Raw genomic sequence first — 256,346 nt, forward strand, 5'->3', positions numbered from 1 at the left:
CATTTACTGAACTGGTTGAACAGTGCAGAAGAGAACCTCTGAAAAGTTTATTTTAATTTTCTTGTCAGGACCAGAGAGAAAGAAATGCCGGTCAGGCGTTTCTTTTACGACTGCTACGTTACGTTACTATTACCTCAACGTAAAGACAATGAAGTGAGTGGGCCGGGCAACAGTTGTGTGCGTGTGTTGAGCACTAGTTTCCAAAGCCCGTCTCTCATTTGTTTTCCTCGGGTTTTCCTAGTGAATGAGACTCCATCTAAGTGTGTAAAAGTTCACATGCCTGTGGTTGTGAAATGAAATAAAAGCCGGTGCAGTGGAGACCAGCAGTAGCAGCTCCTGGCCAGGCTGCCTTGGGGCTACTTGACATTCTCACTTCCCAGAATGTGACCACCCCCTTCCCGCCCAGCCGCAAGGCAGGCATGCATTTTTATTTGATTTATTATAAATCACTACTGACCGTAAGGCATCACTGAGGCCAAGCTTCCTGACATCCAGGACCTCTATACTAGGCGGTGTCAGAGGAAGGCCCAGAAAATTGTCAAAGACACCAGTCACCCAAGTCATGGACTGTTCTCTCTGCTACCACACGGCAAGGGATAACAGAGTGCCAAGTCTAGGTCCAAAAGGCTCCTTAACAGCTTACACCATGAGACTGATGAACAATTAATCAAAAATGGCCACCCAGACTATTACATTGACCCCCACCCTTCGTTTTTACACTGCTGCTACTTGTTGTTTATTATCTATGCATTGTCCCTTTACAAATGACCTCAACTAACCTGTAGCCCCACACACTGACTTGGTACTGGTACTCCCTGTATATAACCTCATTACTGTTTTGTCATTTTCTTGTTATTATTTTTTTTAATAATAATCAAAATCCAAATAATTTATTTAGTAAATATTTTCTTAAGTCTATTTCTTGAACTGCATTGTTGGAAGTAAGCATTTCACAGTAAGCGCATGTGACAAATCAAATTTGATTTGATTTACTGTCTGGTGAGCAATAACAAATATATTTCTATAAATAAACTGTTTTTCATGTGTTCAGAACATTCACGGACTCTCAGATGCCTTTGAAACCATCTGAATTCTTGATTTACTCTCATAAACTCAAATACAGGCTACTTCAGACACCAATACGTTGCAACTACCTTCAACATAAAACTCTTTGAAATACTTCAAAGCTTGTGTGTAAACTTTAAAAATACACTACCATAATGATATTTATACTTCCAATAATCATTACCTGACCATTTCCCAGGCTTATATCCTGTACGGTAGGGGGATCACCATTCTGACTGAAAGAAATCTTGAAGTGAGGTTGCTGCTTGCGGGGTTCTCTCCTGATGTTGAAAGTACAGCCATCTTCAATATCCATACTTTGACCGTCCATCTCTGAAGGGTTTCCTTCAATGCCCTGAGGATCCCCAACATCCCCGAATGTCTGGTGGTTCCCACGGTGCAGCCGCTGATGCGAAGAGCTTCTCTCCAGCCGGATCTTGGGGTAACGTACCACACGCCCTCCCTTGGAGCCAGTGAAACCCAGATCGGTGGGCTCACTAGTGGCCACAAGGTTCATATTGTTGGCCTGTCTGGCTTGGTCCTGCTGTCCAAGCTGGAACACAAGCCGCCTTTGAGTGGTGCCAGGTTGGCCCGGGTCAGAGTTCTGCTGCTGGACGGACCAGCGGCAGGGCCCAGCTCCTTGATTGCCAGAGCCATAGCCGATCCTGAACTGCTGGACTTCAGATCCATCTGAGGAGTTCCTTGAGATGTGGAAGCCTCCGATGCTGATTCCCGGTGAGCCTCCATTTCCGTTAGACATAGCTGAACTGACCTGACCGCTTGAGTTTGAGCCATCTTGGGGTGTGACGCAGAAAACCCTTCGCTTGGGTTGAGCCGGCTCTGTGGGCTGTCGATTCCCATTATGAGGCATGGCAGAACTGTAGCTCCCTGAAGCCTCTCGACTGTAGTGAGGTGGTGAACTGACCGTAGATGAAGCGTCTCGGCTGTAGTGAGGTGGTGAGCTGACCGTAGATGAAGCCTCTCGGCTGTAGTGAGGTGGTGAACTGACCGTAGATGAAGCCTCTCGGCTGTAGTGAGGTGGTGAACTGACCGTAGATGAAGTGTCTCGACTGTAGTGAGGTGGTGAACTGACCGTAGATGAAGCGTCTCGACTGTAGTGAGGTGGTGAACTGACCGTAGATGAAGCCTCTCGGCTGTAGTGAGGTGGTGGTGGTGGTAGAGCGTAGTGGTAGTTCCTGTCTGGTTCTGTGTAGGCCGGAGCAGGTCCTGGGGTGTAGCTGGGTAGCGGACATGGCGGTGGCTCTTCAGCTCCAACAGGCCCAGGACCGGAGGACCGTTGGAGAGAGATCTGCATAGAGGAACTCTTTGTGGGCCGTGGCTCGGCAGAAGTCAGCTGGGGTATAAACATGGAGGAGCTTCGTTTGAGTGAGGAGTCTCCAGGACCTCCATGACCAGCCAGGGGGCTCTCAGAAACAGGACGAGGCCCAAAGTAGATCCCTCTTTCAGGCCGTTGCCAAGGCACAGAGAAGGCACTCATAGGCAGATCTCTCTCAGGACACCAGGAGAAGGTAGTTGATTCTGGGCTGCTCCAGCGCTGAGGCCGGTGAGGCTGCTGCATGTGGAATGTCATGGCGACATCGTTGCCGTCCTGGGTCTGGGTCTGGGCCTGGGACGGCCCTTCCAGCTCCTCCATTTCTGGAGCTGTATTGCTGCGGCCAGAGCCAAAGTACAGACGCAGCCGGTGAGACATGTTCACCTCCTGCTCTGTCTCAGTGTCTGATCCAGGCGCCCACTTCTCAACTGGCTGATCCCCTTTCTCCCCTCCCTCCCTCTATCTTTTTTCTCTCGCTCCCTCCCACAGTGAACAGCAGAGCTGGAGGAAAGAGGAGCAGCGAGTCAGCACAATAACAAGAAAGGCAGTGCCAGGGAAACTCCAAGCTACAAACTCCAGGCAAAAAGGGGGATGAGAGAGAGACAGAGAAGAAAAGAAAGTGAGAGGTAGAAACAAGACGGAAACAAACAACAAAAAAAAAGAGATGAAATCTGCCAAACTGTTAGCACTGGACAGTCTAGCAATAGCGACAGACAGCAGAAATAGCCCAAGTGACAAGCAGCATTCCAGGCATGATTGGATAAGGGCACCCGGCGCTCCTGCCTCTGAGGTGAGGGTAGGGTGGCCGTGGTCATGTGACTGCTCTCCACCCTCCACCCCCCGTTTGTGTGAGTGTGTCACCGCCCCCAGCCTAAACGGAGCCAGGGGGGGAAACAGCACCAGACCTGGGTTCAAACAGTATTTATTTCAGACAAGCAGGCTCAATCAAGTTACCCTCGAAGTATGTGAAAGAGAACAAATAACAACTTGAAACCAGGTCTGAATAGCACCCTGTCTCTCAGCTGGTCCTTATCCGTCAGTGGGCCAGGGCCCAGTGGGAGGGGGACACAGAGCTGAGTCAGGCAGCACAGACTTGACAGGGCCATAAATCTATTGTAGTAGTGTTCATCCCAGATCCCACACACTGGGCTCAGGACGACAGGGGCCGAGAAGACAGTTACACAACGCCATCTTACTTGACCCCAGTCCTCCCCTTTCAGAACAAACACAGGGGCCAAGACTACAGGAACAGTCTCTAAACTATTCATCCTCGGCTCTAACACCAGTCCAACTAGAACTCCTTCTCTGAGGTGGCCACCTACCCACCACATCAGGTAGTGTCAGCTAACACACAAAGACACTGAAATACTCAACCCCCAAAATTCCCACCCCACGACCTCCAGATTTACTTAATTTATGTGTCACTGAAGATATTAAGCAGCTGTGTTCCTTCCTGGTTCACAGTGAAAAAACAGAGCCAAGATGTTAAAGGATGCCTCTGATTCTGCAACTGAAAGGGTTAGCCTGCCTGGCAATACACGTACTCAGGGTTAGCCTGCCTGGCAATACACGTACTCAGGGTTAGCCTGCCTGACAATACGGGGCGGCAGGGTAGCCTAGTGGTTAGAGCGTTGGACTAGTAACCGGAAGGTTGCAAGTTCAAACCCCCGAGCTGACAAGGTACAAATCTGTCGTTCTGCCCCTGAACAGGCAGTTAACCCACTGTTCCTAGGTCGTCATTGAAAATAAGAATTTGTTCTTAACTGACTTGCCTAGTTAAATAAAGGTAAAATTAAAATAAAAAAAATAAAAATACACGTACTCAGGGTTAGCCTGCCTGACAATACACGTACTCGGGGTTAGCTTGCCTGACAATACACGTACTCAGGGTTAGCCTGCCTGACAATACACGTACTCGGGGTTAGCTTGCCTGACAATACACGTACTCAGGGTTAGCCTGCCTGACAATACACATACTCAGGGTTAGCCTGCCTGACAATACACGTACTCAGGGTTAGCCTGCTTGACAATACACATACTCAGGGTTAGCCTGCCTGACAATACATGTACACAGTGGTAACCTGCATGACAATGCATGTACACAGTCGTAACCTGCATGACAATGCATGTACACAGTGGTAACCTGCATGACAATGCATGTACACAGTGGTAAGCCTGCATGCTGACAGTAGTTGTGAAACTGCTCTCTGTCTTTGGAGACAGACGTTTAAAAGACTCATATTACAACAACAACAGATACATATGAAACTGATGGTTGGTGAAATCTAAAGAATTATCATTTCACAATTGACAGTGAGACATGTGAGGGGAGTGTGACTACAACAATGTAAAGTAGAGGTAAAGAAACACAGAACGTGACTCAGATCTTTAGCTCTGTGGGGAAAGGGATCCAGAGGGGCGGGACAGGGAGGTTACGGATCCACAGCCTCGGTCACTACTGATAATAAGCAGCTGTCTTCTGTCACGGTCCACAGTGGTAAACAACCCAAGCTTTTAAATGACGCTCCTGCCTCTGTCCAGTGTACAACAGGACTGCAAATGAGGGCAAATGCTGGTTATAAAACCTCCCTCTGTGTGCGTTGTTGATTGGAAAATGTCAGATGATGACACTGGGTTTGACAATGATTCAACAGTAATGCTTTACGCCATGCAGCCTGCCCATTCTTAGCTCCAAGGGGGCCACACCAGTCAGGCTCTCCATGGGCCCTTGGTGTGTTTGGAAACAATCCCCCTCTCACAATATGGGACATTTTTTATTTGTGTGTGTGTGTGTGTGTGTGTGTCCCCCCTTCTCTTTCTGACGCACCATAAGATATCAGGCTGCTATCATTTTGTGTGTGTGTGGTGTGGTGTGGTGGTGTGTGTGTGTGTGGTGTGTGGTGTGGTGTGGGTGTGTGTGGTGTGTGTGGGTGGTGTGTGGTGTGTGTTGTGTGTGTGTGTGTGTGTCAGGCGCACACAGGGGAGGGAGACTACGTGGCTCATAGCCAGACAGCCACCAGAACAAAGCAGCCACTATGGTTACTGTACATATGCTTCTCAAACCATATCACAGGCTTTGTTCATTCCCTCTCTGGCTGCATGGAATCAGAAGTTCCCCTAATTCACAACCTGGCAGCTTCCGGACAACCACACAATCTTTATGACCATCAGCTGCATGTGAAAGACAAGACAAAAGAACCACAATCTATGTTCCTTTGTGTCAGAGCAACGAGACTCTCTAGGGGGAACATTTAGAGTGGCCATACTCCCTTCCTCAGACTTATGAGGGAAGAGACTGGCTGGAGGCTGCCATTACACTCTCCCTGTCCCTGCAACAGAGAGACTGTCCCAAGACAAGACAGAGAGCAAAGTCAGCACTACAAGCAACCGTCCTTCTCTTTGTGTTGCGAGAAGACTGAACACAGACAGGCAGACATACATTTCCCCATGACAGCCATCAATCAAGCGATACAAAACATTCCCAGGGAGATGCAGAGAAACTGGATCAGGCCTTAATTTAACTGCCTTTTAATATTAGTAATCTATGGCAGGTAGCATTAGAGGAAGATTTCAATATCATCGTCAAGGAGACAGAGGACACTGTAGTCTACAGGCCTCAAGAATGCAAGACATTTTAGATGGAAAAGAAATCACATTCCCAGCATTTCTTATGTGAAAAGAAATTAAGACTACAAAATGATTACATAATAATTTAGGAGTAACTGCATAGGCAATAAATAGTCTCTTTATAACCAAGTCAGTCCTGGCTGCCAAGTGAGAACAGATAACTATTGTGTCCTGGAGGGGAAAGCCCCATCAAACACACAACACTGGGGCCATAGAGTCTGAAGTTCGGCACTGAAAAGAGCAGTCCTCCATGTAACATATTGGACGTCTCAGAGCAACACATTCTAGGCCCGTATTCATGCTGATCTAGGATCAGGTCCCCTTTGTTCGTGTAATTGTATTCATGATCTTCTAAAAAGGCTACACTGAGGCAGAAAAGGATGTTTATATGACAGGGAATATATACAAAAACTTGTAGAGAGCCTATCCAACTGACAAATTATTCGAAAAAAATATAAACTATTGGATCCAAGACTTAAAAAGAACTGATGTTGGCACAGGATGGAAGGAAAGTTGGAGCACAATTAACGAAATTACAGGATCGGTGTGTCCCCCCGTGGGATGGTTGAGCTAACGTAGGCTAATGCGATTAGCATGAGGTTGTAAGTAACAAGAACATTTCCCAGGACATAGACATATCTGATATTGGCAGAAAGCTTAAACTCTTGTTAATCTAACTGCACTGTCCAATTTACAGTAGCTATTACAGTGAAATAATACCATACCATTGTTTGAGGAAAGTGTACAATTATGAACTTCAAAAGGTATCAATAAACCAATTAGGCACATTGGTGCAGACTTGACAACATTTTGAACAGAAATTAAATGGTTCATTGGATCAGTCTAAAATGTTGCGGGCACACTGTCCCATCTAGTGGCCAAAATCAAAATGGCACTTAACCTGGAATAATACATTGTGACCTTTCTCTTGCATTTCAAAAGATGGAACAAAAAACAAAAGCAAGCTTTTATCTTTCTATTATCTATTACCAGTTCTAATGTCTTAAATTCTCCTTCATTAATTTAACATTTCTAGTGTTTAATTTCAAATGGTATCAAGAATATGCATATCCTTGCTTCAGGTCCTGAGCTACATTCAGTTAGATTTGGTTATGTCATTTCAGGATTTAAAAAAATAATAATTTAAGGGTCCGATCCTTAAGAGTAGAGAGTCCTTAAAAATGTAAGCTTTTCCAGTATAAACTAATGAATATAATGTATTATGCAAGAAACAAAATGGACTAATTCTACAGCACAACAGCAGTAATGTCTTAAGTGTAAAACTAATAATGACTCAATAATTCATACTTTCTGGGAATGCTATGAAGTCCAGAGGTTGTGGGCGGAGCTAGAAAGTTGGCTGTCAAAAGTATTACAATGTAAAAGCATTTTTAATCTGTCTGCATATTTCAGGACAGGGTGACTGAGAAAAAACGACTGATAGAATTTAAGGACAAGTGACAAACAATGCCAAGCACTTGGGATGGGGGTGTACTAGGGATGGAGGTGTGACCAGACACGAGGGATGGAGGTGTGACCAGGCACGAGGGATGGAGGTGTGACCAGGCACGAGGGATGGAGGTGTGACCAGGCACGAGGGATGGAGGTGTGACCAGGCACGAGGGATGGAGGTGTGACCAGGCACGAGGGATGGAGGTGTGACCAGGCACGAGGGATGGAGGTGTGACCAGGCACGAGGGATGGAGGTGTGACCAGGCACGAGGGATGGAGGTGTGACCAGACACTAGGGATGGAGGTGTGACCAGGCACGAGGGATGGAGGTGTGACCAGGCACGAGGGATGGAGGTGTGACCAGGCACGAGGGATGGAGGTGTGACCAGGCACGAGGGATGGAGGTGTGACCAGACACGAGGGATGGAGGTGTGACCAGACACGAGGGATGGAGGTGTGACCAGACACGAGGGATGGAGGTGTGACCAGACACGAGGGATGGAGGTGTGACCAGGCACTAGGGATGGAGGTGTGACCAGGCACTAGGGATGGAGGTGTGAGCATGCGGGTCAGTGGAGATGAGATGAAGTCATTGTTTGTGTGTGTCTAACTTGTTGTTCATATGTATATGTACACGTTTAAGTTTGTATATGTACAAAAAAAATGCATACAACGAAAAGGCTAAACAGATCATAGTAGATCAAAACTCTGAGATGCCTTATAAATAAGAGCCCTGATAATGTGTTCTCCAAGAACTCAAACAGGAACAATGTGCCAATTATAGAAATATAATTTCTATGGTCCCTAAGAACAGGTGTTTTCTCCTAAACACACAGATAATAGGCTACTTATTATGTCATTTGAAGTGGGATTGCAGACAACATTGGACAACAAGAGAATCAGAAATTACCTTCTGTAGACAGAGAAAGAAAGCATTGAATACAACAAATTGATTAGATGTTGTTAGTGATAGAGGATTTGCATGGCAACACACTATCATCATATTGTTATCAAGAACAATGTACTACTGTCATACAACAAATGTGTGTAGTAAATACAACAGAACATCTGAAAATAAGAATTTCTCAGAAAGAGGATATTATTTGGATCAAAAGTACATTTCAAATTGTAAGAATTTTCAATTAAATCATTGAACTCTTGAAATATAATCATCATTCAGAATATAATTTCACAAAAATTGAATCTTACCAATCTGTTTTCATCAAACACCTCAAAGAGTAGTCTGTGGTTCAGAGGACAAACCTGTGATGACAGAAGGGACACTTTTAGTGAAGTCCTGTAATAAATGTACACAATCTAGAAAATTGCTGCTTGCTTTATACACAAAAAGTATTGCATAAAAACTTTACACACACAATGATTTAGCATATCTAGCAGGTAGAAAAGAAGGGTTGTTAAAAGAAGGACAATACATAGAGAAAGCTATGTCTACACTTGACACTTAAATGCAACTTCCGCTATCAGGGGCCTCCCGAGTGGTGCAGCGGTCTAAGGCAATGCATCACAGTGCTGGCTGACTGCGTCACTACAGATCCGGGTTCGATCCCGGGCTGTGTTGCAGCCAGCCGCGACCGGGAGACCCATGAGACGGCACACAATTGGCCCAGCGTCGTCCGGATTAAGGGAGGGTTTGGTCGGCCGGATTGTCCTTGTCCCACCGCGCTCTAGCGACGCCGATGGCAGGCCGGGAGCAATGCACGCTGACACGATCGCCAAGTGTACAGTGTTTCCTCCGACACATTGGTGCGGCTGGCTTCCGGGTTAAGCGAGCATTGTGTTACGAAGCAGAGCCGCTTGGCAGGGGTCGTGTTTCGGAGGAAGCATGGATCTCGACAATCGCCTCTCCCGAGTCCGTACAGGAGTTGCAGTGATGGGACAAGACTAACTACCAATTGGATACCACAAAACTGGTAAAGAAAATACAAAATAAAATACTTCTTTCAGAATACGAATATCACATTGAAAAGACATGTCTAGATGCACTGAAGTCACATTGAGGTCAGATTGTGTTCAGATCTGGCTGATCACTTCAGGTAGTGGTCAGGGACGCTTTGTGTGCGGATTTCTCCTCAGTCTGGACACAACCAGGCTACCGAAAGGGAATACAGTGGGTGACGTCAGCAGCACTTCACCCACAACTCTCCAGAAATGTGTGTTTTGGGAGCGAGAGGCACCTTTATTTTTTTTATGGGGGGGGGGAATATTTTCCTGGGGTGTGAGGAATGATTTTGCTGGCTTCATAAATGCTAGCCAGCTAACATATTTGGAAGAAAAAAATGGTTTGGTTAAAGTTATGCTAACCTGTTGGCAATCCTTTTAACTTTGCTGGCTAGTGACAGAGGTTAGCTGGCTAGATAGCTACAGTAGTTGGCTCATACCATCATCAAGTGGTTGTTGTGTTATCAGATATAACCTGTTCCACCGTTTGCAGAATGCATACTGGCAATTGACTATAGCGCAGGAAAAGAGAATCCGGACACAATGTGGATACGGTAGACAATTTAAATGTAGGTGTAGAAGCATTACGCGTACAGAACTCCATGATCAGAACTCTATGATCAGAACTGCAAAAGCTGAATGAACTGTCAAGGCTAGACACGGCCTTAGAGGTAGACTGAAATCGAGGTCTGCTATCTTAACTCTGGTTTTTAACCCGTGTGTCACAATAGCTTCCGGCTGCCAAACCTCAGCATGCTCTGTTGAGTGTCAGTTTCCATCTCTAATAGCTAACTGGCTAACATTAGCGCTGCAAGTAATTGCTAACACTAAACCTGAATGTAATCGCTCACACTAGGCTGCAGCTGAATGTAATCGCTAACACTAGCCCTGAATGTAATCGCTAACACTAGCCCTGAATGTAATCGCTCACACTAGGCTGCAGCTGAATGTAATCGCGAACACTAGCCCTGAATGTAATCGCTAACACTAGCCCTGAATGTAATCGCTCACACTAGGCTGCAGCTGAATGTAATCGGTAACACTAGCCCTGAATGTAATCGCTCACACTAGGCTGCAGCTGAATGTAATCGCGAACACTAGCCCTGAATGTAATCGCTAACACTAGCCCTGAATGTAATCGCTAACACTAGCCCTGAATGTAAATCGCTAACACTAGGCTACAGCTGAACGTAAATCGCTAACGCTAGCTCTGAATGTACTCGCTAACACTAGCACTGAATGAACAATTATTCCTCTCAGAATAGCCAGCTGGATGAATCACATATGTGTGGATGGACTTGTAAACAATGCCATTGTTCCATTTGATGACATAGTTTGAGGTCTGGAAGTGTTCCATAGTAGTGTTGAATGGCAATAAAATGGGGTGTAGCAGCACCAGACCCATGAACAAAAATGGAGAAGGACAATGATGGGTATAATGTGTTTACATGCAGTGCCTTCAGAAAGTATTCATACCCCTAGAGACTTATTCCATATTTTGTGTTACAGCCTGATTAGAAAATGGAATAAAACATAAAATAATGACAGCTCACCCATCTACACAAAATACCCCACAATGAACAAATTAAAATATGAAAATATGTTCTTAGAAATGTTTTAAAATGTATTGAAAATGAAATAGAGAAATATAATTTACAGAAGTAAATCACAGCCCTGAGTCTATACTTTGTAGATGCACTTTTGGCAGCGATTACAGCTGTGAGTGTTTCTGAGTAAGTCTCGAAGAGCTTTGCACACCGAGATTGTGCCCATTATTCTTTTGACAGTTCTTCAAGCTCTTCTTCAAGGTGTTGTTAACATGTATGGACTCAGGGAGCTAAATATTTATGCAACGACTATATTTATGACATTTGATAGATATATATATATATATATATATATATTTTTAATGTTTGAGTATTTTGTGTAGAATGTTAACAAATTACAATTAAATACATTTTAATCCAACTTTGTAAAACAAAATGTGAAAAAATCATTTTGCAAGGCACTGTAAATGTAAAGAAACTCACTCTGAAATAGAACTCCTCGTTCCATTTGGGATTTAGAGTCTGAAAGAAAAGAATAGATAAACAAGTTCAGTGAGGCTGATCAGTTGGTTGCGTTTCCTGCATGCTGTGAAACAAATAGCCTACACTTTCTTTAAAATCAGTCTGTAAACTAAGTGAGAAGACTCACTTAATAACCTCCGGTTATTAAAATAAGAGACACACCAGAATGTCAATGAAGTGGCATTGTTACAAGGTAGTCTGGTTAAGCTACATCCTTGATAAAGTATCATCTCTGTTAAAATAATTTATTTGTGACATCAGGTGATATCTCCCACTGTGGTGGAAGTGTCTCTCTACCTCCTCTTAGACTGAGAAGACACATCATACAAATCTATTCGGATAAGGTTCCATGCCAAACAGGAGAACCACTGCATAATATGTTAAGAGATGGATCCAGTCCTGGGTCACCTTGCTGCTTGAGCAAAGAGAAACCCTCTATGTGGTATCTGATATTAGCAGAACGGCACTGATAAATGTGATACATCCATCGCTGTCAGGGACAATCTTTGACCTGTTTCTTAGGAGTTTACAATCAATCCTGGGTCCATCTCATACATTGTCTGATCTAGTATAAGTTTGGGCTTTAAGATCATAACGGACAAGGTGGACCTGATCCTAGATCAGCAATCCTTCTCAGAGAGGTGTTATGAATACCGGCCCAGAAATAGCCTTATATTGCCACGAGGCACAGGTTGCACAGTGCTTTGACTGCGGCAGCAGCACACCTTCATAAACCCACAGTGACTGAAATAAAAGGGTCTTCTGCCCCACATAGCAGCACATTGTCAGCTATTTATATCCCTGCCAGGGCCATGGACAGCATACGGCTGACTTCATGGGAGGGCTAGGAAGGCTGGCTGCAGGAAGGAAAGGGATAAGCTGAGTCGCTCTGGCCATCATCACAGGAGATTTACCCAGAGAGGGAGAGGATGGTGGTTGGGAATAATAATGTGGCATCCGTATTGTTTTTAATTCTGACAGGACTGGAAGGAAGATGGAAGGAATTGTCCTTCTCTTGTGATGTCAGGTCTTTCATACATCAAATAAAACGGGGCTACATTCTATGAAGGACACTCCAGTGGAACACCTGTATGCTATTTTTCCACAATCCTGTTAGTTAGGTTAGGCCAGGCCTAGAACACGACAATAGTAAGAATCCTGAAACAGGGTTTCCAAAATACCCTCAAGAGGTCCCTCAGATTGAGTGTATTATTACCTTGATATGCTGAACTCTATGAAACAGCTCCCTCTGGTGGTAAGGGAGTTCACCCACATAGCCTTATTAATATTGTGGAAAGGTGTTCACGTCAGACTACAGTAGTGTTCTGGGGCCGTCTCTAGCTGGTCCTCATCCTCCCTCTAACTGGGTTCTACACAATACAATTCACATTGCTCAGTAGTGTAAACAGGAAACACTTTCTCGGCTCAGATTCATCAGCAATCAAAAAAATAACTTGGATTGTTGTTGTTTAAAAACCACAGGACACAAGAAGGAAACGCCAGAGGATTAGATAATAAACTACAGACAAAGACTTCCTGATCAATTGATAAAATCAAACATTATTGTCCCCAGGGGTTACCTTTTTAATGGTTTTAGTCTGGACTAAGGCAAGCTCTCTGTTCTCATCCGCAACGTAGAGCGACAGCTTGACATAGGGATCACTGCAGAGAGAGAAGGGAAAAGAAGAGACTATTATTAAGACAGTTGATGATGAGACCTTCATGCTCAAGGTAATGACAGCAAAGGGCTACTGTCTCAAGACAGTGTGCTGCAGGGGTGACGCCTGGGCCTGTGGCCAGGGGTGACGCCTGGGCCTGTGGCCAGGGGTGACGCCTGGGCCTGAATGCGAGGCCTTGAGGCGTTACAGTAACTCCTAGGTTTTTGAACCGAGTGACATGCCGATTGTGCTTCTACAAGCATTCATCAAAGAGGGTGTGTGTGTGTGTGTAAGAGAGAGAGAGACAGAGCAGTGGCCAATGAGACTCCCTCCCGTCTGTAGCAGCGATACAGTACAGACACAGGGGCCAAGGAGCCTCTCAGTCTGCAACACAGTATTTCCATTGTTTAGTCAAGAAGGATCAGACTTTGACATAAACACACAATTAGACTCAGCAGCAGGGATACTTTAATTAGTAATTGAGGGCTGGAGAGCAGCCATGATCTTGTTGTTCTTGCTCTCCCTTGAGAGTCTTCCTCCCCTCGAGGCAGAGGAGGAGACTGTCTGGGGCACCAGGCAAGCTCTTCTGAGGAAGCAGGGTAATAGCCTAGCTACAGATGATCTCTCTAAAAACCAAACCAGAGATTTCTGCTCAGTTTTTAGCAACTATAATAAAACAAGCCTGATATATATATATATATATATTTTTAAAGCACAAAATGCACGCGCACACACACACACACTTCTATTTTAAGCCTCAGTGTTTGTCAATAAAACAGAGGCTAATTCAGCTGGGTGTAGTCCAATGTCATGAATGTACACATGTAAGCAGTTTCGCTGCCTCTGTGGTATCTGTTACCAAGTTAGAATTTCAGGTTTGTGAAACTGACTGCCTGTTTTGTTGAGTGATTGAAGCTGGCAGTACAGGACTACTGACCAGGCAGGCTCCTGATGTCACAGTGATTTAGCGGAGTCAGGAGTAGTAAGGACAGGCAATATAGTGTGTTTGAGCCTGTGTGGCCTGGTACACTGTCTGAACAGTATTTACATGAGTCTTTATAACACATTTGGTTCATATTTTGTTACTTGTAATGACAGAACAATGAGACGACAGAGCAGGGTTTCCGTTACCCGGTAATTGCCGGCTTTTGGCCACCAAAAAATTAAAAGACGATGTCTAAATTGACCGGGAGAAAAAAACAATACAGGCTAGCAGGTCTTGGGGGTATTATATAAAATGCTAACCTAACCTGTTATTGTAATGGTGAGAGGTTAGCAGGTCTTGGGGGTATGATGTAAAATGCTAACCTAACCTGTTATTGTAATGGTGAGAGGTTAGCATGTCTTGGGGGTATGATATAAAACACTAACCTACCCTGTTATTGTAATGGTGAGAGGTTAACATGTCTTGGGGGTATGATATAAAACACTAACCTACCCTGTTATTGTAATGGTGAGAGGTTAACATGTCTTGGGGGTATGATATAAAACACTAACCTACCCTGTTATTGTAATGGTGAGAGATTAACATGTCTTGGGGGTATGATATAAAACACTAACCTACCCTGTTATTTGAAAACAGGCAAACTAACTTTGGCATTGACGTCATTTCCGGTCACAACTTGCAGACTTGTTTTCGAGTTGCTGTGCGTTTTTTTGCCAACCTATTTTGCTACCTGACAACTTTACGGTTTTTACTTTTTAATTAACGTTTATATTTTTGTTTTTTTTCCTCAACATGATGCCTTCTAATTGCAGTCGCTGTACTCGCCTTACGGCGAGGATAGCTGTGCTACAAGCCCAGCTTCAGACACAATCGTTAGGCAAGGGTAATTTCAGTGTAGGAGAGGATGAAACAGCGTCTGTGCCACCAGTAAGTACAGATAGTAGTATAAATCCCCTGGCACAGTCCCCGCAGCCGGACAACTTTCTCACGGTTTCTGGAAGGAAATGCTGTAGGAACGCTCAACCGGCGTCGCTCATTCAGCCGACAGAAACTTTCAACCGGTTTTCCCCATTAAGCAGCGAGTCGGAGTCAGAGGCCGAGTCTTCTCTGGTCTCTACTCCTCCCGTTACGGGGTCTGAGACTACTGAAAGAGCTGCTTCCTGTGCTTGGCCCTCCTATGTTGAACATAATAAACGGCTCTCTATCCACCGGATGTGTACCAAACTCACTAAAAGTGGCAGTAATAAAGCCTCTCTTGAAAAAGCCAAACCTTGACCGAGAAAATATAAAAAAACTATCGGCCTATATCAAATCTTCCATTCCTCTCAAAAATTTTAGAAAAGGCTGTTGCGCAGCAACTTACTGCCTTCCTGAAGACAAACAAAGTATACGAAATGCTTCAGTCTGGTTTTAGACCCAATCATAGCACTGAGACGGCACTTGTGAAGGTGGTAAATGACATGTTAATGGCATCGGACCGAGGCTCTGCATCTGTCATCGTGCTCCTAGACCTTAGTGCTGCTTTTGATACCATCGATCACCACATTCTTTTGGAGAGATTGGAAACCCAAATTGGTCTACACGGACAAGTTCTGGCCTGGTTTAGATCTTATCTGTCGGAAAGATATCAGTTTGTCTCTGTGAATGGTTTGTCCTCTGACAAATCAACTGTAAATTTCGGTGTTCCTCAAGGTTCCGTTTTAGGACCACTATTGTTTTCACTATATATTTTACCTCTTGGGGATGTCATTCGAAAACATAATGTTAACTTTCACTGCTATGCGGATGACACACAGCTGGACATTTCAATGAAACATGGTGAAGCCCCAAAATTGCCCTTGCTAGAAGCATGTGATTCAGACATAAGGAAGTGGATGGCTGCAAACTTTCTACTTTTAAACTCGGACAAAACAGAGATGCTTGTTCTAGGTCCCAAGAAACAAAGAGATCTTCTGTTGAATCTGACAATTAATCTTAATGGTTGTACAGTCGTCTCAAATAAAACTGTGAAGGACCTCGGCGTTACTCTGGACCCTGATCTCTCTTTTGAAGAACATATCAAGACCATTTCAAGGACAGCTTTTTTCCATCTACATAACATTGCAAAAATCAGAAAGTTTCTGTCCAAAAATGATGCAGAAATTAATCCATGCTTTTGTCACTTCTAGGTTAGACTACTGCAATGCTCTACTTTCCGGCTACCTGGATAAAGCACTAAATAAACTTCAGTTAGTGCTAAACACGGCTGCTAGAATCCTGACTAGAACCAAAAAATGTGATCCTATTACTCCAGTGCTAGCCTCTCTACACTGGCTTCCTGTCAAAGCGAGGGCTGATTTCAAGGTTTTACTGCTAACCTACAAAGCATTACATGGGCTTGCTCCTACCTATCTCTCTGATTTGGTCCTGCCGTACATACCTACACGTACGCTACGGTCACAAGATGCAGGCCTCCTAATTGTCCGTAGAATTTCTAAGCAAACAGCTGGAGGCAGGGCTTTCTCCTATCGAGCTCCATTTTTATGGAACGGTCTGCCTACCCATGTCAGAGACGCAAACTCGGTCTCAACCTTTAAGTCTCTACTGAAGACTCATCTCTTCAGTGGGTCATATGATTGAGTGTAGTCTGGCCCAGGAGTGGGAAGGTGAACGGAAAGGCTCTGGAGCAACGAACCGCCCTTGCTGTCTCTGCCTGGCCGGTTCCCCTCTTTCCACTGGGATTCTCTGCCTCTAGCCCTATTACAGGGGCTGAGTCACTGGCTTACTGGGGTTCTCTCATGCCGTCCCTGGAAGGGGTGCATCACCTGAGTGGGTTGATTCACTGATGTGGTCGTCCTGTCTGGGTTGGCGCCCCCCTTGGGTTGTGCCATGGCGGAGATCTTTGTGGGCCATACTCAGCCTTGTCTCAGGATGGTAAGTTGGTGGTTGAAGATATCCCTCTAGTGGTGTGGGGGCTGTGCTTTGGCAAAGTGGGTGGGGTTATATCCTTCCTGTTTGGCCCTGTCCGGGGGTGTCCTCGGATGGGGCCACAGTGTCTCCTGACCCCTCCTGTCTCAGCCTCCAGTATTTATGCTGCAGTAGTTTATGTGTCGGGGGGCTGGGGTCAGTTTGTTATATCTGGAGTACTTCTCCTGTCCTATTCGGTGTCCTGTGTGAATCTAAGTGTGCGTTCTCTAATTCTCTCCTTCTCCCTTTCTTTCTCTCTCTCGGAGGACCTGAGCCCTAGGACCATGCCCCAGGACTACCTGACGACTCCTTGCTGTCCCCAGTCCACCTGGCCGTGCTGCTGCTCCAGTTTCAACTGACCTGAAACCTACGACCATGCCCCAGGACTACCTGACGACTCCTTGCTGTCCCCACCGTGCTGCTGCTCCAGTTTCAACTGTTCTGCATTATTATTATTCAACCATGCTGGTCATTTATGAACATTTGAACATCTTGGCCATGTTCTGTTATAATCTCCACCCGGCACAGCCAGAAGAGGACTGGCCACCCCACATAGCCTGGTTCCTCTCTAGGTTTCTTCCTAGGTTTTGGCCTTTCTAGGGAGTTTTTCCTAGCCACCGTGCTTCTACACCTGCATTGCTTGCTGTTTGGGGTTTTAGGCTGGGTTTCTGTACAGCACTTTGAGATATCAGCTGATGTAGGAAGGGCTATATAAATAAATTTGATTTGATTGATTTGATTTGATTTAGTGGTGAGAGGTTAGCATGTCTTGGGGGTATGATATAAAATGCTATCCCACACCACTTTACGCTGTGAGCTGGAGGCAGTATGCATTTTGAAAACATACTTAATTGCTTGAAACCTTAACATTTTACTTTATATTATGAGGCATGTCTTACCTTGCTTGAAAATTTGACTATAAAATAATTGCATCCATGTTTTTTTATGAAGACTGAATTGGCAGCGTGAGAGTTTGTGGAAGCATACAACTTATCTTACTAGTGATGCACAATATAAGTTGATGAATATATCGGAATCGGATGATATTAGTTAAAAATGGCAACATTGGTATTGGCCCGACGTCTAGTTGGGTGCAAAATCGATGTCAAAGCTGCAGTGCATATCTATATAACGTAATGATGCCACGGAAAATGTTGTGCTACACGTGCAACACAGCATTCCTAACCTAGCCCACAATGTCTTCTGTGTGGATCGAGCAGTCAACAAGTTGAGCAGTCATTTGAAAGAGTAAGAAACATTTCAGCGAGACAACTCAGGGGTGAAATCCATTAACGCCAAGATAATGGAATTCATTGCCCTTGACAATCAACCGTTCTCTGTCGTGGGTGATGTTGGCTTTCTGGTGGAGCCCCGGTACACACTACCAAGTGCGCTATTTTTCAGATGTTGCCCTACCGAAGTTACACAGTAATAGCGTCTCTGCTATTAGCTTCACGACATACTATGGAACGCTGTTTGGTTCTTTGCGTGTCAAAAAAGATAAACGTCAAATAACACTATTTGAAGCGTTAAGCTTTTAATTTGACACGTCAAATAACAGTACTATTATAGAATGTTGTGTGTTCTGAATTTGCACGTCCAAGCCAAGCGCCACCACTACTATCAGTAGCACTGTCAAAGCTGTACAAAAAAGTCTGCAAACAAACAAACACCGGCCACGAACGATGCGTTTACAATACCGCGTTGGTAATAAAGCATTATTTGTTCGACCGCAACTTCTGGGGTAGCTAGCTAGCTTTAGCTTGGTACCTAGCTAGCACCAATACAACAAGCCTGAAAACAATGACCAGTAGAAACTGCAGTCATTTTCATTATTCTTAGCAATGATTTAGGAATCCTTCAGTAAGTATTAGCTAGGTTGCCACTTGTTGTTCACCTATTGAAATTGAACTTCAGTTCATGAAAATAAATAGCTAGCCAGCTACTTAACCCTGTTGCCCAAAGCTAACGTTATAAGCAGCCAACTAGCTTCATCTGGCTAGTGAGGCTCGAAAGGACCGGGTTACATGTTGTGAAGCTAGCCACAATAAGGATTAGTCACAATAGTGGAATTTGGGGGTTGCCTTCAAAATAAAAGTATATCATTGACAGTTATGCAAATGAATACAAATAGTAGAATTATGCTATACTTTTTATTTTGAAGGCTAACAGCAAAGTCCACTGTTGTGTTGTAGCTAATCCTTATTGTGGCTAGTTTCACATAAAATGGGTCCGACCACCATTAATCAAATAATAACTGTCTTGTAAATTAGGGTTATTTTAGATGACACCTAGCTATATAGTTAACTAGCTAACTAGAGCTACTGAAACAGATTGTAGCTTTGCTATATTTTTGGGGAAGAACATTGTTTGCATCAAAGAGCACTGTAGGTTCCTGGAATTAAAAATGTTGTTTGTGGCTGGTGATTGCTTGTTTGCAGATTTTTTTGTACAGCTTTGACAGTGCTACTGTATCTTTTTTTGACACGCAAAGACCCAAACGGCATTACATAGTATGTGGTGAAGCTAATAGCAGTGACGCTATTATTGACTGCAGTCATTTTCATTATTCTTAGCAATGATTTAGGAATCCTTGTGAGTAGGTATTAGCTAGGATGCCACTTGTTGTTCGCCTTTTGAAATAACAACCAATGACGACAGCCTAGAGAGAGGAGGTGAGGGTACTGGGAGTGGTGCCAGGAAAATAACCTCTCACTCAATGTCAACAAAACAAAGGAGCTGGACTTCAGGAAAGAGCAAAGGGAACACGCCCCTATCCACATTGACAGGACAGCAGTGGAGCAGGTGGAAAGTTTTAAGTTCCTCGGCGTACACATCACTGACATTCTGAAATGGTCCAGCCACACAGGCAGACAGTGTGGATCAGAAGGCGCAACAGCGCCTCTTCTACCTCAAGAGGTTGAAGAAATTTGTCTTGGCACCTAAAACCCTCAAACTTTTACGAACGCACAATTGAGAGCATCCTGTCGGGCTGTATCACCTTCTGGTATGGCAACTGCACAGCCCACAACCACTGGGCTCTCCAGAGGGTGGTGCGGTCTGCCCAACGCATCATCGGGGGCAAACTACCTGCCCTCCAGGACACCTAAAGCACACAATGTCACAGGAAGGCCAAAAAGAAAATCAAAGACAACAACCACCCAACCCACTGTCTGTTCACCTGGCAAGGTCAGTACAGGTGCATCAAAGCTGAGACAGAAGCTGTTTTTCAGTCGCTCAATGTCAAGGCCATCAGACTGTTAAATAGCCATCACTAGGCGGCTTCCAACCAGTTACGTAACCCTGCACCTTAGAGGCTACTGCCCCATATAAACTCAGCGAAAAAAAGAAATGTCCTCTCACTGTCAACTGCGTTTATTTTCAGCAAACTTAACATGTGTAAAAATTTGTATGAACGTAAGATTCAACAACTGAGACATTCCACAGACATGTGACTAACATAAATTGAATAATGTGTCCCTGAACAAAGGGGGGGGGGTCAAAATAAAAAGTAACAGTCAGTATGTGTGTGAGTACTATAGTGCATCACCTCCTCATGGACTGCACCAGATTTGCCAGTTCTTGCTGTGAGATGTTACCGCACTCTTCCACCAAGGCACCTTCAAGTTCCCAGACATTTCTGGGGGTAATGGCCCTAATCCTCACCCTCCGATCCAACAGGTCCCAGACGTGCTCAATGGGATTGAGATCCGAGTTCTTCGCTGGCCATGGCAGAACACTGGCATTCCTGTCTTGCAGGAAATCACACACAGAACGAGCAGTATGGCTGGTGGCATTGTCATGCTGGAGGGTCATGTCAGGACGAGCCTGCAGGAAGGGTACCACATGAGGGAGAATGTCTTCCCTGTAACGCACAGCATTGAGATTGCCTGCAATGACAGCAAGCTCAGTCCGATGATGCTGCGACACACCACCCCAGACCATGATGGACCCTCCACCTCCAAATTGATCACGCTCCAGAGTACAGGCCTTGGTGTAACGCTCATTCCTTCGACAATAAACACAAATCTGACCATCACCCCTGGTGAGACAAAACCGCGACTCGTCAGTGAAGAGCACTTTTTGCCAGTCCTGCCTGGTCCAGTGACGGTGGGTTTGTGCCCATAGGCAATGTTTTTGCCGGGGATGTCTGGTGAGAACCTGCCTTACAACAGGCCTACAAGCCCTCAATCCAGCCTCTCAGCCTATTGCGGACAGTCTGAGCACTGATGGAGGGATTGTGCGTTCCTGGTGTAACTCGGGCAGTTGTTGTTGCCATCCTGTACCTGTCCCACAGGTGTGATGTTCAGATGTACCGATCCTGTACAGGTGTTGTTACACGTGGTCTGCCACTGCAAGGACAATCAGTTGTCCGTCCTGTCTCCCTGTATTGCTGCCTTAGGCATCTCACAGTATGGACATTGCAATGTATTGCCCTCACCACATCTGCAGTCCTCATGCCTCCTTGCAGCATGCCTAAGGCACGTTCACGCAGATGAGCAGGGACCCTGGGCATCTTTCTTTTGGTGTTTTTCCAGAGTTAGTAGAAAATCCTCTTTAGTGTCCTACATTTTCATAACTGTAACCTTAATTGCCTACCGTCTATAAACTGTTAGTGTCTTAGCGACCGTTCCACAGGTGCATGTTCATTAATTGTTTATGGTTCATTGAACAAGCATGGGAAACAGCGTTTAAACCCATTACAATAAGCATGGGAAACAGCGTTTAAACCCATTACAATAAACATGGGAAACAGCGTTTAAACCCATTACAATAAGCATGGGAAACAGCGTTTAAACCCATTACAATAAGCATGGGAAACAGCATTTAAACCCATTACAATAAGCATGGGAAACAGTGTTTAAACCCATTACAATAAGCATGGGAAACAGTGTTTAAACCCATTACAATAAGCATGGGAAACAGTATTTAAACCCATTACAATAAGCATGGGAAACAGTGTTTAAACCCATTACAATAAGCATGGGAAACAGCGTTTAAACCCATTACAATAAGCATGGGAAACAGTGTTTAAACCCATTACAATGAAGATCTGTGAAGTTATTTGGATGTTTACGTATTATCTTTGAAAGACAGGGTCCTGAAAAGGGGACGTTTCTTTTTTTGCTGAGTTTACATAGACTTAAAATCACTGGCCACGTTCATATTGGAACACTAGTCACTTAATAATGATAACATATTTTTGCTTTACTCATCTCATATGTATATATTGAATTCTATTCTACTGTATTTAGTATTTTAATACCACTCCGACATTGGTCGTCTTAATATTTATACATTTCTTAATTCCATTATTTTACTTTTAGCTTGTGTGTATTGATGTCAATTGTTAGATATTACTGTACTGTTGGAGCTAGAAACACAACCATTTCGCGACACCCGCAATAACATTTGCTAAATGTGTGTGTTACAAATAAAATTTGATTTGAGATAGGCTTTGCAAAAGCTCTACTAAGGGGTTAATGTGTGGCAGTGTTATCCCTTGAATGGGGGGTGGCCATTTTTATATACATATACAGTTGAAGTCGAAAGTTTACACACACCTTAGCCAAATACATTTCAACTCAGTTTTTCACAATTCCTGACATTTAATCCTAGTAAAAACTCCCTGTCTTTGGTCAGTTAGGATCACCACTTTATTTTAAGAATGTGAAATTTCAGAATAATAGTAGAGAGAACGATTTATTACGGCTTTTATTTCTTTCATCACATTCCCAGTGGGTCAGAAGTTTACATACACTCAATTAATATTTGGTAGCATTGCCGTTAAATTGTTTAACTTGGGTCAAACGTTTCAGGTTTCCTTCCACAAGCTTCCCACAATAAGTTGGGTGAATTTTGGCCCATTCCTCCTGACAAAGCTGGTGTAACTGAGTCAGGTTTGTAGGCCTCCATGCTCACACATGCTTTCTCAGTTCTGCCCACAAATTTTCTATAGGATTGAGGTCAGGGCTTTATGATGGCCACTCCAATACCTGGACTTTGTTGTCCTTAAGCCATAACTTTGGAAGTATGCTTGGGGCCATTGTCCATTTGGAAGACCCATTTGAGACCAAGCTTTAACTTCCTGACTGATGTCTTGAGATGTTGCTTCAATATATCCACATAATTTTCCTGCCTCATGATGCCATCTATTTTGTGAAGTGCACCAGTCACAACTGCAGCAAAGTACCTCCCCACAACATGATGCTGCCACCACCCATGCTTCACGGTTGGGATGGTGTTTTTCGGCTTGCAAGCCTCCCCCTTTTACCTCCAAACATAACGATGGTCATTATGGCCAAACAGTTATCAGACCAGAGAACATTTCTCCAAAAAGTACAATCTTTGTCCCCATGTCTAGTCGCAAACCGTTGTCTGGCTTTTTTTATGGCGGTTTTGGAGCAGTGGCTTCTACCTTGCTGAGCGGCATTTCAGGATATGTCAATATAGGATTCGTTTTACTGTGGATATAGATACTTTTGTACCCGTTTCCTCCTGCATCTTCACAAGGTCCTTTGTTGTTGGTCTGGGATTGATTTGCACTTTCGCACCAAAGTACGTTCATCTCTAGGAGACAGAACGCGTCTCCTTCCTGAGCGGTATGCGTACTATTGTTTGTACAGATGAACGTGGTACCATCAGGTCGTTTGGAAATTGCTCCCACAGATGAACCAGACTTGTGGAGGTCTACACTATTTTTTTCTGAGGTCTTGGCTGATTTCTTTTGATTTTCCCATGATGTCAAGCAAAGTTGCACTCAGTGTGAAGGTAGACCTTGAAATAGATCCACAGGTACACCTCCAATTGACTCAAATTATGTCAATTAGCCTATCAGAAGCTTCTAAAGCCATGACATAATTTTCTGGAATTTTCCAAGCTGTTTAAAGGCACAGTCAACTTAGTGTAAGTAAACTTCTGACCCACTGGAATTGTGATACAGTTAATTATAAGTTAAATATTCTGCTGGTAAACAATTGTTGGAAAAATTACTTTTGTCATGCACAAAGTAGATGTCCTAACCGACTTGCCAAAACTATATTTTGTTAACAAGAAATGTGGAGTGGTTGAAAAATGAGTTTTAATGACTCCAACCTAAGTGTATGTAAACTTCCGACTTCAACTGTACACACACACGATGGGGAAACCCTGTTGTGTGGGATCCACTACACAGTTGTCCTGTGTGGCCCAGTTGGAGCATGGAGCTTGCAACAAACAGGAGTGTGGGTTTGTTCCCACAGTAGACAAGTACGAAAATGCATGCACTCACTACTGTAAGTCGCTCTGGGTAAGAGCATCTGCTAAACAACCAAAAATTAAATTACTCTCCTAGTGAGGGAAGTTAGCTAGTTATTGCTTTTCCATGGGCTTTGACTTATTCTAATCGAGCCTGTTGTTGGAGTTGATGTTCATTATCATGTAAATAGGTCAACTCCAGGTTTAGGCTGCGAAAAGTAAAGATGGTGCCGAAGAACATGGCTGACATTTTACATTCTCCCAACCAATTGTGCAATTTTGTTATTTTTTTTGCGTAACTTATTTTTTAACTTAGTGTACATAATGTTGCTGCTACCACCTCTTATGACCGAAAATAACTTCTGGACAAACTAAAGCAGGAAGTACCAGTGACGCGCTCAATACAGAAGTGGGTAGATGGCGCGGATGCTACACTTTAGGACTGTTTTTCTAGCACAGACTGGAATATGTTCCGGGATTCATCCAATGGCATTGAGAAATACACCACCTCAGTCATCAGCTTCATTAATAAGTGCATCGATGACGTCGTCCCCACAGTGACTGTACGTACATATCCCAACCAGAAGCCATGGATTACAGGCAACATCCGCATCGAGCTTAGGGCTAGAGCTGCCGCTTTCAAAGTGTGGGAGACTAATCCGGACACATATAAGAAATCCCACTATGCCCTCAGACGAACCATCAAACAAGCAAACTTAAACCTGTATTGAAGCTTTGAATCCTACTACACCGGCTCTGATGCTCGTCGGATGTGGCAGGGCTTGAAAACTATTAGGGACACCCAGACGCGAGCTGCCCAGTGACACAAGCCTACCAGACAAGCTAAATGCCTTTTATGCTCGCTTCGAGGCAAGCAACACTGAAGCATGCGCGAGAGCACCAGCTGTTCTGGATGACTGTGTGATAACGCTCTCGGTAGCTGATGTGAACAAAACTTTTAAAACAGGTCAACATTCAAAGCCGCTGGGCCAGATGGATTACCAGGACGTGTACTCAAAGCATGCGCAGACCAACTGGCAAGTGTCTTCACCGACATTTTCAACCTCTCCCTGACTGAGTCTGAAATACCTACATGTTTCAAGCAGCCCACCATAGTCCCTGTACCCAAGGAAGCGAAGGTAACCTGTCTAAATAATTACAGCCCGTGGAACTCATGTTGGTAGCCATGAAGTGCTTTGACCCTAGACCCACTCAAATTCACATACCCACTCAAATTCACATCCTCAAAAAGGTTCTACAGCTACACCATGGAGAGCATCATGACCGGTTGTATCACCGCCTGGTATGACAACTGCTCGGCATGGCGCTACAGAGGGTAGTGCGAATGGCCCAGTACATCACTGGGGCCAAGCTTACTGCCATCCAGGACCTATAGAATAGGTGGTGTCAGAGGAAAGCCCATAAAAGAGACTCCAGTCATCCAAGTTATAGACTTTTCTCTGCTACCGCACGGCAAGCGGTACCGGAGCGCCAAGTCAAGGACCAAAAGACTCCTCAACAGCTTCTACCCCCAAGCCATTAGACTGCAGAACAATTCATAAAAATCACCACAGGACAATTTACACTGACACCCCCCCCTCTTGTACACTGCTGCTACTCACTGTTTGTTACCTATGCATAGTCACTTCGCCCCCACCTACATGTACAGATTACCTCAACTAGCCTGTACCCCTGCACACTGATATAGCCTCATTATTTGATTTTCTTATTTTGTTACTTTTTATTTTATTCTACTTGGTAAATATTTTCTTCTTCTTGAACTGCACTGTTGGTTAAGGGCTTGTAAGTCAGCATTTCACGGTGAAGTATACACTGTTGGTTAAGGGCTTGTGAGTCAGCATTTCACGGTGAAGTCTACACTGTTGGTTAAGGGCTTGTAAGTCAGCATTTCACGGTGAAGTCTACACTGTTGGTTAAGGGCTTGTGAGTCAGCATTTCACGGTGAAGTCTACACTGTTGGTTAAGGGCTTGTAAGTAAGCATTTCACGGTGAAGTATACACTGTTGGTTAAGGGCTTGTGAGTCAGCATTTCACGGTGAAGTATACACTGTTGGTTAAGGGCTTGTGAGTAAGCATTTCACGGTGAAGTCTACACTGTTGGTTAAGGGCTTGTAAGTAAGCATTTCACGGTGAAGTCTACACTTATTGTATTCGGTGCATGTGGCAAATATAGTTTGATTTGACTAGATAACCATTCTGGTAATACTAATGTGAAATCTCTGGTCTAGTGAGGACTTCGTTCCTTTCCAGCTGTTTCATGGGGGGAAATAATTCAGAGAGGAAGGGATAAAGATATTGGAGAAATAGAATAGGTTAGGCCAAAAGGATCCAAACCAGAGGAGTAACCTAGGCTGTATGTATCTGACCGAGGGTAGTGCGTACGGCCCAGTACATCACTGGGGCCAAGCTTCCTGATATCCAGGACCAATATACAAGGTGGTGTCAGAGGAAGTCCAAAACATGGTCAAAGATTCCAGTCACCCAAGTCATAGACTGTTCTCTCTGCTACTGCACGGCAAGCGGTACCGGAGCGCCAAGTCTAGGTCCAAAAGACTGCTTGACAGCTTCTACCCCCCCAAGCAATAAGACTGCTGAACAACTAATCAAATGGCACAGGGATTATTTACATTGAACCCCCCCCCTTCGTTTTTACACTGCTGCTACTCGCTGTTTATTATCTATGCATAGTCATTTTACAAATTACCTCGACTAACCTATACCCCCGCACAATGACTCGGTACTGGTACCCCCTGTATATAATCTCGTTATTGTTATGTAATTTTCTTGTGTTACTTTTTGATTTTATATATTTTTTCCTTTAGTTTATTTAGTAAATATTTTCTTTACTATTTCTTGAACTGCATTGTTGGTTAAGGGCTTGTAAGCATTTCACAGTAAGGTTGTATTCGGCGCATGTGACAAATAAAATGCGATTTGATTTTCATTTGATGTAGGCCTGTAGCAGAGCCTGGGGAGAGGGGCTGTATGTCGGTCTGTACCAGAGCCTGGGCAGAGGGGCTGTATGTAGGTCTGTACCAGAGCCTGGGGAGAGGGGCTGTATGTAGGTCTGTAGCAGAGCCTGGGGAGAGGGGCTGTATGTCGGTCTGTACCAGAGCCTGGGGAGAGGGGCTGTATGTAGGTCTGTACCAGAGCCTGGGGAGAGGGGCTGTATGTAGGTCTGTAGCAGAGCCTGGGGAGAGGGGCTGTATGTAGGTCTGTACCAGAGCCTGGGGAGAGGGGCTGTATGTAGGTCTGTAGCAGAGCCTGGGGAGAGGGGCTGTATGTAGGTCTGTAGCAGAGCCTGGGGAGAGGGGCTGTATGTAGGCCTGTAGCAGAGCCTGGGGAGAGGGGCTGTATGTAGGTCTGTAGCAGAGCCTGGGGAGAGGGGCTGTATGTAGGTCTGTAGCAGAGCCTGGGGAGAGGGGCTGTATGTAGGTCTGTAGCAGATCCTGGGGAGAGGGGCTGTATGTAGGTCTGTAGCAGAGCCTGGGGAGAGGGGCTGTATGTAGGCCTGTAGCAGAGCCTGGGCAGAGGGGCTGTATGTAGGCCTGTAGCAGAGCCTGGGGAGAGGGGCTGTATGTAGGCCTGTAGCAGAGCCTGGGGAGAGGGGCTGTATGTAGGCCTGTAGCAGAGCCTGGGGAGAGGGGCTGTATGTAGGCCTGTAGCAGAGCCTGGGGAGAGGGGCTGTATGTAGGCCTGTAGCAGAGCCTGGGGAGAGGGGCTGTATGTAGGCCTGTAGCAGAGCCTGGGGAGAGGGGCTGTATGTAGGCCTGTAGCAGAGCCTGGGGAGAGGGGCTGTATGTAGGCCTGTAGCAGAGCCTGGGGAGAGGGGCTGTATGTAGGCCTGTAGCAGAGCCTGGGCAGAGGGGTTGTATGTAGGTCTGTAGCAGAGCCTGGGGAGAGGGGCTGTATGTAGGTCTGTAACAGAGCCTGGGGAGAGGGGCTGTATGTAGGTCTGTAGCAGAGCCTGGGGAGAGGGGCTGTATGTAGGTCTGTAGCAGAGCCTGGGCAGAGGGGCTGTATGTAGGTCTGTAGCAGAGCCTGGGGAGAGGGGCTGTATGTAGGTCTGTAGCAGAGCCTGGGCAGAGGGGTTGTATGTAGGTCTGTAGCAGAGCCTGGGGAGAGGGGCTGTATGTAGGTCTGTAGCAGAGCCTTGGCAGAGGGGCTGTATGTAGGTCTGTAGCAGAACCCTATTCCCTATATAAGTGCTACTACTGTGCACTACTATTGTGGTGCACGAATAGGGAGCCATTTGGGACACAACTCACTAGAAGGCCTTGCTGCACTCCACAGAACACAAACAATAGAGTAGAGTAGAAAATGTTTAACTAAAAAAAGGGAGGGTGCGCTTTAGAAAGCTAATGAGTGATTGTGTTGTTGTCTTTTGCATTGGTCAGGAGGGCATTGGAATTCATTAGAAACAACACACAGATCTTACACAATGGAGCATGAAGCAACAGATACGCAGGTTAGTTATCTATCCATGTGTCTTCACAGGATGGTGTTCTATATTACCACGATTACACAGTGAGAACTGCGTTTAAGCAACTCCTTTGATCCCTGCCTGCATTTAGCACAAAGAAAATAGGCCCTCTGTTTAAATTAACCTTTTAAATCTTGTCAGCATAAAAGCACATTTAAATTGTTAATCTTTTATTTAAAACATTTTCAAAAAGGGGGAGGGGGACAAAGCTCACGCACAATTTCTCAAAAGAAAACCTTGGTAGAAATCCATGGGTAAAATGGATATGACAATACCTCATTTTCTCTTAACTTATGGATCTGGGTCATGTGATTTGGAAGTAAAGTCAGTTTAGTAATCATTGAGAACATTTGGCTCAAGGTTTACTAATCTAGGTTTGGTTCAAAGTTTACTAATCTAGGTTTGGCTCAAGGTTTACTAGTCTAGGTTGGCGCAATGTCTTTGGAATGTTCTAGAGAATTCAAAAGGGCAGCAGTGGTAGCCAAACACACAGAAACACAGCCTAGCTCATGCTCACCTGGCTCCGATAATGTCTTTCTTTGCCAGATCAATGCCTGCCACAACCTTGACACGGAGAACTCTGGTTTCATTCTGCAAAAGAAACATTTAAAACAAAACATGTTATAATAAAAACATATTTTATCACACAACAGTCGAAATTATTTGAATGGATAACATTGTTGGCGACCTCAGTCTGCCTTGGCCAATAGGCCTACTTCGAAAAGACAAAGTAGTGTTAGATAACTGTAGCTGTGGCGGTATTTTTCATCCTATAGCTAGTTATCCATCTGCTTTTTTCCTTTATGGTGAGTAAACATGTCGTCGGCGCTTTTATTTCACTGACTGATCAAAACTAATTTTTCTCCATGCTGTCTCGTCTCTCTTGCAGCAGACATATAGAGAGCAATATGTTTGGAACATCGAATCACAATACATATTCACCTAGTGTACAAAACATTAAGAACACCTTCCTAAGATTGAGTTGAACTGCCTCAATTTGTCAGGGCATGGACTATACAAGGAGTTGAAAGCGTTCCACATGGATGCTGGCCCATGTTGACTCCAATGCTTCCGACAGTTGTGTCAAGTTGGCTGGATATCCTTTGGGTGATGGACCATTCTAGATACACACGGGAAACCGTTGAGCGTGGAAAAACCCGGCAGCATTGCAGTTCTTGACACGCTCAAACTGGTGTGCCTGGCACCTACTACCATACCCTGTTCAAAGGCACTTAAATCTGTTGTCCTGCCCATTCACTCTGAATGGCACACATACACAATCCATGTCTCAATTGTCTCAAGGCTTAAAAAAATAATTCTTTAACCGGTCTCCTCCCCTTCATCTACACTGATTGAAGTGGATTTAACAAGTGGAGGGAGGGATCATAGCTTTCGCCTGACCTATGTTATGTAAAGAGCAGGTGTCCTTAATGATTTTGTACACAGTGTAAAATCTTGAGAATCGCAATACATATCGTATCAGCACCTAAGTATTGTGATAATATCGTATGGTGAGGTCCATGGCCATTCTCAGCCCTACTTGCTCTTCACTCTCACTGAAGACTGACTGGGATTATCAGGAATGTATATAGCCCATTAGCCTACCCTTTGACCAGTATCAGTCAAAAGTTTGGACACCTACTCATTTAAGGGTTTTTCTTTATTTTTTTAATTGTAAAATAAGTGAAGTCATCAAAACTATGAAACAACACATTTGGAATCATGTAGTAACCAAAAGTTTTCAAATCAAAATATATTTGAGATGAGATTCTTCAAAGTAGCCATCCTTTGCCTTGATGACAGTTTCGCATCCTCTTGGCATTCTCTCAACCAGCTTCACCTGGAATGCTTTTCCAACAGTCTTGAAGGAGTTCTCTACTCCGAACGTGCTCTTCCCCTATTCGACTGACAGGCTAGTATTTTTTCCCACTGTGTTTAAGCAGAGTGAGTTCTCCAATCAGCCGAGCCAACAGTGCCAGTCACGAACAAAGGCATACGAGCTGCCAACCAGGTCAACAGTACCTGTAGTAAGGTGTGGTACAGTAAACTACTTTGAGCAACCTTTCCCACGTACCTTCATTCATGTGTGTCGTCTATCTCTAAGTTGCCTTACCGGTGAAGAACACATGACACAGTCCCTGTCCAATCTAGGCCTCTCTCCTCCTCATAATAGGGGTAGGTAGTGTTACAACCAGCTTTCAAACTAGACAGGGTAGGGTGTCTTGGTGAAATTCTTGCCTATGAGTCTTAATTCAAAGTTTATTGGTGGAGTAAACAGTTTTGCAAATGTTATCGCAGGTGCAGCGAAATGCTTATGTTTCTAGCTACAACAGAGCAGCAAAATCTAGCATTACAATAACAATACACACATCATCCAAAAGTTTATAAAAAAAATTAAGACATATCAGAATGAGCAGTATCTAACAGAGAAATATCTGAGTGCGGAAAAAATTATACACTGAGTACCTGCTCTTTAAATGAAAGACTGACCAAGTGAATCCAGATGAAAGCTTTGATCCCTTATTGATGTCACCAGTTAAATCCACTTCAACCAGTGTAGATGAAGGGGAGGAGACGGGTTAAAATAAGGATTTTTAAGCCTTGAGACATGGATTGTGTATTTATGCCATTCAGAGGGTAAATGGGCAAGCCACAAATATTTAAGTGCCTTTGAACAGGGTATGGTAGTAGGTGCCAGGCGCAGGGGTTTGTGTTAAGAACTGCAACGCTGCTGGGTTTTTCATGCACAGCAGTTTCATGTGTATCAAGAATGGTCCACCACCCAAAGGACATCCAGCCAAGTTGACAACTGTGTGAAGCACTGGAGTCAACATGGGCCAGCATCTCTGTGGAATACTTGACACCTTGTAGAGTGCATGATCCAACCAATTGAGGCTGTTCTGAAGGCAAAAGATGAAACAAAATTGTAATCACGAAACTGTTTTGTTTTATATTTATATCAAATCAAACTTTGTCACATGCGCCAAATACAACAAGTGTAAACTTTACCATGAAATGTTTACTTACAAGCCATTAACCAAAAGTGCAGTTCAAGAAGGAAATATTTACCAAGTAGACTAAAATAAGAATAATAAAAAGTAACACAATAAGAATAACAGAACAGAACAGCGCAAACTGGCCCTAACCAGAATAGAAAGAGTGGGAGGCCCCGGTGCAAGAGGACAAGTACATTAGAGTGTCTACTTTGAAAAATATACGCCTCACAAGTCCTCAACTGGCAGCTTCATTAAATAGTACCCGCAAAACACGTCAAGAGGCGACTCCGGGATGCTGGCCTTCTAGGCAGAGTTGCAAAGAAAAAGTCATCTCAGACTGGCGAATAACAAAAAAAAAAAAGATCACGGTGGGCAAAATAACACAGACACTGGACAGAGGAACTCTTTATTGCTTCTTTAAATCAGGACAATAGTTTTCAGCTATGCTAACAATTGCAAAAGGGTTTTCTAATGATCAATTAGCCTTTTAAAATGATAAACTTGGATTAGCTAACACAACGTGCCATTGGAACACAGGAGTGATGGTTGCTGATAATGGGCCTCTGTACACCTATGTAGATATTTAAAAATAAAACATAAAAAAAAATAGCCATTTCCAGCTACAATAAACATTAACAATGTCTACACTGTATTTCCGATCAATTGTGTTATTTTCTTTCAAAAACGCCTTTCTTTCTTTCAAAAACAAGAACATTTAAGTGACCCCAAACATTTGAACGGTAGTGTGTGTGTATATATATATATATACACATACATACACACACATATATATTTATTTTTTTAAGTGTACATGTGGCGCAACGGTCTAAGGCACTGCATCGTCACTACAGATCCTGATTTGATCCCAGGCTGTGTCACAGCCGGCCGTGAACAGGACGCCCATTAGACGGCCGTGTTAGGGGAGGGTTTGGCCGGCCTGCTTGTCCTCTTTCTCATCACGCTCTAGCGACTTGTGTGGCGGACCGGGCGCAATGCACTCTGACACAATCGCCAAGTGTACAGTGTTTCCACCGACACATTGGTGCAGCTTGCTTCCGGGTTAAGCGAGCATTGTGTCAAGAAGTTCACTGGTGAAAGACTGGCCATGGCTTCTTTAAAGCATTACTTAAATAACTGTGGTTGGCTTCCAGAGGGAATTTAGGAATTTTCCAAGTACAGAAGCTATGCCATCTCCCGGGACTCTGACAGGATGCTCTCTAAGAATACCTTTGAGGGAAGGTGTGTGAAATCTGCAGGCTACTTCAGTTGTAAGACAGACTCCCTCTGCAATCCCAGAACAGAGAAAACTTGTTTATGATGAGAAATTGGTAGTAGGGTAGCCTAACTTCACCCCATATTTGATACTGATTAATGACATTCAATTGAATACGTCAATTAGGTAATAGCTAGGTTTCCATTCAATTGGCGACAGGTTTTAATATGAATATTCAAACTTCTGCATAAAAACAATACGCCCATATTACCACCTGAGTTGTTTCAATCAAATGGACTCTTTGCAGATAAAAGGCTGTGCGTGGTGACATAGCGCACATAAAAACACCTTTTGCAGCTCAATTCCCAAGCACAGAATTTAAAAAAAGTTTTTCGGTACATGGGAGTTGAAGTGGTTTACATTTTCAACACTACTGATGATTCGTTCACAAAAATAATGTTGCGTTATATAGCGAGTGTGCCCACTGGTATCGTCACGTGCGCTCTACCCAACAGTGATATCTATGTTCTGTTGGCTAGAGAGCAGGTATAACCTATATGAGATTTTAATGAACCAAAAAAGATATATATATATATATTTTTTTTAGCTTGTCTGCCGTCAGCCAAGCATCGATTATCATGTCAACAGAATAAGACCCTCTGTATCTAATGGGAAAAAAATCACCTTGCACTTTCACCAACCTGTGAAGTTCATCATAACTTATTTCATCTGTAGCCTAATAAACAGCATGCTTTCCACACGAGTCGGAGTGAAGATCACACACACACACACACACACACACACACACACACAAATGGAGTGACTCCAAGTTTACTTCCATTTGAATGTTATATCAGTATTTGCGCACAAAGCATTTCCACCGCGTTATCACATCATTAATTTTACCGACACAAAAATCACACCATGTGGAACAGACATTGTCTGTCTGCATTTATAACCTTTTACCATAACGTTCAGTTTCCATCACAGCTGTCGTGATTATTTATATATACCGTGTGTATGACTTTACTTGGATAAAAACTGTGGATGGAAATGTGATTAGTGATAATTTAAATAGTGTCACCATAAACACTCAGTGAATAACAATAAGGAGTAAAAATAACATGGCTATATACAGGATGTAGAAAATAACATGGCTATATACAGGATGTAGAAAATAACATGGCTATATACAGGGAGTACATGTACCAAGTCGATGTGCTGGGGTACGAGATAATAACATGGCTATATACAGGGAGTACATGTACCCCAGCACATCGACTTGGTACGAGGTAATAACATGACTATATAAAAGGGAGTGCATGTACCAAGTCGGTGAGCTGGGGTACGAGGTAATTGAGGTAGATACACACACATACATACACAAAAGTACGTGGGGACCCTTCAAATTAGTGGATTTGGCTATTTCAGCCACAATCGTTGCTGACAGGTGTATAAAAATCGAACACACAGCCATGCAATCTCCAAAGACAAACATTGTCAGTAGAATGGCCTTACTGAAGAGCTCAGTGACTTTCAACGTGGCACCATCCTAGGATGCCACCTTTCCAACAAGTCAGCTTGTTAAATTTCTGCCCTAGTCAACTGTAAATGCTGTTATTTAGAAGTGGAAACTTCTAGGAGCAACAACGGCTCAGCTGCGAAGTGGTAGGCAACACAAGCTCACAAAACGGGACCGCCAAGTGCTGAAGCACATAAAAATTGTCTGTCCTCAGTTGCAACACTCACTACCGAGTTCCAAATTGCCTCTGGAAGCAACGTTAGCACAAGATCTGTTCGTTGGGAGCTTCATGAAATGGGTTTCCATGGCTAAGCAGACGCACACAAGTCTAAGATCACCATGTGCAATACTAAGCATCGTCTGGAGAGGTGTAAGAAAGCTACCTGCCCGAATGCATAGTGCCAGCTGTAAAGTTTGGTGGAGGAGGAATAATGGTCTTGGGCTCTTTTTCATGGTTCGGGCTAGGCCCCTGACTTACAGTGAAGGGAGATCTTAATGCTACAGCATACAATGACATTCTAGATGATTCTTTGCTTCCAACTTTGTGGTAACCGTCTGGGGAAGGCCCTTTCCTGTTTCAGCATGACAATGCCCCCGTGCACTAAGTGAGGCCCATACAGAAAAGGTTTGTCGAGATGGGTGTGGAAGAACTTGACTGGCTTGCACAGAGCCCTGACTTCAACCCCATTCAAACATCTTTGGGATGCATTGGAACGCCGACTGCGAGCCAGACCTAATCGCCCAACATCATTGCCCGACCTCACCAATGCTCGAAGCTGAACGGAAGCAAGTCCCAGCAGCATGTTCCAACATCTAGTGGAAAGCCTTCCCAGAAGAGTGGAGGCTGTTACAGCAGCAAAGGGTGGGGACAAATTCCATATTAATGCTCATGATTTTAGAATGAGATGTTTGACAAGCAGGTGTCCACATACTTTTTGTCATGTAGTGTACAGTGCAGTTGGGAAGTATTCAGATACCTATTTTTTTGGACACATTTTGTTACGTTACTGCCTTATTCTGAAATATTTTTCATCAATCTACACACAATACCCCATAATGACAAAACTAAAAAAAAGGTTTGTCGTCCGGGTATAAATTTGATTAGCTATTTAGCAGTCTTATGGCTTGGGGGGGTTGAACCTGTTCCGGGTCCTGTTGGTTCCAGACTTCGTGCACTGGTACCACTTGCCTGGTAGTAGCAGAGAGAACAGTCTATGACTCGGGTGGCTGAAGTCTGACCTTTTTGGGGGCCTTCCTCTGACCCCGCCAGCTATAGAGGTCCTGGATGGCAGTGAGGTCGGCCCCAGTGATGTACTGGGCCGTAATCGCCACCCTCTGTAGCGCCTTGTTGTCGGGTGCCTTTCAGTTGCTGTACCAAGCGGTGATGCAGCCAGTCAAGATGCTCTCGATGGTGCAGCTGTATAACTTTTTGAGGATCTGAGGGTCCATGCCAAATCTTTTCAGCCCCCTGAGGAAGAGGCGCTGTCATGCCCCACAGTTGTGTGTGGGGACCATGTTAATTCCTTAGGTTGTGTTGACCCGCTCCACTACAGCCCCATCGATGTCGTTGGGGGTGTGCCTGCCCCTCCATTTCCTGTAGTCCACGATCAGCTCCTTTGCCTTGCTGACGTTGATCAGGTGATGTTAGGTTATTGTTGGGAGTAGTGTCAGAGCTGGAGGGCTTCTCCCACTATTCTAGGAGTACCTAAATGCCCCAGGACAGGAACTATTGTTGTTGTAAGAGTTAGGCCTAGTCAACACTGTGTCCTGAGGGGCCTCCCGGGTGGCGCAGTGGTTAAGGGCGCTGTACTGCAGCGCCAGCTGTGCCATCAGAGTCCCTGGGTTCGCGCCCAGGCTCTGTCATAACCGGACGCGACCGGGAGCTCCGTGGGGCGACGCACAATTGGCCTAGCGTCGCCCGGGTTAGGGAGGGCTTGGTCGGTAGGGGTGTCGCGCACCAGCGACTCCTGTGGCGGGCTGGGCGCAGTGTACCCAAGGTGGCCAGGTGCACGGTGTTTCCTCCGGCGCATTGGTGCCGGGTTGGATGTGCGCTGTGTTAAGAAGCAGTGCGGCTTGGGTTGTGTATCGGAGGACGCATGACTTTCAACCTTCGTCTCTCCCGAGCCCGTACGGGAGTTGTAGCGATGAGACAAGATAGTAGCTACTACAACAATTGGATACCACGAAATTGGGGAGAAAAAGGGGTAAAATTAAAAATATATATATATATATATATATATATTAAAAAAATATTTACAAAAACTGTGTCCTGGCCCAATTTTCATCCTCACCTTTCAAAATGACCAGCAATACAATCATTCATAACATTAGCTATGTCAACCAACTATTTTATTTTTAACTACAGGTAACTTAATTTGATAAACAAATAGGCCTAATGCACAACTGTGTTTCTAGTCCGCCCAAATCCTTTTCTGTAACGATTTTGGAAGTGAAAAACCAAAATCACCCCCCAGCTCTGTAGCATGAGCCTCTTCAGAAGGGAAGGAAGGAAGGGAGCCACCCCAGCCAACCTGCCTGCCACCCCAGCCAGCCTGCCTGCCAGCCAGCCATCTCCCATAACCTGAGACAGCAAAGTGTTTCTTTTTAACTACAATGCAAGTTGTGATGCCTAACGGCTAAACAAAATCAATGACACTCTCTGTGAGCTAATGTTTACACCGTCGTATACATAATAGCTAAAAACAAACCATGTCACTAATTATGATAAGTGCTCGCAATGGGTGGGAATGGGAATGTGGGGGACAATAAGCTTGTAACAGCCCAGGCGGCTTACCCAGCTGTTCCAAGTAGCCCTATGTGAGGAATGAATAATTATGCCCACCTTTTCCTGAAGACTGTCATGACTCCGAATACTTAAGAGTCTCCCTGGTACCAGGGTTCTGAATTCTGACACAGTCAGTCACACCACTTACTGTTTCGATGCACACAAATAATGAATTACATTATTATTATTATTATTAGCAGCAACTGCGACCTATAGCCTTATTGTGCATAGAATATTATTAATGAGATCCCTATAAGCCCTAAACACTAAACTTTCATGCATAGAGAAAGTATTCGCCCACAACATTGGCATTGCTTACACAGGGAAAGGCAGTTAAGGAACCCACACGTCCTCTGCTCTTCATCTCCAAAGGAATGTTACGAGAATAGTAGGCAGATTGAAACAAAGTTGCTGTTTTAGCCGTTTAAAACGGTGTCGTCCCAAACGTGCTGCCTCTGGAAACCATTTAGTGGAGAGGTAGTTTAATTACAGTATGAGGCCAGATCATTTTAACTACATCCTCAATGTTTAATTGGTGTCCAACTTCATGAGAGTGTAATGTGGAAATCAAGGGCATGTATCCTAGGTTACACACACAAGAGGTGTTAAGTTACTGCCATTGGAATCTACTTGGGAGTGAAATCACTTGTCAAACAAATAATGGTCAACATAATGTCCTTTATAATGGTCATTGAAGACAGATTCAGCCCTTAAATCATGACTCAATTCCATTACATCACACATGAGAGTCATTGGACGAAGGCGTCTTCTGTACAGAGCTTTGTCAAGAGCTCGGTCTGAACATGAACACGCATCGCTTGCAGTACGGTTTTGGAAGCATAAGGACCTTAATCTTTCATATGAGCGAGAAATAAAAACATTAAATTGATACACACATTTATAAGGTTATAGTTCAGATGGTTTTTTTGTTGTTGTTTAAATTGGATTTCAAATTAGAAGTTACACTGATTGACTGACATTGTAGCTAACAGTACTGATTGTTACTAACGTTAACTAGCTTGTAGTAAAAAAAAAACACAAATTGCCATAACTAGCTAGCTAATGTTTATCTTCGTCAAATTATGTTTAACCGTCGGCTGCAACTTAAAAACCCATGTACAGTGACTGTATAGGTTTATGTAGGGGAAAAATTGATTGAGTAAAAAAGCGTAACGTTAGCACAGTGTAGGGCTACTCAAATGTTTTTTGTATCTTTATCTAGTTCATCTTATACAGCTAACGTTACGTACATACCTCAAATTGGAATAAGTATTGTCGATGAAACTAGCTAGCTAGCTATCATAACAGCTGAGCAACTGGCCTCCACTAGCTCCTAAAGATGGCTAACATTCCCTTTGGAGCGGAACGACACATTGTAACGTTAGCTAGTAAGCTAGCTAGCTTGGACATCGTTAGTTCGCCATACAGATATCTTACTAAAACACTACATACACATCGAGATATGAGATATTCACTTACTTCATCTTCGGAGAGGCCATGTATGGGTTCAAAATTCGTAGCCATATAGCCTGAGGAGCTAACACAAAAACACACAGCTAGCTGGCTAGCCTGAACAATATAGCAAAGTGTCCCCTCCTCAATGAATGTGTGTGTTCCTCTGTTGATAGAGCGAATCCTTCATTGGCACAAGCAAATAATGCCGTTTTTTTTTTGTAATCCTCTCCAGTGTGGTGTTATGTTTGGTCAAAAAATAATAAATGTAGAAAAGGGGCACTAACATTACATTTATTTCGGTTTTGGCTGAGAATTCATAGACTCCAGTTGCTTCTTCCAGTTCAACTCAAAGCTAGTATCCTTCGGCTTTGTCCAAAAACGTTGGTGACAGCTGACTTCGAGTTAGTAAAGACAAATTAAGCCAACCACGCGGGTTATAGAACTACTGAAAAAGCAAACTGACCAATAAAAAAAAGGTGCTAGGGCGTCTTAAAACTGTCTTATTGTTTCAGGTTGTGCAGGTTCCTGAAACGTTGCTTTGCCAGACTGAGCAGTTTTGCTTTCATATAGCGCCACCTTGAGGTTAGATTTTGGCGCATACCGGGTAGCTAGACATTCACTATATGTGGATGGAGAAGACAGATTTTCTTTTGTGTCTGGTTTGGGCTACTGTAGCTGTATCTGCATCATCAGAAATACTATTGAAATGTAGGACTAGCGACAGAGGGCTGGCTGTTGGTCACTGATCGCAGGTACCATCCACAGCTGTTGTGCTCTTGAGCAAGACACTTAACCCCTGACACTTTCTCCAGGGATGTTGTGCGTGCGTGCCTGTGTGTGTAAGGCAGAGGATGCATTTCTGGTTCTAAGAAAATTGGTTATAGAATATAGTTTAGCTTTTCTATTTGATTCTATTCCTTTTGTATTTTCCAATCAACTGTATGGCTCAAACGAATCCATTATATTAAAAATCGGTATCCTATCTAAGAAATGATTATGTTTATAGTAATCCTTTGGCCATTTTCTCTCCAAGGTCAAGCAGTATAGTATGTATTTGCAGACAAGCACATTTTTTTTATTCTGACTTTAAATGCTGATTTGAACATTAAGATTAGAGCTAGATTTGTGTTGATAAAATTGTCATTTACATTTGTTTGAGACCTTTTTTCATAAAGTGGTCACTTGAATCTCAATTTGCCACTATCACTACAATACCACTAGATGTCCTCAAAGCATCACAGCCCCTGCTGTCTCAGCAACTCACACATAGCACTGAAGACATGGACACAACACTCATTGCAAGAGAGCATTAGGAACTGTACATATCATGTGTATGTAAACTACCATTGTTTCAGTGAGTAAATGAGCTGGCAGGATGGCAACTGCACCGTTCATAACCTCTGAATGACTAGCCATCCACGTGAATGCACCTTAATACTGGGTGAACTCACACAACACACTAATCTGCTTCACTCTCATACACCTCAAGGTGAAACCGCTCATAATTTAGTAGTTACCCATCTGTAGTCTGCATATCCAGATGAGTGAGATCGGCCTTGGGAAAACCCATTTGTATGTGTAGCCTGTTTAATATTTACTGAACCCATCATTTGCAAAGGGATATAACATGACACACAATGAGTATTTTAAATCAATCTGTGGACCAGATGGGGCTATTATATAATGTTATTGCTTCTAAGTAGAGGTTGGATCGGGAGGGGTAAAGAGATTTCCCAGATCTCCCCAAACAACCAAATGCCATCTGACAGGAAATGTACTGTATGATTTTATGAGCTGCTCGTTTAGTTTATGGTGTGTATTCTCTTCTCTCCTACCATGATACCTTTAAGAGCTGCCATAAACCCAGAAAATACAGTCAAGATATGAAGATTATTATATATGATCTCTATATGATCTGCCTATAAGCCATTGTTTTCAGATCCCAGAGGTCTAGTCTTTATAGACAGACATATGCAGCTCTTACCCATTGGCTAAGGGACATACAGAGTTGGAGGCTTCCAGTTTGGAATTAAAGACATACATAACTAGTTGATGACAGAATAGCATAGAATAGAATGGAGGGAAATTCTGAATCATCAGGGTATTCTTAGAGTATTATTGCAGAGGAGATTGGTCAGTAGAAAAGGTTATCCAGGCATATCAACCAGCCGTCATAATCTCTATGTCCTTGGTTGGTGTGGAGCTCTACATCACATCTGCCCCACGAAGCATGCAACCGATCCCGTTGCTGCCGGGTAATGGCTCGTTTCGTCACCCATCTCAGTGTTCTAGAAGGGAGAGGAGCTAAGTGTCAAAGTGGACCACACTAAAAAGGGACTAATGGCAACCTATTCCCAACATACTGCCCTAGGGGCACTGGTCAAATGTAGTGCACTATATAGAGAATATGATGCCATTTGGGACGTAACCAGTGTGAAACAGCAAACAGCTGGAGTGGCCTTGCCTTGGCATGCTGCTGATGCAGAGGCATAGAGCTCAATCTCACAGGGATTAGAGGGATCAGAGAGGATGCACATTGCATAGCATTCCTCCAGTAGGAGAAACGGGAATGAGAGCCTGTGTGTGTGTGTGTGTGTGTGTGTGTGTGTGTGTGTGTGTGTGTACTCCTGTCCGTACAAGCCCCTCTGGGACCCAGTTGACTGAAGTGAACTGTGTGTACCTACCCAGCAAACCAAAGTTGGTACTGTGAACATTCCCAGAACAATTAATTAGGTTGCCCCAAAAGTTCTAATAACACAAACAACTATCCAGTTGTGCTGATGACTATACAACGTTTGTAAAAAAAAGTTTGCCTGATGTTGCAAAAAGGTTCCCAGAAAACATTGTATTATTTCATTGCCTGGTCACCTAATAAGAACCTATAGTCCGTGGTGGTTGTTACAGGTGTAACCATTCCAATGACATCGGGGTGGCAGGGTAGCCTAGTGGTTAGAGTGTTGGACTAGTAACCGGAAGGTTGCAAGTTCGAATCCCCGAATTGTACAAGGTACAAATCTGTCGTTCTGCCCCTGAACAGGCACTGTTCCTAGGCTGTTGTTGAAAATAAGAATTTGTTCTTAACTCACTTGCCTGGTTATATATTTTTTAAATGGTTGATATCAAAACATTATTTGAATGTTTTGGGGATGTTATCATCCTAATGTTAGATAAAACCCTAACTAGAACTTAATGGTAATGTTAGCTAATGTTCTGGGAATTTTTTCGGTTTGCTGGGTAGGCCGAGTACCTTCTGTACATGCTGCCAATACATAATTGTGTGTGTGTATTTGTGTGTAATTTGGCACCAGATGTTATATTATACAAAAAAAAAAATTCTTATTTTTAAAATTAGAGCATATCACCACCATAACAGTATTTGTAAAGTATAGGATTTGAATCCAAAGTCATTCAGACATGATCACCTTATAATACCTCTGTGTATGCAAATCATGTCTCTTCATATTCCCTTTTCTGCATTCCAGTTAGAAAAACTGTCTGTCTCTCAGTACGTAATGACAGTATCCTGGGCATGTGTCAGGGATGAGGGAAAACCTGGTTTCTCTTGCTCAAACACCAATATTACAAGGGAACTGCCAGTTCTCAGAATTGTCTGTCTCGTAAGGGATACGTGAACTGCAGTGATTTTTTGTTTCTCACCCCAGAGAGAGAAATCTTTCCAGAGCTTTCATTGAAAGGTACAGTTTAGGCCTCACAACCAGTCCTGACCGGGAGTCTCATAAGGTGGCGCACAATTGGTCCAACGTCGTCCGAGTTAGGGGAGGGTTTGGCCGGGGGGGCTTTACTTGGCTCATCGCGCTCTAGCGACTCCTAGTGGTGGGCCGGGCGCCTGCAGGCTGACTTCCGTAGTCAGTTGGACAGTGTTCCCTCCGACACATTGGTGCGGCTGGCTTCCGGGTTAAGCGGTGGGTGTTAAGAAGCGCGTCTTGGTGGGTCATGTGTCAGAGGACGCATTACTTTTCTTTCGCCTCTCCCGAGCCCGTTTGGGAGTTGCAGTGATGAGGAAAGTTCGTAATTAGATTGCAATTGGTTATCACGAAACTGGGGAGAGAAATAGGGTAAAAAAACAAAAAAAAACAAGAAGATATATTTTAAGTTATGGGTGGAACTGGGTGGATATCCATCTTCCATTATGATATCCTGTCTTCATTTAGGATCAAGTACCAATTATATAGCACCACTAGAATATTCACACTTCCTGTTGCTGCAGGATTATTTTCCTGTAGCAAACTGGCTCAAATTAACATTCTACATCTGTACTTTAATGTATAGGAGGAGCGGGAGAAATGCACCACTATAAATAATAGGAGAACATCTCAGGTACCGTACCGTACTGCATGTAGCTTATAGGTGGAGGCCATTGAGTTTGAGGAGAAACCACCCCATCATATATTCGAATGATCAAATATATTTCAAGGTTAGCAATTTCCAGGGTCATCCATTCTCAATACTTGAAGATGAGCTGGTCCTGGTTTGCTTATAATGTTTCAGAGGGGTATGGTTAAAAACGGAAGACACATTTAGTTTGAATGCATTCAGTTGGGAACTGACTAGGTATCCCATTTCACTTTCCTTAATGTTTATAAATGTTTACAAATAATAAAATATTTATAAATGGTTTAATGTGAATTCTGATGTTTATATTGATGTGTTATTGATGGGTTCATCTGTAAAAGAGACCTTGGTCTCAGCATGACTCCCTGTTAACATAATCGTATAATAAAACAAAATGCTTTTAAGTATTACCTAGTTTTTTCCCCGAACAAAGCGACACGTCCCTAAGCAAGTCACGTTACATTGTCTCCAGGAGATGCAACCATTCTAATTGCCCTCAATGGGAGGAACCACTAACCAGGTACTGGGAGAAACAGAGTTGAAGTACAATAAACGCAGTGTTTGAAGGTATGGTACACCTTTACAGCTGTGATCAGTCATAATGTGTTTTTACAATGTTTGACTTAGAACACCAGTAAATCCTGAGTGTTTGAGTAGAGAGGACGAACAACTTGACTTGCGATGGTAAAGCAGTAAAAATACAGGCAGACCTCATAACAAGCATGGCACTGTCACTCTGTACGCAAAAATAGCTCTGACACACATAATTACCACACCAGACATGCCAACAGGGGTCTCTTCACAGTCCCCAAATCTCGAACGAATTCAAGGCAATGCACAGTTTTATACTGTATAATGATCACTTGCCACATGGAGCTCCCTTCCATCTCAAATTACTTGAGCAAAAAGATAAAATAGCTACAAAAAAAACATTTAAAAAAAATAAAACTCACCTCACTGACTTAATTAAATTGTAGACCTATGTAAATGTACAGTACCAGTCAAAAGTTTGGACACACCTACCCATTCAAGGGTTTTTCTTTATTTTTTTTACTATTTTCTACATTGTAGAATAATAGTGAAGACATCAAAACTATGAAATAACACATATGGAATCATGTAGTAACCAAAGAAGTGTTCAACAAATAAAAATATATTTTATATTTGAGATTCTTCAAAGTAGCTACCCTTTGCCTTGATGACAGCTTTGCACACTCTTGGCATTCTCTCTACCAGCTTCATGAGGTAGTCACCTGGAATGCATTTAAATTAACAGGTGCGCCTTGTTAAAAAATAAATGGTGAAATTTCTTTCCTTCATAATGTGTTTGAGCCAATCAGTAGTTTTGTGACAAGGTAGGGGGGTATACAGAAGATAGCCCTATTTGGTAAAAGACCAAGTCCATATTATGACAAGTACAGCTCAAATGAACAAGGAGAAACGACAGTCCATCATTACTTCAAGGCGTAAAGGTCAGTCAATATGGAACAGTTCAAGAACTTTGAAAGTTTCTTCAAGTTCAGTCGCAAAAACCATCCAGCGCTATGATGAAACTGTCTCTCATGAGGACCACCACAGGAAAGGAAGACTCAGAGTTACCTCTGCTGCAGAAGATAAGTTCATGAGAGTTACCAGCCTCAGAAATTGAAGCCCAAATAAATGCTTCACAGAGTTCAAGTAACAAACACATTTCAACATCAACTGTTCAGAGAAGACTACTTGAATCAGGTCTTCATGGTCAAAATGCTGCAAAGAAACCACTACTAAAGGACAAAAATAATAATAAGAGACTTGCTTGGGCCAAGAAACACAAGCAATGGACAAAGAAACCATGGCTTGTGGTTTCTTTGAAGAAACCAGGACAGTGGAAATCTGTCCTTTGGTCTGATGAGTCCAAATTTGAGATTTTTGTCTTTGTGAGACGTAGAGTAGGTGAACGGATTATCTCTGCATGTGTGGTTCCCACCGTGAAGCATGGAGGAGGAGGTAGGGCACCCATTGATTTTGTTAGTCACTCTCACTCAGATATCCCATTAACATGGCATGAGTAAATGCAAAAATGTGTAGAATTGCAGGAAATTAGCTTTTAAAACTGTAAAAATGTCTCGCCACTGCATGGCTAAATGTGTAAACCAAACGTATTTGTTTACCTTTGGTTAATTAAAATACTTTTTCTGCTAATGTAAGGCAGGCCAGCCCCCGAAGTGACTCTTCTTATAAACTGTACTCAAGAATTTCCTGTGTTGTCTTAGGAATTCAGCCGTCTTTGTGTTGATCTCACCAACCTCTCTCTCATGGACTATGGGCCATGGTACAAGCCATGTTTTTTTTGTCTCTCTCTCTCTCTGACCATGCTTAGAATAATTCATTGTAAAGCTTACAGTATGTTTCATTGTGCACTTGTTACACATCAAAAAATATATCGAGGCAAAAATTACAGACCGTGTAGCCTACAAATAGAACTCAACTGTCTGAACATTACATGTATTGGCCGCCCCAGAGAGGCAGAAAAACAGCTTGATTATATATTTAGAGGAGATATTCGGTGTATAAAGTGATGCGGAAGGGCAAAGAAGTACTTAGCTGTTCTACAAGTGGTCTAAGGCAGTCGGTAAATAACGAGCGTTTTCAAGCGCAACTTTACTTACAATGGTTTTGTTTAGCGGTTCAGAGATTTAACTATGCTCCTACGAAGGTTCTAACGATGAATTTAGCCTTAAAATGTTTTTGGGAAACTGAGCCCAAGACTCGGGGTTAGACATAATATAGTAAACAAAAATCAGGGGAAGAAAAAAAAATCTAATTACTATGATATGTTACGTTTGGTATGGTATGCATTAAGTTGTGGATGTCCATCATCCATTTCATATATGTTCCCCGAATTATAATTCATACAATGTTAAGAATTTGCAATATGTTGATGCTAAAGTTAGCTAGGTGGCTAACGTTAGCTAGGGTAGAGGTTAGAGTTAGGCGGGTTAGGGTAAGGGTTAGCTAACATGCTAAGTAGTTGCAAAGTAGCTAAAAAGTAGAAAGTAGTTGCAAAGTTGCTAATTAGCTAAAGGTGTCGGTGATGATATTCGAACACGGCCACCCCAACCAACCATCCTCCTTCTTAAGTAATATAATATATGCCATTTAGCAGACGCTTTAATCCAAAGCGATGTATAGTCATGCATGCATATATTTTAAGTATGGACTGCAGTGCAAGTGCCATATTCAACCAACTGAGCCATACAGGACCACAGTAACCTTCTGTTTTATGGCAAACATAACATATCATACTAATTTGAGTGTCCCGGATTTTTGTTGACCATGTTATGTTGACCAGTCTATGAGCCCAACCTGACATAACAGCTGCGCTAAATGCAATTTAACTGTTGGATCTCCTATAGATGGTGGGCCATCAAAACCGATAGTCTGAAGGGATTGACATCACATTATAAACACATCGATCAACTGGGTCGATGAAATGAATGAACATTGAAATATGTTGCTTGTATTGAACTCAAAGTGCAAACACGTATTTCATTTAGCAGAGCGACTTACAGGAGCATAGAGTGTACTGTATCTAAATGCGTGGGAGCTGGGCGGAGTTTCTAGATCTTGTGGGAGGGAGCGGTCAACACCGTCAACTCCACCCTCCTCTCTCCCCCTCAGGACCGGAGATGCTGAAAGCTCTTTAGTGTTGGGTTTATTCTTGAGGTACATGGCTGCGTGTGTCCTCGTTCTGTGTTATAGCCAAGTATCCCATTATACAACAACAGATATCAACAAAGTTTCCGTTGGAGCGCCGTCGCATGGGAGTCAAGCTCCTCTGGAAAGCATAAGGAATTAAAGGAATTGACTGGACTTCGCCGAATGCAATTGAGGTGAGTAGGCTACATTACATAGATCAAATCAGGCTACTTAGTCAGGATAGTCCACTCAGTAACAATGACACTGTTTTCCAGGGATGGAAACACGGTGGGTGGGCGATCTGGTTAGTTTCATCAGCTAACTTCCAAAGCATAAATAGGCTACATTAAGAAATACGTGTAATACTTAAAAAATACAAATTTTAGCACAACACTTCATAATTTAAAGTACGTTAAGAAACATCATAGAATAGAATGATCATTTAAAAGAATCACTATATTCTCTGCACCATATTCTGATATGTAACTCTATTGAATGTAGGACATAGCAGGGCCGGTACCAGAACGAATCCGTTGGATTTCCATAGGGGGTCACGTTTTTTCACGAGACCTCCATTTTTTAAAAATGGGTTTTATATTAAAGACATATAATTTAACTGTAAAAATGTATTGCCTTTTAATGTGTCATGAACACAACCAGTCATCTGATTGTCAAATAAATCAATCACATCGTAGGCTGTGCATGAGTTTCAAGTTTGGGGAAGCTTACAATTTTCTTACCATTTTTACGTAGCTGCGTGCCAGTTAGGATTATCATATGCGCATTTTCATGGAACAGTAGTATAATTTCAATAATAACGTTTTCGTTTCTCAAAATTATTGTGACTTGGTTAATCATAAAAATCCGAATTAAAATGAGAAAATAAATCCCAAAGTAAAAATTAAACTAAGGCAAGAGCACCAGCCGCATTGTAAACTAAACAAAATACATACATCGGAAAAAATAAAACAGTAGAAAATATCAGATTGAAAATCCAGCCACTTTCAATCGCATTAATCTCTCTACTTCCACCTGTCTGCCTCAACTTCTATCTATCTTGACTTGAACTATCGCTAGTGAAGTGCAACATTGTATCATATCAATCAACTGGGTTAGGCCATTTGCAAAGGATGTAAAACGTTTTTTTTTTTTTTTTTTTACTTCGTTGCCTTACTTGTGTGAGGTGGAGACAAAATTACTGAGAAAGTCAGTTTATTCGTGGTGGAAATGGTGAGTTAAGACAATCATAACATCCCCAAATGGGCACTTTCCTACATTTGTGCGCAGCAGGCCAGGTAGACCGACTTCTATGCATGCTCAGGTGTGCGTGCTCCCTTAACATTAACAGATAGAAAAACCAGACACATTTAACACTCCAAACAAAATATAATACACAATATTGACAAAACTCATAGATGGTTATGAAATAAATCAAAACTTGTTTCTTACGAGTGTAGCAGGTTGTGAACTCTGCAAATATTTTGTATTTATTTATTTCACCTTTATGTAACCAGGTAGGCTAGTTGAGAACAAGTTCTCATTTACAACTGCGACCTGGCCAAGATTAAGCAAAGCAGTTAGACACAAAAAACAAAAAGCAACACAGAGTTACACATGGAATAAACAAACATACAGTCAATAATACATTCGAAAAAGTATACATACAGTATGTGCAAATGAGGTAGGATAAGGGAGGTAAAGGCAATAAATAGGCCATGTTGGCGAAGTAATTACAATATAGCAATTAAACATTGGAATGGTAGATGTGCAGAAGATGAATGTGCAAGTAGAGATATTGGGGTGCAAAGGAGCAAGATAAATAATTAAATACATTATAGGGATGAGGTAGATTGGATGGGCTATTTACAGATGAGCTATGTACAGGTGCAGTGATCTGTGAGCTGCTCTGACAGCTGGTGCTTAAAGCTAGTGAGGGAGATATGAGTCTCCAGCTTCAGTGATTTTTGCAGTTTGTTCCAGTCGTTGGCAGCAGAGAACTGGAAGGAAAGGCAGCCAAAGGAAGAATTGGCTTTGGGAGTGACCAGTGAGATATACCTGCTGGAGCGCGTGCTACAGGTGGGTGCTGCTATGGTGACCAGTGAGCTGAGGTAAGGCAGGGCTTTACCTAGCAGAGACTTGTAGATGACCTGGAGCCAGCCAGCCAACGAGAGCGTACAGGTCGCAGTCGTGGGTAGTATATGGGGCTTTGGTGACAAGACGGATGGCACTGTGATAGGCTGCATCCAATACGAGAGTATGTTTGGCAGCATGAGTGAAGGATAAAGGTTCTAATCTAAGAATGAGAACTGTAGAATATTACACTATTACACTACACTATTTTTGACAGTATTTCAATCTGAAGACAGTGTGGTTTTTAGTGACTGAAATGCATCAGAAAGGTGTTGGGAAATTCAGAAGATCATCAGGCAATAATTCTGTCATCAGTACCACTATTGTTGTATGATCTTCCAGTCTGATTTAGTGCCTAGTCTTGTCCAGTCTACTTTAGTGCCTGCTCTTGTCCAGTCTGATTTAGTAGCTAGTCTTGTCCAGTCTGATTTAGTAGCTGGTCTTGTCCAGTCTACTTTAGTGCCTGCTCTTGTCCAGTCTGATTTAGTAGCTGGTCTTGTCCAGTCTGATTTAGTAGCTGGTCTTGTCCAGTCTGATTTAGTGAGTGCCTAGTCTTGTCCAGTCTGATTTAGTGATTGCCTGGTCTTGTCCAGTCTGATTTAGTGAGTGGCTGGTCTTGTCCAGTCTGATTTAGTGAGTGCCTGGTCTTGTCCAGTCTGATTTAGTGAGTGGCTGGTCTTGTCCAGTCTGATTTAGTGAGTGGCTGGTCTTGTCCAGTCTGATTTAGTGAGTGCCTGGTCTTGTCCAGTCTGATTTAGTGAGTGCCTGGTCTTGTCCAGTCTGATTTAGTGAGTGGCTGGTCTTGTCCAGTCTGATTTAGTGAGTGGCTGGTCTTGTCCAGTCTGATTTAGTGAGTGCCTGGTCTTGTCCAGTCTGATTTAGTGAGTGCCTGGTCTTGTCCAGTCTGATTTAGTGAGTGCCTGGTCTTGTCCAGTCTGATTTAGTGAGTGCCTGGTCTTGTCCACTCGGTTCTAACAACTCTTGGGCTTTTTAGAGGGAAACATTAGGTTTGTAAGTGTTCATGAGAGTCTTATCTTTCAGTGATGAGGTCATACTATTTTATAGCTTCAACCAGTCAAAAGATAGAGCCACGTTTTAGAAAGATAACAGAAACCGCTCTGTTCATTACAACTGCATCTAGCAGCTACTGGAGGTTACTGACCAGTGGAACCTCCTCAGAGGAGGAAGGGGAGGACCCTCCTACTCGGTGAATTAAACATTTTTTAAAAAGAGTGAATCATTAATTAATCTAGTACTGAAAGCATCAGCTACAGCTAGCTAGCACTGCAGTGCATAAAATGTGGTGAGTAGTTGACTCAAAGAGAGAGGAAGACAAGGAGAAGCAGCAGAGAATGATATTTCATATTCTTTTTCTCCAGTTTCACTTAAGCTAGCTAATGCAGCTAATTTAGCCTACTCAACAATGTGACTGAGAGAGGAATGATATGTATTTTAGCTAGCTGGTTAATGCTATCCATCACTCCAACTCTTCCAATTCAAGGTAAGCTTTTGTTTTTTTAATGTATTGCCACCTGGGCCCACCGGTGTAACTGTTCAGCTACTTGCTGTACACTACTGTGTAATAGTACACATGGATTGAATTGTGTGGGTTTGCTAACGCCTTAGTTCTTGTAGCTACTGTATGTTGACTATGACTAAGGTTTGGCATGGAAAGGTTTTTTCCACCTGGTCACAGACAGCTGTTGTGTTGTGCACTGAAGTCCACAAGTGAAGGGAAAATGTGAGAGGATGAGAGCAGGTAGATGTGATGATGCTGTTTGTATGGCTGCTATGAAAGTGAACTGTGTGTGCGGGTGATCAGAGGTGTATTCATTCTTCCAATTCTGTTGCAAAATGTTTTTTCAATGGAAAGAAACGGAACAAAATGGGTATGAACCTACCTGAATGTGTCCATTAAACTCTTGTAACGTTTCGCAACTAAAACTGTTTGGACTAATGATTACACCCTAGATCAGCTAGATTCAGGCAAGAGTCTGCAAGGCGGTATTGAATGCCACTGTCTGTCACCTTGGTTACTAAAAAATGTCTCTTGACCTGGGCACCTATGTTATAAACCTTCATTTGTAGGCTAGGTTGTAGCAACCTCATGACGGGTAGAGGGCAAATTCGAGTATCATGTAGGAGCCTAAACCTGTCAATGTTACATTGAGCTTGGTGAATGGAATATGAATGAAAGTCATCCAATATGCTGTAATAGGAATAAGGCCATACTCATAAAAAAATAATTGTCCTCCCTAATCTTACACGGCACTGACCCCCACTGTTACTGACATAATCCCCGTTCTAACAACCAAGTGTACATTTCCTCTCACGACCCCATTTTTAAATCGGTCTTTCATCTAAACTAAGCTAGAGACTTTTTTTATGGCCATTTTTTTATGCTATCTAGCTAGGCTAATGGTTGCAACGCGAGCTAGTTAGCTAAATATTATAGCTAGAAAAGATTAGCTATCTGCCAAAGAGCTTGCTAAGACTATGTATATAACATCCTGTACAATCAACGAAATACACTATATATACAAAAGTATGTGAACACCCCTTCAAATTAGTGGATTTGGCTATTTCAGCCATACCTGTTGCTGACAGGTGTAATAAAATCGAGCACACAGCCATGCAATCTCCATAGACAAACATTGACATTAGAATTACCTTACTGACAGTGGAGGCTGCTGAGGGGAGAACGACTCATAATAATGGTCAGAATGGAGCAAATGGATTGTCATCAAACACCTGGAAACGGTACGGTATTATATACCATTTCACTGATTCCGCTCCAGTCATTACCACAAGCCTGTTCTCCCCAATTCATATACCCCGATGAAGACAGCTTGTCTGTTGAAACGTTGGTTATTAGGTTATTATTGCATCTGAGCTCCTAGAGTGGGCGGCTCTCCTTTTCTTTTTCAAGAACTCCCCAATTAAGGTGCCACCAACCTCCTGTGCTTACTGAAGAGCTCAGTGACTTTCAACGTGGCACGTCATTGGATGCCACCTTTCCACCAAGTCAGTTCATCAAATTTCTGCCTTGCGAGAGCTGCCCTGGTCTACTGTAAGTGCTGTTATTGTGAGGTGGAAACGTCTAGGAGCAACAACGGCTCAGCCGCATGGTGGTAGGCCACACAAGCCCACAGAACGGGACCGCAGAGTGCTGTAGTGCGTACAAATCATCTGTCCTCGGTTGCAACACTCACTACCGAGTTCCAAACGGCCTCTGGAAGCAACGTCAGTACAATAACTGTTCATTGGAAGGTTAAATTAAAAATGGGTTTCCATGGCCGAGCAGCCGCACACAAGCCTAAGATCCCCATGAGCAATGCCAAGCGTCGGCTGGAGGGGTGTAAAGCTCACCGCCATTGGACTCTAGAGTAGTAGAAACGTGTTCTCTGGAGTGATGAATCACGCTTCACCATCTGGTAGTCCGACGGACTAATCTGGTTTTGGCGGATGCCAGGAGAACACTACCTAGCCCAATGCACAGTGCCAGCTGTAAAGTTTGGTAGAGGAGGAATAATGGTCTGGGGCTGTTTTTCATGGTTCAGGCTAGGCCCTTTAGTTCCAGTGAAGGGAAATCTTAACGTCACAGCATACAATGATATTCTAGATGATTCTGTGCTTCCAACTTTGTGACAACAGTTTGGGGAATGCCTTTTCCTGTTTTAGCATAACAATGGCCCCGGGCACAGTCCTTACAAAAATATTGTGGAAGAACTTGATTGGCCTGCACAGAGCTCTGACCTCAAACACCTTTGGGATGAATTGGAACGCCGACTGCGAGCCAGGCCTAATCGCCCAACATCAGTGCCCAACCTCATTAATTCTCTTGTGGCTGAATGAAAGCAAGTCCTCGCAGCAATGTTCCAACATAAAGTGTTTTTCTGCAAAGTTACCGGGATGTCACGTGTCCTACTTATATCAGTCCACCCGTAACAACGTAAGTATTACAAAACCTCTATTCAATCAAATAAACCTCAAGTAGAAAATAAGCCATACATTTTTGCTGTTGGCCAAATTCGACACTCTCATTGACGTCCGTACAAAAACTCCTTGCTTGGTGGGCGAAACAAAGAAAAACGCCACCTACTGGAGGGAGACTTTTTGGCAAAGTTGTGGCTCTCTCTTCCTCTTCCTCTCTGTTGCACAGTCATATTGGCTCGCTAGCAACATGACATCGTTTCTAATCTAGAGGCAGTGCAAACGCAAATTGAGCTAGCCCTCCAAGACCAGCCCAACTCAGGTTGACTTCAAAGTGCGAGGCCTTAGATTTTGTCTCCAAAATATTTTGTCTTTCAAACAAAGAGGTACGCTACAACAAGACTTGCTCTTGCTTTGAGCCATTTCTATTGAGAAAAGACCATACGCCTTAGATCGGATACGGCTTAGATCAGATACGCCTTAGATCGGATATAGGATTTCCCAAAACCGGAAGTCCCAAATTGGAAACGAGAGAAAGGCCTATTCCAGCATCCGAATAGTACACCACAGAGTACACTGTAAACGCCAACTTCCCTTCAATTCACATGGCTGAAATGACCTCACAAGAGAAAGTATCCAACTCATGTGTAGCCCATGTATCTGATGCTGTCATACTCTTTTTGAACAGACAGCATCAGATACATAGTCTATACGTACTGAGACAGAGGGGAGCTGTTTCACTGCCCAGACAGCATCAGATACATGGTCTACACATACTGAGACAGAGGGGAGCTGTTTCACTGTCCAGACAGCATCAGATACATGGTCTACACATACTGAGACAGAGGGGAGCTGTTTCACTGCCCAGACAGCATCAGATACATGGTCTACACATACTGAGACAGAGGGGAGATATTTCACTGCCCAGACAGCATCAGATACATGGTCTACACATACTGAGACAGAGGGGAGCTGTTTCACTGTCCAGACAGTATCAGATACATGGTCTACACATACTGAGACAGAGGGGAGCTGTTTCACTGCCCAGACAGCATCAGATACATGGTCTACACATACTGAGACAGTGAGGTGCTGTTTCACTGTCCAGACAGCATCAGATACATGGTCTACACATACTGAGACAGAGGGGAGCTGTTTCACTGTCCAGACAGCATCAGATACATGGTCTACACATACTGAGACAGAGGGGAGCTGTTTCACTGTCCAGACAGCATCAGATACATGGTCTACACATACTGAGACAGAGGGGAGCTGTTTCACTGTCCAGACAGCATCAGATACATGGTCTACACATACTGAGACAGAGGGGAGCTGTTTCACTGTCCAGACAGCATCAGATACATGGTCTACACATACTGAGACAGAGGGGAGCTGTTTCACTGTCCAGACAGCATCAGATACATGGTCTACACATACTGAGACAGTGAGGTGCTGTTTCACTGTCCAGACAGCATCAGATACATGGTCTACACATACTGAGACAGAGGGGAGCTGTTTCACTGTCCAGACAGCATCAGATACATGGTCTACACATACTGAGACAGAGGGGAGCTGTTTCACTGTCCAGACAGCATCAGATACATGGTCTACACATACTGAGACAGAGGGGAGCTGTTTCACTGCCCAGACAGCATCAGATACATGATCTACACATACTGAGACAGAGGGGAGCTGTTTCACTGCCCAGACAGCATCAGATACATGGTCTACACATACTGAGACAGAGGGGAGCTGTTTCACTGTCCAGACAGCATCAGATACATGGTCTACACATACTGAGACAGAGGGGAGCTGTTTCACTGTCCAGACAGCATCAGATACATGGTCTACACATACTGAGACAGAGGGGAGCTGTTTCACTGTCCAGACAGCATCAGATGCATGGTCTACACATACTGAGACAGTAAGGTGCTGTTTCACTGTCCAGACAGCATCAGATACATGGTCTACACATACTGAGACAGAGGTGAGCTGTTTCACTGTCCAGACAGCATCAGATACATGGTCTACACATACTGAGACAGAGGGGAGCTGTTTCACTGTCCAGACAGCATCAGATACATGGTCTACACATACTGAGACAGAGGGGAGCTGTTTCACTGTCCAGACAGCATCAGATACATGGTCTACACATACTGAGACAGTGAGGTGCTGTTTCACTGTCCAGACAGCATCAGATACATGGTCTACACATACTGAGACAGAGGGGAGCTGTTTCACTGTCCAGACAGCATCAGATACATGGTCTACACATACTGAGACAGTGAGGTGCTGTTTCACTGTCCAGACAGCATCAGATACATGGTCTACACATACTGAGACAGATGCTTCATCTGAGATGTATCTTTCTGTTTATTTTTGTATTATTATATTTTATTTGGACGGGCAAGGAGGTACGGTAGGGCGGGCCATGCCCCCTAAGGTCCTCCCATAACGTCGGCCCTGGGACACCGTATACTGTGACGCAGCGGTTAGCTTTGAGGTTTAACCAATGGGCCAGTAACCGACAGGTTGCTGGTTTGAACACCAGAGCCGATAAGGTGAAAATCTGTCGCTGTGCTCTTGAGCAAGGCACTTAACCCCAATTGTTCCAGGGCTGCTGGACAATGGTGATCGTTTCCGTGACGATTCTCCTTGCGGTTGTCTCAGGGTAAAAGCATTTCCATAACACATGTGTGTAAAGTGTGTAACAGGATAAATATAAGCATCGGACACACATAATTCCTCTAATATAGCAATCAATCTTACATTGGTGAATGTCTGGCTAATGTTGTGGCTAACTTTTTAAGATAGCATATTGCATATTTGACTGCTCCTGCTTGTTGTCCTGACATTTCACCTTCCATACTTTGACTGTCATTTTCCTCTATTCTGTTCAACGCACGCTGCTGTGCTGTGCCAATTGCTCAGCAGCCACTGTCAGAGACGTGACACAGATATACTCCTCCATTTAGCTTTTTCTTAAAGGTAAAAAGTGATCAACATAGGCTGTATAGTCTACACACAGTCGGTATCGTAAGTATTCACCCTCCCACCCCTTGTTTTTCTTTTCACATTTTGTTGCTTTATAAAATGGGATTAAAATGGAATAAATTGTGGGGGTTTTTGTCATAGGTCTACACAAAAAAATCTTGACCATGTCAAACTGAAAAAAAGAAAAAATATATATACATTTGTACTAATTTATAATAATGAATGAACTAAAATGTAAAAGTATTCACCTCCTTGGTTTAGGCAGGCCCATACATTCAACATCAGTAAGGTCCCAAAGTCAAATATTGAATTTAGCACAGATTCAAGTACAAAAACCAGGGAGATTTTCAAAAGCCTCAAAGAAGGGTAGTGATTGGTAGATGGGTAACAATAACAAATAAGACATTGAATATCACTTTAAGCACGGTCAAGTGCTTAAATATTTGTGCTGTGGGTGATGTATTAAACTGCAGAGACACATCAAAAATACAGTCATTCTTCTGAACTGAGCTGGAGAACAGGAATGAACCTGCTCAGGGATGTCGCTATGAGGCCATTAGTGATTTTAAAACAGCTACTGAGTTCAGTAGCTGTGATGGGAGAAAACTGAGGATGGATCAACAACAATAATGACCTAAATGACAGAGTGACAAGAAGAATACAAATATACAGAATAAAATAAATAAAACATTTAAACATGCATCCTGCAACAATCCTTTACCCCAAATAAAAAAAACACAGCAAAGGAAAACACTTTTTGGCCTCAAAGCAAAACCTAATGTTTAAGCCAAATCCAACACCAGACATCACTGAGTAACTGCCTCCTTATTTTCAAGGATGGTGGTGGCTGCATCATGGTATGGGTATGCTTGACGTAGGCAAAGATTGGGGAGTTTTTCAGGATAAAAACCAACGGGATCCTAGAGGAAAGCCTGATTCAGTCTGCTTTACATCAAACACTGGGAGAGGAATTCACCTTTTCAGCACTGGGGGAGTGACTTACCAAGAAGACAATGAATGTTCCTACGTGGGTTACTGTCTAGCCATGATCCCCAACACCTTGATAGAGCTTGAAGAATTATGAAAAGAATAATGGGCAAATATTGTACAATCCAGGTGTGTAAAGCTCTTAGAGACTTACCCAAGAAGACTCACAGCTGTAATCACTGCCAAAGGTGATTCTAACATGTCTTGACTCAGGGGGGAGAATACTTTTCTAATCAAGATATATTAATGTTTTATTTTTTATTAATCTTTTTTAAAAAGTATATTTTTTTTTCTCCACTTTTCACATTGGGTATTTAGTGTAGATCGTTGACAAAAAATGACAATTAAATCCATTTTAATCCTACTTTGTAAAACAATAAAATGTGAATGAAATCGAAGGGGATGAATACTTATGAAACCCACTGTAGTCGAGGCTAGTTAGTAGTAAATGGATCGGTGGAAAGTGCTGATTTGTGAATTGTGTAATGAGATTCCCCCTGTGAGTCAATGAGTAATCCTGTTGTGTGCTCGTTTTGAATTGAGGAGACGAGCTGTCAGCTGAGAGAGAAGCTGCTCACTCATCTCTCTTTTAGCACTGAGATGTGTATTTGTATCATACCCTTGATCTGTAGGTGTCAAGTCAACTGCCATTTTTAGTTTAGCCAAAATAATCTACTGATAAGAATGGTAATAAAACAATAAAAAAACATGGTTATTAACAATGATTAACACTCCAAGGATTTATCACATCAACCACAGTCCTAAAATCAAATCTAGGCTACATTAATCTAGGAAAAGGTACAACTTTTTTTGTATGAGTGTGGTTGGGACATGTTGTGCCAAGCAGCAAGGTTTGATGTGCAGAACATTCAACAAGGTTGTCATTAGAGGTGGTGGTGGTAGACGTGGCTATTGCTGTGCCTGTGTCTGTCAGCGTCCATAGAATTGGGAATTAACACTTAGGGTCAAGCCCCTGTGGAGGTTGTGTGCAGATAAAGGTTGTGTGAGATTGATTTATCTCTATGCTGTCCCACAGTAGCTGTGGTGAGGTAATGTCAATTAACTCAAATCAAAGTTTATTTGTCACGTGCGCCAAATACAACCTTACAGTGAAATGCTTACTTACAGGCTCTAACCAACAGTGCAAAAAAGGTATTAGGTGAACAATAGGTAGGTAAAGAAATAAAACAACAGTAAAAGACAGTGAAAAATAACAGTAGCGAGACTATATACAGTAGTGAGGCTATATACAGTAGGGAGACTATATACAGTAGATAGGCTATATACAGTAGTGAGGCTATATACAGTAGGGAGACTATATACAGTAGATAGGCTATATACAGTAGTGAGGCTATATACAGTAGAGAGGCTATATACAGTAGAGAGGCTATATACAGTAGTAAGACTATATACAGTAGCGAGGCTATAACAGTAGTAAGACTATATACAGTAGTGAGGCTATATACAGTAGAGAGGCTATATACAGTAGTAAGACTATATACAGTAGTGAGGCTATAACAGTAGTAAGACTATATACAGTAGTAAGACTATATACAGTAGCGAGGCTATAACAGTAGTAAGACTATATACAGTAGTGAGGCTATAACAGTAGTAAGACTATATACAGTAGCGAGGCTATAACAGTAGTAAGACTATATACAGTAGTGAGGCTATATACAGTAGTGAGGCTATATACAGTAGAGAGGCTATAACAGTAGTAAGACTATATACAGTAGTGAGGCTATAACAGTAGTAAGACTATATACAGTAGTGAGGCTATAACAGTAGTAAGACTATATACAGTAGCGAGGCTATAACAGTAGCGAGACTATATACAGTAGTGAGGCTATAACAGTAGCGAGGCTACCTACAGACACCGGTTAGTCAGGCTGATTGAGATAGTATGCATGTGTAGATATGTTCAGATTCAAACTAAATCTATTTGTAGAGTTGTGAACAAGGCTAAGCTGCTCTCATCTACACGCTTTCACTTTGCTCTCTCTCTCAGTAGTAAGTACAGTAGTAAAACACAGTAGAGTTTATTTTCCCACTAAGTAACCTCGTCTCAGGGCTGTTTTGCTACTAGGCTACTGAGCTACCCAGACTTGGCTACTAGGCTACTGAGCTACCTAGGCTAGGCTACTGAGCTACCTAGGCTAGGCTACTGAGTTACCCAGACTAGGCTACTGAGCTACCCAGACTAAGCTACTAGGCTACTGAGCTACCTTGGCTAGGCTACTAGGCTACTGAGCTACCCAGACTAGGTTACTAGGCTACTGAGCTACCCAGACTAGGCTACTAGGCTACTGAGCTACCTAGGCTAGGCTACTAGGCTACTCAGAATTGGAGGGTGTAGCAGCTCTTAGAGGTGGAAGAAGAGAATGTTTTCATGACTCTGTGTACAGTGAAAACACTGAGGCATAAGACACGGTGAGGGTGAAGGATGTATGTGAGACAGGACAGAGGGGTAAACACTTGTGATGTTTACTGTAAGCAACATATGGCCCAGTATGTTGTGCCGTGTGTTTGTCCGTGCATATGTGTCTGTATGAGATGTCTCTCCGCGTTTAAATGTGGTTGAACCACTGGGGAGAACACCATGACAGGGGGTCTGTTCAACATGTCCATTCACCAGATTGAATTATATATCTTTCCAGTACAACAGTGACAACCTTCTGGATGTTTGGAATACAATGAATCTCATCCTACAAAATGTTCCATGATGCTCTGGTTCAGTTTTTTACACTTTGTAAATCATTTGACCTAAACTCTTAGGGAAAAAAAGGGTGCTCTGTCTACCTACAGTAGGTGTACCTTGGTGGTGTGCTGCAGCCCTGGAGGAAAAATGTCAGCACAATCAAATAACTTAGAATAACTAGAAATGGCAGCCATTTGGAAACAGAGTAACCAGTCCAGTCACAAACCAAGATGTTTATTAACCCAAATACTTTTTTCAATGTTAGGAAGAAGAGTCATCCTCTTGAATTGGTTTTGTGTGTGTGTGTGTGTGTGTGTGTGTGTGTGTGTGTGTGTGTGTGTGTGTGTGTGTGTGTGTGTGTGTGTGTGTGTGTGTGTGTGTGTGTGTGTGTGTGTGTGTGTGTGTGTGTGTGTGTGTGTGTGTGTGTGTGTGTGTGTGTGTGTGTGTGTGTGTGTGTGTGTGTGTGTGTGTGTGTATTATCCCATGCCCCAGGATACTTCTCAGTGCACAACAGCCCAGTCCCCATCCTGTATCAACAGAATCATGAGGAGGCTGGTCAGGCCGGTTTACACTTTACTGTTTAGGTCACATGACAGTCAAGGTTCTTCTGACAAGGCCTCAGAGTGTGTCAAGGTTAGTGTGTGTGTGTGTGTGTCTTTCACTTTTCTTTCTTTTTTTCCCTTTATTTAATTAGGCAAGTCATTTAAGAACACATTCTTATTTACAGTGACGGCCAATATAGAAAGATATCTAACCAACTACACACTTACAAACTAATTACCTACTATTCCAGTCTGAAGGCAGCACCCACCCGAGCAATTCAAAACCCTACTAGCCTAGAGTCATACCTGAGCCCCTTAATAATTAAATATCCCTAATCGTTATTCACCCAGGGAGTGTCAGGATATAGGCCTATCAGAAGAAGCACTAGGATCTCCTTACCGCACAGTGTGTTAACTCGGGGATTTGATACCTCACACCTTCTGAAATTACAGTCTGTAACCTATTCTATTCTCTGAACAAGCATTGGGTGTTGGGAATCAACAACACACTAGAATACAATAGCGTGCTCTGCTGTTCCCCTTTGGTCCAGGCTGAAAGATCAAACATAACCCTGTTGTTTGATCTTGTAATTGTAATACACCCCTATCCCACTGTCAGGAGGAATCAGAGAGAGAAAAAAGGCAGATGCTGTAGAATTCAGCGTAGGCTATCTCATTGGCCCTGAAGGTGCTCTGACGGTTCTAAACTCCTTGTGAGTAACAAATGGTTGTTTGAACATAATCAGTCATTGTATCTGGGAAAGGGAGGTAAAGAGCAAAATAGAGTCCTCCTCCACCATTATCTAGGAATAATTGTAATCATTCCCTCACATAAAGTATCACTCCGTGGGGTTGCCATGGACAACACCTCACTTAACTTCTAGGACGCCATCTTATCTTTAGACTCAAGGTTCTAGAATTGCTTTTAGTGCAAAGAACGTTAATTTATTTAATGGTTTTAATCTAAAGAAAGTGTATGTATTTTATGGTTTTAATCCAAAGGAAGTTTATTTATTTTATGGTTTTAATCCAAAGGAAGTTTATTTATTTTATGGTTTTAATCCAAAGGAAGTACAGGCCCAAGTACAGTGTTGTAAATGAGTAAATGCAGTGCAGGCAGATTGTAAAAATCATTCATTACTACTTCTTTTGGCAGGTTTACTGGTATCGGATTGTAGATTTCCCATAAAGCCATTTATTTATTTATTTTTAAATCTAGTTGAACTACTAATGACCAAGAAATCCAATACAAGATATTAACATAACCCATTGTTATCTAGACTTAGTTCTGGCCTATAGTTGAGATTTAATTTAGCTTTTCAATCACGATAAAGTATCTAGAGGGAAAAACCAGCAAGGGATAGAAAAGGGGGGAACCTGAGTGAGTAAAAGATGAGAACCGTGAGAACGAAGACATTTAGGATCACTATGCAGACGTTGAATCAATTTACGTTTATGAGCGTCCCTGTTTGTTTGCCTTCACTCACTTTGCCAGCTTAGCAGGCTGCAGCTTAGTGATGCTAGGGTTATGTAAGACAGAGCTATATACAGCCGGAGGACAATCCTCCCCTCCTTTCAACCACTTCAACTCTAATCTGACAGTTATCAGATTAGGGTGACGTAGAAATCAAGGAAATCAATTTATATCCATCTATCTCCATGATTTAGTCTGTTGGGAAATGTAAATATTGGTGATCAATATCAAAGAACGTTTTGTAATTTTGGTCTAATTGCGGCAAAAGAAAATATAGCCATATCCAGACTTAGCCATCCCCGAGGGCGGTCTGGTAGCTCGTATATGTCTGTAGGTTAATAATGTAGTAAGGTACGGTGGAAGCTTATGCAAGAGGGCTTTATAAACAAAAAGAGTGCAATGCATCAATCTACAAGACTTCAAGGAGGGTCAGCCTACTTTCTGATACAGAGTGTGGTATGATAAACTGCGTTCACAGTCTTCAGTACAGTGGCAGCTGCATTCATATAATCGATTTTCCCCATAGTCTATAACTGGTATGAATGTCGACTGAATGATTTGTTATCGGCTATTTAATGAAAGGTATGCCCTAGTCTTATAAAGGAAGTTCATTTTAATTCTTAACTTCTTAAGTAACTAATCAATATGCTTTCTGAAAAATAGCTTCTCGTCCATCCAGATACCCAGATATGAATAACCTGGGACATCAGCAGATACATTTTTTACGTGATTTGGAAAATAACATATAATTAGTTTGCATTAAGTTCTGATTCCAGTTCAACAAAGGTTTTCTGCAAAGCATCATTTATTATGATTTTTAAATTTTTTATTTCACCTTTATTTAACTAGGCAAGTCACTTAAGAACAAATTCTTATTTACAATGACAGCCTACCGGGGAACAGTGGGTTAACTGCCTTGTTCAGGGGCAGAACGACAGATTTTTACCTTGTCAGCTCGGGGATTCGATCCAGCAACCTTTCGGTTACTGACCCACTAGGCTACCTGCCGCCCCAAAAAGCCTGATTGCAGTTCTGTTCGAGCGTTGTCAACAGAAAGCACAGCGGTATCATCCTCATACACTTGTTAGCTCATCAAGCTGAGGTTTGGCTAAACTGGACCAATGATTCAGCATACCATAGTTTCAATGGCAAAAGTACAGTAGTAAAACACAGTAGAGTTTATTTTCCCACTAAGTAACCTCATCTCAGGGCTGTTTTGCTACTGAGCTACCTAGGCTACTGAGCTACCCAGACTAGGTTACTAGGCTACTGAGCTACCTAGGCTAGGCTACTGAGCTACCTAGGCTAGGCTACTAGGCTACTGAGTTACCCAGACTAGGCTACTGAGCTACCCAGACTAGGCTACTAGGCTACTGAGCTACCCAGACTAGGCTACTGAGCTACCTAGGCTAGGCTACTAGGCTACTGAGCTACCTAGGCTAGGCTACTAGGCTACTGAGCTACCTAGGCTAGGCTACTAGGCTACTGAGCTACCCAGACTAGGCTACTAGGCTACTGAGCTACCCAGGTTAGGCTACCCAGGCTAGGCTACTAGGTTACTGAGCTACCCAGACTAGGCTACTGAGCTACCTAGGCTAGGCTACTAGGCTACTCAGAAGTGGAGGGTGTAGCAGCTCTTAGAGGTGGAAGAAGATAATGTTTTCATGACTCTGTGTACAGTGAAAAAATCAGAAAAATAAGACATGGTGAGGGTGAAGGAAACACTAGTGGTATTTACTGTGAGACAGACCGTCACAATATGTTGTACCATGTGTTTTTCTGTGCATATGCGTCTGTGTGGTGAGAAAGCCATGCCAGTGGGCCTGCTCACCATGTCCATTCCCTAGATTACATTATGTACAGTATCATTCCAGTACGACAGTGACAAGCTTCCGGATGTTTCCATTACAATGAACGTCATCCTACAAAAGGTTCCATGATGCTCTGGTTCAGTTTTTATACATCATTTGACCTAGGTCGCCTCCTAAATGACACCCTATTCCCTACATCAGGGATGGGCAGCTCCAGTCCTCGGGGGTCGGAGTGGTGTCACACTTTGTCCACATCCCTAGTCAACACAGCAGATTAAAGTAATTGCATTCTAAGCTGAAGATCATAATCAGTTGATTGTTGGAGTCAGGTGTGTTAGCTGGGGCTGGGTTAAAAGTATGGCACCTACCAGGCCTCCGAGGACTGGAGTTGCCCATCCCTGCCCTAGTGCACTACTTCTGACCAGAGCCGCAGGGCTTAAAAGTAGTGTACTATAAAGGGAATCGGTTGCCATTTGTGACGTAGTCCTGGTCATGGGAGATACCACTCATCAGACACAAGGGACAGTTTGAAGACGCTCAGCAACCTCTATGTGCCATTCAGAAGATTAACAATAAGAAGGGAGTCTAATGAGACCAATGTCTCTTTCACCAGGGAGCCCTGCAATGATGTTTATTAACCCAAATACTTTTTTCAATGTTAGGAAGAAGAGCCATCCTCTTGAATTGGTTTTGTTTGTGTGCGTGTGCGTGTGCGTGCGTGTGCGTGTGTGTGTGTGTGTGTGTGTGTGTGTGTGTGGGTATGTATTATCCCATGCCCCAGGATACTTCTCAGTGCACAACAGCCCAGTCCCCATCCTGCATCAACAGAATCATGAGGAGGCTGGTCAGGCCGGTTTACACTTTACTGTTTAGGTCACATGACGGTCAAGGTTCTTCTGACAAGGCCTCAGAGTGTGTCAAGGTTAGTGTGTGTGTGTGTGCGTTCGTGTGTGCGTGCGTACTGTGATTCATATAGAAAGAGTTGGAACAAAAAAGGGTTCTCCTATGGGGACAGCTAAAGATAAGTTTTGGATCCCTTTTTTCTAAGATTTTATATTGTGGCTTTTGTTGCACTCTCCAGTTGGTGTACTGATGTTTGACGACCAGGCCTGTGCACAAGGCAAGGCCCAGGTCAGGTTCTAATGACCTACTATTCCAGTCTGAAGGCAGCACCCACCAGAGCCATTCAAAACCCTACTAGCCTAGAGCTATACCTGAGCCCCTCAATAATTAAATATCCCTAATCGTTATTCACCCAGGGAGCGTCAGGATATAGGCCTATCAGAAGAAGCCTTATGATCTCCTTACCGCACAGGGCGCAATCTGATACCTCACATCTGAAATATCAGTCTGTAGCCTCTTAACATGTAGGATGCTATCCTAGACCCAGGGTTATCCTAGACCCAGGGTTATCCTAGACCCAGGGTTCTATAGTTATTCCCAAGAAAGTTGATTTATTTCATGCTTTTATACCAAAGAAATCTAGTTGAACTACTAATGACCAAGAAATCCAATACAAGATATTAACCTAACCCATTGTTATCTAGACTACTGACTTAGTTCTGGCCTATAATTGAGATTTAATTTATCCTTTCAATCACGATAAAGTATCTAGAGGGATAAACCAGCAAGGGATAGAAAAGGGGGGAACCTGAGTGAGCAAAAGATGAGAACCGTGAGAACGAAGACATTTAGGGTCACTATACAGACGTTGAATCAATTTACGTTTATGAGCGTCCCTGTTTGTTTCCCTTCACTCACTTTGCCAGCTTAGCAGGCTGCAGCTTAGTGATGCTATGGTTATGTAAGACAGCGCTATATACAGCCGGAGGACAATCCTCCCCTCCTTTCAACCACTTCAACTCTAATCTGACAGTTATCAGATTAGGGTGACGTAGAAATCAAGGCACCATGGAGTAAATACCACCATCACTCTAGGGGTCAGAAGTCGTGGAGGTAGCAAGTAGTTAAATCAGTGTTACTTCATCGGCTTAGTGGAAGTACCAGTGAGGCACGCAGAACAGACGATCTGTGACTGGCCGCTATTAGTTAGTGATCCCTTCAGTTCATTTTTTATTTTTGCGATCCACAGTCCTGCAAATGGGAGTTTGCATTGCAGTCTGATAAAGAAGCAGCAGTAGCAGTAGCAGTGTATAAGGTAGTTGTTGTGGAATTGTTAGGTTAGATTACTAGAAACACAAGCATTTAGCTACACTCGCATTAACATCTGCTAACCATGTGTATGTGACAAATCAAATTTGATTTGATTTGGATTTGTTTCTCCTTGGTTATGATGACACATAAGCCCTTAGCGTTACACAATCAGATGTGCTGTACATGCCAGCTGGAAAGAGGAGGGGCTTTGTTAATCTTTGCACACATGGGGGGAAAACAATATCCTTTTTCTCCAGCTTTTCTGTCATGTTTACTCTTCTCTGCAGGCCTTAAATATAGTTTTATATCATTCTATATACGGTACTTCAAAAATTCAATTGACTCATGACTACTTCAAAGTAGCAAGGCTTTGTGATTCCAGCTCTTTCTCAGGGTGTTAAGATAAAATGCTGACCTGGGAGGAACCCATTAATTGCTCAGTAATAAGACCTTATGCACAGCACACTCCAGCTGTCAGAGAGATTCACACGTCTTTCTGGCTCGCCTTGCACACAGATTACATCACAGTGTAGAGAACCCTGTTCGTCACTATGAACAGAGCCTAATTGACCTCGTTAGTTACCCAATTAGACAGGATGTCAGCATGCAGAGGGCCTACTCTATAGAGGATACTGGGAGGAAACTTTGTTGCTGAGGGAATATTTTTCCCTCAGCAGTTTCAGGTGTATGATTAAATAAAACATGTTTAATACTCTGCCTGAAAAGCTGAATTCTCCAGCTATTCTTTGTTTCTGTTATTCTTATTTTCTATCAAAATATCACAGTTATTTTCCTCAGTATTATATTCTGATCTTATATTGATTTTCACCTGAATGGTGGTAAACATCAAGACAACATGAATAAATATTTTATAAGCATCAAATAAAAAATATAAAAAATATTGATCACATACACATGGTTAGCAGATGTTAATACGAGTGTAGCGAAATGCTTGTGCTTCTAGTTCCGACAGTGCAGTAATACCTAACAAGTAATCTAACAAATTCACCACGACTACCTTATACACACAATGTAAAGGGCTGGAATATGTACATATAAATATATGGATGTGCGATGACTGTGCGGCATAGGCAAGATGCAATAGATGGTATAAAATACAGTATATACAAATGAGATGAGTAATGTAGGATATGCAAACATTATTGAAGTGGCGTTATTTAAAGTGACTGGTTATACCTTTACTAAATCCATTTATTAAAGTGGCAAGTGGTTTGAGTCTATGTTGGCAGCAGCCTCTCTGTGTTAGTGATGGCTGTTTAACAGTCTGATGACCTTGAGATTGAAAAACAGCTTCTGTCTCTCGGTCCCAGCTTTGATGCACCTGTACCGACCTCGCCTTCTGGATAATAGCGGGGTGAACAGGCAGTGGCTCAGGTGGTTGTTGTCCTTGATTATCTTTTTGGCCTTCCTGTGACATCGTGTGCTGTAGGTGTCCTGGAGGGCAGGTAGTTTGTCCCCGGTGATGCGTTGTGCAGACCGCACTACCCTATGGGGAGCCTTGCAATTGAGGGAGGTTGCCGTACCAGGCGGTGATACAGCCCAACAGGATGCTCTCGATTGTCCATCTGTAAAAGTTTGTGAGGCTTTTAGGTGACGAGGCAAATTTCTTCAGCCTCCTGAGGTTAAAGAGGCGCTGTTGCGCCTTCTTCACCACGCTGTCTGTGTGGTTGGACCATTTCAGTTTGTCCGTGATGTGTACGCCAAGGAACTTAAAACTTTCCACCTTCTTCGCTACTGTCCCGTCGATGTGGATAGGGAGCTGCTCCTCCTGCTGTTTCCTGAAGTCCACAATCATCTCCTTTGTTTTGTTGATGTTGAGTGAGAGCCACAATCCGAGGGAATTTTCCTGACACCACAATCCGAGGGAATTTCCATGACTGTGGAAATTCAATGGGGCCATGGATGGATTATAAAATGTCATTTAAACTACACACGTTGCGGTTAGAAGTTGAACTCAACCACCTGGACAAGGGTGGGATGGCCCAGTTGAACCAAGGGTGGGATGGCCCAGTTGAACCAAGGGTGGGATGGCCCAGTTGAACCAAGGGTGGGATGGCCCAGTTGAACCAAGGGTAGGATGGCCCAGTTGAACCAAGGGTAGGATGGCCCAGTTGAACCAAGGGTGGGATGGCCCAGTTAAACCAAGTGTGGGATGGCCCAGTTGAACCAAGGGTGGGATGGCCCAGTTGAACCAAGGGTGGGATGGCCCAGTTGAACCAAGGGTGGGATGGCCCAGTTGAACCAAGGGTGGGATGGACCAGTTGAACCAAGGGTGGGATGGCCCAGTTGAACCAAGGGTGGGATGGCCCAGTTGAACCAAGGGTGGGATGGCCCAGTTGAACCAAGGGTGGGATGGCCCAGTTGAACCAAGGGTAGGATGGCCCAGTTGAACCAAGGGTAGGATGGCCCAGTTGAACCAAGGGTGGGATGGCCCAGTTGAACCAAGTGTGGGATGGCCCAGTTGAACCAAGGGTGGGATGGCCCAGTTGAACCAAGGGTGGGATGGCCCAGTTGAACCAAGGGTGGGATGGCCCAGTTGAACCAAGGGTGGGATGGCCCAGTTGAACCAAGGGTGGGATGGACCAGTTGAACCAAGGGTGGGATGGCCCAGTTGAACCAAGGGTGGGATGGCCCAGTTGAACCAAGTGTGGGATGGCCCAGTTGAACCAAGGGTGGGATGGCCCAGTTGAACCAAGGGTGGGATGGCCCAGTTGAACCAAGGGTGGGATGGCCCAGTTGAACCAAGTTGACACTGACCTTCACTAACACGCCAGTCTAGAATGGCTGTCTTTCCAAATCTGGTCTAGTTGAGGCTACTAATACTATACTATACTATACTAATACGCAAACCTACAGTTTGTATTATTTCCTGAGGATGGAGGTACAGCCCCTTTATGTAACAATAAAGATATATAACAAGTAAATGAGTTAGAACCCATTGAGACATATTGACCTTTTTCATCATGTAACTGGTCAGATGGCAAGAATTTGTTTGGTCAATTAAAAAATACCACTCCACTAATAACACAAGTTGATACACTGCATTTAAAATCATCAAGTAGGATTACACAAAAAAAAAAAACGTATTTCCATCGTGGTCTTCGGTCTGACTTTGGCCGGCATATGCTGTACTGGTAGTAACCATGTTGTTTCCCCTAGCATCAAGTCTTGTTTCTACTGATCACACAAGACAACCAGGGGTTCAATTATATGATGTCGCCTGTCTAGTGTTCTAGTGTTCAGAGCCACCTGATAGGTTGATCCCTGGTCATGCTTCATGCTTGGTCTGTTTCTGTCTCTGTTTTCCCAGAATTCAACCTGACTTGCGAGGCAGTGAGGCGGCATGATGTGGAGAGACGTGGGAGTAACACTGATACTGTCACTAATCCTGCCTGTGGTTGCTCAGGGAGCACGTAAGTCACAGACCACACAGTGTGTGTTACGTGTGTGCGTGTATGATACTGCCACTAATCTGCATGTGGTCAAAGACCAGGCCATGTAACCTCTGATTGTATTTGGACTACAATGTCCATATATAACTGGCTGAATTAAAGGGAGACAGTGTGTCCAGAATGATTAAGACTATGCATGGAGCACATCAACAGTGTCGGCTGAAGGCTGTATCACATCCGGTCGTGACTGGGAGTCCCATAGGACGACGCACAATTGGCCCAGGGTCGTCCGGGTTTGGCCGGGATAGGTCGTCATTGTAAATAAGAATTTGTTTTTAACTGACTTGCCTAGTTAAATAAAGGTTACATTTAAAAAATGTTAAAAAATGACTGTAGTTTGAGTACTATGCCCCTCCCAGTAGACATAGGAAACATACTACTACCATATCTAGATGACTTGTGCATTTTTAATGGACCCTAAACAGCCACAAGTAAAATGGACCCTTTAGATATTGATATATTCTAGATAGATATATGTTGACCTCAATGGGAAAACAGGGTCTAATAAAGGTCAAATAAAATATCAAATGAATAAGGAAATTGCTGGTCTAACTGTGAAAAGTATTGTGTGTTGTCTCACTGGTGTTGTCTCACAGGTGTTGTCTCACAGGTGTTGCCTCACAGGTGTTGCGTGTTGTCTCACAGGTGTTGTCTCACAGGTGTTGTCTCACAGGTGTTGCGTGTTGTCTCACAGGTGTTGTCTCACAGGTGTTGTCTCACAGGTGTTGCGTGTTGTCTCACAGGTGTTGTCTCACAGGTGTTGCGTGTTGTCTCACAGGTGTTGCGTGTTGTCTCACAGGTATTGTGTGTTGTCTCACAGGTATTGTGTGTTGTCTCACAGGTGTTGTCTCATAGGTGTTGTGTGTTGTGCTGCCTTCTGTGCCTGTTGTCTGTCCTGGTTTATCAGTTGTCTGACCTGGTCTACCAGTTGTCTGACCTGGTCTATCAGTTGTCTGACCTGGTCTACCAGTTGTCTGACCTGGTCTATCAGTTGTCTGACCTGCTCTACCGGTTGTCTATCCTTCAGGCCACACCCCCCCAGGAAAGCCCAAGCTGACCAGCTGTAGGTCCCCAGATAAGGAGACCTTCACCTGCTGGTGGGAGGCAGGCTCTGATGGGGGGCGACCCACCACCTACTCCCTCTTCTACCACAAAGAGAAGTGAGTGGTTATACAGACATACGACATGCCCACTGGCAAGGAGGTGGACACCCACGAAGCAACACCACCCCCCCATGCCTGCATTACCCCCTATCACATGCTCCCTCCTAAAAACCATTGGTCACTTGTCTTGGACACACCTTCACACACACGCTTAGGTACAAACACGCTGGTGTTTTTCAGGAATTGTTTATGTAAACACAAAGGCAAAGGATGTTGACTTGTTTTTTCCCCCTGTCATGTAAATAGCAAGACTGAAAAATCATAACAATGCCTCCACACGAACACTTGTTATTCTGACTCCTGTCCGGACATGTTGTTCCTCACTAATATCACATTGTCATCTCTGTGTCAACGCTCCTTGTCCAGCTCTGACACGGTCTATGTGTCCAGACTATTTTCCTATCTGTCTGTCTCTCTCTTTCTCTCTCTCTCTCTCTCTCTCTCTCTCTCTCTCTCTCTCTCTCTCTCTCTCTCTCTCTCTCTCTCTCTCTCTCTCTCTCTGTCTCTCTCCCTGTCTCTCCAGCTCTGACACGGTATATGAGTGTCCAGACTACCTCACCAACTGTCTCTCTGTCCCTCTCGCTCTCTCTGTCCCGGTCTCTCTCTCTCTGTCCCTGTCTCTCCAGCTCTGACACGGTCTATGAGTGTCCAGACTACCTCACTAACTGTCTCTCTCCCTGTCTCTCCAGCTCTGACACGGTCTATGAGTGTCCAGACTATTTTCCTATCTGTCTGTCTGTCTCTCTCTCTCTCTCTCTCTCTGTCTCTCTCTCTCTCTCTCCCTGTCTCTCCAGCTCTGACACGGTCTATGAGTGTCCAGACTACCTCACTAACTGTCTCTCTGTCCCTCTCTCTCTCTCTGTCCCGGTCTCTCTCTCTCTGTCCCTGTCTCTCCAGCTCTGACACGGTCTATGAGTGTCCAGACTACCTCACTAACTGTCTCTCTGTCCCTCTCTCTCTCTCTGTCCCGGTCTCTCTCTCTCTGTCCCTGTCTCTCCAGCTCTGACACGGTCTATGAGTGTCCAGACTACCTCACTAACTGTCTCTAACTGGAACTCTCTCTCTCTGTCCCTGTCTCTCCAGCTCTGACACGGTCTATGAGTGTCCAGACTACCTCACTAACTGTCTCTCTGTCCCTCTCTCTCTCTCTCTGTCCCGGTCTCTCTCTCTCTGTCCCTGTCTCTCCAGCTCTGACACAGTCTATGAGTGTCCAGACTACCTCACTAACTGTCTCTCTGTCTGTCTCTCTCTGTCCCGGTCTCTCTCTCTCTGTCCCTGTCTCTCCAGCTCTGACACGGTCTATGAGTGTTCAGACTACCTCACTAACTGTCTCTCTGTCTGTCTCTCTCTCTCTCTGTCCCTGGAGAGACTCCAGCTCTGAAACAGTCTATGAGTGTCCAGACTTCCTCACTAACTGTCTCTCTGTCTCTAACTGGAACTGTCTCTTGCTGTCCCTTTCCAGCTCTGAAACAGTCTATGAGTGTCCAGACTACCATACAGCGGGGGCCAACTCCTGTTTCTTCAACAAGAATGAAACATCCATCTGGGTCAACTACAACATCACTGTAGTGGCCACCAACGCCCTCGGCAACAACTTCTCTGACCCTGTGGATGTAGACGTGGTCTATATAGGTAAGAAACCTGACCCCAGGGACGTGGTCTATATAGATAAGAAACCTGACCCCATGGATGTGGTCTATATAGATAAGAAACCTGACCCCATGGACGTGGTCTATATAGATAAGAAACTTGACCCCATGGACGTGGTCTATAGAGATAAGAAACTTGACCCCATGGACGTGGTCTATATAGATAAGAAACTTGACCCCATGGACGTGGTCTATATAGATAAGAACCTTGACCCCATGGACGTGGTCTATATAGATAAGAAACTTGACCCCATGGACGTGGTCTATATAGATAAGAAACTTGACCCCATGGACGTGGTCTATATAGATAAGAAACTTGACCCCATGGACGTGGTCTATATAGATAAGAAACTTGACCCCATGGACGTGGTCTATATAGATAAGAAACTTGACCCCATGGACGTGGTCTATATAGATAAGAAACCTGACCCCATGGACGTGGTCTATATAGATAAGAACCTTGACCCCATGGACGTGGTCTATATAGATAAGAAACCTGACCCCATGGACGTGGTCTATATAGATAAGAAACTTGACCCCGTGGACGTGGTCTATATAGGTAAGAAACCTGACCCCATGGACGTGGTCTATATAGATAAGAAACTTGACCCCGTGGACGTGGTCTATATAGATAAGAAACCTGACCCCATGGACGTGGTCTATATAGATAAGAAACTTGACCCCATGGACGTGGTCTATATAGATAAGAAACTTGACCCCATGGACGTGGTCTATATAGATAAGAAACCTGACCCCATGGACGTGGTCTATAGAGATAAGAAACTTGACCCCATGGACGTGGTCTATATAGATAAGAAACTTGACCCCATGGACGTGGTCTATATAGATAAGAAACCTGACCCCATGGACGTGGTCTATATAGGTAAGAAACTTGACCCCATGGACGTGGTCTATATAGATAAGAACCTTGACCCCATGGACGTGGTCTATATAGATAAGAAACTTGACCCCATGGACGTGGTCTATATAGATAAGAAACTTGACCCCATGGACGTGGTCTATATAGATAAGAAACTTGACCCCATGGACGTGGTCTATATAGATAAGAACCTTGACCCCATGGACGTGGTCTATATAGATAAGAAACCTGACCCCATGGACGTGGTCTATATAGATAAGAACCTTGACCCCATGGACGTGGTCTATATAGATAAGAAACTTGACCCCATGGACGTGGTCTATATAGATAAGAAACCTGACCCCATGGACGTGGTCTATATAGATAAGAAACTTGACCCCATGGACGTGGTCTATATAGATAAGAAACTTGACCCCATGGACGTGGTCTATATAGATAAGAAACTTGACCCCATGGACGTGGTCTATATAGATAAGAAACCTGACCCCATGGACGTGGTCTATATAGATAAGAAACTTGACCCCATGGACGTGGTCTATATAGATAAGAAACTTGACCCCATGGACGTGGTCTATATAGATAAGAAACTTGACCCCATGGACGTGGTCTATATAGATAAGAAACTTGACCCTGTGGACGTGGTCTATATAGGTAAGAAACTTGACCCCGTGGATGTGGTCTATATAGATAAGAACCTTGACCCCATGGACGTGGTCTATATAGATAAGAACCTTGACCCCATGGACGTGGTCTATATAGATAAGAAACTTGACCCCATGGACGTGGTCTATATAGATAAGAACCTTGACCCCATGGACGTGGTCTATATAGGTAAGAAACCTGACCCCATGGACGTGGTCTATATAGATAAGAAACTTGACCCCATGGACGTGGTCTATATAGATATTAACCTTGACCCCATGGACGTGGTCTATATAGATAAGAACCTTGACCCCATGGACGTGGTCTATATAGATAAGAAACTTGACCCCATGGACGTGGTCTATAGAGATAAGAAACTTGACCCCATGGACGTGGTCTATATAGGTAAGAAACTTGACCCCATGGACGTGGTCTATATAGATAAGAAACTTGACCCCATGGACGTGGTCTATATAGATAAGAAACTTGACCCCATGGACGTGGTCTATATAGGTAAGAAACCTGACCCCATGGACGTGGTCTATATAGATAAGAAACTTGACCCCATGGGCGTGGTCTATATAGATAAGGAACTTGACCCCATGGACGTGGTCTATATAGATAAGAAACTTGACCCCATGGACGTGGTCTATATAGATAAGAACCTTGACCCCATGGACGTGGTCTATATAGATAAGAAACCTGACCCCATGGACGTGGTCTATATAGATAAGAAACTTGACCCCATGGACGTGGTCTATATAGATAAGAAACTTGACCCCATGGACGTGGTCTATATAGATAAGAAACTTGACCCCATGGACGTGGTCTATATAGATAAGGAACTTGACCCCATGGACGTGGTCTATATAGATAAGAAACTTGACCCCATGGACGTGGTCTATATAGATAAGAACCTTGACCCCATGGACGTGGTCTATATAGATAAGAAACCTGACCCCATGGACGTGGTCTATATAGATAAGAAACTTGACCCCATGGACGTGGTCTATATAGATAAGAAACTTGACCCCATGGACGTGGTCTATATAGAGAAGAAACTTGACCCCATGGACGTGGTCTATATAGATAAGAAACCTGACCCCATGGACGTGGTCTATATAGATAAGAAACTTGACCCCATGGACGTGGTCTATATAGATAAGAAACTTGACCCCATGGACGTGGTCTATATAGGTAAGAAACTTGACCCCATGGACGTGGTCTATATAGATAAGAAACTTGACCCCATGGACGTGGTCTATATAGATAAGAAACTTGACCCCATGGACGTGGTCTATATAGATAAGAAACTTGACCCCATGGACGTGGTCTATATAGATAAGAAACCTGACCCCATGGACGTGGTCTATATAGATAAGAAACTTGACCCCATGGACGTGGTCTATATAGATAAGAAACCTGACCCCATGGACGTGGTCTATATAGATAAGAAACTTGACCCCATGGACGTGGTCTATATAGATAAGAAACCTGACCCCATGGACGTGGTCTATATAGATAAGAAACTTGACCCCATGGACGTGGTCTATATAGGTAAGAAACCTGACCCCATGGACGTGGTCTATATAGATAAGAAACTTGACCCCATGGACGTGGTCTATATAGATAAGAAACTTGACCCCATGGACGTGGTCTATAGAGATAAGAAACCTGACCCCATGGACGTGGTCTATATAGATAAGAAACTTGACCCCATGGACATGGTCTGTATACAGAGAGAGTATAGAGGATATACAGAGAGTATAGAGAATATACAGAGAGAGTATATAGGATATACAGAGAGTATAGAGAATATACAGAGAGAGTATATAGGATATACAGAGAGTATAGAGAATATACAGAGAGAGTATAGAGGATATACAGAGAGTATAGAGAATATACAGAGAGAGTATATAGGATATACAGAGAGTATAGAGAATATACAGAGAGAGTATATAGGATATACAGAGAGAGTATAGAGGATGTACAGAGAGTATAGAGAATGTACAGAGAGAGTATTTAGGATATACAGAGAGAGTATAGAGAATATACAGAGAGAGTATATAGGATATACAGAGAGAGTATAGAGAATATACAGAGAGAGTATAGAGGATATACAGAGAGAGTATATAGGATATACAGAGAGAGTATACAGAATATACAGAGAGAGTATAGAGGATATACAGAGAGTATAGAGAATATACAGAGAGAGTATAGAGGATATACAGAGAGAGTATAGAGGATATACAGAGAGAGTATAGAGGATATACAGAGAGAGTATATAGGATATACAGAGAGAGTATACAGAATATACAGAGTATAGAGGATATACAGAGAGTATAGAGGATATACAGAGAGAGTATATAGGATATACAGAGAGAGTATAGAGGATATACAGAGAGAGTATAGAGGATATACAGAGAGAGTATAGAGGATATACAGAGATAGTATAGAGGATATACAGAGCGAGTATATAGCATATACAGAGAGTATAGAGGATATACAGAGAGAGTATAGAAAAGGTGCTACACACCTCCATTGGAAGAGTTCCAAAATAGCTTGAGAATAAAAAATTGGACTGTAGTAAAAAAGGTCATAAAAAGTATGGCATGCCTGAATGTTTATTCTTCAGGTTATCACTGAGCAGACAAATACTCCCAAAATATGGCCCTTGTGTCTGCTCTTCTATGGTCATTGACATTAGCACCTGTCTGTCCCCACTTTTCAGTCCAGCCACACACACCAGAGAACGTGACGGTAGGGGTGTTGGAGGACGAAGATGGTCCCTTCCTCAGGGTGTCATGGGAACCGCCCCGTAAGGCCGACACGCGTTCCGGCTGGATCACCCTCATCTATGAGCTCAGGGTCAAACTGGAGGAGGCGGAGGAGTGGGAGGTACTTAAACACAACTAGCATTTTTGCCACAGAAACCACAAGCTAGAACATTCAAAACGTTCACAATGGCAACCACAGTCATGAAGTGATGCCTTTGCAGCTACACTGAAGAAGAGGAAGTGATGTGGTTAGAAATGATTTATTGGGAGCGGACAGTTGGTAACCTCTAGGCCAGTGATCCTCTGTCCTGCTCTTAAAGAACTGCTGTACCAGCTTGTGCTCAGCAGTGAACACTTGTCTCGCTAATCAAGTTGTTGAGGCTAGTGTGATGAAGGCATGAAGCTCAGCCGGGATAAAGAGCTGGAGTATACTGCAGGTCTCGAGGATCACCGTTTTCTAAGCTACATCAAGTATTATCTACACCAGGGCCTCCCGGGTGACGCAGTGGTCTAAGGCAGTGCTAGCTGTGCCACCAGAGATTCAAGTCCAGGCTCTGTCGCAGCCGGCCGTGACCGGGAAGTCCATGGGGCGAAGCACAATTGGCCCAGCGTCGTCCGGGTTAGGGAGGGTTTGGCCGGCAGGGATATCCTTGTCTCATCGCGCACTAGCGACTCCTGTGGCGGGCCGGGCACAGTGCACGCTGACCAGGTGGCCAGGTGAATTATCTACACCAGGCTTTCCTAACTTTGTTTATTTTTACAATTTCAGATTGTTTATACCGATTTAAAATGACGCATACATCCCATGATGCAATGGGCTAGAAATAAGCAGTAAAATGCCAGAGGAAGACGCAACACTGAGTTAATTTGTTTTCCATATTCATGATTATTATTGTTGTTATTATTATTTGTATTATTATTGTCAGTAAATAGCCTACCTGATAGATGTTGTTAAACTATGTATGGACATTTTTGGACATTTATGTTGTAAAAGTGGGGGGAGAAAAAGGTTGGAAGCCCCTGATCTACACTGAGGTAGCAGTTAGCCTTTCTATGCACAAACCAGTCATCTGCCCTACAGCTACAATGCTAGACTGGCCAATGTCTTTATCAAGGGACCTGTTAAATAATGATTAAATATACTTCCCTAGTTAAAGATTGGTCAGTATTGCTGAGCTATATGAATAATCAACCAGTTAGACCAAAACACAAAGCCATCACGGATCGTTCAGAGAAAGTTCCTGGAAACGTTTTAAAGCCAGACGATCAAAGTTATCATTAACTGTGTAACCCTTATATCATTACTCAGAAAAGGGTCAGGTCTGTTTCTTAGAAAGTTAATGCAGGAAGTCAAATCAATCCCCTGTCCTGTGTGGCAAAGGTGGAGGGTTTAATTCCCACAGGGGTAACATACACACACTAGAAATTAATGCATTGCACTGCTTTGGATAAAAGTGTAGGTTTATTAAAGTACTCAATGAAAGCATCACATCAATACCCTTGTGGTTATTCACAATCTGTAATATTATCTTGTGTGTCTTTTCCCTAACAGGAGCACCGCGCAGGTCAGCAGAAAATGTTCAACATCTTCAGCCTGCACTCTGGTGGTGTCTACATGGTGCAGGTCCGTTGTAAGCCAGACCACGGCTTCTGGAGCGAGTGGAGCACCGCCAGCTATGTCAAAGTTCCAGACTGTAAGTCTGCCAACCACGCCTCTATACTTGTCATAGTTTTATATAATGTCTAGACAGCACCGCAGTCACTAATGTGCTGTGCTGCTTCCAGCCTCTTGGAGGAGTGTATGTGATGTCTGTCAGGTAGTAAAAAAAAAAGAAACATTTCTCTTTCAAAAGAAGTTGTATTCGAATGTTATTTCCTTGTTGTGTTGACAGACATCCCCCGGGAACGATCCATGTGGATCCTGATAGCCGTCTTCTCTGCCTTCATCTTCTTGATTCTCACATGGATTATCACCTTGAACAGAAGCAGGTACAAAGAACCTTCTGAAGTCACGGTCACGAGATCAATCAATGAAGATGCTGCTTGCATAGCAACAGTACTCTCCGTTCATGAACAGCTCACTCACTCAGTCACTCTCTCTCTCCCTCTAGTGTGAAGCACTGTCTCCTACCTCCCGTTCCTGGACCTAAAATAAAAGGATTTGATCAACAGCTTCTCAAGGTAAAGTGATTTTATTAGTTCACTCAACGTCTCTCAGGGTTAAGTGATTCCACCGTCTAATTGTCCTTTCCACTAAACCTCTTTGCTCTGTCTACAGAAGGGCAAGCCAGAAGAGGTATTCAACTCCTTGGTAGTCCAAAGTTTCCCTCCGAGGTCTACTGACTACGAGGATCTGCTGGTGGAATACCTGGAAGTGTACGTCAACGAGAAACAGGAACTGATGCCGGAGGGAAAAGACCTCCAAGATGTTGGCTGCCTCAAGTCCAAGAGCCAGTCGGACAACGACTCGGGCCGGGGCAGCTGTGACAGCCACACCTTGCTGATGGAGAAGTGTGGAGGTGTGGAATCCAAGGACGAGTCGAGCTACGAGGAACCCGAGCTACTGCAAGGCCAGGCGGGGTCTTGGGAGAGGCTGGAGAGGGGAGACAGCCAGGTGGTGGACACCCCAGATTCATCAGATGGGAGGGTTAAGACCTGGCCATTAGTCTTCTCCCCGTCGATCCATGGATCCTCCGACAACCACCACTATGGTACACTTGAGATGCCCAAGCAGCACAGCACAAGTGAGATAACATACAGCGTCCCAGATCATCTCTTCCCCACATCCACCTCCTTTCCCCACCACCACCACCCAGAGTACAGAGACAGCCTGGGAGAGTACAGCGAGTACCGTCGCAGCAGATCCCCATCCACTGGAGTTGCATACCACTGGGAGGCCCAGCACCACCCCCAGGCCCACAGCAACTTCAACATCCGCAATCTGGAGCGCCAGAAAGAAGCCACGGGGCTTGGGCTGCCCCCCTCCCGGTCCATGGAGTACGTGGAGGTCCAGAAAGTGAACCAGGAGAACCAGCTGGTCCTGAAGCCTCTCTCTAGCCACGGCCGGGGCCCCTCCCAGGTGCAGTTCGGCAGGGCCGTGGTGGACTACAGTAAAGTCAACGGGGTGAACAATGACAACGTGCTCTTGCTGCAGAGGCAGAGGGAGATGGCTGAGGCTGGGCAGTACTGTGACTACCGGGAGAAGGAGGGGGCTGAGGCTGAGAGATATCCCACACAGCAGCAGGGCAAGGCAACCAAAGACGGACCTGTAGCTACCCAGCTCCAGGAGAGCACGTGCCTGACCACCAGCGGCTATGTGGACACTGCCCCCACGATGCCCACCTTCTAGACTAATCTACCCTGCATGAGGGTCTGAAAGACAGTCTGTGTGCTAAACTCCCTGCTCCTCCTGTAGTCACGAGCTGGGTTGTGAGGTCACACAGTTAGACAGTTTGCTATTGTGACTCTCCCTTCTGTCAGTCTCCAGCTCAGCACAGGAGTTTTGTACATTGAGGATGCCTGGATGGATAGTTCCGTGGAGAATAAAAACCGGTTCTCTTGAAGGCTAAGCTAACCTCCCAAAAACTTACAAACACTTTGAGATAGTGAGGAGAGTTTCTGTCAGAGGCGGAACCAAAACCCTTTAGCTCACTCACAAACTGTTAAAGAACCAACTATATATGTGTACTTCATGCAAGAACCGATGGAAAACAGTTTAATGCTTCAGAATCCACAGACTGAATAGCTATATATTTATTTTTTTATTAGACATGATTATTCATGATAATGAATGTATTTGATCATAATGGTGTAAATTCAATTGTATGCTAATGATTTCTTATTTCGGCTCTGTTGTCTCTCTATGTAATGCAAATTGAAACTCTACTGATTTCCAAAAGGTACTACTGCAGACTATTTCCTGAACCGACTTGCAAAGGATACCTTTCTGTGGACAGATAATAATGCGGGTGTAATGTGAAATGATTCTTGTAGAACCACGACTGGGGAAACCTCTAAATGAATCTCAATGTATTATTCTGACTTTGATAAACGTGTCTAGTCTCAGAGAGATACTGTACCAGTGGATGATTCCGTTTTTTGGTTTAGAAAACGTTTTTCTAATATCTGTAAGTACAATTTTGTATTAAAGAAAATAAACAAGTACAAAGGGAAAAGCACAACAAAAAGAAACACAGGGATATTTTTCCATACAGAGTTTATTTTGGTGTAGGTACATACAGATTCATTACTAGATTGATTATTTGTTCAATCAAGTATATTGATGATTTGTTCTGTGAATTAAAATGCTGCTCATTAAAGATGTAATATAGACAAATACAGTATTATGTATTACTTCTTCTAGATTATTCCCATGAATTGACTTCTAAATTAGCCTCGGAAGTCATTATTAGACAATAGAACCATTACTGCAATGACTTTATAAAAAGACAGACACACATCAGTCTTCAATGCACCATCTGACATGTTCTATAGAGGAGCATGAAGTTAAACACATATCCTGTCTCACATCTCTAATATATTGCTAGGTGCTTTTCAGTGTGGACAGTATTAAAATACAACTCCGGTACCAAAACACTACTACAAACAAGCTACAATGTGAAATCGCATTCAGACCTTAATACATTTTTCTTATGTTGTCCACAAGATAAAATTGATGAACAGAGAGGTGGGGCTTGCAAGAGGATACGTATGCTAACTGTTTTCAAAATAAAAGCTGTGTGACTCTGACATTACCTGACCATTGCTCCAGCTAGCTAGCTTTTGCCAGGTTAGTTATAAATAATAATAATAACAAGTAACGTTAGTTAGCTAGCTGGCTGCCTTCCTTCAATGCCTGGTGGCTTTATAGACAGGGAGGTTATATTAACCCCTAATGGAAATCAAATTATCAAAATAATAAAGTCCCCATCATAATCCGTCAATTTAAGATAGATTTAAGATAACAGACAACAGTTATTTTGCATGGGCTGCGTCTCAATCCATTGTATCCTTCCTCATCTGCAGTGACAGGAGAGAGCTAGAGGTGTTTGTCAGACCATGAGACATCCTGAAAATCGTCTTCTCACGAAAAAACGCCTGTAGCGTCCAAACGGTTTGTCCTACACACCCCTCTATGGAAAGATGAGACTCTCATGAACATAATGGTATTTTCCGTATTGCTCTACGACCACCACGTGTCACGGGACTTGTCTGATGTCAGTACATCCGATCTTCCAACTACTGTCTGTAGCGTCTGAACCATTTGGGCTACACACTAATATGGAAAGATGGCGCCGAAGAGGATAGCTGACGTTTTACATGCTCCTAATTAACTGTGCTATTTTGTTTGTTTTTTTGCGTTGTTTGTAATTTCTTTTTTTACTTATTTTGTACATAATGACTTCTGGACATCAGAACAGCGATTACTCACCTCGAACTGGAAGAAGCTTTTTCCTTTAACGAATCTGGCGAGAAGGATATACTGCTTTCCTGGGAACAGGCCCAAATCCCCGTTATGTGGGGGAAGAAAAGACGAAAGAAAAGGGGGCGCAGGTCGGGCTGCCTTCTGAAAATCTGTAGGCGAGCGAGTAAACTCCCACTGCCATCCGTTCTACTGGCTAACGTGCAATCATTGGAAAATAAAATTTATGACCTACAATTAAGATTATCCTACCAACGGGACATTAAAAACTGTACAATCTTATGTTTCACCAAGTCGTGGATGAACGACAACATGGATAATATAGAGCTGGTGGGATTTTCCATGCACAGGCAGAATAGAGAAGAAGCTACATCTGGTAAGACGGGGGGTGGGGGTGTGTCTTTTTGTCAATAACAGCTGGTGCACGATGTCTAATATTAAAGACGTCTTGAGGTATTGCTCGCTTGAGGTAGAGTACCTTATGATAAGCTGTAGACCACACTATCTACCAAGAGAGTTCTCATCTATATAATTCATAGCCATCTATTTACCACCACAGACCGGTACTGGCACTAAGACTGCACTCAATGAACTGTATAAGGCCATAAACAAACAACAAAATGCTCATCCAGAAGTGGCGCTCCTAGTGGCCGGGGACATTAATGCAGGCAAACTTAAATCAGTTTTACCTCATTTTTACCAGAATGTCATGTGTGCAACCAGAGGGAAAAAACTCTAGACCACGTTTACTCCACACATAGAGATGCATACAAAGCTCTCCCCCGCGCTCCAATTGGCAAATCAGACCACAATTCTATCCTCCTGATTCCTGCTTACAAGCACAAACTAAAGCAGGAAGTACCAGTGACTCGCTCAATATGGAAGTGGTCAGATGACGCGGATGCTACGCTACAGGACTGTTTTGCTAGCACAGACTGGAATATGTTCCTGGATTCATCCAATGGCATTGAGGAATACACCACCTCAGTCATCAATAAGTGCATTGACAACTTCATCCCCACAGTGACCGTATGTACATATCCCAACTAGAAGCCATGGATTACAGGCAACATCCGCATCGAGCTAGAGGCTAGAGCTGACGCTTTCAAGGAGCCGGACACAAACGCTTATAAGAAGTCTCGCTATGCCCTCAGATGAAACATCAAACAAGAAAAGTGTCAATGCAGGATTAAGATTGAACCCTACTACACCGACTCTAACGCTCGTCAGATGTGGCAGGGCTTGAAAACTAGTACGGACTACAAATGGAAACCCAGACGCGAGCTGCCCAGTGACGAGAGCCTTCCAGACCAGCTAAATGCCTTTTATGCTCGTTTCGAGGCAAGCAACACTGAAGCATGCACGAGAGCACCAGCTTTTCTGGATGACTATGTGATAATGCTCTCGGTAGCCGATGCTGAGCAATGCCTTTAAACAGGTCAACATTCACAAAGCCGCTGGGCCAGACGGATTACCAGGACGTGTACTAAATAGCATGTGCGGACCAACTGGCAAGTGTCTTCACTCATTTTCAACTTCTCCCTGACCGAGTCTGTAATACCTACATGCTTCAAGCAAACCATGATAGTCAAATCAAATCAAAGTTTATTTGTCACGTGCGCCGAATACAACAGGTACAGACCTTACAGTGAAATGCTTACTTACAGACTAACCAATAGTGTAAAAAAAATATGTGTGTGTGTAGGTAAGTAAAGAAATTAAACAAGAGTAAAAAGAAATTTGAAAATAAGAGTAGCAAGGCTATATACAGACACCAGTTACTCAAGCTTATTGAGGTAGTATGTACATGTAGATATGGTTAAAGTGACTATGCATACAATATATGATGAACAGAGAGTAGCAGTAGTGTAAAAAGAGGGGTTGGCGGGTGATGGGACTCAATGCAGATAGCCTGGTTGGTTAGCCAATGTGCGGGAGCACTGGTTGGTCGGCCCAATTGAGGTAGTATGTACATGAATGTATAGTTAAAGTGACTATGCATATAAGATAAACAGAGAGTAGCAGCAGCAAAAAAGAGGGGTTGGGGGGGCACACAATCCATTTGGTTACCTGTTCAGGAGTCTAATGGCTTGGGGGTAAAAACTGTTGAGAAGCCCTTTTGTCCTAGACTTGGCACTCTGGTACCGCTTGCCATGCGGTAGTAGAGAGAACAGTCTATGACTGGGGTGGCTGGGGTCTTTGACAATTTTCAGGGCCTTCCTCTGACACCGCCTGGATTAGAGGTCCTGGATGGCAGGCAGCTTTGCCCCAATGATGTACTGGGCCGTACGCACTACCCTCTGAAGTGCCTTGCGGTCGGAGGCAGGGATGCTGCAGCTGTAGAATCTTTTGAGGATCTGAGGACCCATGCCAAATCTTTTTATTTTCCTGAGGGGGAATAGGCTTTGTCGTGCCCTCTTTACGACTGTCTTGGTGTGTTTGGACCATTCTAGTTTGTTGTTGATGTGGACACCAAGGAATTTGAAGCTCTCAACCTGCTCCACTACAGCCCTGTCGATGAGCATGGGGATGTGCTTGTGCTCCTTTTCCTGTAGTCCACAATCATCTCCTTAGTCTTGGTTCCGTTCAGGGATAGGTTGTTATTCTGGCACCACCCGGCCAGGTCTCTGACCTCCTCCCTATAGGCTGTCTCGTCATTGTCGGTGATCAGGCCTAGCACTGTTGTGTCGTATGCAAACTTAATGATGGTGTTGGAGTCGTGCCTGGCCATGCAGTCGTGGCTGAACAGGGAGTACAGGAGGGGACTGAGCACGCACCCCTGGGGAGCTCCAGTGTTGAGGGTCAGCGTGGCAGATGTGTTGCTACCTACCCTCACCACCTGGGGGCGGCCCGTCAGTAAGTCCAGGATCCAGTTGCAGAGGGAGGTGTTTAGCCCCAGGTTCCTGAGCTTAGTGATGAGCTTTGAGGGTACTATGGTGTTGAATGCTGAGCTGTAGTCAAAGAATAGCATTCATTACAAATTCATTACAAATTCGACAATCACAAAAAGGGGACTTCAAACAGGGAAGATCCAGGGAACTGTAGGCTACTGTTCAGATGGGTTAAATATAAATTGAAATCTGGACACTGACTGTGGGTCTATAACCTCTCACATAGCCTTAATATTAACTCCTGCAGAATTAAGCATTTCTTGCAGAAAAATTATACACCAAACCAAATGTAGGAAAAATGTTGAATCGAGAACAGGCGTGGAGAAATTGGATTTCTTTCAGCGTGTTGAGAGAACGTGAACACTCAGATAGCACCTCTAGAGGTGCTATCTTTATCAGCATCATAAAATATGCATCCAAGACGAACTTGGTCGTTTTCACAGCATTCTATTTCCTTACAACCGGTCAAATTGATGTTATTTGGAAATCTTGCACAGAAAATCTTTCCCGTTTTCTTTTTAGTTGTTGTATTTTCTCCCCCGGTTTCTAAACATCTTTGTTCCGGGAAAGAAGACAGAGAAAACTTACTGATGTCAACTACAGTGAACCAAAATATAAATGCAACATGTAAAGTATTGGTCCCATGTTTAATGCGCTGAAATAAAAGATTCCAGAAATGTTCCATACACACAAAAAGCGTATTTCTCTCAAATCTTGTGCACAAATTTGTTTACATCCCTGTTAGTGAGAATTTCTCCTTTGCCAAGATAATCCATCCACCTGACAGGTGTGGCTTATCAAGAAGCTAATTAAACAGCATGATCACTACACAGGTGCACCTTGTGCTAGAGACAATAAAAGGCCCCTCTAAACTGTGCAGTTTTGTCACACAACACAATGCCACAGATGTCAAGTTTTGAGGGAGCATGCAATTGGCATGCTGACAGCAGGAATGTCCACTAGAGCAGTTGCCTGATAATTTTAATGTTATTTTCTCTTCCATAAACCGCCACTAACGTCGTTTAGAGCGAGGTTTGCTGATGTCAACGTTGTAAACAGAGTGCCCTATGGTGGCTGTGGGGTTATGGTATGGGCAGGTATAAACTACACACAATGAACACAATTGCTTTTAATCGATGACAATTTGAATGCCCAGAAATACTGTGAGGAGGCCCATTTTTTTTAAGGTACTGTATCTTTGACCAACAGATGCATATTAGTTTTCCCAGTCATGTGAAATCTATAGATTAGAGCCTAATGGATTTATTTAAATTGACTGATTACCTTATATGAACTGTAACTCTAATGCAATATATTGACTTACAAATCAAAAGGTGTTTGTTTGTGGAAAGTGATTTGCATTCTGGAAAGTGATTTACATTTGTAGATTGGTGATTTACATTTGTGGAAAGTGATTTGCATTCTGGAAAGTGATTTGCATTTGTGGATTGGTGATTTACATTTGTGGAAAGTGATTTGCATTCTGGAAAGTGATTTACATTTGTGGATTGGTGATTTACATTTGTGGAAAGTGATTTGCATTCTGCAAAGTGATTTGCATTTGTGGATTGGTGATTTACATTTGTGGAAAGTGATTTGCATTTGTGGATTGGTGATTTACATTTGTGGAAAGTGATTTGCATTCTGGAAAGTGATTTACATTTGTGGATTGGTGATTTACATTTGTGGAAAGTGATTTGCATTCTGGAAAGTGATTTGCATTTGTGGATTGGTGATTTACATTTGTGGAAAGTGATTTGCATTCTGGAAAGTGATTTACATTCTGGAAAGTGATTTACATTTGTGGAAAGGGATTTGCATTTGTGGATTGGTGATTTACATTTGTGGAAAGTGATTTGCATTCTGGAAAGTGATTTACATTCTGGAAAGTGATTTACATTCTGGAAAGTGATTTACATTTGTGGAAAGGGATTTGCATTTGTAGATTGGTACTTATTTGTACAGATCATAAAACACGAATACAACATGCATGCTGTGTGTTCGCAATATATTTGGCGTGATATTGATCCCATAATAGTACCCGCGTGTCACAGATTGCACCACCAAGACATGATTACTACTTAAGAGTCGGGGCTCGGACCCTCATTGGCTGAATATGCTCTCCACCCTTTTCAGCAGCTTTTCAGGAAAAAACCTGTCATTTCTGCATTTGTCGACTTCATTACTGTAACAGTTCCCGAGAACGACCAACAGGACGGCATCTTACCTGCTGTAGACATCATGCATAAGTTTTTCTCCCGATTCAATGGCCCATGTTTGGATCGGGTAAAATACTCCTACAATGCCTTTACTGGCTTGGCCAAATTCCATCGGCCTAGTGGTAAGTTACCTTGGTGATGTCGACTTGTAAACAGAGAACGACCACAAAAGACTCAAATTCTTGTTTGGATGATATGTATCGAAATGTCTGTCTGCGTTTTTTTGGTTTTGCGGTCTAGTTTGATTGCTTTTGTGGACCTTTTAGTCGGCAAAATATAGTTGTGGTCATTAGAACTTTGCACTTCATATTGCAGTAAAGTAGAATAGCGCTTGATAAGCGCAACGATTCAACTTGCAGTAGAGTAGAGCTTGTTGAGCGCAACGATTCAACTTGCAGTAGAGTAGCGCTTGATGAGCGCAACGATTCAACTTGCAGTAGAGTAGTGCTTGATGAGCGCAACGATTCAATTTGCAGTAGAGTAGCGCTTGTTGAGCGCAACGATTCCATTAATAACCTTCTGTAATCTTTATATTAGGCCTAGGTAAAACTTGAGCTTTGACAGTGTAATATTATATTACTTGGATTGTTTTTCACGCACAAACAGTGCATACAGGAAAAAAAGACATGGGGCTTTATTCTTTATTTTCAGTACGTGCAAATTGTTTGTAGAGATCATTTTGTGGTTGAAGTTCAGTTCACTGATCTATTTATTCACCTAAAAGCCTTATTGATAATCAACAACCTATACATTTGTTAAGTCTATTATAGAGGACTGAGCAATGAGCATGCTTTTTGGATACAAGCCGAGTCATTGTAAATGTTTGAGCACATTACTTAGGTGTACCATTTGTTTATTGCTTATTTGATATGATCATATTATTTTTTTATTATTATAACCGATGTGTATCATTTTGTGCATGAGGATTTGAAAAGTTTGTCCTTTCATCTCACCTACCTTCCCAAAGTAACCTACATCTGTTCTACCAGATACAGTATCAGTTTTCTGAGATGCCCTAACAAGCAACCTGGCTTCATGAGATATGATAAGGTTATCCGTTTCCTTGGTGACCTTAAGTACATTTTATTATTCATTGATAAACCCTGGGAGGTTATACTTCTCCTTTTTGAGGAATTCAAATAACGTTGGCACACTGTCTTCACGTTGTCCTCCTCCCCATCTAAAATAGCTGGTAGAATTGATTGTACCTTGTAAAGCCCTGAGCTGTCTGTTCAAACGACTAGTACACAACTCAGACACCCATGCATACTCCACAAGAACACTGACCTGTTCACAGGACGTGCTACCTGTCCCAGACCTGCTGTTTTCAACTCTCTAGAGACAGCAGGAGCGGTAGAGATACTCTGAATGATCGGCTATGAAAAGCCAACTGACATTTACTCCTGAGGTGCTGACCTGTTGCACCCTCGACAACCACTGTCATTATTGTTATTTGACCCTGCTGGTCATCTATAAACATTTGAACATCTTGGCCATGTTCTATTATAATCTCCACTATGCACAGCCAAAAGAGTACTGGCCACCCCTCATAGCCTGGGTCCTCTCTAGGTTTCTTCCGAGGTTCTGGCCTTTCTAGGGAGTTTTTCCTAGCCACCGTGCTTCTACACATGCATTGCTTGCTGTTTGGGGTTTTAGGCTGGGTTTCTGTACAGCACTTTGTGACATCAGCTGATGTAAGAAGGGCTTTATAAATACATTCGATTGATTGATGCCACCAGGGGTCTCTTCATAGTACCCAAGTCCAGAACGGACTCTGGAAATCACACAGCCATTGACTACATGTACAGTAACTCTATTCCACATCATGCAATCAGTAAAGTCAGATTTAAAACACAGATTAAACTACACCTTATGGAACGATGCGGACTGTGAAGAGACACACACAAGAGAGCACACGCATGCATACGCACACACGCCAGCAGAGGCACTCTACACACACGTATGTATGGTACTATTATACATGTTGTATTTTAGATATGTAGTGGTGAAATAATGTTATATGTACCATTTTTATTCTTGTTTTTGCCTTAACTTGTTTGGACCCCAAGAAGAGTAGCTGCAGCCTTGGCAGGAACTAATGGGGATCCATAATAAACCCCAGGAAGAGTAGCTGCTGCCTTGGCAGGAACTAATGGGGATCCATAATAAACCCCAGGAAGAGTAGCTGCTGCCTTGTCAGGAACTAATGGGGATCCATAATAAACCCCAGGAAGAGTAGCTGCTGCCTTGGCAGGAACTAATGGGGATCCATAATAAACCCCAGGAAGAGTAGCTGCAGCCTTGGCAGGAACTAATGGGAAGGTATAATAAACCCCAGGAAGAGTAGCTGCTGCCTTGGCAGGGGGGGATCCATAATAAACCCCAGGAAGAGTAGCCGCTGCCTTGGCAGGAACTAATAGGGATCCATAATAAACCCCAGGAAGAGTAGCTGTTGCCTTGGTAAGAACTAATGGGGATCCATAATAAACCCCAGGAAGAGTAGCTGCAGGATTGGCAGGAACTAATGGGGAGCTATAATAAACCCCAGGAAGAGTAGCTGCTGCCTTGGCAGGAACTAATGGGGATCCATAATAAACCCCAGGAAGAGTAGCTGCTGCCTTGGCAGGAACTAATGAGGATCCATAATAAACCCCAGGAAGAGTAGCTGCTGCCTTGGTAAGAACTAATGGGGATCCATAATAAACCCCAGGAAGAGTAGCTGCAGCCTTGGCATTAACTAATGGGGAGCTATAATAAACCCCAGGAAGAGTAGCTGCTGCCTTGGCAGGAACTAATGGGGATCCATAATAAACCCCAGGAAGAGTAGCTGCTGCCTAGGCAGGGGGATCCATAATAAACCCCTGGAAGAGTAGCTGCTGCCTTGGCAGGAATTAATGGGGATCCATAATAAACCCCAGGAGGAGTAGCTGCTGCCTTGGCAGGGGGGATCCATAATAAACCCCTGGAAGAGTAGCTGCTGCCTTGGCAGGAACTAATGGGGATCCATAATAAACCCCAGGAAGAGTAGCTGCAGCCTTGGCAGGAACTGATGGGGATCCATAATAAACCCCAGGAAGAGTAGCTGCTGCCTTGGTAAGAACTAATGGGGAGCTATAATAAACCCCAGGAAGAGTAGCTGCTGCCTTGGCAGGAACTAATTGGGATCCATAATAAACAGCAGGAAGAGTAGCTGCAGCCTTGGCAGGAACTAATGGGGATATATAATAAACCCCAGGAAGAGTAGCTGCTGCCTTGGTAAGAACTAATGGGGATCCATAATAAACCCTAGGAAGAGTAGCTGCAGTCCTGGCAGGAACTAATGGAGAGCTATAATAAACCCCAGGAAGAGTAGCTGCAGCCTTGGCAGGAACTAATGGGGATCCATAATAAACCCCAGGAAGAGTAGCTGCTGCCTTGGCAGGAACTAATGGGGATCCATAATAAACCCCAGGAAGAGTAGCTGCAGCCTTGGCAGGAACTAATGGGGAGGTATAATAAACCCCAGGAAGAGTAGCTGCTGCCTTGGCAGGGGGGGATCCATAATAAACCCCAGGAAGAGTAGCCGCTGCCTTGGCAGGAACTAATAGGGATCCATAATAAACCCCAGGAAGAGTAGCTGTTGCCTTGGTAAGAACTAATGGGGATCCATAATAAACCCCAGGAAGAGTAGCTGCAGGATTGGCAGGAACTAATGGGGAGCTATAATAAACCCCAGGAAGAGTAGCTGCTGCCTTGGCAGGAACTAATGGGGATCCATAATAAACCCCAGGAAGAGTAGCTGCTGCCTTGGCAGGAACTAATGGGGATCCATAATAAACCCCAGGAAGAGTAGCTGCTGCCTTGGTAAGAACTAATGGGGATCCATAATAAACCCCAGGAAGAGTAGCTGCAGCCTTGGCATTAACTAATGGGGAGCTATAATAAACCCCAGGAAGAGTAGCTGCTGCCTTGGCAGGAACTAATGGGGATCCATAATAAACCCCAGGAAGAGTAGCTGCTGCCTAGGCAGGGGGGATCCATAATAAACCCCTGGAAGAGTAGCTGCTGCCTTGGCAGGAATTAATGGGGATCCATAATAAACCCCAGGAGGAGTAGCTGCTGCCTTGGCAGGGGGGATCCATAATAAACCCCTGGAAGAGTAGCTGCTGCCTTGGCAGGAACTAATGGAGATCCATAATAAACCCCAGGAAGAGTAGCTGCAGCCTTGGCAGGAACTAATGGGGATCCATAATAAACCCCAGGAAGAGTAGCTGCTGCCTTGGTAAGAACTAATGGGGAGCTATAATAAACCCCAGGAAGAGTAGCTGCTGCCTTGGCAGGAACTAATTGGGATCCATAATAAACAGCAGGAAGAGTAGCTGCAGCCTTGGCAGGAACTAATGGGGATATATAATAAACCCCAGGAAGAGTAGCTGCTGCCTTGGTAAGAACTAATGGGGATCCATAATAAACCCTAGGAAGAGTAGCTGCAGTCCTGGCAGGAACTAATGGAGAGCTATAATAAACCCCAGGAAGAGTAGCTGCAGCCTTGGCAGGAACTAATGGGGAGCTATAATAAACCCCAGGAAGAGTAGCTGCTGCCTTGGCAGGAACTAATGGGGATCCATAATAAACCCCAGGAAGAGTAGCTGCTGCCTTGGGAAGAACTAATGGGGGTCCATAATAAACCCCAGGAAGAGTAGCTGCTGCCTTGGCAGGAACTAATGGGGATCCATAATAAACCCCAGGAAGAGTAGCTGCTGCCTTGGCAGGAACTAATTGGGAGCTATAATAAACCCCAGGAAGAGTAGCTGCTGCCTTGGCAGGAACTAATGGGGATCCATAATAAACCCCAGGAAGAGTAGCTGCTGCCTTGGCAGGGGGGGATCCATAATAAACCCCTGGAAGAGTAGCTGCTGCCTTGGCAGGAACTAATGGGGATCCATAATAAACCCCAGGAAGAGTAGCTGCAGCCTTGGCAGGAACTAATGGGGAGCTATAATAAACCCCAGGAAGAGTAGCTGTTGCCTTGGCAGGAACTAATGGGGATCCATAATAAACCCCAGGAAGAGTAGCTGCTGCCTTGGCAGGGGGGGATCCATAATAAACCCCAGGAAGAGTAGCTGCAGCCTTGGCAGGAACTAATGGGGATCCATAATAAACCCCAGGAAGAGTAGCTGCTGCCTTGGCAGGAACTAATGGGGATCCTTAATAAACCCCAGGAAGAGTAGCTGCTGCCTTGGCAGGAACTAATGGGGAGCTATAATAAACCCCAGGAAGAGTAGCTGCTGCCTTGGCAGGAACTAATGGGGATCCTTAATAAATACAAACAAAAAAACTTTTAAAAAGTCTCTGCTCTCTCATCCATAGTTGTAAATCGTTGTATCCTGAGTTGACCTAAATATTACATAATGTACATATCAAAGTGTTTATTTATTTATCCGTTATTTTACCAGGTAAGTTGACTGAGAACACATTCTCATTTGCAGCAACAACCTGGGGAATAGTTACAGGGGAGAGGAGGGGGATTAATGAGACAATTGTAAACTGGGGATTATTAGGTGACCATGATGGTTTGAGGGCCAGATTAGGAATTTAGCCAGGACACCGGGGTTAACACCACTACTCTTACGATAAGTGCCATGGGATCTTTAATGACCTCAGAGAGTCAGGACACCCGTTTAACGTACCATTTGAAAGACGGCACCCTACACAGGGCAGTGTCCCCAATCACTGCCCTTGGGCATTGGGATATTCTTTAGACCAGAGGAAAGAGTGCCTCCTACTGGCCCTCCAACACCACTTCCAGCAGCATCTGGTCTCCCATCCAGGAACTGACCAGGACCAACCCTGCTTAGCTTCAGAAGCAAGCCAGCAGCAGTATGCAGGGTGGTATGCTGCTGGCAAGTAGACTGCTCAACTTGGACACACTGGCACACCTTGCCTTTTTGACCTAGGGCCAGGGTGTTCAGAAAGCCTGTCTCAGCTAACTTAATTAAAGTGTAGGAAAGCCTAAGTACATGTAAGAAGGCATAAGTACATTTTAACTGTACCTGTCACAGTACAGTACCTTGACCAAGGGCCAAAGGGTCAGGAACCAGTTATGCCTCGGCTTACAGCCTCTAAATACTAAGTCTAAGCCTGAAATTGCAACCTGTTCACTATATAGTGCACTGCTTTTGACCTGAGCCCTATGAGCCCTGTTTAAATGTAATACGCTATATAGGGAATAGGGTGCCATTTCGGACACAATATAAGTACTTTTCCTGTGGCTACCTGGCTGGTGTAAAGTACAGTAACAGGTCTGGAGGTAACTACCTGGCTGGTTTACAATAACAGGTCTGGAGGGAACTACCTGGCTGGTTTACAGTAACAGGTCTGGAGAAAACTACCTGGCTGGTTTACAGTAACAGGTCTGGAGGTAACTACCTGGCTGGTTTACAGTACAGTAACAGGTCTGGAGGTAACTACCTGGCTGGTGTAAAGTACAGTAACAGGTCTGGAGGTAACTACCTGGCTGGTTTACAGTAACAGGTCTGGAGGTAACTACCTGGCTGGTTTACAATAACAGGTCTGGAGGGAACTACCTGGCTGGTTTACAATAACAGGTCTGGAGGGAACTACCTGGCTGGTTTACAGTAACAGGTCTGGAGGTAACTACCTGGCTTGTTTACAGTAACAGGTCTGGAGGAAACTACCTGGCTGGTTTACAGTAACAGGTCTGGAGGTAACTACCTGGCTTGTTTACAGTAACAGGTCTGGAGGAAACTACCTGGCTGGTTTACAGTAACAGGTCTGGAGGTAACTACCTGGCTGGTTTACAGTAACAGGTCTGGAGGGAACTACCTGGCTGGTTTACAGTAACAGGTCTGGAGGGAACTACCTGGCTGGTTTACAGTAACAGGTCTGGAGGTAACTACCTGGCTGGTTTACAGTAACAGGTCTGGAGGGAACTACCTGGCTGGTTTACAGTAACAGGTCTGGAGGGAACTACCTGGCTGGTTTACAATAACAGGTCTGGAGGGAACTCGGTCTCACCACAGGTCTTTGGTGTTAATAATAGTAACATGCTCATGAAATCTCTCTCGCACGTCTCACTGCATTGCAACTGTCAACACATCTATTTTTGACCAAGGCTACGTCTGAAATGACACCCTATACCCTTTGTGGAGGAATACTTTTGACCAGAGTTCACAGGGCTCTGGTTGAAACTAGTGTATGGGGAATAGGGTGGAATTTTGGATGCAGACATAGAGCTGGATTCAATCCGTATCGCTGAAATTCAGTGCTATAGCGTGATTGAAATTTAAAGGTAATTTCTGATGGAGCCGACATATTTAACATGAAGGCACTTTCCACTAACGTGGGAACATTGCCCTTAAATTTCTATTGCGCTGTAGCGCAGCTCTTCAGCGCTACGGATGGAATGGGGCCCTTAATTTTCTTTCCAATCCTTTCCTCTTCCAGGTGCATTATTTAAAAAGTCTACAGTGAAACACCCACCCCCTGACCTCCCTGAGATGCCCCCATGTAGCTTTAATCCAGAAGAATACAAGGTACAGTAATAATGTAGCTTTAATCCAGAAGAATACACGGTACAGTAAGAATGTAGCTTTTATCCAGAAGAATACAAGGTACAGTAAGAATGTAGCTTTAATCCAGAGGAATACAAGGTACAGTAAGAATGTAGCTTTAATCCAGAGGAATACAAGGTACAGTAAGAATGTAGCTTTAATCCAGAGGAATACAAGGTACAGTAAGAATGTAGCTTTAATCCAGAGGAATACAAGTTACAGTAAGAATGTAGCTTTAATCCAGAAGAATACAAGTTACAGTAAGAAGGCAGGGTTTACGTGAACAAAGTTGTCAAATTTAGAACAGTGCCGGATTTGAGTCAATTCCATTTTAATACAGTCAATTCAGGAAGTAAACTAAAATTCAAAATTCCTAAACAGAAAATTATAATTATAATGCAGAAATTTTGAATTTCACTTTACTTCCTGAATTGACCCCCAACCTTGTTGCGAAGTTTCAGTAACAGTCTTGTCATCTTAGTATAGTGTGTATAATTTCTTGCCTTTTTATAATAAAATCTACCCAGGACATTCATATTGAACATGGGATCTTTATTCTAGGACATGTCCAAAGAGCGTATGATGGAGATTCGGAGGCAGAACTGCAACCCAATGACCATGAAAGTGACCTACTACAAGAAGCCAGTGTACATTCACCAGGGACACATGCAGTGGCTGTGGGACGTGGACGGGAGGCGCTACCTGGACCTGTTCGCTGGCGTTGCCACTGTCAGCGTGGGGCACTGCCACCCGTAAAAAAAATCTTTCATATACCCATCACTATCCACCTAGCCTGAGTACCCGTCTACACTATATGGCTTGACGATGTAGTTGGAAAGAGCACAAAAACATCTGGGACCAGGCTACTGTATTTAATTGAAGATCCAAGGATCCTCTGAACATTTCTACGTTGTTTCTGATGTTGTGTCTCTGTAGAAAGGTGACGTCGGCGGCAGAGAAGCAGCTGAGAAAGCTGTGGCACACGACTAACATCTACGTGTATTCCCCTCTGCATGAGTACACCGAGAAGCTAGCTGCCACCCTGCCAGACCCGCTGAAGGCACAGTACCATATGTCCGCTTTGTTTGTTTTGTTTATTTCTACGTATGATTTACTGTGACGTTTCACCACCGCACAACGCACAACTTTATCTGCAATATTGGTACGGTTCCGCAGTTCCACAAGTTCAGGATGACCAAATGACCAAACCCATGGGCATCTATTGTATGGATTTCTATTGAGACAAAGCGCCATAATTGCAAACATGAATATCCTGTCTTGTACCTGTGTTTCCTGCTAGGTTATCTACCTGACAAACAGTGGCTCTGAGGCCAACGACCTGGCTATGCTCATGGCTAGGCTACACACAGGAAACTTTGACGTCATCACACTGAGGTAACCCTGGCTACGGTTTGGTTTTTATTGGTTTACTGAATGAATGTTCAACTGTGATAATAAGTGGTTGTTTTGTCTCTGTTCTATGCAGTGTGTGAACAGACGAATGGATAACAGTGTGTGGTGGTAGTACCTTTTACTCTCGTGTTACCTCACAGGAGAAGTTTCACCTGCTTCCTCACTCAAAACAGGGAGAACAGTCTGATCATAAACTAAACTGTGAATTAACTCTGGTCGCCTGTCTGTTGCAGGGGGTCCTACCATGGTGGCAGTCCACATACTATGGGTCTCACCTCCAATGCAGCCTATAAGTATCCTGTTGCCTCTGGGTTAGGCTGCCACAATGTAAGTATGAGATGGCGATCACTACTGTCTGTCACCAGGGCCGGCCCGCTTCTTAGGCAGCCGCCTATGAGGGAAGCTTTTTCTGAGCTAAACTGACCAAGACGCACCTCCATCAACACATAAAACCTCACATAATTATGCTCCAAAACAATGACCGTTTCTCTCAACCGGTGGCATGTGGGATTTTTAGGTGAGCGCTGACGCCGCCCTGTGATAAGCAGTGCCCACTTTGTCAAAGGCAAGGATGCAAAATAATAATCTTGTCCATTCCCAGCATGCCTCTCTAGGGTGCTGTTGGAGAGATGCATCTCTGCAGCGCTCCACCAACGTTCTGTCCAAAAAAAAAACTATCTGGCATAAATCATGTAGCAGATACAGGATATGTTAGAAAGAGTATGTGGCCTTTTCTGTAGCCTACAGGCTGTAGATAACATGGATGACGATGTAATGAGACGGACACTTTTTACATCATGCAGGTTTCTCCAATGAAAAAGCCTAACCTAAATGCCGCCCAATCAACAAAAAAAATGATCTGACATGTTAAACCAACAATATACCCTAAAAACAAGTCTGGTCAAAGTTAAATGGACAATATGGAATGAGAAATCAGGCTACTCAAAATTGCCGTCCAAGAGTTTCATCCCATGGGCTAAATTGTCATGATCAGTGGTTTCAAGTTTGTATCTGTCAATATTTTACGAGCTGATCATAGCGAAAAAATTAAATACTTATTCTGCATTTCCCGCTGTGCAAACACATTGCAAATAGGTGCAGGAAAGTTCCTGATAAAGTCGGGTAGCTAATATTCAGAGCTTAAATAGCCAAATTGATTAGTCACAGGAATCAGGACTAATCAAGCCAATGCCTGTTGTACAAATGGTGTGCCTACCACATGGATGGGCATTCATGATATTCTGTTGAGGGCCAACAATGGTAGGCTACACCCCAGGAAGTATGATGGGGTGTAGCCTTTTATATTCCTGAATGCACATTAGTACTTCAGGGGTACTAAGGACAGAGCAAAATTCAGTTGGTGGTACAGTAACCAAAAAAGTTTGGAAACCGCTGCTGTGAGTCATGTAACAGTTTGTTACATGCAATATGCTTTGTGGACTTCACAGCACAGATGTTGCTCTCCGGTTTTGTGATGAAACAAAGGTGTGGTTGAATTTATTCTGCCACTGTGTCTTCTTATTTTCTCGGCCTCAGGCCTATATATCACGGTCGCAAGGCATATGAACTAACAGGTTATAGAGCAAACAACACAATTATCACAACACATAGGTTGTACTATGGCTTTTTTTTGGGGGGGGGGGGTGCTTCCCCTGTGATTTTACCCACGCTACTGCTTCAATGTCTGGAAAGATACATATATTAGACGTCTTTTCAACATTATTTTGCTTACTGGGACTATTCTAGTAGGGGTTGCAATTGTGTGGTCTCGCCTAGGGCAGCAGAACGGCCAGGACCAGCCCTGTCTGTTACTATGTATTAATGAAGTTTTAGGGTCCCAGAACCGGAGTTTGATGAATGACAGAATAGTCATTTTCCACCCATGACACTTTATATCTTACATTCTTACATTCTAAACTACAATGGCCGATCTATTACAGCAATCTAGGTTTTGAAACCTATGAAGCTATTTGAAGCTATGCCGCAGTGAGTATGAGACAGGTTTAACCTCAATTTGTCTCTTCTCCTCCCAGACCATGTGTCCTGATGTATTTGCTGGCCCATGGGGAGGAAGCAACTGTAGAGACTCCCCAATCCAGACCATTAGGGACTGTAGCTGTCCTCAAGGTATAGTAAAACACATATACACACACACACACCGGGTGTAGTCATCTATGAACCACCAGGGAGGTCTTATGAGTCTCCAAATTACACACACACGTGCACAAACACAACCCCCCCACCCAAACACAGACACAACCCCCACACCCAAACACAGACACAACCCCCCCACCCAAACAGACACAACCCCCCCACCCAAACACAGACACAACCCCCCCCACCCAAACACAGACACAACCCCCCCACCCAAACACAGACACAACCCCCCCACCCAAAAACAGACACAACCCCCCCACCCAAACACAGACACAACCCCACCACCCAAACACAGACACAACCCCACCACCCAAACACAGACACAACCCCCCCATCCAAACACAGACACAGACACAACCCCACCCAAACACAGACACAACCCCCCCACCCAAACACAGACACAACCCCACCCAAACAGACACAACCCCACCCAAACACAGACACAACCCTCCCACTCACCCACCCAAACACAGACACAACCCCACCCAAACAGACACAACCCCACCCAAACACAGACACAACCCTCCCACTCACCCACCCAAACACAGACACAACCCCACCCAAACAGACACAACCCCACCCAAACACAGACACAACCCCACTCACCCAAACACAGACACAACCCCACTCACCCAAACACAGACACAACCCCCCCACCCAAACACAGACACAACTCCCCCACCCACCCAAACACAGACACAACCCCACCCACCCCCCCACCCAAACACAGACACAACCCGCCCACCCCCCCACCCAAACACAGACACAACCCCACCCCCCCACCCAAACACTGAAACTCAGCATTAGGCTTAGACTGTATCCTGCCTTCTGGTTGGTTCAACCTTCAACCCACTGCAGCTTAGAGACGGATATATCCCTGAACACACTGAGCACAGGGTGAGATGGGGTTTATATCATTAGGAGTGTTTACATAGGTCATACTGATCTAGGAGGATAATTTGAGCCAGTTTGCTACAGCAGAATAGTAATCCTGCAGCAACAGGAAATATGAATTACTATTTGGATTTTTTTTTAAATTGTTGAGGTTGATCAATTTTTTTTGTGGGCAAATCAAGTGTGACATTACTTTTTTTAAAAGTGGAAATTCTAAACTTTTTAGAAGCCTTTTTAAACCTTAAGTACACAAGTTAGCAGTTTGTGCTGTGCAGGAAAATTTATCAGCAACAAAACAGTAATCAAATTAGGCTAACATTCTACATCTGTAGCCAGGGCTTTATTATGTCATGTGACCAGGCCTATTACTACACTGCCTATTTTGTACATTTAATACATAATGCTACGGTGATATTTTATCTATAGAAAGTCTTGATGTATTTTCCAACATCAACTGTAAATGCTGTTTTGTCTGTGCTAAATTATGTCGCAGACTATAGACAGAGAGGGAATTTTAGTCATATTCAATCAAAACCTGTATCTGGTTGTAAAAGTCCAGTACTATGTTATTCCGCTCAGTTGAATAAGGGTGAAGGTTACGCAGCAAACCTGAAAATCGATCTAAAGCCAAGAATACTTTTTTACAGTCCAGTTCAAAAGTCCTATTTTTTTTATTATCAAACATTTACCGTTTCCTAGAAAACTCTTCAACCTGTTCACTTTATGACTCCCTGTCTGTCAGCTAGTCACACTAATACACCTGGGAATCTGTCAAACAAGTTGCATGATCCCGTGTTTACACTACCTTGAAAGAGGAAGTTTTAAGTAAGGGTGATAATGTGTAACAGCATTGATGCTGTTTTGGTTGTTGGTGTTGAAACACATTGTTACCCGCAAAAACAATGTGGGACTATGTCGACAATGGATTAATGAAACAAATACCAAAAAGAGAATTTTGTGTTGGAATTTTCCTCCTAATTTACTTTCGTTCTTCAATTACAGGATCGTGTACCGCGAATGACAAATACATTGGGCAGCTGAACGAGGTCTTTGCCACCAGCGTTCCCAGTCGTATCGCTGCGTTCTTCGCTGAACCTATTATGGTACAGCTTTTTATTGTTCAGTTATCATTCCAACATCTCCATAGCTACAAAAAGTAGGGATAAGGCAAATGATATGGCTCTAAACAAGAAGCTGTGACTAAAAACACATACAGTAAGGACAATGTAGCAGATTGCTATGGGGAACAAATCACAAGCTGAAGAAGCCAACTCTTAATTGGCTATCTTTCCAGCTCAGCTAACAAAGGCTAATTATCTTCATAGGGGGGGCTTAAATATATTTATAACTACATAGGCTACAGACTACTGGTTCTAGTGGTCATGCTTTAGCATTGTTGCACCCGAGTGCTGCAGAAGTCTAAGGCACTGCATCTCAGTGCTAGAGGCGTCACTACAGACCCTGGTTCAATTCCAGGCTGTTTCACAACCGGCCATGATTGGGAGTCCCATAGGGCGGCGCACAATTAGCCCAGCATCATCCGGGTTAGGGTTTGGCCTGGGTAGGCAGTCATTGTAAACAGTTAACAGACTTTCCTAGTTAAATAAAGGTTAAATAAATGGTTATTTCTAGCTCCATATAATCTGACAAGTACAGGCAATGAAATTTACATTTAATTATTTATCTTCTAGGTCCAATATAAACGTGACTCGTTGTGGAGATGTTGCATTACAGATTTGTCATGTCTTTGAGTGTTTACTGCTGAAAATAAACAATTGTCACAGGATAGTTGTGGTTTCATATAATTGTTATCTTATATTGCTTCATGTATTTCTACAGGGAGTTGGAGGAGCTGTCCAATACCCCAAGAACTTCCTCAAGGACACCTACAAACTTGTGAGGGAGAGAGGTGGGGTCTGCATTGCAGATGAGGTTGGATACTTTTTTATAAATTCCATCCTTGTATGTATATTTTCAATATTCCTATTTGTTTATATATCATTAATTCCATATAACAAACAACAACTATATAGATGCGTCAGAAATCATTACTAAGCAGGTCAATCATGTTACATGTCAAAAGGGTTACGTCCACATAGATCTGTATGTCAATCATGCTACATGTCAAAAGGGTTACGTCCACATTGATCTGTATGTTAACCATGTTGCCTGTTTGTGCCTGGTCTTCGCTGCATCAGGTCCAGACAGGGTTTGGCCGCACAGGAAGTCACTTCTGGGGGTTCCAAGGTCATGATGTCATACCAGACATGGTCACCATGGCAAAGGGCATCGCTAATGGATTTCCTATGGGAGCGGTTGTCACGACACCTGGTGAGACAGGAAGCACTTTATTTATTTACCACCTCAGTGGAGGGGAAGAAGGTATAGCACTTCACACTCTGTCACACAGATGTCCATAGCTACTGTTTAATAAAACAATGACTGCCTGACACATGCTGAATAGAATAGAAACATCATCTGTCTTCCCCAACACACACACACACACACACAGGGTCAGCAGCAGTGCAGCGTCTCTTGATGGAGAGCGATTGTGGCGGTTTAGGAATGGAAAGGAAACTCCAGGGTGATGTTGATACTTACATTACGTATTTGCTCACTGCCATCATCCTTCAGTCAATTCAGGATGTAAATAGAAAATCTAATTCGATTTCTCCTAATTGAAAAGTCATCGCATCATGCTATACAGTGGAAAGTAACTCTGGAACTTTATAGGTTCTATAACTGAGAACCCTAATACAGGTTCTGTAAAGACAGTGATACAGGTTCTGTATAGACAGTGATACAGGTTCTGTAAAGACAGTGATACAGGTTCTGTAAAGACAGTGATACAGGTTCTGTAAGGACAGTGATACCGGTTCTGTAAAGACAATGATACAGGTGCTGTAAGGACAGTGATACAGGTTCTGTATAGACAGTGATACAGGTTCTGTAAGGATAGTGATACAGGTTCTGTAAAGACAGTGATACAGGTTCTGTAAAGTAAAGACGACACTGATACAGGTTCTGTATAGACAGTGATACAGGTTCTGTAAAGACAGTGATACAGGTTCTGATAAGACAGTGATACAGGTTCTGATAAGACAGTGATACAGGTTCTGTAAAGACAGTGATACAGGTTCTGTAAAGACAGTGATACAGGTTCTGTAAAGGCAGTGATACAGGTTCTGTAAGGATAGTGATACAGGTTCTGTAAAGACAGTGATACAGGTTCTGTAAGGATAGTGATACAGGTTCTGTAAAGACAGTGATACAGGTTCTGTAAAGGCAGTGATACAGGTTCTGTAAGGATAGTGATACAGGTTCTGTAAAGACAGTGATACAGGTTCTGATAAGACAGTGATACAGGTTCTGTAAAGACAGTGATACAGGTTCTGTAAAGACAGTGATACAGGTTCTGTAAAGTAAAGACGACAGTGATACAGGTGCTGTAAAGTAGAGACGACACTGATACAGGTTCTGTATAGACAGTGATACAGGTTCTGTGAAGACAGCGATACAGGTTCTGATAAGACAGTGATACAGGTTCTGTAAAGACAGTGATACAGGTTCTGTAAAGACAGTGATACAGGTTCTGTAAAGACAGTGATACAGGTTCTGTAAAGACAGTGATACAGGTTCTGTAAAGACAATGATACAGGTTCAGTAACTGAGAAATGTGATGCTGGTTCTAAAAGTGAGAGCCGTGATGTACAGTACCAGTCAAAAGTGGACACCTACTCATCAAGGTTTTTTCTTTAATTTTACTATTTTCTACATTGTAGAATAATAGTGGAGACATCAACACTATGAAATAATACATATGGAATCATGTTGTAACCAAACCAAGTGTTAAATATATCAAAATATATTTTATATTTGAGATTCTTCAAAGTAGCCACCCTTTGCCTTGATGACAGCTTTGCACACTCTTGGCATTCTCTTAACCAGCTTCATGAAGTATTCACCTGGAATGCATTTCAATTAACAGGTGTGCCTTGTTAAAAGTTAATTTGTGGAATTTCTTTCCTTAATGCATTTGAGCCCATCAGTTATGTTGTGACAAGGTATGGTTGGTATACAGAAGATAGCCCTATTTGGTATTAGACCAAGTCCATATTAAGCAAAGAGAAATGACAGTTCATCATTACTTCAAGACATGAAGGTCAGTCAATCCGGACAATTTGAAGAACTTTGTGCAGACGCACAAAGTGCAGTCGCAAAAACCATCAAGCGCTATGATAAAACTGGCTCTCATGAGGACTGCCACAGGAAAGGAAGACCCAGAGTTACCTCTGCAGCCTCAGAAATCGGCAATTAACTGTACCTCAGATTGCAGGACAAATAAATGCTTCACACAGTTTAAGTAACAGACACATCTCACAACAACTGTTCAGAGGAGACTGTGTGAATCAGTCCTTCATGGTAAAATTTCTGCAAAGAAACCACTACTTAAGGACACCAATAAGAAGAAGAGACTTGCTTGGGCCAAGAAACATGAGCAATGGCCATTAGACCGGTGGAAATCTGTCCTTTGGTCTGATGAGTCCAAACTTGAGATTTTTGGTTCTAACCGCTGTCTTTGTGAGATGCAGAGTAGGTGAGCGGATGATCTCCGCATGTGTGGTTCCCACTGTGAAGCATGTAGGAGGTGTGATGGTGCTTTGCTGGTGACACTGTCTGTGATTTATTTAGAATTCAAGGCACACTTAACCAGCATGGCTACCACAGCATCCTGCAGTGATACGCCATCCCATCTGGTTTGCACTTAGTCCCACCATCATTTGTTTTTCAACAGGACAGTGATCCAACACATCTCCAGGCTGTGTAAGGGCTATTTGACCAAGGAGAGTGGATGGAGTGCTGCATATGATGACTTGGCCTCCACTATCCCCCGACCTCAACCGAAATGAGATGGTTTGGAATGAGTTGGACCGCAGAGTGAAGGAAAAGCGGCCAACGAGTGCTCAGCATATGTAGGAACTCCTTCAAGACTGTTGAGAAAGCATTCCAGGTGAAGCTGGTTGAGAGAATGCCAAGAGTGTGCAAAGCTGTGGCTACTTTGAAGAATCTCAAATATAAAATATTGGTTACTACATGATTCCATATTTGTTATTTCATAGTTTGTCTTCTATTACTCTACAATGTAGAAAATAGTAAAAATAAAGAAAAACCCTTGAATGAGTAGGTGTGTCCAAGCTGTAGGTTCTACGACTGGAGAACCGTGTAATGCCAACTTTGTTTGTAAAGGCTTTGTTTCCATGTCAACACATCCCTGGATTCCATAGGCTAGAAACAAGGATGGTTCACCTCTCACACCACAATGATGGTTCACCTCTCACACCATGGTGTGCTAACAATCAATGTCTCTGATTAGTCAACACACCACTGTCTCTGACTGTGTGTCTGTGCCAGTGCATGTGTTGAGGTGTGAGGCAACATAACCAGCTAACCCTTCGAGGATCAGTCTCAGCTTTCAACAGGTTTCAGAGTGTAGTAATAATCACTATTGTAATGTGGCATTCATTTCCCTTGTTCTGGATTCCTCCACTTTTCAGTCCGTGGCCTGTGGTCTGTATCAAAGGGTTGGAACCCGTTCAAGGAACAGAACCCACACCGAAAATGATCTATACTGTTCCGGAACCTATTTTAAAAACATGGGAACTGGTTAATAACTGCATTTTTTCCCAGTCCCACAAAAATCGCAACAAAGCACCTATGCAAGCCCTCACTCATAAAGTTATTCCATCATCTGCCAGCTGGAAATCTTTGACAGTGGGGGTGTGTGTATAGGTTACTTGCCCCTCCCCTCTGAAGCATAGGTTACCTACAGATGACATTACAAGCGCAATTCAGAAATTAGAGAGCGATGTTTAATTAGAGAAGAATGGATTTACTTTTTCAATGCTAGTTAAGGACTGAGTGTACAAAACATTAAGGACACCTGCTCTTTCCATGACATAGAATGACCAGGTGAAAGCTATAATGCTTTATTGATGTCACTTGTTAAATCCACTTAAAAACAGTGTAGGGGAGGATACAGGCTGAAGAAGGATTTTTAAGCCTTGAGACATGGATCGTGTGTATGTGTCATTCAGAGGGTGAATGGGCAAGACACAATATAAACGTGCCTTTGAGCAGGGTTTGGTAGTAGGTGCCAGGCGCACCGGTTTGTGTCAAGAACTGCAACTCTGCTGGGTTTTTCATGCTCAACAGTTTCCTGCGTGTATCGAGAATGGTCCACCACCCAAACGACATCCAGCCAACTTGACACAACTGTGGAAAACAGCATCCCTGGGGAACCCTTTCGACACCTTGTAGAATCCATGCCCCAATGAATTGAGGCTGTTCTGGGGGCGAAAGGGGTTGCAACTCAATATTAGGAAGGTTTCCTTAATGTTTTATGCACTCAGTGTATATTTTCACATTGGACTTAAAACACCTCACCTTTTTGTGGTTGAATTTTAGTGTTGCTCTGCACAGCTTGTTAGCTAGCTGGCTAACGTTCGCTCTGGTCCCACGTTAAACCAACTCAGAAGTTCAAAGACATTCAAAGTTCCTCCATAGAAGCCACTCCTCCTAGGTATAATTCTGTGGGACTAATTCAGATCATGTATGTCATAACAAGATGCCTTGCGCTTAAAGGCAAGCTTGCTCACCCTCAAAATGTCAGTTGCATCTCTAGCCCTATCATGTGACTGGTAGCATAGTGTGTGTCTGTGTTTGTCTTTCAGTATGACTAAACCGGGCTGTTGCGGCAAAATACAATTTGCTCTTCATGACTTTCCTTTACAGATTAAATCACTTGCCCACTCCACAGCAAGCTGCTCTATCCGCACTGATTGGTAAAGTCATTTAATGTCGAGCTAAATGTTTAAAAATATATATATATTTCAGAGGTTTAAAAAGGAACAAAAAGGAACAATATAAACATGTACTTGATTTGGTTCTAACCAGTTGAGAACTTTGTTCCAAAAACAAGAATGGTTCTGTTCAGAATGAAACAATTGGAAAATAGTTTCTTTCAACACCTGGTCTGTATACACAATCAGGAAGGGATAAGCTCTGTTCAGTTCACACGTGTTCATCAGACCAGGGTGTAATCGGTTCAACATCCCCCTGATGACCCTCGAGTTGGGCCACACACACACAAACACACATCAGAGGAGGTTGGTGGGAGGAGCTATAGGAGGACAGGCTATTGGTAATAACTGGAAAGAATAGGTATAAAATACATAGGGATCAAACATATGGAAACCACGTTTGACCTCATTCCATTTCAGCCATTACAATGAGCCCATCCACCTCTGACTGACACACACACTCTCTATCTCTCCTATGAATCTTTCCATGGAAGGAGTTTTTCCCTAGAATGATGAGGTGTGAAGTGAGCTGTCCCACTCAGCTCTTGTTGTGACTTGTTTTCCAGAGGTGGCCGCTTCATTTGCCAAGGGAGTTCACTTCAACACGTTCGGTGGTAATCCTGTGGCATGTGCCATCGCCTCATCTGTTCTGGATGTAAGCAGAAACACACCCAACTAAACCAGGGTTTCTCAACATCCAGTCTTCCAGGAGCCCCAACAGCACACATTTGGATTGTAGGCCTGGACAAAAACACAAATGATTCAACTCAAGAGGGCTTGATGATTAGTTGAATCAGGGGTGCTTGTCCAAGGCTACAATAACAATGTGTACTGTTGGTGGTACTGGAGGACCAGGGTTGGTGGTACTGGAGGACCAGGGTTGGTGGTACTGGAGGACCAGGGTTGGGGGTACTGGAGGACCAGGGTTGGGGGTACTGGAGGACCAGGGTTGGTGGTACTGGAGGACCAGGGTTGGTGGTACTGGAGGACCAGGGTTGGTGGTACTGGAGGACCAGGGTTGGTGGTACTGGAGGACCAAGGTTGGGGGTACTGGAGGACCAGGGTTGGGGGTACTGGAGGACCAGGGTTGGTGGTACTGGAGGACCAGGGTTGGTGGTACTGGAGGACCAGGGTTGGTGGTACTGGAGGACCAGGGTTGGTGGTACTGGAGGACCAGGGTTGGGGGTACTGGAGGACCAGGGTTGGGGGTACTGGAGGACCAGGGTTGGGGGTACTGGAGGACCAGGGTTGGTGGTACTGGAGGAACAGGGTTGGGGGTACTGGAGGACTAGGGTTGGTGGTACTGGAGGACTAGGGTTGGTGGTACTGGAGGACCAGGGTTGGTGGTACTGGAGGACCAGGGTTGGTGGTACTGGAGGACCAGGGTTGGTGGTACTGGAGGACCAGGGTTGGGGGTACTGGAGGACCAGGGTTGGGGGTACTGGAGGACCAGGGTTGGTGGTACTCGAGGACCAGGGTTGAGGGTACTGGAGGACCAGGGTTGGTGGTACTGGAGGACCAGCTTTGGGGGTACTCGAGGACCAGGGTTGGGGGTACTGGAGGACCAGGGTTGGTGGTACTGGAGGACCAGGGTTGAGGGTACTGGAGGACCAGGGTTGGGGATACTGGAGAACCAGGGTTGGTGGTACTGGAGGACCAGGGTTGGGGGTACTGGAGGACCAGGGTTGGGGATACTGGAGAACCAGGGTTGGTGGTACTGGATGACTGGATATTGAGAAACACTGAACTAAACTACCATCTATGATCTGAGCTACTGTTTATAAATCATTTTCTTCTGCTTTTCAATGTACTTTATACCACATGCTTATTATTAGAATGTGCCCTAAATGGTTTTCTATATTGTAAGAGTATATTAGAGTACCATAAAAGTAGATTTCAGCTTTAGAATTTGCATGTCACAGAAGTACACATCATTTTAAAAAAATTCATGGCATTGCTAATGCACCATGTTCCTTCATGTTGCACACCATAGAAATATGACTATAATTGCACTTCCATGTTGCAAGCCACCATTATTCTTGCACCATTACTCCATGTGTTAATGTTGCTAAATGTTCCACCATTATTCTTGCACCATTACTCCATGTGTTAATGTTGCTAAATATTCCACCATTATTCTTGCACCATTACTCCATGTGTTAATGTTGCTAAATGTTCCACCATTATTCTTGCACCATTACTCCAAGTGTTAATGTTGCTAAATGTTCCACCATTATTCTTGCACCATTACTCCAAGTGTTAATGTTGCTAAATGTTCCACCATTATTCTTGCACCATTAACTCCATGTGTTAATGTTCCACCATAGAAATAGATTTGCTTACTATAATTGTATTTCACCACCAGACCATGGAGGAGGACGGCACGCAGCAGATCAGCCACAACGTGGGGACTTATCTGCTGACCGAGCTGGCCAAGATGAGGGACAAGTATGAGATCATTGGGGATGTCCGAGGGAAGGGACTGCAGATTGGAGTGGAGATGGTGAAAGATAAGGTGAGAGGTCATAGTCCACACTTGGTGAAAGATAAGGTGAGAGGTCATAGTCCACACTATGGTGAAAGATAAGGTGAGAGGTCATAGTCCACACTTGGTGAAAGATAAGGTGAGAGGTCATAGTCCACACTATGGTGAAAGATAAGGTGAGAGGTCATAGTCCACACTTGGTGAAAGATAAGGTGAGAGGTCATAGTCCACACTTGGTGAAAGATAAGGTGAGAGGTCATAGTCCACACTATGGTGAAAGATAAGGTGAGAGGTCATAGTCCACACTTGGTGAAAGATAAGGTGAGAGGTCATAGTCCACACTTGGTAAAAGATAAGGTGAGAGGTCATAGTCCACACTTGGTGAAAGATAAGGTGAGAGGTCATAGTCCACACTATGGTGAAAGATAAGGTGAGAGGTCATAGTCCACACTTGGTGAAAGATAAGGTGAGAGGTCATAGTCCACACTTGGTGAAAGATAAGGTGAGAGGTCATAATCCACACTTGGTGAAAGATAAGGTGAGAGGTCATAGTCCACACTTGGTGAAAGATAAGGTGAGAGGTCATAGTCCACACTTGGTGAAAGATAAGGTGAGAGGTCATAGTCCACACTATGGTGAAAGATCAGGTGCATTGTACAGTAAGAGCAATGCAAATGAACATTTTAATGAACCTGCAAATTCATATTTTGGCTAATTGGGGAGACCTAATCGCTTATTGTTTACATAATATTATGCGCTTTATTCTCAGATGGATTAATAATTTGTCTTAATTAGATTAGTGAAATTATTAGCATAATTGGTTAAATGATTATTCTCTTGTTTTATACTATCTATACTGTAGTCTATATATATATATATATATATATACAATGTCTATACAACATCCTGTTTAACCAAGAACTATCACTCATATAGCATGCGACTTGAACGAGTTTCTGTGCCCTCCCACATGGTCATGGTTCAGTTCAGATCAAGTTACTTATTAATCACGAGTAGAGAGTCCTGCATAACGACAGAGCAGGCCTGAACATAACCACTGTCCTAACCCTCCAACCCACCCAGTCTCCCTCACTCTCTCTCTGTCTCTTGCTCTGTCCTCTATCTCCCCCTCCCTCTCAGGCGAGCCGCAAACCTCTCCCACCAGCAGCCATGAGCGAGATTTTCGAAGACACCAAAGACATGGGTGTTCTGATTGGGAAGGGAGGAGTGTATGGACAGGTAAGGGAGTATATGGACAGGTAATGGAATGGAGGAGTGTATGGACAGGTAATGGAGTATATGGACAGGTAATGGAAAGGAGGAGTATATGGACAGGTAATGGAAAGGAGGATTGTATGGACAGGTAATGGAGTATATGGACAGGTAATGGAAAGGAGGAGTATATGGACAGGTATTGGAAAGGAGTATATGGACAGGTAATGGAAGGAGGAGTATATGGACAGGTAATGGAAGGAGGAGTATATGGACAGGTATTGGAAAGGAGGAGTATATGGACAGGTAATGGAATGGAGGAGTATATGGACAGGTAATGGAATGGAGGAGTATATGGACAGGTAATGGAGTATATGGACAGGTAATGGAAAGGAGGAGTATATGGACAGGTAATGGAAAGGAGGAGTATATGGACAGGTAATGGAAAGGAGGAGTATATGGACAGGTAATGGAGTATATGGACAGGTAATGGAAAGGAGGAGTATATGGACAGGTAATGGAATGGAGGAGTATATGGACAGGTAATGGAATGGAGGAGTATATGGACAGGTAATGGAGTATATGGACAGGTAATGGAAAGGAGGAGTATATGGACAGGTAATGGAAAGGAGGAGTATATGGACAGGTAATGGAAAGGAGGAGTATATGGACAGGTAATGGAGTATATGGACAGGTAATGGAAAGGAGGAGTATATGGACAGGTATTGGAAGAGAGGAGTATATGGACAGGTAATGGAAAGGAGGAGTATATGGACAGGTATTGGAAAGGAGGAGTATATGGACAGGTAATGGAGTATATGGACAGGTAATGGAAAGGAGGAGTATATGGACAGGTAATGGAAAGGAGGAGTATATGGACAGGTAATGGAAAGGAGGAGTATATGGACAGGTACACTCAAATTCCCTGTCTGTCCTGTCAGTCAGGATCTGCCTGCTAGTAAGCCTTAGCTTTGTGGTCTGTCGTGAACCTACATGGCTCCAAAGCAATGTAACAAACCAAGTATCAGATCAGTCCGTTCAGGTTAAAGTTAATGATAAGTCCTGGGAATGTAGGGAGGGAGGACAAAAGGGCGCCTTGCTGTTTTTGGCTTTTGTCGTAGTATGCTATTTTCTGTTAATTTGCATATTCAGTTTGGGTAAAGAATGCACAGATTACTTTGACAGCTTGAGGATTTGAGGTGCCACTTGTTTTAGGAAATACTTCCTAACCCACAGAGGTTAGTTATCTATGAACATACTGTCAATAGCTCTTTCCCACTCACACCCGCTCTCTCTCTGACCCACAGACGTTCCGGATCAAGCCCCCTATGTGTATCACCAGGGACGATGCAGACTTCTTCTTGGCTGTGTTTAACCAGGCTTTGCACAACTACATGGAAGATCATCATTAGGCCTGGCTTTCACCCGGTCACTTCTTTCAGATAGATCAAAGGAGGAGTACAGATTTTAGGCAATTGAGAAAAAGACAGGCACTTCAATCACCATTCATGCATGTGCAAATGAAAGACGCTAGAGTACCCTCATCTCTCCCACACGATGCGAGACATCAACGCTCAAGAGCCCTACGTACAACATGCACGAAGATGGCGTTTGAGGTAGCCTGGACCCAGGTCTGTTTTGTCTTGCATCACCACGATCATAGGAGTTGGGTTTTACAGCACCAACAGATCTGGGACCAGGCTAGCGTTGGGGTGTCAGTCCACTGGAGATGAGCCTTAATCAGATTTAGATATGGTACCATGCTTTCTGTTGTTCAAATTGACGACATGTAGACACTGGCTGGAATGCAGTTTTAACCAATCAGCATTCAGGATTAGACTCACCCGTTGTATAATGTTCAAATTGACTACATGTAGACACTGGCTGGAATGCAGTTTTAACCAATCAGCATTCAGGATTAGACTCACCTGTTGTATAATGTTCAAATTGACTACATGTAGACACTGGCTGGAATGCAGTTTTAACCAATCAGGATTAGACTCACCTGTTGTATAATGTTCAAAATGACTACATGTAGACACTGGCTGGAATGCAGTTTTAACCAATCAGTGTTCAGGATTAGACTCACCTGTTGTATAATGTTCAAATTGACTACATGTAGACACTGGCTGGAATGCAGTTTTAACCAATCAGGATTAGACTCACCTGTTGTATAATGTTCAAAATGACTACATGTAACTTTTGAGGCACACAAATTAGTTGATTGTAATCATATGTAGAAAACCTAGAGGGAAAAACTGTTTATGTGAAGATTTACTGGACACCTGTTTGTCTCTGTACTGGAACTAATTTTGTTGTAGGTTTAAAATGTGTTTATTTAAAAAAATATACATATTGATTAGTCTTAACTGTGAATATATTCACTTTTAACCTCAGGAAAGGAAACTAGTCCAATACATCCATGTTACACCTGCCCACATACTGCCAGTGAGAGGGCCATGGACAAACTTTGGGTCAAAATCTGAAATAAAGCCGACCAGTATTGTACTCGTCAGTCTATTCCATTACCTTTTGAGTGCATGTAAAGTCCAATAGATCTTGAGACTTTGGGTAGACGAGTTACTTGCTTAGGTATAGATGAAATACATAGAGTAGGATGGTACAATTCATATGCGCTGGCTCTTTTCTCATCTTCTACTGCCCACTCACCTTCCCCTTTATTTACCTGTAAATAATCTCTTTGAATTGTAATTATAAGTAGATTGAGAAACCCTTCATAAATAGATTTGAAGTGAGCCATAAACACGAACCATTTATTCATCAGACATGGTGGCAAATTCAATGAAAAGTTAGTTATATGCACATCCTTAAACTTAGGCTTTGGGCTAATTAAGAACAAGGCCCACACACTAAAGCTCCCAATACACCACTTTGACTGTTTCTATCCAAAACATGTCTTCGTCACAGAAGGTAAATAACCTGACAAAGATCCGTTTGGGATGGAAACGTTGTCAATAAAGCGTTGAATTGAGAGCTTTAACAGTGTGAGGGCCTTGTTCTTTACAGGCAAATTCAATTAAACGTGTCAGTGTTTATGCAGTATCTTTTTTTTTTTATATAAGAAAGTGGAAGCTGTGGAGTGGAGTCAGATTATATTTATTCAAATAACAGAGTTGAGTGAGCAGCAGCATCACAGTACCCGTTCAAAACAGGAATTAACGTCCAGTTGCTTTATGTCTCTGACCAAAACGTCAAAGGATCAGTCGACACAAAATGGACGTCGACACAACGCTGAATTCTGCAGCATGTACTTCTGAGCAGGTACAGTGGCAGCACCTCTAACATGGTCATATTGGAAGGGTGGAGTAGATATCAGTTGGACTTGGCTCACTTCCTTACATTATCTCTAGGGGGCAACCCTGAGACAGACCTCCAGACACAGAGGGTGTGGAGGCTGGCCAGACAAAAACATCCTCTTCAACTCCTTTGTCCAGTCTAGCCCGGAGGTCTCAGATCTGTTTGTGCTGCAAAGCCAACTGCTATGGTCATTTGGCATGACAACGACCATAAGAGTTGGCTACGCAGGATCACCAGGCAACGTCCAGTCCTCCATGACTGGACGTATTGATTGTTTTCTAACATGCAAAAACCTAAAAACAGCAATCAGACAGTCTTCAACTCCTTTTCAGACAATCTTTAACATTAAAAAACAAACAAATCCAGGCCTTCAATACCATGAGTGGCCTCCTATAATATATAGTAAGACAGTAGTCCATCTCTACAGCCCAGTGGCTGGTGTTAAGTCTTTGGCCCCTCTTGTATCCCCCCATCATCTATTCTTCCTCTTCTCCTTCTTGCTCTTGACCGTGGCGGGTGCACTGCCACCGTGTGCCACGGCTGTAGCGTGTCCTGTTGTCTTCAGGTGGTCAAACAGTTTGTTCCTGGTAGAGAACTCATAGTGACAGGTCACACAGCGCAGGTTCAGCTCCTTCGGGGAGTTAAAAGACAGTGGATGAATGAACTCATAACCGTGTAACAACAAAAACCCCTGTGAATACTTTTAGAAACGGGCCATTTTAACTCAAGTCGATGAGAAATGCATTTAGGCAGCCTTAAACAAGCTAATGAAATCATTGTATTACATTTCAATTAAGGGCACCAAGTTCTGGTTAGTATAAACCCTTCCTGGATTGATTAATCAATTAAGGGAACCAAGTTCTGGTTAGTATAAACCCTTCCTGGATTGATTAATCAATTAAGGGAACCAAGTTCTGGTTAGTATAAACCCTTCCTGGATTGATTAATCAATTAAGGGAACCAAGTTCTGGTTAGTATAAACCCTTCCTGGATTGATTAATCAATTAAGGGAACCAAGTTCTGGTTAGTATAAACCCTTCCTGGATTGATTAATCAATTAAGGGAACCAAGTTCTGGTTAGTATAAACCCTTCCTGGATTGATTAATCAATTAAGGGCATCAAGTTCTGGTTAGTATAAACCCTTCCTGGATTGATTAATCAATTAAGGGAACCAAGTTCTGGTTAGTATAAACCCTTCCTGGATTGATTAATCAATTAAGGGAACCAAGTTCTGGTTAGTATAAACCCTTCCTGGATTGATTAATCAATTAAGGGAACCAAGTTCTGTTTTTTTTATTTTTTATTTTATTTTACCTTTATTTAACCAGGCAAGTCAGTTAAGAACAAATTCTTATTTTCAATGACGGCCTGGGAACAGTGGGTTAACTGCCTGTTCAGGGGCAGAACGACAGATTTGTACCTTGTCAGCTCGGGGGTTTGAACTCGCAACCTTCCGGTTACTAGTCCAACGCTCTAACCACTAGGCTACCCTGCCGCCCGAACCAAGTTCTGGTTAGTATAAACCCTTCCTGGATTGATTAATCAATTAAGGGAACCAAGTTCTGGTTAGTATAAACCCTTCCTGGATTGATTAATCAATTAAGGGCACCAAGTTCTGGTTAGTATAAACCCCTCCTGGATTGATTAATCAATTAAGGACCGGTAGCTGTGGCTGGTACAAACCTCTGCTCCTCCTTTCTCCACTCCTCCCTGTGGTTGGACATTTTTTTTGCTGTCCTTTCCTCCATTCTTCTTCCCCTTAGTCTTTCCAGAGCTGATAAAGATGTGTTTTAAGTTACAAGTCAGAATGCATGAACATACCTGTATAGTAGCTAATGATTATATCAGCACTGCTCTAGCATGGTCCCAAGTCGGTTTTGACGTCTTGACAACTCAGGACAGCACAAACTGATCGAGGACCAGGCTAGTGATGCATTGCTTTATCCTAATTACTGTCAATTCCATCCTGTCACTAGTTTTGATAGAAGATGGTGACAGGTCAGGTCACCTCTTTGGTTCTGTGGCTGTGAGGTCTTCCTCCTGCTGTCCGTCTTCTGTTGGGTCCTCACAGGGTTTGTCCGCAGCTGCCTGCTGGGGCTCTGAGGCAGGCTGGGGGTCCTCTGCCTCACCGCTGGCCTGTGTTGATAGAGGGCTCTCTGGGCTATTGTCTGTGGGGGTGGTGGGGGGCTCTGGGGCCGCATCCTTCCCGACTACCTCCTCTGTGGGGCTCCGCCCATTTTTCTGTTGTCTCTTTTTCTTCTTCTGCTTTTTAGACAGCCTGGACGTTAAAATGACGTTATTCACCTACCACTGTTTACACAGTGTACAAAACATTAACAACACCTGCTCTTTCCATGACAGACTGACCAGGTGAATCCAGGTGAAAGCTCTGATCCCTTATTGATGTCACTTGTTAAACCCACTTCTAAAATCAGTATAGATGAAGGGGAGGAGACAAGTTAAGCTAACATATGGAATTGTTTTAAGATGGTCATACCCAAGGATCCTTTAGCCATTTTACAACCCTTGGAAGAAAAAAAAGTCACAAAAAAAAAAAAGGAATAGCAGGAAACATTGAATTAGACCTTACTGATATTAGCTCATAGAAACTCATTGAATTAGACCTTACTGATATTAGCTCATAGAAACTCATTGAATTAGAGCTTCATACAGGGATAAAAATATGGTCCCCAAAAAAATCTAAAAAGGAAGGATGTTCTGAAGTATCTGTTTTATATCCGAGAGATAAGATTAGGAAAACTTATTTTAGACACTAAACTATCTCCATATCTCCTTCCATTCATTTTTAACTGGTGGCCGGCTAGTTTCAGACTAATCTCGAGAGGCATTTTGCTCTAGGACGCCCACATGAATGTGTTTGTGAGTCCACCCTAGATGCCGGGGGACTCATGGTCTGAGAAACATAAACACCGCTCCACCCTAGATGCCGGGGGGCTCATGGTCTGATAAACACAGCTCTACCCTAGATGCCGGGGGGCTCATGGTCTGATAAACACAGCTCTACCCTAGATGCCGGGGGGCTCATGGTCTGATAAACACCGCTCTACCCTAGATGCCGGGGGGCTCATGGTCTGATAAACACAGCTCTACCCTAGATGCCGGGGGGCAACATCGGCTTGAGACGCAGACCAAATATCTATCTTAAAAATCCCCTTCAATATGTGTCAGTTTTTGACTGTTATTTAGATTGACTCATGTTCCTAATGTTTTGTAGACTATTTTATAAATGGCAAATTGTCCAATGACAACAGTAACATCCAAGTAGTTTCTCATATTTTGGATGGAGAAAAATATATCTTTGAACTTACTTTTGTCTTGGTGCTTCTTCTAGTTCTTCATCCTCCTCTTCCCCATCCTCATCCTTCAGACCGAGGGTCTCATCCTCTTCTTCCAGTTGTTGCCGTAGTAATACCACCATCTCTCTATGTTTCTTTGATTTCTCATGATTCTTCATTCTGTGCAAAAAAAAGAACACGTGATGAACTGAACTCAGTCTTCCCTCAGGTAAACCGGGTTGTGTTCATTCTGCACCAAAAGGAAGAAAACTGACTGGGAATACCTGGATTTGACCAGTAAGAAATGTTCATTTCGTTTTCCAATGCAGACTGCTTTGCAACGTTTTCCATTGTGTGCCCTAATGAACACGACCTCACTACTTACGCTTTGTCTGATTTGAAGGATTTGTCACATGCAGGGCAGTACAGGTCATCATAATAGTCATCCAGGAGTTCCTCGGTCTCATCTTTCTGTTCATCTGTGGAGAACAGATGTGTTACATGGAGACTGTTGTCATGTATGAGAAGAACAACCACCACATAAACCAATGTAAAACGTTTGAGATCTGGTGGTAAAAGAACGCACCCACAGTTAAATGTGACATGGCAAACTGCTAGAAATTACAATCCATTCTTGTCATTACTACTCACGCAGAAGTTACAGTAGATTAAGATATGCCTGCTACTGTATGGAGAAATGTCTAGCCCTTCTCAGAGTGAGTTGGTGTTTTCACAGTCTGAGACCGGAGTTACTATGCGAGAGGTCTGCTCTGTACTGACCCCCTCTTCCCTGGTCCTCCTCCTCGCTCTCTGACACGTCTCCAAACTCCTTTCCGTACTGAGCCTCCATCTGCTGCAGCTCCTTCTCCATCTCAGACATGGCTACCCAGCTCTGCTCCTTGTAATCCTCCGCCAGTCTAGGAGAGGAGACAGAGGTCTGACTTCTAGACGGCGGCCTGACATCTAGACAGCGGCAGAGGCCTGACATCTAGACAGCGGCAGAGGCCTGACATCTAGACAGCGGCAGAGGCCTGACATCTAGACAGCGGCGGCGGTCTGACATCTAGACAGCGACCGCGGCCTGACATCTAGACAGCGACCGCGGCCTGACATCTAGACAGCGACCGCGGCCTGACATCTAGACAGCGACCGCGGCCTGACATCTAGACAGCGGCCGCGGCCTGACATCTAGACAGCGGCCGCGGCCTGACATCTAGATAGCGGCCGCGGCCTGACATCTAGACAGCGGCCTGACATCTAGACAGCGGCCTGACATCTAGACAGCGGCCTGACATCTAGACAGCGGCAGAGGCCTGACATCTAGACAGAGGCCTGACATCTAGACAGAGGCCTGACATCTAGACAGCGGCCTGACATCTAGACAGCGGCCTGACATCTAGACAGCGGCCTGACATCTAGACAGCGGCCTGACATCTAGACAGCGGCCTGACATCTAGACAGCGGCCTGACATCTAGACGGCGGCCTGACATCTAGACGGCGGCCTGACATCTAGACGGCGGCCTGACATCTAGACGGCGGCCTGACATCTAGACAGCGGCCTGACATCTAGACAGCGGCCTGACATCTAGACAGCGGCCTGACATCTAGACAGCGGCCTGACATCTAGACAGCGGCCTGACATCTAGACAGCGGCCTGACATCTAGACAGCGGCCTGACATCTAGACAGCGGCCTGACATCTAGACAGCGGCCTGACATCTAGACAGCGGCCTGACATCTAGACAGCGGCCTGACATCTAGACAGCAGCCTGACATCTAGACAGCGGCCTGACATCTAGACGGCGGCCTGACATCTAGACAGCGGCCTGACATCTAGACATCGGCCTGACATCTAGACAGCGGCCTGACATCTAGACAGCGGCAGAGGCCTGACATCTAGACAGCGGCCTGACATCTAGACAGCGGCAGAGGCCTGACATCTAGACAGCAGTCTGACATTTAGCATGTCTGAGTGGATCAGTTTATGGTGAGGTTATTTTAACACAAGTATATAGATCAGTGATTCTGTGCAGTCAGCAACACTCGCTTGGCCTGTGAAAGCTTCTGTTTGTTGGAGAGGCATATGTTCTACATATCATATTTCTATGTGAACTCACTTGGCCTGGGACAGCTTTTGCTTGCGTCGTAGCTCCTCCACTTTCTTGGCCTTCTCAGCGTTCTGCTCCTCCACCAGCTTCTTGTGGGCCTGCACCCTCTTGTCGCGCTTACGCACAAACGCCACCAGTTGACGCACTAGCTCGCTGCGCTCCTTCCTGGCCTTGTCTCGAACCTTAGAAAAAGAACACTTTATGGTCCCTTCAGATCTGTTGTGTTGAAAGAACGGCGCTTGGTTCTATATCAAACGGCTCACATTTAATCGAAGTCTCACTTCCTAACATTTGTGAGCATAACAAAACAGTCAGTTAGCTTCGCCAATCTTCAGTGGCTCATACCACACGTATGAACTACATTTGCACTGGCTGAATAGGAACACAGGCACTTAGAATAGATAGAATAGAATAGCCATGTTCAAGGGCACAACGGCAGGAGCTGAGTGTTCAGTTCCATTCCCATTTTTGCTTCGTCCGGGCCCAGGGATTGAGCCAGCAACCTTCTGGCTGCTGGTCCACCTCTCTAAGACTACTGCCTCACTGTAAGGCCAAAAACAAAACACAACAGTACCTTCTTGTTCTCCTTCTCCATGGCCCTCTTCTCCCAGCGGTTGGAAGCCTGCCTCGTGTCATAGTCCTCCTTCCAAGCAAACTTCTTCCGGGTGCAGAAGCTCTGCCAGTAGGCGTAGAAGAGGTGAACCTGGGAGAGGAGGAAGCAGAGAGCTATAGACAATGACTACAGCTCAGGGAGCAGAGAGGTAGGTACAGTACAGGCAGTACAGATGGTTATAGGCTTTAGTGTGGAGCTGCTAAACCATTGGCCAAACTACAGCCCTTGAAGGGTTTCTATTTCATCTGTACAGCCCTCCGTTGGATTTCCATATCTCAATGTGGACCTCGAGCCAAAAGGTTTACCTATAGACACACACAGTGTTTTATGAATGGGAGTCTATGATTAAATGTTTGCCCACCCATGTGCTAAACCTTATGGGATGATATGATGTATCCATTTAATCAACGTATCTATCATCATCATCATCATCATGACACAATGACTTATGTCGTGATATATCCCAATGTGCAAAATGTCCAAATGGTAGAGACGGACCAGACAAATATTATTTCACAGAAATCAACTCTGTCTATAGAACCCAGAGAACCATTCTGAGATTAAGCAAGAGCACAGAATGGAATACAGTAACCATGCTGAAACATAGCCCGAACTGACGTTACACAGATAGACACTGTTACTGCAAGTTACTGCCCATGACTCTATTCACGCCAGAACACTATCAGCATTGGTCAGAGACTGAACACAAAAGTAGATGAAGTTTGTGCACCTTTCTGTGTGTGTGTGTGTGTGTGTGTGTGTGTGTGTGTGTGTGTGTGTGTGTGTGTGTATGTATATATAATCTGTCTGTCTGTTTAACAAGGGCAAACGTTACCGTGTCATAGTCACTCTGAGAGTCTCCAAACGAAGGAAACTCATCTTCCTCCTCGTCCTCCTCTTTACTGTGATCCATCTCTTCTGTAGTTATGGACTCAAACAGGTTCCTGTACACTGTGTAGAAACCCTGAGAAAAGGAGAGGGGAAACCACTTTTTACCTGCTTGTCCCATTGAAAACAACAGGGAGACCTAAAAGGATTGGATCCTCTGTACAGCCAACACATCCACATGATCTCCACAGTAAACACTACACTGTAACAATCATTATTCTACTGTTATACACATGTTGTTGTTACATTTCTACATCCACACAGTGAGACATGCTAGTACACGCTGTGACCTGGGAGGCTGAGAGTGGATTATAATGTCAGAGTACTACTCTGCAGCCCTCTGCTGGTAGAAAGTAACAGGGATGGCCAACTAGTTGGGTTGGGGTCCACAAAGAACCTGAACTCACTAGGGGATGTAGTTGCTCCCCCCCGACAGAGATGCGCCCTCCCTGACTGTCACACTCACCTCCTCTTCATCCCCGTAACCAGAGTAACAGGTGACAGTGAAGAACTGAACAAGGTCAACACTTTCATCAGCATACTCCCCGCTGACCCCACCTTTAAGGAGAGCCTCTCTGTGGTTATCATACCTGGAGACATGAGTCGAGAGGTGGGAAGCACAGTATTAGCATTACTATAGCTCTTGACTCTTCCTAAATGAGCGTTTCCCCAGTTCCTGGCATTCTTTCCTCCTTAAAATGCATTTTAGGAGAAGGTTCAAGGGCTAGAACCTTGGACTATCTTTGACAAGGAGGGACAATGCAAGGAATCAAGGAAAGACAAAAGATCTGTGCTGGTCACTAATATTAACTTATTTCCATACGAAGTGCTGGCCTTAAAAAGTTAGATCTCATATAGGAAGGAATTCCAGCACACTGGTCATCTTGGATACTCCAAACAATTTACAATTTAATGGATCTCAGTCAAAAGACTTTTACTACTTTGGATAATGAGGATGAAGTTGTTTCACACCAGGCTCTCTCCTGTGGGTCGCTCAGGACTTCATAGGCTGCCTGGATCAGTTTGAACTGCTCAGCTGCCTCATCTGCATTGTCCAAGTTCTTATCTAGAAATGGAATTCAGATGTTCCAACAAATAATACCTTTAGAAGATATACAAACATCACATTTTTGGTGAAGAGAGAACGTCTATGACACCAGTGCAAAAGCAGTGCGAACTAACTGGTGGTAGTTAACTAACGTTACTGCTAGCTATCTTGTTCTACTTGTCAGTCTCCCACACCGATTACAGTTTAGCTAGCAATGAGGTCACTGGCCGTGGCCTCTCTGATCAGTGAGCTAACAGCTAACGTTAGCTGGCTATTGTAGCTAGCAAGTTAAATACACGGCAACAGGGTTTACCGTACCTGGATGCCATCTCAGGGCTAATTTCCGATATACCTTCTTCATATCATCATCAGTCGCGTCCCTTTTGACACCCAACACCTCGTAATGACACTTCATTTTGAGTTGAGCTGGTTCAGCTAGCTGAAATCCACACGATTTGGCCTGTTGCTAATGTTAGCTAGCTAAAAGGCTAAGCTAACAGCCTTCTCTGTCCTCAAAACAGGAAAACTCAGTATAACAGTAACCGAAAGTTATGAATAACAGTGGACAGATCTACAAATAAATGTAATATTTATTCTACTTAAAAATGCATAGTTTGTCCTTGTATCTCAGCTTGAAAAACACCGCACATCGTGGACTCTGCCGGTGACTACGCGCTTAAATATGACGTAATTTATCATGGACAGTCTTTTCGTAAAGAAAAAGGTCCTAAAGAAAATTGTTGTAAGCTTGATTTCTGTTGATTTCTGTTGATTGTGAATATGACAAAAAAAATAGGTTTGAAACTGACAGCAACAATTCTTATTTGACATTTTAAATCCACTTTGGTGTGCTTATTTGGATACCCATTAGCTTTTGCAGAGGCAGCAGCTTTTCTTCCTGGGACCCACAAAAAACATGACAAGTAACAAAACACTGATAGACAAGAACAGTCACACAAATCATGTGTGTTTGTGTGCGTCTCCTCAGACAGTCGCAGCCTTAAAATTAAGTACATTTTGCGGTTTGCTTGAGTAACTGGAGATGGGAGTTGCATGTAATCATGGCTCTGTATAATACTGTGTGGGGTTTTTTAAACCTTTTTTTTAACTAGGCAAGTTAGTTAAGAACAATACAATGACAAATTTCAATGACAGCCTAGGAACAGTGGGTTAACTGTCTTGTTCAGGGGCAGAACAACAGATGTTACCTAGTCAGCTCAGGGATTCAATCTTGCAACCTTTTGCTTCCTAGTCCAATGCTCTAACTAGTCCAACTACCTGCCGCCTCAGACAAACTGAAATGTTGGTGTTGCAGTGAATTCATTTTGAACTTGGGGAATGTGAAGAGACCCATGGTGGCATATCTTGTGGGGTATGTCTGGGTGTCTGAGCTGAATGTTTCTGCAGACAATCTGGAATTTTCATTACAGTAATACTTCTCAAAAACTAGAAGAGAAGCAATTAATCTCTCGTCAACTCTCAACTAGGAAAGACAGGCATGTATGTTGTTGATGTTAGTTCGTTAAGTGCAATTAAGGCCAAGGCGTGCTGCTCTGTTATGAGCCAGCTGCAGCTTTGCTAGGTCTTTCTTTGCTGCATTTGACCATATTGGCTAGACAGTAATCAAGATGGGACAAGACCAGAGGCGGAACAACTAGTAGAGTTCATTTTTCTGTAAAAAACACAGAACATCTTTTAATAACAGACAGACCCCTCCCCAACAGCACAACAAATTTGTCAATATGACTTGACCATGATAATTGACCGTCCAATATTATATCTAGGAGTTTATCTTCCTCAACACTCACACCCTTTATACACAACTCCAGTTGAGGTTTAGGTCCAAATATAATGCTTTTAGTTGTAGATGTTTTAAAGACCAGTTTATTATGAATCAACCATTCTGATACTGACTACTCCTTATTTATAATTTCAGGGAGGTCACTGGCTTTGGGTGCCGACATGTGTGTAATCAACCACATACAGTGCATTCGGAAAGTATTCAGACCCCTTCACCTTTTCCACATTTTGTTATGTTACAGCCTTATTCTAAGGATCAGCATGGCGGCAGGTAGCCTAGCGGTTTGAGCGTTGGGCCAGTAACCGAAAGGTTGCTAGATTGAATCCCCGAGCTGACAAGGTAAAATTCTGTCGTTCTGCCCCTGAACACTGTTCTTAGACCGTCATTGTAAATAAGAATTTGTTCTTAACTGGCATACCTGTTTAAATACATTTTAAAATTGATAAAATATTTTTTCTCATCAATCTACACACAATATCCCATAATGACAAAATATATATATATTTTTTATATTTGCACATTCATAAACATTTAAAAAATAATTATTTACTTAAAAAATCAGATCCTTTGCTATGAGGCTCAAAATTGAGCTCATTATGCAATCGGGGGAGAAGGGCATTGGTCATGGAGGTGACATTGGTCACGATGGTCACTCTGACAGAGCTCCAGAGTTCCTCTGTGGAGATTGGAGAACCTTTCAGAAGGACAACCATGCAGCACTCCACAAAGGCACCTAAAGGACTCTGACCATGAGAAACAAGATTCACTGGTCTGATAAAAGCAACATTGAACGCTTTGGTCTGAATGCCAAACGTCACATCTGGAGGAAACCTGGCACCATCACTACGGTGTATCATGCTGGTGGCAATGTTTTTAAGCTGCAGAGCCTGGGAGACTTGTCAGGATCGAGGGAAAGATGAATTTAGAAAGTACAGAGATCCTTGATGAAAACTTGCTCCAGAGCGCTCAGGTACTCAGACTGGGGTGAAAGGTTCACCTTCCAACAGGACAACGGCGCTAAACACACAGCCAAGATAATGCAGGAGTCTCAATGTCCTTGAGTGGCACAACCCGAGGCCAGATTGAACCCGATCAAACATCTCTGGAGACCTGAAAATAGCTGTGCAGCGATTCTCCCCATCCAACCTGACAAGAGTTCAAATCAAATCGAATGTATTGGTCACATACACATGGTTAGCAGATGTTAATGTGAGTGTAGCGAAATGCTTGTGCTCCTAGTTCCGACAATGCAGTAATAACCAACGAGTAATCTAACCTAACAATTCCAAAACTACTACCTTACACACACAAGTGTAAAGGGATAAAGAATATGTACATAAAGATATATGAATGAGTGATGGTACAGAACGGCATAGGCAAGATGCAGTAGATGGTATCGAGTACAGTATATACATATGAGATGAGTAATATAGGGTATGTAAACATTATATTAAGTAGCATTGTTTAAAGTGGCTAGTGATATATTTTCCATCAATTCCCATTATTAACGTGACTGGAGTTGAGTCAGTGTGTTGGCAGCAGCCACTCAATGTTAGTGGTGGCTGTTTAACAGTCTGATGGCCTTGAGATAGAAGCTGTTTTTCAGTCTCTCGGTCCCTGCTTTGATGCACCTGTACTGACCTCGCCTTCTGGATGATAGCAGGGTGAACAGGCAGTGGCTCGGTTGATTGTTGTCCTTGATGATCTTTATGGCCTTTCTGTGACATTGGGTGGTGTAGGTCCTGGAGGGCAGGTAGTTTGCCCCCGGTGATGCGTTGTGCAGACCTCACTACCCTCTGGAGAGCCTTACGGTTGTGGGTGGAGCAGTTGCCGTACCAGGCGGTGATACAGCCCGACAGGATGCTCTCGATTGTGCATCTGTAGAAGTTTGTGAGTGCTTTTGGTGACAAGCCAAATTTCTTCAGTCTCCTGAGGTTGAAGAGGCGCTGCCGCGCCTTCTTCACGACGCTGTCTGTGTGGGTGGACCAATTCAGTTTGTCCGTCAATGAACTCAAAACAATGAGTTTGAGAAGATCTGCAGAGAAGAATGGGAGAAACTCCCCAAGTACAGGTGTGCTAAGCCTGAAGACTTGAGGTTGTAATCATTGCCAAAGGTGCTTCAAAGTACTGAGTAAAGGGTCTGAATACTTATGTAAATGTGATATTTCAGTTCTTACTCTGTCATTATGGGGCGGCAGGGTAGCCTAGTGGTTAGAGCGTTGGACTAGTAACCGAAAGGTTGCAAGTTCGAGTTCCCGAGGTGACAAGGTACAAATCTGTCGTTCTGCCCCTGAACAGGCAGTTAACCCACTGTTCCTAGGCCGTCATTGAAAATAAGAATTTGTTCTTAACTGACTTGCCTAGTAAAATAAAGGTAAAATAAATTTTAAAAAATATGGGGTATTGTGTGTAGATTGATGAGGGTCTGAATACTTTGAAAACACTTTACATTCATTCTAGCTTTGTGTAAGTAATTTGTAAAAATGTCAAATCGAGAAAAGTAACCGCCAGGAGGGACACCGCACTGTATGTATCTGATGTTAGAGAAGCTTTCACTGAAAAACACTAGATTATATTGGCTACGGTGATGTAAAGCCATAGCAAGTGAGTTTCTTCAATAAAGAAATATGCTCAAAGGCTGCACTAAAATCTAACACTACAGCTCCGACTATCTTATTATGCATTTCTTTTAACCAATCACCTGAAGTCGGAGTCAGTGCAGTACAAGTTCAGTGTCTTTCTCTACTGTGTATGAATGCTGAAAGTCAGTTAACTTCTCTGGAAAAACAGCCTTGTATTGTCTATTTTTTCCCCCAGTTTACTAAGAACAGGCAGCAAACTGAATGGGTGGCTGTTTGAGCCAGCAAAGGGTGCTTAACTATTTTCAGGCAGTGGAATGACTAGCTTCCTTCTATACCTGTGGACACACTCATTTAGGCTTTGGTGAACGAAAGCGCACAGATGTGGCAACATCTCTGTTAAGTGTTTTTGACATGGATATTAAAACTATATTAGATTTGCAATCGATATTGACAAGGCTGGTCAAGTTACTAACGCAGGTATCAAGTCAAAGGAGGTCCAGTGATCTGTAAATCAAACTGACATGTTCAGGAATGAACAGGAGAAATAAACACTAAAACCGAGACTTTATTTCAGAACTGTAAGAAAAGCTGGAGCACAACAGAAGTTACAAAGTTGCTTTAGTACTTTTTTGTGTGCAGCTGAAACAAAACATTCAACACATAAACAATGTATTCTGAGATGGCCCTTCACAGGCTGCAGACTTGATGGTTGACTCAATCCTCACAGTTTACGGCCAAACAAATGTCCTAATTTGTCTTTTCCCGATTCCTTCTAAAACGCACTGGAGAAGATTCTAGGTCACTCCCTTCAAACTTCTCGTTTTGAGTTTTGAAAATTAAAAAAGACATGGAATTGAGGAAAGACAAATTGACAAAGAACCAATGTAATCCCTTTCCAGATGACTTCTAGAAGACCCAACAAAGCAACCAGTCTCTAGCCTTTCCAGATGACTTCTAGAAGACCCAACAAACCAACCAGTCTCTAGCCTTTCCAGATGACTTCGAGAAGACCCAGCAAACCAACCAGTCTCTAGCCTAACGCGTCTGCTTCCTCTGTCGTTTGAAAGCCTTGTGTTTGTTCTTCTTCACTACTTTAGCTGCAGGAGCCTCCAGCTCAATGTGGACTGGCCTCTCCTCAGCCGGCGTGGCAAACACGTCATCGGTCACGTCCCTGGTCACCGCCTCCTTGTTCTCCACCCTCTTCAGCTTCTGGAGCTCCTTGACCATCTGTTTCTCCCTCAGCCTGGAGGCGGTGGCCATGCGGATCACACGCCGGTGCTAAGGGGAGATAGAGACAACAATGAGTTACTCTGGGACAGTGATTAGTTATGGTCTTCCTAGTCTCAATATAAGTGATCAGATGTCCGGTGCTGTGGGGAGGGGAGACAGAACAACAATGAACCAATCTGACCTAGAAAAATGTAACCATAATAATTCAAGACTGCCCCAGCACCATCACCACACGGTCTAACTAAGTAATCACAGTCACCAGTACTGTTGGGGAGGGGAGACAGCTTTAGTTCATTGTTGCTCTATACCTACGGAAGATAAAGGTTTGATCTACCAGTGATGTAGGGTGGGGAGTCCACTAGGAATCAAATGAAATATTACCGCGTTCGGAGACTCGAAGTGTGGGTTCTCAAAGAGTGTGGGGCCGCCGAAGCTCCCATGGAATATTTTGATGAGGTTCAGGACGAAGCGAGGTCCAATTTCTACCATCGATGCATCTTCCTCAATGATCTGTGGGACACAGAAATAAGTGAAAACACATGTTGCGTTAATAATTTTGGCCATTCGAGAACATTACTTCTAAATCAGGGAGTGTTACAACACGCTGTTTGAAATGATCAGAGAATATATTATATTCCACATACATTGACCACATACTGTATAATGGAAAGGGGAGCAAGTTAGTTAAACTCACCTGATAGTTTCTGAACCATATCCTGTTGTCTGTTATGGTGAACGTGAAGACATGGTCCACAAAGGGCTGGCTCCTGGGGTGGTACTGGGGAGTTGAAAAAGTCTACCAAAAAAAACACAAAAACTCACTTCTGAACTGATCACAACGGCACAAGAAAAGCTAAACAACTAATAATGGTTCTCGCATTGTAATTTTTGGGACCAAATATTTCTGCTGCAGCGATAATGAAACTAACCTGGATAAAGAGCTCCTTCAGCAGTGCATAATGAGGCTCCGTGTCAAATTGCTGTTGGGTTGGAAATAAATAGAAACATGAATTCATTAAACAGTATCCCCGTACATCTTGATGGTGAGGCCCATATGAAGTTAGTTTCAAGGGTATTCCGTTACACTATGGGGTGGTGTACCAGACTCCGATTAGGATATTCTCAATGTATTTTGCATTTTAATCCAGGACTAGGCATAAATCTGTGTCCGGGAATCGTGTTGCCGTTGACCGAAACCGCAATACTCACAGGATCAAACGACAGCAGTGGTCTGGATCCCTTCAGACAGTTCCCTGTCATTTTGAGTTCGGCGAGTGTGTGGACTACAGGAAGAGTAAAAGAGTGAAATATGATGAAGCTGTAGCCCGTGGTCATTATTCTATTCCATCATAGTCATTCTTATCCAGAGCAATTAGGGTTTAAGTGCCTTGTTCAAGGACAGAGATTTTTCATCTGGTCAACTCAGGGATTTCGGTTACTGGCCCAACACCCTGAACCACTAGGCTACCTGCCTCCTCTACTCTGAACCACTAGGCTACCTGCCGCTATTTGATATGTAACTAGGCATAGGCAAGTCAGTTAAGAACAAATTCTTATTTTCAATGACGGCCTAGGAACAGTGGGTTAACTGCCTGTTCAGGCAGAGGCAGAACGACAGATTTTTACCTTGTCAGCTCTGCATTTGAACTTGCAACCTTTCGGTTACCAGTCCAACGCTCTAACCACTAGGCTACCCTGCCGCCCCAAATGCAAAACGTAGTCTATTCATGTCATTTCACACACAAACTCAGGCAATGACACTCACCATTCTGGACCAAGAACTTTGCAGATGGTCCGTGGGGAACATTTGCAACCCTATACAAAAAGAAAGTGACTGAAATCATTGCATTTTAAAAGGTGACATTTTCATAGACATGTCAGGGGACAGGAAGCCATGTCAGGGGACAGGAAGCCATGTCAGGGGACAGGAAGCCATGTCAGGGGACAGGAACAGAATACTTTTGTGTGTTTGGTGGAGAGGACTTGTTAACTTTGACACTCACCACATATAGAGATCCTGCTTCTTCTTTGCTTCAAAGAATAAGCATTTGTTGCAGTTCTTGATTTCACACACCTCGTTTATGACGAAGAGTTTGTCCTTTCTGTCCATTTTTGTGTCTGTAAGAGTAAGGTCAAGTCTCCTGGGTTATACCCAACTACATACATTGATCAATATCACTAAAATCACTGAAATAAGAAAATACAAACATGTAAAAAGGGAACAAACTGAACCAGTATTTGGGCAGAGGAGGAGATTAATATATGAAGTATTCTGTAGCCCAGTTAGCTACCATTCATTTCCCCATTAAACAGCTCTGCAAGCATCATGCCAAAATATGCTCTTTACTCACCAAATACGGAGTCTGGCAGAGCAACTGTCGTCATGCCCCGGTATGCAAATTCCTAAATAGGTCTTAATAATAATAAAAATGTACAAGCAAACCGAAAACATTTGTCTGGATAGAATGTAGCGTTTTTGACCAAATCCACCTCGTCGGCACCTCCAATAAAATCACACACAGGTTGGCTTAGCCTTTGATCATGACTCAGTTCCATTACACACAAGTCATTGAACAAAAGCGTCTTCTGTACAAGAGCCCTGACGCTCAGTCTGAACATTAACACACATTACATTAAAACACACCTCTCTAGGGTTAGTGTTACCACACATCCATATGGCCATGTTACAGAACATGTCTACAGAAGGGACCACCTGTGCTAATTTAGCCATCTAGCGTTTGTGAAATGATTTGTTATTTGAAAGTAAAGGGCTTTGTGTTTCAACAACCGTAACGCAATTTTGAACGGATTCACGTTTAGATGGAGTATTTGGCTGCCAGAGCCAGTCTACCTCTGAAGATATTACATAGATATTATATAAAGACGGTCCTTGGACCATAAGGTGTGAAGGTAGGCTCCTTAAGAGTACATCTCAGGCAAAGGTCAGCTGATCCAGCAGTACAGCGTCCCAAAAGATCATTGATTTTATCATCTATAACAGTGGATGAACGTCATACCAAACCCATTGTTTCAGACGTACTGCACGTACGACTGCCTTGCCTGGTTCACCAATTACTTTGCAGACAGAGTTCAGTGTGTCAAATCGGAGGGCATGCTGTCCGGTCCTCTGGCAGTCTCTATGGGGGTGCCACAGGGTTCAATTATCGGGCCGACTCTTTTCTCTGTATATATCAATGATGTTTCTCATGCTGCGGGCGATTCCCTGATCCACCTCTACGCAGACGACACCATTCTATATACTTCCGGCCCATCCTTGGACACTGTGCTATCTAACCTCCAAACGAGCTTCAATGCCATACAGCACTCCTTCCGTGGCCTCCAACTGCTCTTAAACGCTAGTAAAACCAAATGCATGCTTTTCAACCGTTCGCTGCCTGCACCCGCACGCCTGACCAGCATCACCACCCTGGATGGTTCCGACCTTGAATATGTGGACATCTATAAGTACCTAGGTGTCTGGCTAGACTCTAAACTCTCCTTCCAGACCCATATCAAACATCTCCAATCGAAAATCAAATCAAGAGTCGGCTTTCTATTCCGCAACAAAGCCTCCTTCACTCACGCCGCCAAACTTACCCTAGTAAAACTGACTATCCTACCGATCCTCGACTTCGGCGATGTCATCTACAAAATTGCTTCCAACACTCTACTCAGCAAACTGGATGCAGTTTATCACAGTGCCATCCGTTTTGTCACTAAAGCACCTTATACCACCCACCACTGCGACTTGTATGCTCTAATCGGCTGGCCCTCGCTACATATTCGTCGCCAGACCCACTGGCTCCAGCTCATCTACAAGTCCATGCTAGGTAAAGCTCCGCCTTATCTCAGTTCACTGGTTACGATGGCAACACCCATCCGTAGCACGCGCTCCAGCAGGTGTATCTCACTGATCATCCCTAAAGCCAACACCTCATTTGGCCGCCTTTCGTTCCAGTTCTCTGCTGCCTGTGATTGGAACGAATTGCAAAAATCACTGAAGTTGGAGACTTTTATCTCCCTCACCAACTTCAAACATCTGCTATCTGAGCAGCTAACCGATCGCTGCAGCTGTACATAGTCTATTGGTAAATAGCCCACCCATTTTCACCTACCTCATCCCCATACTGTTTTTATTTATTTATTTTTCTGCTCTTTTGCACGCCAATATCTCTACCTTTACATAACCATCTGATCATTTATCACTCCAGTGTTAATCTGCATAATTGTAATTATTTGCCTACCTTCTCATGCCTTTTGCACACAATGTACTCCCCTTTTTTCTACTGTGTTATTGACTTGTTAATTGTTTACTCCATGTGTAACTCTGTGTTGTCTGTTCACACTGCTATGCCTTATCTTGGCCAGGTCGCAGTTGCAAATGAGAACTTGTTCTCAACTAGCCTACCTGGTTAAAAAAAAAAAAAAAAAAAAAAAAAAAAAAAGGCAATACTATTTCATGTAAGTATATTAAGTAGACAATATAGTCTACGTTTTCAGTGATCTTCCCGAAGTGGTGGTCAAAAACAATACATTGATTATTTCCAAATAATATATGTTTTCGGATACTTACAAATGTTTTATTTAGATATTTTTTTGGAAGTATACTGCACAAAATATAAACTCTACATGTTAAGTGCTGGTCCCATGTTTGAGCTGAAATAAAAGATCCCTGTTGGTCAGCATTTCTCCTTTGCCAAAATAATGAATCCACCTGACAGGTGTGGAATATCAAGAAGCTGATTAAGCAGTGTGATCATTACACAGATGCACCTTGTGCTGGGGACAATAAAAGGCAAATAAAATGTGCAGTTTTGTCACACAACACCACAGATGTCTCAAGTTGAGGAAGTATTAATTGGCATGCTGACTGCAGGAATGCCCCCCCAGAGGTGTTGCCAGATAATTGAATGTTCATTTCTGTACCATAAGCAGCCTCCAATGTTGTTTTAGAGTATTTGGAAGCATGTCCAACCAGTATGTCCAACCAGTATGTCCAACCAGCCTCACAACTTCAGACCACATGTAACCACACCAGCCCAGGACCTCCACATCCGGCTTCTTCACCTGTGGGATCGTCTCAGACCAGCCACCTGATGAAACTGACGATTATTTCTGTCTGTAATAAAGGCCTTTTGTTGGGGGGGACTCATTGTGATTGGCTGAGCATGGCTCCCCAGTGTGTGGTTCTTGCGCCTAAGTAGATGGGCCTATGCCCTCCCAGGCCCACCAATGGTTCCATCCCTTCCCAGTCACGTGAAATCCATTGATTAAGGCCTAATGAATGTATTTAAATTGACTTATTTCCTTATATTAAATGTAACTCAGTAAAATCATTGGAATTATATTTTTGTTCAGTATACATACCATGTGTTACCGGAGTCCATTTTGTTTGTTGCTCAGCGAAACTCCATATTTGATAAGTAATGAACGTATTTTGACATTATAATGCTTGCGATGTCTAATGGGAAAAATGTATTGTAGCAAACTAAGGCTAGAGAAGAGACTCGTGATATCCATCGTCTCCTCTGCCCACATACTGGTACAGGAACAAACCTGCTTTCGAGTGTGGCATCATTGTCCTGAGGTCCTGCATCAAATGTCGTGTTCTGAAGTTGATGCCCCTTGAAGAGAATACAAGAACTCGCTCTTTGTTTCTCCACTTACCCTGGAAATCAAAATCCAATTCATAAACACATTGTTTCATAGATGATCGCTACAATCATGTAACATTAGTCCATGTTGTTATGTCGCTGTTTTTATACAAGACAAATATGTAACGATTAGCTAACTTTCCAAGTCAACGAAGTGGCTAGCAATTTCATGTTTGACACACACTTACCATTGACACGGGTGCTGGGACGGTGATTTCCTTGTTCTGCTCCATCTCTGTAGTTTGGGGTTTATTTCCATTTGCTACTAATTTCACTTTCTTTGCTTTTCCACCTGGACCCTTTCCTCCACGTTTTCTCTTGAGCGCCGACATTTTGATTTCTGACACGCAGGCTCAGAACGGTAAGAACAGAGCGAGGGCAACACGCGTGAGAGCAGGACAAACATATAAAACAGACGCCACCTGGCGCCGCGGAGTTGTATTGCGAGAACAGAAGATGCTGCTAGTCGAAAGTGGTAGCGTCAGTTTTACATCGGAAGCTAAAGTGGTAGCGCCAGTTTTACATTGGAAGCTAAAGTGGTAGCGCCAGTTTTACATCGGAAGCTAAAGTGGTAGCGCCAGTTTTACATTGGAAGCTAAAGTGGTAGCGCCAGTTTTACATTGGAAGCTAAAGTGGTAGCGCCAGTTTTACATTGGAAGCTTAAGAGGCAGCGGCAGGTTTACAGTGGTAGCATCAGTTTTCCATTTATTGTCAATACTAATGTTCAAATATTTATCAAAAGTGAAGGAATATTTTGATTATATAAATATTGTTTCAAGATCCTTGTAAACTTCCAAACAATGGGAGAGCAGCATTAATTCACAGAAAGCAAACCAAAAAACGAATTGAGAAAAACTATTAGCAATTAATCATTTTCATTTTAAGCCAAAACTATTTACAAATAACACAGTCAAAGAATATAATCCAAATAATGGGGCCAAGTGAAAAAAGGCAAGTTTTGCTTTAGAATAAAATCTAAAACATTTGAGCCTCGTATTCTTGTACAACAATATTCCTATTCTCCCTACTCCTCTTCCACTTCCTCATCCGGACAGCAGTAGTATTCAACGAAGCAGATCTGTCCATCATCATTCCTGACCAAGTACTGCAAAGACAGGAACCCTCTGCTGTCTGTCCTCACCGAGACCTTACAGGATAGAGCCAGGGCCTTGGTGGACGGCTTCAGGAGAGACATCTTGTACCTGACAAAAAGAACATCAGCAAAGTGACAATACAGTTAGCATGTTCTTCAAAACCATAATTATCCCAGTGAAAGCCATACCCTCAAAGAGTGGCCAACCAGCAAAAACATAATTTAGTAAATTAATTCCATGTTCACGTGCACATTTTGGGGATTTCTAGGAAATGCAGGAATCTGTAGTGCCACACTTCCCAAATATCCAAATACATGATGATAATACAGTATATAGAAGATTAATGTACCTGTTAGTCTGAGTCTTTGTGCACTGAAACAGCTCCATCATGTCAGAATCTTTTGGGTAATCATAATGGGCATTCCCAGAATTCCCAAAGGTAGACAACCTAAACACGAAAACAGATAAAGAGAAGAAAGGTTAACAATGGCAAGATTATACTGCTGCAATGATCTCAGTACAACCAGCGAACTTGTCAAGAGTATCCAACCTTTTGGTGGAATGGCCAAAAGGTTTTGGACGGACTGCAGACAGAGACTACAGTTAAGAGTCCTTAATTCGCTACAATACAATGCCATTTTGAGATTTCCTCATTTAAAAAACACACAACACAGTATTAGTATCGCACCTAAAGTATGGCTGACTGGGAGACATGGTGATCTGCAGGACCTCACTGGTCATGTCCAGCTCAGAGAAGGCCTCCTTCAGACTCTCTGACTGCAGGATGACTTTATTAGTCACATTGGTGCTGCAGAACTCAAAGTCTATGGGCTCCTCTGGCTCCTGGGTGTTGATCTTACACACCGTCACCACACCACCCTCCTCTAGGAACAGGGTCAGGGGGTAGCCATATCCGTTGTAGCACATCCGCAAGGCAGTGGCCACACCTTCAACAAAAAGTAGACACAAGACATGTTAGTTACTCCCAGTAGCTTTAATCATGTTTTTAGGTTCACATTTTAGAATGAAAGGTGTGGCTGTGACTCTCTCCTAGAATAAAAAGCTGATGATTTTATTAAGGTTAAAATAATGGCGTTTTGACCTGCAAAGTCTTCATCAGATTGTTTTGTAAATCACCCAGGCAGGAGAGATCTGAAAGGATATCAAGAAGACAGTCTTCTTCATTACCTGGTACTGTGCTTCCCCCGAAGATGGTGAGACAGTCCAGAAGAACAGTCAGATTGACCTGAAACCCCACTGAGTCCTCTTTGATGGTAAACTCCTGGAAGATCTCAGCCTGGAAAAGAATGACAACATTTACAAGACATGACAACACAGCCCATCTAATAGTTAATGACTCAGAATTAGTGTATGTTGATATTCCTGCACTAACCTGAATAAAGGCATTGGCTTGCAGACATTTAGAGTCCTCCACAGTGACTTTCAACCCGTTTGGTGTGGCATTGAAAATTGCATGATCTTTGAAGGTGATAGCTTTCAAGATGTTGGACAGATTCCGGACATTGTCCAGACTAGCTACAAGGACGTAGTTGTCACCTTCAGTCTGAGACTGAGTAGACAAGGGCATTTTCGATCTGAAATAAACAAAATCAACAACAAACAAGGGATGAAACCAAACTACAGTAGCTAGCTAGATTATTGAGATCAAGAATAGCTAAAGTTAACATAGCCAGTCTAGCTGTCAACCCACTTCAGCCGGCTAACGTTACGATAAATCTGATCTGCCAGCGTTAACTTTATATAACTAGTAACGCTGTGTCACACTCACACAATTGTCACTCGTTTTAGAAGATTAATCTTGATGTATCAAAGTCTGTTGACGATTTTGAAGAATCGCGCCATCTGAGATTTCTTAACAATACTTTACTTCCGGGTGTTCTTCTTCGGTGGTGCATGCCCTGTCTCAAAGCCAAGTGCAATATAATTGAACGATTTCGCCCCTTCTGTTTGGAGGTGTTTAAACAACTTAGTTTTCCAGACAGTACCTTGTCCATTATTGAGGTGTCTACACACAAAAAAAACACATCGCAGCCAGCCACGACCGGGAGACCCCAGCGGGTTTGGCCGGCTGGGATGTCCATGTCCCATCGCGCTCTAGCGACTCCTTGTGGCGGGCATGGAAGCTGACCTTAGATGGCTAACTGTACAGCGTTTCCTCTAAAACATTGGTGCGCCTGGCTTCCGGGTTATTATTTTATTTAACTAGGCAAGTCAGTTAAGAACAAATTCTTATTTACGACCTCCTAGCAATGACGGTTAAGCAATCAGTGTGTCAAGAGATGGGACAAGACTTGTTACTACCAATTTAGATAAATTAAATTGGCGAGAAAAAGGGGTTAAAAGTACAAAAATAATGATAATAATACTTTAAAATACTACTTATCTATACTTTACTATTGATATTTTTGACAACTTTTACTCCACTACAGTCCTAAAGAAAATAATGTACTTTTTACTCCATACATTTTCGATGACACCCAAAATTACTAGCAGGCCAGGAAAATTATCAAATTTACGCACTTTTTAAGAGAACATTCCTAGTCATGCCTACTGCCCCTAATCTGACGGACTCACTAAACACAAATGCTTCGTTGGTAAAATATTGTGTAAATGTTGGAGTGTGCCTCTGGCTACCCGTAATTCAGAAATTAACAAATACAATCGTTCGGTCTGGTTTTCTTAATATAAGGAATGTGAAATTATTTATACTTTTGATACTTAAGTATATTTACAACCAAATACTTTTACTCAAGTAGTATTTTACTGGGTGACTTTCACTTGAGTAGTTCCCTATTAAGGTATCTTTACAGTTGACTCTAGTATGACAATGGGGTACTTTTACCACCACGGAGTATAATTTTGCATAACACAAAATACGACACTGACATAATCAGAGTAGTTGTAGGGTTGGCTAGATATTCCCATAATCTGCCACTAGATGGCCAAGTGTTACTGCTGATCAATATTTTGAGTGTAGCAGGTGTTCACGACTAGGGTGAAAGTCCGTTTCTGCTCTGTTGCCAATTCATGACGATACTGAGTTGGCTAGAGAGCAAAACAGACCGGCAACTGGCTATCAATAATCTCACCTAAAGGGTAGCTAGCCTTCTAATTATTTTCACACTAGGTGACTATGCATCTGTTACATTGTCTTTGCCATATCACTGCAGATGCCAGGCTGTAAACCGGAGTGTGGAGACAGACCTCTAACTCAGACAAGTACATGGGGGCCTAGCCTACCAGTAGGTGCTACTTAATAATTCAACCAGAGAATCTGTTCCTGTGGAGTATTGCTGCTTTGATGTCATCATGATAGAAAGTATTTGGATTCGAAATGGGATGTCTGAGCGCAGCTGTTGTGAAGTTTCACTGTGACGCTCTCCTTTATAGCCTAAATGTCACAAAGACCTGACACTGATATGAACCACAGACATATCTGAACTGCATTCAAACCACTGAAATATCAAATGTCTGAACTGTTCTTCATTGCCCTCAAACGTGGCCAATGAAGAACACAGTATGATAGACAATAAGGCAACATCAAGTTCCACTGTCAAGTTCCCTTTAATACAATTTTCTTCTCCCACATTGTCATATGATTAACACATGGAATTAAACATTTCAGTGACAAGAGTTTAACTGACCACATAATGACAGAGAATACATGTGTCGGCAAAAATACAGGAATCTGAATCATTAATAGGCTACAACTGCATTTATTCAGCAATCTGAACCTATTGAAAGGCACTATGGAGTGGAGAGTGGAGTTTAGAGGTTACATTTGTGTCTGTACATCTTTGTACTGACACAATTTACTCATCTCTAGTTACTCTGGCAAAGCACTTGTAATGATATTATGTACTGTAATGGTAAAACAAAGAGCTCAACTCTAATTTTGATTGAGAAATCAATGTGGATATATTCTAGTCTAGACATACCGGTAAAATAATCAAAATAAAACAAAACAAACCTTATATTCCCATACTTTAAAACTTATCTAAAAACAAAACCCATCTCATTCTCATCTGTAACAGCTGCCCACTGTGAAAGACAGATGGACACTGCTACCACAGTAGAGAAAGAAAGTGCAAACTTCAAAGGTAGACTGTCGATCACTGAGGAAAGATCAGACACTGTGGCGATATCAGACACTGTGGCGATATCAGACACTGTGGAGATATCAGACACTGTGGAGATATCAGACACTGTGGAGATATCAGACACTGTGGAGATATCAGACACTGTGGAGATATCAGACACTGTGGAGATATCAGACACTGTGGAGATATCTGACACTGCATGCCGCCACTCAGTCACAGAGAATATTCTGCTTTCACTGGGAATGCAGAGTAGACCCTCCCAAGAGCAAAGTCAACTGATCTGCCCAGTCCCCAGTCAGTCAGTAAGGGGGAGACTAAGGCCTATGCTAAAGCCTGTATGAAGGGCCTGTAACATTATAGAATATCTTTGATGCACCACAACAGGTGAACACTGCAGAACCGAAGCCAGAGGTTGAAGCCTTGCGTCAGGCGTCGAACGGCGAGAATAGTACCATGTCTCGTCATGACTTGGCATTTTTGGACCAAGGTCAGGTAGGGTCACCTGGGCTGAAGCCTGTCTTAGGAGCCAATAACAGTGGAGCTCAGGTGACCTCAGAGAGCACCTTGACCCTCACAGCTTTCCTATAGGAGGAGAGATACATACTGTAGAGAATGCAGATCCGGTAATACCTTACACATTACCTTCTGCCCCTAGGAAGCTACAACAGGTGGAGGAAAAGGGACACTGTAAAATAAAGTGTTTAAAATGTCATCAATCCAACGTTTAGGTAAGTTATTATGAAAGACAAAAGAGCACTTCAAAATGTTTTAGACTTAGATGTTACTCCCGGACAGTAAACCCTAGCCAGGTAGTAATGTAATCATTGTTTTGAACACAACCCTTAGACCAAGGTTCCCCAACTCCTTCTTTCTCTACTGTAGTAGAAGTGTTTACTGTAGTAGAAATCTTTTAAAAAAAATACCCCCCAAAATACCATCATTTCAAACCTACGTTTGTATACGATCACGTATGAGTGGGAATACCTTGCAACAGATTTCCAAAATTAAAATCACTTGGAGCTGGTGCAATCAATTTGCTGGTGTTTTCAAAGTGATCGTATACAAATGTAGGTTTGAAATTGTATTTTTGGGGGTATTTTTTTGTAAGATTAGATTTTTTGCAAACAATTCAAAACATACACATACAAACGACATTACACAAACATGAACGATATCACACCTGCCCTGACCCACATGCGCCTCCCCCCATCTCCAGCGCCCGCAATCGCTCTCCGCCACATGGCCTCAAACTGCCTTCGCCCACGCACTTTCAACATCTAGATGATAAAGCATTTGACCTTCTGCCAACGACAGAGGATTGGTTGATTTCCAGTTAAGTATACACTTTTTGAAGATGACTGACGAGAAAGGTATCATCCAACCAGTCGAGTATCTCACTGCACCCTCATGTGCCATGTCTTGAAATATGCAGCCATTCAGATTACAAGTACATTTACATTGTAATGATTGTTTTAGACAAATATCGGTTTTGGGCTTCTTGAGATCAATTTTGCAGTCTACAAATGATCTGTAATTATGTTCCGACCCCCTGAACATCCACTCAATAAAAATATTGTCCTGCAGCTGAATCTAGTTGATGATCCTTTGCCCGAGACACGTACCAGGTTGAACCAGGAAACAAACACATTTTTGTGCCGTTTTAAATAGTTAACTATTTTTGAACCGTGTAGAAGTATGGGGCATTCACTTCTTGATCCACTGGAATTCATCACCTCTGCAGTGCTCTAAGATATTAGATAAGGAGAGCACATCAAACCACTTCCCCTCGGCCCTGGCCCTAAACACACACACGCAGAGCCATCTAAATGTTGGTACGCAAAGTGAAAAAGCATGCGTGAGTTCAGGGTGGCTTCTAAATCATGTGCATAAGGTAATCTTCCATGCACACACTCAGGCAGCGTTACGAAACTTTAATCAAATGTGTTTAACATTATTGAAAAAGTTACTCAAAGTTACTCATTTTAAATTGCACTGCAGTTTGACACACACAAAACACACCCCAATCTAAGTTCACTACTTCCCCAATGATTTGGTGCTTAGTGAATATAAACCTACCCATGCTCTTTTCCACCTCTTTAGCAGTTTGTCGTGTTCCGAGAGGGCACTCCTCCATTGGCTCATATCTCTGGATGGAATACTGTCTTCATCTGGTCATCAGAAACAAAAGTTACTGTATTTAACACTGTTACTGTTTCAGTACGTTTTCTTCCATTTGTGCCCAATGAGCATGATGACCCCAGTTCTCTTGATTCAACTGATATTACAGTAGGCAATACTGTGATATCAGTTGAAAACGTACTGTATTTGACAATTGACTACTGTAATATCAGTTGAATCAAGAGAACTGGGTCATCATGCTCATTAGGCACCAAACGGAAGAAAACGTACTAAAAAAGTTAAATAATTAACACCTGGACTTGCAAACCATTTTCCGTTGTGTGCCCTAATGAACACAACCCTGGTAATGTAAGAGTGTTTACCTGGGGGCGTATTCATTACGCAGATTCTGTTGCAAAACATTTCTTAAACGGAAGCGCATGGAACGAAAACGGGGGAGGGACCTACCTGAATTTTTCCAATAGAAACTCAATTTGTTTTGTTGCAAAATGCAACGTTTAGCTAATGATTACACCCCTGTCCTTGTTAATAAGATTTGCGTTGACATTGATTTTCTAGAACCTACTGCATCATTTGACAAGGACTCATTCATGGGATTCGTTCAACATGCAGGCAGGAGCTTATGGAGAGAGAAGAAAGCAATATAAAAGGTGTAGCTATCCCGGCCATCTATGATCACTACCTCTACTGAGGATGTTGAGGTCCACTTTAGATGTGTCATTTCCTGCTCTGGACGCAGCGACACATTGGTAGCTGGAGTCCTTGACCAGGGCCCTCTCTCTCACCCAGCTGCTCACCAGCACCTCTCCATGGGGGTCCCCCCGGACCAAGGGGTGGCGGTACTCTGTGATGGGCGTCTCCAGGTGGGCCCCGTTCACCTGCCAGTGAATTTGGAGATCACTGGGACCTGAGGGACATAATGGGACTTCATATGGACTTTGGATGGAGAGCGTCTATTGTGAACATGCTTTTTAGTCGAGGGCTTCATCTCTGTCCAGGAAACCGTCCCCGTTTCTGCAGCTAAGCTCCTTAGCCACTTAATAAAGAGCAACGCTATAGTACTGACATACTATTCTGATTCACAGTGTTTCAGCCCAAACTGAGAGGAAGCAGATCAATTAAATTCTGCTTTACTGAAGGTTTGATTCCCGTAAACCAGGTGTGTGCTTTGGCACATTAAAATTGCTGTCGAGGAACGTCAATTCTAAGCTCTCACACCAAACAAACTCCTTGGTTCACAATCATAGAAATACCTGACAGATCTAACTCTAACAGATCCTCAGCACAGAAAGGACTTATCATTCTGCACATAATTTGCACAGTTTTCAGATTCTAATATGGTAGCATATATTAGCATGAACCACTTCATTCTAAATACTGCGTAGGATCAAGTGTGCAGATTTGAGTCCAAATAGATGTGCTCCTGTTGTGCGTCAGCATATTTTAAAAACATTCAATCGTGATTGAGGGGAAACGTAATTTGTGGTGAGGTGAATGACTTGTGCAATGTTCTCCGATGGCCTTTTCATTCGTTTTCAAAAGATCACATTCAGTCAATTCGTTTTTTCAATGTATGCAATTTTAATCTTTCAAAAAAGGTGATAAAGACTAAAACTTTTAATAAATCAGAAGCTCGTCTTCCTACATTTCCTGTCCGTGTGTATAAAAGTAACCTAGTTAGCTTGGTTTGCACATGTTAGCATTATGACAGTTAAACCAGAAGGCTAAATGTTCAAAACATTTGAAATCAGGATGTATTAAAACCCCCCCATACGAACAGTAGCCCCAGAATGCCTATGGATATACGAACATCTTCAAAAAGTATATTCCATATATACACAAATATATACACTGTACAGGCACAAGTTCTAGTTTTAGAAACTCAGTAATTGACACAGAGCTTAAAAAGTACCAAAAACAGTATTTTGTTCTTATAAAGACCTCTCTCGCCTCGTTTCAAATTAAATATCTGTCTCAGATTTCCCAATAACACAATATACAAAATGGTGCAAGTTTATATAAAAAAAAAAAAATGGAACTAAAACCTTTGAGACAACTTGCTCAATCAAATACATATTTCAGTGAGCTGATCTACTGTACCTTAACACAAAAACATCTAACTTTTCATCACATTATTGTACCGTCACCTATAACATTTAAAAGGGGTCAGAATAACGCATGGCTCAAGGAACACACTTGTTTTGAGGATGTGAACACATCCCAGGTTAGGGTAGAAAGGTAGGTAGGTATGTAGGGGGTTGGTTGATGTGTGTCTGAAGGGAGAAGGCCACATGCAAGGTGTGGAGTGAGAGAGAGAGAGAGAGAGAGAGACACACATAGGTCACAACAGGCACCACTCACCCAAGGCAAGACAGAAGAGCAGGAAGGCCTCCTGAGCCTGAACCCCCCAAGCCTGGTCTTGGAGGGATGGGGGCAGCAGGCATACCCCTAACCCCTCAGAGGAGGTGGAGGAAGGAGGGAGAGAGGGACTACTTCCCGAGGTGGACAGGGATGAGGAAGTGTCAACAGGAGAGAGAGGAGGAACAGCAGAGGAGGCGGCTGTGAGGGAGAGAGGGAGGAGGTGGGGAGAGCCGAAGGAGAGAAAGGAGAGTTCTCTAAGGACAACAGCCAGGCAGTAAGATAAATGTGTGAAACAGACAGACAGGGGAGGCTATAGGTCTAACTATTAAAGAGGCCTTGTGAACCAATACATCCATAGAAATTCAAAAACATTACTACACTAAAATAAAATGAGAACATACAAGTCGGACAGTTATTACTAAATAATCATCTTTAAAAGAGTAAAACTTAAAGCTTCATTCAATAAAAAAACATCTGATTACTTCCAGTGCCAATGTTCTAAGGACAAAGAAAACAAATGCTTTATAATATTTCACCTTTTCATTTTACAAAGCTTCTAACATTAGAGAAGCTTAATGTACATACTGACATGACCAGTGGGGAAAACTAACCAACACAGGTTAATATGGAGGAAGCTCATGTCTAGTAAATATGACCCCAGAGTTCACGTGTCTTCGTACCATAGGAATTGTGGATTCACAGGAGATGACGAGAGACAGAGTTAGAATAGAGCCGTGTAGCTCTGGAGAGGTCTGTGATCTTCAGACAGCAGTGGTTTGAGTGTCCAGCATTTCCCGTCGTCGTCATCTAGTGAGTCACGTTCACTCACTTCAGCATTTTGCTTTCTTCTGTCGCCGTATAAAAACAGGATTACCAAAACCACGTCCTCCTTTCATGAAACAGGTGATTACCAAAACCAAGTCCTCTTTTCATAAAACGGGATGATTACCAAAACCAAGTCCTCTTTTCATAAAACGGGATAATTACCAAAACCAAGTCCTCTTTTCATAAAACGGGATAATTACCAAAACCAAGTCCTCCTTTCATAAAACGGGATGATTACCAAAACCAAGTCCTCTTTTCATAAAACGGGATAATTACCAAAACCAAGTCCTCCTTTCATAAAAACAGCTGATGATGCCTCATAGGCTTAATCTTTAAAATTGTCCTTGACAAACATGTAAGGAATGAGACTAGATTTAAGTGATAATGCCCTCAAACCGGTGTTCGGAGGATATATTGGCACGGGTGTTGTTAGGCCCGAGACAAAGTCCAAAACTGTGCCAATATATCCTCCGAACACCGGCTTGAGGGCATTATCACTTTTATACAACGGGTTACCAACACATTCAAATAATGATTTACATATTTTAATTAAAAACATTATTTGGATGAATCTATTCATACCATTTCATCCTCCCACAAAATATAGTCCCGACACAAATCTAGGGTTGCTATCCAAGCCGGCTGGTCGTTTGTTCTATTGGTTTCGGTTGCCAGAGACGCGACCCAGTCGTTCGTTCTAAATGTTCTACAGGCTGGCAACGTTTTTATCCTTTGCTTGCTAGCTAGCTAGCTGGCTAACTTAGTCACGTCAGAGTGCAGCCAGAATAACAACAAAGTAGCTGCATTTGCTTAAGCCGTTTTCTAGTGACATGTATTTGTATACATCCGGATACATCCATAAAAATGAGCTAATGAGGCACGATTTCACCTGGCATAGAAATGTGCTCTCTCGTCAGGACACTGAGGAGCTAGTCAACAACACAGCTAACACAATCACTTCAAACTGAAGCTGGAAATACTGCAAATTAGCTGCACTTAATTTAGTTCTATCTGTTTTCTATTTACATTTCTTTGTATACAATCCATAAAAATGACGCTGATTCATGATTTTGACTGGCTGAGAAAAGCTGCCTGCCTGTCTCATCCCGACACATTCATTACTATGGGACAGCTGAAGATCGAATGTCAATACTGAAACAGTGTTGCAAATGTCAGAGAGAGACAAGACTACTGAAAACCAATTTCTAGTCTTAAAGAAATGGTAGATTATGTCGAGATGCTTTTTTATAGTGGCTGGGCTGATGAAACAGTGGATTGAACAGAGTAAATAGGCAATTTAACGTTATAGCTTTAGCCGGTTGTAACTTGTGGAATAGACACCGGTTGGAATGCAGTTTTAATCAATCATCGTCCAGGATTAGACCCACCCATTGTATAAATATCTATAGATCTCATATCAGTCATACCACACCTTTTCCATCAGTCAGTCACTGGCCACCAGTGGTTGTCTGTTTATCGACATAGCTTTTTCTAACCACCACCAGAGAACAAGGCATAGAGCGAACTAACAAACCGTCCCTGAGAATTTACAGATTGTCCTAGAGGTTCTAGATGAGATGGTACTATAGGTTCTAGAGGAGATCGCACTATAGGTTCTAGAGGAGATCGCCCTATAGGTTCTAGAGGAGATCGTCCTAGAGGAGATCGTACTAGAGGAGATCGTACTAGAGGTTCTAGAGGAGATGGTACTATAGGTTCTAGAGGAGATCGTCCTAGAGGTTCTAGAGGAGATGGTACTATAAGTTGAGATGGAAAGCAGCTGACCTACTACGTCAAATAGCCTTATTTCACTGAATATTCAGAAAAATACAACAAACAAGTTATGTTTTAACAGCCTTAGAAGAAGAAGTTCAAGCTATGTTTTAACAGCCTTAGAAGAAGAAGCTCCCATGTTATGTTTTAACAGCCTTAGAAGAATAAGCTCCCCGCATTGTACAAAAAAATAACTAACAAAGGCTCCAATTTGGAAAACAAGTTAACTTACCAATTTGGTAAACAATGTTTCCAATTTGGAATAAAAATCAGCGTTTCTTGCTGGAAAAATGCAGAGCGAGATGGTTACTGGTTTGCACAGAGATTAGGCTATGGTTTTAATATTTAGTTAGTAGGCCCTACATTTGATTGATCTTGGGGTAGCCAGAGTGAGTAAGAGAATCTCTGAAGGCAAGCGGGATGTGTGACTTGACCTCCTAATAACTGAAGTAATCTGCCTCTGTCTGTCCTTCTGAAAGAGAGGTGGCCACTGAGCTTATGTATAACACACAGGTTTGTATGTATAGGCCCACTGTGGAGAGAGTCAGCGAGGGAGAAGACCCCTATAAATAACAAGCCTTAATATTCTTGCACTAGTAAAAAGAGAAGCTGAGATGTGCATCTTTTAGTACGGTGATGCTTCTTGATCTGCGTCTGCATATTCAATAGGCTGAGAGTCACAGTCCACGTCAAAGGGCTTCTCTTTAGAAGGACTGTCTTCTCCCCCGTAGCTGCGAGAGGGGACCTTGCCGTTGCTACACTCTGGCTCGGTCTCATAGCCGGTGTCCCTCAGGGCTCGGAGCTGTACCCCGTTCTGAGTCAGGCGGATCTGATCCTTTACGTCCAGCTTGTCTACTGTGACGGGCTCCATGAGGCCGGCCTCGCAGGCTAAATACTCAGGTTGGGGCTTCTTCTGGCTTCCCAGCAGAGCCGCACGAAGACGAAGACACGGCCCCGGTAGGTACTGCATGTAACAGTTGTAGACCAGGGCAGCCAGGAAGAGGAGGAAGAACAGGAGGAAGAGGAAGAGGAAAGTACTGCTGTTGTCGTGTTGGAGGTACTCTGTCGCAGGGTCCCGGGTCTCTGGGAGCGGGAGGGCACTGGAGCTGGGGGGAAGGAGCTTGGGCTGGAGCCTGGCGGTGTTGCTGCTGCTGGGGGGCGTGGTTAGTGATGACGAGGCGCTGTGAGTGGGTGGTGGTGAGGTGGGGGCGGTGGAGCTGGGAGGGGCTGAAGTTAGTGGGAGGGGTCTCACGGTGTTACCGTTATTACCTTCAGTGGCAGCGGTGGACTGGTGGTGGGGGTGAGCGGAGCTGAGGGTGCTGGCGGTCTGAGGGGGGTGGCCTCGTGGTGATGGCCTCCTGGGGACATCCAGGTCTAGGACATACCCAGCCAGGAGGCGGCTGAAGTTCTTCCCTGCAACAGGGGCCCACTCCAGTGACCAGCACTCGTACAGGCCGTGGTCCTCTGGGGCCACGCTGTAAATGAGCAGACCCGTCTCACCCATCAGGTGGAACTTGGAGGCCTCGGTCATGGTGCTGCTGTTCTGCTTCCAGACCACCACGGCCAGGTTGGACTGAACCAGGCATGGCAGCTCAGCCGAGCTCCCTGGTTTAACTGTCACCCGCTGGTAGTTCTCCACAGAGAGCCCTGGCGCTGTGAGGAGATGAGAGGAGTTTACTCTCTGAAGAGATGGCTGGTGTTACTAGATCTGTCCTGAACATCCTTGCTGTGTTTAATGTGAAATCTCTGGTAAGTAAGATGCTTATATAGCAATTAAACTTGGAACTAAAGCGATATAAAGACATTCCTAAATGAGTGTATTTGTTTACTTTTAGCACTGCAGCCCGTCTCTCTGCCAATAGATAGTCAGTATGCAGAGACTTGGGTCACGTTAAAATGCAGAGGTTACAGACCTGAGGGACACTTGTCTGCATCACCGTTAAGGCTCTGGATCAAGTTCCTGAAAAACAAAACAGAACTGACATTAGGTAGACATACATCAGGGTCGACACTTTCAGGCTTGTCGTTGGAGAAACAGGATGGACTGGGTTACACCGAGGCAGGAGAAACAGGATGGACTGGGTTACACCGAGGCAGGAAAAACACACGTAGGTTTTGCATTGTGCTGATAATCCTAATGCCACTATAAAAGGAGTGTTACCGGTGCGTGAGGCCCTGGGTGTGGAAGATGTTGACACAGGTGGAAGAGTCTGGATCCCAGGCACAGTAAGGGTCCCGGGTCAAGATACAGTCTGAACAGGATGGGTACTTGTCACAGAACGCAGTAGGAGACTGCACCACGCCCGAGTCCGAGCCAGCGTACAGGGACCTCGTCTGTGAACACAGCCACACACATAGGTCTGTGATGGTAGCTGAATACCATGTAACGGACTTATGGCTGAAAACAGCCATGAAAATAAAATAACTATCAAATACATTTAAAATAGGCCTACATTCATTTTGGGGTACTTATTTAATAATTAACTGCATTTTCATGTTGATAAACTTCACCTAATAGCGGGAGTGTTTACTAATGATTATAACTTAGTCCAGCAGCTAATCCGCTAGTTGAGCGGGGCTGTCTAAGCGCTGGCCTATAGGCTATGGCACTTCAGTACATTATTTTTATTAGATACGTGTACTTCCTTTTATACAAGGCACATTTTCATTGCTTGCTAGTAAATACATATATTTTTTTAATTTATTTTTTAAAAATCGGTCTTCTTTTAATATAGTGTGACTATTCATTAACTATTCAACAGCAGTCAACATGGTTGTTCTGGCTCTGAGGCCTATAATGTGCCAATGTGTCAATCATCTCCAACCTGGCATGGAATAATTCGACAAGGAATCTTTTTTTTCCACATAGCCTATTTATCAGTGTTGATTAGTCTATGAACATGTTGCGTTTATTTGTTTCCATTTTAATATTGTTAAATTTCAACTTCATACTATTGCATTGTGGTCTCTCTCACCTTGATACTATTGCATTGTGGTCTCTCTCACCTTCATACTATTGCATTGTGGTCTCTCTCACCTTCATACTATTGCATAGCGGTCTCTCTCACCTTCATACTATTGCATAGCGGTCTCTCTCACCTTCATGCTATTGCATAGCGGTCTCTCTCACCTTCATACTATTGCATAGCGGTCTCTCTCACCTTGATACTATTGCATTGTGGTCTCTCTCACCTTGATACTATTGCATTGTGGTCTCTCTCACCTTCATACTATTGCATAGCGGTCTCTCTCACCTTGATACTATTGCATTGTGGTCTCTCTCACCTTGATACTATTGCATTGTGGTCTCTCTCACCTTCATACTATTGCATAGCGGTCTCTCTCACCTTCATACTATTGCATAGCGGTCTCTCTCACCTTCATACTATTGCATAGCGGTCTCTCTCACCTTCATACTATTGCATAGCGGTCTCTCTCACCTTCATACTATTGCATAGCGGTCTCTCTCACCTTCATACTATCGCATAGCGGTCTCTCTCACCTTCATACTATCCTTTTCAATTCATTATCTTATATACTACTTTCAGAAAGCTTAAAGTAGGCCTAGATTTTTAAAAACGTTTTCATGAATTTGTAAAAATATCTCTGACATACGCTGGTGGCTTTGATTGATGGGTGCTTTTACGTGTGTGTGTGTGTGTGTGTGTGAGTGAGAGTTCACTGATTCTCTCTATAGGCTTATGTCCACTCAGAAAGTTTCCTAAAGTAGCCTGTCTGGACTCAATCTCTCGAATACAAATCAAACGCTCCCGTCATGATTTTTAAATGACACATCTCAGTTAAAGGCCCTTTCTCACCAAGTCTGTTATTTTCAAATCGAATAATTAGTAAGAAAAAAATAATAATTCTGTTCACACCAGTTGCAAAATATCGTCCTGCCACAAACTTCATTATTTTTTCGTAACATATTTTCTTCATTCGATAATAAGTTGTTGACCAATTGAATTGTTATCTGGGACACTGCCACTGACAGGCTGCACAATTCACGTTGTGTGAATTAATTTGTCTGTTTTTTTTTACGTTTGCAATGCATCAGTGCAAGCAAGGTATCAATTTAGCCAATGTAAACACATCACACCAGAGCTAGGCTACACGTCACTCTCGCCATTCAAACCCCTATGCCAGTTCATTGCCAACGTTGTACTGTCGCCTATTTTATAGCCATTCAGCAAGCAAGAGGATCGATCGATGCTTCTCTCCTTGAATAGACCTAGGCCTATTCGTTTTAAACTCTATACACTGAACAAAAATAGAAACACAACATGTAAAGTGTTGGTCACGTGTTTCATGATCTGAAATAAAAAGACCCCAGAAATGTTCCATATGCGTAAAAAGCTTATTTTTCTCAAATTTTGTGCACAAATTTGTTTACATCCCTGTTAGTGAGTTTTTCTCCTTCGCCAAGATAATCCATCCACCTGACAGCTGTGGCATATCAAGAAGCTGATTAAACAGCATGATCATTACACAGGTGCACCTTGTGCTGGGGACAATAAAAGGCCAATCTAAAATGTGCAGTTTTGTCACACAACGCCACAGATGTCTCAAGTTGAGGGAGCGTGCAATTGGCATGCTGACTGCAGGAATGTCCAACAGAGCTGTTGCCAGAGAACTGAATGTTCATTTCTCTACCATAAGCCAACTCCAACGTCGTTTTAGAGAATTTGGCAGTACGGCCAACCGGCCTCACAACTTCAGACCACGTGTATGGTGTCGTGTGGGTGAGCGGTTTGCTGACATCAACGTTGTGAATAGAGTGCCCCATGGTGACGGTAGGGTTATGGTATGGGCAGGCATAAGCTGATGGCAATTTGAATGCACGGAGATACCGTGACGAGATCCTGAGGCCCACTGTCGTGCCATTCATCCGCCGCCATCACCTCATGCTTCAGCATGATAATGAACAAGAATTTGTACACAATTCCTGGAAGCTGAAGATGTCACAGTTCTTCCATGGCCGGCATACTCCCCCATTGAGCATGGGGCGGCAGGGTAGCCTAGTGGTTAGAGCGTTGGACAAGTTCAAACCCCCAAGCTGACAAGGTACAAATCTGTCGTTCTGCCCCTGAAAAGGCAGTTAAACCCACTGTTCCTAGGCAGTAATTGAAAATAAGAATTTGTTCTTAACTGACTTGCCTAGTTAAATAAAGGTAAAAAAATAAAATAATAAATGTTTGGGATGCTCTGGATCGACTTGTACGACAGCGTGTTCCAGTTACTGCTAATATCCAGCGACTTCGCACAGCCATTTGAAGAGGAGTGGGACAACATTCCACAGGCCACAATCAACAGCCTGATCAACTATGTGAAGGAGATGTGTCACGCTGCATGAGGCAAATGGTGGTCACACCAGATACTGATTGGTTTTCTGATCCACGACCCTACCCCCTCTGTATTCCCAGTCATGTGAAATCCATAGATTAGGGCCTAATGAATTTATTTAAATTGACTGATTTCCTTATATGAACTGTAACTCAGTAAAATCTTTGAAATTGTTTTGTTCATATTTTTCAGGCTACTCGTTCAAAAGCTAGAGAGAAAGGGAAGCGATATGCCAGTGGAGAAGGCTATATAGAAGGCTATATATACACATATATGTGTATAAATATATATATAAATTATAGGACAGCTAAAGTCAATCTACAGTACCGCCGTTGCTATTGGCAACCCTAAAAGACAGAAACCAGAACATTTGCCACTCAATGAGTGGTGGCACAGATTTAGTTAAAGCTCAAATGAAAAGTGTCAACATAACCAAATCAAATTTGTATTTGTCACATACAACTAACTGTACAGTGAAATGCTTACTTACAAGCCCTTAACCAACAATGTAGATTTTCTTTGTCCTACAGAAAGGATTTGAAGCGAAGGCAAGATTTTTTATGTCAGCATACGTGCAAGGAATGATGACCGGTGACAGTTTTGCGTTTCCTCGGGTTGCAACTGAATGAAAACGTAGCCAAGCTCCTTTCATGATTCATCCTATAGAATGCATAGTCTATATCCTAATAAATTGTCAGTAGCATAATGTTTCTCCAGTAGAATAGGATCTCTCTCATCACTGCGTCCTCTCTAGACACTTTGAACAACACATTGTCACAGAGAATGACCGCAGCAGCATTCGAAGACTCAATCATGGACACTCTTACTGACAGTTGTAGCTGCTTTGTGTGATGTATTGTTGTCTCTACCTTCTTGCCCTTTGTGCTGTTGTCTGTGCCCAATAATGTTTGTACCTCTACCATGTTGTGTTGCTACCATGTTGTTACATTGTGTTGCTACCATGCTGTGTTGCTACCATGTTGTTACATTGTGTTGCTACCATGCTGTGTTGTTGTGTTGCTGCCTTTGCTATGTTGTTGTCTTAGGTCTCTCTTTATGTAGTGTTGTGTTGTCTCTCTTGTTGTGATGTGTGTTTTGTCCTATATTTATATTGTATTTATAAAACATTTTAAATCCCAGGCCCCCCGTCTGCGCAGGAGTCCTTATGTCCTATCATTATAAATAATAATTGGTTCTTAACTGACTTCCTTAGTTAAATAAAAAAGGTTAAATATATATATATATATATATATATATATATATATATATTTTTTTAAAGCAGTGTTGGGGAAGTTATGTGAATTGTTAGGAAAAGTGGGGGCAAAAACAAACGGACTTGGTGTGAATAGTTTAAATCTGGAGAGGAATTCTGAAAGAATACAATCTTACAAGTCTTCATTTGTATACTAGACTAATATTTATAGGTAATAACTTGAATAATAAGAATGAAATGCTACTGATACTAGAGAAGTGTGTAACGGTAGTGAAGTTGCAGAGAAAAGCCACGTGTTTCTTTTGAGTCTGATACGCGCCAATTACAGTAACCTCAAATTCCAAGACGTTACAGACACACTAAAGATTAACATACACCTTCAAAGTCAATTTTTTTTTTTTACAGTGTCTGTAAAAATGCTTAAATGCCGTGTAAGTCTGGCCCGTAGAGAGCAAACAATGCTCATTATTCATTCACAGAGAAGTTGTGGTTTTAACATCGGCGCAGACTCGTCGTCTCTGGTCGGTAACTTCCCCTTTTTCTACTCTCGAGTTGAACAGTTTTACACGGACATGAAATCCAAATCGAGAGCCAAAGTTAGTGGGTAGGTAGACTTCTCAAATTGAGAAATAAAGCTTAGCTTGTCTTTGGGTATTCAATAGCTTTAGTTTTATTGGAAATGGCTGAACAAGAAAAACTTTGAAAAGGAACTTGAAAGAGAAGTATTTATTTTTGCTCCATTGTACATGATGCGAACTGGTGACTGACGTTTCGATGTCTTCCTCAGTTTTAGTGTTATCACAGGAGAGGAGAACTCACTTTCCGTGAGACACGGATGTGAGAGTCTCCTTCCATATTTCTCTTTGACTTACCCCTTGTGATGACAGAAGCAAGGTCTTGATAGGCTCAGATTTGTGGAGAAGCTGAATCTCTTCCACTGTATGGACCATCCCGTCATACACCACCGATTTATGCAGAAGTCCTTTATCTAAAGGGTTAGAGGGGGAAACGTCAACGCCATATCAAGGACCGAAAGACGTCCCTTTTGTCTTAATCAGGAGCTGAGAGTTGATCATAATCCCACCAAATACAAACACCTTTCACAACAACGAGGAACATTTTAATTCACCGAATTAAAATGGAATTGACCCTATAACTCCCACACAACACTGTCCTCTGAACCTCAGCCAGCTCCCCTGAGAACCGTTGGCGCCTACCGGTCCCAGTAAATATGACGTCATATACGTTGTTGTCCAACGCCTGCACCCTCTCCACAGCGATCTGGGTGTAGCTGACGTCCTTGGTGATGAGTTTGGGCCCGTTGCCGATGGGAAGGACGGGGTCTTCCAGTAAGGGATGGTCCTTAACAAACTGCAGGGTCTTGTCAGGCAGGTGGAGAGAGCTGCTGATGTTCTGGAGACGGTGGTGGTTGTTGATGCACTACAGATGGATAGGAGTGAGAGGGGATGATGCTATGAAGGATACAACGCTCTAATCCAGTCCAAATATGACAATTCAATCCAAGGTATGATTTAACAGAACTACAAAAAAAAACTAAAGAAGATGTAGACATGTTTAGAAGGTGATTTAAGCAAGCAACACTTACAGCTCCTGGGCGAGGGTTGGGGGTGATCCCGTTGTACCTCACCCACTTGGTGTGAGACTGTTCCACTGTGGCTTTCTGCATGTATTTCCCCTTGGAGAACACATTTTCTACTGACAACATGTCGTAGGCACACACTGCAGACAGGCCTACGTTTCCCCTGGACAAGAAAGAGACAATGTCACAGAACACCCTTCCACAAGTGGAACCGTGGTAAAATGACAGAGCCTTCAGAAAGTATTCACACCCCTTGACCTTTTCCACATTTTGTTGTGTTACTGCCTGAATTTAAAATGGATTTATAATAATAATATGTTGTCACTGGCCTACATACAACACCCCATAATGTTTTTAATGTTTTTAATGTTTTCATTATTTTTTTTTCAAACTAATTAAACTTAACATCTGAAATTCCTTTAGTCAATAAGTATAATAGTAATAATAATAATAATAATAATAAATAATAATATATAATAATAATATAATGTTAAACCTCTTTGTACATGCAACATGTGTGCGATAGTGTTTAACATGATTTTTGAATGACTACCTCCTCTCTGTACCCCACATATACAATTATCTGTAAGGTCCCTCAGTCGAGCAGTGAATTTCAAACACAGATTCAACCACAAAGATCAGGGAGGTTTTCCAATGCCTCACAAAGAAGGGCTATTGGCAGATGGGTCAAAAAAAATTAAAAGCCGACATTGAATATCCCTTTGAGCATGAAGTTATAATTACACTTTGGATGGAGTAACAATACACCCAGTTACTACAAAGACAGAGGTGTCCTTCCAAGGGCTGACTGAATTTAATCGACTGGTCGATTGTTTGGTCGATCGAGATTTCTTTAGTCAAGCAGTAGTCAAAAAAATGATTCACGGTGTACAAGACAACTGTCTGACTTCCGCCTATGAGTGGACTAATCCATTGTGGAGGCTATGGGGATGGTACAGTCCATCCTTTTAAGACACATGTTACTGAAACTGTACATGATAAAGAACAAATGGTGCAACACGAACACAAATATTATTATTTTATAACTAATGCCGCTCTCTCTCCTGCATTTGTTTGCGGTTGCTGTCGGCGGTTCTGAAACAGCGCGCTGTTGAATTGGCGCCTTTTTCCTAGACCATGTTGCAATCAAGCATTTTAATTTTAAAATAAAATAACTAAGCGACTTCAATAATTAGCGTGAAAAATAAATAAACCGTTCCATTTAGGCAATTGCATTCACGAATGCATGCGACTGTTTAGTCATTGCTGTGATAAAGGCTTCACAATTTTGTTTTAAACATCACAACACTCTCTGGTACGCTGTTAATTTATTTAGTGTTGTTTAAACTGTTCCAAACAGTCAGAAAAGGTTTATTGTAATCTAACAGCATCTGTTTGGAAACATAATACGCAGACAAAGCTTGTTCCTTACCTTCTTTTTCTTCATCTCCAGTATTTAACAACTAGTCACATTTATTCCACACATCTGACTTCCCCTTTACTTCCTGAGAAACCAGTACACATTCCCCCATCTCCAGTTTGTCACATCCTCTGCATCCATTTTGCTGTTACGGTGTTCAGAGTTTGTTGTAACCAATTTATTGATGTGATTATGATATGCTATAGGTCAGGCCCTGTCGTTAACATGCATGAGATGCATACGTGTCACGTAGAGAGAGCAAAGGGGTTGAGGGAATAGGGAATGTTTTTCCTAAACAAATGAGAGATTTCTGTAACAAAACTTCTCAGTCAGAAATGTCTAATTATGTTACAGCTTCAGCAACACAGCCAGCATGATAAACACTGTTGATGTTCTGTGGTGGTCGCTGCAGCAGGGAGGAGAGAGAAACGGTTGCTAGTTACAGTCAGTCAAAGTATTTTTTTTAACAAGGTGTAGAAAGTCTGAGCCTGGCCAGGCACAAATCAAATCAATTTGCGGTAGGACTCCCTCTAGTCATTTGTGCATCTTAATTATTTAATCAAACAACTTAAGAGCATCAGACAAGCTCAGTGCATATAGTTGATTTGATTCAAACATAGGATGTGTGTCTATATATGGAAAAATACAGGTTAATAAATTTAGATCAATTGATTGTTCGAAAGAACTGACTACTCCTCTTGGTCTACCAAGATTATTATATATATATATTTTTTTAGTCGGTCGGGGACAGCCGTTCCTAACTGTTGCCGGAGAGGAATGAAACCACTCAGGAAATGTCACCATGATTCCAATCATGACTTTTAAACAGGTCAGTTTTGTTGAGGAACTACACTGTTGTTGAGCCATCCTGTTTTCTCCTATCACAGCCATTAAACGTTGAAACTAATTGACAGAGTGAAAAGGAAGCCTGTACAGAATACAAAATATTCCAAAACATGCATCCTGTTTGCAACAAGGCACTAAAGTAATACTGAAAAGCAATTCCCTTTTTGTCCTAAATACAAAGTGTTATGTTTGGTGGAAATCCAATATAACACATTACTGAGTACCACTCTCCATATTTTCAAGCATAGTGGTGGCTGCATCATGTTAGGTGTCTGTGTGTTATCAATAAAGACTGGGGAGTTTTTCAGGATAAAAATAGACTGAATAGAGCGAAGCACAGGCAAAATCCTAGAGGAAAACCTGGTTCAGTCTGCTTTCCAACAGACACTGGGAGAGGAATTCACAATTCAGCAGGACAATAAGCTAAAACATAAGGCCAAATCTACACTGGAGTTGCTTACCAATAAGACAGTGAATGTTCCTGAGTGGCCGAGTTACAGTTTTGACTTAAATCTGGAAAATCTATGGCAAGACCTGAACATGGTTGTCTAGCAATGAGCAACAACCAATTTGACAGAGCTTGAATAATAAAAATAATAAAAAATGAGCAAATGTTGCACAATCCAGGTATGGAAAGCTCTTAGCTTCTACAAAGTATTGACTCAGGGGTTTGAATACTTATGCAAATGAGATGTTTCAGCATTTCATTATCAATCAATTATCAAAAAAACATTTAATTTCGTCATTATAGGGTGTTGTGTGTAGTTGATTGAGATCGTTTTTGAATCCATTTTGAATTCAAGGCTGCATCACCAAAATGTAGAATAAGTCTAGAGGTGAATACTTTCTGAAGGAAATGTAACATGTTAATAAAATGGAGTTTGAGTTATTACAGTGTCCTGACTGAGAATCCCAACTCACCACTGGGATGTGAACACGCCGTAGATGACAGTCTCTCTCCAGTCAGCAGTCTTCAGTATGAACACGTCATTAACCACGTTGAACACGAAGTTGAGCTCTGGCATGGAACACACCAGCTTGGCCTTCAGGAAACTGGTCCATTTCTTCTGTAGTGTCCGTTGGCCCCCCAGATCACCCTGCAGAGAGATGAGGCACATTTATATATAATAATAACAACATATGACACTTAGCAGACACATTCATCCAAATAAAATGTATGTATAATTGATCCCTGCAGGAATTGAACCCACAGGCAGTTGAAACCGGACTCAGTGAACAAACTGTACTGTGGTAGGAAGAAGCAAAAGAGTAGGAAAGAGAGAGAGGGGGGAGAGAAAGGGCGAGAGGGGGGAGAGAAAGGGCGAGAGAAAGGGCGAGAGAAAGGGCGAGAGAGAGGGAGGGAAAGGGCGAGGGAAAGGGCGAGGGAAAGGGCGAGAGAAAGGGAGAAAAAGGGCGAGAGAAAGGGAGAAAAAGGGCGAGAGAAAGGGAGAAAAAGGGCGAGAGAAAGGGAGAAAAAGGGCGAGAGAAAGGGAGAAAAAGGGCGAGAGAAGGGGAGAAAAAGGGCGAGAGAAGGGGAGAAAAAGGGCGAGAGAAGGGGAGAAAAAGGGCGAGAGAAGGGGAGAAAAAGGGCGAGAGAAGGGGAGAAAAAGGGCGAGAGAAGGGGAGAAAAAGGGCGAGAGAAGGGGAGAAAAAGGGCGAGAGAAGGGGAGAAAAAGGGAGAAAAAGGGAGAAAAAGGGCGAGAGGGGGGGCGAGAGGGGGGGCGAGAGAGGGGGCGAGGGAAAGGGCGAGGGAAAGGGCGAGGGAAAGGGCGAGAGGGAGCGAGAGGGAGCGAGAGGTGAGGGAGCGAGAGGTGAGAGGGAGCGAGAGGTGAGAGGGAGCGAGAGGTGAGAGGGAGCGAGAGGTGAGAGGGAGCGAGAGGTGAGAGGGAGCGAGAGGTGAGAGGGAGCGAGAGGTGAGAGGGAGGGCGAGAGAGAGGGGGAGGGAAAGGGCGAGAGAGAGGGGGAGGGAAAGGGCGAGAGAGAGGGGGAGGGAAAGGGCGAGAGAGAGGGGGAGGGAAAGGGCGAGAGAGAGGGGGAGGGAAAGGGCGAGAGAGAGGGGGAGGGAAAGGGCGAGAGAGAGGGCGAGGGAAAGGGCGAGAGAGAGGGCGAGGGAAAGGGCGAGAGAGAGGGGGAGGGAAAGGGCGAGAGAAAGGGCGAGAGAAAGGGCGAGAGAAAGGGCGAGAGAAAGGCCGAGAGAAAGGCCGAGAGAAAGGCCGAGAGAAAGGGCGAGAGAAAGGGCGAGAGAAAGGGCGAGAGAAAGGGCGAGAGAAAGGGCGAGAGAAAGGGCGAGAGAAAGGGCGAGAGAGAGGGCGGGCGAGAGAGAGGGCGAGAGAGAGGGCGAGAGAGAGGGCGAGAGAGAGGGGGGGCGAGAGAGAGGGCGAGAGAGAGGGCGAGAGAGAGGGCGAGAGAGAGGGCGAGAGAGAGGGCGAGAGAGAGGGCGAGAGAGAGGGCGAGAGAGAGGGCGAGAGAGAGGGCGAGGGAAAGGGCGAGGGAAAGGTGAGAGGGGGCGAGGGAAAGGTGAGAGGGAGCGAGAGGTGAGAGGGAGCGAGAGGTGAGAGGGAGCGAGAGGTGAGAGGGAGCGAGAGGTGAGAGGGAGCGAGAGGTGAGAGGGAGCGAGAGGTGAGAGGGAGCGAGAGGTGAGAGGGAGCGAGAGGAGGGAGGGAGCGAGAGGAGGGAGGGAGCGAGAGGAGGGAGGGAGCGAGAGGAGGGAGGGAGCGAGAGGAGGGAGGGAGCGAGAGAGCGAGAGGAGGGAGGGAGCGAGAGGAGGGAGGGAGCGAGAGGGAGGGCGATGAGGCAGAGAACGGCGTGGTAGTGCCAGTGGCAGATGGTTAGCCGTTCCGCTGACGTGTCCTGACCTTACAGACGCGTGCTATCCTGGGGATGAGCAAGAGGTGAGAGGGAGCGAGAGGTGAGAGGGAGCGAGAGGTGAGAGGGAGCGAGAGGTGAGAGGGAGCGAGAGGTGAGAGGGAGCGAGAGGTGAGAGGGAGCGAGAGGTGAGAGGGAGCGAGAGGTGAGAGGGAGCGAGAGGTGAGAGGGAGCGAGAGGTGAGAGGGAGCGAGAGGTGGGAGGGAGAGAGAGGGGGAGGGAAAGGGCGAGAGAGAGGGGGAGGGAAAGGGCGAGAGAGAGGGGGAGGGAAAGGGCGAGAGAGAGGGGGAGGGAAAGGGCGAGAGAGAGGGGGAGGGAAAGGGCGAGAGAGAGGGGGAGGGAAAGGGCGAGAGAGAGGGGGAGGGAAAGGGCGAGAGAGAGGGCGAGGGAAAGGGCGAGAGAGAGGGCGAGGGAAAGGGCGAGAGAGAGGGCGAGGGAAAGGGCGAGGGAAAGGGGGAGGGAAAGGGGGAGGGAAAGGGGGAGGGAAAGGGCGAGAGAGAGGGCGAGAGAGAGGGCGAGAGAGAGGGGGAGGGAAAGGGGGAGGGAAAGGGCGAGAGAGAGGGCGAGGGAAAGGGCGAGAGAGAGGGGGAGGGAAAGGGCGAGAGAGAGGGGGAGGGAAAGGGCGAGAGAGAGGGGGAGGGAAAGGGCGAGAGAGAGGGGGAGGGAAAGGGCGAGAGAGAGGGGGAGGGAAAGGGCGAGAGAGAGGGGGAGGGAAAGGGCGAGAGAGAGGGGGAGGGAAAGGGCGAGAGAGAGGGGGAGGGAAAGGGCGAGAGAGAGGGCGAGGGAAAGGGCGAGAGAGAGGGCGAGGGAAAGGGCGAGAGAGAGGGCGAGGGAAAGGGCGAGAGAAAGGGCGAGAGAAAGGGCGAGAGAAAGGGCGAGAGAAAGGGCGAGAGAAAGGGCGAGAGAAAGGGCGAGAGAAAGGGCGAGAGAAAGGGCGAGAGAAAGGGCGAGAGAAAGGGCGAGAGAAAGGCCGAGAGAAAGGCCGAGAGAAAGGCCGAGAGAAAGGGCGAGAGAAAGGGCGAGAGAAAGGCCGAGAGAAAGGGCGAGAGAAAGGGCGAGAGAGAGGGCGGGCGAGAGAGAGGGCGAGAGAGAGGGCGAGAGAGAGGGCGAGAGAAAGGCCGAGAGAGAGGGCGAGAGAGAGGGGGGGGCGAGAGAGAGGGGGGGCGAGAGAGAGGGGGGGCGAGAGAGAGGGGGGGCGAGAGAGAGGGGGGGCGAGAGAGAGGGGGGGCGAGAGAGAGGGGGGGCGAGAGAGAGGGGGGGCGAGAGAGAGGGGGGGCGAGAGAGAGGGAGGGCGAGAGAGAGGGCGAGAGAGAGAGAGGGCGAGAGAGAGGGGGGGCGAGAGAGGGGGGGCGAGAGAGGGGGGGCGAGAGAGAGGGCGAGAGAGAGGGCGAGAGAGAGGGCGAGAGAGAGGGCGAGAGAGAGGGCGAGAGAGAGGGCGAGAGAGAGGGCGAGAGAGAGGGCGAGAGAGAGGGCGAGGGAAAGGGCGAGGGAAAGGGCGAGGGAAAGGTGAGAGGGGGCGAGGGAAAGGTGAGAGGGAGCGAGAGGTGAGAGGGAGCGAGAAGTGAGAGGGAGCGAGAGGTGAGAGGGAGCGAGAGGTGAGAGGGAGCGAGAGGTGAGAGGGAGCGAGAGGTGAGAGGGAGCGAGAGGTGAGATGGAGCGAGAGGAGGGAGGGAGCGAGAGGAGGGAGGGAGCGAGAGGAGGGAGGGAGCGAGAGGAGGGAGGGAGCGAGAGGAGCGAGGGAGCGAGAGGAGGGAGGGAGCGAGAGGAGGGAGGGAGCGAGAGGGAGGGCGATGAGGCAGAGAACGGCGTGGTAGTGCCAGTGGCAGATGGTTAGCCGTTCCGCTGACGTGTCCTGACCTTACAGACGCGTGCTATCCTGGGGATGAGCAGCTTGCCAAAGAACTCGTACTCCACAGACACCTCAGTGAAGAAGTAGTAGATCTTATCGTCCTCGCCATCTGCACTGTTCTTCCCCTCTCTGATGACATCAGCAAAAACAAAACTGGGTTCTATGGGGTCGAGAGAGATATTCATGGTCAGTGGTAAATAAATGGTTTCTCTGCATATTGAAAAAGTGTTCTACTCCACTAGCCAGCACCTCTCCTAAACAGGTGTTCTACTCCACTAGCCAGCACCTCTCCTAAACAGGTGTTCGTTTCTTTCGCCTCCAGATTTGTCTGTATATTTGTCTGTATATTGTGAGTCAGGAAAACTTGAAGGTTGATCAGCTGTTACTTTAGAGCAGGGGTGTCAAAGTCAAATGGACGGAGGGCCAAATAAAAAAATCAGCTACAAGACGAGGGCCGGACTGTTCGAATGTTCATTGAAAAATTTTTAAATGACGCATATAGTCTAGTGAACCTAATTGAACCTACTGAAAACCTAACAAATATATTACAATATGATCAGATAAATAAAGCAATATTTTCTTATGGCTCTGTCAGTAATCTTTAATTTTCAACAGACACAAAAGACAAATTTCCTTTATATAAATATCCCCATAACATGAACATTAAATGAAAGAAACCGGTATTCAAGGCACCATCAGTAGACTATATTTTCTATTTTAGCAAAAGTGGGCTAAATTTACTTCAAAGAAAAAACAATAATAGCAATTTTCTATCATCCACTCAACTGAAATATTTTTAAAATATAATTGGATTGAAATACAAAAAAATAAAGTGCAAAAATCTATTAATCAAAAACAACACTTTGTTTAAGGAGAAGTAACATGCAGTGAAAACAAATATTAAATTTTAACTTTTAAACTTGAACTGAGTAAAAACTCTAAATATGTGATTGCACAGTAATGTTCACTTGTTTGAGGTTGAGGGTGATACTTGGTGGTGTCCCATCTTTTCCACAAGTTCATCAATGTTCGGGGTAAGGCTCTGAGCTGAAGAAATCCTCAGAATTGAGTGGAGGTGTTCAGCAGTAAGTCGACTTCTGTGTGATGTTTTGTTCAGGTTCATCAAAGAAAACAGTTGTTCACACAGGTATGTGCTGCCAAACATAGACAACGTTTGAGCAGCCTGGATGCGCAGCTGGGGCATTGTGCCGGGGAGGAAACGGGCGAACTCCGCAGCACCCACTGCCGCATATTTTGCCCTCAGTGCATCATTGCATTGGAGGTCAATCAACTCCATTTGGAGGTTTGGTGGTGAGCTTTCCACGTCAACAGCAAATGGGTTACCGAGCAGTTCCAACCTGCTTTTTTGTGCTTCAAAGTCAGCAAATCGGCGTCGAAAGTCAGCGGCAAGCATACCTATTTTATCAGCCAACTGTGTGCTCGGGAACGCACTGGTAGAGAGCTTCTCTTTCATGGTCTGGCAGCTGGGAAAGTGGCTCAAATTTTCTTTCCGCATCTGCGTCTCCCACAGAGTCAGTTTGGTTTTAAATGCCTTCACTGTACTGTACATATCAGAGATGACACGATCCCGACCCTGCAGCTGCAAGTTTATTGCATTCAGATGACTCGTAATGTCACACAGAAAAGCCATTTCACACAGAAACATTTCGTCTCGGAGTTGTGTTGTGTCTTTCCCTTTGCTGTCCAAGAACAGACAAATCTCCTCACGAAGCTCGAAACATCTTTGAAGCACCTTTCCCTGGCTTAGCCATCGCACCTCTGTGTGATAAGGCAAATCACCATGCTCCGTTTCTAACTCCGTCAGAAATGCCTTGAACTGGCGGTGATTCAAAACCTTTGGCTCTGATAAAGTTAACTGTGCGCGTGATGATGCTCATTACATGCTCCATTTTCAAGGCTTTACCGCACAACGCTTCCTGGTGTATGATACAATGATAAGCTGTCAGCTCACCTGTCGCGTTTTCCTCTTGCATCTTTTCCCGTATCTTCGCCACCAGTCCGCTCCTGTGTCCACACATCGCAGGTGCTCCGTCGGTTGTCAAACCCACGAGTTTTTCCCAAGGCAGCTCCATCTCATTTACACATCTTGACACCTCTTAATACAAATCATGCCCCGTAGTTGTGCCATGCATAGGACGTAAAGCCAAAAACTCCTCTGTCACGCTTAGGTTGGAGTCCACTCCGCGGATGAAAATTGACAACTGGGCAATGTCAGAAATGTCGGTGCTCTCATCCACAGCCAAGGAATATGCAATAAAATCTTTTCCCTTTTTCACAAGCTGCTCTTTTAGATTGATGGACAACTGGTCTACTCTCTCGGCAATGGTGTTTCTGCTCAGACTCACATTTAAAAAGAGTTGCCTTTTTTCTGGGCAAACTTCGTCACAAACTTTAATCATGCAGTTTTTGATGAAATCCCCCTCCGTAAATGGCCGGGCTGATTTAGCGATCTCTTCTGCCAAAATAAAACTGGCCTTGACAGTTGCGTCCGCGTGTGTGTCCGCGTGTTTCGTTTCATAATGTCGTCTCAGATTATACTCTTTCAGTACCGCCACACTTTCTCCACACAGAAGACACACAGGTTTTCCAGCTACCTTCGTGAACATATACTCCGACTCCCACCTTGTTTGAAACCCCCGGTTCTCAGTATCCACCTTCCGTTTTGCCATTTTTGATGGGTATCTGAAAGTTAATTTTACTGTGATGCTGACGACTGCTGTGCCAATAAATATTGAAATGAAGCAGCCTACTGCTCGGTGCGTCACCTTTGCATTGTGGGAAATGTAGTATTGGTGCGTGTAAAAGATCTGCGGGCTGCCGGCTTGCTGCGGGCCGGTTCTAATAATAAATCAAGATCATCCCAGGGGCCGTAAAAAACCTTCTTGCGGGCCGGATGTGGCCCGCGGGCCTTGACTCTGACATATGTGCTTTAGAGGATCTTTGATGTAAGCTCCTTAAAACCCTTTACACTGGTGGGAATTGGCCTATATGGGCAGGGCTAAACAGAAATGTCTCTTACAGAAGAAATATGAAAAGCACATGCATAACCATGTTAGCAATTGAAAAGGGAACCGTTTGGAGATTATGGGAAAATTATTAGACCAAAGTTGAGGACAACACTTCACCTGACGAGACTGAATCCAAACATTACGATGTTGATTTTATGTGCATTTTACATTTCCTATACTTTCAGCTGCATTTGTGTATAACAGACTCTGAAAATACTCTGGATACATTCAGTAACATGATCAGAATATTCCTGGAAAATGTGGGGTAGGTGCAACATAAGACCAAATAAATGACAAGGTTTTGAGTGAGAGGACTAACTGGTGTCTCCAAGTGGCCACACACACACACACACACACCTCTCCAAAATGTGCTTTCAATGCACTTTTAAGACTCAAAGAAGAGTCTTCAACTGTACGTTTTTGCTCTCCTAGCTATGCCGTCGAGGAACTGACAATAGCACACATGTAGTAGTTTGGAACAACTCCGCGTCCCAAAAACGACCCATTATAAATCTAAATCTGGGTCAGGTGGGCATCATTTGAAAGCTTGTTCTATTGCCAACTAGCTAAGTTATAAAATACTATCTTTTAGGCAACGAGGCAATTCAGAGAGTCCGATTTGTAATTTTGGCGTGGATAGAAACGAGTCACGGGTGCATTCAGGTGTGCGTGTTCAACGGTCAATGTTCTTCACAACAGACAAACAAAGAGGCTCGTTCTGTTCAGAACAACTCAGGGTCTGACGCCATGTCATCTTCTAACTGTATATCAAACAGTGATCATAAACGTGGACACTATATTAACACGGAAATGTGAAGTGCACATTTGGACTTACAGGTGTTTGAGTTGCTTGTATGACGTCAAAGCAGTATTTATTATAATCCTCAAGGTCTCATCTTTCTAAATACAGAGTCCTCTTCATTTACAGCTTTTCTCTCACTCAGACAACCAAAAATGTGCAAAAATTACTGAATGAGGGCAACTTATTGTTGCGTGCAGTGCTGAATGGATTTCAGCCAAAACCCCATACAGCGCTGTTAAGTGCAGAGCCTGAACTCTGACCTAATTTATTGCACGTTACTGTACAGCCACTGCGTTCCAATTTGGGTGCTTATCAGTGTCCAAACCTGCCATTTTCAACCCGTATATACGGGTACGAGTGTAAAGGGTTCAAGTGCAGTAACACTGATACGGTCAATTCCTTATTTGGAGAGGAGCAGGTATCTTACCGTTCAGCCAAGATGTTGAATACTCTGTCCGCAACAGACTCTGTGAAAGAGAATATCTGGAGATGATCGGCTCACTTCCTAAGAAGTTATAGGACGTTCCAGAGTAAAGTTCTCCATCTAAAAAGACAGGAAAGAAAACACATAAGAGGTATAATAAAGATTTTTTTTTAAATTCTCTCTAAAACAGGTTCGGTTGTTTTTCAGGCCTAAATACCTCAAAATAGTACAATCAGGATAATGATGTATTTAGGGCTGTGTACCAAAAAAAGCAGTTGATGTAATCTGGGCCTACCACCGATGTAATCTGGGCCTACCACCGATGTAATCTGGGCCTACCACCGATGTAATCTGGGTCTACCACCGATGTAATCTGGGTCTACCACCGATGTAATCTGGGTCTACCACCGACGTAATCTGGGTCTACTTACCAACCATGACCGTTGTGAAGCTCTGAGATGGGTCAAAGGAACATTTCCCTCTCCCGTCCTCCGCTGGACCCTCCAGACTGAAATCCTTTAGGGACTGATGAGAGCACAGTAATGACTACTACTTACTGTGAAGTAAAAGTTGAACTTCGACATGGTGTGGACATTAAAAGATATTAAAATCGATTAAATTCCTTTCATTTTTACCTCAAAATAAAATACAATGTAAAATAAAGAGGCGGCTGTCACCAGTGATCCAGAGGCGGCAGGTAGCCTAGTGGTTAAGAGCTTTGGGACGAAAGGTCGCTAGTTCAAATCCCTGGATTGACCAGGTGCCAATATATATATATATATAGATATAGATGTTCCCTTGAGCAAGGCATTGCTCCTGTAAATCGCTCTGGCTAAGAGTGTCAACTAAATTACTAACACGTAAACATAATCCACTTACTAGGTAGTGACAGACGGGCTGAAAGGCATGTGTCCCACAGACATACAGTCGCTTGTCGTCCAACACTTGTAACACCCGGATGTAGTTTAGACAGTCTGTCTGTAAACACATCACAAAAGACACATTTACACCCGGCTGACAGAGATACCCCAAATAAAAACAAAATGGAGATGCTGGAGAGCCGAGACATGGCTTCCTTTCACAACAGATCTGAAGTCAGGCGTTTGATGGAATAAGCAGATGTACCTCTTTAGATTTTCCTTTTACGATGCACATTGTCATGTGGTTTTCCGGCACCTTCCATTGAACCTACAGGGGAACCATTCAAATAGAACAATTATTTAAAAAAAGGTCAAACTTTAAAGTTGAGACTTTTTGAAATGATAAAACCGTTCCGTACCTTGTTGTTCTTGATTGACACATTGGTCATGCGGAGTTCAAAGATGGCCTCCCTCGCTCCCACGTACAGCACATCCTTATCCTCACTCAACAACAGAGTGGAATAGTTGAAGATGCCGGGCTCAGAAAACTCCACCAACTTGAGCTCTGTTGATAAACAAGACACACAGATTTTAAACATTGTCCAATGCCAACACCCATGACTGAGTCCAGGTTAAAAGTCAAGTCAAGCAATTTGCCAAAGTTACTGAAAAAAAAGCAACTCATGATTTCCTTATTGCTTATCTACAATTTCCACAGTGCAGGATGCATAGGTCTAGTGTTCCTCTCAGACATAATAATGGGCCAGTATAGTCTAGATATGTTTATGGGATATAAACCAGTCTCCTTTGTGCATCTCTGCGAGTGCCTATCACTATGGCTACTCAGAATGCTTTGTGTTTGAGTGTGTTGATTGATGGGGAAGCTGGCAGTAGTTTGCATTAGGTAGAGTGTCTGGCAGCACCAACAACAGGTGTGAGAGGGCACAGGTTTCCAGCCACCTGCCCGGGCAGAAACCCTCTTTCAGACGCTGAAAGACAACACTGACTGGCTGGAGGGAAGGGATCCATTTTGTTCGGAGTGAGTATCAATTTATTGCATTGAGCCATGACATAATTAGTTATTCAAGAGCTTCAAGTTCCTCGGTGTCCACATCACTATAGATCTATCATGATCCAAACACACCGACACATTAGTGAAGAGGGAACGACAGCACCTCTTCCCCTTGAAGAGGCTGAAAAGATTTATCATGGGCACTCAGATCCTCAAAAAGTTATACAGCTGCATCATCGAGAGCATCTTGACTGGCTGCATCACCGCTTGGTACGGCACCTGTATATATAGCCACGTCATTACCTGGTACTCCCTGCATATAGCCACGTCATTACCTGCATATATAGCCACGTCATTACCTGCATATATAGCCACCTCATTACCTGTACATATAGCCACGTCATTACCTGTACATATAGCCACGTCATTACCTGTACATATAGCCACGTCATTACCTGTACATATAGAGCCACGTCATTACCTGTACATATAGAGCCACGTCATTACCTGTACATAGAGCCACGTCATTACCTGTATATATAGAGCCACGTCATTACCTGTATATATAGAGCCACGTCATTACCTGTATATATAGAGCCACGTCATTACCTGTATATATAGAGCCACATCATTACCTGTATATATAGCCACGTCATTACCTGGTACTCCCTGTATATAGCCACGTCATTACCTGTATATATAGTCACGTCATTACCTGTATATATAGTCACGTCATTACCTGTATATATAGTCACGTCATTACCTGTATATATAGCCACGTCATTACCTGTATATATAGCCACGTCATTACCTGTATATATAGCCACGTCATTACCTGTATATATAGCCACGTCATTACCTGTATATATAGCCACGTCATTACCTGTATATATAGCCACATCATTACCTGTATATATAGCCACCTGGTACTTCTTGTATATATTTATTTTGTATTTTTAACTCTGCGCTGTTGGAAAAGGACCCGTCAGTAAGCATTTCACGGTTAGTTTACTCCAGTTGTTTACGAAGCATGTGATAAATAAAATGCGATTTGATTACTGGAGCTATTTATGTCAATAGCAGCATACAAAACGGTTACTCAACTTCCTCCCCCCTTCAAGAAACACAGCATGAAAGGCTGAGAAGAGACTCAATGGAGACCGATGTTTTTAAAATGGTGAACCCTGGGTGAATGTTTGAGACTTTTAGAAGAAAATTACCTACCACCATCTATCCAGTAAATCATTTCTCTAGGAGTCCATTGGTTCTATTGTACCGGGAAAACTTAATCTAGCGTCCTAAAGTATTTGAGAATACTTGACCCAGGTCTGCTGCAGTGTGAGTGTCTGTGAGGGAAAGTGCTGATCATGTTATCATACCTTCGTGTTTCCAGGAGGTCCGGGGAATGCTGTGGGGTCCGTGTGTAGAAACCTCAAGGAGTAGACCCAAGAACACACCTAGAACTCCGAACACCATGTTGGATTCCGGGAGTAGCTTCGGAACCGTGAAGTTTCCTCTGATGACAACAAAATACAAGAACGTTGATTTACTACACAGGTCTCTTCTAAAGGAGGTAGGTAAAAGAGACTAAAGACTGGTCATGTTCTGCTCAGACAAACAGATATACACTGCTCAAAAAAAATAAAGGGAACACTAAAATAACCCATCCTAGATCTGAATGAATGAAATATTCTTATTGATGAGGTGGCGGATGGTCTCCTGAGGGATCTCCTCCCAGACCTGGACTAAAGCATCCGCCAACTCCTGGACAGCCTGTGGTGCAACGTGGCGTTGGTGGATGGAGCGAGACATGATGTCCCAGATGTGCTCAATTGGATTCAGGTCTGGGGAACGGGCGGGCCAGTCCATAGCATCAATGCCTTTCTCTTGCAGGAACTGCTGACACACTCCAGCCACTTGAGGTCTAGCATTGTCTTGCATTAGGAGGAACCCAGAGCCAACCGCAACAGCATTTGGTCTCACAAGGGGTCTGAGGATCTCATCTCGGTACCTAATGGCAGTCAGGCTACCTCTGGCAAGCACATGGAGGGCTGTGCGGCCCCCCCAAAGAAATGCCACCCCACACCATGACTGACCCACCGCCAAACCGGTCATGCTGGAGGATGTTGCAGGCAGCAGAACGTTCTCCACGGCGTCTCCAGACTCTGTCACATGTGCTCAGTGTGAACCTGCTTTCATCTGTGAAGAGCACAGGGTGCCAGTGGCGAACTTGCCAATCTTGGTGTTCTCTGGCAAATGCCAAACATCCTGCACGGTGTTGGGCTGTAAACACAACCCCCACCTGTGGACGTCGGGCCCTCATACCACCCTCATGGAGTCTGTTTCTGACCGTTTGAGCAGACACATGCACATTTGTGGCCTGCTGGAGGTCATTTTGAAGGGCTCTGGCAGTGCTCCTCCTGCTCCTCCTTGCACAAAGGCGGAGGTAGCGGTCCTGCTGCTGGGTTGTTGCCCTGCTACGGCCTCCTCCACGTCTCCTGATGTACTGGCCTGTCTCCTGGTAGCGCCTCCATGCTCTGGACACTAAGCTGACAGACACAGCAAACCTCTTCTTGCCACAGCTCGCATTGATGTGCCATCCTGGATGAGCTGCACTACCTGAGCCACTTGTGTGGGTTGTAGACTCCGTCTCATGCTACCACTAGAGTTAAAGCACCGCCAGCATTCAAAAGTGACGAAAACATCAGCCAGGAATCATAGGAACTGAGAAGTGGTCTGTGGTCACCACCTGCAGAACCACTCCTTTATTGGGGGTGTCTTGCTAAATGCCTATAATTTCCACCTGTTGCCTATTCCATTTGCACAACAGCATGTGACATTTATTGTCAATCAGTGTTGCTTCCTAAGTGGACAAATTGATTTCACAGAAGTGTGATTGACTTGGAGTTACATTGTGTTGTTTAAGTGTTCCCTTTATTTTTTTGAGTAGTGTATTAATCAGCAGCAGAGAGACAGCCGTTAACACAGTAAACCCACTTCCTTTCAGAGATGGCTTCTACGACCGCATCATCCTCTTTTTAGCTCACTTGTTAACTAGACACATGCACAAAGAAACTGCCACACACAAAACAAATGATAGAGCACGTTAAAAAAAAACATTATAACCTTGTAGTTTGTGGCCCTGTGACTGATACAGTCAACACTCAGCGTCTGTGGATAGATACATAAACAGACATTCTGAGACCCCTTGGACTTGTTTACGCATGTATACATTATGACAGCGGAACCGATTCCTGTCCTGTATTCTAATGTACTCAAAATCACAACCAAGTGTGGCACTTTGTCATCAGTAAATATATTGTAATACTCTGAGGCCCGAGGGGGTGCTGTTGGCCAGAGGGGGTGCTGTTGGCCAGAGGGGGTGCTGTTGGCCAGAGGGGGTGCTGTTGGCCAGAGGGGGTGCTGTTGGCCAGAGGGGGTGCTGTTGGCCAGAGGGGGTGCTGTTGGCCAGAGGGGGTGCTGTTGGCCAGAGGGGGTGCTGTTGGCCAGAGGGGGTGCTGTTGGCCAGAGGGGGTGCTGTTGGCCAGAGGGGGTGTGTGACTGTCACAAGAGCACACTAGAACAGCTACTATACATGTGCTTTTTCTTATGGCTCAAGTAACTGTTACTCCTCTCAAACAGAACACCACATTCACACTATTTCACATTGCCAACCCAAGACATTTCACAGCATCTCTCAACTCACATCAACTATGTAAATGACAGACCTGCTATCAAAGGACCAGCCTCTCATGACAACAGCTGTGTAGCCTGTGTTTGTGTAATACAAAGTACAAGACCGCGGGCGTTGAGTTCAGGTAGGGTGCGGGAGGGAGAGCATGTGATGACAGGGCCCTGAACTAACTTGATGGGAGTCGCTCAGTCTGACAGAGAGAGGGGGACCATGTGCTCTTCATTTAACATGACAGCCATGCTCTGCTCCTCTTAGGCTGGGTCATGTTCATTAGGGCACACTAACCTTATTCATCCTTTTTTTTTTTTGAAAGGCGGATCTCTTCTCTTCCCCAAAGGGCTTTACATGACAACCTTCCCAGCAGCATTACAGATTATATAAAACATGTAAGCCGATTTTACTGTCATTTCTATGCACTAATTCACAGCAGCATTATGTTACTCTGCCATTAAACCTCAGTTTCCTGACACCACCACTGACCGATCTGATAAGAAACCAATTACAAAGCTTTTTGTCTGTTGAAAAAAGACAATAAGATCATACAACAACCCACATATCTATGACTTTGGAAGGCCCACCTCTTTCCCCAACTATCCCTCAGGCAGAGAGAGGAAGGAACGCCCTGGATGGTGCAACTGGCAAACACCTCTGACAGAATTAGGGTTCTCTGTCTATCATCCAACTGGATTAGAACACCCATAAAACCCCAAAAGGATAATTAGGTCAAACCAGGAACTGCAAAAAAAAATATTTAAAAAAATGCTGAAAATGTTGATGCGTGTCAACCTAGCTTGAGTTGCCCGTTACATTATATAAAATATTTGTCAGATACAGCGACAATGTCTGACTTGTCATCGATGCTTTTCAATTACATTTTTTTTCTCCCAAAACAGTAGGCCTATGTATTTCTAGGTCAAACTGAGTCAGCTCAAACCAGAGAAAAGCTCATAAACCTGTGAAATATTTGAGCCCTTAAAGCCTAACTGAAATATGAAAATACATCTCTAATCTAAATGTGCTTATTCTATCCTAGTTGTAAGATTATAATACTCTATCTTTGTCAAATAGTTTGCACCTAAACTATGGAGGCAGTACTGTAATAGGACATTATCAAATCAAAATAAATTATTCCTAATGTGGCTGCATGGAAGATTAAAATCAGTTGCTTGTACCTTTGTAAATGTTATTCAGATGCATGAGTTTTTATTCACCAAAGTAACAGCAGTGTAGTCAAAGACAGTTGTCGTCACGATCTGTTTGCCTATAACTACAAACAGTTAAAACGTTTTTAAGACATTTATTAACTTATTTCCGGATATCTGCTACACACGACATTTCTCAACGTCATATGGAGAATCTGCTCTGTGTTAGCTAGCTCGAGCTGGCTAACGTTAGCCACTAGCCATGCAGACCGAGTGCTGGCAGTGGTGAGCAGCAATCCACCAATCACAATGGTGTGATGTAAACAGATCAGATTCTCCACAAGTGGGGGCATGATCCTGCTCGGCTTCTCCAGTTCAGGTAGCTCTGCCTTCACCTGCACCACCGGGGGGCTTGCTTCTGCATTTCCTGCACCAACGGGGGGGGGGCTTGCTTCTGCATTTCCTGCACCAACGGGGGGGGGGGCTTGCTTCTGCATTTCCTGCACCAACGGGGGGGGGGGCTTGCTTCTGCATTTCCTGCACCAACGGGGGGGGGGGCTTGCTTCTGCATTTCCTGCACCAACGGGGGGGGGGCTTGCTTCTGCATTTCCTGCACCACCGGGGGGGCTTGCTTCTGCATTTTCTGCACCACCGGGGGGGCTTGCTTCTGCATTTCCTGCACCACCGGGGGGGCTTGCTTCTGCATTTTCTGCACCACCGGGGGGGCTTGCTTCTGCATTTTCTGCACCACCGGGGGGGCTTGCTTCTGCATTTCCTGCACCACCGGGGGGGCTTGCTTCTGCATTTCCTTCTTGCTTCTGGCTCAAAAAGAAGTGGAAAATCATTCCTGCCTGCTCTAATTGTTTAGTACCTTGTCTGTCTCTCAACTTTATAGTAGCAGTAAAAAGTTGCCACCTACTCAAGCGTTTATTTTTTTAAATTTTCTGCATTGTAGAATAGTAGTGAAGACATCAAAACTATGAAAACACATATGGAATCATGTAGTAACCAAGTGCTGAACACTTGTTGGCTGCTTTTCCTTCACTGCGGTCCAACTCATCCCAAACCATCTCAATTGGGTTGAGGTCGGGTGATTGTGGAGGCCAGGTCATCTGATGCAGCCAGGCCATCACTCTCCTTCTTGGTCAAGTTGCCCTTACACAGCCTGGAGGTGTGTGTTTGTCCCGTTGAAAAACTAAATGACAGTGGGACAAAGTTCAAACCAGATGGGATGGCTTATCACTGCAGAATGCTATGGTAGCAATGCTGGTTAAGTGTGCCTTGAATTCTAAATAAATCAGTGTCACCAGAAAAAGCACCCACACACCATCCCACCTCCATGCTTCATGATGGGAACCACACATGCGGAGATCATCCAATCACGTACTCTGTGTCTGACAAAGACACAGCAGTTGGAACCAAAAATCTCAAATTTGGATCAATCAGACCAAAGGACAGATTTCCACCGGTTTAACGTCTATTGCCAGTATTTCTGGCCCAAGTAAGTCTCTTCTTATTGTTGGTGTCCTTCAGTAGTGGTTTCTTTGCAGCAGTTCGACCACGAAGGCCTGAATCATAGAGTCTCCTCTGAATAGTTGATGTTGAGATGTATGTTAAATGAACTCAAGCATTTATTTGCACTACACTTTCTGAGGTGCAGTTAACTCTAATGCAGTTATCTTCTGCAGCAGGGGTGACCCTGGGTCTTCCTTTCCTGGGGCGGTACTCACGAGAGCCAGTTTCATCATAGTGCTTGATGATTTTTGCGACTGCACTTTTCCTGATTGACTAATCTTTATGTTTTAAAGTAATGATGCACGTCATTTCACTTTGCTTATTTGAGCTGTTCTTGCCAGAATATGGACTTTGTTTTTTTAACCAAATACAGCCATCTTCTGTATACCACCCCTACATTGTCACAACACTACTGATTGGCTCAAATGCATCAAGGAAAGAAATTCCACAAATTAACTTTTAACAAAGCCAACCTGTTAATTGATATGCATTCCAGGTGACTACCTCATGAAGCTGGTGGAGAGAATGCCAAGAGTGGCTACTTTGAAGAATCTCAAATATATTTTGATTTGTTTAACACTTTCTTGGTTACTACATGATTCCATATGCGTTTTTTTTCATAGTTTTGATGTCTCCACTATTATTCTACAATGTAGAAAATAGTAAAAAATAAAGAAAAAACCTTGAATGAGTAGGTGTGTCCAAACTTTTGACCGGTCCTGTACATTCGTCAAGGTGTCTGCATGTTGGCACGTCTTGCAATCTTTTCCGAGGCCTGGTCTGTCGTGAGCAGTATGTCCTGAGCCTACGACTATTTGAAGTATAAACTTTGATCCAAATTGAGGTTAGTGATCGCTGTTCTGATGTCCAGAAGCTCTTTTCAACAATGTCGGAAACATTATGCCCAAAAAGTTCAGATCAGGGCCATGAAAACACAATAGAACTGCAGCTATCCATTGCAGCGCCATTCTCTAAGCAGGGGATCACAAGGGAGATGGGGGAAAAGCCATTCAATCCTTTTACAAAGGAAAAGTGACACCAGCTCAAGAGCAGGTAATTCTGGTTTCCCAGCCTGAGCAGGCCCAGGTGAAGAGAAGCTGCCCTAATACCAGTAGGCTGAAGGCCTGGGACAGGTTCATGTGATGTGGGTGTATAGATGCTAATCACATTTCCTAGCAAGCTAAAGGTGGTAATTATTCTTAAAACCTGCTTCCTTCTCACAGACGGAAAAAGTTCTGCTTTCTGATAAACTAAAAGGAGACGTGCCAAGATGAAAAATACAATCGAGAAGAAGCCTGGGCAGGAATTCAATACAACTTAGTAGAACCATATGGATAGTTGCTGCCAAAATAACTCCATAATAATTTCAGCATGTGATCATCATAAGCAATGTTTTAATATAATTGTAGGCCATAGTCTGAAGCAAGAAGGGGGGAGGAGACATCCAAAAGGCATCATGAAGTATAATAGCTTTTGCTTTCTCTAGGTGTAGAGTGAAACACTCGGACAATGCATGGCATTAGAAAATAATACTTTCCCCACAGTTTTACAAAACCTATAGCTTAGATTTTGAGTTTTAGTATCGCAGTAAGTCTTTGTTATTTGACATGCCACCAAGTGTGACAGAACAAACAATGAAAAGGGAACCAATTAACTAACTATCCAACCCCTGGCCTAACCTACTGACACAGTTCTGCTACCATTACAGAGATGACGTAGTAATTAACGGTTCGCCCGAGGAGGGATCATAAAAACACCACACATATTGGAAATCAGTTTCAGGTCGACAACAGCTCGGAAAACTCATTGATCCGATGTCATTGAAAATACATGTCCTGGGGAGAATTACAGATCCACACCATAACATCTAGGAACGCTAAAAATCAAGTAATCCATAGAATCCGAATGAATCCCAAATTCCACCCTAGCCAGTCACTCACAGCCTAGGACATTAAAAGGGGTCAAAGACAGAAAGACCTATTGTTTTCGAAAGACAGGGAGGGCACTGAATCTCCCTTCTCCCTATGTGCGTCATCGTCATACAGTAACTGAACAATGAATGGACACAAAACACCACAGAAGGTGGAGGATGTCCACGTTCACCACTCCACACTAACCTAGTTCTCTTCCCAGCATTGCCTATCTGAATGCCTGGGTTATTAGAACACAGCCAAAAGGCAACTAAAGATGATTAACCCGAGAGAAGGAGATTTAACACGTCAACCATTCGTAGTTCAGTACTAATCTATTACAATACAAGAAGAGGGGAACAAGTTGGCACTGCACCAGCCACACAGACAAGAGAGATATTTAAAACTGCAGCCATAGGCCTACTGGCATGCCTCTTTAAAAACTGTATCCATGCTGCCATGTCTCTTGGAGCCCTTTGTCTATCCTGAACTCAGCTTCTTTGGACACATAGTGAGTTTGACACCTGCTCTGGTGCTCTATGCAGTGCTAGCGGGGTCACAGAAAACTGGCAGGTCGATGGGTCTGCCTGCCTCAGCCTGGACATTCAGCGCCTGCCAATGCCTCCCAGCCTTTCAGGCCCTCTCCCTGCCAGCCTTCCTCTCCCCCGGCCCTCAGCACCCCGGCCTGTTGGCACTTGCTGTGATAACTCATTGATCTGACAACATCAATGTGGATGCACTCTCCTGGTCCTCCCAGCGCCATCCTGCCAAAATCTGCTGCTCTTCCTGCCGTTCAGTTCCCATTGACAGCCCCCAACAATCTATTTTGTTCTCCTCCTCCTCCTCTTCTGGAGTGGCTCAGTATCTTCTTTCAGGATGGTTCATCTACTTCATGTCCCTCAGATACTCTGGTTTGCAGTGAGGGTGTCCTGCGAGTTATAGACAAGAACAGTTTGTCCAAGCTGATACAGGACATGTCAGTTCCACTGCTGTTTTGTACACCGCACATCACGATCAAATCAATACATTGTCGTTTTCTGTTCGTTAACAAAATGGACCAACGTGCTCTCCAGATCCATGAGCTTTACCAGACTGCCCAGGAGGGTGAAAGAGACAGTCCCTACAGAAACTAACACACCTCAAGCCAAGGAGAAACACCATGTTTCCAGATAGATCAACATTTCCAACGTCACAGCAGCATCTGCATTTCGAAGCTGTGATGACCTTCTCTGCATCATGTGGCATTTTGCAACATGTAGGCCTGTAACAAAAACACTGAGACCACCGCATCTCTGTGACGCTGCCTGACAGATGTCTCCTCCACTATAAATATAATGGTGAGCATCGGTTTGGCCACAGATGTGACCAACCATACTGTGACAGGACATTATACTTAAGACTGGATGTGGATGCCCTCAATGAAACGTCATTAGCCAGACAATGTAGGCCTGTGTTATGAGAAAGCCTTTTGGACATTTAATATAGCATTGATTGTTTGAATAAAAAAAATAAAACAATTATAAACTGACTCATATATCAACTGTCAGCCCTCCAGGAAATCTACAGCACCCGGTGTCACAGGAAGGCCAAGAAGATCATCAAGAACCTCAGCTACCCGAGCCTCCACACCATGCTACAATCTAGGAAGAGACTGTACAGGTGCATCAAAGCTGGGACACGAGAGACTGAAAAGCAGCTATCTCCAGGTCATCAGACTGTTAAAACTGTCACCACTAGCCGACCTCCTATATGAATAGGTGTGTACAGCAGTAGTTATATAGCATGAGTCTTGACTAGAGTATATACACTTGTTAAGTGGGTAAATACATGAGAGAAAGTATGTTTATATTCTGGCCTGATATTCTGATATGGCTTGTTGTGATAGCCAAGGACAGTTGCCCAGAGAGAGTGGGTCAGAACCAGAAAGAAAAGGAGAGAGGGAAGAAGAGAGGTTGGGGAGAGCGGACAGAGGGAGAGCTTTTTACATTTGTGTATATTATTTATCATGTATTGCTAGATATTACTGCATTGTTGGAGCTAGAAAACAACCATTTCACTGCACCTGTGATAACATCGTCAAATCTGTGTACGCGATCAATAAACTTTGATTTAATGAGTAGAACTTTTAAGTTAAATCACATATGACTGAAGGGAGTCGCTCGCTGAGCACAGAAAAGAACACTATGCTACGCTATGGACATAAAAACTATCCCTCATAATAACTGGCTTCAGGATCCATGCTGAGCCTGTTAGTCAACCTACAGCGACCACACTAAAGGGAAATGAAGGGTCAGTCCTTGTAAAAGGGTATATTTAGATGGTGATGGAGTGCTTTTTCAAAACAACACACCCTTTACCAGGTCACATGGGCTGTCGGAAGATGAAACAAAGACCATAAACAAACAGTTGAAGTAGCGATGTGTGTGTAAAGAAAAAAAAAAGCAGCTCCTGCTAGTTTGGTTAACCGTGGCTCCCGGTCAAGAGAGAAACGCTAAATTGTAAAAATGTAATTACCATGTACCACCATCTTAAAAGATGAAAAGAACAAACTTTATATCACCATCTGCTACAGCTAAATTACAACGACAAGGTTTGTATGAACACGGTTGGTCACCTAGAAAAAGGAACAACTAGAGGGGGTAACCATTCTATTTCCCTTCCTTGTATTTATGGTTCTAGGGACCTTCTACAGCGAGACAGATGTGTGTTGTCTATGACCATCACAGCAACATGGTACAGTTCACACCCAGTGTGACCTCCTGTTGCTATTCAGAGCATTCTCCCCACCACGTGTAGCGCCATCCTGATCCCTGTTAACGCCAACGACTGGTCTGTCCTTCACAGGGTGCTTTCACAGGGTTCTTCACAACCTCAGAGGTACCAATAAGAAAAGAGTGGTAGCTAGTGCACGATTTGAAACTTAGTTCCCCCTGCTTCTATTGGACCAGGTCACTCTTGGAAAAGAGATTCTCTCAATGAGAAAACCCTGTATAAATAAAGATTAAATAAAAATGTAAAAATAATGCAGTGGTCAATGGCATTCCTAGTCGATCACCAACATTTCTGTAAAGCAAAAAAAAAGCCTTGGGTTCCTATTTTTATTTATATCATTTTTTAAAATTGTGCTAGCGCGGGGAAGGCAAATTGTTCCCATTTTGAACCACTTCATGTGTATAAAAAGGTGGAACTCTTCCAACCCGGCAGGCCCAAAGAAAAAATCAAATGCACTTATAGGCCTACCGCTGGTCAATCAGACAGCTCACCGTGTCTGCAGTTTCCTCGTGCCATAGGCTGTAAAAAAAAGTCTCCAACACACATCAAGGTCGATACTAAGATTTCAAAACCATGACTCGAGAGACAACGAATACAGCAAAAAAATTGCTATTATGACTAAATTCACATTTATTCAGCCTTGTTCAACAATTTTATAAGCCATAATATGTGCGTTAACCCTACTTCCAATCATTCTACAACCAGCACTGCAGCTGCAGTGAATGAGTCGCAAACTGTTTCAATAAGCACAATATTATTTGCGTTGTTTTTAAAAAAAATAAAAAAAAAATATACTTTTAGTCAAGGAATATTTCACTTTCGTTGATCATGGAAGTAGCAACGAATTGGTGCATGCTCACTCAACTGTCCGTCAAGTAAGACAACAAATTATCTATTACTAGTGTCATCCTATATCCATTTTTTTTTTTATAAATATAATTTCAAAATGGTCTATCAAGAACATTGGCAGGGTAATTCAAGCATAGCCAATATGCAGTGAATGTAATTGGCCCTATAGTTTACTGCACACACCTCATTGCTACAGAACTGTTAATTGGTTAATGCCGCATAGGCCTGTTTTTTTTTATTTTTAAGTCAAGTAAAAAATATCTGAGCGGTAGATCTCGGCCTGCAGTTTGACTCAGTGTTCCACTCAGCTAAAGTTATCTTACTTCCTGTGCAGTACCGCCTGGCACTTCACCACAGCGAAAATCTAAAATGGGCTTTAAAATGGTACCTCAGAAAAGCCCCTTAACAGTACCACTAATGCATGGTCTCTTATTGAACTGAGACCGGAGTGCGATTCAGAGAGGAGAAATCCTAAAAAAAAATTTAAAAAAAGAGGCAAAAACAGTATTAGTTGGTGCTTGAGTAATTATCGGTAGGTCACTAGCTAGCATTCATAGAATACCCCATTGGCTAGTCCTAGGTGTATTTTCTTAGAGACTAATGTAATCTGTAACAGAGCTCAGGGCATACTCTGTCCGGGACCAGGGACTATTTTAGGAGCTGTGAAAGAGCAGAGGCAGCCCTGAGACCTTGTGCTGCTCCTGGTTGTGATAGCTAAGGGCAGGTGTCCAGAGAGTGTGGGCCGAGGCCAGGGAAGGAGGGAGAGAGGAAGGAGGGCCAGGGAAGGAGGGAGAGAGGAAGGAGGGAGAGAGGAAGAGGGCCAGGGAGAGAGGGAGAGAGGAAGGAGGGCCAGGGAAGGAGGGAGAGAGGAAGAGGGCCAGGGAGAGAGGGAGAGAGGAAGGAGGGCCAGGGAAGGAGGGAGAGAGGGAGGGAGAGAGGAAGGAGGGCCAGGGAAGGATGGAGAGAGGAAGGAGGGCCAGGGAAGGAGGGAGAGAGGAAGGAGGGAGAGAGGAAGAGGGCCAGGGAAGGAGGGAGAGAGGAAGGAGGGCCAGGGAAGGAGGGTGGGGAGAGGAAGAGAGGGTAAAGGAAGGGAGCAGGGGAGAGGCAGGGAGAGTTATTTAACTGTGCAAGTCAGTTAAGAACAAATTCCTATTTATAGTGACGGCCTACCACGGCCTAACCCTAACCCGGGTGACGCTGGGTCAATTGTGCGCCGCCCTATGGGACTCCCAAACACGGCCGGTTGTGATACAGCCTGGCATCAAATGCCTCTAGCACTGAGATACAGTGCTTTAGACCGCTGCGTCACTCGGTAGAGAGGGGATCTGCGGTAACCTTGGTGGACAACATTGCTTTCAGATCCCAGGCAGAACCAGGCACCGTCCTCACTCCCACTGCTCGCCGCGTGTACTGTGTGTCTTGGAGACGGTCTTCATCAGATCTCCCCCGTCTGGTTCATAGATAAATCACACACTGCAGGATGTGTTGCTATTAGGAGGTTGAGACACGTTAATAGCTAGTCATTGAATAATTCCACGTCTGACTTTCTCTAACACCAGAATGCAGAAATGCCCAAGTACTGTTGGCTAATATACAAAAATAGATCACATCAGAATTAGAACAATATTGGCTGTTAAATTCTTGATGCCTATTGTGAAAATGATATTGCCTGCACTGTAGATTTCAGCTAACTACAGATTATTCCACCTTTTAAATGACTAATTGTTTACCTGTGGATGCCCAAGGAGTGGCAGGTATCCTAGTGGTTAGATCGTTGGACTAGTAACCAAAAAGGTTGCAAGATCGAATCCCCGCGCTGACAAGGTTCAAATCTGTTGTTCTGCCCCTGAACAAGGCAGTTAACCCACTAGGCAGTCATTGAAAACAAGAATTTGTCCTTAACCGACTTGCCTAGTTAAAAAACAATTTAAATTAAAAAAAGGAGCATCTTTCTATAGCATCTTCACCTGTGTCACCATTTTCGCCATATTTAACATGTAATGTCACTAAAAATGGCCCTGGCGAAAACCCTTAAGGCCTAGTGTCCCCCTCACTGAGCTGCACCACTGGGTCCAGGCTCTTTAACACCCTCTTTTCCTCATCTTTAGCAACTGATTTCATGGTCTGATTTAGTTTCCCAGAGACAAAACCTCCTTAGGAGTCCTCTGCTGTGAAACTACCAGCACCCACTGCTCTCAGAACACTTCCAGCCTGTCCTCCTGAACTTGGCTCACATGGGGGGGAAATACTAATTTCCCCACTTTCAAGGAAGACAAATAAAACAAAAACATTCCTCCGACTCACACTGCCAATCTAACTTGGCAATCTATGGTGTACTGAGGAACGCTCAAAGAATACTGTAACTGTAGTGTGCTGGCTAGGCTGCTAGCTATACTGCAACTGTAGTGTGCTGGGTAGCTATACTGCAACTGTAGCATGCTGGCTAGGCTGTTAGCTATACTGCAACTGTAGCATGCTGGCTAGGCTGCTAGCTATACTACAACTGTAGCGTGCTGGCTAGGCTGTTAGCTATAGTGTAACTGTAGCATGCTGGGTAGGCTGCTAGCTATAGTGTAACTGTAGCATGCTGGCTAGGCTGCTAGCTATAGTGTAACTGTAGTGTGCTGGCTAGGCTGTTAGCTATACTACAACTGTAGCGTGCTGGGTAGGCTGCTAGCTATACTACAACTGTAGCGTGCTGGGTAGGCTGCTAGTGTAACTTTACGTCCGTCCCCTCGCCCCGACCTGGGCGCAAACCAGGGACGCTCTGCACACGTCAACAGTCACCCTCGAAGCATTGTTACCCGTCGCTCCACAAAAGCCGCGGCCCTTGCAGAGCAAAGGGAACCACTACTTCAAGGTCTCAAAGCGAGTGACGTCACCGATTGAAACACTATTAGCGCGCACCACCGCTAACTAGCTAGCCATTTCACATCGGTTACACTAGCTATATTGTAACTGTCGTGTGCTGGCTAGGCTGCCCTTGAGGAAGGCAGTTAAACCCCACATTCAGGGGCAGAACTTTCTAGAAGTATTACATTGAAAATATGGCAAATAGGGAGTAGCAATTTCGTCCCCTAATATCCTCAGTAATTTTTACATCCAAGTTGTCTGACCCCGGTGGCTTGTCATTGCTGATAGACAATTTTTTCACCTCTTCCACACTCACTTTATGGAATTTAAAATTACAATGCGCATCTTTCATAATTAAGTCAGATATACTTGGATGTGCTGTGTCAGTGTTTGTTGCTGGCATGTAATGCTTAAGTTTGCTAATCTTCCCAATGAAGTAGCTGGTAATATCAGTTGGTTTCGTGATGAATGAGCCATCTGATTCAATGGAGTTAGCCTTTTTTTCCCCCAAAAAATGTAATTTAAGGTGCTCCAAAGCCTATTACTATCATTCAGGTTTGTTTCATATTGTAGTTTCTAATTTTTATTCAGTTTAGGCATATTTCTCAATTTGCAATATTAAATTATATTATTTATTTATTTATAATATTAAACTATGTTTTCCAATCGGTTGTGCTGACTTAGCAGTTGGTGGTCTATAGCAGCTTCCCACCAGAATGGGCTTTAGGTGAGGCAGATGAACCTGTAGCCATATTACTTCAACAGTATTTAACATGAGATCTGTGGTTCTGAATATAAAACAGCAACACCACCATTAGAATGTCATTTGTTACTAGATTTCATGAACTTTGTTTCTTCAGTAACATATGTTAACGTGGGCTATTTTGGGCACTTTTCTTCTGGGATGCTTACTTGTTTTCATTGCTTTACTGGGAAGCTTCGCAGAAGTAGATATGCTCATGTTATTTATGTTAGTACAGGGTGAGCTGCACACAGTGGACTTCCTACTAGGGCACACCGCATCAGTGCTAACAGTGTACATTTGCTTCATTGGCACATGACTAATGCATACAATAGCTGTAGGATCAGCAGAGGCATTCAGGGCAGATAGAGGGACATAAATTGGGTTACTTACATTGTGTCTACCAACGCCCCTGATGTAATATACATATTCTGAAGCATTATGATGACTCAGCAACACAATGGTAGGGATTAACTGAGCTGAGCTGGGCTTGGGTCATTGATAAGTAATTTTCTCAACGCAGCCTTATAATGCAGTGAAAGGATCCAGGAAACCAAGTGATTTGGGTGGATCCCATCCTCCTTATAAAACATGTTTCGTTTCAAAAAAAGGTATCGAAAAAAAAAGGTATCGAAATTGTCAACAAAAAGTTACCCATTGAGTTGCAAAATTCACATAGCCAGTTGTGAAGAGAAAAAAAATCCTGCTAAAGTGTTCAATGACACGATTCAGAGAGGGCACAGGGCCAGATATGATGGGTCTTATATTAGTGTCTAGCAGAGAGTCAATCAGCTCTTTAAAAATCGAGTTTCAACTGTTCAGAGCTGCCCTTTATAATGTCATTAAAACCCACATGGACTACGATAGCATTGATGTCCATGTCCTGGTGTAGTACATTCGGGAGCAGCTTAGTAATGTCATTTACTCCAGCTCCGGGACAGGACATTTTTGCACCAAGAACGGTCACATTTCTTACCATGGAGCCGCCCAAAATCTCAGCTAGCGAGAAGGATGAGGAAATCTGCCCATTCCCACGCTTCGGAGAACCCTCTTTTGACAGGCAAGAGGCAGGATAACTTGAGCACGTTGCTCCCGACAGATGGAAAAGCCCCGATTGATCCAGAACAGGAACGGAAGGTTGCCGAGGTCGAAATCGTAGTAGTAGGCACCGCTGCCGCAGACACAGGCACCCCCAGTGACAAAGGTGCAGGAAGATCAGGCTCCAGGATGGCCAAACTATTCATTGTTTGCTTATCAATGACACAATCTGCCATTTTCAAGTGGAAAGGGCTACTGCTAAGCTAAGCAAACATCTTTAGGTCTCCGAGTCCCCTGTTACATCAGCCACTTTCTAGGTAGGCGGCGTAGTCCTGCTTATGAGGTCAGGGTCCAATTGAGCCAAATACTTTAAAAACGCTGAAGAAAAAAAACACACCATTGCAGAAACATCACATGTGAAAATGATCGAAATCAAGAGAAAACAAGTCAGAAATCAACAGGTGATAAACACAAGTTACACCACAGGAGAGCGGACAGACACATCAAGCCCATTTCAAGCAACATAAAGGAGGGGGGGGGGGGGGGGGGGGGGTCCTATGGAAGCTCCCAAGGAAGAGGGGGTCAAAGCTTTAGAGGCGGTTTGGGAGGAAATACATCTTAATTAACTCATTGGGACAAAAGATAAAGAAACAATAACTTGATTATGAGGATAGATAAAATAGAATAACAAAAATAAGCAATTCCAAAGTAAAAAGGGGAGGAGCTATAAAAATCACCCAGGTGTTTTTCAGATCATGCGGACCATAAGAGAGAAGCTGTGGAGCATTTGGAGGCTTGAGAAGCATGCAGCATTTGGTGTTGCAGCATGCAAGCCCACACAAGGTTTTTGTCCTGACCTGTGGCTCCTCAACGAGTCGGCTCTACTAGACGAGAGGCTCCTTCTTTGAGAGAATTACACAATTCTCAAGCTATAGGAGAGAGAGAAGACCGTTATGATGATGCGGTACTGTAGATATCTCTATGTGATGTGAAGAAGCCTGTCAGGATAGAAGAGATGGGAAGACTGTACAATACATCCACTGTCACCCCAGAACATGTAGAGTAATAAATATACCATACACACACAATAACAGACAGCATATGGAAAAAAAACATAATCCATAACACAATACACTGCAGAGTAGTTTGATCATTAACTCAAAACACAGTAACAGACTGTACGACATTGAGAGGATTCAGGGAAACATATAATACTTCTGTGAAATTACATGTTGGTTGCCTGCTGTGTATGTAGTTTTAATGAATTTTTTCATTACTAAATATATAAATCATATAGCCTGGTCCCAGATCAGTTTGTGTTTGGCATGACAGACTATAGGCATTGGAAAGACCGTACAAAACAGATCTGGAACCAAGCTAATAACCATACGAAATAAAGATCATCTTTGTATAGGATAGGATAGGACAAACAGAACACTACAGACTAGAAAGGACAGCCTTGGCCTGTCAGTTCTGAATCTTTACATTAGAGTAATAACATTATCCACCCTTACAAGAGTCCGGGGGGAAAATGTCAATCAGTGTGCATCTCTTCCTACAACTCCCACCAGCTGTAGGCTTTGTGTGATCAGCAGCCAGGGGAAGCTCTATTCAGAGCCTGAGAATATACTGAGAACCCTCTAACCCCATGACAGCATCTTTAATGGTATAGTCTCTTATGGCTACCTAATTGGTTATGTAGGAGAACATATTATAACGCTCGAAGAACATAAACAGTACTAAAATAATAAACAATTAAAAATATACATCTCCTGGGAAAGTTTGATGCTTTAACATATTACAGCCATTAGTTTGTCAAATCACAGACGTGATGTAAATATTTTCCCATGGCACAGCAATGTCAGTGGCATTACCATTTTGAAAACAAAGAATATTCTGAATGTGCTTCACAGAAAGTTCTACAATAGTTTGTTGAATAAAAATGTATTCTCTGAAATAGGTGCAAACAAATAAATAATTCACACAACATAGTAAAAATGTTTCTTTCTGGCTGCAATTGAAGCAGAATTAATAAAAGAGACGAAAGAACGTAGAATTCATTTCTGCAGACAGATGGTGAAACCTCCACTCACAACACTTTCCCTGTGTATGCTTCCCAATCCCCTATACGCAAAATTAAAGCACTTCAAAAGAGTGAATGCATTCCCCCCCCCTTTCAAGAGAACAGGAGCTAAGCCCTGCCTCGCTGCACTCAACTCAAAATATATCATTAAAACCTGTCTCACAAAAAAAAAAAAATATGGGCTCACCTATTGATTTAACCTTTGATGGTTTAGATTCTAAAGCACAAAATGCTCAGGTGTAAACATGAAGCTAGACATGAAGCTAGACACAGCAACATTAGATTACCCTCTTTGGACCTCACACTCTGAACACATTCATATATTTTGGCAAGTGGATGTTAATCTCATGAATAGAAAAATATCTTTAAAAAAATGATAAGGAAACTTGGGGCGGCAGGGTAGCCTAGTGGTTAGAGCGTTGGACTAGTAGCCGGAACGTTGTCAGCTCGGGGGTTTGAACTTACAAGGTACAAATCTGTCGTTCTGCCCCTGAACAAGGCAGTTAACCCACTGTTCCTAGGCCGTCATTGTAAATAAGAATTTGTTCTTAACTGACTTGCCTAGTTAAATTAAGGTTAAATAAAATTAAAAAAAATATTTAAAAAAACTGGCATTACCATTTAAAAGGTCTCTTGAAATAAAAACATGTCTTAACCTCAAAATATTCTATACTGGTTAAATAAAAGGCTAAATGAAAAGAAATATGATGAGATGAAACTCAAAGAAGAAGAGGGGTTTCCATTGTACTGCATGACCCTCAGCCCCTGGCAATGCAACCGAGATCATTATCCCATGATAAGATACAATCTTCCAGACAATTGAAATCAGGTCACAGAATTGAACCCAAACATTGAATTAATTAGCATTTGTTGGATGAGTTACTGTACAAAACAAAAAGGACAATGTATCAAGTCATGCAGAGAATTGGGTGCATAAAAACAATAGAATAAAATGTATATAATTTAAAAAAACATACAATTTTTATGGCTTTAAAAATTGAGTTGTTTGTCCTGTCCATTTTCAAATAGCCTATATTGCACACAATGCATTGCAGAGAGGCTACTGGGGAATTCCTTTGCGATTCAAAGTTCTGTCAGTGTATTTTCAAATTCGCGTAGAGTATGCATCCGCCATTGAACTTTGACAATGTTTTTATAAATCTAAACTCATGTCTCAGTTAAAACAGTCATCACTTACACATTATCTTGGTTTCAAGAGCGTTGTGACTTATTTGGGCTATTTACACCGATACCTTGAATATCCATCCTTCCTTCCTTCCTTCCTTCCTTCCTTCCTTCCTTCCTTCCTTCCTTCCTTCCTTCCTTCCTTCCTTCCTTCCTTCCTTCCTTCCTTCCTTCCTTCCTTCCTTCCTTCCTTCCTTCCTTCCTTCCGAGCCGGTGGCCTTAGCAAACCGTCACAACAAAGACAGCAACACCCCAAATAAGGTATCGCCCTGTACTGTGTCCCCACTCCCTCACCCCCATGATCACATCATTGATAGTTTGTGAGGAGATGACATGGCACCAAATTGATGAGCTATAGGTTAGGGGTCACATCCCCCTTTACATACTGAGGAAACAAGCTTCACTTGACTCCCGCAAAACGTGGCACCGGCTCCAGACATCTCAATTGAGCGTTGACTGACCAGTGCCACGGACACATAGACCCCTGCCCCGCCCTGGTGTCACGGAGGAAGTCAGGGTGTCACGGGGTCCACATCTCTAATTGATGAGTGATGCTGAATAAGAGGCGCCATTTCACTTTTAACAAATGGCCTACTTCACAACAAACGTATGGCAAACAGACTGATAGAAATCACTGGGCCGTGACACCTGATTTCAAGTCGAACGCTCCTTATAGGACACATCACTGCACTCTGTACTCCTCTGTAAACTGGTCATCTCTGTATAGCCGTCGCAAGACCCACTGGTTGATGCGTATTTATAAAAATCTCTTAGGCCTCGCTCCCCATCTGAGATATCTACTGCAGCCCTCACCCTCCACATACAACACCCGTTCTTGCCAGTCACATTCTGTTAAAGGTACTCAAAGCACACCCTCATCTCTGGGTCGCTCCTCTTTTCAGTTTGCTGCAGCTAGCGACTGGAACGAGCTGCAACAAACTCAAACTGGACAGTTTTATCTCCATCTCTTCACTCAAAGACTCAAATCACGGACACTGACAGTTGTGGCTGCTTTGTGTGATGTATTGTTGTCTCTACCTTCTTGGCCTTTGTGCTGTTGTATGTGCCCAATAATCTTTGTACCATGTTTCGTGCTTCTACCATGTTTTATTGCTACCATGTTGTCGTCATGTTGTGTTGCTACCATGTTGTCATATGATGCTGCCATGCTATGTTGTCTTAGGTCTCTCTTTATGTAGTGTCGGTGTCTTGTCGTGATGCGTGTTCTGTCCTATATTTTTAGATTATTTTTTATTTTTAATCCCAGCCCACGTCCCTGCAGGAGGACTTTTGGTAGGCCGTCATTGTAAATAAAAATATGTTAACTTCTTATGGCTGCAGGGGCAGTATTGAGTAGCTAGGATGAAAGGTGCCCAGAGTCAGCGGCCTGCTCCTCAGTCCCAGTTGCTAATATATGCATATTATTAGTATTGGATAGAAAACACTCTGGAGTTTCTAAAACTGTTTGAATGATGTCTGAGTATAACAGAACTCATATGGCAGGCAAAAACCTGAGAAGAAATCCAAACAGGAAGTGGGAAATCTGAGGTTTGTCGATTTTTAACCCAGCCCCAATTGAATACACAGTGGGATATGGATGAAGTTGCACTTCCTAGAGCTTCCACTAGATGTCAACCGTCTTTAGAAACTTGAATGAGGCTTCTACTGTGTTGTGGAGCCGGATGGGAGCTCTTTGAGTCAGTGTTCTGGCAGAGAGCCAGGCGCATTTCACATGATAGCGAACTGCGTTCCATGGCTTCTCTACAGACATAGGAATTCTTCGGTTGGAACTTTATTGAAGATTTATGATAACATCCTAAAGATCGATTCTATACTTAGTTTGACAAATTTCTTCAACCTGTAATATAACGTTTTGAAGTTTTTGTCCGACGTTCGTATGGACCTGCACGAGCGTTTGGATTTGTGTACTAAACGCACTAATAAAAGTAGCTACTTGGACATAAATAAAATGGACATTATCGAACAAATCAAGCATTTATTGTGGAACTAGGATTCCTGGGAGTGCATTCTGATGAAGATCGTCAGAGGTAAGGGAATATTTATAATGTGATTTCTGTTGACTCCAACATAGCGGATAATTGTATTTATTTTCTGAGCGCCGTCTCAGATTATTGCATGGTTTGCTTTTTCCGTAAATTGTTTTGAAATCTGACACAGCGGTTGCATTAAGGAGAGGTATATCCATATTTCCATGTCTAACAATTATATTTATTGACATTTATAATGAGTATTTCTGTAAAATGATGTGGCTCTCTGCAATATCACCAGATGTTTTTGGATCTAGTGAACGTAACACGCTAATGTATATAAATATCAACTTTATCAAACAAAACATACATGTATTGTGTAACATGAAGTCCCATGAGTGTCATCTGATGAAGATCATCAAAGGTTAGTGATTCATTTTATCTCTATGTGCGCTTTTTGTTACTCCTCTCTTTGTCTGGAAAAATTGCTGAATTTTTCTGTGAGTTGGTGGTGGCCATACACAATCGCTTGTGGTGCTTTCGCTGTAAAGCCTATTTGAAATCGGACACTCTGGTGAGATTAACAACAAGATTACCTCTAAAACGGTATAAGGTGGTGTGTTTGAGGAATTTTAAATTATGAGATTTCCCCTGCACTTTCACTGGCTGTTGTCATATCATCCCATTAATGGGATTGCAGCCCTATTAACTGACTTGCCTAGTTAAATAAAAGGTTAAATAAATAGGGAAGTAAAGTTCAGATCTTCTGTAGGTAGTCTGATGGATATAGTCTGCAGATATAGTTAGTCTATGCCTTGATGAATATCTGAGCCTGCCCTAAAAGAGAGAGAGAGAGAGGAAGCAGGTGGAACACATGGGCATATTAACTACCAGTCACACTCAGACAAACCACGAAGCATCTCAGACAGCAGCAGGCTGGTGCCCAACTCCTGAGCCTTGGCTTCTTTCTCTAAATCTGACTTTCCCCTGACACTGATATGAATACACTTCACACGCATGGTGGACTAGCTGAGACCGACTGGGGAACGCCACACATACCCTGGCCATGTGGCCATTCCAGTAAAGATATCACCAATACGCCCCCCCACCCCGGCCTGCTCCACATTCTCATCTGTGCTCTCATGCTTAAGGTTCAGTCCCAAATGGCACCCTATTCCCTACTACTTTTGACCAGGGCCATTTGGGACACATCCTACCAACATCCACACTCCCCTGACAGCCCTGTCAACATGCTGAAGAGTGGGGGAGGGGAGAAAGAGAAAAGAGGGGCGGGTACAAGCCATGGAGAGAGAATGGGGGTTGACAGAGAAGAGGAAAGGGGGGGGGGGGGGTGGAGAGAGAGAGAGGCTGTGGGTGAGTTGGCGTCCTCATAGGTTTGCTCCTAGCAGAACTCGGCTAGGCGAAGCAAACGGCATTCTCCCTAAAGGACTTCGGCTGAAAAACTAGTAAAAAACAACAATATTACTGTTTGTCCTTAGAGCCACTAGAGCAACATAGCCAGTAACACTTCCTCAAAATAGTCTGAATTAAATCAAGAAGGTCTTAGTTGCGCACTCTAGCTAAGATGTTTGGTGCAGTACTTAAAGTGAAAAAAAGTGCATAAACCAATGCTAATACTAATGCACTGGGGCGGCAGGGTAGCCTAGTGGTTAGAGCGTTGGACTAGTAACCGAAAGGTTGCAAGTTCAAACCCCCGAGCTGACAAGGTACAAATCTGTCGTTCTGCCCCTGAACAGGCAGTTAACCCACTGTTCCTAGGCAGTCATTCTTAACTGACTTGTAAAATAAAACTGCAGACAGTAGGCTGCACTGCAGACAGTAGGCCCTAGCTGCTCTCCTCTCTCGTTGAATGACAGCAAACACTTAATTGCAACACTTAATTGAAGAAACCTGTTCATATTCTCAATCAACAAAATGGGGCACAGACTTCAGCTATAGCTGAAAACACCCTTTCCAAACACCAAAACAAACACAAAAGTCGTAATATATGTACAATTGAAGTCGGAAGTTTACATACACTTAGGTTGAAGTCATTAAAACTCATTTTTCAAACAAATTTCGTGTTAAAATATAGTTTTGGCAAATCGGTTAGGACATCTACTTTGTGCGCGACAAGTAATTTTTCCAACAATTGTTTGAAAAATTACTTGTCGCGCACAAAGTAGATGTCCTAACCGATTTGCCAAAACTATATTTTAACACGAAATTTGTTTGAAAAATGAGTTTTAATGACTTCAACCTAAGTGTATGTAAACTTCCGACTTCAATTGTACATATATTACGACTTTTGTGTTTGTTTTGGTGTTTGGAAAGGGTGATTTCACTTGTAATTCACTACCACAATGCCAGTGGGTCAGAAATGTACATACACTAAGTTGACTGTGCCTTTATACAGCTTGGAAAATTCCAGAAAATGATGTAATTTAGAAGCTTTAGAAGCTTCTGATAGGCTAATTGACATCATTTGAGTCAATTGGTGGTGTACCTGTGGAAGTATTTCAAGGCCTACCTTCAAATTCAGTGCCCCTTTGCTTGACATCATGGGAAAAATCTAAAGAAATCAGCCAAGACCTCAAAATAAATTGTAGACCTCCACAAGCCTATTTTGACTCGCTGTGAGCATTGGGGGGTTGGTTTTGTGGCTGTTGGACTTCATGAGCCAACGCTCACAGCGAGTCAAAAATGAAATACTGCCCCCAGAGGTTCAAGAGGTTAAGGACAACAAAGTCAAGGTATTGGAGTGGCCATCACAAAGCCCTGACCTCAAACTGATAGAACATTTGTGGGCTGAACTGAAAAAGCATGTGCGAGCAAGGAGGCCTACAAACCTGACTCAGCTCGGTCAGGAGGAATGGGACAAAATTCACCCAACTTATTGTGGGAAGCTTGTGGAAGACTACCCAAAACGTTTGACCCAAGTGAAACAATTTAAAGGCAATGCTACGAAATACTAATTGAGTGTATGTAAACTTCTGACCCACTGGGAATGTGATGAAAGAAATAAAATACTACTATTATTCTGACCTTTCACATTCTTAAAATAAAGTGGTGATCGTAACTGACCTAAGACAGGGAATTGTTACTAGGATTAAATGTCAGGAATTGTGAAAAACTGAGTTTAAATGTATTTGGCTCAGGTGTATGTGAACTTCCGACTTCAAATGTACGAACTGTTGTTGTTGGACGCAATGCGGAACATATCCCAACCCACGTGATCGAAGCAGTCTTGAAGCGTGGACTGCTTCGATCACGTGGATTGGGATATGTTCCGCATTGCGTCCAACAACAACATTGACGAATACGCTGAGTCGGTGAGCGAGTTCATTAGAAAGTGCATTGATGGTGTCGTTCCCATAGCAACTATTAAAACATTCCCAAACCAGAAACCGTTGATTGATGGCAGCATTCGCGTGAAACTGAAAGCGCAAACCACGGTAGTCAAAATTCTTGGTGTGTCTGAGGCTTTAAAGAGTACACCGACTGAGTTCCCCCTCTCCTCCCATCAGATGCCTCTGCTCTTGGCAGCTTCGAAGAGCTGGATAACCTTGCTCACAGAGATTGAAAAGGCTTTGTCCCAATCTAATACAGACTAGTTTAGGAGTTCAACTTTGGATCAGCAGATGTTTTTTATCTGACTGTTTGGTGATTAGGCCTTGCCGGGTAGAGGACTGGTCCATCAGGTTTTAAATATGTGTACTCGCATGCAACTAGCTAGTCCTTGCTGTGTAAACTACATTTGGAGTAATCTACGTAAGAGTTTCTGTCCTAGATTCTGTCCCCATCGGTGCAATGCAGCCAACCAACACTTGAGTAAAACTATTTCTTTATACAGAACAAAACAAAATTACTGGGTAAAATCCCACTGCTCACAATCAGCAAAGAGGTGTACCCAGAGGACTATTGGGTTCTGATCTGCACTGTGCACTGGGGTGGATTACAAAGGTTTGGGTTTCAACAGAAATAATCCCTGTCTACAAGCCAAATCTGGCTTTAGAAACATCACAACAGAGGGAATGGTGCATAACAGCAAGGCTTTATTTACAATCTGGGAATACTTGAAGCAGATCGTTTTAAAAAACAGCTTCCACAACCAGTTTAAGATATGACTAATCTCTCGACTAACAATGTGCACATGGAATTTTTCCAAATGGGGTAGGTTGTTTACTTGGAACTCAAGGTTATTCTAATACTGTCATATATTTATACAAGATTCACATTTTATTAGAACAAAAAAATGATTGTCATGCTGGAAGTAATATAATTTAGTTTCCTCAAGACAAACTAATCAAGACGCTCCATCTTCCTACAAAGGCCTCTAGCTACTGGACTGTTAATAGTTGGGGAGTTGCCTTCCAGATTTCACATACTTACTGGGATGTCAGCTGATGTAATTGTTTGCTGCTGGAAAGCATGGCAGATAAAAATGAGATGGGATGTGTTGGGATGGGGGGGGGGGGGTTCAGCAGCAACAGCGCTGATCAGAGCTGCATGAATCTTAAGTAGTCCCATGTTGAGGGGGTCTTTGTTCCCAGACCACTGACGGGGGACACTCTCCCACTTTTCTTTTCCCTTCCTTTTGGCAGGAACATTTATCATTCTTCCAAACGAACAATTGTGCTACAACACTGACCAGCACAGGCAGAACAATGAACTACTAAATCTGGGGCCTCCGTCACCCCCAACGCTGGTTGCTAAGAAACCTTTGATCTGTTGGACAGCTTGTCAACAAACTCATCACTTACTTACTGAACTCAAAACCAAAGTGTTCATTCACATGTAGAAATACAGGCAGTCTTAAATTGTTATACAAAAACAGGCTGGTAAAGGCTTAGCTATTTTTTTTTTTTTTAAGGATCTGCCTCAGTACCAAAATGATCTGTTGGTTTTCAGCAATATTTTCTATGATTCTACATGTATTCAAACTTTCAAAATTAAACTGTGTGCTGTAAGCCTACCACTGATGCAGAGGAATAGTATCAATCTAGGGCCTGTGGATGAAACCAGTCCAACTCTACATACCCTAGCCTTGAAGGGGTTAACTTCTTTCTGTCGGGGTGCTGCGTGAGTGTGTGTGTGTGTGTGTGTGTGTGTGCTGATCACAGCTGTAACCATTGAGAACGGCATCGCTGACTCTGTGCACACTGCATGGTTCCAGTAAAGTAAAACTTAGCGCACTATTTACCTGTATCGCATCAATGCAGGCAATTTATCTCAATCTGGATTTTTGACAGTGGTGCCGACAGACCCGGTCGAGCTGTTTCTAGCTCCAAGCCAACTTTGCAGTATTTGGCTTTGTTTGGGGTGCAATTTCTTAAATTATTTAAAATCAGAACGTATCTAGTATTATTACCTACAGGCAAAAATAACTTTGACACTAAATTGGTGGTCACCCACCAGAAATTCGACTTCTGGCCTGGGTCCTGCTTGACCATTGTTACTCTTCCTTCTGGGTAGGCTACAAGACCTTCCCCCAACCCCCCTTCAGCAAATCAGACCATGCCATCATCCTGCGCATACCCGCCTATATGTAACCGATGTGAAATGGCTAGCTTAGTTAGCGGTGCGCCCTAATAGCGTTTCAATTGGTGACGTCACTCGCTCTGAGACCTTGAAGTAGTTGTTCCCCTTGCTCTGCAAGGGCCGCAGCTTTTGTGGAGCGATGGGTAACAACGCTTCGTGGGAGGCAGTTGTAGATGTGGGCAGAGGGTCCCTGGTTCGAGCTCAGTCAGGGACGAGGAGAGAGACAGAAGCTATACTGTTACATATAGGCAGAAACTAAGCAGGAAGCACCCATGGTAAAAACAGATCAATGTTGTTTTGACCAATCAGAATCGATTACAACTTATCCAAACCCAAAACCCGTTGGTAGATGGCTGCATTCACGTAAAACTGAAAGCGTAAACCGCCGCATTTTACCACGGCTAAATGACTGGGAACATGGAAGTGTACAAACAGACCAGCTATGACCTCCGTAAGGCAATCAAAGAGGAAAAACGATAGCAATTAATTAGCTCAGACACGACACGTATATGTGGCAGGGACTACAGACAATCACGGATTATAAAAGGGAGAGCCAGCCATGTTGGACACTGACGTGAGTAAACCCTTGCAAGGTTGCCAGCCCAGACGGCGTCCTCAGAGCATGTGCAGGCTAGCTGGCTGTTCACGGACATACAGTTGAAGTCAGAAGTTTACATAAACTAGTTTTAATGACTCCAACCTAAGTGTTTCAACCACTACACAAATGTCTTGTTAACAAACTATAGTTTTGGCAAGTTGGTTAGGACATCTACTTTGTGCATGACAAGTAATTCTTCCAACAATTGTTTACAGACAGATTATTTAGCTGTATCACAATTCCAGTGGGTCAGAAGTTCACATCCACTAAGTTGACTGTGCCTTTAAACAGCTTGGAAAATTCCAGAAAATTATGTCATGGCTTTAGAAGCTTCTAATTTACATAATTTGAGTCAGTTGGGGGTGTGCCTGTGGATGTATTTCAAGGCCTACCTTCACACTCAGTGCCCCTTTGCTTGACATCATGGGAATATCACAAGAAATCAGACAAGAATGAAAAAAACAATTGTATACCTCTGGTTCATCCTTGGGTGCAATTTCCAGACGCCTGAAGGACCACGTTCATCTGTACAAACAGTATGCAAGTACAAACACCATGGGACCACGCAGCCGTCATACCGCTCAGGAAGGAGACACATTCTGTCTCCTAGAGATGAACATACTTTGGTGCGAAAAGTGCAAATCAATCCCAGAACAGCAGCAAAGGACCTTGTGAAGATGTTGGAGGAAACGGGTACAAATGTATCTATATCCACAGTAAAACGAGTCCTATATCGACATACCCTGAAAGGCCACTCAGCAAGGAAGAATCGACTGCTCCAAAACGGCCATAAAAATGCCAGACTACGGTTTGCAACTGCACATGGGGACAAAGATCGTACTTTCTGGAGAAATGTCCTCCGGTCTGATGAAACAAAAATATAACTGTTTGGCCATAATTACCATTGATATGTTTGGAGGAAAAAGGGGGAGGCTTGCAAGCCAAAGAACACCATCCCAACCGTGAACCACTGGGGTGGCAGCATCATGTTGTGGGGGTGCTTTGCTACAGGAGGGAATGGTGCCATTCACAAAATAGATAGCATCATGAGGTAGGAAAATTATGTGGATATGTTGAAGCAACATCAAGACATCAGTCAGGAAGTTAAAGCTTGGTTGCAAATGGGTCTTCCAAATGGACAATGACCCCAAGCATACTTCCAAAGTTGTGGAAAATGGCTTATTTATACACGTAATGTTAGCTAGCGAGCCAGCAAGCAAATATCCGCTAGCTAGTTAACAGTACATTGTAACTTGCAATGAAAATTACAAAAAAATAAATATCTGAATAAGTAGATAGATTCTTACATGGACGAACGCTTCACGGCAGCGTCTTTTCCGTTTGGTTTGTAGCTACACTATAGATACTTTTGTGTATGTGGACATCTCTTCGAATTAGTGGATTCCGAATCACTTTTCACCATATGGCATTCCGATGGACGTCTCTGGGTTTGGCAGATGCCAGGAGAACGCAACCTGGCCCAATGCCTAGTGCCTACTGTAATGCTTGGTTGAGGAAGAATAATGGTCTGGGGCTGTTTTTCCATGTTCGGGCTAGGCCCCTTAGCTCCAGTGAAGGGAAATCTTAACACTACAGCATTCAATAACATTGACGATTCTGTGCTTCCAATTTTGTGGTAACAGTTTGGGGAAGGCCCTTTCCTGTTTCGGCATGACAATTCCCCCGAGCACATAGCGAGGTCCAAGATCGGTGTGGAAGAACTTAACTGGCCTGCCCTGACCTCAAACACCTTTGGGATGATTTGGAACGCTGACTGTGAGCCAGGCCTAATCGCTCGACATCAGTGCTTGGATCTCACTAATGCGCTTGTGGCTGAACGGAAGCAACTTCCCACAGCAATGTTCCAACATCTAGTGGGAAAGCCATCCTAGAAGAGTGGATGATTGGGGGGGGGGGGGGGGGACCAACGCCATATTGACACCCATGATTCTGGAATTAGATGGTTGACGAGCAGGTGTCCATATTCTTTTGGTCATGTAGTGCAGCTACAGCTTGTTTGGCCAGTTGTGTCAAGTCACTCCGGGTCACACTGGCTGTGTGCAGAAAGTAGTGCATTACAACTTTTCCCCACTGATCTTTGTCGACAATTCAATTCAGGGCAGAAATGTTGTTGGGAGCAGTATCAACAATTTTGCGATTCTCCATGGCCTGAAATCTAATTTTATTTCTCACACTCTCCGAATACAACAGGCGTAGTAGACTTTCCCGTGAAATGCTTACTTTCCAGCCCTTAACCAACAATGCAGTTCAAGAAATAGAGTTAAGAAAATATTTACTATATAAAGTGAAATGACATAATAACTAGGCTATATACAGGGGGTACCGGTACCAAATCAATGAGCAGGGTACAGGTTAGTCTAGATAATAAACAGCGAGTTGCAACAGTGTAAAAACAAGGGGGGGGGGGGGGGGGTGGTCAATTTAAATAGTCCAGTGGCCATTTGATTAATTGTTCAGCAGTCTTATGGCTTGGGGGTAGAAGAGGTTCAGAAGCCTTTTGGACCTAGACTTGGCGCTCCGGTACCACTGGCAGTGCGGTAGCAGAGAGAACAGTCTATGACTTGGGTGGCTGGAGTCTTTGACCAGATTTTGGACCTTCCTCTGACACCACCTCCTAGTATATAAGTCCTGGATGTCAGGAAACTTGGCCCCAGTGATGTACTTATGTGGTATCTTTCAAAAAAGGTTGCAATAGCCAGGATTATCTACACATACTGAGCAGCTCATGTTATAGACAGAAGCGTGCTATATGGCAGACCAAGCCGAAACAACAAAACCAAGGTTCCTGACATTTTCCGTACCTAAACCAACCAGAAACTTTACATTTTATTTGCATTTACAGACAGCACACACATTTGTTATTACGGCAAATGAAAGTTAGAAGGCATTTCTGCCCCACAACACATTAAAAAAATAATATGTTAAAATGCCTCTCCTGTGAAGTAGTGACGTGCGACAGATGCCTAGCTTCTTGAAACAAGCCGCATATTCATTCTCTCCCTATCCCAGTTCCCACTTGCTTCAAGATGTCCACCCTTGTTCCTGTACCTAAGAAAGAATAGGTAACTGAACTAAATTACTAAAATCGCCCCATAGCACTCACTTCTGTCATTTTGAAGTAGTCATGGGTGAAGTCCCTGTTTCAAGTTTGCTGACGACACAACAGTGGTAGGCCTGATTACCAACAATGCTGAGACAGCCTACAGGGAGGAGGTGAGGGCGCTGGTGGAGTGTTGCCAGGTAAATCACCACTCCTTCAACATCAACAAAATGAAGGTCCTGATCGTGGACTACAGGAGACCGCAGAGAAAGCACAAGCCCATCCACATCGACGGGGGCCGCAGCGGAGAGGGTTAAAAAGCGTCAAGTTCCTCAGTGTACAAAATACTGAGGACCTGAAAAACGGTCCTTCACACTGACAGACTATCACCGCCTGGTACGGCAACTGTAGGGCTTTCCAGAGGGTGGTGCGGTCAGCTCAACTCATCATCAGGGGCACACTGCCAGCCCTCCAGTACATCTACAGCACCCGATGTCACAGGAAGGCAAAGAACATCGTCAAGGACCTCAGTCACCCTTCCCATGACCTTAAAAAAAAACTGTCACTAGCCAGTTACCACCCGGTACCTTACCCTGCACTTTAGAGACTGCTGCCCTAATTTACAGAGTCATTGAAAACTGGGCACTTTAATGTTTTCATAACATTTTACCCACTTTATATGTATATACTGTATTTGAGTCATGGCTCATCCTATATAACTACTGCTGTACACACCTTTTCTATTTATATACTGTCCATACACACACACACACACAGTACTAGTCAAAAGTTGACACCTACTCATTCAAGGGTTCTTCTTTATTTTTACTATTTTCTACATTGTAGAATAATAGTAAAAACAACAAAACTATGACATAACAAACATGGAATTGTGTAATAACCAAAAGTGTTAAATCAAAATATATGTTATATTTGAGATTCTTCAAAGTAGCTACCCTTTGCTTTGGCAGCTTTGCACACTCTTGGCATTCTCTCAACCAGCTTCATGAGGTAGTCACCTGGAATGCATATCAATCAACAGGTGTGCCTTGTTAATTTGTGGAATTTCTTTCCTTAATGCATTTGAGCCAATCAGTTATGTTGTGACAAGGTAGGGGTGGTATACAGAAGATAGCCCTACTTGGTAAAATACGAAGTCCATATTATGGCAAGAACAGCTCAAATAAGCAAAGAGAAATTACAGCCCATTGTTACTTTAAGACATGAAGGTCAGTCAATGCGGAAAACGTAAAGAATTTTAAAAGTTTCTTCAAGTGCAGTAACAAAAACAATCAAGCACTATGATGAAACTGGCTCTCATGAGGACTGCCACAGGAAAAGGAGACCCAGAATTATCTCTGCTGCAGAGGACAAGTTCATTAGAGTTACCAGCCTCAGAAATTACAGCCCAAATAAATGCTTCAGTGTTCAAGTAATAGACACATCTCAACATCAACTGTTCAGAGGAAACTGCATGAAGCAGGCCTTCATGGTCGAACTGCTGCAGAGAAACCACTACTGAAGGACACCAATAAGAGGAGATTTGCTTGGGCCAAGAAACCCGAGCAATGGACATTAGACTGGTGGAAATTGGTCTTTTGGTCTGATGAGTACAAATTTGAGATTTTTGGTTCCAACCGTCGTTTCTTTGTGAGACGCACAGTAGGTGAACAGATGATCTCCGCATGTGTGGTTCCCACCGTGCAGTATGGAGGTGGTGGGATGGTTTGGGGGGTGCTTTTTTGGTGACACTGATTTATTTAGAATTCAAGGCACACTTAACCAGCATGGCTACCACAGCATTCTGCAGCGATACACCATCCCATCTGGTTTGCGCTTAGTGGGACTATCATTTGTTTTTCAACAGGACAATGACCCAACACACCTCCAGGCTATGTAAGGGCTATTTGACCACGAAGGAGAGTGATGGAGTGCTGCATCAGATGGCCTCCACAATCACCTGACCTCAACCTAATTGATGGTTTGGGATGAGTTGGACCGCAGAGTGAAGGAAAAGCAGCCAACAAGTTCTCAGCACATGTGGGAACTCCCTCAAGACTGTTAAAAAAGCATTCCATGTGAAGCTTGTTGAGAGAATGCCAAGAGTGTGCAAAGCTGTCATCACGGCAAATGGTGGCTACTTTGAAGAATATCAAATATATATTTTTAATTTGTTTAACACTTTTTTTGGTTACTGCATGATTCCATATGTGTTATTTCATAGTTTTGATGTCCTCAATGTAGAAAATAGTAAAAAAATACTTGAATGAGTAGTTGTCCAAACTTTTGACTGGTACTGTATGTATTTATATTCCAGACTATGACACTGCTCGTTCTGATAAGTTAATAAAATAATTAAGACCGTTGGATGATGTGTGTGTTGTTATTGCGTTGCTAGATATTGCTGCCCTTTTGGAGCGTCATCTGTGATGACATCTGCAAAACTGCCCCCCCCCCCCCCCGAGTGGCGCAGCGGTCTAAGGCACTGCATCGCAGTGCTAGAGGCTTCACTACAGACGCGGTTCGATCCCGGGCTGTCTCGCAGCCGGCCGCGACCAGGAGACGGCGCACAATTGGATATCACGTTTTTAACAAAACATCTGCAAAACTGTGTACGTGGCCAATAAACTTTGATTCGTCCATATAGCCCAGCTCTCCTGTCACCCCCCCCAACATACTGTAGGGATACATACAGCATATCCCTAACAAGAGAGATGTCTCAAGTGTTAGACTAAGATGACATGGTATCAAAATTGTGCAACATAGCTACAGTATGATTAGGTATGAGGCAGATGATTGCAACGGGGTGGTTGGTTAAAACTCTAGAGGGAACAATTAGTGTTAGACGCCCAAGTGACAATTAGATGCCAGAAACGTGACAAGCTAGCATTTTATTGCCTCCATTTCAACATAAGAGTATTATATAGGCTACAGAGAAACTCCAGCATTCCAATGGAAAATAACAGGCGAGCCAGCAGCAACAAGCGAGCCAACAGCAACAAGCGAGCCAACAGCAACAAGCGAGCCAGCAGCAACAAGCGAGCCAGCAGCAACAAGCGAGCCAGCAGCAACAAGCGAGCCAGCAGCAACAAGCGAGCCAGCAGCAACAGTGAACATAACAAATGAAGAGGATGCAAATTAGGCCCCATGAGAATCACATGTGTCTTCTGGGAGAAAACAGAAAGGTTAGTGCTACATCACATGGGGTGGAGGTTAGACCAGGCTGGGTTAGTGCTACATCACATGAGGTGGAGGTTAGACCAGGCTGGGTTAGGGCTACATCACATGGGGTGGAGGTTATACCAGGCTGGGTTAGTGCTACATCACATGGGGTGGAGGTTATACCAGGCTGGGTTAGTTCTACATCACATGGGGTGGAGGTTAGATCAGGCTGGGTTATTGCTACATCACATGGGGTAGAGGTTATAGCAGGCTGGGTTAGTGCTACATCACATGAGGTGGAGGTTAGACCAGGCTGGGTTAGGGCTACATCACAAGGGGTGGAGGTTAGATCAGGCTGGGTTAGTGCCAACTTCCTCCATACCTCCACCCCATGTGATGTAGCACTAACCCAGCCTGGTCTAATCTCCACCTCATGTGATGTAGCACTAACCCAGCCTAGTATAACCTCCACCCCATGTGATGTAGCACTAACCTTACACTAGCTCCCTCTTCCTCTTTCTGCCTCTTGGCATGCAAAGCATTGCCTGGGTGGGGAAAGTGTAATATAAAGGCACACTAACATGATGGTGATATCCTCTTACTTCATCCCACAAAACAGGCACGAGAGAAGACAGTGGACGCTTTCTTGTAACCTTCATGCAGACAATGGGAACAACAACTTACTTGTCTGTCATGGCTTCAACTAGCGAATATTGATTCATGAAACGTCCTTTTCTGTCCTGCACAGTAGCTTGAAACAGGGGAGTGAAGGATGAGATGGTTTACATCACAGATCTGTGAAGGGAGAGAAGGAGGAGGAGGACAGGGAGAGGAACAGTTTGAGTTCATATGAAACAATTAAACATCAACGGCTTTACATATGTCATTTATAGCATTTATAAAATTCTACTTGCTGACATGGAACTCACAACACCCTATCTTTTCATGAATAAAAATAAAAAAAAACATGCATTTACTTAACTAGGAAACCTAAAATGCCGTTTTTAAAATGGCCCAGTAGGTATTTTTCTTGCTTGTAATATGGACACCAAGCTTCTCTGGAGCACATATTACAACACCCTGCGTTTCAGCACAAAAGACATTTGAACAGGCTGGGGATAACTTGCAGACAAGCCTGACTTGCTCACAATTAGCAAAGGCAAGGATTGGTCTTCAACTTGTGGGGGATACAGTTGCCATGGCTACCAGCGCAGCTGAAGCCACCAAGCATAAATTGTGTTTCTAGCACAGAGAAATCCACCAGGCAACCAGACGGCTGGAAAGAGTGGTCTAGGATATACTTTGGAGCATAAATTGCCGAAACGTTTTGTTAAATCAAATTTCACCACAACAAAACCTGATGAAAATGCATTACACCATCCAGTGTACATGCGGTTGCTATGGTTGCATCAATGTTAACAGTCATCACGTGGTGCAATATGTACACAAGGGTTAGGAAGGCACTTGACGACAGTACACAAAGCATTTCTTTATGTATGCCAATGACGCCATTGTTGAAGTGTTTTTCTAAAATAAAGACACCTATAGTATAGTGATGTAAAATGTGTTATTTACTACTGCAGTTGTATCATAAATATACTCCTGTATACTTTATCCTGCAATAGAGCTCTGATATTAAAAAATAAATGAAAAACCTGCTCAATATGGGGCGGCAGGGTAGCCTAGTGGTTAGAGCCGGAAGGTTGCAAGTTCAAACCCCCGAGCTGACAAATCTGTCGTTCTGCCCCTGAACAGGCTGTTCCTAGGCCGTCATTGAAAATAAGAATTTGTTCTTAACTGACTTGCCTAGTTAAATAAAGGTAAAATTTAAAAAAATAAAAATGTAAATATTGGATTTTCATTAGGATGTTGGTGACAACATTTTAATTTGGAACACTTGATTTGCCACGTGCTTCTTCTTAGATCTCTAAACGGTGTACTCGCTGCATCAGCAGAATCAGCCATAAGTCTATCAGCTTATCTTTCCATAAAAAGATTAAAATAGTAACACATTAGCTAAATAGATTAGGCCCATCCGCATGTCAACGCATACGCAAAAATGTATCCAACACCTATCCTGAAGAGGGATAGGTAGATAAAAAAAATCAGCTAGATGGGTTTTCGCTCTTTTAGCCTACAAAACAGGGCCTGGCTACTGCCATTGTCAGCAAGTAAACTTACAATAGGCCTTTTGACAATTACACTGGTCTTCTGACATTACTCCGTGATCACCCACCACATGTAGGTCAAGATGTACTTCACCACCTAATCAAAAGCAATGTTAAAAAGCTATAATGGTTTAGGACTGCTGGTGTGGATACCATAACAGAGATGCTCCAAGGGATAAAGTGTACTGTTGTAGCTGATCTAGGATCAGGTCTATAACAAATCTGATTCATAATGACTTAATGCCGGGCATACAGTACACGATTTCACCACAAAAATGCATCACTGTTTTTGCCATCGCCAGACTAAATTTTCACAATCGGGGTGAAATCCTATGAACTTGGGCTAGGATCCGTATGTCTGGACTGGGGAATTTTTAGTGGGTTAAGGACACACCGATGATGGCTGTTCCCTTCTACAGACCCCTGTCAGATGTCCTGAGCATTTTCTAACATTTTTGGTTTTGCATCTTGTAGTAGGAGCAGTGCTACGACTTAAATTGGACAAGGCCTACTGCCAGTAGCCAATTAGCGCTCAGCATGTGAGATCAAAACAATGATGACCAAGAGGAAATCAACACCACATAGTGGCTGTGGTAACTAGTGACAACCTGTGCCAACATTATATATCGTAAACATTCATTTTTTGTCATCTTCATTTAAGATTAAAGGTTAGGCATATGGTTAGCAGTGTGGTTAAGATACATTTTAAAATCTGATTTTAAGAAAATAAAATGTAGAAATAGGCAGGTTTAGCCATAATTAATGAGATTGATTGATGTGTGGGAAGTTCCTTCTCAATATTAAAAGTTCTCACCTCCAAGTCCCACTGTAGAACAATACAGTGAATTCAGAAAGTTGTCAGACCTGGACTTTTCCCACTTTGTTACGTTAAAGCCTGATTCTATTTTATCTTTTTAAATACAAACATCTACACACAATACACCATACTGATCAAGTGAAAACAGGTTTTTAATAACTCATTTACTTAAGTATTCAGACCCTTTGCTATGAGACTTGAAATGTAGTTTAATTGATCATCCTTGAGATGTTTCTTCTACAACTTGATTGGAGTCCACATGTGGTACACATTCAATTGATTGGACATTATTTGGAAAGGCACACCTGTCCGTATAAGGTCCCACAGTTGACAGTGCAAAAACCAAGCCAAGAGGTCTAAAAACATTGTCCGTAGAGCTCCGAGAGAGGATTGTGTCGAGGCACAGATCTGGGGAAGGGTACCAAACAATTTCTGCAGCATTGGAAGGTCCCCAAGAACAGTGGCCTCCATCATTCTTAAATGGAAGAAGTTTGGAACCACCAAGATTTTTCCTAGATCTGGCCAAACTGAGCAATGGAGGGAGGAAGTCTCTGAAAGTCCTTGAGGACCAGCCAGAGCCCGAACCCGATGGACATATCAGGAGAGACCTGAAAAATATCTGTGCAGAGACACTCCCCATCCAACCTCACAGAGCTCGAGAGCATCTGCAGAGAAGAATGGGAGAAACTCTCCAAATACAGGTGTGCCAAGCTTGTAGCGTCATACCCAAGAAGACTTGAGGCTGTAGTCGCTGCCAAAAGATGAAAAAATGTCTAAAAACCCATTTTTGCTTTGTCATTATGGGGTAGTTTGTGTAGATTGGAGGGGGGGGGGGCTATTTAATCCATTTCACAATAAGGCTGTAAGGTAACAAAATGTAGAAAAAGTCAATGCGCTGTAAATCCATATTGTCCACACCATATTTTGCGCCTCTGAGAAACAGGGCAGGATCAACTAGGAAATCATCTTGAAAATGTGAGCACCCACATACTGGGGTTGAGGATGAACTGAATGAAAGATCTGGGACAAGAAAACATTTATTAGGGAAATATGTGGGCAAGTCCAAGTTGTTACGATTTTAGAGGTTGTGTATGCCCAGTATAAAAAACAAAACAGATCCTACTCAGAGGCTTGATAAATACAGACCCAGACAGCCTCTAGCTGTGGAACCTGGAGCTAATGACTGGTTCTCAGGGGAGGAGAACCAGCCTGGCTGGGTTGCCTGGCTGTCATCTAGTGTTCCTGTCTGCCTGCGTCCACCTCGTTAGTGAGTTTAGGATGTCTGGTGCAGTCTGCCTGCCCTGGGACATGGCTTGAGATTAGATTCCTATGGCGTTCCAAATTAACAGCCATGTCTTAGGGCAAGTGGTCTGCCTCCAGTCCCCTCGGTGCTCCTCCCCGTCAAGACAGGCCCTCTCTTTACAATAACATAAGGCAGCAGAATGGCTGACATTCTTCAACTAGGTCTATGCTCCTGGTCCTACCTCTAACTCAGTAAAGCTCAAATCTTCTCTGCAATATACAGGCCTCCCTTTTGTCTTTACGTCCAACCCCTCCCCATAAGCAATTAAGCATTCAATTCTTCTGTTAAAAAAAAAAAAAAACATGTAAGAAAATAAACTGTGCCTGCCAACATTTGTATGGGTCTCTTGGGCAGGCAGATTAGACTACCCCAGAACGTGTGGGGCGATAAAATGTGCGGCAACCACTATTTTCTCCAGTCAATTTCCTACTGCCCATCATGGAAAAGTTTGAAATATGCAGAGATAGCAGAGGGTTTTCCACAATGCAGTTGTTCATGAACCAATTGTCAAAGTGCTCAGTGCTGCAGACACTAATGAAAAAAAGGCAAACGCTGCAGTTTGCCTTGCGGAGAGGAAACTCCATTAAAGTATGCCCAAGGGGGGAAAAGCAACTTAAAAGGGTAGGCCTGTGGAATTTTAACAATATATCTTGAAATCTGCATAGATTAATGCGTAAATTAGTTTCAGGTATCAAAGAGCTTCCAAGGAAACTCTGCAGACGTTGAAGTCAATTCAGTTGTTTTCCTCTACCTTAGTTCAACCATCATCTAGGTGATTGATAATGTTCTATTTTATAAAGATCTGTCCAATAGAATTCATGGAGGCTCGTCAAGAAATGTGAATTTCACTACCACAGCAGGAATTCAAAAGGAGCATCTCATATATATATATATATATATATATATATATATATATATATATATATATATATATATATATATATATAATTAACAAAAGAGGGGAACCAACCTACATCTCTGATAAACAGACATCCACACAAAAAAAAGATGCAAATAAAAATTGACATTTTCCACTCTGTACAATGTAGGATTAAATGGAAAAGAATGATGTGGTGTCAAATCACACATCACTTGATCCTTGTGATGTTTAAAGATGGCACATGAATGACAAAAGGCTGCATGGCTATCTGCTCTGTGCTACCACTGCTGTTGTGGGGAATTGAGAGCTCCGAGGCACGAGCCCAGAGTCTTTGAAGTGCGGGCGATAGCACTTGAAAAGACGTTAACTGGCTTTGATCTTATGAAGCAAGGCAACACTGACTGGGCTGGCTGCTGCCAACGAAAAGAGTATCCCCCCATACCCAATAATGAGGTGGAAAAGAAGCATCTCTACAGGGAGAGACCAAAAAAAATACCAGCTTCCTTGTCAGGGTAAAATAATAACACACAGCAAGTAGCTTCACAACTTTTTCCATGTCCTGCCGTAACAAAACCTCAAATAGCAATAGGTCACTTTAGAAAATAAATCACATCTGTATAGCCTGGTAGAGGAAAGACAGAACGGCTGTTTCCTTTTAGATCCTGTACAAATGTACCCCTTGCAGATCTAACTACCGGTAAATCAACAGTCAATAAGCTCATTTAAAAAAAGGCATAAATATTATTGTAACTAAAGAGTATAAGAATCAAGTGGAATACCTCAACACCGATAGTACAGTAGTGCTAAACAGTTTTAAAAATCACATGCAGGCACCAGATTTCATTAGAAACAAAAACACTGAATAATGCAACATCCAGACAGAGAAAATATGTTTAAAAAAAATACTAAAACCATATGCATAAGCTTACTTCGAATGTGGAGCGTAGTAGTCGACTTCCAAAGACAAACTGATCATGACATGTTCTCAACAAAGAGTTATTGGTCACATTATGCTGCTTCCGTTCAGTGTCTGTTGTCCCATGCAAGTCCTGGTAGTATTTATGATAAGGGACTCTTACCAAGCTCTGTAGCCCAGTCAGAAGCTCCTCCAGCTGGGGAGAGTAGCAGTTGGAGGTGGCTCCACTCTTCACAACCCCCTACCAAGATGTTAGCATGACCAGTGACAACACTGCTGACCATGACCATGACAAAGAAAGAAAAATACAAGCATCCACCAAAGGCAGTAGCCACCTCTATCTAGAGACGGTAGTCACCTCCTCTTTCCAGACATACCGCTCCGTCCTTCTCACCAGCAACAATAAATTATTCAACCCAGTCTGTCCAAAAAATGCGACAGAAATAAGAATAGGAGAGAAAACCCCACTCATCCAACACACCGAGATGTGCCTCTTTGGCAGCCCTACCTTAACAATAGGAGTATCTAGTGGACTTGCCTGCCTTCTCTCTGTCAAGGCAGTCAAGCGGTGCACGTTGTGGAGCGATAGCGCTGAAATCTCTCTCGCCTCTGGAATGCACACAATTTCAGGAGGAGGAGGGGGAAGGGGGGTTTCTCTGAGTGAGTGTCTATTGTTTAAAAGGGTCGTTTCTGCGATCCTTAGCAGGCAGGGTGAATAGGGATCAGTATTCCAGCTGCCCTCTTTCAGCAGTAAATCCTATTGTAACCCAAGGTGCTCTGGTGCTGCCACAGTGAGGGAAACAGGAGGGGGTTATATCGGAGCATCATTTAACAGAGGTTAGTGTCCACCCACATGTGTAGAGCACTTGTTATAGGTTAAAGATTGACAAGTTGTATGACAACGGTGTGGACTTCAGCTGCAAAGAGAGGTGGACATGCCAGTGATGGAATGTACTGTACGTACAAAACTCCACTTCTCTCAGCCCCACTGGAACCTTTTCAAAACACTGTCAACAGCACTGTGCTTCACTGAGCTTTGGTTTCTCTCCCCTACCCTCAGTGATATTCATCCTCTTGGCTTCAGCCGTTGGATCTCGGAGACTTTTCAATTTCGGAGTTCTGTTTTCCTTCGGGAAGGGGGCCAGGAGTTGCCAGGACAACCATAAATACTCTTGGAAATGGAAACCATTGTTACACTGACTGAAGGCATTTGTAAGACTGAATGTTGCGATAATGGCCATAAAGTATAACACATGACAGTTGGGTTTCTTTCTCACATTTGCATCAAGCGGTTTTACACTGGATATAGGCTACCTTACGATATCTCAACGGTATTCACAGCATTTAAGTTTGATCCCCCTTGGCTCATACCTATAGGCTCAATGTAGACTAATAACCTCATACCTATAGGCTCAATGTAGGCTAATAACCTCATACCTATAGGCTCAATGTAGGCTAATAACCTCATACCTATAGGCTCAATGTAGGCTAATAACCTCATACCTATAGGCTCAATGTAGACTAATAACCTCTTGCTGTCCCCTCCGCTTCAATCAATCTGATGAGCATAACGCCTAAACCACCATAATGTTGTTTTGATGCTTCATTGATCCTGGACAATTCATGTCACATGCATGGAAGTCACTGAGGGGATTTCATAGCAATATTTCAGATTTTCTAAAAGTTGCCAAAACATATCAATTTGACAAGTGAATTTGAGCCTAGATGAAAAATAAATAAATAAATAGGGAGTCGCGGTGCTGAAATGAGTTCTGCCGCAACTCCACAGAGCAACTTCTCAAATAAAAGTAGTCGTACATACAACATACTGTGTCAATATGAGAGCTCCACGCCAATGTTTTTTTGGCTGTGCAGGAAACCGAGATCAATCTTCAATATCTAGCTTCTTATCATTTGATATGAAATCATATTTCTGCTAAATAGCAAGACAAACATTAAAACGGAATATTGAAGGATTCTGGAATGCAACGCAACACACTCTTCCCCGAAGGCTCCGACAACAATGTAATTGTGTCTGTTGCAAGGAGCAGATGCTCCTCATGTTTGTGCCAATAGGAAATTATTCAAGCCTGGGGATGTTGGGTTTTGTGGGTGTGGCGGGGGTAGTTCTGCTTCTTCCAGAAGAAGCAGAACTACCATCACAATCTTGTTGGAATGCAACATATTACCTAGAAACAGCTACAGTAAGTTCTCCTGTTGCTCAGGTCCTTGAGTGCCAGGGGAACAGAGGTAATGCATATGCAAATAGGTGTGTATGATGACTTCATAGCACCGTTTACAGTGGCCTCCACAGCTGGGGGTTGAGGGCAGCTCACAACTGCTCTGGCTATTGCCAGTCTAGCCTGGAATTCAAACTGATATGAAACTGCATATTTTGGTCCCCAAACCCAGCAGACCCAGTCCATTAAATGACCTGATGCAGGTCGACTTACTGCAGCAGGAAAGCTTGCGAAACACAAACCTGTGATCCAACTTGGCCGTGTTAAGTACCAAGCAGAAGAAAATACTAAAACCTGAACTTGTCCAATAAGACCCTTGTTTCTGTTTTCCATTGCAAAATGTTTAAAAGTGATTTCAGTTTTGTACCCTAATAAACATGACCTTGTCCTCTGATTTTGAGGTAATTACATTATTGCGGTTTGCCTCACTGGTAGCAGTGACATAGAAAACCCTTGTGTGCCAACGGCATATCCATGCAACCCTGCACAAGCCCCCTGTCAGAGGCAATATGAGCACTCATAAGTTCTGACAAATAGTCTGGTCTCACAGACAAGGAATTCATAGCTCCTAACAAGCAAAAACAAACGCCATTTTTTTCCCACATTTGTCTAGTTGGAACTAAGATGCTTTTGAGTGATATAGAGCATTCCATTTCAGTCTTATTCCAACTAGCCGTAAATCAATTACCGGTGAAAAGTCCCTAAAGTCTGGGTTGCGTGCTTCAATAGAATACTTTTGCTTGTGACAGAACCTACGTAATTCGATCAACTCGTTTGTGAGTCCTGTGCTTCCAATGTTGTTAACAACGTTAACCTCAAAGTCAAGACAACACACTAGAGGTCGACCGATTTTGATTTTTCAACGCCGATACCGATAATTGGAGGACCAAAAATGCCGATACCGATTAAATCGGCAGATTTATTTTTTATTTGTAATAATGGCAATTACAACAATACTGAATGAACACTTAAGTTAATACATCAAAATCAATTTAGCCTCAAGTAAATAATGAAACATGTTCAATTTGGTTTAAATAATGCAAAAACAAAGTGTTGGAGAAGAAAGTAAAAGTGCAATATGTGCCATGTAAGAAAGCTAACGTTTCAGTTCCTTGCTCAGAACATGAGAACATATGAAAGCTGGTGGTTCCTTTCAACACGAGTCTTCAATATTCCCAGGTAAGAAATTTTAGGTTGTAGTTATTATAGGACTATTTCCCTCTATACCATTTGTATTTCATTAACCTTTGACTATTGTATGTTCTTATAGGTACTTTAGTATTGCCAGTGTAACAGTATGCTTCCGTCCCGCTCCTCCCTGGGCTCGAACCAGCAACACAACGACAACAGCCACCATCGAAGCAGCGTTACCCATGCAGAGCAAGGGAAACAACTACTAGAAGGCTCAGAGCAGGTGACGTTTGAAACGCTATTAGTACGCGCTAACTAGCTAGCCATTTCACTTCGGTTACACAAGCCTCATCTTGGGAGTTGATAGGCTTGAAGTCATAAACAGCGCAATGCTTGACGCACAACGAAGAGCTGCTGGCAAAACGCACGAAAGTGCTGTTTGAATGCCTACCACCGCTCAGTCAGATACTTAGATACTTGTATGCTCAGTCAGATTATATGCACCGCAGGTCACGCTAGATAATATCTAGCAATATCATCAACCATGTGTAGTTAACTGGTGATTATGATTGATTGTTTTTTATAAGATAAGTTTAATGGTAGCTAGCAACTTACCTTGGCTAACTGCATTCGCGTAACAGGCAGTCAGTCTCCTTGTGGAGTGCAACGAGAGAGAGGCAGGTCGTTGTTGCGTTGGCCTAGTTAACTACAAGGTTGCAAGATTGGATCCCCCGAGCTGACAAGGTGAAAATCTGTCGTTCTACCCCTGAACAAGGCAGTAAACACACCGTTCCTAGGCAGTCATTGAAAATAAGAATGTGTTAACTGACTTGCCTAGTTAAATAAAGGTGTGTGTGTGTGTGATATATATATATATATATAATATATCACATTTTAATTAAATTAAAATAAATAATAATAATAATAATAATAATCTGCAAATCAGCGCCCAAAAATACAGATTTCCAATTGTTATGAAAACTTGAAATCTGCCCCAATTAAATCGGCCATCCCGATTAATCGGTCGACCTCCACAACACGCAGTAGACACAGATGTTTAGTCAATGAAAGGATTGCAAGCGTTCAAAACATCATTAGCGTGTTTGAATTAAGGAGTCACTGAATAAACCAAAACAACCTACTGCAATGAAGACCCAGAATAACCTTTCCTGACCTTTACTCTGAAATAACAAGACCTTAGGAAAGCAACTTGATATTGGAATTCAAGAAGTGAAACAAAATACCAAAGCAACTTATTTGTGCATCAATGTTCTTGCATGACTTGTTCACTTCAGTGAATTACCAATGACATAGCCGAAATCCATTTATTGATCCATCATTTAAAAGAGTCATGATGACTACATGCGTGTTGCTTTGAAGTAGCCTCTCGAGTCTAGATAATTTACCAGCATGCATTTCAATGTTAAAGTGGCATCAGCCTCTTCTCCTGCTGGGAGGATTAAAGTAGAAGTTCACACACATATAATGTTGCGGATACAGTTCGGAATTACACAATATCGTGTGTACAACATCTAAAAAACCTGAACCACTATACGGAGAGATTAGATGTTTCTAAAATGACGTCTGTTCTTGGAGTCTTTGATCATCCGTGGCCGCCATACTGCAGAACAAGCTATGAGGAAGTCTACTGTTGGTGGGATAAATTTCCCAAACCCAAGTGAATTTTTTTTTTTATTTGATTCAAATCAGGAGAGCTTCTCCTTTAAAATGGCAGCACTGTATTCTGATGGAGGCAGAGTCCAATAAGAGACTCTTCTCTTCCCTGGAGTACCTGACACCATTGATGAGCTCTGAAAGAACTTGGCACACACAAGTTGGCAGGAGTCAACACAGCCCTTATGTCACTAGTTTGTCTGTTGACAGACAGGGTCCTACATTGTCTAGTTGGGTTCACCGGGTGTGCTGAGAATCATAAGTCATCATCAATATTCTAGATGTTTGAGTAGACAGTTCCCCATTCAAACCAAAGTTACCAAAAGCTATCATATACTGTCCATAACCAGCTGATTAGTCTGTTTTCCAATGCCTTAGACTTGGCTCGTCAGATGTTGGTTTCGTGTACAGTACCAGTCAAAAGTAGACACCTACTCATTCAAGAGTTTATTTGTTCTATATTGTAGAATAGTGAAGACATCACAACTCTGAAATGACACATATGGACACATGTAGCCATTTTTTTTTTAAGTGTTAAAAATCAAAATATTTTTTTTATATTTGAGATTCTTCAAAGTAGCTACCCTTTGCCTTGATGACAGCTTAGCACACTCCTGGCACTCTCAACCTGCTGCAAGAGGAATACTTTTCCAACAGTCTTTCCAGTTCCCACATATGCTGAGCACTTGTTGGCTGCTTTTCCTTTAATCTGAGGTCAATTTGGTTGAGGTCGGGTGATTGTGGAGACAGCACTCAATCACTCTTCTTCTTGATCAAATAGCCCTTACACAGCCTGGAGGTGTTGGGTTTTTGTCCTGTTGAAAAACAAATGATCATCCCATCTGGTTCGCTCTCAGTGGGACTGCATATCGCTGCAGAATGCTGTGGTAGCCATGCTGGTTAAGTGTGCCTCGAGTTTTAAATCACTGGCAGTGTCACCAGCAATGCACCACCACACCTCCTCCTCCTCCTCCTCCTCCATGCTTCACGGTGGGAACCACACAAGCTGAGACCTACTCTGCATCTCACAGACAGAGGTTAGAACCAAAAATCTTCAATTTGGACTCATCAGACCAAAGGACAGATTTCCACCAGACTAATGTCCATTGCTCGTGTTTCTTGGCCAAAGCCAATCTATTCTTCTTATTGGTGTCCTTTAGTAGTGGTTTCTTTGAAGCAATTCAACCATGATGGCCTGATTCATGCAGTCTCCTCTGAACAGTTGATGTTGACATGTGTCGGTTACTTGAACTATGTGAAGCATTTATTGGGACTGCAATCTGAGGTGCAGTTAAATAAAATTTTATGTCACATACGCCGAATACAACAGGAATAGACCTTAGCGTGAACCGCTTACTTACAAGCCCTTAATCAACAATGAAATTCAAGAAATAGAATTAAGAAAATATTTACTAAATAAATTAAAGTGCGAAGAAACATTTTATATCTAAAAGTAACAAGAAAATTACATAACGAGGCTATATACAGGGGCTACCGGTACCGAGTCAATGTGCGGGAGTACAGGTTAGTCAAGGTAATTTGTAAAGTAAAGTTTTAGGGTAACGGAGGTTGGATTAGGAACGTTGTTTGAAGTGTTTGGACCAAGTTTACAGGTAACTTATTAGATACTTTGTAGGCATGTTGGGCGAGTTGAAACCGGTGTATTTCTGAATCAAATGCGCCAAATAAATGGACATTTTTAGGACATAAAGGACATTATCGAACAAAAGGACCATTTGTGATGTATCTGGGACCTTTTGGAGTGCCAACAGAAGATCAAAGGTAAGGCATTAATTATAATCGCCATTTCTGACTTTTGTGGCACAACTGCCTGGTTGAAATATGTTTTTCATGTGTTTGTATGCGGGGTGCTGTCCTCAGATAATCGCATGGTTTGCTTTCGCCGTAAAGCCTTTTTGAAATCTGACAGCGGCTGGATTAACAAGAAGTTAAGCTTTATTTTGATGTATAACACATATTTTCAAGGTTCAATATTTGGTATTTTCACCGGATGTTGGCCAGGTCCCGCTGCCGTCCCACCTGCCCATAAGAAGTTAAGACATGGGGCGGCAGCCTAGTGGTTAGAGCGTTGGGCTAGTAACCGAAAGGTTGCAAGTTTGAATGCCAGAGCTGGCAAGGTACAAAATCTGTCATTCTGCCCCTGAACAGGGCAGTTAACCCACTAGGCAGTCATTGAAAATAAGAATTTGTTCTTAACCGACTTGCCTAGTTAAATAAAGGTAAAATAAAATAAAAAATAAAAACATGAAGGTCATTGATAGACTCATTTCTCTTTGCTTATTTGAGCGGTTCTTGACATAAGTTCTTAGTCTTTTACCAAATAAGGGTGATATACAGAAGACAACCAGCAAGGTAGGGCTAAGTGTGCCTTGAACTCTAAATAAGATCACTGACAATGTCAACAGCAAAGCATCCCCAAACCATCACACCACCACACTTCACTTTCCTGTGGCAGTCCTCATGAGAGCCAGTTTCATCATAGCGCTTGATGGTTTTTGCGACTGCACTTAAACTTTTTTTAAGTTCTTGAAATGTACCGCATTGACCGACCTTCATGTCTTAAAGTAAACGGACTGTCATTTTGATTTGCTTATTTGAGCCGTTCTTGCCATAATATGGGCTTTGTCTGTTACCAAATAGTGCTATCTTCTGTATACCACCCCTACCTTGTCACAACATAACTGATTGGCTCAAACACATTAAGGAAAGAAATTCCACAAATTAACAAGGCACACCTGTTAATTTCAATGCATTCCAGGTGGCTACCTCATTAAGCCGGTTGAGAGAATGCCAAGAGTGTGCAAAGATGTAATCAAGGCAAAGGGTGGCTACTTTGAAGAATCTCAAATATAAAATATATTTTGATTTGTTTAACACTTTTGGTTACTACATGATTCCATGTGTTATTTCATAGTTTTTATTTCATAGTTTGGATGTCTTACAATGTAGAAAAATAAGAGAAAAACCCTTGAATGACTAGGTGTGTCCAAACTTTTGACTGGTATTATACCTCCACTGTTTATGAACAGCTATACACACACAGCTTTACTGAACATTAATACTACCACCTCAGAAACTGTTTTATGTCTGTCTGCTGGCTGGTAAATGTTCACAGCAATTTCCGGTCCTGCTCTAACAAAGAGCCAGAGGCACAGGGCCAGAGGGACAACCAGAGTGAAGTGCGAGTCCACCATTATATTGACAAGGTCCGGGTGGCTGCCATGCCTCACATGACCCAACACAGGACTGGGATCTAATTTGATGAGGCAGAATAATTACTATATTGAGGCCTCAGGGGAGGACTTCCAAACAAACAGGCAGAGCATAGCATTCCGTCAGTGGGTCTTCAAGCATTATAAATCAATGTTCAGAGTAATGAACCTTTGATGTATAAAATAATAATTTAGTGAAACATGAAATGAATTAGGTACATAACAGATGTGTTCATACAACGAAAGCATTTAGCTGCCTATCTGTCCTCAATGCAAGGATGCATTTCTCACACTTGATAGCTCATCCACAAGGTAGGTTACCTTCTGGATGTCATATAGGCCTAGCATTCTGTATGACTATTTGTATTTGGCAGAGAGTGTCCAATGTTATCTACTATCAATATCTCCACAGGCTTCACATTTGACAAGAAGCTAAGAGCAACACAGTCAACTGGGTGGCATGTAGCCTAGTGGTTAACAGCGTTGTGCCAGTAACCAAAGGTTTGCTGGTTTCAATTCCCGGGCTGGCTAGGTGAGAGAGAGAATTTTTTTTTTTAGATGTTCCCTTGAGCAAGACACTTACCCAGAGTAACTTACAAGAGCAATTAGGGTTAAGAGTATCTGCTAAATTACAATAATTTAACTAACACATTTTCCTAAATTTGCTGGCAGGCTCCTGGACAAGCAACCAGGGGTGCTTAATCTATCCATAGGGGGTACTTGGAATGCACCCGGGGGGGTACTACGGGCAGAGCAAAATTCAGTTGGTGGTACAGTAAGCAAAAAAGGTTGGGAACTACTGCTATAGAGGACATTAATTTTAATGGCTTTGCATTGATATGTCTTAACTGGATAAGTTTCTCTCTTTGTACTAATTCACTCCATATCACCCAGGAGATCTGCTGAACAAGTTACAAGATCAAGCCTTCCCAGTAATAAAAATGACTATCATTAAGAGAACTATGATTGATGTGTGTGTCACAGCAACACGATATACAGGTAACGCAGTGTTCTCTGTTTGAGAGTATTCCAACGCGTATGCTCTTTGGTTTGACCCTAGCCTGACAATGACATTCAATGAATTCTACACCGGGCATTAATAAGTATTTGGATCACAACATCTACAAACCAGAATGTTCAATAAAATTACATTTGAACTTTACTGGTTGTCAGTGTGGTTGGTCCTTTTGCAGGTAAGAATGTAAGACAACAGGAAAGTATAATTACGTCAAGGGGCAGGATACCTGACAGTCCTTCTGCCTGCTCAGGTCAGAGCCTCCTCAGTCTCTCCAAGTGGACAAGAGAGTAGTAGTTGATGCTGTGTGTTATACAGTCCTTTAATTAGGCCACCATCTCCTTATACAGTCAACATTATTATTGCTATTGTGCTAGTTCTCATTAAGTCTCATGCTGTTTATTATGGACAGTATATTAATTCACACAATTTCTCTGTAAAGATACACATCCATCTCATAGATCCTCTGGGAGTTGCCTTATTCCTGCCAGTGAGTCCCTGGAGCACCGCTCTCTTTTACAGGTAGTGCGTTCAGATCGCTGTCGCCTGAAGCATGGCCAACATGAAAATAACTACATGAGACTCATGAATACTTGCCGAGTTCGTGCACGGGTTTACATGGTTCTGCGCATGCTTCAAGTGATATACATCTGAACTCAATACCTGCTGTAAAGTAAGTTAAAATATTATTGTATTCAACATTCTGGGTTGTAGAGGTCGTGAGAGGAAACGTTCCTGATCCAACCGCTAATTTATGCCAGGCATTGAATCCAATACAATTCAACGCCGGGTCTCCAGGCTAGTTCAACCAATTATGTACATAAACCCTGGATTGCTGATGCTATGTATTGGCCATTGTGAGGCTTTGAAGACACCGGTTGGCCATATTGGCACTCCACAGGAGCAGTCCTCCATAGAAAGTAATGGAATTTTACAGCATTTCAATTAAATATCTCAATGACAAAATTGTAATTTTTTGTATACTTTAAAAATGAACATTTTAATTTATGTGTTTTTCACATATAATTCAAAAGTATGCATTAATGAGTCTTTAATAGAATAAACGTGGCAAACACGAATGTAGGCATTAATAAATGCACTTCTGTAACTTCCAAGATGTTTTACAATGGTGATGGGTGCCAAGATGGAGGCACGTAGCTTCAACACAGCCGCCCCCCCAGTCATCTAGTGTATCTATTTATATAAAATCATTCAGTTCAACCACTGTAATCTCAAACTGTTACGTGGATAGGCTTTCATTTTCTCTCATTTCAATGCAAATATTTTGTTGTTCAAATGAATGAGCGCTCTTCATTTATACGTGCATCGCTAGCAACCCCGGAATGACCCTGAGAACTCATTAAACATGGAGATATTTTAATCTTTAAAAGTCTCTTGACTAATAATAATAATAATTCTCTAACTGAAACTATTTTACGCCAACTTTGTCATTTATATGAGGTGAGACGCTGCTATGGCTACAGTAACAAACGTGTATTTGCAAAAGTTTTTATATAAAAAAAAAAAAGCACGAAATAAAATGTACAAGCCTTCCTTTGAAATTATTTAGGTGGTGATGACAACCTACACACAATTTTAGTCTCGTAAAAAGGCAAGTCAACAAAAAGTGCACTTTTATTTTACAGGAAAATCGATCTTTAAGAAACGTATTAACGTAACTAGATCGCAAACTTCAAAATAAATATAGTAAAGCTGTAGTAAATTCCTTACAAAATAAAACAACCTGTTGTAACAAGTGTAAGGCGAACTAAAAGCTCCAACCCCTCAAATATAGACATTTATCCAACCCTACTCACTGAGTGAGCAGCATGCATGACCGCAAGGCAAGCTCAGATACCAGATAGACAGCCATGCAACAACCCACAGCAGATAAGTTTCTCAACAAATGTTCAAGAAAAAATATCCGTATCACGAATTAAACGGTGCATTGACCTAAACATAAAATCAATCTTTGACTTACTTGGTGAAAAAAATATCCTCTTTGTCTGGGTCGTTAAAATAGTTGACCGTGGTTGCCGGAGCTTGTCAAGTTTGTCGCTGTGGCTCACAGCATGGCGGGTGTGACCTGTGTGTGCTGCTGCGAATTCAAAAATCCTTTCTCAGCAGTGATATCAGTCGAGATAGAGAGGGGGGTGGGACAGAGAAAAGCAATATGCAAACAAGCAAGGTAGGTCTCCAGAGGGCACTGATGGCGCTTGTGTGAGAGAGTGGCACAAAGCCCGCTGTTGTTACCCATTTTATACAGTCTATATGGTATTTACAAATAATATTATCTTTGAAAGTTATTATGATACATAGGCCTAGCAGATAATGCAGTTTATTTAACACCTTTATAAAAAGATAATTGAGGACAGGCAGAGGAATTTAAATGTTTTGGCACACTCAATTTATAATAGAATAGAACAGACTCAAACCTCCAAATGGACTCACTAATGTCTAGACTTTACCTTTGACCAAAACTTTGTGTGTGTGTGGGGGGGGGGGGGGTCCTTGGACATCTACTCACAGACATTCTACTGAAGGGGTTGGAAAGGTCATTGTTATGGGTCAAAGGTTATGCAACATTTCCTCAAATGGAGCAGTGAATCAAAAACACAGTAAAGCCAGACAAACCATCCCTTGTCTTATGGTCCAATGAAGGGGGTGGAAAGGGCAGAGTGCCGGGGGTTCCAACCCCAGACTCCTTCAAGTGGTGGCTCGGGCTAAACACAATCACATCTTTCAGCCGTGGACCTTCTCTAGTCTTGATGAAATGTGGTTGTGAAGTGTGAACAAAGTACTGTTGAAATATATCCAGTATTCCAATAGCCTATCTAAATGAATGATGATTTTTCCCTCGTCCCTTAGTCTAACTTAAATTCCATGCACTCCATCTGTATAATGGCATAGTATTCCTATATATCTTTTAGTTTAATGGTCAGAATATACAGTACATGTTTTCCTTCTACATTGATTTTTCAGCTATATCTTCACGACATCTAAACGTAAATGTCACTTTATCTTTCTTCACCTTTATCTTTCAGACTTAGGTCCTTGAAGATAATTGTAGTATGTTGTAGTATGTTGTTGGTAAGATGTAACCCTTCTGTTACACACTATCATTGAGATATACAGTAAGTCATAGAACCTAGTCCAATCACAGTCCTATCAGCCCCTGTAGTATCTAGAGCAGAGGAAGCTGGTGGGAGGAGCTATAGGAGGATGGGATCATTGTAATGGCTGGAATGGAATAAATGGATAGGTATCAAACACATCAAACACATGAACCAAGTTTGACTCCATTCCATGTATCCCATTTCAGCCATTACAATGAGCCCATCCTCCTATAGCTCCTCTCACCAGCCTCCTCTGATCTTGCGCTTACTTTAAATGACTCCCCGTGTTAGTGGTACCGTAAGTGCTGCCCAAAATGAATATAAAAAGCAGCTGTGGTAATCTTCATTCACTATGTGACATGTGTTGGTTAAGAGAAAACAGGTGACTATGGAATGTTTGTTGGAACCAGTCCCCAAACGCAATTAGGAGTCTGCTGATTTGTACAGATGTGCATTCTAGAATCTAGATCCCTCCCATTGCATTCTAGATCCCTCCCTGTGCATTCTAGATCTCTCCCTGTGCATTCTAGATTCCTCCCTGTGCATTCTAGATCCCTCCCATTGCCTTCTAGATTCCTCCCTGTGCATTCTAGATCCCTCCCATTGCCTTCTAGATTCCTCCCTGTGCATTCTAGATCCCTCCCTGTGCATTCTAGATCCCTCCCTGTGCATTCTAGATCTCTCCCTGTAGATTCTAGATCTATCCTCCACATATAATAATAATAATTTATTCAACTTTCATAGCGTTATTCATTACATAAAGAACCTCAAAGAGCTTTAAAACAACAAAAAAATGGTTGGAAAGTCCATGGCTTTGAGTAATCATCGGAGGGAGGGGATCAAATGGGAGAGCAAGCAAGTCCAGGGGAAGGCAGGCAGCACGGTGTCATCAAGGTGGTGTCTGGAGCAAGTCCAGGGGAAGGCAGGCAGCACGGTGTCATCAAGGTGGTGTCTGGAGCAAGTCCAGGGGAAGGCAGGCAGCACGGTGTCATCAAGGTGGTGTCTGGAGCAAGTCCAGGGGAAGGCAGGCAGCACGGTGTCATCAAGGTGGTGTCTGGAGCAAGTCCAGGGGAAGACAGGCAGCACGGTGTCATCAAGGTGTCTCGCTGTCCTTGCCGTCTGTGTGGCTTCTCCATAGTAGGACTTTGATTAAGTTGTAGCTCAGCCACTGCAGTTCATGGACTCCGTAGTAGGTGTAGCCAGCTAGCTGGTCCTTTACTACTACCAAAATGATGCACCCACGGGTGAAGATATGGCAGTCACGTGGCCAGAAAGCACACCACATTTCAATAATTAAAGGAGATGTATCATCTGCTTGGATAGGATGCTTTTATGGGAATATGTTTTATTCTGAACAGGCTTTCTTTTTTCTCTCTCTGTCAATTAGGTTAGTATTGTGGATTAACTACAATGTTGTTGATCCATCCTCAGTTTTCTCCTATCACAGCCATTAATTTAAACTCTGTAACTCTTTTAAGTCACCATTGGTGAAATCCCTGAGCGGTTTCCTTCCTCATCGGCAACTGAGTTAGGAAGGACGCCTCTATCTCTGTAGTGACTGGGTGCATTGATACATACAGTGCCTTCGGAATGTATTCAGACCCCTTGCATTTTTCCACATTTTGTTAAGTTACAGCCTTATTCTATAATGGATTACATGTTTTTCCTCAGCTATCTACACACAATACCCATAATGACAAAGTGAAAACATGTTTTAAGATTATTTTTTTTATGTATAAAAAAGAAAAGAGTATTCAGACCCTTTACTATGAGACTCGAAATTGACCAAGAACGCGATGGTCACTTTAACAGATCTCTAGAGTTCCTCTGTGGAGATGGGAGAAGCTTCCAGAAGGATAACCATCTCTGCAGCACTCCACCAATCAGGCCTTTATAGTAGAGTGGCCAGACGGAAGCCACTCCTCAGTCAAAGGCACCTGACAGCCCGCTTGGAATTTGCCAAAAGGCAACGAAAGACTCTCAGACCATGAGAAATAAGATTCTCTGGCTTGATGAAACCAAGATTGAACTATTTGGCCTGAATGCCAAGCTTCACGTCTGGAGGAAACCTGGCACCATCCCTATGGTGAAGCATGATGGTGGCAGCATCATGCTGTGGGGATGTTTTTCAGCACCAGGGACTGGGAGACTCGTCAGGATCGAGGCAAAGATGAACGGGGCAGAATACAGAGGGATCCTTGATGAAAACCTGCTCCTGAGCGCTCAGGACCTCAGAGTGGGGCGAAGGTTCACCTTCCAACAGGACAACAACCCTAAGCACACAGCCAAGAGTGTCTTCGGGACGAGTCTCTGAATGTTCTGGAGTGGCCCAGCCAGAGCCTGGACTTGAACCCGATCGAACATCTCTGGAGAGACCTGAAAATAGCTGTGTAGCAACGCTCCCCATCCAACCTGACAGAGCTTGAGAGGATCTACAGAGAAGAATGGGAGAAACTCCCCAAATACAGGTGTGCCAAGCTTGTAGCGTCACACCCAATAAGACTCGAGGCTGTAATCGCTGCCAAAGATGCTTCAATAAAGTACTGAGTAAAGGGTCTGAATACTTATGTAAATGTAATATTTAGTTTTAGTTTTTTAAATTGGCTAACATTTCTAAAAACCTGTTTCTTCTTTGTCATAATGGGGTATTGTGTGTAGATTGATGAGGAAAAAAACAATTGAATACATTTTAGAATAAGGCTGTAATATAAAAAAATGTGGGAAAAAAATAATTTAGTGAATACTTTCTGAATGTCCTGTGTATGAGTGATAAAGTAATGTCACCCTTCATTTGCTCTGTTAACCTTTGGAATTACTTCGATAGCAAGTGTGGGTGGGGGGTGGGGGTGTGATCTCCACGCCAGAGACACACTCTTCAGATATGCCAGTGAACTAGGCAATATATAGTCTTGTTGGTGTGTCCATGCTGCAGAGCAGACAGATACACCACTGTAATAAACCCTACTGGAAGAAGTTGTTATGCAGGAAACAAAATGTGTCTGCATCATTATGTGCTGACTACAGACACACGTTACTGTCCTTCAGAGTTTTTATTGTGCTTCCACTTTTTAGAGAGACAACATTTAAGTCAACTGGTTTCAAAGTAAAGTGGTGGCAAAGACAAAAAAAATGTCAGAAAGGTGTTTGTATCAGGGCATGTTTGTGGAAGTGTGACTATGTTAGTGTGTGACTATGTTAGTGTGTGACTATGTTTGTGTGTGACTATGTTAGTGTGTGACTATGTTAGTGTGTGACTATGTTAGTGTGTGACTATGTTTGTGTGTGACTATGTTCGTGTGTGACTATGTTCGTGTGTGACTATGTTCGTGTGTGACTATGTTTGTGTGTGACTATGTTGGGGCACCTTAGGGCAGACCCTATTAATGGAATTGAACCTCAAAATTGTCTGGTGCAGAAAATGAGGTTAAATGTAGTGTGTGTGTGCAGTGCTTGTGTGCGAGAACGATATGATTAGTAGGTTATGATTATTCATACTGTAATGACAGGGTCCCTCTGAAAAAACTTGACATTTTCTTTAAAATATTTTCCACTGTTTAGAAGACGGATCATAGTATATATTTAATATAAATAATTATTCTGCCACAGCCATCTGGGGTATTCCAGATATGAACTAGACACCATGCTAAATCTATGTTGCCTGCAGCCACGGCATGCCATCGCTCTCAATAACATGAGCACTGCACCCACAACAACAGTCACAACGTTCATAAAAAGCAAGACAACCAAAATGGCCTTGGTAGAGAGTAAATGATCAATCCAGTCAATATTTGACCTACTCAGGCACATAAGGGTATTGCACAATCTGCAGTTGACCTCTAACCACAAAGCATTGCCTACATACATTATTTTGGTAAGGCATTTATTGTCAAGTGAAAGCTGTTTACTTCATAGATTACATTTTTTTTTACTGTATTTTAATTATACCCCCCCCCCTGCACCAACCCTCAGTTTGTTTCATGTGGGCCTACACCTCAATATTGGACAGGTATGTACCAATACATTTCCATCTATGCCGATGCCCTACTTTAACATGTCCTATAGCACCATCTCATGGCCAAAAGCTTACAACACAATTTCTGAAGGACCAAGTAACCAATTTCAAAAATATATTTATTCTCATCAAAAGTAATGACATTCAAAAAAGAGCCAACAGCCAAAGAACCAAGAGTGACAAACTTCTTTCATACCATTGTGTATGTGGTGAAGACAAATCACAAATGATAAGTTTGTATTACAGACTGATGATATCCTCAGTGGTTCAGTAGTGGTGCAGTTTAGAGGCTGTACGGCTCTATCAACAGTTATGATCACAAATACATGAGCTGAAAAAACAAACATGTTTGACTGGCCACCGAAAGTGGCCTGGCTGGCTACTCGTCATGCCACACCTGCATGTCAGTGGACAGTAGATAGAAAACAGGTACTTTGGAGAACCCGGAACAAGAAAAGTATACAAGCAAACACCATCTTTACTGAGCTTTCAATCAGAGTTGACTTTTATGTACAAAAAGCTAGTCAATACCATCTGGTGCACCTACTTATAAATCCATTCAGTTAGAAAATAGAAAAACACAGTACATATCATTAGTCATAGAAAAGTGAGCACATGCAGCCGTTTGGGAAGGTTATACAACAATTATATTCTAGCGATAGGAAAAACATGTTATGTCAATAACATGTTACTCAATACTTTATTTCAACACTTGATCAAAGGGTGGATATTCATCGTAGGCACTTTGGTATTAGTGTAGTACTAGTAGCAACATATGGGTGATGTATGATATTCATTAAATGCCACAGTGACAGAACATTCACATCCTCCGTACAATCCGACTGAGCTTGGTTGCTGAGACAAATACAGCTTCATGCACAGCAGACAATATAACTTGTAGGGGAGCGAGTATTTAATGAATACCACGGAATGTTGACAGGAAGGAACGTTCCAGATCAGTTCTTCGGTAATGGTCGTCTAAACAGGAGAATGTGAGGCTCTGAAAGAAAATAAATAACGATATATATAATAAATATAATATACACTGCTCAAAAAAATATAAAGGGAACACTAAAATAACACATCCTAGATCTGAATTAAATATTCTTATTAAATACTTTTTTCTTTACATAGTTGAATGTGCTGACAACAAAATCACACAAAAATGATCAATGGAAATCAAATTTATCAACCCATGGAGGTCTGGATTTGGAGTCACACTCAAAATTAAAGTGGAAAACCACACTACAGGCTGATCCAACTTTGATGTAATGTCCTTAAAACAAGTCAAAATGAGGCTCAGTAGTGTGTGTGGCCTCCACGTGCCTGTATGACCTCCCTACAACGCCTGGGCATGCTCCTGATGAGGTGGCGGATGGTCTCCTGAGGGATCTCCTCCCAGACCTGGACTAAAGCATCCGCCAACTCCTGGACAGTCTGTGGTGCAATGCGGCGTTGGTGGATGGAGCGAGACATGATGTCCCAGATGTGCTCAATTGGATTCAGGTCTGGGGAACGGGCGGGCCAGTCCATAGCATCAATGCCTTCCTCTTGCAGGAACTGCTGACACACTCCAGCCACATGAGGTCTAGCATTGTCTTGCACTAGGAAGAACCCAGGGCCAACCGCACCAGCATATGGTCTCACAAGGGGTCTGAGGATCTCATCTCAGTACCTAATGGCAGTCAGGCTATCTCTGGCGAGCACATGGAGGGCTGTGCGGCCCCCCAAAGAAATGCCACCCCACACCATGACTGACCCACCGCCAAACCGGTCATGCTGGAGGATGTTGCAGGCAGCAGAACTTTCTCCACGGCGTCTCCAGACTGTCACATGTGCTCAGTGTGAACCTGCTTTCATCTGTGAAGAGCACAGGGCGCCAGTGGCGAATTTTCCAATCTTGGTGTTCTCTGGCAAATGCCAAACGTCCTTGGGACGTCCTTGGGCTGTAAGCACAACCCCCACCTGTGGACGTTGGGCCCTCATACCACCCTGATGGAGTCTGTTTCTGACCGTTTGAGCAAACACATGCACATTTGTGGCCTGCTGGAGGTCATTTTGCAGGGCTCTTGCAGTGCTCCTCCTTGCACAAAGGCGGGGGTAGCGGTCCTGCTGCTGGGTTGTTGTCCTCCTACGGCCTCCTCCACGTATCCTGATGTACTGGCCTGTCTCCTGGTAGTGCCTCCATGCTCTGGACACTACACTGACAGACACAGCAAACCTTCGTGCCACATCTCGCATTGATGTGCCATCCTGGATGAGCTGCACTACCTGAGCCACTTGTGTGGGTTGTAGACTCCGTCTTATTCTACCACTAGAGTGAAAGCACCGCCAGCATTCAAAAGTGACCAAAACATCAGCCAGGAAGCATAGGAACTGAGAAGTGGTCTGTGGTCCCCACCTGCAGAACCACTCCTTTATTGGGGGTGTCTTTGCTAAATGCCTATAATTTCCACCTGTTGTCTATTCCATTTGCACAACAGCATGTGAAATGTATTGTCAATCAGTGTTGCTTCCTAAGTGGACAGTTTGATTTCACAGAAGTGTGATTGACTTGGAGTTACATTGTGTTGTTTAAGTGTTCCCTTTATTTTTTTTGAGCAGTATATATATATATATATATATATATAAAAAGAAGAAGAATTGACTTACAAATTACAAACCCTTCACATATAGTCTACACTTAGCCTGGTCCCAGATCTGTTTGTGCCGTCTTGCCAAGTCCTTTGGGTCACTCACTGTCATGCCAAGCATGGCAACAACAAAAAAAACAAGCCCTGGGACCAGGCTATTTGCCTTGAGACATGATTGATGTGGTGTAGACAAAGAATATAGGGTACAAACCAGGTTCATGGATCATATAGTGCACCCATCCAAGAGACTGCTGCACTCCCATTCGCCTCCACTCATCCTCAGACATCAGGTGGGATTTGGGGACTTGTTTCACCATCTCCCGCGGCAAAACAACATGTCTGTTGGAAGAGCAAGTAGAGCAACAATAAACACATTTTTACTGTAGTAAATAATGTTTTCAAAATCTATTTAGTTTGAATATTTTCTAAAAGTACTGGTTAGTGGTTATGTACTTTATAACCTAAAACCAGTGCGTGTTCATCTTTAGACTGTCGCTAGCTAGGCCTATCCAACTGAATGGAACAATAAAAGAGGCTAAGATTCAACGTTAGATATCGGTAGGTAACAGTTAAAGCAGCTAGCTAGACCACCAATTCCAATCATCATGAACTGGTTATCAATGGAATTATCAATTGAAAGCTGAAACTTCAACTTTCATCAAAGACTGTATGAATTGACAAAGCCATCGATCACGTGACACCATTCTTTCATTATGTGAAGACTCAATAGCTCATTTGAAGCATCTCAGGTGGGAGATTTATGTAGACATAAAATTATTAGTTTGAGCTACTCGAATAGCGCAGCGGTCTAAGCGATGCAGTGCCTTAGACCGCTGCGTCACTAGACACCCTGGTTCGAATCTAGGCGGTGTCACAACCGGCCGTGATTGGGATTCCCGTAGGGCGGCGCACAATTGGCCCAGCTTTGCCTGGATTTGGCCGGCGTAGGCCGTCATTGTAAATAAGAATGTGTTCTTAACTGACTCGCCTAGTTAAATAAAAGGTTAAATACTCCAGGAAATGTTGCAGCCTAGCTCAGTGCTGCCCCCTCTCATTGAGTGTCTCAAGTTAAAGGCTGACTGGGGTGCTGCCGTTAGCTACTAAATTATCCTTAACTTTTTTCTGTGATTTTAAAATAATCAGGACATACATCTGGTGTAATAGAAGCAATTATTGGTTTTGTGATTGTCTTCTAAATTGTTATTTACACCCAAGACTGACCACAAAGATTTCCCTTCACTAGAATGGGGGATCCCGTTTTCTGCAATGCCCGCATAACCGCAGTCGGCCTTGAACTTTGTGACTTCAACGAGGGGGGGGCAGTCATTTACCCCTAACTTACACCAAGGGTAAGCAGTAGCTCTATCAATAGGGTCCCAATATCTAGGTCCATAGATGATAATAAAGAGAATGGGAAGGAAGGCAGAGTGATTGAGGCCAAAAGGTTAATCAGTAGGAAAGAGGGTCAAACAAGTGAAAGCCAATCAGTGTTGCTGAGGGTTGAGAAGGTTTTGCCTGGAAAAGTACACATAGGATTCCTTAGTTTCAATGTATGAGAATTTGTCCCATCCCCATTGTGGTGTTTTAGATGCCAAAGAATGGGACGTGGAGCTGTTCAATGTAAAGAAAGATGTGCCAAGTGTGGAAGGGAACATGATTATGGTGAATGTGGGAGCAATGTGAAGGTTATTTGTTGTAATTGTGTGTGTGGGGGGGGGAGACATAGTGCAGCAATTTGGTAGATGCCAAGTACAGAGAGGGGCTCAGAGATATAGAATCTGTCATGCTATATCATATGCAGGGGCTTTAAGACAGATTGGTGGAACTACAGTGTGGAATGATGGCTCTTCCATGGCTACTCCTGTACTACCTAATGTCGGGGCTGGTGTTTCTGCTGATTCTGGCATGGTTTCGAGGCATGTTCAGAAATCTTGCGCTCATGAATGTGCAGTGTCAAATGACACTTTGATAATGAATAAAGTTGACCTAATAGCTGTTATTGGTAAGGTTATCAAAAAAATGACTTGGGTTGTGCAAAGCAGAAATGACAGGTTGAAGGTTATGGTGGAGATGGCAAAAGAGATATTGGGGTAACAGATGTAACTGTTGAAATGGTTGTTGACATGCTGAACAATCATAAGGGTGTTTCAGCATGATATAGATTAAGTTTAATAGGGTAGGGGGGGGTGGAAGTTAGTAGGAATTTATTTGTTTTTTTAATTTTATTTTCATGGTAGTACAGAATTGGACAGATCATGCATGAGTGGTCGTACATTCCAGCACAGTAGGTGGCGGAATGCACTTAAACGATTGTTGCTACCGCCATATCATAGAAGCTGTAGCTCTGGTGCAGGGCGTCGTTCTGCAGCGCGCTAATCCCCGCATGCTTTGAAGAGCAGATCTGACGCATGCGCATGGATATGGCGGTAAGCAAAGTGCTCATACATCTCATTTTGTATTTTGAAGAATTGACACCAGGAATATAGATAAATGTTTGTCTCTACTCTAGCGACATCATCTTAACATTGGCTACTTACGAAAGTATATTGAAGTTGGTCATTAAACACATTTCCCTCAATGGGAGAATAGTGAGTATGCATCTGAACAACGTCCTGGACCAGAGCTAACAAAGTAGTAGCACAGAACAATGTGACAGATATTTCACCGGATGTATATGTGTGAAGCATCCGGTTGGTATCTCCACTTACCAAATATGGTGGTGAGAGGAAGCTCTTTGGCCAGCAGTGGGAGAAGATGGATTTTGGCCGATATTCTGCTTATTCTCTCAATAAAACATTTGCTCTCAACAGTTTTCTGTTTCTAAAACTAGAATATGTTACACAGAGTGGTCAAATGTTTGTAGATTTTACCCTTTGCCAAAGGGGAAAAAAAGAGGACAAAAAGCGTTGTTTAGAAGGGAGTGCAAGAGCAAATTGACATGTTGCACACGCGCACTTTAGAGTAGGCGTTCCCTAACGGAAATATGCTAATAAATATTAGAACGGGCCAATAGGCTCTCGCTAGCTCGTACTTGCCTCTGCCCACTATGATTAATACCGTATACTACTATATATGGTAGTATTACTAGTAGCAGCAAAGATGGAAGTAGTCTACTTAACTCAATGTTAACTACCTAGCTAGATATTAACAGTTCACTGGAGTAATTTTAAATATAAAAAAGGACGAACGACAGTCGTTGGTAGCTACGCCATTTTCGGCACAGAGAATATAAAATTGGCTAGCTAGTTATTCGTGTCGTTTGCGTATTGCTGCCTTTCACAGTTCGGAAAGTGAATTAGCTACATTTTGTCCACTTTTTTTTTAATGGGGGAGAGAAATTGCATCACCATCTAACTGTAGATATATAACCCGTCCCACTACTTTGGTCCTTACAGATCCTGGCTAGTTAGTTAAACCACACACGCTAATAGTAGCTACCAGCTAACGTTAGCTAGCGAGCCAAGTTAATAACAGGGTCAGGAAGCGAACATACCTGTATTCATAGTGTTCGTCGTTATATTTGTCTGAGTAGTAGATTTGTTTGTGTGACATATTGCCAATAAACAACTTTGACGGTATACACATGCAATTCCACTGCACTTTGTTAGAAAGTATTCCACGAACGTCCCCACTGCTAGCTTCGTTGCAACACGTTTGGCTAACCGATTCAAACCTATGGGAGGAAAAAAAAAAAGCCTTACCAAGCCACTGATTGGATAAAAAGGGATCACATGACAATAACTAAGTATGTGCACGTCCAATGAGGGGAAAATGTCCACACTAGGCAGATCAAGTGCCTAAATTACACCATTCACAACAATAAATTTACGTTTCATCAAATAATTATGATAGTTTTTATAGCTATGTTTTCATACACTTTGCAGCTGCGTCCTGCAACATTGTAACGAATGATGGAACGTACGACTTCAGCAGAACTCTGATAGCACCTAGCAGTGATAGCTATATTCTATCATCAGAGAGGAAGAGACAAAGGTAGAGGGTTTACTCCGCCAAATACATAGATATGGTGACAATATACATATCTCTCCGCCCTAACAATGGGAGTCGTTGTCCACAAAGCGGCACGGTGGACAGCCCACCGTGAAACCATTCACTTCAGAAAAAGGTGTCATATTAATAATAAAGTTTCCTTTCATTATGTGTTATCGCTGTAAGACACTGATGCCCTTTGCAACCACGTACCTATGTGAGAGTGGATTCTCGGCCCTCACTAACATGAAAACTAAATACAGGCACAGACTGTGTGAAAAATGATTTAAGACTGAGACTCTCTCCAATACAACCCGACACTGCAGAGTTATGTGCATGCTTTCAAGCACACCCTTAACCTATTTCAACATAAGATGGTTAAATGATTGATTATTGTTATTTGTGCCCTGGTCCTGTAAGAGGTCTTTGTCACTTCCCACGAGCCGGGTTGTGACAAAAACTCACACTCATTCATATGTTTAATAAATGTATTGTCTAGTGAGTGTGTGGCAGGCTTACAATGATGGCAACAACAACAAAAAACATTTGAGAGTGCGCTGACCCTGATGCTAGGAGTATGCAGCTGGTAGTTGAATATTTGAAGGGTTACGGGACTATAAAAAGTTTGGGAACCACTGATGTAAGTGTAACAGTTTTGCTTCCGTTACTCTCCTCCCCCTATATTGGCTCAAACCAAGGACCCTCTGCACACATCAACTACTGACACCCTTGAAGCATCCTTACCTATCGCTCCACAAAAACCGCGGCCCTTGGAGAACAAGGAAAATGACTACTTCAAGGCCTCAGAGCGAGTGACGTCACTGATTTAACCGCTATTAGCTCGCACCCGCTATCTAGCTAGCCATTTCACACCGGTTACATAGACTTTACGTGCGTTAGCCAACAGAGCGCAGATAGTGTTGTTGGCTAGAGCGCACTTGCAAATACCAGAGTGGGCACACTTGTTAAATAACACAATATTGAGTTGTGAGAACCATCAGTAGAGTGTAAAATGCGATGGAAACCCATTTAACTTATAAAAATATTCGCTACATGCTAATTTTTACCTCAATGTATTTTTATGTGCACTACATCATCACGCACCTCCTGCAACAAGTCAATTTGATGCAAACACATCTCTGGTGGTAAAATGCGCATATTATTTATATGCAGATTTTAGAATATTCGCATGAAAATCTGTCTCCAATTGGATGGAAATCTAGCTACTGTAGTTATTCTGTAGGTGGATCAGGGCAGTGTGGAGTGCAATTGAGATTGCATCGTCTATGGATCTGTTGGGGCGCTAGTCATTGTGGCATGAAGCCTTAGAGTTCTTGCGAAGGAATGATGGTGATCAGTTTTAGACGTGGGATTACAGACTGGGACAAGGAGAGGTTGAAGATGACAGTGAATGTGCTTGCCAGCTGTTCTGTCCATAGGGTTGTTGCAAAGGCACCGATATACAGTGGGGAGAACAAGTATTTGATACACTGCCGATTTTGATGGGTTTTTCAACTTACAAAGCGTGTAGAGGTCTGTATTTTTTATCATAGGTACACTTCAACTGTGAGAGACAGAATTTAAAACAAAAATCCAGAAAATCACATTGTATGATTTTTAAGTAATTAATTAGCATTTAATTGCATGACATAAGTATTTGATCACCTACCAACCAATAAGAATTCCGGCTCTCACAGACCTGTTAGTTTTTCTTTAAGAAGCCCTCCTGTTCTCCACTCATTACCTGTATTAACTGCACCTGTTTGAACTCGTTACCTGTATAAAAGACACCAGTCCACACACTCAATCAAACAGACTCCAACCTCTCCACAATGGCCAAGACCAGAGAGCTGTGTAAGGACATCAGGGTTAAAATTGTTGACCTGCACAAGGCTGGGATGGGCTACAGGACAATAGGCAAGCAGCTTGGTGAGAAGGCAACAACTGTTGGCGCAATTATTAGAAAATGGAAGAAGTTCAAGATGACGGTCAATCACCCTCGGTCTGGGGCTCCATGCAAGATCTCACCTCGTGGGGCATCAATGATCATGAGGAAGGTGAGGGATCATCCCAGAACTACACGGCAGGACCTGGTCAATGACCTGAAGAGAGCTGGGACCACAGTCTCAAAGAAAACCATTAGTAACACAATACGCCGTCATGGATTAAAATCCTGCAGTGCACGCAAGATCCCCCTGCTCAAGCCAGCGCATGTCCAGGCCCGTCTGAAGTTTGCCAATGACCATCTGGATGATCCAGAGGAGGAATGGGAGAAGGTCATGTGGTCTGATGAGACAAAAATATAGCTTTTTGGTCTAAACTCCACTCGCCGTGTTTGGAGGAAGAAGAAGGATGAGTACAACCCCAAGAACACCATCCCAACCGTGAAGCATGGAGGTGGAAACATCATTTTTTGGGGATGCTTTTCTGCAAAGGGAACAGGACGACTACACCGTATTGAGGGGAGGATGGATGGGGCCATGTATCGCGAGATCTTGGCCAACAACCTCCTTCCCTCAGTAAGAGCATTGAAGATGGGTCGTGGCTGGGTCTTCCAGCATGACAACGATCCGAAACACACAGCCAGGGCAACTAAGGAGTGGCTCCGTAAGAAGTATCTCAAGGTCCTGGAGTGGCCTAGCCAGTCTCCAGACCTGAACCCAATAGAACATTTTTGGAGGGAGCTGAAAGTCCATATTGCCCAGCGACAGCCCCGAAACCTGAAGGATCTGGAGAAGGTCTGTATGGAGGACTGGGCCAGAATCCCTGCTGCAATGTGTGCAAACCTGGTCAAGAACTACAGGAAACGTATGATCTCTGTAATTGCAAACAAAGGTTTCTGTACCAAATAATAAGTTCTGTTTTTCTGATGTATCAAATACTTATGTCATGCAATAAAATGCAAATGAACTACTTAAAAATCATACAATGTGATTTTCTGGATTTTTGTTTTAGATTCTGTCTCTCACAGTTGAAGTGTACCTATGATAAAAATTACAGACCTCTACATGCTTTGTAAGTAGGAAAACCTGCAAAATCAGCAGTGTATGAAATACTTGTTCTCCCCACTAAGTGGACACGTGGCATTTCAGCAATTTTGAAACCCACTTTATATCGGAGTGGTGCCTCTTGCTCACACATGTAGCTGCCCTCTCATTAGCTAGAATGGTCCCGCCTGACACTTTCCATTGTTAGTGCGGTCACTCTACTATTTTGTCCATAAAATAGAAAATCTATTATAATATTCATTGTCATTAACAACAGTATCAGTGGCTGTTTGCCTGCCTATCGCCATGCACCAGATAATTTCCAGATGTATACATCAATGATGTCGCTCTTGCTGCTGGTGATTCTCTGATCCACCTCTACGCAGATGACCCCATTCTGTATACTTCTGGCCATTCTTTGGACACTGTGTTAACTAACCTCCTGACGAGCTTCAATGACATACAACTCTCCTTCCGTGGCCTCCAACTGCTCTTAAATGCAAGTAAAACTAAATGCATGCTCTTCAACCGATCGCTGCCCGCCCATCCAGCATCACTACTCTGGACAGTTCTGACTTAGAATATGTGGACAACTACAAATACCTAGGTGTCTGGCTAGACTGTAAACTCTCCTTCCAGACTCACATCTCCAATCCAAAATTAAATCTAGAATCAGCTTCCTATTTCGCAACAAAGCATCCTTCACTCATGCTGCCAAACATACCCTCGTAAAACTGACCATCCTACCGATCCTCTGCATCTGTACATAGCCCATCTGTAAATAGCCCATCTAACTACCCATCCTCATCCCCATACTGTATTTATTTATCTTGCTCCTTTGCACCCCAGTATCTCCACTTGTACATTCATCTTCTGCACATCTATCATTCCAGTGATTAATTGGTATATTGTAATTATTTCGCCACCATGGCCTATTTATTACCTTACCTCCATTATGTTACCTCATTTGCACACACTGTATATAGACTTTTTCTACTGTATTATTGACTGTATGTTTGTTTATTCCATGAGTAACTCTGTGTTGTTGAATGTGTCGAACTGCTTTACTTTATCTTGGCCAGGTCGCAGTTGTAAATGAGAACTTGTTCTCAACTAGCCTACCTGGTTAAATAAAGGTGTTCTCAACTAGCCTACCTGGCTAAATAAAGGTGTTCTCAACTAGCCTACCTGGCTAAATAAAGGTGTTCTCAACTAGCCTACCTGATTAAATAAAGGTGAAATACATGTCAGTGGTACTGCAAGGCCAAAACAAAAAGGAAATCCAGGTAGGCCCATGGTCCGTATATATTTTGATATTTTGAATTCCCGAGTCAAAACGGACAGTGTAAAAACAGAAAACGGCTCTTTTTTTCATTTCTGAAATCTGCAGTCTTGTTTTTCCCATTTATTGTGTCAAAATTGGACATGGTATAACGGAAAAATAAATAACAACAACATTTATAATTTGTTCGATTTGTGTTTTTCCTTTTGTTCATACCCGGATGTACTATTCCCCTTATATAATATTCACAGGATTAGGGGGGGAGGGGTGTTTACAGCTTAGGTTGGCAGCACAAAGAAAGGATTAGACTGAGTGTGACTGGAAGATAAAAGTACTCATGCTAAGATGCATAACTTATTATGTAGTTAACATGCCAATAGAACAAACTCAACAACTGAACAAAGTTAGCTTGCACTAGCTGGCTAAATATAACAAACTGGCTGGCTACTGACTAGCTAGCAGGCTCGTTAGCTAGCTCTACCTTGTTACTGGCTATAATCATGCTAGTTAGTAGTAGCTAGTGGACATAAGTTAGTCCCACAATCTGCTTTTATGTGCCCCCAACCGATTGTGTTTCTTTCTTTGTTTGTTTGCGTTGTTTGTAACTTGTTTTTTTACTTGTGCATAATGTTGCCGTTACCATCTCTTGTGACCGAAAATAACTTCTGGACATCAGGACTGCGATTACTCACCACGGACTGGCAGAATCCTTTTTTTATTTAACGAGTCTGACGAGGCCGAAGCGAACGACATACTGCTTTCTTGGGAACAGGCCCAGATCCCTGTGATTTGCGTGAAGAGGACGAGGAGAAAAAAGGGACGGAGGTTGGGATGCCTTCTGAGAATTCGTAGGTTATTGAATAAACCCCCACTTTCTTCCATTCTGCTAGCAAACTTGCAATCTTTGGAGAATAAAATTGATGACCTACGCAGAAGATTAAACTACCAACGGGACATTCAAAACTGTAATATCTTATGCTTCACGGAGACGACACTATCAACATACAGCTGGCTGGTTATACGCTGTACCGGCAGGATAGAACAGCGGCGTCTGGTAAGACAAGGGGCGGCAGACTATGTATTTTTGCAAATAACAGCTGGTGCACGATATCTAAGGAAGTCTCAAGCTATTGCTCGCCTGAGGTAGAGAATCGCATGATAAACTGTAGTCCACAATACCTACCTAGAGAGTTTTCATCTGTATTTTTCGTAGCTCTTTACACACCACCATAGTCAGAGGCTGGCACTAAGACAGCATTGAATGAGCTGTATTCCGCCATAAGCAAACAAGCCCAGATGCGGCGCTCCTAGTAGTCGGGGACTTTAATGCAGGGAAACTTAAATCTGTTTTACCAAATTTCCATCAGCATGTTAAATGTGCAACCAGAGGGAAAAAAACCTCTGGACCACCATTACTCCACACACAGAGACGCATACAAAGCTCTCCTTCGCCCTCCATTTGGAAAATCTGACCATAATTCTTTCCTCCTGATACCTGCTTACAAGCAAAAATTAAAGCAGGAAGCACCAGTGACTAGATCAATAAAAAAATGGTCAGATGACGCAGATGCTAAGCTACATGACTGTTTTGCACAGACTGGAAAATGTTCCGGGATTCCTCCGATGGCATTGAGGAGTACACCACATCAGTCACTGGCTTCATCAATAAGTGCATTGATGACGTCGTCCCCACAGTGACCGTATGTACATACCCCAACAAGAAACCATGGATTATAGGCAACATCCGCACTGAGCTAAAGGCTAGAGCTGCTGCTTTCAAGGAGTGGGACTCTAACCTGGAAGCTTATAAGAAATCCCAATCAAACAGGCAAAGCGTCAAGGCAGGACTAAGATCGAATCATACTACACCGGCTCTGACGCTCGTCGGATGTGGCAGGGCTTGCAAACCACTACATACAACAAAGGGAAGCACAGCCGAGAGCTGCCCAGTGACACGAGCCTACCAGACGAGCTAAACTACTTCTATGCTCGCTTCAAGGCAAATAACACTGGAACATGCATGTCAGCACCAGCTGTTCTGGAAGACTGTGTGCTCACGCTCTCTGCAGCCGATGTGAGTAAGACTTTTAAACAGGTCAACATTCACAAGGCCGCAGGGACAGATGGATTACCAGGACGTGTATTGCGAGCATGCGCTGACCAACTGGCAAGTGTCTTCACTGACATTTTCAACCTCTCCCTGTCAGAGTCTGTAATACCAACATGTTTTAAGCAGACCACAATAGTGCCTGTGCCCAAGAACACAAAGTTAACTTGCCTAAAAGACTACCGACCCGTAGCACTCACATCTGCAGCCATGAAGTGCTTCGAAAGGCTGGTCATGGCTCACATCACCAACATTATTCCAGAAACCCTAGACCCACTCCAATTTGCATACCGCCCCAACAGATCCACAGATGATGCAATCTCTATTGCACTCCACACTGCCCTTTCCCACCTGGACAAAAGGAACACCTATGTGAGAATGCTATTCATTAACTACAGCTCAGCTTTCAACACCATAGTGCCCTCAAAGCTCATCAATAAGCTAAGGATCCTGGACTTCCTGACGGGCCACTCCCAGGTGGTGAGGGCAGGTAACAACACATCCGCCATGCTGATCCTCAACACAGGGGCCCCTCAGGGGTGCTTGCTCAGTCCCCTCCTGTACTCCCTGTTCACTCATGACTGCACGGCCAGGCACGACTCCAACACTATCATTAATTTTGCCGATGACACAACAGTGGTAGGCCTGATCACCGACAACGACGAGACAGCCTATAGGGAGGAGGTCAGAGACCTGGCCATGTGGTGCCAGGACAACAACCTCTCCCTCAACGTGATTAAGACAAAGGAGATGATTGGGGACTAGAGGAAAAAGAGGACTAAGCACGCCCCCATTCTCATCGATGGGGCTGCAGTGGAGTAGGTTGAGAGCTTCAAGTTCCTTGGTGTCCACATCACCAACAAACTAACATGGTCCAAACACACCAAGACAGTCGCGAAGAGGGCACGACAAAACCCCTATTCCCCCTCAAGAGACTGAAAAGATTTGTCATGGGTCTTCAGATCCTCAAAAGGTTCTACAGCTGCACCATCGAGAGCATCCTGGTTGCCTGGTTGCCTGACTGGTTGCATCACCGCCTGGTATGGCAACTGCTCGGCTTCCGACCGCAAGGCACTACAGAGGGTAGTGCGAACGGCCCAGTACATCACTGGGGCTAAGCTTCCTGCCATCCAGGACCTCTATACCAGGCGGTGTCAGAGGAAGGCCCTAAAAATTGTCAAAGACTCCAGCCACTCTCTGCTACCGCACGGCAAGCGGTACCGGAGCGCCAAGTCTAGGTCCAAGAGGCTTCTAAACAGCTTCTATCCCCAAGCCATAAGACTCCTGAACACCTAATCAAAAGGCTACCCAAACTATTTGCATTTCCCCCCCTCTTTTACACCGCTGCTACTCTCTGTTGTTATCATCTAGGCATAGTCACTTTAATAACTGTAAGTCTGCATATCTCTCTAACCCTGTTGTATCCTACTGTGCTGAGACAATATAAAATAGGCTTTATTGGCATGGGAAACATATGTTAACATTGCTATGGCAAGTGGAATGAATAGACAATCCCAAATGAACAGTTAACCCTCACTCTCTCTCTCTCTCTCTCTCTCTCTCTCTCTCTCTCTCTCTCTCTGTCTTGACAATCCTCACAGTTCACTCACAGATGGTAGGCTGGTTGATGCAGGGCTGTTTGAGGGTCAGCTGGACAAAACATATCAGAATTGTTGAACTTCAGCTGAGACCCTCCTCTCCTTCCCAGTCCTTCAAGGAAAGGCCATTCATGATGCTCCCAAGGTGTCGCTCCATCTCTCTCATGTCGTGCGGTATTACCTATACATGATCCCTTGATACTTTCACATTGTTTGCCTCTGAATGGTTGCCCACATATTCAGACTGTTTAGTTGTTACCTGTGTGTTTTAAATACTGCGTCCCTTTCACAGAATTTGAATGATTCCTCAACTACCACATGCTCTCTCTCTCTCTCTCTCTCTCTCTCTCTCTCTCTCTCTCATTAAACATTAACTGGGTTTAATTCAATGTTTAAATTAGCTTCAAGTGTGTTTTTTTCTGAAAGTTGACAGATGGCACTTGGATGGAGGGATGTGGGTATGGGGGGAGAGGGTGGATAAATGGGTGTAGATGGTTTCACCTTTCCACCACATTCAGCAGCGTCTTGTGCGCATCACTTAAGCTATCACCTGCATATAAAGAGCGGAAGCCTTTTCTGTTCACATGGTTGAACTCGTTTTGGGATGGTGCTTTTATGGTGATGTGGGTGCTGTCTATTGCTCCGTTCGTATTTGGGAACCCATTGATGACATCATGGCAAAGAAACCCCTCTTAACTTTAACCTGTTGTGAGATGGTGAATGGAAATTGTATGGTACAGTTCGTTTTGCTGATGATTGCATCCAAGTCATTGGCTCATCAAGGGCTGTGAGATGCGGTCGGCCAGCTCCCGCTGAAAAGTGCCAGTTGACAAAAACCCGAGGGTGGATAGTACTCGGATGTGCACTGGGATGGCATGTGTTTGCCTGTCTAAAGTAAGTCTTAAATCCTTGCAAAAATCCTATAAATTGTTTTTTGGAAACAATATCTAATGAGCCATTCTGTAGTCCCACCTGTCTGTAAAAACACGCTCTCTGCTAAATGCAGCGTGTGACAAATCTTCCAACAGAGCAAGATCAGACATTTCTCATTCCATTTCCCATTATCTGTTTTTTAAATGTATTTACACAATGGTTTCACTTTCACACGTACCTCTCATTTAACAAATGACTTCATATGGATTATTTTCAAAACAAATGCACTGATGTGGTCAAATTATAAAGCATGCCAAGATATGTTGCTTAAATTCACAATATAAATATTATTACTCTCACAGTTTCACGCATTGTCAAAATATATTTTCCCCATTCTACAGCTGACAAGCAGGTCTCTTCTTGCACCATTTGGCACTGTGCTTACGCGTGGTCATGGCTGTGCGTACATTTACACACACTCTCAAGCAAACGTTTATATTGATAAATCAGCAGCTACTCTTCCTGGGGTTTATTATAGCTTCCCATTAGTTCCTGCAAGGGCAGCAGCTACACTTCCTGGGGTTTATCATTGCTCCCTATTAGTTCCTGCCAAGGCAGCAGCTACTCTTCATGGGGTTTATTATGGATCCCCATTAGTTCCTGCCAAGGCAGCAGCTACTCTTCCTGGGGTTTATTATATCTCCCCATTAGTTCCTGCCAAGGCAGCAGCTACTCTTCCTGGGGTTTATTATGGATCCACATTAGTTCCTGCAAAGGCAGCAGCTACTCTTCCTGGGGTTTATTATGGATCCCCATTAGTTCCTGCCAAGGCAGCAGCTACTCTTCCTGGGGTCCAAACATATTAAGGCACTTACATTACATATAAAACAAAAGTTAAAACAGTACATCATGTAACATTATTACAACATATCTACAATACAAAATGAAAAATATTGCCAAACAATGTTGCAATGTATGTGTGATATCGTTTGTGTGCCTCTGCGTATGTCTGTATGTGTCTTCACAGTCCCCGATGTTCCATAAAGTGTATTTTTATGTTTTTAAAATCTGATTCTACTGCATCAGTTACCTGATGTGCAATAGAGTTCCATGTAGTCATGGCTCTATGTAGTACTGTGCGCCTCCCATATTCTGTTCTGGACTTGAGGATTGTGAAGTGACCTCTAGTGGCATGTCTTGTGGGGTATGCATGAGTGTCTGAGCTGTGTGCTAGTAGCTGTAATCACTGTCAAAGGTGCTTCTACGAAGTATTTACTCAGGGGTGTGAATACTTATGTCAATTATATTTATGTATTTCATTTTCAATACATTTGGAATTATTTTGTCATTATGAGTTAATGTGTGTAGATGGGAAAAAACATATTGAATACATTTTTTAATTCAGGCTGTAACACAACCAATTGTGGAATAAGTCAAGGGGTATGAATTCTTTCTGTATGCCAATACTCAGGCACTGGCTCATTGGACGAGAGGGGAGGGGTCAGAGAATTAAGAGGCAAAAGCCCTAGGCTACAGCCCACTAACAAATGACAAGCTAGGTCACCACGCACACCTGCAGTACACTCCTCTCCCTCACATACAATTCAAGGATTTAAAAAGTAAATAAATAATTTTACCTTTATTTAACTAGGCATGTCAGGAAGATCTAAGTCTGTATTCACAAAGTGTCTGAGGGTAACATTGCCTACCTAAGATCACTAGCGGTTAGACTGTTGGGCCAGTAACTGAAAGGTTGCTGGGTTGAATCTCAGAGCTGACAAGTTTAAACATCTGTCGTGTTGCCCGTGAGCAAGGCAGTTAATCCACTGTTCACTGGGCGCCGTCGATGATTCAGGCAGCCCTCCACACCTATCTGATACATTTTTATTATAGGGAATACCATTCTGATTCAGACTCTTCGCAACTGTTTCTTGGGCCACAGTTATGAAGGTAAAATGTGAGAAGTGCACAAGCATGTAAAGTTTGATTTGTGCCTAATAGTCAGTTTTGTAGTTGCAAAAAATATTTGCAAACTGCTTTTGAGAATAAATGCAACAACTCTAGCAAGCAGGTAATTAATTGAATGTGGTAATAAATACAACAACTCTTGCAAACATGTAACTTGATATGTGAACAAATCCAATAACATTTTGCGCCTGGTGAATCTTTTTCTGTGAATCAAAACTACATTTGCCTTTGTTGAATCTGTTTTAGCACTAATTTAGCGATTTACTTGTGCAAAAGTTTTGCAGTTGTAAAAAAACAAAAATATGCTTGTAAATAGCGTCTTTTCCTTCCGACCAATCAGGTGAGGTGTTATCATTCTGGAACCTACCTTCAAACATGGTGCCAGGGCTCGTCATGGAAGCGTTGGTTAGATAAATAATTAAAAAGAGTGTTTACACATAGCAAAACCGCTACAAAGCTGATGCTAGCTAGCATTAGAGCCTTCTCTGGCTAGCTTGTATCTTGAGGGAATGTAACCGAGCAATAGATCTAGCTAGCTATGTAACTACTTGTTATTTGGTTGAAACTAACATTAGATTAAAATATTATTGTTTCCTAATTTGATAATTGTTGTGTAGTTGGTTGGCTTCGCTAGTTAGCAAACAGAGATCTGTTGGCTAATGCTGTTGGCTAACATTAGCTAGCTTGCTAGCGATGTTTTGAGTTGAACAGGCTAGCTCCCTGTCGAATCAACAGGGTCTGGGAAGAAGATTATATGTGCAGTTACTTCAATCGGGGTGTTGTAGTACACAGACGAGATGACAGCAAACTGCTACAGAGATAATTTGCCAAATCAATATTTGTCACATACACATGGTTAGCAGATGTTAATGCGAGTTCCGACAATGTAGTAATAACCAACGAGTAATCTAACCTAACAATTCCAAAACTACTACCTTATACACACAAGTGTAAAGGGATAAAGAATATGTACATAAAGATATATGAATGAGTGATGGTACAGAGTGGCATAGGCAGATGCAGTATATACATATGAGATGAGTAATGTAGGGTATGTAAACAAAGTGGCATAGTTTAAAGTGGCTAGTGATGCATGTATTACATAAAGATGCAGTAGATGATATAGAGTACAGTGTATATATACATATGAAATGAGTAATGTAGGGTATGTAAACATATATTAAGTAGCATTGTTTAAAGTGGCTAGTGACATATTTGACATTAATTTCCATCAATTCCCATTATTAAAGTGGCTGGAGTTGAGTCAGTGTGTTGGCAGCAGTCACTTAATGTTAGTGGTGGCTGTTTAACAGTCTGATGGCCTTGAGATAGCTGTTTTTCAGTCTCTCGGTCCCTGCTTTGATGCACCTGTACTGACCTCGCCTTCTGGATGATAGCGGGGTGAACAGGCAGTGGCTCGGGTGGCTGTTGTCCTTGATGATCTTTATGGCTTTCCTGTGACATCGGGTGGTGTAGGTGTCCTGGAGGGCAGGTAGTTTGCCCCCGGTGATGCCTTGTGCAGACCTCACTACCCTCTGGAGAGCCTTACGGTTGTGGGCGGAGCAGTTGCCGTACCATGCGGTGATACAGCCCGACAGGATGCTCTCGATTGTGCATCTGTAGAAGTTTGTGAGTGCTTTTGGTGACAAGCCGAATTTCTTCAGCCTCCTGTCTGTGTGGGTGGACCAATTCAGTTTGTCCGTGATGTGTACGCCGAGGAACTTAAAACTTACTACCCTCTCCACTACTGTCCCATTGATGTGGATAGGGGGGGTGCTCCCTCTGCTGTTTCCTGAAGTCCACAATCATCTCCTTTGTTTTGTTCATGTTGAGTGTGAGGTTATTTTCCTGAGGGCCCTCACCTCCTCCCTGTAGGCCGTTTCGTCGTTGTTGGTAATCAAGCCTACCACTGTAGTGTCATCCGCAAACTTGATAATTGAGTTGGAGGCGTGCATGGCCACGCAGTCGTGGGTGAACAGGGAGTACAGGAGAGGGCTCACAACGCACCCTTGTGTGGCCCCAGTGTTGAGGATCAGCGGGGTGGAGATGTTGTTACCTACCCTCACCACCTGGGGGCGGCCCGTCAGGAAGTCCAGGACCCAGTTGCACAGGGCGTGTAAATGCTTTGTAGGTTAGCAGTAAAACCTTGAAATCAGCCCTTGCCTTAACAGGAAGCCAGTGTAGGGAGGCTAGCGCTGGAATAATATGATCAGGATTCTAGCAGCCATATTTAGCACTAACTGAAGTTTATTGAGTGCTTTATCCGGGTAGCCCAGGAAAGTAGAGCATTGCAGTAGTCTAACCTAGAAGTAACAAAAGCATGGATTAATTTTTCTGCATCATTTTTGGAGAGAAAGTTTCTGATTTTTGCAATGTTACGTAGATGGATAAAAGCTGTCCTTGAAACAGTCTTGATATGTTCGTCAATAGAGAGATCAGGGTCCAGAGTAACACCAAGGTCCTTCACAGTTTTATTTGAGACGACTGTACAACCGTCATCGATTAATTGACAGATTCAAAGAAGATCTCTTTGTTTCTTGGGACCTAGAACAAGCATCTCTGTTTGGTCCGAGTTTAAAAGTACAAAGTTTGCAGCCATCCACTTCCTTATGTCTGAAACACAGGCTTCTAGCGAGGGCAATTTTGGGGCTTCACCATGTTTTATTGAAATGTACAGCTGTGTGTCATCTGCATAGCAGTGAAAGTTAACATTATGTTTTCGAATGACATCCCCAAGAGGTAAAATATATAGTGAAAACAATAGTGGTCCTAAAACGGAACCTTGAGGAACACCGAAATGTACAGTTGATTTGTCAGAGGACAAACCATTCACAGAGACAAACTGATATCTTTCCGACAGATAAGATCTAAACCAGGCCAGAACTTGTCCGTGTAGACCAATTTGGGTTTCCAATCTCTCCAAAATAATGTGGTGATCGATGGTCTATCTAATATAACTCAAAGGGTTTCTTTAATGGAAGCTTATCTAATGTCAAGCATGTAAAGTGTGGTATACCGCAGGGCAGCTCTCTAGGCCCTCTACTCTTTCCTATTTTTACCAATGACCTGCCACTGTCATTAAACAAAGCATGTGTGTCCTTGTATGCTGATGATTCAACTATATATTCATCACAACCACAGCTAATGAAGTCACTGAAACCCTTAACCTCTCTGGGATATGCCAATGAAAATGCAGAGCGCCAAATTCAAATAAATTACTATAAAAATCTAACTTTCATGAAATCACACATGTAAGATACCAAATTAAAGCTACACTTGTTGTGAATCCAGCCAACGTGTCAGATTTCAAAAAGGCTTTTCGGCGAAAGCAAACGATAATATTAACTGAGGATAGCACCTCCGTAAACAAAGAGAGAAAGCATATTTCAATCCTGCAGGTGCGACACAAAACACAGAAATAAAAATATAAATCATGCCTTACCTTTGATGAGCTTCTTTTGTTGGCACTCCAATATGTCCCATAAACATCACAAATGGTAATTTTGTTAGATTAATTCCGTCGATAAATATCCAAAATGTCCATATATTTGGCGCGTTTGATCCAGAAAAACACCGGTTTCAACTTGCACAACGTGACTACAAAATATCTCAAAAGTTACCTGTAAACTTTGCCAAAACATTTCAAACTACTTTTGTAATACAGATTTAGTTATTTTTTAAAGTAAATAATCGATCAAATTGAAGATGGGATGATCTGTGTTCAATACAGGAAGAAAACAAACTGACGCTACCTTTCTGGTCACGCGCCTCTATCTAACAGTACACTTGAAGTGACCCTCGTTTTGAACAGGGCTACTTCTTCATTACACAAAGGAAAAACCTCAACCAATTTCTAAAGACTGGTGACATCCGGTGGAAGTGGTTGAAAACCCATTGAAAAGTCAGTGACCTAAAAAAAAATAATCTGAATGGTTTGTCCTCGGGGTTTCGAGCTGGCACAAGACGTGCAGGGCTGGGGAGGCGCACAGGAGGCCTGGTGCGTGGGGCTGGCACAGTCTTCACCAGACGGCTAGCACGCACCTCAGGACAAGTATGGAGAGCTGACTCAGGTGACATCAAACCGTTCGCTCCCATCCAATTTCACCCCGACAGGCTCTGGTTCCATCCTCGGCTCTGCCGACCGTCCCGTGTGCCTCCCCCAAAAAATGTTTTTGGCGGGCTGCCTCTCCTGGCCTCGCTGCTTGGTCCTTTGGTGGTGGGTAGTTCTGTCACGGCCGTCAAAAAAACCCTAGTTGAGCTGCAACTGGCCCAGAACAGAGCAGCACACTTTCCTCTTCATTGTAATCAGAGGGCTAATGTAAATACTATGCATGCCAGTCTCTCTTGGCTAAGAGTTGAGGAGAGACTGACTGCATCACTTCTTCATTTTATGAGAGACAATCATGTGTTGGAAATTCCAAATTGTTTGCATAGTCAACTTACACACAGCTCTGGCATACACACTTCTCCCACCAGACATGCCACCAGGGGTCTTTTCACATTCCCCAAATCCAGATCAAATTCAAGAAAACGTACAGTATTATATAGAGCCCTTATTGCATGGAACTTCCTTCCATCTCATATTGCTCAAATACACAGCAAACCTGGTTACAAAAAACAGATAAAGCAACACCTCTCGGAACAACGCCTCTCCCCTATTTGACCTAGATAGTTTGTGTGTATGTATTGATATGTAGGCGTGTGCCTTTAAAAAAATATATGTACTGTAGTTCTGTCCTTGAGCTGTTCTTGTCTATTGATGTTCTGTGTAATGTCATTCTGTATTATGTTTCATGTTTTGTGTTGGACCCCAGGAAGAGTAGCTGCTGCTTTTGCAACAGCTAATGGGGATCCTAATAAAATATCAACTACCTCCCTGACAAGTCTCTTCATGACCAGTCTACCGTCCTGACCAGTCTATTCATGACCGGTCTACCTTCCTGAGTCTACCTTCCTGACAAGTCTCTTCATGACCAGTCTACCGTCCTGACCAGTCTATTCATGACCAGTCTACCGTCCTGACCAGTCTATTCATGACCGGTCTTATCTTCCTGATGATGATTATTATTATTGCTAGCCACATGCTCTAAGTCCTCTCTGGTCCACCAAGGTGTTTTAATGGGCTGATGTGCGTCATGCTAATACAGAAAGAACCATTGTACAAGCATTTTATCATATTTAAAACTTGTGTTCAATGCCCTTGAAGCATATACAAAAATTGTATCATTATATTACATATTCAACAAAATAACATTAATATTGCCTTTAATAGAAGGAACTATGAATTCTGCTCTGTATCAGAGACTTCTACAGGAGAATGTCAGACCATCTGTCTGTGAGCTGAAGCTGAAGTGCAGCTGGGTCATGCAGCAAGATCCAAAATACACAATCAAGTATACATGAAAATTGCTAAAAAGCAACATATCTGAGGTTTTGGACTGGCCTAGTCAAAGTCCAGACCTAATCTAATCCCAATTGAGATGTTGTGGTAGGACTTAAAACGAGTAGTTCATGGTTGAAAACCCACAAATGTCACTGAGTTACAGCAGTTCTGCATGGAAGAGAGGGACAAAATTCCTCCACAGAGAAGTGAGATCAACAACTACAGGAAGAGTTTGGTTGGAGTCATTGCAGCTAAAGGAGTCACAACCAGTTATTGACTGTAAAGTGGCAATTGCTTTTTTCACACAGAAGCATTGGGTGTTGCTTAACTTTTATGAAATAAATTAAATAAGTATGTAATTGTGTTATTTGTTCACTCGGGTTCCCTTTATCTAATGTTAGGTTTAGGTTGAAGGTCAGACTAGTGGGTTGTAACCTCAGGCCGTTGCTTCTTAATTCTCTGACTCCTGCCCTCTCTTCCAATGAGCCAGGGCCTGAGTATTTAACATATGTCTGTGGACAATCTTTATTTTATGAGTAAAATTCATCTTTATTTTATACCAGAGAGAACAAATGGGAACGACGCTGGGCCAATTGTGCGCTGCCCTATGGGACTCCCAATCACAGCTGGTTGTGATACAGCTGGGAATCAAACCAGAGTCTGAAGTGACGCCTCTAGCACTGAGATGTAGTGCCTTAGACCGCTGCGCCACTCGGGAGCTCGAAGACTTGACTCAGGATTAATAATAGTAACTTCAACCCATATCAGATTTAAGAATATTGGATAGCTTATTGTACGTACAGTACAAACACATAAATAACCACAATAATACATCCTGTGTCACATTTATGACACTTCATCCAAAGTGCTTTACCTTAAAATCTTAAAACTAAAAACAGGGAATGCTGGCTTAAGTGGACGATGACTACGTTTGGGCAGTAGTGATAAGATGTGTAAAGACAAATTAATATCATGCAATCTTATTTTGACTTAGCTTCTCACTTATAAAATATTCAATTTTATTTGATTTTGGATGACAGGGTAAAATGTGGCAATTACATTACATTTTAGGGGGAGGGGGTAGGGGAAGAGGGAATTTCTTCAACCAAACCCATCTACACCCATCTATCCACACTCTCCACCCACATCCTTCCAGACAAGTGCCATCTGTCAACTCTCAGTAAAAAAAACACACTTGATGCTTATTTATAAAACCCTTTTAGGCCTCACTCCCCCCTATCTGAGACACCTACTGCAGCCCTCATCCTCCACATTCAACACCCATTCTGCCAGTCACATTCTGTTAAAAGTCCCCAAAGCACGCACATCCCTGGGTCGCTCCTGTTTTCAGTTCGCTGCAGCTAGTGCCTGGAACGAGCTGGGAAAAAAAACACTCAAACTGGGCCGTTTTATCTCCATCTCTTCATTCAAAGACTCAATCATGGATATACTCTTACGGACAGTTCTGGCTGCTTCGCATGATGTATTATTGTCTCTACCTTCTTGCCTGTTGTGCTGTTGTCTGTGCCCAATAATGTTTGTACCATGTTTTGTGCTGCTACCTTGTTGTGCTGCTGCCATGTTGTGTTGCTACCAAGTTGTTTTTTTATGTTGTGTTGCTACCATGCTGTGTTTTCATGTGTTGCTGCCATGCTATGTTGTTGTCTTAGGTCTCTCTTTATGTAGTGTCTCAACGTCTCAACGTCTAAAGTGAAGAGGTGCCTCCGGGATGTTGACCTTTTAGGCAGAGTTCCTCTGTCCAGTGTCTGTGTTCTTTTGCCCATCTTAATATTTTATTTTTATTGGCCAGTCTGAGAAATGTATTTTTCTGTGCAACTCTGCCTAGAAGGCCAGCATCCCGGAGTCACCTCTTCACTGTTGACCTTGAGACTGGTGTTTTGCGGGTACTATTTAATGAAGCTGCCAGTTGAGGACTTGTGAGGCGTCCGTTTCTCAAACAAGACACTTTAATGTACTTGTCCTCTGCACACACCATTACTTTTCAAGGATTTTCATTGCTGACCAAAAATGAGCTATAACTGGGCAAATAAAGATCTAAACTCCCAATGAATATCAACAAATGTGTACAAGCGGCTAGACCCGCTTTGATCTCAAAAACACATCTTGTGACTGCATGATTGAAAGCCTGCTTGTGGCTGTCAATGCAGGCCTACAATAATTATACTTAGATTGGGAGGACAGTGTGCAAGGACACTTTGATCCAATTCTGATCATAATAGCCTAAAAGGATTTTGATGTCGTGATTTTTTCAGACAACTTAAATCTAGAGTTTGCTTGTCTGGCTTTTTAAAAACTTGCTCAGGTCAAGCGAAAAACAGTTAATGTCAAGCCCTCTGCTAAAAGTTAACCCTCTCTTTCCTTGAAAGACGGGGAAGGAGAGGAGGGTCTCAGCTGAAGTCCAACAATTCTGATATGTTGTGTCCAGTTGTCCCTCAAACAGCCAAGCAGGTTGAGTGAACTTTGATTGTCAAGAGATATAGATAGATATAGAGAGCGAGAGAGAGCGAAAGAGAGGGTTAATGTTAATTTGTGATAGTTTATTCCACTTGCTTTGGCAATGTTAACGTACACCGAGTGCACAAAACATTAGGAACACCTTCCAGAACTTAATGTAAGGAAGAAAGGGGTTATTGTCTTTATTTTGAACATGTCTCCCAATCTCCAACGACAAGGTTTGCGTAATTTGAGCCTACTGGTTTGTAGGTAGAATTTCTCATCAAACTTGAAATTGTAAGTACCAAGTTCAACAGCTCCGACAGAAAGTCATTAGGCAGATTCACTGAGTCATCACATGACTTTAGGAATTTGGCAATCGATTGTAGACCTTCAGCATTATATATATATATTTTTTACCTTTAACCAAATTCTTATTTTCAATGACGGCCTAGGAACAGTGGGTTAACTGCCTGTTCAGGGGTAGAACGACAGAACGACGTACCTTGTCAGCTCGGGGGCTTGAACTTGCAACCTTCCGGTTACTAGTTCACCGCTCTAGCCACTAGGCTACTCTGCCACCCCATGCAGGTGTACAGACTGGCCACATCTAGTATAATGAGCAGTACATCTGATTCAAGTTGACAGTCATTTAAGCAGTTGAGTAAATCTTTTGTGTCTTTTAAAATGGACGGCGACTTCAAAAAGGAAATCTTTCACAAAAAAAATCGATTCATTTCTAAAGGGGCTCTATGACTGATCATATGCCACCGATAATAGGTCTGGGTGGAGGCTGAGTAGGGTTCTTATGCACTTTCGGAAGGGAAAAAATGACTGAGGTGAGGCATGTTGTAACAAGCTATCAATTTCTGATTTTATATAGTTATATAGGCAAATTGGTCACTTTGCAAAAGTCGATAGGGACAGTACAGGTTCAGTGTCACGCCCTGGCCATAGAGAGCCTTTTTATTGTCTATTTTGGTTAGGTCGGGGTGTGACTAGGGGGGGTGTTCCTATCTAGGTTGTTTGTTTCTATGTTGGCCTGGTATGGTTCCCAATCAGAGGCAGTTGTTTATCGTTGTCTCTGATTGGGGATGATATTTAGGCAGCCATTTCCCCACTGTGTTTTGTGGGATCTTGTTTTTGTGTTGTTGCCTTTGAGCACTTCATTGACATCACGTTTCGTTGTTTCTTTATTTGTGAAACCCAGATCACACTGCACTTTGGTCCGAGTATGCTTCCGACGACGATCGTGACAGAAGATGTTTTTCAATATCAGAATTGTAATCGTTCATGTCCATGACAACTATTGCCCTACCTTTATCCGCAGGTTTTATGACAATGTCCTTATTCTCCTTAATGCTCGTCTTTCGGCTGGAGGAAGAGTGTGACATTTGGGGTCCATGGTCATTTTTAAAAATATAGTTTCCAATTCCTTTTCAGCCAAACGTGGTGACAACTTGGCTTGAAAGGTATAGGGTGATGAACGATGAGGGTTTTGGAAAAAGTGCGGGGGACCGCGGAGGGGACGCTGGATTGGTGTTCCTCGTTCTTTGTAGGGTCTTCAATATGTAGCTGGTGCTGGATCTATTTAGAGAGGAAAATAAACATTTCAGGTGAAGTTGTCGCATGAATTCGTAGGTATCAACTTTCAATTTGAAAACATTTTGAGTGGTAGAGAAAAATAGTTCCTTACTTAGTATAGACTCCTGCGTCAGTGTCAGGGATATTTTGGAGAGGTTCAGGACAGGAACTTGCAAGGAACTTGTTCTTGGTGACCGCCTTGGTGGGCCCCATGCTCTGTCTGCCTCTCCTGGTTTTGGAAGCGTTACATTGATGACCTAATTTTATTTTGGGGTTCATCTAAAGACAATCTTGATGACTTTGTCTGTGACCTGAACAACTCAATGACTTTCCTTCAATTCACTGTTGAAAGTGACTCCAACAGTATCAACTTCCTAGATCTCAAAATATTAAATATTCTGTCCTCCACTTCAACAGTAATCATCGGCGACATCTCAAAACCAGTATGGCCATTTTCTACGCCTTAGACGCATCTACTCTACACTCAAAGAGTTTGATGCTCAGGCAAAGGACATGACACATACAGTGCATTCGGGAGGGTGTTCAAACCCTATTAACGTTTTCTACATGTTGTTATGTTACAGGCTTATTCTAAAATGGTTTAGAATGGTTTAGATAAAATATTTTCCCCTCCTGATCAATCTACACACAATACACCATAATGACAAAGCAAAGAGATTTTAGCTAAATTTCGAGTCCCATAGCAAAGGGTCTGAATACTTCTGTAAACAAACTAATTTATTTTTTATTTTTTATTCATTTGTAAAAATGTCTAAAAACCTGTTTTTGCTTTGTCATTATGGGGTATTGTGTGTAGATTGATGAGAAAAAAATATTTAATCAATTTTAGAATAAGGCTGTAATGTAACAAAATGTGGAAAATGTCAAGGGGTCTGAATACTTTCTGAAGGAACTGTTTATTGCAACAATTGTTGGATCACTAATGTTGTTATCACCACTATGTACCACCCTCACACAGGTGTAGGCAATTGTAATTATCATGCCGAAATGCATTACGAAATGCCGAAATGCACTGCCGGACCGAAAATTAAAAGGTGAAATGAAATGTATTTTTTAAAACTTTTTTGGTGTGCTGCCGTTTCCCAATGTTTCTTGAACTTGATATTTCATTTGATGAGTATTTTTATCTTTCTGTCACAGTCACACAGTCTAATCCTCTTTTTTGTGCTGCCAACCTAGGCTGTAACCCCCCTAGGCCCTGTGAATATTCTATGAGGGGCCTTGTACTTCTGGGTATGAACAAAACTAAAAACGTAAAAAACTATTATTTATTTGTTGTTATTTATTTTCTGTTGTTCCAAGTCCAATTTTGACACAACAAATTAGAAAACAAGTTGATTTCTGATTTTCATTTTTCAAATTCAGAAACGAAAAACAAGCCATTTTACCTTTTTTCCACTCTCCATTTTGACTCTGAAATCTAAATAAAACTACAAGGACATTGAATTAGTAATTAACACTATTCTTGATTCATTTTTGCACAAATGTAAGTTTTGCAACATAGTTTTGCAACTCATTTTCAGTGAATAAAACATTTTGTACAAAACGGTCAAGTTAATGTCAAGAGAAAATACAGTCAAGAAGAAATACTGTAAAGTTTAAACACAATTGAAAATAACGTGCACATTTTGCTTCAGTAAATGTTTTAATTAATACTAAATCGTCATATGACAATATTAAAATAGCCATGTAGTAACATTATCCTCCAAATGCATACACCAAATTCCCCCTACCCTACTACAACTCATTTGTCAATGTGACATTTGTGATGGCATGTGTGCACAGGCATGGCCTCCCCATCCCTGCCAGCATACAGTGGAGCATCTCTCCCCTCAGAAATACAACTCACCGCCAGGCAGGCAGCCATGGCATTTGCTGGATTAGAGCTGTCAGTCTCTTTAGCCAGCCCCCTCACCCCATTCTTGTTGCTATGCTGTCTTTGAAACTATGGTTACGGCAAAGGTGCCTTTAGGGAGTGATCATCCTGTGCTGACTTACCTCGTTTATATGGCCAATCATGGTTGACTGACTATCTGACTGAATGGCTGTTTCAATACGAAAACAAATAAACAGTTATTTTATGACTGTTAGGTATGGGGCTAGGAGAATGATTTGATCCAAATCTAATTCTTCTTCTTTGACTAGCAAATAGATGATGACCTTGTAACTGTGTTCGGATAGCACTGTGTTTACAAAAGCAGAGAACATATACAGTACCTGAGAAATAAATAATTATTGTGTTTTTAAAATGCGTGTTATTATGATTCCTATAAAATGAATTTGTTAAAATAACAAATGAAAAGCTTTTCTAAATACCATGTTCCATCTTGAATTAATTGAATGTCATTACAACTGTAACATATACAGTATTTCACATGGATGAAATCAACCACAATTGCATTGTCTGTTTCTCCATCGTAAGTTGAAATGGATATTTTAACTCTGCATGCGCTCCTGGTTTAGAGGACAATTCCCCAGCCTATCTTCCACACACACACACACGCACACGCACACGCACACGCACGCACGCACACACACACACACACACACACACACGCACACACGCACACACACGCACACGCACGCACACGCACAGCCTCGATTTCCTCTCCTCCACTTCCTGTTGCTCCTGTCTTAATGAACCAGTCTGAGAGAGGGCTTGACACACTCGAGTCATGATTATGGAGATGATCTGTCAGGGTTGTGTGGATTATTATAGTCAACAGGAAATTATTATCTTTCTCTCTCTCTCTCTCTCTCTCTCTCTCTCTCTCTCTCTCGCTCTCTCTCTCTTTTTTTTTCTCTCTTTTTCTCTCTCTTTTTCTCTCTCTCTCTCTCCCTCTTTCACTCTTCCTCTTTCACTCTCTCACTCTCTCTCTGTTTCTCTCACTCTCTTACTCTCTCTTTCTCTCTCATGCTCTCTCTTTTACTCTCTCTCTCTCTCTGAGTAGTGGCCATTGAATGGTCTCTGTGTTTGCCATTTTCCAGTCCAGTTTTGTAACAACATAACAAAACAACATACAGTTTAATTATTCTGTATGGATTGACTGATACCCCACTGGGACCGCAGTCGTTTAGATTACTAGGTTCTGTGTGAAATCTCATGGCACACAAACTAAACACAAGCTTAACAGTTTTTTCCCCATTTCAACCAACATTAGGTATATTATATGTAACTTCTACATTACTTTATTGTCTTGTTTCTGTAGCTAAACCATCATGGACAAATTTACTCAGGGCCTTCAGCTGATGATGTGAGTTTTACTCCATAATCAAAACAACAACAACAACACATTGTACTGTACACAGTTCAGACACTATAATAAGGCACAGACGTCCCTGAATTATTACAATTACTGTTAAAAATCAAATAAACTTGCAGTCCACATATGGTATTTTGCTGAATGCCAACACGTGTGAACATATGAGTCATCATCTACTGTCACACCCTGATTGTCTCCACCCCGCTCCAGTTGTCGCCCATCTTCCCCATTATCCCCTGTGTATTTATACCTGTGTTCTCTGTTTGTCTGTTGCCAGTTTGTTTTGTTCGTCGAAACAACCAGCATTTTCCCCCTTTGCTTCTGTCTTGTCTAAGTTCCTGTTTTCTAGTTTTTCTCGGCTTTGACTCTTCTACCTGCCCTGAACCTGAGCCTGCCTGTCATCCTGTACCCTGCCCGACTACTCTGGATTACCGACCTCTGCCTGACCTGAACCTGAGCCTGCCTGCCGTCCTGTACCCTGCCCCACTACTCTGGATTACCGACCTCTGCCTGACCTGAACCTGAGCCTGCCTGCCATCCTGCACCCTGCCCCACTACTCTGGATTACCAACCTCTTCCTGACCCTCAGCCTGCCTGCCGTCCTGTACCTTTGCCCCACTACTCTGGATTACCAACTTTTGCCTGACCCTCAGCCTGCCTGCCATCCTGTACCTTTGCCCCACTACTCTGGATTACCAACCTCTGCCTGACCTGAACCTGAGCCTGCCATCCTGTACCTTTACCCCACTACTCTGGATTACCAATCTCTGCCTGACCTGAACCTGAGCCTGCCTGCCGTCCTGTACCTTTGCCCCACTACTCTGGATTACCGACCTCTGCCTGACCTGAACCTGAGCCTGCCTGCCATCCTGTACCCTGCCCCACTACTCTGGATTACCGACCTCTGCCTGACCTGAACCTGAGCCTGCCTGCCATCCTGTACCTTTGGCCCGCTACTCTGGATTACAGACCTCTGCCTGACTTTACTCCGAGCCTGCCTGCCGTCCTGTACCTTTGCCCGTGTTGTTGTAATAAACATTGTTACTTCGACACAGTCTGCATCTGGGTTTTACCTTAAACGTGATAGCACAAACTGGCCATGACTGACCCAGCAGACTCGGACCAGCTCCGCAACGCCCTCTCCTCCCAAGGAGCCACCATTTGTAGGCACGAGGAGTTGCTTTGTGGTCTTATGGAAGGGCTCCAGACCTTGGCCGAATGCCACGACCAAGCATTGAACACGTTGCTGGAGCAATTCCTTGGGTTGTCTACTATGCAGCATACTACTAAGGTAACGTCCCAGCCCCTCAATAACCCGGCTGTTAGCAGCGCCATCACCCCGGTTTCCCGGGAACATCACTTACCTCCCCCTAAACGTTTTGATGGAGAGTCCTTAAGCTGTCGGGCGTTCCTCACTCAGTGTTCTCTCATCATCAAGCTGCAGCCTTCCTCCTTACCCTCAGACCGCTCGAAGATAGCGTACCTCATCACGCTGATACCCGGGAGGGCCCTCGCCTGGGCTACGGCCATTTGAGAACAGCAGTATGCTTCAGTCTGGAGGAATTTGTGGCAGAGGTGGAAAAAGTTTTCGAGGCCCTGTTGTCCGGAAGAGAGGCTGCCCGGAAGTTACCAGCTTTGGCAGAACTCCCCCAGTGTAGCAGAATATGCTGTGGATTTCCGCATGCTAGCAGAGGAGGGTGCCTGGAACACGGAAGCACTGTTCGACACGTTCCTGCACGGATTATCAGAGGAAGTAAAGGATGAGCTTGCAGCCCGGGAACTACCGATGGATCTCGACTCATTCATCGCCTTAACTATCCGGATCGATGGACGGCTCCGGGAACGTCGGAGGGAGAAGAGGTCTGTCTGCGGTCCCAATCGCTCACTCAAGTATCCCACCTTGCATCTGATGAACTCCGGATGTCCCTGGCATCTACGTCCCCGAGAAGATCCGAGCTTACCCGAGTTCCTCAAAGAACCCCCGATGACTGCCGATTCACCTCTTCCCGAGCTGATGCAGCTCAGCAGGGCTAGGCTGCCTTCAGCCAAATGGGCATGCAGACTGAACACCCAGAGTTGTCTGTATTGCAGTACTGTCGGTCATTATGTGTCTACCTGTCCTTTCAAGAGAACCAGCTCATTTGTAGGAGTGAGTATTCTGGTGGGTCTTAAGGATAATTTTGCTACTCCCCTTACTCGCCCCCCTCTCCATGCCATCCTGCTATGGGGCAACCAGTCCAAGTCTCTCCAGATACTCATCAACTCAGGAGCCAATATGAGTCTTATGGACGTGAGCTGGGCATCCCCACTCAACCCCTCTTCATTCCCATGGATTTTAGAGAGCGCTGGATGGGCGCTTTATAGTCCTGGTCACCCACCATCAACCTACGAGTGTCGGGGAATCACAGCGAGACGATCCAATTCCTGCTAATGAGTCTCCACAGGTTCACGTGGTATTGGGATTCTCTTGGCTCCAGCAACACAATTCCTCTATTGACTGGTTTACTGCTGCCCTTGTGGCTGGAGCCAATTTGGCCACACTCATTGCTGAAGTCAGCTCTGCCTGCCCCGGGGCGTCTTCCTGGGGGCTTGGAAATTGCTTCGGACCTCTCCGCCATTCCCGTGGAGTACCAGGACCTCCGGGAGGGGTGCAGTAAGGCCCGGGCCACTTCGCTTCCGCAGCACCGACCGGTACCCTAGAATGTCAAGCCTGATGCGCTGGCACGCTGCTATTGCCCCATGGCTACACCTCCGGAAGTAGAGACCATTCTCCCCTGCTCCAAGATCATTATACCCTCTGCTATTCGTCCTCTGTTGCCCCGTACCCTCCGAATACTTCCTACTTTTCATGTGTCCAGAGTTAAATCCATGTCTCACAGCCCTTTGTCTCCTGTTTCCTGGCCCACCCCTCTCCCCCATCTCATCGACTGCCAACCGGTCGAAGAGGAGAGGTGCTGGGTCCCCGCCAGGGACATCCTAGACCCATGCCTCATCGTGGATTTCCAATGCCGACACCCCTGTTGACCAGGTATGCGCCCAGGTAGGACGCCAGGTGGCATCCCTAGAGGGGGGGGGGGGGGGGGGGGGGGTACTGTCACACCCTGATCTGTTTCACCTGTCTCTGTGATTGTCTCCACCCCTCTCCAGGTGTCACCCATCGTCCCCATTATCCCCTGTGTATTTATACATGTGTTCTCTGTTTGTCTGTTGCCAGTTAGTTTTGTTCGTTGAACCTACCAGCATTTTTCCCATTGCTCCTGTCTTGTCAAAGTTCCTGTTTTCTAGTTTTTCCCGGCTTTTTACCCTTCTGCCTGCCCTGACCCTGAGCCTGCCTGCCGTCCTGTACCTTTGCCCCACCACTCTGGATTACCGACCTCTGCCTGCCCTGACCCTGTGCCTGCCTTCCGTCCTGTACCTTTGCCCCTGTTGTTGTAATAAACATTGTTACTTCGACATAGTCTGGGTCTTACCTTAAACGTGAGAATCTACCACCAGCCATTACATTACATTTACATTCTAGTCATTTAGCAGACGCTCTTATTCAGAGCGACTTAAAGTAATAAGCGCATACATTTTCATACTTTTTTTTGTACTGGTCCCCCGTGGGAATCGAACCCACAACCATGGCGTTGCAAGGCCTTTCAACTGAGCTACAGAGGACTATTATAGCAATTTATTATAATAGAATACATGTCTACATTATTACATTTAGACAGAAACACAATAATACATATTCATTTTGCAGTAGTTGCCGTTTGACATATTAACTGAATGTGCAGCTGACCACCATTCATATGCATGTAGAAAAATAGCCCTCGGTGACAAATCATCTCAAAAGAGAAGGGGGGTACATTTTCTTTTGTAAAAATGTATATTTCAAATTCCTTTCATGTTATTCAAAATTAGCATTGCAAAATTAGCATTGCACCATGTATATCAATAATTACATATAAATTATAACATACCTCACTGTTAATTTTTTTTACAGTGTTATTATAACCGGAAGAATCGGCACCTGCGTTCAGAATGGATTCTTCCACTATTCTGCAAGCCTACCCTGAATGAGTCATCCAGCTCGTCTCTTATTGGATAAGACCATTCCATCCCGAGGGACTGCCTTCCTTGCAGAGAGAGAGATAGAAAGGCCTTGCTCCATTCACAGAAACATTGGTATGTGAGCCTAGCTGTTTCATTCACATAAAGACTAAATAATATTTGCCTTCATCGTTCTGATTCTTCT

The 256,346-nt window shown here is 43.4% G+C and overlaps 8 protein-coding genes across 43 annotated transcripts in view; 2 read left to right on the forward strand and 6 right to left on the reverse strand.

Annotated features, from left to right (window-relative positions):
- LOC139422700 (NEDD4 like E3 ubiquitin protein ligase) overlaps positions 1 to 39,318 on the reverse strand; it is a 106,818-nt gene extending 67,500 nt beyond the window's left edge. For 5 of the 31 annotated variants that reach the window (XM_071173940.1, XM_071173931.1, XM_071173936.1 and 2 more), the window contains exon 1: positions 1,250 to 2,986. In XM_071173940.1, coding sequence (XP_071030041.1) covers positions 1,250 to 2,776 — 1,527 coding nt within the window. In that variant the 5' untranslated portion in view covers positions 2,777 to 2,986. Of the gene's footprint in view, positions 1 to 1,249; positions 3,249 to 8,686; positions 8,741 to 11,466; positions 11,506 to 13,085; positions 13,168 to 29,312; positions 29,387 to 38,790 lie in introns of those variants that run through there. The other 26 variants (XM_071173957.1, XM_071173953.1, XM_071173969.1 and 23 more) reach the window with 14 other exon arrangements.
- Positions 39,319 to 46,823: 7,505 nt separating this feature from the next.
- On the forward strand, positions 46,824 to 80,418 carry LOC139422703 (prolactin receptor a). 2 transcript variants are annotated; one of them, XM_071173971.1, is made up of 9 exons: positions 46,824 to 46,991; positions 68,852 to 68,954; positions 70,021 to 70,153; positions 71,619 to 71,788; positions 76,059 to 76,225; positions 77,657 to 77,798; positions 77,997 to 78,093; positions 78,216 to 78,285; positions 78,383 to 80,418. In XM_071173971.1, exons 2-9 carry the CDS (start codon positions 68,885 to 68,887, stop codon positions 79,451 to 79,453), a joined length of 1,920 nt encoding a protein of 639 aa, XP_071030072.1. In that variant the 5' UTR covers positions 46,824 to 46,991; positions 68,852 to 68,884; the 3' UTR covers positions 79,454 to 80,418. The 2 variants fall into 2 exon arrangements, with proteins under 2 accessions (XP_071030072.1, XP_071030074.1); XM_071173973.1 differs by lacking the exon at positions 46,824 to 46,991 and adding an exon at positions 60,117 to 60,172.
- A 6,126-nt stretch (positions 80,419 to 86,544) lies between these two features.
- Positions 86,545 to 111,301, forward strand: LOC139422705 (alanine--glyoxylate aminotransferase 2). Its single transcript, XM_071173975.1, has 14 exons — positions 86,545 to 86,758; positions 94,083 to 94,171; positions 94,751 to 94,941; positions 95,126 to 95,249; positions 95,490 to 95,584; positions 95,836 to 95,929; positions 97,636 to 97,729; positions 99,656 to 99,756; positions 100,493 to 100,585; positions 100,852 to 100,984; positions 106,080 to 106,168; positions 107,879 to 108,028; positions 109,139 to 109,237; positions 110,518 to 111,301. The coding sequence occupies exons 1-14, from the start codon at positions 86,659 to 86,661 to the stop codon at positions 110,620 to 110,622; spliced, it is 1,557 nt and encodes a 518-aa protein (XP_071030076.1). The 5' UTR covers positions 86,545 to 86,658; the 3' UTR covers positions 110,623 to 111,301.
- An 883-nt stretch (positions 111,302 to 112,184) lies between these two features.
- On the reverse strand, positions 112,185 to 121,391 carry LOC139422704 (DnaJ heat shock protein family (Hsp40) member C21). The gene is made up of 12 exons (XM_071173974.1): positions 120,801 to 121,391; positions 120,407 to 120,500; positions 119,901 to 120,024; positions 119,382 to 119,510; positions 118,508 to 118,636; positions 117,943 to 118,115; positions 116,606 to 116,742; positions 116,211 to 116,304; positions 115,859 to 116,005; positions 114,538 to 114,807; positions 114,213 to 114,303; positions 112,185 to 113,159 (listed from the first exon to the last, which is right to left on the reverse strand). The coding sequence occupies exons 1-12, from the start codon at positions 120,895 to 120,897 to the stop codon at positions 113,001 to 113,003; spliced, it is 1,644 nt and encodes a 547-aa protein (XP_071030075.1). The 5' UTR covers positions 120,898 to 121,391; the 3' UTR covers positions 112,185 to 113,000.
- A 4,020-nt stretch (positions 121,392 to 125,411) lies between these two features.
- On the reverse strand, positions 125,412 to 132,123 carry LOC139422706 (brix domain containing 2). 2 transcript variants are annotated; one of them, XM_071173977.1, is made up of 11 exons: positions 131,938 to 132,086; positions 131,652 to 131,763; positions 128,099 to 128,213; positions 127,861 to 127,910; positions 127,305 to 127,378; positions 127,025 to 127,075; positions 126,790 to 126,891; positions 126,477 to 126,605; positions 125,901 to 126,143; positions 125,805 to 125,852; positions 125,577 to 125,756 (listed from the first exon to the last, which is right to left on the reverse strand). In XM_071173977.1, exons 1-9 carry the CDS (start codon positions 132,079 to 132,081, stop codon positions 125,901 to 125,903), a joined length of 1,020 nt encoding a protein of 339 aa, XP_071030078.1. In that variant the 5' UTR covers positions 132,082 to 132,086; the 3' UTR covers positions 125,577 to 125,756; positions 125,805 to 125,852. The 2 variants fall into 2 exon arrangements, with proteins under 2 accessions (XP_071030077.1, XP_071030078.1); XM_071173976.1 differs by having other exon boundaries at positions 125,412 to 126,143; positions 131,938 to 132,123.
- A 304-nt stretch (positions 132,124 to 132,427) lies between these two features.
- On the reverse strand, positions 132,428 to 134,755 carry LOC139421857 (RAD1 homolog (S. pombe)). The gene is made up of 6 exons (XM_071172985.1): positions 134,633 to 134,755; positions 134,237 to 134,438; positions 134,032 to 134,140; positions 133,532 to 133,790; positions 133,193 to 133,291; positions 132,428 to 132,951 (listed from the first exon to the last, which is right to left on the reverse strand). Exons 2-6 carry the CDS (start codon positions 134,429 to 134,431, stop codon positions 132,774 to 132,776), a joined length of 840 nt encoding a protein of 279 aa, XP_071029086.1. The 5' UTR covers positions 134,432 to 134,438; positions 134,633 to 134,755; the 3' UTR covers positions 132,428 to 132,773.
- Positions 134,756 to 136,404: 1,649 nt separating this feature from the next.
- LOC139422707 (sema domain, immunoglobulin domain (Ig), transmembrane domain (TM) and short cytoplasmic domain, (semaphorin) 4D) lies at positions 136,405 to 216,995 on the reverse strand. 4 transcript variants are annotated; one of them, XM_071173982.1, is made up of 21 exons: positions 216,817 to 216,995; positions 200,143 to 200,253; positions 182,698 to 182,769; positions 166,705 to 166,841; positions 164,733 to 164,878; positions 164,579 to 164,641; positions 164,333 to 164,431; positions 163,885 to 163,978; positions 163,457 to 163,573; positions 159,207 to 159,358; positions 155,406 to 155,581; positions 152,225 to 152,381; positions 151,836 to 152,058; positions 151,491 to 151,606; positions 146,224 to 146,396; positions 145,976 to 146,022; positions 145,332 to 145,715; positions 141,465 to 141,662; positions 139,786 to 140,010; positions 139,041 to 139,132; positions 136,405 to 137,546 (listed from the first exon to the last, which is right to left on the reverse strand). In XM_071173982.1, exons 4-21 carry the CDS (start codon positions 166,799 to 166,801, stop codon positions 137,517 to 137,519), a joined length of 2,589 nt encoding a protein of 862 aa, XP_071030083.1. In that variant the 5' UTR covers positions 166,802 to 166,841; positions 182,698 to 182,769; positions 200,143 to 200,253; positions 216,817 to 216,995; the 3' UTR covers positions 136,405 to 137,516. The 4 variants fall into 4 exon arrangements, with proteins under 4 accessions (XP_071030083.1, XP_071030081.1, XP_071030080.1 ...); XM_071173980.1 differs by lacking the exon at positions 182,698 to 182,769 and having other exon boundaries at positions 136,410 to 137,546; positions 216,817 to 216,962; XM_071173979.1 differs by lacking the exons at positions 136,405 to 137,546; positions 139,041 to 139,132; positions 139,786 to 140,010; positions 141,465 to 141,662 and having other exon boundaries at positions 144,488 to 145,715; positions 216,817 to 216,962.
- Positions 216,996 to 221,814: 4,819 nt separating this feature from the next.
- Positions 221,815 to 228,265, reverse strand: LOC139421859 (cyclin-dependent kinases regulatory subunit 2). Its single transcript, XM_071172986.1, has 3 exons — positions 228,090 to 228,265; positions 224,808 to 224,935; positions 221,815 to 222,963 (listed from the first exon to the last, which is right to left on the reverse strand). The coding sequence occupies exons 1-3, from the start codon at positions 228,179 to 228,181 to the stop codon at positions 222,920 to 222,922; spliced, it is 264 nt and encodes an 87-aa protein (XP_071029087.1). The 5' UTR covers positions 228,182 to 228,265; the 3' UTR covers positions 221,815 to 222,919.
- Positions 228,266 to 256,346: the final 28,081 nt, after the last annotated feature.

The sequence above is a fragment of the Oncorhynchus clarkii genome, chromosome 12, assembly GCF_045791955.1.
Source record: "Oncorhynchus clarkii lewisi isolate Uvic-CL-2024 chromosome 12, UVic_Ocla_1.0, whole genome shotgun sequence".
Lineage (NCBI taxonomy): Eukaryota > Metazoa > Chordata > Actinopteri > Salmoniformes > Salmonidae > Oncorhynchus > Oncorhynchus clarkii.

Excerpts from the sequence above, each read along its gene's own strand:
- LOC139422703 (XM_071173971.1), top strand. The coding sequence starts at position 68,885 with ATGATGTGGAGAGACGTGGGAGTAACACTGATACTGTCACTAATCCTG. Across the intron at positions 70,154-71,618 it reads CTCTTCTACCACAAAGAGAA|CTCTGAAACAGTCTATGAGT; the intron begins GTGAGTGGTTAT and ends GTCCCTTTCCAG. Across the intron at positions 77,799-77,996 it reads CTATGTCAAAGTTCCAGACT|ACATCCCCCGGGAACGATCC; the intron begins GTAAGTCTGCCA and ends TTGTGTTGACAG.
- LOC139422705 (XM_071173975.1), top strand. The coding sequence starts at position 86,659 with ATGCATAAGTTTTTCTCCCGATTCAATGGCCCATGTTTGGATCGGGTA. Across the intron at positions 95,930-97,635 it reads CTGGGTTAGGCTGCCACAAT|ACCATGTGTCCTGATGTATT; the intron begins GTAAGTATGAGA and ends TTCTCCTCCCAG. Across the intron at positions 109,238-110,517 it reads AGGGAGGAGTGTATGGACAG|ACGTTCCGGATCAAGCCCCC; the intron begins GTAAGGGAGTAT and ends TCTGACCCACAG.
- LOC139422704 (XM_071173974.1), bottom strand. The coding sequence starts at position 120,897 with ATGAAGTGTCATTACGAGGTGTTGGGTGTCAAAAGGGACGCGACTGAT. Across the intron at positions 116,743-117,942 it reads CAAAAGCTGTCCCAGGCCAA|ACTGGCGGAGGATTACAAGG; the intron begins GTGAGTTCACAT and ends CTCCTCTCCTAG. Across the intron at positions 114,808-115,858 it reads GAAGAAGCACCAAGACAAAA|GCTGTCTAAAAAGCAGAAGA; the intron begins GTAAGTTCAAAG and ends TTTAACGTCCAG.
- LOC139422706 (XM_071173976.1), bottom strand. The coding sequence starts at position 132,081 with ATGTCGGCGCTCAAGAGAAAACGTGGAGGAAAGGGTCCAGGTGGAAAA. Across the intron at positions 131,764-131,937 it reads TCCCAGCACCCGTGTCAATG|GGTAAGTGGAGAAACAAAGA; the intron begins GTAAGTGTGTGT and ends TTTGATTTCCAG. Across the intron at positions 126,144-126,476 it reads ACTTCGAGTCTCCGAACGCG|CACCGGCGTGTGATCCGCAT; the intron begins GTAATATTTCAT and ends ATCTCCCCTTAG.
- LOC139421857 (XM_071172985.1), bottom strand. The coding sequence starts at position 134,431 with ATGCCCTTGTCTACTCAGTCTCAGACTGAAGGTGACAACTACGTCCTT. Across the intron at positions 133,791-134,031 it reads CGGGGGAAGCACAGTACCAG|GTGTGGCCACTGCCTTGCGG; the intron begins GTAATGAAGAAG and ends TTTTTGTTGAAG. Across the intron at positions 132,952-133,192 it reads ACAAAGACTCAGACTAACAG|GTACAAGATGTCTCTCCTGA; the intron begins GTACATTAATCT and ends TCTTTTTGTCAG.
- LOC139422707 (XM_071173978.1), bottom strand. The coding sequence starts at position 200,180 with ATGAATCAATATTCGCTAGTTGAAGCCATGACAGACAA. Across the intron at positions 146,397-151,490 it reads TGCTTCTGTCATCACAAGGG|ACGAGGTCCCTGTACGCTGG; the intron begins GTAAGTCAAAGA and ends CTGTGTTCACAG. Across the intron at positions 146,023-146,223 it reads ACCCAGGGCCTCACGCACCG|GAACTTGATCCAGAGCCTTA; the intron begins GTAACACTCCTT and ends TTTGTTTTTCAG.
- LOC139421859 (XM_071172986.1), bottom strand. The coding sequence starts at position 228,181 with ATGTGTATACCGTCAAAGTTGTTTATTGGCAATATGTCACACAAACAA. Across the intron at positions 224,936-228,089 it reads GACGAACACTATGAATACAG|ACATGTTGTTTTGCCGCGGG; the intron begins GTATGTTCGCTT and ends CTCTTCCAACAG. Across the intron at positions 222,964-224,807 it reads CTATATGATCCATGAACCTG|AGCCTCACATTCTCCTGTTT; the intron begins GTTTGTACCCTA and ends ATTTTCTTTCAG.